Source organism: Lynx rufus, unplaced genomic scaffold (assembly GCF_022079265.1).
Source record: "Lynx rufus isolate CCGP_SWC_20201006 ecotype Redwood Valley unplaced genomic scaffold, mLynRuf1.p SCAF_5, whole genome shotgun sequence".
Lineage (NCBI taxonomy): Eukaryota > Metazoa > Chordata > Mammalia > Carnivora > Felidae > Lynx > Lynx rufus.
Genome location: NW_025814867.1, coordinates 4,058,835 through 4,347,192, shown reverse-complemented (window position 1 = coordinate 4,347,192; position 288,358 = coordinate 4,058,835). Strand labels below are relative to the sequence as shown.

General features: G+C 43.9%; 1 protein-coding gene across 6 annotated transcripts; it reads right to left on the bottom strand.

The window, feature by feature from the left end:
• Window positions 1-119,797: 119,797 nt before the first annotated feature.
• Window positions 119,798-275,445, bottom strand: ARPP21 (cAMP regulated phosphoprotein 21). 6 transcript variants are annotated; one of them, XM_047099151.1, is made up of 21 exons: window positions 274,663-275,445; window positions 235,655-235,828; window positions 233,715-233,881; window positions 232,617-232,658; window positions 231,757-231,846; window positions 227,615-227,759; window positions 226,128-226,206; window positions 225,371-225,430; window positions 224,504-224,644; window positions 209,327-209,435; window positions 207,289-207,390; window positions 200,967-201,004; window positions 199,088-199,147; window positions 194,233-194,462; window positions 187,386-187,616; window positions 179,509-179,690; window positions 178,429-178,533; window positions 177,242-177,502; window positions 172,933-173,059; window positions 121,726-121,871; window positions 119,798-120,623 (listed from the first exon to the last, which is right to left on the bottom strand). In XM_047099151.1, the coding sequence occupies exons 3-21, from the start codon at window positions 233,841-233,843 to the stop codon at window positions 120,366-120,368; spliced, it is 2,535 nt and encodes an 844-aa protein (XP_046955107.1). In that variant the 5' UTR covers window positions 233,844-233,881; window positions 235,655-235,828; window positions 274,663-275,445; the 3' UTR covers window positions 119,798-120,365. The 6 variants fall into 6 exon arrangements, with proteins under 6 accessions (XP_046955107.1, XP_046955110.1, XP_046955111.1 ...); XM_047099154.1 differs by lacking the exon at window positions 178,429-178,533 and having other exon boundaries at window positions 194,230-194,462; XM_047099155.1 differs by lacking the exon at window positions 178,429-178,533.
• Window positions 275,446-288,358: the final 12,913 nt, after the last annotated feature.

Genomic DNA, 288,358 nt, shown 5'->3' with positions numbered 1-288,358 from the left:
ATTATACTTCTTAAAATCAATGGGTTTTTAAAATACTTTAAACATTAATGTATCTATTAAAATCTTTTGAATGAGACCTATTTTATTAATGCCTTTTCTTCAGAGCCATTTGGTATCTAGATATGTAGATTCGTCCTTACTTTTGAGTCGTAGTTTTTAATGTGTCATGTGAATTCTTTATAGCCTTATTTAGATATACGTTATATATTGTAAAATGAACCATTTGTCAATGTTCAATTCCATTCGTTTCAGTAAATTCATAGAGTTGTGCAACCATCCTCAAAATCCAGTCTTAAAATACTTCAGAAAACTTCACAGAGCCTGCTTGCCATCACCCCTTCCAGTAGTTCAAGTCTCTGTTGTGACGTGCACAGCTGCTGCTTAACCCACAACGAGTGGACAGTCTTCGAGCCCTATGGCTGGCTTACCTCTCAGAACTCACTCTTAATTCCAGGCTGGTCTGCTGTTCCAGTCCCTGTCGCAAACAGAACCATAACTTACTGGAGCTGCTGGTTTTGTCTCCTTGCCAGTAACCATGTCCAAATTAAGGGAGCACCCTTTAATGGGGAAGAAAGCTGCTGGGGTTCACTGCCTGCCCTGCCCTGGTTGAAAGACCCCATTGAGCGGGGGGTGTAGAGCGGGAGCAGGGGGCAATGATGCTGTGTTCTTATCAGGAGTTCATAGTTTCGGGGCATCTGGGTGGCTCAGTCGTTTAAGCATCCGACTCTCGGTTTCGGCTCAGGTCATGATCTCATGGTCTGTGGGATCGAGCCCCATGTCGGGCTCTACACTAACAGGACCAAGCCTTCTTGGAATATTCTCTCTCTCTCTCTCTCTCACTCTCTCTCTCTCTGTCAATAAATAGACATTTTAAAAAACTAAAAGAAGTTCATAGTTTCATGAACGAATGCATCTTCGTTTGTTTCATGCCTTTGGCCAATTTCCAGACCACTGAAATGGTTGATGGTGACCATTTTCCCAGGTTTCTAGTTGCTTCTGAGGGACAGACTGTGTTGCCACCCTCACTTGATCATGTTGGAGTAACACAAATTTTGTCACCCTGGTTACCCTTCCGACACAGAGAGATCTTGCCTAGTTTTGCATGATGGTCGGTGTGGATCCCTATGGGTATTACAGATCCAGGTAAGTTGAGAAAGGAAATATTCAGTTAACCTGAATTTTATTTTGAAATTTGAGTTTATTTTTAGCACTTACTGCTGCAGCCCAATTGTAGCTCAGGCAGGTGCCTCATTTATATTCCTTGAATAAGATACCTTCCTATGGTTTCTTCTTTATCATGAAGGTTGGGAAAAAGCCAAATGGTGTGAGCATTATCTCAAGTGGAATTTGTAAAGTAGAGTCAACTCTTCCTTTGCTGGTAGCTTATTTACATTGCCATGTTGGGAAATATGTATTGAAGTAACCTATAATATATTCATGAAAAACCATATGGCAAGGTGAAAAATCGAGATGGTGCTATCATCCCAGAAACTGAAGGGAATTCTCTATGAAGCATTTGTTCATATCTTTATAAAGAAATGATGCATAGCCTAGGACTTGCTCCATTGGGAAGCCAGTAAGAGAGTCCAGAGAATGACCTGAGCAGGTGTACCTGACTTGAGCCAGCAGTGGTGGGAAAGGAGGACAGACTACAGCAAACTCAGTGGGTGTGGGAAGGTTGGATCCTAAGATTACTTCTGGGAATCCCAAGGTTACCATAGACCAACAGCTACAGATATTAGGAAATTCTGTGGTAATACTTTCTCCTTGCTTCCGTTAGTGTGGGTAACTTTCTTTATAAAAAAATAGAGGAGGGGGGCACCTTAGGTGGCTCACTCGGTTAAGCATCTGACTTCAGCTCAGGTGATGATCTCGTGGTTTGTGAGTTTGAGCCCCACATCGGGCTCTCTGCTGTCAGCATGGAGCCTACTTTGGATCCTCTGTTCGCCTCTCTGCCCTCACTCCTCTTGTGCGCTCTCAAAAATAAATAAAACATTAAAAAAAATAGACAAATTCTCCCCCACATAATGCCACCTAATTCTTCTCTGTAGCTCCCTCAGAAATTTGTACGCCCAGCAATTCATACTGTTCAAATAAAAATATACATATGTGCTCATGATTGCGATGTTGCAGATCTATCTCGTACATTCGCCCTGTCTCCAACAAGAGACTGTAAGCTCCTTGTAGCTAGGACTGTCAGATATAATACAGGGATTAAAAAGAGGGTTGGATTTGAATGTTGGATCAACAAGGAATACTTGTTAGTATGAATAGGCCCCAGATAGCACATGAGACATACCTTTACTGTAAACTATTGTTTATCTGAGATTGATTTTACTGTGATTTTTATATTTTTATTTGCTAAACTTGTGGCATTTGGTTCACCCATTCCCATGGCTTCCAGACAGTTCCTAACCTGATCATCTTCCTCTAGGAAGTTCCTATAGCTATCGATAATCTTTCTAAAATATGATGCTCATAAGTGATCACATGTATACTGGTATCCACATACCTTAACATCACGGGGGCATCCTCTGGGGATGGATCCCTTTATTAAAGACCACTCCAGGTGAAAAGCCAAGAGCTGAATCAACAATGCAGAGATGGGCCCAGTCGCTCAGTCATCTGGATACTATATATGTAGTATATACGTATGCTTCCCTAGGCATCATAGGTTGTATTCACTCCTTTGTTTACTCCTTTAAGAAATCGCTATGTATTTCCCTGAGAGAACAAAAGGGAACAAAATTTTTTCTGGTCTTACTGCGTATGAGACATTGATGTAAACGCTGTTCCTTCCTTCCTTCCTTCCTTCCTTCCTTCCTTCCTTCCTTCCTTCCTTCCTTCCTTCCTTCCTCTCTTTCTCTCTTTCTTGAGAGGGAGAGGGCAGAAGTGAGTGAGAGGCAGAGAGAGAGAGAGAGAGAGAAAGCAGGGCTCACTCAAAGCAGGGCTCAAGCTCACCTGATGAGGGACTCAGATGCGTGAACCATGAGATCATGACCTGAGCCAATGTCAGATGCTTAATGACTGAGGCACCAGCTGCCCCCTCAACACTGTTTTCTACATCTCATTTATGCATCACAACAGCCGTTGAACTGAATCTTTGAGGGAAGTTTTGGTATTGCCTCTTTTATAGGCTCAGCATTATTAAATAGCCAGTTAAGGTTAGAGTGTTAGGGACTCAAAGTGTCCCCAGAAAATTCTTACGTTGAAGCTCCAACCCCCAATGTCATGGTATGAATAGGTGCGGTCAGGAGGGTGGAGTCCCCATGATGGGATTAGTGCCTTTATCAGAAAAGGAAGAGACACCTGAGAAAGTAAAATTTAATACTAAAAAAAAAAAAAAAAAGAGTTGAGAAATCCCACATTGGACTTGAGGTTTCCTGCTCATTGCTTCTTCCTAGAATTTTCCTGATCTGCCCAGTTTCCACCTTAGAATTTATGACTCAGGTAGAGTCTTCCTGGATATGGTTTCCTCTCTCTTCTGCTGATGCTTCTGACATAACTTTATGAATTCTGCACAAGTTCAGGTTCACCCTAAGCATTCTGAAACCCCAAAGCCCCCCCTTGACTTTCTGCTATAGCGTTCTCTGCTCTTATTCAGAAATGGAGAACTACATGAGGGTAGAAAGAGATGTCAGGGTTCAGACTCTGTTTTGTTTTGACAGAGGGAGCAAGCAGGGGAGAGGGGCAGAGAGAGAGGGAGAATCCCAAGCAGGCTCCACACTCAGTGCAGAGCCTAATGAGGGGCTCGATCCCACGATCTGGGATCTCGACCTGAGCCAAAATCGAGAGTCAGACGCTCAACAGACGGAGCCACCCCAGCGCCCCTCAGACTATAGACTGAAGCTAGTTATGTGGAGAATGAGTTGAGATGGCTTGTTATTGACTACAAAAGAAGAAACTGGATGATTCTTGGGAGAAACAGAAGAGCTCATTTTGTTTTGTTTTGCTACTCTGGTGTGGTTTTCCTCCGGTGTGGGTGTAATGGCTGAAGGGGTCCACAGAGAGACGACACCTTACATTACTCTGAAAAGACCGTCTGATTAATCCACCAAATTGAAGGGGCTGCATATTCTCGCTATATTTCATATGACGAATTGGAGCCAGGGAAACAATGGTACCATAAAATTCGTATTTTTTTCTTACCTTTGAACAATAAGGATAATCACAACCTTTATTTCCACTTTAAGCGCTAGGAACAAGTTCAGTAGGTAACATCCATGGCTGCAGGGGGCACCTGGGTGGCTCAGTGGGTTAAGCGTCCGACTTCAGCTCAGGTCATGATCTCACAGCTCGCGAGTTCGAGCCCCACGTTGGGCTCTGTGCTGACAGCTCGGAGCCTGGAGCCCGCTTCGGATTCTGTGTCTCCCTCTCTCTCTCTGCTCCTCCCCTGCCCATGCTCTGTCTCTCTTTCTCTGTCAAAAATAAATACACATTAAAAAAAATTTTTAAAAATCCATGGCTGCAGGATGAGAAACACTGGTAGGACACCCCTTGTTGTTGCCTAAGAGACGAGCTGTGTTTGCTCCCTCACAGTCGCAGAAACACTATCGCAAAGGCTAATGTATCCAGTAATTGTGTTTTCTGCTTTCATTTCCACCATTTGCAGAATCTCCTTTTTCCCCTCTTTCAGAGAATCTTTACCAGCCTGCTGTGTGCCCAAAGAATCTCTGCCTCCCGGTGAGATTCCCCGACTAACGTCAGCACCTTGGTCACCTACCCCATTGAAAGCAAACAGCAGCAAGTTATTTTGAGTTCTTTTAAGTGCATTTGATGATAAATGCACTCTTAATAGATCATGGAGACAAACGGACTCCTACTGCAAATCCGTGTGATTTCCTAAGAGCTTCTGGTAAGGGTGAGGTTAGTTCAATTTCAAGATGATCTACAGAGAGCATAATTTTTATGACACGAGCATTTGTACCCTATACAATTGGGTTGCAGTGACAGGCATCCGGGGGGAATGAGGTGATTCCCCCCAATTTGTGAACTGAAACGTTGGATGATCAAGGGTGCGTTGTATTTGAGGAAGGGGTGGGGCTCTGGAGCCCTCACCTCTTACGAACCAGAGAAATCCCTCTTTGGCCATTTTTATATTTTGGACTGTGGATTTAGACCTTAGTTTAAAAATGGGTTCCACGAATTTTAACAAGTTGGAAAACCCCTGATGTGTGGTTCAATTAGAATTTGAGCAGGAAAGCCACTGCAGACAAGTGAACGGTCAGATGGGACAGGAGAGAAAAAAAGGAACCAGCACATTACCTTGGGCCTGCACAGGACGCTGAACCACTGACCCCAGCATTTTGTGTCCTTGTCAGAAAAACAAACTGGTGTGCATGACAACTCTGAAAGGAACCACAGAAAGTCAGCCCAGCAAATGGGGATTGAATGCAAACAAGATGGCCTTTCATTAGCAATGAGGCCTTGGGCCACTTATTTAAACGGATTCTCCTTTTCCTAATCTTAAAAGAGGGCCTGTAATACCTCCTTTATAGGGGTATTTCCCGAACAGACAGTGTAGCAGGTGTGAGCCAGTATTCCCCAAAAGATTCGTTGCTTTGTCCTCTTTCATTCTTGTTCTCGTCCAGAAAATTATCACTTAAAGACCGATTTCTCCTAATTGGTTGTTAACAAGTCTCCAGGCCACTACATATTCAGTGCCTTAAAGAGAAAAAGAGGTTGAGCTCAGTCTCAACTCAGTGCTCATGAAAAAAGAGTTTACGTACAAGTAATACGTGCCTGGAGACAGCGGCCAGAATTTGCAATGAGTTGTGTCAGGCCTCACCTGTGTCAGGCTGCCTCGTGATAGGAATATTCTGGGCTTTCCCGGGAGGGAAGATCAGCGCCCAGGCTCAATTCCCGTAGCATCACAGTCCCCAAGTTGTCCGCGTGGGACAACTGGCATTGGGAGCCTGGCATTTCTTGTACTGCCCAAAACCATCCGTGCCTGATTTCAGACCACTTGATATCCAAGTCCAAGTGTTCACGGTACCCATGCTTCTTGCATAAAAGAGTATTGGACTCTCGGCCGGAGCATGGCTCCACACCATATCCAGCTACCCCCAACCCAAGGACACCGCTCCACAAGACCTGAGAAAATGGTGCCCATGATGGTTGTCCGCCTTTTGCCCAATGTCCAGACTGGACCCAGTGACTTTCATTGGTGTTTGCCTTGAGCCCGGTGCTCATAAACTATAGCTGTAACAATAATGCTAAAAGCTTCCCTATCTTGCAGAGCTAGAATTCTTAAACATGTAGATGTAACAGGTATCTTCTCATAAGAAAATATGTAGGGCACACGGAAGTTATTCAGTCAACGGTGGGATGGCACTCGTTGACTAAAATGTAGCTGATCGTGTGTCCTAGGCTTACACAGAATTAAATGCCCCAACTGACATCCATTTAATTTGAATCAGTGAAATTTGAGGGAAAATATTTTATATTTTGCATTTAATTTTTATATGTCTATGTTATTTAGTTTAAAGCTACTCGATAGCCAGATGAAAACACCGATCATATTTTAGGGAGATATGTTGAATCTAATTAGATAATACTGCTATAAATGCCTTAGCAAAAATTTACACATAAACAAGAGAATCGATTTAAATTATTCTTATTGTATTCACTAAAGGGAGCAGTCCCAAAGGACACTAACATGGGAGAACTTAAAATCTGTGAATTTTAAATAGAACCTTCTAATCCTCCGTCATTCAGAGATTTAAAAAATGAAAACCTGCCTTGTCTCCGGTTTAAAATGTCCCTAAACTAGGATTCTTTATAAAGACACATTCTTTTGGCAAGTCATTTAGTGGAGAAAATGGCAGAGCTCAGCCGTTTGTCACTATGTTATATCAATGTACTTTCGTTTTATTATAATCAAACAATGTTTATAGCAATTGCATTTATTCAAATATTATAAATATTTATGTCATTATTAGATTTAGGCAGCCTGACGTCTTGCATCAAATAGTGAATAGTTACTAAGCTCCAGACAAGTCCAGACAATTTTCAGGCAAAGTAAAGAATAAGTCACTACGCTGATGTCACAGAGTTTTCAGCCCAGCAGGAGAGACAAAGATCACACAGTTGCTTATTTATAAAATGTGCTGTGCCTGTGAGGAGTAATTAACACGGGCTAAGTCAGCATGTAACAGCGGGTCCTAATCCCCTAGTGACTAGGGGAGAAACACTCACCTATAAAGGTGGTTGACAGCCTGAGGCTGAAGAGGTGGATAGAAGCGATGCACTGGGAGAAAAAGAAGGCTCATCTCATACAGAATCGAGATCTGGTAAGAGGAGGAGAGGAGGTTAATGGTGGCAGGGTTTGTCTTCCACAGGGAGGATTTGGAATGCTTTCCCCATGGCAATGGGGAGCCACAGATGATCCAACATACTTTAGAAAGTCTGCTCTCTTGGGAAACCTGGGTGGCTCAGTTGGTTAAGAGTCCGACTTCGGCTCAGATCACGATCTCACGGTTCGTGAGTCTGAGCCCCGCATAGAGGCTCCGGGCTGACAGTGCCTGCCTGGGATTCTCTTTCTGTCTCTCTGCCCCTTCCCCACTTGCTCGCGCTCTCGCTCAAAATAAATAAAATGGAATGGAATGGAATGGAATGGAATGGAATGGAATGGAATGGAATGGAATGGAAAGGAAAGGAAAGGAAAGGAAAGGAAAGGAAAGGAAAGGAAGAAAAGAAAGAAAAAAGACTGCTCTGTCCATTTGGGTTGGAGCCATCACGGTCCAGAGTGGAAATGATGAGAGTCTGTACTGGGGCACTGGAGGTGAGGATAAATGGGCAAAAAACAGATTTGAAAGCAGTTGTAATGTGCAGAGTTGCCAAACTTTATGACTGCTTGACCTTACAGGAAGGGCGAAACTGTTTTAGCTTTGTTTTGTATTGATCTGTTTTCCTGGAGATGGTGAGCCTGCAAGAAGGCTTCTTTCTTTCTAATTTCTTTTTCTTTCTTTGCTTCTTTCTTTCCTTTTTCCTTTCCTTTCTTTCCTTCCTTCCTTTCCTTTTCCTTCTTTCTTTCCTTTCCTTCCTTCTTTCTTTTCTTTTCTTTCAAGTAGCCTCTCTGTCCTCCTTAAAAGGCTAACAGCCTAACTTGGAGAGTTCGCCTCTCTGAACGGTTCTCATTCCCTACGACACACGTCAGCATTAGGGTGTTCACATTTTAGCATCAGTTGGAGAAAGTTCTGGAACTGTGGGGCGCCAAGTTGCTGATATGATGGAGAGTTGGCTTGGCTTGGGTCAACAGAGCATGGAAACTGTAACATGGAGAGTGGTCCACGGAAAACAGCATGAGTTAGTTGTAGGGAGCTTCTGGTATCACGGGCCCTTGTGATCACAGGAAGAAACAACTCCACAACCTGTATATTCCTCTCCGACTGGCAGTGGGCCCCCCAGGCAGCCATAGCTTCAGATTCTCATCCACGCCGTATCCTGGCAGTATTTATTGGGTTTTGCAACTCAAACTTAAATACCTGTGTTACTCTAACAGCAATATTAACGTGCCCCTGTTTGTTGCCAAACAGTGCCGATATTTTCCATTGTCTAACGCAATACTCTACTTGCCTAATTTTTATTTTCTGCTGAGATGAAAAGTGCCAAGTTTCCGTGTTCCCCGAAAAGCTGTCGCTGCACAAATATCATGAGACTATGCTGTGTTTGGCATTTTTAACTAAGATCGGTCAGTTAGCTCTCTGAACGTTCATACAAACTGAATGAGACAATTCAGCCGGAAAAGAGGCTTTTTAAAACAGTAGGGGAAATAGATTCTTGTTATCAGCCCATGATACCAAGCCTAATGTCACCTTCAAACTTGGTGGCCGTGCCAGTGAGCAGAGAAATAAAGAATGAAGAGTAACGAACGATTGGAGAGGAAAGAAATGCAAGAGGCAGGGGGAACATTTGGAAAAACCGTGATGAGAGGAGACTTACTTTACTATTTTGTATGGTTATGGGCATTACTTATTTCGATATAACCCACTAGAGTAGAAGTCGTCCGTGGGGCAGGGATGTCGCTCTCATCTTTCAATTCCATCAGTGCCATTCACAATTCAACAGATCTGAATACATAATAGATGAATGAGTAAAGAAATGAATCAAGAAGCAAACAAATGAAACAGACACAGAATGCAAGTTATGACGCTTGACTTGAAATTAAAAAATGTGGAAGCTGGGTAAGCTCTGGGGCAAATCCAGAATAATGTGAATTGAACTCAGGAAAAGTGGCACTGAGCTAGACTGGTCGGCAGAGGTCAGCACTGAGCATCCCTAGTAATTTATTTGTAAAGCTATCCATTCGTATAGTCATAAAAAAATTGGCGCTTTGTTGGACCAAGTTATCTGTGGTTGGTATCTATCGTAAGTTGGGAGTGGAAGTGACTTTTTAATCCTAGAAATGATCGTCACAAGGTTCTTCTTATCTGACCAGTTGAGAGGGACACAGAAACTAATGCCCAAGTACCAAACCTATTCCCGCTGCTTCCTGAAGCATCACCCCAGGACTAAGGGGTAGAAATACCATCAAATTATGATGCTCCATTAAATGTAAATCTCAGAGCCCTAATCAGCCTACTTCTTTCTTACCAGCCACACCCAGTCAGCTGTAAACTCCTATCTTCTCGTATTTCTGTCTGCTTAATTGTGTTTCCAATACCGCTCTTGATTTTTTATTTTTTTCTTCAAAATTGTATTTAAATTCTAGTTAACATACAGTGTAATGTTAGTTTCAGGTATACAATATAGTGGTTCAACACTTCCACGCAACACCCAGTGCTCATCAGGACAAGTGTAATCATTAATCTCCATCACCTATTTCACCCATCCCCCACCCCTCCCGGCTGGTTCTCTACAGTTAGTTAAGAGTCTGTCCCTTGGCTTGCCTCTCTCTCTCTTCTTTTGTTCCTGTGTTCCTTTGTTTCTTAAATTCCACATATGAGGGAAATCATGGTATTTGTCTTTCTCTTAGCATTATACTCTCTAGCTCCATCCATGTTGTTGCAAATGTCAAGATTTCATTCTTTTTTTAAGACTGAGTAGTATTTCATTGTGTGTGTGTGTGTGTGTGTGTGTGTGTGTGTGTGTGTGTGTTGCTGAACTGTAGAGTAGTTCCGACTTCTTGAGAAACCTCCATACTGTTTTCCACAGTGGCTGCACCCCTGCATTCCCACCAACAGTGCCGAATTCCCTTTTTCTACATCCTGACCAACACCTGTTGTTTTTTGTGTTGAGTTTGGCCATTCTGACTGATGGGAGGTTATACCTCACTGTAGTTTTGATTTGTATTTCCCTGATGATGAATGATGTGGAGTGTCTTTTCATGTATTGTCAGCCATCTGGATATCTTCTTTGGAAAGGTGGCTATTCATGTCTGCCCATTTCTTAACTGGGTTATTTGTTTTGGGGGGTTTGAGTTTTATTTTTTTTTATTTAAAAAAAAAATTTTTTTTTAACGTTTATTTATTTTTGAGACAGAGAGAGACAGAGCATGAACGGGGGGAGGGGCAGAGAGAGAGGGAGACACAGAATCAGAAACAGGCTCCAGGCTCTGAGCCATCAGCCCAGAGCCTGACGCGGGGCTCGAACTCACGGACCGCGAGATCGTGACCTGGCTGAAGTCGGCCGCTTAACCAACTGTGCCACCCAGGCGCCCCTGGGGGGTTTGAGTTTTAGAAGCGCTTTATATATTTTGGATTCTAACCCTTTAATCAGATATGTCATTTACAAATATTCTCCCATTCTGTATGTTGCCTTTTAGTTTTGTTGATTATTTTCTTTGCTGTGCAGAAGCCTTTTGATGAAATCCCAATAGTTTATTTTTGCTTTTGTTTCTCTTGCCTCAGGAGACTTATCCAGCAGGAAGCTACTATAGCCAATGTCAAAGAAGTTACTCGTTGTGTTCTCCTCGAGGATTTTTTTTTTTTTTTGTCTACATTTAGGTCTTTAATCCATTTTTAATTTATTTTTGTGTCTGGTGTAAGAAAGTGGCCCGGTTTCATTCTTTTGAATGTGGCTGTCCAGTTTTCCCAACACCATTTGTTGAAGAGGCTGTCTTTTTCCCATTGGATAATCCTTCCTGCTTTGTCAAAATTAATTGACCATATCATTGTGGGTTCCTTTCTGGTTTTCTATTCTGTTCCGTTGATCTGTAGACCTATTTTTGTGCCAGTACCTTACTGTTTCTTTTTTTTTTTTTTTTTTTTTTATTTTTATTTTTGGGACAGAGAGAGACAGAGCATGAACGGGGGAGGGGCAGAGAGAGAGGGAGACACAGAATCGGAAACAGGCTCCAGGCTCCGAGCCATCAGCCCAGAGCCTGATGCGGGGCTCGAACTCACGGACCGCGAGATCGTGACCTGGCTGAAGTCGGACGCTTAACCGACTGCGCCACCCAGGTGCCCCGAGTACCTTACTGTTTCAATCACTACCAGCTTTGTTATATAACTTGAAGTCTGGAACTGTGATGACTCCAGACTTCCCTTTGTTTTTCAAGATTTATTTGGTTGTTTGGAGTCTATTACAGTTCAATACAAATTTTAGGATTGCTTTTTCTCGCTCTGTGAAAACCGAGGTCAGAATTTAATAGGAATTGCATAAATGTGTCAGTTCCTTTGAGTCGTATAGACATTTTAACAATATTGGTCCTTGCAATCCATGAGCATGGAATATCTTTCTCTTTCTTTGTGTTTTCTTCAAATTCTTTCACCAATGTTTTACACTTTTCAGAGTTCAGGTCTTTCACCTCTTTGGTGAGGTTTATTCCTAGGTATCTTACTGGTTTGGGTGCAACTGTAAATGCAATTGATTCTTCAATTTCTCTTTCTGTGGCTTCATTAATGAATAGAAATGCAACAGATTTCTGTACATTGATTTTTATATCCTGTGACGTTACTGAATTTATCAGTTCTAGCAGTTTTTTGGAGGGGTCTTTCTGGTTTTCTGTATAGAGTATCATGTCATTTGCAAATAGTGAAAGTGTTGCTTCTTCTTTACTGATTTAGATGCCTTTTATTTGTTGTTGTTCTTGTTGTCATCTGATTTCTGTGGCTAGGACCTCCACTACTAGGTTAAATACTGCTTTTGATTTGAGAAATTTTTGCTTCCTACTTTTTCAATTTTATAGGTTTCATATCAGTTTTATGTATCACTCACAGTTGGATTTTCTCAAATCATCTCTGATTTGAAATTCCCCTTCTCAGCATACCCTGGTTATTCACCACATTGCCCCACATAACGTTCCTGTTATGTGGCATTTGTGACCTGTTGACTATGAAGGGACCTTTCAGTCTCTCTAGATAGATTTCCCTCCTCTTCTGCTCTTTCCATGACTCATCTTGTGACTTCAGGCATTATTTTGCTATTCATTTTATTTTTTTCTTTTCATTTTTATAATTCTGGTATAATATTCATAACAAAAACCTCCATTTTTTTTTTAATTTTTTTTTTCAACGTTTATTTATTTTTGGGACAGAGAGAGACAGAGCATGAATGGGGGAGGGGCAGAGAGAGAGGGAGACACAGGATCGGAAACAGGCTCCAGGCTCCGAGCCATCAGCCCAGAGCCCGACGCGGGGCTCGAACTCACGGACCGCGAGATCGTGACCTGGCTGAAGTCGGACGCTTAACCGACTGCGCCACCCAGGCGCCCCCAAAAACCTCCATTTTTAAGTATACAAATTCTACTGCATTTGGTCTATTCTCATCATTAGCCAGGCGTTACCCACATTCATCCCGAGGACTTTTTGATCTTCGCAAGTGAGACTGTTAATTGGTAAACAACTCCTCATATTTAAAATTTTTGTTATAATGTATGTATGTAGCATGCCGAAAAGCTCACAAATGTACTATCTAAAAGTGACTATACTCCTATAACCTCCACTAGGTAAAGATGGGATACTAGGATTCTGAAACCTTCCCAATTATGGTATTTCTCTTTTTTTCTAAAAAGATAAGCCCTATTTTGACTTACAGCATCATATATTAGTTTTGGCTAGATCAAAACCGATCTGTTCGTCTATTATTTCACCAATACCACACTGTATTGATTACTTGTAATTTTATAAACAAGTCTTGAAGTCGGGTAGTGTCAGTCTTTCAATTTTGTTTTTCTCTTTCTATATTGTGTTTGCTATTCTGGGTCTTTCCCCTCTTCATATACACTTTGGAATCAGTTTGTCGATATTCATAAATAACTTGCTGAGATTCTGATGGGGATTCTATGGAATCTATAGATCAAGTTGGGAAAAACGGACACTGCCACTTTGGCAGAGTTGAGTCTTGCTATCCATGAACATGGACTATGTCTTCATTTATTTAGTTCTATTTAATTTCACTCATCACAGTTTTGTAGTTTTCCTCAAGCAGAGGAAATTTTATAAGATTTCAGGCATATTTTATAAGAATTATACCTAATATTTAAATTTGGGGGGTTTTGATATAAATGATTACATTTTAAATTTCAAGTTCTACTTGTTCATTGTTGATATGTAGGAAAAAAGTTTACCTTTTTATATTAACCCTGTATCCTTCAACCTTGCTATAATTTCTTCTTCATTCCAAGAGGGTATTTTGTTGTTGTCATTGATTCTTTCACACTTCCTATGTAGAAAACCACGTCATCTGTTAACAAAGGCTATTTTATGCGTTATTTCTCAATCTGTATACATTTTATTTCATTTTCTTGTCTTGTTGCCTTAGCAAGGACTTCTAGTATGACATTGAAAAGGAGTGGTGAAAGGGGATATTCTTGCCTTGTGCCTGATCTTAGTGGGAAAGCTTTGAGTTTTTCATCATTAAATATTATGTTAGCTTTAGGGTTTTTGTAGATAATCTCTAGGAAGTTGAGAAAGTTCTCTCCTTTTCCTAGATTATTGAGAGTTTTTATCATGAATTATTTGGATCTTGTCAAATGTTTTTTCTGCATCTGTTGATATGATCATGATTTTTCTTTTTTTAGTCTGTTGATACAGGGGATTACATCAATTGATTTTCAAATGGTGAACACACTTTTTATGCAATTTTCCCTATGTCTCTTCATCTTGTGAATCCAAGAAGAGCTGTGTTTTTAGCTGACCTACAAATCTGAGCACCTTTTCATGTTTATTGGCATTTTGAGTATCTTCTTTCATTAAGTTAAGATTTGTCTTGTTGATTATTCTCATATTAGGCATCCTATTGTTAAATTATGACTTTTTTATATTATTTATAACCTGTCATCAGTTGCATATGTTACAGATAATGTCTATGTTTTAATGTTCTACATATCTGGGGCACAAAATTCTTACATTTTATGTAAACCTTTTTCATTGTAACTAATGCTGTTTTTTGGGGGGAGTATTCATGTTGACGATGTGAATATACTCTCCTTCTCTTCAAGAAGCTTTGTCTTATGTCACCTTTTCTTTTAGGCCTAAAATCTAATGTAATTGATTTTTATAATGATGCGAAGGAGTGAATATTTCCTCTTGTGTGTATATTCCTCTGACCAGCATTGTATGTTGAAAATAATGCTCTTTTCGTGCACCTGGGTGGCTCATTTGGTTAAGTGTCCAACTCGTGGTTTCAGCTCCGGTCATGATCTCAGGCTTGTGAGTTCGAGCCCCACATCAGGCCCTATGTGACAGTGTGAAGCCTGCTTGGGATTTTCTCTCTCTTCCTCTCTCTGCCCTTCACCCACTCATGCTGTCTCTGTCTCTCAAAATAAATCAATAAACTTTAAAAAAAAAGATTTTTTTCCCATTATTTGATGGTACCACATTTGTCATAAGTCAGATGTCCATATGTGTTTGGGTCTGTTTTTGAACGCTATTGTGGTGAAATCTATATCTTTGAACTAATTATCACACTACTTTAATTACAAAAGTTTTATAATAATTTTTATATTGGTGGGGAAATCATGAAAACAAAAACCTCCCAGTCCAGAAAACCTCTCCACAAAGGTAAGAGAGAGAAGGTGGTTTTGTTTTGAATACAAATTTAGTAAGAGTGTGATCTGCTCCGTGGTGAATCCAACCAAGGTTGCAAGGACAGAAAGTAATCTTTTCCTCCGTGTAGCCAAGCGGATAGAAACCATTGTATCCATGTTCTCAAGATAAACAGCAACTAGTTCTCAAGTAACTGGACTTGGGAACATCATTTGTCATACATAATTGGCCACTTGTGTGGTAGGTGAATTGGCCATCTGTGTTGGGTAATCGACTTATACGGAAGAAAGACAAATGTCTCATATCTTCATGACAAGAGGTAGGGGTGCAACTTGGAGCCAGGGCCTTCTACAGTTAGGTTCCTACAGGAGTGATAGCTGGGTCGCTGCCCTTTAAGAGACAGCCTTAACAGAGGCAAAAGAAACATGACAGTGTATACAACCCCCCGGGGAAAACGGGAGAGAGATCTGTCCATAGGGATTTCAGAATGTGTTGGGTGACGTCTCCAGAAATGAGGGAGACAGCAAGCACAGTTTTCCTCCCCAATCCTCCAGCATAAACACGGGGCCATCTGGGGGGATGTGGGGTTGCACAGACACTTACTATTTAACCTGATAACAGCTTGCGCTACACCCATGGGTTCTCCCGAGGACCCACCCACTCCAACTTCGCAAGCCTTGGCGCTGGGCTTGGGGCAAACTTCGCTAATGCTGCACATGCCACAGCACCCGGCCACTGTGCCACACCCAAAAGACTCACTGGGATGAGCCACCACCGAAGAACACCAGGCCCAGCCATCGCCATGCTGCAACCAGCCAGGTGCCGGTGGCTGCCCATGTGTATAGCTCCCGGCCGCCATAATACTTTGGGGGATCTTGTACAAGACTATGGGCTCAGCACAAATCTCTCTAACACTGTCGCCCCACTTCCAAGTTCACCAGTAGGCACTCCTCCTCAGGCTGGCCTGCCTGTATCCCCCTAACACCACAGAGAGCAAGCACAGCCCACAAAAGGCAGAGAGTCATTGCAGACAACTACACTACAGACAACGGACGCAGACACAACAGCAAGACATAAACAGCACACATGGGATAGTCTCCTGAAGTACCAGGTTCTAGGGAACAGGGGACACTGCACTGCAGGGCATTCTAGGACCTCCTTTTCATAAAGTCACTACTTTCAAGAGTAGAAGACACAGCTGACTTTCCTAACCCACACAAACTGGCACAGAGGAGCAGATAAAGTGAAGAGACAGAGAAATTTATCCCAAATGAAAGAACAGGGCAAGACCACAGCCGGAGAGGAAAGTGAAACTGGTATAATTAATATAATTAATTGATATAATTAAATTCTCTACATACATGGTAGAGAATTTAAGGCAATGATCATAAAGATACTACCTGGGCTTGGGAAAAGAGCAGCGGGATGGAAGAAGCAGAGGACCAAATTAGTGACCCAGAAGACAGAGAAGTGGAAAGAATTCAAGCTGAACAAAATATAAAGAGAATTATGCAAAAGGAGAATAGACTTGGGGAACTCAAGGACTCCATAAAATGTAATAACATTTGCATTATAGGAGTTCTAGGTGATGAACAGAGAGAAAAGAGGACAGAAAACTTCTTTGAAGAAATTATAGCTGAAAACTTCCCTTATCTGAGGGAAGGAAGCAAATATCAAGACCCAGGATGCACGGAGAACTCCCATCAAAATCAACAAAAGCAGACTTATACCAAGATATGTTGTAATTGAATTGGCAAAATATAAAGAAAAAATTTTTAAGCAGCAAGACTAAGGAAGGCAGTAACTTCCAAGGGAAAACCCATAAAGCAAGCAGGAGTTTTTAAAATAGAAACTTTCCAAATCACAAGGGAACGACATGTTATATAGTCAAAGTGCTGAATGGGAAAAATCTGCAGCCAAGAGCACTCTCACCAGCAAGGCTACCGTACAGAATAGAAGGAGAGATTAAGAGTTTCCCAAACAAAAACTAAACTAGCCCTGAAAGAAAGATGAAAGGGCACTCTTTGAGGGAAAAGGGAGACACCCGAAGTGACACAAAGTGCAACAAAGGTAGCAAACACAAAAGCAGTAAAAATGAATGTTTCTGTAAAAAAAAAACACAGTAGTCAAGGAACTCACAAAATAAAAGGATATATATATACATAATACATGTATATACAACAATATATACATAAATGTGGGGAGGAGAGAAGTAAAGAACAGGCTCAAACTTAAGTGACCATCAACTTAATATAGACTGCTATATGCACAGGGAGTTATATGGGAACCATATATCAAAAACCACTAATAAATATGTAAAAAATAAAGAGAAAGAGATCCAAATATACCACTAAAGGGAATCAGCAAAACATGAAAGACAAAGGATCAGAGAAAATCTTCAGAAACAACCACAAAATAGATAATACAGCGACAAAATACACATCTATCAATTATTAATTTGGATACAGATGGATTAAATGCTCAAAGCAAAAGACACAAGGTACATATACTGCCTATAAGAGACTCATTTTAGACCTCAAGACACCTACAGATTGAAAATGAGGGGATGGAGATCTCCGTATCACGCAAATTGAGGTCAAACGAAAGCTGAGTTGCAATACTTGTATCACACAAAATAGACTTTGAAACAAAGTCTGTAACAAGACACTATGTTATAATAAAGGGGACAATCCAACAAGAAGATATAACAATTGTAAATATTTATGCGCCCAACACAGGAATGCCCAAATATATAAAACAGTTAATAACAAATATAAAGGAACTAATTGATAATGATACAATAGTTAAAAATCATTAACTGGGATCAAGTGGGATTTATTCTTGCATTGCAAGGGTAGTTCAATATTTGCAAATAAATCGTGATACATCTCATCAGTAAGAGAAAGGATAAGAACCACAGGATCATCTCAAGAGACACAGAGAAAGCATTTAAGAAAGTACAACATTCATTCACGATAAAAAAAAAAAAAAAAAAACTCCAGCAAGTAGTTTTAGAGGGAACATACCCTAGCATAATAAAGGCCATCTATGAAAAACCCCCAGCTAACATCATCCTCAACAGGGAAATACTGAGAACTTACGCCCTAAGGTCAGGAAGAAGATAGGGATGTCCACTCTAACCACTTTTAATCAAATAGTACTCCAAATCCTAGCTCAGCAATCAAACAAAAAAGGAAATAAAATCATCCAAATCAGTAAGGAAGAAGCAAAACTTTCACTATTGACAGATGACGTGATACTCTATATAGAAAACCAAAACATCTCCACCAAAAACCTGCTAGAACCAGTAAACAAATTCAGTAAAGTTGCAGGATACAAAAGCAATATACAGAAATCTATTGCATTTTTATATACCAATAATGAAGCAGCATAAAAAAAATTTAAGAAAACAATTCCATTTACAATTGCACCAAAAATAAGATACCCAGGAATAAACTTAACCAAAGAGTTGAATTGTGCTCTAAAATCTATAGAACACTCATGAAAGAAACTGAAGACAACACAAAGAAATGGAAACAATATTCATGCTTATTATTGGAAAAACAAATATTCTTAAAATATCTGCCCTAAGCAGTCTACAAATTTAATGCAATCCCCATTAAAACACCAACAGCTTTTTTCACAGAGGTAGGAAAAATAATCCTAAAATTTGTTTGCAACCACAAAAGACCCCAAATAGCCAATACAATCTTTGTAAAGAAAAGTAAACCTGGAGGCATCAGAATTCCAGACTTCAAGTTATATTACAAAGTTGTAGTTGTCAAAACAGTATGGTTTTTTTTGTGTGTGTGCACCTGGCACAAAAAATAGACATATTGGCCAACAGAACAGAGTAGAAAACCCAGAAATAAATCCATAATTATATGGTCAATTAATCTTCAACACAGCACCGGAGAGTATCCGATAAGAAAAGGACAGTTTCATCAACAAATGGTCCCGGGAAAACTGGACATACAAAAGAAAAAAAACGGGACCACTTTATTACACTATACATGAAAATAAATTCAAAATGCATTAAAGACCTAAATGTGGGCTCTGAAACCATAAAAATCCTAGAGGAGAACATGGGCAGTAACCTCTTTGACATGGGCCATACCAACTTCTTTCTAGATAGGTCTCCTGAGGAAAGGGGAACAAAGAAAAATTAAACTATCAGAGACTACATCAAAATTAAAAGCTTCTCCACAGTGAAGGAAACAATCATCAGAACAAAAAAGCAAGCTATGGAATGGGAAAAGATATTTGCAAATGACATATCTGATAAGGGCTTAGTATCCAAAATATATAAAGAATTTCTAAAACTCAACACCTAATAAAACAAATAACCCAATTAAAAAATGGGCAAAAGACATGAACAGACAATTCACCAAAGATGACACACACATGGCCAAAAGACACAGGAAAAGATGTTCATCATCACTTGCCATCAGGGAAATGCAAATCCAAACTATAATGAAATATCACCTCACACCTATCAGAATGGCTAAAATCAACAATACAAGAAGCAACGATCGTTGGCGAGGATGTGAAGAGAAAGGAATCTTCATGGGGTGTCGGTGGGAATGCAAACCGGTACAGCCACTGTGGGAAAACAGTATGGAAATTCCTCAGAAATTTAAAAATAGTACTACCCTACAATTCAGCAATTGCACTATTAGGTGTTTACCCAAAGAATACAAAAACACTAGTTCAAAGGGATACATACACCCCAATGATTATAGCAGCATTATTTACAATAGCCAAGATATGGACACAGTCCAAGAGTCCATGGATTGTTGAATGGATAAAACAGAAGTGGTCTGTATATGCAATGGAATATTTTATTCATCCATAAAAAATGAAATCTTTCCATATGCAACAATATGGTTGGAGCTATAGAGTATAATGCTAAGCAAAATAAGTCAGAGAAAAAAATACCATGTGATCTCATTCATATGTGGAATTTAAGAAACAAAAAAAAAGAATAAGGGAAAAAGAGAGAGAGACAAATCAAGAAACAGACTGTTAATTATAGAGAATAAACTGATGGTTACCAGAAAGAACAGGGTAGGGGGAGGAGTGAAATAGGGGATGGGGATTAAGGAGTGAACTTCTCATGTTGAGCACTAGGTGCTGTATGGAATTGTTGAGCCATTCTATTGTACACCTGAAACTGACATGACATTGTATGTTAACTAACTGGAATTAAAATAAAAACTTAAAAAAAAACAACAAAGTGTGGAAATTAAAAACTGCCAACCAAGGATAATCTACCCAGAAATGTCACCCTTCAGAATTGAAGGAGAGGGGCACCTGGGTGTCTCAGTCAGTTACGTGCCCAACTCTTGATCTCGGCTCAGGTCATGAGCTCATGGTTTATGAGCATTATCCCCACATCAGGCTCTGCACTGACAGCATGGAGCCTGTTTGGGATTCTCTCCCCTCTCTGCACCTACTCTGCTTGCACTCTCTCTCTCTCAAAATAAATAAATAAACATTAAAAAATTTAAAGAATTGAAGGGGATATTGAATTTTCCAGACAAACAATACCCGAAGAAGTTAACCACCACTAAGCTGGCCTTAGAAGGAATGTTAAAAGGACTTTTTAAAGCTGAAAAAGAAAGGAGCCCTAATTAGTAACAGGAAAATGTATGAAAGTATACATCCTACGGTTAAACATAAATGGTTAAATTAGAAAAAAATATTGGGGGTGCCTGGGTGGCTCAGTCTGTTAAGTGTCTGACTCTTGATTTCAGTTCAGGTCGTGATGTCACAGTTCATGAATTCAAGCCCCATGTCGGGCACCATGCTGACATGCAGAGCCTGTTTGGGATTCTCTCTCCAACTCTCTCTGCCCCTTCCCTGTTCACTCATGCGCGCTCTCTCTCTCTCACTTAAAAATAAAGAAATAATATTGGGGGTATCTGGGTGGCTCAGCCAGTTAAACATTTGACTCCTGATTTTGGCTCAGGTCATCATCTCATGGTTGTGGGATCAAGCCCGGCATAAAGCTCCAGGCTGACAGTGCAGAGCCTTCTTGGTATTCTCTCTCTCTCTCTCTCTCTCTCTCTCTCTCTCTCTCTCTGCCCCTCCCCTGCTCACGTTCACATGCTCTCTTTTTCTCTCTCAAAATAAACTTAAAAAAAGAAATAATATCATGATGATGGTAGGCTAATTACTTATAATCTGCTGTGAAGGTTAGAAGACAAAAGTAGTAAAAATAACAAAATACAATGTGTTAAAGGATACACTGTAAAAAATGTAAACTGTAACATCAAAACCATAAAACCTGGGGAGTGATGTAAATAAAAATGTAGAACTTTAGAATGCATTCAAATGTAAGTTATTATTATTATCAGCTTAAAATAGACCCTTATAAGTTTAAGAAGTTTTATATAAGCCTCGTGGTAACTACAAAGCAAAAACTTCCAGTAGGTACACAAAGGATAATAAGAGGAATCTAAGCATGCCAGTAGAAATAATCATGAAATCACAAAGAAAGGAAGAGAAGGAACAAAGTTATTACAAAACAGCCAAAAAACAATGAACAAAATCGCCGTAAGCCCATAACCATTAATAATTATGCTAAATGTAAATAGCCTAAATTTTCCAATCAAAAGACACAGTGACTGAATAGATACATAAGCAAGACCTAAGGATATGCTGCCTATGAAAGTAGTTATTTGCATTTAATGCCTACTTTGCATTTAAATTACAGATTTATTGTTTTTAAGAGGGTATCAGAAAGCAAGTCATTGACCACAAATCAATTCATGAGACACAATAGCTTAATGCCTTTTGAGACAATATTAGGTAACAGTAACCTATTTTTGAAGCAATGATTAAAAAGTCACTCCTGTAGCTTTTGATGATTCCTTTACTAGGTTTCATTAGGATCCATATTTGCATGTATTATCTTATTATGATCAGAGTCCAGTTAATATTTAATTACTTATGTTCAAACACTGAAAATTTTCACCTTTTTGAAGGTGTTAGGAATCCTCTTAAAATATATCATGGAGCTAGCATTCCCTTCTCTGAGGACATGGCAGATTCATTCACTCACTCTGTGCTCCAAACCTCTAGAATGAATTCCTATACTGCAGAGAACAGAATAAAAGCTGAACTTATCCTTACAGTCAGGAGTCTTGATACGATTTAGTTCCCACCAGTTGGAAATGTTTGCTCTAACTTGAATCTGGACGTAAATAAGGAGACAGTATGTGAGGTGTCTATTTTGCAGGTATTGGTTACAATGGGAGTATCCTGGCTCAGAAGATACATTTTGCTGCAATTTCTGGTTACCCAGATCACACATAAGGTGATAGGTTTCTAAAATTAATGTTCTGGTAATAGTTTTCTGTTTGCCATATTTTAACTGAGTTTCTGTTCTTATAAATTGGCACAGTTTCCTGGTTGAGATAAGCGAAGCACTTTTCTTTACGAGTCAGTGAGCTATGTTGTTCTGAGAGTTACCCCAAGGGGCCCGGCCTAGACACCGCTCCCCTGGCTCTTCCAACAGTTTTGTAAATCTCATCCCGCGAATTACATTCAATGTCTGCTTAAACTATCAACAGGGACTGTTATCCACAACTCATCTCTGACTGATACGGTATCTGGTACCCAAATGAGTTCAGACAAGAATAGCATCCTTCAAGTGCTTATTGAAAACAACTATGTCATAGACTAGTTAGCAATAGGATCTTGGACGAGAAAGGTAGCTAGCTGTAAGCTTAATCATGAGTTGATTCCAAGGACTTGTGTTGTTCTAGAAGGTATCTTTACTGAAGCAAATCAACCTGGCCCTGGTACCAGATATGTAGCTACTGATGAGGAAAATGCTAACTTCTCCCTTCTCTGATGAGTAATAAGTAGAAGTAGGATCTCCTGGAGGGATAACAGTCCTACATTGATGGTCTTGCCTTGAGACCAGCAACTCTCTGATTCTCATGATTTACTAAGTGAAATAAGCCAGACACAAAAGGACAAATATTAAGTGACTCTCCTTATATAAAATACCTAGAAGAGGTACATTCTGAGACAGAAAGTAGATCAGAAGTTTCCAGGAGCAGGGAACAGGGTAAATGGAATTATTGCTTAGTGGGTACAGGCTTTGTTTGGAACGATAGAAAAGTTTTGGAAACAGATCATGTTGATGGTACACCACACTGTGAATGTAATTAATGTCACCAAATAGTATACTTAAAAATGGTTAATGTGACAAATTTGCTATTTATATTTTAGCACAGTAATTTTTAAAAAATTTTTTAACGTTTTATTTTTTGAGAGGGAGAGACAGAGTGTGAGTGGGGGAGGGACCGAGAGAGAGGGAGACAGAATTCGAAGCAGGCTCCAGGCGCTGAGCTGTCAGCACAGAGCCGGATGCGGGGCTCGAACCCACGAACCGTGAGATCATGACCTGAGCCGAAGTCTGACGCTTAACCGACGAGCCACCCAGGCACCCCATAGCACAGTAATTTTTTTAAAGAAGAAATTGAAGTTCTTCTTAAATTTGTTCTCTAACCAACATAGGTAGAGAGGCTCTTGGTTCCTGGGCAATTCCACCTTGAATTAAGAGTGAACTTCCTGTAGTAAGTGATAGCAGCGTGCCCTGCTGGAACGTGTATATGACCTGGAGTGTCACAGATAATGCATTAGGTACAATTATTTCAACAATCTCCCACTTGGAGAGTGTAAAGAGATAACAAAACACAAGGATGATCACAGCGCCAGGCCCCATCTTCCAAATACAGGATCACAAGGTAATTCTCAGTCTATAAAATAATTATCGTAAGCAAATTTATGTTTTTGAAATTTAGTACCAGGTCTTGTAAAAAAATCATAGCAAATAAGGAATGGTATCTAAGGGAAGGATACAGAAGAAACCTTCTGGTTTCATGCCTATCTATAAAGCTAATCTTCTGAAACTATGACTTCTGTGCTTGTGGTTCACTGACAGAAGTACCTTGGTTTGCGAGCGCAAGTCGTTCCAGAAACACGCTTATAATACAAGCACTTGTATACCAAAGCGGATCTCAAGAACCGTGGGCTTAGTCGCGATCATGCGACGTTCCGCCTCGCGTACTAGTCCCGTTATAAGACATCGCTCCTTTATCAAGTTAAAATCTGTTAGAAATGTTTGCCCATCTTGCGGAATACTCCCAGAACAAGTTATTCCCAATCCAACGCTTTACTGTATTCCTTTTACCCAATAAACACTTATCTTTCACCAATAGAATTCCATCTGCTATTCCCCTTAAGAGGTTAATTCTGCCTCTATAGAATTAAGATATCTGGGGGAGGGGGGGAGAACCCACGTGTACTTTCATTTCCTTTCTGCAAAAGTATCATTTGAGGCATTGCTGTCTTCCTGCCACGTCGAGAAATTGGAAGCAGTCGCCTCAGGCACCAAACTACTCTTGAAATTCTGTTCTTTCTCCTGCAGTTTATCTAATGGTCTCAATTCCCTTTGCATCTTGGGGCTGCGAGGCTGACACTTTTGAAGGCAGGTGTGCTTATCTCTGTGGGCGGGTCCTGAAGGAGTAAGAGCCCAGCCCCAGGAGCTCCGTGGACTTCAATCTTTAATAACAGAGACTGTTTTTACTCCCTGGCAATTTTAGCGTCCGCTGGCTGGCTGCATGTATTTCCCAACAGCTTTCTATATGAGGGAGAGCTGCTCACGGGCTCTTTCGACACCGCTCGTTAGAGCCCCTGGAAGGGACCTGCCCCCCCTTCTCAGGCAGAGGCCACTGTGGGGATTTTCAGCTGTTGACATTGTTCCTCGTTCATACTGCGGTTCACCGGATGATGGCTTATTGTCAGCGGGCGGAGGAAAAGTTACACTGGAAGCCAAGGGGTTTGTCTTTGCTCGGATTCCAATTCAACGTCGTATTTTCTTTCTATGTTCTGCAAATTTGATCGTTTGGTTTTGAGAAATAGAGGTAAATTAAACTCAGTAGACTGTCGGGCATGCCTATAGCTTTAAGACAGTGAAGAACAGGTGGTCTAAAATCCACAGCCCTTTCAATTAATTTAGTGGACTCACTTGGATCTAATTCTATGAAAAAACCCAGTTAGAGGCCATCCGGCTGTCAATCAGAGACTCTTGAGTGAGGAGACAAGCCAAGCAATAGGATTAAAGGAAAGTAATGATATTTGCCACGTAGAAGACTTTACTTCACGAAAAGGGAAAGCAAAGCCAACTGGTGTTACACTGGATCAACTTGAAGTTTGTTTCTATACTAGTGTGTTTTTCTCTATAGGTTTTCTGAAGAAGTCCATAAAAATGGTCTTTTTTACTTTTATGACCAAGTAGGTTTGGTCATAAGAGTAAAATTATATACTATAGTTGCCATAAAAATAAAAAAGACCCTACAGAATCTGACTGATGCCTGAAGGTCACAGTCCTTTTATTATGACTAGGTGGAAAAGGTTTCTGCTTTGAAGACCAGGCCCCCTGGCTCCGTATCGATTATACTATTTTTGAAACACAAATGCTTCCCGTTCCCCACTTATCGTAGCCCTAATACACTAGAAACACCTAAAGACCCAAGGCAGGTCAGCAGCGGACATTTGTAATATTTAAAACAAGTAACTTCTGGAATGTAAAATGCAGCACTGTAGAAAGATTAAAAAAAAAAAAGAAAAGAAAAAAAAGGAACATGACATTTCGTTTGTTTGGGAAACCCATGTGTCCATCAATAGATGAATGCATAAATGGTGTGTATACACCACATCTTTATCCAATCATCTATTGATATATATGTATATGTATCTGTATCCATTCATCTATTGATGTTATATGTGTGTGCATGTATATATATACACATATGTTGCCATTTGCAACATGGTTGGAGCTTATTTGCAAAATAAGTCAGTCATATGTGGCTTTCACTCACGTGGAATTTAAGAAACATAAACAAAGACAAAAAAATGATTCGTAACTATGGAGAACTGATGGACACCAGAGGGGAGGGGGTGGGGGATGGATGAAGTAGGAGATGGGGGTTAAGAATACTTATGATGAGCACCAAGTAGAGTTGTTGAATCACTATATTGTATACCTGAAAGTAATTTAACATGTTAACTGGAAGTAAAATAAAAACTTAAAAAGCCAAGGGAAAAAACCTCATACAGTGATCATTTGTTGTTGTCAATAAATAGAGATCTTGTCTTTTAAAAAAACGAACATGGGGCGCCTGGGTGGCGCAGTCGGTTAAGCGTCCGACTTCAGCCAGGTCACGATCTCGCGGTCCGTGAGTTCGAGCCCCGCGTCGGGCTCTGGGCTGATGGCTCGGAGCCTGGAGCCTGTTTCCGATTCTGTGTCTCCCTCTCTCTGCCCCTCCCCCGTTCATGCTCTGTCTCTCTCTCTGTCCCAAAAAATAAATAAATGCTGAAAAAAAATAAAAAATAAAAAAAAAAAACGAACATGAGGAGTGCCTCAGTGGCTCAGTCGGTTAAGTGTCAGACTTTGGCTCAGGTCATGATCTCTCGGTTTGTGAGTTCAACCCCCCCCCCCCATGGGGTTCTGTGTTGATCCTGCAGACTCTGCTCGGGATTCTGCCTCTCTCTGCCCCTCCCTCACTTGTGCTCCAGTGCTCTCTCTTTCAAAATAAATAAAGTTTAAAAATACTTAAAAAACATTGTTAAAAAAAGGAATAGGATATATACATTTTTGTATACTTATGATATTTCAATAAGAAGTTAAAGGGAATGAAAAGTAAACACAGACTATTTTATTTTATTTTATTTTAACGAGGCTCCACACCTGGTGCAGAGCCTAATGTGGGGCTCGAACTCACAACCCTGAGATCAAGATCTGAGCTGAGATCGAGGGCTGGACACTCAACCAAGACATGCAGGCACCCCCGTGGAGTATTATACAAGTGATAACAAGGATTCCTTTCCAGACTGACAAGAATTAGACAACTAAAGTAATATCCAGTACTCTCAGGGATATAAGAAAATGTGATAGCTCTTGCACTCTTAGTGGGATCGTCACCTGGCACCACATCCTTGGGAAGGAAAAATGTAAGACTAATTAGGACACAACTCCACTCCCGGAAATGTACCAAGAAACGCTCATTTAAGTCCCCAGGGACCATGGATAAGCTCAGCAGCACGAGTTCTTTGCACGGGATATAAAACATGTAATAGCTATTGCACATAAAGTGCCTGGGATGCCGGTACCTTTCACATACGAGGGGCCACACGCATGTTCGCTAAGGAACGAAGAGCAGAAGATACTGGGTCATACCTGGCTGAGTACAGGATGACACGTGGAAACCAAAGCTATCCACTTAAATATTACTCCACGAAATCCATTTGTAGCAGTAAGTAAGACATTTATTTTCCTCTTGATTTCTAGGCTCGCGGAGAAAAGCGGAGAGGGAGGAGAAAAAAAAAAAAAAAGGCAGAAAAAAATTACTGGCCGAAGAGTAAACGCATGAAAAGAGGTAATGAAGCCTGAAGCAACTCGGGTTTCTAAAATGTCTTTGGAGCCACAGGAAACCTCAGGAAGCCACTCTGGACGATATGGACGATGATGGCCCGAAAAGCCACAGGGGCAGACAAGGACTCACAAAGTGAGGGGACAAGCAAAGAAAGTATATTTAGCTGCCACGGTGAGTGGCAGCCAAGTAATGAGAAAATAAGGCCTTGGAGCCGAAGACAAACCAAAGAGCGAGAAGACAGGCAGAGGTGAACCACCTGGAGAGCTAATGAGGTTCAAGCTTCTGAGTCCCTCCCTTGCCCAGCCCCCCCCCCCGAGGGTCTGCACCTGATTTGGCATTCTTCCTTACCAAGATAACCTCCCCAAGTTTGATAAGCCCAACAGAAGCCAAGCGTGTCCCGTGTAACGTCTCCCCTCTAGAGATATGCCTTGTCACTTTGTCCTACTTCTGTTGGAAGTAAAGGCCTTACGGGTGCCATTTGCCCCGTTGTGTGATTCCTACAGCTTGGCCTGGAGGGTTAGGGAGAAAGGGTCCCAGAGATCGGCTAACCCTCCAATAGTTTCCCTCCCCCCCCCACCCCAGTCGGCGCAAAATAAATGCTGGTGGGGATTAATTACCCCAGGACGAACGCAGAGCAGCAGCAGCAGCTGAAACACCAAGAAGACGGTGTCTGCGTCCTGAGTCCCCCCCCACGGGGTGAAGGAAGCAATCAGGGGGGCTGTTGTCCCTCTGCCGTCCGTAGCTTATCAAATTAATTACACAGTTCAGCTCTCTCCTGGGTGCCCAGAAATAAAATCCAAAAGAACTGGGAATCCTTTGAAAGGACACCAATAGGTCGCTAGCCGGATTCACGTTTAACATCATGAGGATCGATTGCCTTTGTAACTGGGGGTTGCAGAAGGAGACCGCGGAACCCTGCATAATTGCTACATCCGGGCAGGGATTGTCAGCATCCCACAGACCTGGAAACGGTCCGGCCTCCTGCAGCGTCTCATTATTGCCCTCGGTGAGCTAAATAAACGTGTAATCTGGAACCGCTGGCATAAATTACCTCTTTCACAGCCTGCTCCGGGAGCATGAAGAAAAATCAGGGAGAGACAAAGGGAGTCTTTCTTGCGATGCCATGCACTGAGGGCAAATTAATGAGACAGTTTAGGCAGCTCATTAATTAAGCGAGCTGACCCCTGAAGGGTAGTACACAGCAGCTGGAGGGGTCCAGCCAATCCAAGCGAGGAGGTGTAGATGCGCCCCCCGCACCGCCGCTCGACTCGACAGAATTTACTGTCGTTTAGCGCCTCGCCCCCCTTTCAAAGCTTGGGCCTGGCAGCTTCCGGATCACCGGGGAAACGGTCGGGATGCAGTCTCTTGGGCCGCATCCGGACCCGCTGAACCTGCACGTCAAGACCCCTAAACGACGCATGGGCGCAATAAAGTTTGAGAAGCACTGGCTTAATGGAGTACTATTTAGATGTCCCCAAACTGCCCCCAGGGCTCTCTGAGGTCGGAGATCTGAGAACACACGCAGTGCGTGAAGTTACACAGGCTTTAGCATCACACCCCGAAAATACAAATGCTGGATCGCCTTTCACCAGTTGTGCGCCCTCGGGTAAGCTGTCAACCTGGGTGGTTTCCGTTTCCTTAACCACAAAGCGGGGTAACAGAACAGTGGACCTTGGAACGACACGGGTTTGAAATGGGAGGCCACTTATATGTAGATTTTTTTTCATAAAAAAAAATAGGACAGGGCTGTACTGTAAACGTGTTTATGATTTTCTTAACACTTTTTCTCTAGCTTACCCTGTGGCGAGAATTCAGTACATAATACATATAACGTACAAAATACGTGTTGACTGTTTATGTTATCAGTAAATCTTCTCATCGACAGAGGGCTATTAGTCACGTTTTGGGGGAGACCAGTGTTACACAAGGATTTTTGACCGCTAAGGAATCAGTGCCCCTAACCCCCATGTTGTTTGGGGGTCAACTGTATTTTTTTTTTTTACAAGATGGTGGGGTGCTTGCCAAGCTCAGAGCATGTGGCCTACAGCGAGCCCTCAATGTAAGTTTGCTTTTAATGTTCCCATGATTTGGGGTATAGAGACGGAAGGCATGATTTGGGAAAACATACCTGGATGCAATGACCTCTGCTGCTAGCCTTGATTATATGATTGCCGACCCTCTGTTGGCTTCCTGGGCTCAGTTCTCCGCAGCAAATACGAGGACTGCCTCCGTGGCATTGTTTGAATTCCAAACACTCCTCTTACCTCTCAGTGCAACTGTGGGATTAGCTCATTTTTCCAGCAAGCTTTTTTTTTCCTTTTTTCCCCAGGAGTTGCAGCTTTCAAAAAGTAGGCCAAAGTAGAAAATGTGCTGGTCTTTGCACAAATTATTTGCAATTCAGCAACATGCAGATACTCAACTGGACCATCTCCACATTTAGGCACCTCGAAGGAGCAGACACGGAGGGGAAAAGTCTAAGACTTTTTTTTTTTTTTTTAATTCTGCTAGAAATGGGGTTAACCCAAAAGCCCAGGTTTCTAGAGTCCAGAAAAATAATTACTTTAGAAATCAGGGGGGATGTGGGGAAGATCCTGGCAGGTGGTCTAGGGGGATATGGTCCATATGAAAAATACACAGGAGCGCCTGGGTGGCCCAGTTGGTTGAGCATGGGACTCTTGATTTCAGCTCAGGTTATAATCTCGGGGGTTGGGAGTTTGAGCCCCGCATTGGGCTCTGTGCTGATGGCATGGAGCCTGCTTGGGATTCTCTCTCTCTCTCAAAATAAGTTAAAAAAAACATTAAACATATGTGTATTTAATACACACACACACACACACACATACAGGGTTATCTCTCTTCTATCCCTAACTATGTGAGCCTATATTCCCATACAATTCCTTGATATGCTCTCTGTCCCTTCCAGAATATAAACAAACAAAAATCTTACAACAGTGAGAGGAAATTAGAGCATAAGAATCCCGCATAACTAGGTAGGTACAGACGAAGGAATGCCGAGTAGTAATCCATAAGAAGGACTCTTACCTTAAAAGGACTTCTCTGTGCCGTCATAAGACTGGAGGTAAAATTCTTAAGATGCACTTGAGAGTAGCTGCAAACTTCAAAGCAGTGCTTCTCAAACACTACACGGCATCGGAGGTACCCAGGGAGCTTGTGCAATAACCCATTTCCGGGTTCCATCCCTGCTATCTGAGTCAGCAGGTCTGGGGAGGAGTCTGAGAATTTGCATTTCTAACAAGCTTGCAGGTGATGTGGATGCCCGACTACACCTGCACGGGGGGCAGGGGTGGGGCGAGGAGCACAGATACAGAGCACATTTCATGTTTGCTTCACTCCTTCTTTGTCTCCTTTCACCCTGACACATACATCTGAAAAGGGAGTCTAAAATGCCCCGGCAAGCCTGGGCGGCTCAGGTAGTTGAGCGCCTGACTCTGCCCTCGGTCACGATCTCGCCATTCCCAAGTTCGAGCCCCGCCTAGGGCTCTGTGCTGACAGCTCGGAGCCTGGAGCCCGCTTCAGGTTCTGGGTCTCCCTTTCTTTCTCTGCCCTCCCCCATTCATGCTCTGTCTCTCTCTCAAAAACAAATAAACATTTAAGAGGGAAATTTTTAATGCCCTGGGTAAGGTCTCTGCCAATGACTGCGTATGGATATCTTAGTTTTTATTTCTATTTGTATCTGTTAATATTATACGCGAGTTCCTACTGCCAAGCCTGGCCCTTTCCCTAGATCCGGGGTGGGGAGTTGGGGAGGTGGCCTGGTGTCGGACTTAGGAATGGGGCTGGGCCAGGGCTCAATGCTGGAATTTCTGCTTGGCCACTCGTCTGCTTACACAGTTGTTGCTTTATATTTCTGTGCTTCTGTTTCCTGTTGTTTTGTTTGCTTGCTTTTGTTTTTTTTAATAGAGATCCTAGCACTACCTGCTTTTTAGTGTGTTTGTGAGGTTTAAATTAATAAATATAAGGAATATAAGGAAGCCATTCACCACAAGATTTGGCACAAAGTCTTTGAATTCAAGTTAGGCACGCTTATGGGCAGGAGAACAAATATCTCAAATGTCAGGATGCCACTGAGCGTGCGATAGGTTATTTTCTTCCATGATTTAGATAAATTGCCCTCGGTCTGAAGAGGTTCAGTATCCTCATTTTTTAACAGAGATGAAAAAAATCGAACCTCTTGAGGTTACTTGGGTTATTTGCCCAAATAAACGGCAGAGTCGAGATTTGCTCCTCAGTCTTATCCTGTCCAAAGCCTGTGGTTTTACACCCCCCTTCTCGTTAATATATATATTTTTGGAGTATGGAGCTTGATGGATTCCTTGAAGCCACTCTACCACACCTCCCAGAGCACTCTCCTGAAGGCATATATATTTGACAATATGGTGAAACGGTTATCAGGAGGCTCAATCACATCCACTTTGGTGGAAATCAAATTAGATTGATATGTTAAGGGCTGTTGTTCTCATTGTAAACTGTTAAGGTGGGAATGAAGTCCCTAAATGAGAACTTTACTTTTTATGTTTTTTTTTTTTATTATTTATTTTTGAGAGAGAGAGAGAGAGAGGCAGAGAGAGAGAGGGAGACAGAGAATCCCAAGCAGGCTCCACACTGTCAGCACAGAGCCCAATGTGGAGCTCGAGCTCAGGAACTGTGACATCATGACCTGAGCTGAAATCAAGAGTCAAACGTTCAACCGACTGAGCCCCCCGGGGACCCCTAAATGAGAACTTCAAAATAAGGATTGTGCATAAAAACAAAGAGCTTCCCTTCATGCAACACTATTAGGGATTAATTTTACAATTCTCTTAATAAAAATATTTCACAAAGACTCTAGGTTGAAGTAGGAAGCCTGAGCATGCATCATTTCCCCTTCCTTCTTAAGGGGAAATGAAAATACGGAAATAAGCTAAAGACTAAACCAACAGAGGGGCGGCCGGGTGGCTCGGTCAGTTGGGCATCCAACTTCGGCTCAGGTCATGGTCTCACAGTTCACGAGTTCGAGCCCCGCGTCGGGCTCTGTGCTGACGGCTCAGAGCCTGGAGCCTGCCTCGGATTCTGTGTCTCCTTCTCTCCCTCTGCCCCTTCCCTGCTCATGCTTTGTCTCTCTCTCTCTCACACACAGTCAAAAAAAAAATTAAAAAATAAAAGACTACACCAACAATGGCTAAGGGAGTGAAGGATGCCGCAGAGGCCATCAATGTGTCAGCGATTACAACAACGTTTTTAGATACAATAGGGAGAATAACCACAACCTATAGTGTTAGGAGGCACTAGCAGAAGAGATAGGAATATGTCTGCTGTAGGAATCCTAGACGGGCTCTGCCCGGAAAGACGGCAGGGACAGCAGTGCTTCGACCGAGATTCGTGTGCAGATCTTTTACAGAGCGCCCTGGGGCAGTCAGCAACCCCATGATCTCTAACCTCCTCTCCAAGGGCACATTCCTTGGCATTTTGCCAAAAACAAACAACAGACAGGTCTCTCTTCTAGAAGGAAATCGAATAGAATGACTACAAAAAGCTAGGGACGTTGATGCCTTGGGGGGGGGAACCTCATTTTGACCTTTGGTGCATCTGCCTCTTGATATTCAGCTGTGTACCTGCTCACACTAAAGTTTTTTTATGTTTATTTACTTTTGAGAAAGAGAGAGAGAGAGGCAGAGAAGGAGGGAGACACAGAATCAGAGGCAGGCTCCAGGCTCTGAGCTGTCGGCACAGAGCCCCACACGGGACTCAAACTCACGCACTGCGAGACCGTGACCTGAGCCAAAGTCAGACGTTCAACCACCCGAGCCACCCAGGCGCCCCTGTGCCTGCTCACTTTAAAACTAAGCTTGCGGGGCGCCTGGGTGGCTCAGTCGGTTAAGCGTCCGACTTCAGCTCAGGTCACGATCTCGCGGTCCATGGGTTCCAGCCCGGCGTCGGGCTCTGGGCTGATGGCTCAGAGCCTGGAGCCTGTTTCCGATTCTGTGTCTCCCTCTCTCTCTGCCCCTCCCCCGTTCATGCTCTGTCTCTCTCTGTCTCAAAAATAAGTAAACGTTAAAAAAAAATTAAAAAAAAACAAAAAACTAAGCTTGCCAGCGCAACCCTGGGCCTGCTCCATACAGCCTCCAAAGATGCTACCCTTGACCTCCTGCCAGGAGCAAATGTAAATGCGAAAGGCCCTGCTGGATATTAAACACATATCTCATAATCAAGAATCTCAACTCACTGAAAGAGTAGAGCAAATCTAAGTGTGTAAAGTCTCAAGTCACATGAAGAAAAAATTATAAAAAATACGGGAGAAATTGATATATCCACAATCAGAGCGGAAGATTTTAAAGCATTTCTAAGGTCCACCGAGATTGAGAAAGGGATCACTTTTTGCAGCATTGTGAGGTCTTAGCTGGTGAAAAAGTCAAGATAAAGAAGTAAAATGATTAAGGTCAGAAAAGAAGGCGTCAAATGAATCAGATTCACATGGGTTGTGATTGGGTACTAGAAAAACGAGTAATTAAGTAGAATTCAAAGAGGAGTTAAATAAAACACACAAAACAGTCTTTTGATAAACCAGCATAATTAGGAAAAAAAAATTAAAGACCACTTAAAAGAGAACGAACATATCAAAAATTGCGATGTAATTCTAACAAAAAGATTTGCAAGAAAATTACACAAAAGTGCATGAAGTACTCAATAAAGGTGTTAAAGATTAAAAAATATATAGAACTTTGCTGAGGTATATTGAAGAAGGCCAAAATAATTGGAGAAACATACCGTCTACGTGGTTTAGATAATTTTAGAAAGCTGTGAATTCGACTGTATTTTCTTTTTTTTTTTTTTTTAATTTTTTTTTTCAACGTTTATTTATTTTTGGGACAGAGAGAGACAGAGCATGAACGGGGGAGGGGCAGAGAGAGAGGGAGACACAGAATCAGAAACAGGCTCCAGGCTCCGAGCCATCAGCCCAGAGCCCGATGCGGGGCTCGAACTCACGGACCGCGAGATCGTGACCTGGCTGAAGTCGGACGCCCAACCGACTGTGCCACCCAGGCGCCCCTCGACGTGTTATTTTCAATTACATCCCGAGGTCATAACCTCAGGCACCATTTTGATGAAAACTGACAAAGTGGCTCTAAACTTTATATGGAATTGCAAACGATCAGGAAACCCAAGGTACTCTTTTTTAAAAAAAGAATGTTTATTCATTTTTGAGAGAGAGAGAGAGAGAGACCGTGAGCAGGGGAGGGGCAGAGAGAGGGAGACAGAGGATCCAAAGCAGGCTCTGTGCGACAGCAGTGAGCCCGATGCGGAGCTCAAATTCAGGAACCCTGAGTTTCATGACCTGAGCTACGCAGGGGCACCTAGGCGAAAAGATTTACGCCGCTGCATGTTGCAAGGGCAAATACAAAGAAGCTTAATTCTCCTTGTTGAAAATCAGGGAAATAAGACTTCTCTCTCTTTTTAAAGCATCTTCTTTTCATAAACCTCTACTAGTAAATGTTTGTTTTTTGCTTTTTTTTTTTTTTTTTTTAGCCTCTTGCCAGCTTTAAAAAACAGGAATGTCTTTCTCAAGGACTTTGGAGGCATCCTTGTGCAATGTAAGCATCAAGGGAGATAGAACCTCTATCTTCCGGTCCGGCTGGGAGGATAGGAGCCTAACATTTGTTGAGTTCAAGTTTTTCTTTTGATCCCAGGTAGTTAGCACAGTGTTATATTAGTTTCAGGTGTGCAATATAGTGATTCATCACTTCCGTGCAACACCTGGTGCCTCGTCACGACTCGTGAGCTCCTTAATCCTCATTCCCTATTTAACCCCTCCCCCCTTCCCTTCCCTCCCCTCCCTTGCCCTCCCCTCCCCTCCCCTCTGGTAACTACCAGTGCATTCTCTATAGTTAAGAGTCTATTTCTTGGTTTCCCCGCCCCTCTCTCTCGTTTTCCCTCTTTCTCTGCCTTATTTCACTTAGGATTATACTGTCCAGCTCTATCCATGTCGTTGCAAGTGACGAGATTATATAAGGGCCATTCTTTTTAAGGGCCGAATAATATTCATACATATTACATATATATTGATGAATATGGATTATATAAAAATACATATATAGTCACATTTTTCTTTCTCCATTCCTCAGTCAATGGACACTTAGGCTGCTTCCATTATTTGGCTATTGTAGATAACGCTGCTCTAAACGTTGGGGTACATGTATGCCTTTGAATTAGTGGTGGGTTTTGTTTTTTTGTTTTTTTGTTTTTTTTTTTATTCTTTGGGTAAATACCCCGTTGCGTGATTGCTGGACTGCAGGGTAATTCTATTTTAAACTTTCTGAGGCACCTCCATACTGCTCTCCACAGTGCCTGTGCCAGTTTGCATTCCCACTAACAGTGCACCGATGTCCCTTTTCCCCCACGTCCTCATCAACACCGATTGTTTCTGACGTCGTTGATTTTAGCCATTCTGACAGGTGTGAGGTGATATCTCATTGTAGTTTCGATTCGCATTTCCCTGATAGTGATGATGAACATCTTTTCATGTGTCTGTTGATTATCTGTGTGTCTTCCTTGGAGAAACATCTATTCATGTCTTCTGCCCATTTTAAATTTGAGTATTTGTTTTTGGGGTGGAGATTTAGAAGTTCTTTATATACTTTGGACACTAAACCTTTATCAGGTATGTCATTTGCGAGTATCTTTTCCCATTTGACAGGTTGCCTTTTAGGTATGTTAATTGTTACTTTCACTGTGCAGAGGCTTTTTATCTTGATGTAGTCTCCAATGATTTATTTTCGCTTTTTTTCCCTTGCCTCAGGAGACATATCTGGAAAACGGTTACTCTGGCCTATGTCAAAGAGGTTACTGCTTGTGTTCTCTTCTAGCATTTTGTGGTTTCAGGGCTCACATTCAGGAATTTAATCCATTTTGAATTCATTTTTGTGTATGCTATCATAAGTATTCCAATTTCTTTCTTTTGCATGCTACTGTTCAGTTTTCCCAACAACTTTGTAGGAGAGACTGTCCTTTTCCCATAGGATATTCTTTGCTGCTTTGGAGATGATTGACTGACCCATATAGTTGCGGGTTTGTGTCTGGATTTTCTATTCTGTTTTATTGATGTGTATGTCTATTTTTGTGCCAGAACCATACCGTTTTGAGTACAACAGCTTTGTAATATAACTTGAAGTCCAGAATTGTGATGCCTCTAGCTTTGCTTTTCTTTTTCAAGATTCCTTTGGCTATTTGTGGTCTTTTGCATTTCAATACAAATTTTGGGATTGTTATAGCTCTGTGAAAAATGCTGTTGGTATGTTGATAGGAATTGCATGAAATATGCAGACTTCTTTGGGTAATATAGACATTTTAACAATATTTGTTTTTCTAATCCATGAGCATGGAATCTCTTTCCATTTCTTCCTATTGTCTTCAATGTCTTTCATTAGTGTTTCATAGTTTTTGGAGTATGGGTGTTTTACCTCTTTGGTTAGGTTTATTTCTAGGTATCTTATAATTTTGGGTGTGGTTGTAAATGGGATTATTTTCTTAATTTCTCTTTCTGCTGCTTTGTTATTGTTATATAGAAATGCAACAGACTTCTGTACATTGAATTTGTATCCTGCAACTTTACTGAATTTATTTATTGGTTCCAGCAGGGTTTTGGTGGAGCCTTTTTGGTTTTCTATATAGAGTATCATGTCCTCTGTTAATCGTGAAATTTTACTTCTTCCTTACTGATTTGGATGCATTTATTTCTTTTTGTTATCTGATTGCTTAGGCTAGGATTTGCAGTGCTGTGTGGAATAGAAATGGTGAGAGTGGATTTCCTTGTCTTGTTCCTAACCTTAGGGCAAAAGTTCTCAGTTTTTCCCCACTGAGGATAATGTTAGCTGAGGTTTTTCATAAATGGGAATTCTCCGTGCCTCCCAGATTTGCATATGTTTCCTTCTCCCAGTTAGGGAAGTTTTCAGCTATATTTCTTCAAATTAATTTTCTATATGTGCTGTTTACAAGAGACCCATTTTAGACTTAAAGACACCTTCAGATTGAAAGCAAGGGGATGGAGAAACATCTGTCATGCTAATGGTCACCAAAAGAAAGCTGGAGAAGCCATACTTATAGCAGACTAACTAGATTTTAAAATAAAGACTGTGACAAGAGATGAAGAAAGGCAATATATTATAATTAAGAGGCCTATACACCAAGATCTAACAATTGTAAATATTTATGCCCCCAATGTGTAATAACCCAAATATATAAATCAATTAATCACAAACATAGAAACTCATTATTAATAATGCCATAATAGTGATAGTATAGGACATAATAGTAGGAAGAACAAATATTGTTAAATTTTTAATACTACCCAAAGCAATCTACACATTCAATGAAATCCCTATCAAAATGACACCAGCATTCTTCACAGAGCTAGAAAAAACAATCCTAAAATTTGTAGGGAACCAGAAAAGACCCCGAATAGCCAAAGCAACATGAAAAAGAAAACCAAAGCTGGAGACATCACAATCCCAGACTTCAAGATATATTACAAAGCTATAATCATCAAGACAGTATGGTACTGGCACAAGAACAGACACTCAGATCAATGGAACAGAATAGAGAACCCAAAAATGGACCCACAAACGTATGGCCAACTAATCTTTGACAAAGCAGGAAAGAATATCCCATAGAATAAAGACAGTCCTTTGGTAAGTGGTGCTGGGAACACTGGACAGCGACATTCAGAAAAATGAACCTGGACCACTTTCTTACAGCATACACAAAAATAAACTCAAAATGGATGAAAGATCTAAACACAAGACAGGAAGCCATTAAAATCCTCAAGAAGAAAGTGGGCAAAAACCTCTATGACCTCAGGTGCAGCAACTTCTTACTCAACATGTTTCTGGAGGCAAGGGAAACAAAAACAAAAAATGAACTACTGGGACCTCATTAACATAAAAACTTCTGCGGGATGCCTGGGTGGCTCAGTTGGTTAAGAGTCCAACTTCGGCTCAGGTCATGATCTTGCAGTTTGTGAGTTTGAGCCCCACATCGGGCTCTGCTGACAGCTCAGAGCCTGGAGCCTGCTTTACATTCTGTGTCTCCTCCTCTCTCTGCCCCTCTCCTGCTCACACTCTGTCTCTCTCAAAAATAAATAAACATTAAAAATTTTTTTTAAAAAGTCTTCTGCGCAGTGAAGGAAACAATCAGCAAAACTAAAAGGCAACTGATGGAATGAGAGAAGATATTTACAAGTGACATATCAGATAAAGGATTGGTATCCAAAATCTATAAAGAACTTATCAAACTCAACACCCAAAAAACAAGTAATCCAGTGAAGAAATGGGCAAAAGACATGAATAGACACTTCTCCAAAGAAGACATCCAGATGGCCAACCGACACGTGAAAAAAATGCTCAACATCACTCATCATCAGGGGAATACAAATCAAAACCACAATGAGATACCACCTCACAGCTGTCAGAATGGCTAACATCAACAACTCAGGCGACAACAGATGTTGGTGAGGATGTGGAGGATGAGGAACCCTTTTGCACTGCTGGTGGGAATGCAAACGGGTGCAGCCACTCTGGAAAACAGTATGAAGGTTTCTCAAAAAATTAAAAATACAACCACCCTATGACCTAGCAATTGCACTATTAGATATTTATCCAGAAGATACAGGCGTGCATTTTGAAGGGGCACACACACCCACTGTTTATAATAGCACTATTGACAATAACCAAAATATGGAAAGAGCCCAAATGTCCATTGACTGATGAATGGATAAAGAAGATGTGGTATATATATACAATGGAGTATTACTAGGCAATCAAAAAGAATGAAATCTTGCCATTTGCAACAACATGGATAGAAATACAGGGTATTATGCAAAGTGAAATTAGTCAGAGAAAGACAAATATCATATGACTTCACTCATACGTGAAATTTAAGATACAAAACAGATGAACATAGGGAAGGGAAGCAAAAATAATATAAAAAAGCTAGTTCACCTGGTGCTGTCCCAAAGGTCCCTTAATCTATTTTCACTTTGTTTTCACTCTGCACTCTGTTTTGAATGAATTCTGTTGCTCTGTCTTTGAGTTCATTAACCCTTTCTTCCACTTTATCTAATGTTGAAACTTCCTATTGAATTTTTCAGTTCAGTTATTTTCTTCATCTCTGTCTTCTGTTTGGTATTTTCTTATATTTTCTACCTGTTGAAACTCTTGCTTTGTTAATGTATGTTTCTTCTGACCTTGTTGAATATCTTTATGACCATTATTTTGAACTCTTTATCATTATATCCTTAAGGTATTTTTCTGGGTTTTTATCTTGTCATTTTGTTTTGAACCTATTCCTCCGTTTCTTCATTTTCCTTGAGTCTGTGCTAGTGTTTGATAAACAGCACCTCTTCCAATCTTGAAGGAGTGGTCTTGCATGGGAGACGAAGCTTATCCTTCAACCCTGCCCTCCTCCTTGGTTTTTTTTCTCAAACCTCTCCGATCGTCCAAGCAGACTTCTTTGTTCTTAGTGGCTCCCCGTAGTTGAGGGTATGACAAGAGGTGTCATTGTCCCAAAGGGGAGGATCTCAGTCAGCATCTAGATGCAGGCTGATTGGAAGCTGGAACCTTGGGCAGCAGCTTTTGAAGTTGTCAAATATACCTCTTTTGGGGGAAGACTTAGACATGGACATTTCTTTTTCCTCTGTTCTGAGCCCTGTGGGGATGCCCAATTAAGAATTTTGTTTGTTTGTTTGCTGCGATTCCATTGAATCTGTGAACACATGCCCTGCCGGTCACCGGAGTCAGGCTGTCAAGGGATGTGTCTTCTGGGTGGCAGCCTGAAAGTTGGGGCACCAGACATGTCCACAAACTCCTTTCACAGGACACTGGTGATCTGGAGCAGGGCAGAAGAAGAAGAGTATGAGGATGGCTTCTGCTGGACTCCCTGGTCTCTGGAGAGAATTCCACTTGGCCGCCAGACACGAGTTAATTTAGAAGCCTGCCCCTCAGGCAACAGCTTTTAACATCTACAGGTAAGCCTCTTTTATGGGAAGACTGGGCATCTCAGTGCATACACTGAGCCCTAGGAAACAGCCATGGTGAGTCCTTGTGAGACCATTAGAAACTATTTTGTTTTTTGTTTTGTTTTTGTTTTGTTTTTTTGCTATAGGCTTGTAAGTCTTGCGGACACAAGCCCTCTTGGCTTTCAGAGCTAGATGTTTTGGAGTCCCATCTCTCAGGTGGAAGTCTTTTTTTTTTTTTTTTTAAGTTTACTTATTTATCTTGAGAGAGACAAAGACAGCACGGGTAGGGGAGGGGTAGAGAGAGAAGGAGACAGATAATCCCAAGCAGGCTCTTTTCTGTCAGCACAGAGTCCAACTCAGCCCTGAACTTATGAAACGGTAAGATCATGACCTGAGCCGAAACCAAGCGTCAGACATTTAACCAACTGAGCCGCCCAGTTGCCCCTCTCAGGTGGAGGTCTTAAAGATCGAGACGTTAGATGTTAGGTCCAAACTCTTAGCTGCTCGCTCAAGTAGTAGCTGGGAGTGGTGAGTTCCTTCTCAATTGTGTCACGGTGCGGGGGTTGGGTTTCTGGCAAGATGGTGTCTTAGCCTCGTTTGCCCACTTCGATGTGGGTTTTTCTCATTCACCTGGTGTTGGAGTCACTCAACGAGTTTCCAGGTTTCTTGGCTCTGAGAATTATGGTGTTCCAACTCGCACTGGAAACTAAAGAAAATGAAAGAAAAAAAAAAAAGACTGATACACAGTGAGTTGGGGAATGAAGAAAGAATCTTCACCCCTTGTCCTGCTCATCCCCCTTCCTTCAGGTCGCCTTAGGGCTCTGTGCTGTCAGGGTAGAAGGAGCTGTCATATCTGTTCCCAACCCAAGACAGGAGTTCCTCTGAGGTTGCTTCTTCGAAAAGGCGGTTGCAGGTTCCCACCCGTAAGCTAAAGCTAAAAAATAATGGGTCTATTTATGCCATCCACAGACTTGTCAGTGGAAGATATAAGGGTGGATCCCAGCTCTGAACCTGAAGGAGAGTAACATCCGTCTCATTTCCAACCCATATCTGTTCCATATCTGTGCATCAACCTTTCTCAACAAAAATAAATTAAGTACTCTCCCCTGCTCTACTCTAATATCTCCATTAGCCAGTGCACATATTTTCCCTAACTGATTTGATATTGTTTACGGGTGTTCTTTATCATTACAATGTCAACTTGAGGAAGAATGATCAGAATCACCTGTGCAATTCCATTTCGCTTTGAACCCCAGACTGTTTCTGATAGAACATCCGCTGTGTTCACACCACTGCTGTGCTTTGCAAAAATGCCAATACGTTATAGGCTTTCCTAGACACTTCCTTCATTCTACGGAGATTTCCCTTTAAAAAAAGTTTCCTTTTAGCTCTTTCTTGCCTTTAGAATAATTTAGCATTTTTTAAAATATAATTTATTGTCAGATTGCCTTCCATACAACACCCAGTGCTCATGCCAACGGGTCCCCTCCTCAATGCCCATCACCCACTTCCCCTCCTCACCCCCCATCCACCCTCAGTTTGTTCTCTGTATTTAAGAGTCTCTTATGGTTTGCCTCCATCCCTCTCTGTTGGTAACTATTTCCCCCCATCCCTTCCCCCATGGTCTTCTATTAAGTTTCTCAAGATCCACATATGAGTGAAAACATATGGTGTCTGTCTTTCTCTGACTGACTTATTTCACTTAGCATAATACCCTCCAGTTCCATCCACGTTGCTACAAAAGGCCAGATTTCATTCTTTCTCGCTGCCAAGTAGTATTCCATTGTATATATAAACCACATCTTCTGTATCCATTCATTGGTTGATGGACACTTAGACTCTTTCCATAATTTGGCTATTGTTGAAAGCGCTGCTATAAACATTGGAGTACATGTGCCCCTATGCATCAGCATGCCTGTATCCCTTGGGTAAATTCCTAGCAGTGCTATTGCTGGGTCATAGGATAGATCTGGTTTTAATTTTTTGAGGAACCTCCACACGGTTTTCCAGAGCGGCTGCACCAATTTGCATTCCCATCACCAGTGCAAGAGGGTTCCCGTTTCTCCACATCCTCGCCAGCATCTAGAGTCTCCTGATTTGTTCATTTTAGCCACTCTGACCAGTGTGAGGTGATATCTCAGTATGGTTTTGATTTGTATTTCCCTGGTGAGGAGTGACGTTGAGTATCTTTTCATGTGCCTGTTGGCCATCTGGATGTCTTCTTTAGAAAAGTACCTATTCGTGTCTTCTGCCCATTTCTTCACTGGATTATTTGTTTTTCGGGTGTGGAGTTTGGTGAGTTCTTTATAGATTTTGGATACTAGCCCTTTGTCTGATATGTCATTTGCAAATATCTTTTCCCATTCTGTCAGTTACCTTTTAGTTTTGTTGATTATTTCCTTGGCAGTGCAGAAGCTTTTAATCTTCATGAGGTCCCAATATTTTTTGATTTTTAATCTTCCCAAGATTTTTAATCTTCATGAGGTCCCAATCATTTTTGCTTTTATTTCCCTTGCCTTTGGAGATGTGTCAAGCAAGAAATTGCTGTGGCTGAGAACAAAGAGGTTTTTGCCTGCTTTCTCCTCTAGGGTTTTGATGGTTTCCTGTCTCACATTTAGGTCTTTCATCCATTTTGAATTTATTTTTGTATATGGTATAAGAAAGTGGTCCAGTTTCATTCTTCTGCATGTTGCTGTCCAGTTCTCCCAGCACCATTTGCTAAAGAGACTGTCTTTTTATCCATTGGATACTCTTGCCTGCTTTGTCAAAGATTAGTTGGCTCACCCATTGGAGGTCCAATTCTGGGTTCTCTGTTCCATTCCATTGGTCTATGTGTCTGTTTCTGTGTCAGTACCATACTGTCTTGATGATTACAGCTTTGTAGTAGAGGCTAAAGTCTGGAATTGTGATGCCTCCCACTTTGGTTTTCTTCTTCTGTACTACTTTGGCTATTTGGGGTCTTTTGTGGCTCCATACAAATTTTAGGATTGTTTGTTCTAGCTTTGAGAATAATGCCGGTGCAATTTTGATTGGGATTGCATTGAATGTGTAGATTGCTTTGGGTAGTATTGACATTTTAACAATATTTATTCTTCCAGTCCATGAGCATGGAATGTTTTTCCATCTCTTTGTGTCTTCTTCAATTTCCTTCATAAGATTTCTGTAGTTTTGAGCATATGGACCTTTTACATCTTTGGTTAGGTTTATTCCTAGGTATTTTATGGTTCTTGGTGTAACTGTAAATGAGATCAGTTTCTTTATTTCTCTTTCTGTTGCTTCATTATTGGTATATAAAAATGCAGTTGATTTCTGTACATTGATTTTGTACCCTGTGACTTTGCTGAACTCATGTATCAGTTCTAGCAGTCTTTTGGTGGAGTCTTTTCAGCTTTTCCATGTAGAGTATCGTGTCATCTGCAAAAAGTGAAAGTTTGACTTCTTCTTTGCCAATTTTGGTGCCAAATGAAACAAAATAACTTTGCATTTTTAGTTGTGCTTTCCCTTTAATATTTTGTAAATTATATACTCTTTCTCCTTTAGTGGGTGAGGCTCTCACATCTTAACATACATACTTACATTCTAAAGTACATCCATCTTTCTGCTCTTGTGAACAATACTTTGTAATTATTGTTTTGATCCTTCAGTATTTGTTTATAAATGTCCATATGTGCCACTTTCTTTGTTTTTTCTTCCCCCTTATATCTTAGCTTTTCATCTCAGATTGCATTCTTTCTGCACTATCTGTTTGATTTCAACTATTTCATTAATTCTAGAAGTATTTAAGAATTTATAATCTGGCTGGGCTTCTCATTCACATTTTCAAGCCTCAGTGAGCTTCTTGAAGAAGACTAAACATCTTATTTTTGAATTGTGTAATTGCAGTATCTGTAATTTTTAGGCTCTGATCACGATGTGGTCTATTCCTGATGACTTTGTTTTTCTATGTATTCTGTGACCCACTCCCACCCCGTCCCAATGAGCTGCTACTTCATACATGAGAATTCTTTGAGGTCTGGGATAACGTGGGTTTTTCAACGAGAATTTTCATCTGCTTCTGCAAAACTGTCTCTAAGGATTCTGAATCAAACCAACTATAAATTAAACTCTTGGTTTCATTACTTTTGGACAACTTTGGCAGTTCATTTGAGTTTCCTGTTCTGTAAAGTGGCTGTGTAAGTCATTTAAATCCATTTTTCTACTGGATTTCTTGTCTCTTTCAGGCAGAGATTCTAACTATTTTAGATAAGTGTGCTATTTTAGTTGAATGTGGCACAAATATTTTTTTTTTCCCAGTATGTGACATGTCTTCTCATTTTCTTTATGGTATCTTCTCAGAAATGGAGGTCATTGAGGTGCCTGGGTGGCTCAGTGGGTTAAGCGTCCGACTTCAGCTCAGGTCATGATCTCACTCCCTGAGTTCGAGCCCCGCGTCGGGCTCTGTGCTGACAGCTCAGAGCCTGGAGCCCGCTTCAGATTCTGTGTCTCCCCCTCTCTCTGCCCCTCCCCTGCTCGTGCTCTGTCTCTCTCTGTCTCAAAAATAAATAAAAAACATTTTAAAAAATTAAAAAAAAAAAAGAAATGGAGGCCATTCATTTTAATAGACTCACAAATATTGAGTATTTCTCTATTTTTGTTTAAGGACTGCTTCTCTACTCTTATAAATATAATTCATACTTTTTCTAAATGTTTTATAGTTGCCCTACATATCTAAGCAGCTTATCTCCCTCAAAATTGTCTAAACGGTAGGAGCTGCAATCTTTCCTCACATATCTAACTGGTGTAGATAACACTATTCATTGAGAAATCCATCACCTCCCCGCTTAACCTGCAATGCCCGAGTTGACAAGCACTAAGCTTCTGTATTGTCATTAGTCTCTTCTTGGACTTTCTCTCTGTCCATTGGTCTGTTTGTCACAAGGTCAAAATCACACTGTTCTCGTCAATATCCTTTAAAAGTAGTCTTTCTTGTTCATCTTTACCGTGTTCTTTTCCTTTGTATTTTGCTTTTTTGAGGGTTGAGGGACATTGGATTTCATATGCAAATTTTATTTTCTTTTATTTTTTTAGTGTTTATTCATTTTTGAGAAACAGAGGCAGAGCGTGAGCGTGGGAGGGGCAGAGAGAGAGAGGGAGACACAGAATCTGAAGCAGGCTCCAGGTTCTGAGCTGGCAGCACAGAGCCTGACATGGGGCTCAAAACCATGAACCATTAGATAGTGACCTGAGCCAAAGTCGGACGTTTAACCAACTGAGGCACCCAGGGGCCCCGTTCATATATAAGTTTTAAACTCAAATTGTCAAGTTCTGTTAGTCATCTATTGACTTTTCTATTGGAATTAACATTTTAGGTTAATTTTGGGAGAGCCTTTATCTCTACTTGAGCCTTCTCATCCATGAGCATAGTATGTTTCTCCTTTTTAGGTTTACACTACTGTTTTCCAAAACATGTAATTTTATTTTGTAAAGCACTATACATTTTGTGCTAGTTTTATCCGTAGACATCCCACATTGCCTGGTCTTATTTGTAACGTCTTTTTTTCCTATTATTTAAAACATAACCACATTCCTTTGCTTCTCACTTGTCAAATTGTTGGTAGCTTTGATTTCATTTTATCTTACTCAAGATTTATGGCATTTTAATCTCTAATGATTGATGTACTTTTTCCCCAAAGAGCTAGGCCTTTTTCTACAAAATGTTTCTGCAATCAGGCGGAATAGTATGATAACTTAAATAACCAAGCAATGAAAATGTGGTTGTTTGAACAGCAGGGCCAGAAGGTCCTATAGTACAACTAATCTGAATACCCCTCCTTCCATGATGTTTAAAATGCCAGAAGTTCTATGACAATACCCCTGGCGGGGGGGGGGAATAGGAGAGCCCTAGATCCGAAATTTAACTAAAGAAAAATTCTAAACCCAGAATGAAAACAAATACTTAAAAGGCTAATCATCTTTTCTTCTTAGGCTGGTGATTCATATCACCCATGGATTATCTATGCTATAAAATAAAACATAAAATGGGGGCGCCTGGTTGGCTCAGTCAGTTGAGTGTCCGACTTCAGCTCAGGTCATGATTTCAAGGTCTGTGAGTTCGAGCCCCATGTCGGGCTCTGTGCTGACAGCTCAGAGCCTGGAGCCTGTTTTGGATTCTGTGTCTCCTTGTCTCTCTGCCCCTCCCCCATTCATGCTCTGTCTCTCTCTGTCTCAAAAATAAATAAACATTAAAAAAAATAAAAAAAAAACATAAAATGAAGCCCAACGATAGATATCCATATTGTAGAGTTGCTTACTTTTTATTCAGTTGTGTGAAGTTGGTACCTTTGGAATCCAGGATACAGAATCAGTATGACATTGTGCTATTTTCTCCAGCACTTTCCAAAATTCTATGTTTAGAAATTTAAAGGAGGGGGTACATGTTTTTCATTCTTATTTTGTTTTTAATTTATGTAAAGCCAAGTTAGTTAATATATAGTGTAGTATTGGTTTCAAGAGTAGAATTCAGTGATTCATCACTTAATATATAATACCCAGTATTCATCCCACCAAGTGCCCTCCTTAATGCCCATTCTTATTTTAAAATACAAAATAAATTTAAACCACATACCAGGAATTTCATGTAGTGTCTTCACCTACTTTTCCATCATGTTTTCCTTTTTCCTGTCTCTGGTTCTTGATCCTTCCGTGTACCAAGGCATTCATGAGCACAGTTCTGCCGGATCAGCAGTTTCTCTTTGTCTACAAGCACATGCTCTCAGGTGATGATTCTGCCTTTTCCTTCCTCCCTATCGTAGCTACACTTGATCTTAAGTTATTCACATCTCTAGCTAAAACATCTAAGTCCATTTGATGTTGCCGACCCTTATCAGCAAGGCCTTAAAGCTAAAACTTTATATGAGGAATGGAAATTGGATTATGTGTGATTGGCTTAAATGAAAGGAGTCTTCCTTAGGAATCTTGAGAGAATTCACTGCCTCTGGAAGACTGAATCTTGCTCAAAAAAAAAAAAAAAAAGAACCTCAATTTATTATTTCCAGTCCTGATTTCCCCGCGTACCAAGTTGGCTACTAGATGGCTAAGAATAGCAACACATTGAAAACCTAAAACCAATCTAACAGTTTCTGCTGCAGGAATTTAGAGTAAAGGGAAAATAGTACAAGAATATTCAGCGAATATTCAATCTCTTAGGGAATTAAGGGAAACATTATTCCCAAGAACAGCTCAACTTTAGGTTGACATTTTGGAACTTAGTTCAGCAGCTTCAGTTCATCTCAGCACACGGATTCCCCACCCCCATCCCTTCCATTTGTAGCATTAACCTGGCTCAGCAAGTTTTTGTCTGGGGAAAATCTAAAGCAGAAGTAATTCTATCTTTCTGCTATACAAATACAGTTTGAACTTCCACTGTAACTTTTGGAAGTCAAAGGTACTGACTCAATTTTATACTAAACAGCCTTCCTTTAATATTCTAGTAATAAATGAATCTTTTCCACACTTCTGAGGTTCTGAAGGCATAGTAGAAATTCAGCTGTGGTCCCAAAGTCTACTGGGAGAGATGAATATCTAAACAGATTGTAATTGCATATGATTAAGGGACACACTTAACAGCTTAGGATGGGCCAAGTAAGATTCACAGAGTGGGTATCGTCTGAACTGACAGGATAAAAGTATACAGTGAGTTCAGTAAATGCAAGATTTTCCATGTGAATATTTGGGCAGGGGGAAGGCAGGATTTAAATTGGTAAGATCACATGGGCCAGACCCGAGTTTTCTAATGAATTACACTAGATTGTACTGAACGATGAAGAGTGAATGTCCACCGTATTTTTTTTTTAAATAAAAATCTGTTCCTCTCCATACATGAATACTTCAAACAACACGTGACTCACAGAAACATACGGGAACATTCTGTCTCCGATGAAGGAGAAACTGACTTTTAAACCACTTAAAATGTCCAATAACATTGTGTAGCTGTCTTCTAGTGTGTATGAACTGTCAACTCTCATTCATGTCTCCTCGTACCTTGGAGTCTCTCTTTTTTCGATACTATGAGCCAACATCCAGTAGACTCCTCCTGAGAAATATGAAGATCGTGTGCCAGCTGGAGACTGTATGAGTCCCTTTGCTGTCCAGATACAGAGTTTAGAAGATACTTCTCCAAATTACAGCTGGGGGGAGAACTGCCTGATTTAGTATGGGTCAATGGACAAGCCTAAATAGAACCAATTTGTAGCAAGACTTTTACAACCTAAATTTACTCTTTTTTTCTCACTTAAATTACTGGCATGGTCTTGCACAGCATCAAGAATAGCAATTATTAATATGTTGATCAAGCAAAAACTCAGCATGTTAAAATGATTAACTCATTAAATACAGAGCATCTTCTATATCCCAGGCATTATAGATAAATAAAGCAAGTCCCATTCTTCATTAGGCTTGTAGCTTAATAGGAAGTAAAAGACATTTACTCATTCATTTATTTAACAAACGTTTTTTATACCTAAAGGCTCTGTTTTCAGTAGGGAGAATATAGCAAAGAATAAAAACAATAGGTTTTCTGCCTATAAGGAATTGTCACTTAAGGGATCTCTATACTCTTTTACATAGTGGCCGTGCTAATTTACATTCCCACTAACGGTGCATTTTGTTATGTCTTGTCTATAATAACTATTCTAACAGGTGTGTGGCAATCCCAGTTTTCCCTGCTATCCAGAAGTTGGCCTTATGCCACTTTGCTTTTATAAAAGACCTACATTAATACCTGTTTTCTCTAACTGAAAGAAGTTCAAGGAGGATCTTTGCTGTTACGAAATAATTGCTTATTTGTCTAATGCCTTTTTGGCTTATGAAACCTTTCATAGGAATGCTCAATTTTGGAAAGTGCAGGAACCCTGTATCTCATTTTGGTTTTGATCTGCAGTTCCTCAATGACCACCGATGTGAATCACCTTTTCATGTCACTTTTTGTCCATTTTGTTTTCTTTGAAGAAATGGCTGTTCAAGTCCTCTACTTTTTAAAAATTAGATTGTTTTGTTCTTTGCTTTTGCATTGTAGGAGTTCTTTATATATTGTGGATATTAATCCCTTACCAGGTATATGATTTGTAAGTACCTTCTCCCATTCTGTAGGTTGCCTCTTTATTTTGCTGATTCTTTTTGTTATGCAGAAGCTTTTTGGTTTGATATAGTCCCATTTGTTGACTTTTGTTTTTATTACTCCTGCTCTAGGTGTTATATCCAAAACAATATTGTAGAAACCTATGTCAAGAAGTGATGTGTTTTTTTTTTTTCCCTAGGAGTTTAATTTTAGTTCTTTAAGTCTGTTCCATTTCAAGTTGATTTTTGTGAGTGGTATAAGATAGGGGTCCAATTTCATTTTTATACATGCAGTTATCGAATTTTCCCAATATCATTTATTGAAGAAACTATTCTCTCTCCATTGAGTATTCTTGGCTCCCTTGTGAAATATTAGAAATAAAGGGATTAGAAATAAAGGGGTTTATTTCTAGACCCTCAATTCTGTGTCATTGGTCTATGTGTCCATTTTTAATGCTAGTATTATAATGTCTGATTATTCTAGCTTTTTATTATAGCTTAAAAATCAGGAAGCATGATTCCCCAGCTTTATTTTCAAGACTGTTTTGGCTTTTTGGGTCTTTTATAATTCCATATGAATTTTAGGAGTATATTTTTATTTTTGTGAAAAATGCCATTGGAATTTTGATAGATCTTGTGTTGAATCTATAGATGCCTTTGGTTGTTGTGTACATTTTAACAAGGTTAACTCTTCTGAATCATACACATGGGATAAATTCCCACTGATTTGTATCTTCAGTTTCTTTCATCTTATAGTTTTTGGTGCATAGATATTTCATTTCCTTGGTTACATTTATTTCTAAGTATTGTTTTTGATGCTATTGTAAATGGGATTTTTTTCTCTTTTTTCAGATAGTTCATTATTAGTGTACTGAAACACAATTTTCTTTCCTTCCCTTTCTTTCTTTCTTTCTTATTTTTTAAAAGTAGGCTCTACACCCAACATGGGTCTTGAACTCATGACTGCAAGATCAAGAGTCACATGCCCTACTGACTAAGCCAGCCAGGGGCCCACAAAACACAACTAAATTTGTATGTTGACTTTGTGTCCTGAAACTTTACTAAATTTATTTACTCTAACAGTTTTTTGGTGGAATCTTTAGGCCTCGTATAATTGTGTCTTCTTTTTTAAATAAAAATAATATCCATTTAGCCATTCTGTGCCTTTTTTGAGGAGAATTTAATCTATTTACAATTAAAGTAATTATTGATAGGTAAGTACTTCTTATTACCATCTTGTTTTCTGGCTGTTTTGTAGTTCTTTTGTTTACATCCTTCTTTCTTGCTATCTTCCATTCGGAATTGATGAATTCTCAAACTAGTATACTTTGATTCCCATCTTTGCCTTTTATGTGTATCTACTATCAGTTTTTGTTTTCCAGTTACCCTGAGGCTAATTTGAAACATTTTATTGATATTTTATTTTAAGCTAATAACAACTTACCTTGTATTGTATACAGAAACGTTACCATTTTACTTCCCCTACTGTGGCCTTTTATGCTTTGATATCACAATTTACAACTTTTTGTAAATCTATCTATTAACAAAGTAATGTAGTTATAGCTATTTTAAATATTTTGTCTTTTTACCTGTATATTAAAGTTCAGTGGTTAACAAACCACAATATTATAGTATTAGAGTACTCTAAATCTGACTTCTTTTTACTCTTATATTTTCATACGTTGGCATCTTTTCCTTTCAGCTTGAAGTCTTTAAGCTTTTTTTTTTTTTTTTGGTAAGTCAGGTCTTTATGGTGATGAATTCCCTCAGCTTGTTGTTTGATGGAAATCTTTATCATTGCTTCATTGCTGAAGAAAGCTTTCCTAGGTAAAGTATTATTGGTTGGCAGGTTTTTTTCTTTCATCATTTTGAATATCTCATGCCATTCTCTATTGGCTTGCAGGATTTCTGTTGATAGCCTTATGAGCATTCTCTTATATGAGAGAATTTTTTTTTGTCACTGATTTTAAAATTCTTTGTTTCTTAATTTTAGATAGCTTTATTATAATGTGTTTTAGAGAAGGCAATTTTGAATTCCAATTATTTGGTGATGTATTAACTTCATGAATTTGGGTGTCCAAATCTCTCCTCGGGAATGATAAATTCTCAGTCATTATTTCCTTAAGCTTTATGCTTCTTTCCCCCTCTCTTCTTCTAGGACTCCAACAATGTATAGATTATTTCCCTTAATGGTGTTATATAGGCATTCTTCATTCTTTGGTCTTTTTGCTTTTCTTGATGATTTCTTATGATCTGTCTTCAAATTTACTGATTCTTTCTACTGCTTAGTTTAGTCTGTTGTTAAAGTTCACTATTGAATTATTCAGTCGTTGTCTTATTTGGGTGGGTGCAGACTTAAAATAAGGAAATGATTATGCCACTTACAGAAAACAGGAGAACCATATTTTGAGAAGGATAAAAAGAAGGAAACCCATGAAGGAAACAAGAAGCACCTCATCCCCCCCAGAACAGTGTTATAAAGGGTCTGAAATCTAACTTTATTGGAATTACAACCCATAAAAGAAAGCCAGAGCCTTCATATTAAACCTAAACAGGGCAACTGTCTGCTAAAATAGAATATTTAAATAACATAAAGAGTATCCTAATTTAATTAGCAACTTTCTGGGATACACTTGACCTTCTAAGAAGCAAGAACCACAGAAGTCAATCAATCGATATTTATATCAAGATGAATCAATGTTGGAATTATCTGACAAGGATTTTTAATGCAGCCATCATAAAAATGCTTTCCATGTATATTTGTATAAGGTGTTATCTGTAGAAATCACTGAGAAAAGTTTATAAAGCAATATACTCAAATATCATAAATACATCAAGTGGAATTCTAAAATATATTCATGTAGACCACATTGATACAAGAAAAAAAAGAGACAGAGAAAAAGATGAACAAACAGAAACATAATAAAATGGTAGACTTAATCCATAACATGGCAGGAATTACTTTATTTTTTGTCTTTTATTTAATATTATTTTATTATTAGTATTTTTTATTTAAATCCAAGTTAGTTAACATAGAGTATAATAATGATTCCAGGAATAGAATTTAGTAATTCATTACTTACATTTAACATCCAGTGCTCATCCCAACAAGTGCCGTCCTTAATGCCCCTTGCCCATTCAGCCCATCCTCCCACTAAACACACTGCCAGCAACCCTCAGTTTGTTCTCTGTATTCCGTCTCTTATGTCTCTTATGTCTTCCTCTCTGTTTTTAACTTATTTTTGCTTCCTTTCCCCTATGTTCCTCTGTTTTGTTTCTTAAATTCCACATATGAGTGAAATCATATGGCATTTGTCTTTCTCTGACTAATTTTGCTTAGCATAGACTCTAGTTCCACCCATGTTGTTGCAAATGGCAAGATTTCATTCTCTTTGATTGCCAAGTAGTATCCCATTGTGTGTATCTTCTTTATCCATTCATCAGCTAAAGGAAATTCGGGCTGTTTCCAAACTTTGGCTATTATGGATAGTGCCGCCATAAACATGGGGGTGCATGTGCCCCTTCAAAACAGCACACCTGTATGCCTTGGATAAATACCTACTAGTGCAATGCTGGGTTGCAGAGTAGTTCTATTTTTATTTTTTTGAGGAACCTCCATACTGTTTTCCAGAGTGGCTGTACCAGTTTGCATTCCCCCCAACAACGCAAAAGGGTTCTCTCTCTCCGCATCCTCACCAACATCTGTTGTTGCCTGAGTTGTTAATTTTAGCCATTGTGACAGGTGTAAGGTGGTATCTCATTGTTGGTTTTATTTGTATTTCCCTGATGATGAGTGATGTTGAGCATCTTCTTGTGTGTCTGTTAGACATCTGGATGTCTTCTTTGGAAAAGTATCAATTCATGTCTTTTGCCCATTTCTTCACTGGACTATTTATTTTGGGGGTGTTGAGTGTGACAAGTTCTGTATAGATTTTGGATACTAATCCTTTATCTGATATGTCACTTGCAAATATCTTCTCCCATTCCATCGGTTGCCTTTTAGTTTCCCTGGTTGTTTCCTTCACTGTGCAGAAGCTTTTTATCTTGATGAGGTCCTAATAGTTCATTTTTGCTTCTGTTTCCCTTGCCTCCAGAGACACGTTGAGTAAGAAGTTGCTGCAGCTGAGGTCAAAGAGGTTTTTGCCTGCTTTCTCCTCTAGGATTTTGATGGCTTCCTATCTTACATTTGGGTCTTTCATCCGTTTTCTTTAATGTTTATATATATTAGAGAGAGAGAGAGAGAAAGTGAGAGAGAGAGAGAGCACAAGCAGTGGAGGGGCAGAGAGAGAGAGAGAGAGGGAGAGAGAGAGAAAGAGAGAGAGAGAGAGATACAGAGATACAGAATCCAAAGCAGGCTCCAGGCTCTGAGCTGTCAGCACAGAGCCTGATGTGGGGCTCAAACCCGTGAACTGTGAGATCATGACCTGAGCCAAAGTTGGACGTTTAACTGACTGAGCCACCCAGTCATCCCAGATTTTTCATCCATTTCGAGTTTCTTTTGTGTATGGTGTCCAGGTTCATTCTTCTGTATGTCACTGTCCAGTCTTTCCAACACCATTTTCTGAAGAGACTGTATTTTTCCATTGGATATTCTTTCATACTTTGTCAAAGATTAGTTGGCCATACATTTGTGGGTCCATTTTTGGTTCTCTATTCTGTTCTATTGATCTACGTGTCTGTTTTTGTACCAGTACCATACTGTCTTGATGATTACAGCTTTATAATACAGCTTGAAGTCTGGAATTGGATGCCTCCAGCTTTGGTTTTCCTTTTCAACATTTGGTGATTTGGGGTCTCTTATGGTTCCATACAAATTTTAGAATTGTTTGTTCTAGCTCTGTGAAGGATGCTGGTGTTATTTTGATAGGTGTTGCTTTGGGTAGTAACGGCATTTTAACAATATTTGTTCTTCTTATCCAGGAGCGTGGAATCTTTTTCCATTTCTTTGTCTTCTTCAATTTCTTTCATAAGCTTTCTATAGTTTTCAGTGTATAGATTTTTTGCCTCTTTGGTTAAGTTTATTCCTAGGTAATTTATGGGTTTTGGTGCAATTGTAAATGGGATTGATTACTTGATTCTTCTTTCTGCTGCTTCATAATTGGTGTATAGGAATGAAAGTGATTTCTGTACCTAGATTTTATATCCTGCGACTGCTGAATTCACAGATCAGTTCTAGTAGTTTTTTTGGTGGAATCTTTTGGGTATTCCACATAGAGTATCATGCAAAGAGTGAGAGTTTGATTTCCTCCTTGCCAATTTGGATGCCTTTTATTTCTTTGTGTTGTCTGATTGCTGAGGCTAGGACGTCCAACACTATGTTGAATACCAGTGGAGAGAGTGGATCCCTGTCATGTTCTTGACCTTAGGGGGAAAGCTCTCAGTGTTTCCCCATTGAGGATGATATTAGAGGTGGGCCTTTCATATATGGCTTTTATGATCTCGAGGTATGATCCTTCTGTCCCTACTTTTTGAGGGTTTTTATCAAGAAAGGATGCTGTATTTTGTCAGATGCTTTCTCTGCATCTATTGAGAGGATCATGTGGTTCTTATTCTTTCTTTTATTAATGTGATGTATCATATTTATTGATTTGTGGATATTAAACCAGCCCTCCATCCCAGGAATGATTCCCACTTGATCATGGTGAATAATTCTGTTAATGTAATGTCAGATCCGGTTGGCTAGTATCTTGTTGAGAATTTCTGCATCCATGTTCATCAGGGAAATTGGCCCGTAGTTCTCCTTTTAGTGGGGTCTTTGTCTGACTTTGGAATCAGGGTATTGCTGGCCTCGTGGAATGAGTTTGGAAGCTTTCCTTTCATTTTTGTTTTTTGGAACAGCGTCAAAAGTAAAGGTGCTAACTCTTTAAATGTCTGGTAGAATTCCCCTGGAATCCATCCAGCTCTGGACTCTTGTTTTTTGGGAGATTTTTGATTACTGACTCAATGTATTTACTGGTTAAATACAAATTTATATTGTATTCAAATTTTATATTCAAATTTTATATTTCTTCCTGTTTCAGTTTTGCTAGTTTATATGTTTCTAGGAATTTGTCCATTTCTTCCAGATTGCCCCATTTTTGGCATATAGTTGCTCAAGATAGTCTCTTATTATTGTTTTTATTTCTGCAGTGTTGGTTGTCATCTCTTCTCTTTCATTCTTGATTTTATTTATTGGGGTCTTTTCCTTTTTCTTTTGATCAGGCTGGCTAGGGATTTATCAATTTTGTTAATTTTTTCAAAGAACCAGCTCCTGGTTTTATTGATCTAATTTATTGTTTTGTTTTGTTTTTCTGATATCATTGATTTCTGCTCTAATATTTATTATTTCCCTTATGCTGGTTTTGGGTTTTATTTGCTGCTCTTTTTCTAGCTCTTTAAGGTGTAAGGCTAAGTTGTGTATCTGAGGCCTTTCTTCCTTCTTTAGGAAGATCTGGATTGCTATATACTTCCCTCTTATAACTGCCTTTGCTGTAGCCCAGAGGTTTTGTGCTGTCATGTTTTCATTTTCATTAGCTTTCTTGTGCTTCTTTTTTTTTCAATTTTTTAATGTTTGTTTATTTTTGAGGGAGACAGAGAGACACAGGGCGTGAGTGGGGGAGGGGCAGAGAGAGAGTGAGACACAGAATCTGAAGCAGGCTCCAGTCTCTGAGCTGTCAGCACAGAGCCTGACACAGGGCTCAGACTCACGAGCCACAAGATCATGACCTGAGCCAAACTCAGAAGCTTAACCAACTGAGCCACCCAGGCTCCCTTTCCAGATGCTTTTTAATTTTCTCTTTAATGCTTGGTTAACCCATTCATTCTTTAGTAGGATGTTCTTTGATCTCCATGTATTTGTGGTCTTTCCAAATTTTTTCTTGTGGTTGGTTTCGAGTTTCATAGTGTTGTGGTCTGAAAATATGCACAGTATGATCTCAGTCTTTCTGTACCTGTTGAGGACTGATTGTGACCTAGTATGTGATCTATTCTGGAGAATGTTCTATGTGCACTTGAGAAGAATGTGTATACTGCTGCTTTAGGATGAAATGTTCTGAATATATCTGTTAAGTCCATCGGGTTCAGTGTGTTGAATCAGTTCCTGAACGAGTTCAGTTCCTTGTTGACTTTCTACTTAGATTATCTGTGCATTGCTCTAAGTGGGGTGTTCAAGTCCCTACTATTATGGTATTATTAACAATGAGTTTCTTTGTTTGGTATTAATTGATTATATTTGTGTGCTTTCATGTTGGGGGCATGAATATTTACAATTGTTAGATCTTCTTGTTGGATAGACACCTTAATTATGATATAATGCCCGTCTTCATCTCATTTGACAGTCTTTATTTTAAAACCTGGTTTGTCTGCTATAAATATAGCTATTACAGCTTTCTTTTGGTGATCATGAACATGATAGGTGGTTATCCATCCCCTTACTTTCATCTTCGGGTGTCTTTAGCTCTAAAATGAGTCTGTTGTAAGCAGCATGTAGGTGGGTCTTGTTTTCTTGTCCATTCTGATACCCTGTGTCTTTTGATTGGAGCATTTAGTCCATTTACATTTAGAGTACTGGAAGATATGAATGTAGTGCCACTTTGTTGCCTGTAGAGTTGGTGTTTCTGGTGATGTCTCTGGTCCTTTCTAGTCTTTGTTGCTTTGGTCTTTTTGTTTTGTTTTTGTCTTTTCTCCTTTCCAAAAGTCCCACTTAAAATTTCTTACAGGGCTGGTTTAGTGGTCATGAACTCCTTTAGTTTTTGTTTGGGAAACTCTTTCTCTCCTTGTATTTTGAATGACAGCCTTGCTGGATAAAGAATTCTTGGCTGCATATTTTTCCAATTTAGCATGTTAAATATATCCTGCCACTCCCTTCTGGCCTGCCATGTTTCTGTGGATAAGTCTGCTGTGAACCTGATCTGTCTTCCCTTATAGGTTAAGGACCTTTTTTTCCTCTTGTTGCTTTCATGATTCTTTCCTTGTCTGTGTATTTTGTGAATTTGACTATGATATGCCTTAGTGATGATTTATTTTTGTTGAATCTAATGGGAATTCTCTGTGCTTCTTGGATCTTGATGTCTGTGTCCTTCCCCAGATTAGGAAAGTTTTCCATTCTAATTTGCTCACATAAACCTTCTGCCCCTTTTTCTCTTTCTTCATCTGCTGGGACTCCTATGATTTGGATGTTATTCCTTTTTAATATGTCACCAAATTCTCTAAGTCTTGTATCGTGATCTTTTGCCTTTGTTTCCCTCTTTTTTGTGTTTCATTATTCTCCATAATTCTATCGTCTACATTGCTGATCCACTGTTCTGCTTTGTCCATCCCTGCTATTGTGGTATCTTTTTGAAATTGTGTTTCAGTTATAGCATTTTTAATTTTGGCCTGACTAGATTTTATTATTTTTTCTCCATACAAAGGGTTTCTCTGGTGTCTTCTATGCTTTTTTCAACCCCAGCTAGTATTCGTATTACTGTGGTTCTAAATTTTATTCAGACATCTTTCTTTCTATTCAGACATTTTATTCAGACATTTCTTTCTGTAATTTCTTCCTGTTCTTTCTTTTGGGGTGAATTCTTTCATATTGTCATTTTGCAGGTAGAAAAAATTAATAAGATGAAAAATTAAAATTAAAAATACAACAAAAAATCAAAAAGCAAAGCTAGATCCTAATTGTATTCTGGTCTGCGGTTGAAAGAAACTTGATATAATAGAGAAAAAAGAGAAAGAAAAGGGAAAAGAAGGTAAAAAGTTTTTAAATTACAACATTATATAATAAAGTAGAATAAAATAAAATAAAATGAAATAGCATAAAATTTTTTTAAAAATAAAGTAAAAATAAATAAGAATACATTTTCCTCTTTCTGTATCCAAGAAAGTGAAAGATAAGAAAGAAAAAAGAAATCAATTTAAGCAAAAACAGAAACAAAGAAAATGAACGAATAAATGAACCAGCAAACAAAATGAAACCCAAATGAAGTTACATCCAGTTTCTCCTAGAACCGAAGCTATGAAGCGTTCTATAGTCTGTACACTAAGCAGGTGGAGTGACTTGTGCTGCTCTTCTAGGGGATGTGCTTGGAGGGTGCATTTGGGCGGGGCTTGATGTAAGGGCTCTGTTCTCTACCAGGTTGCTTAGCTTACTGGGTGGATCAGTGTGTGTGTGTGTGTGTGTGCACGTGAGCATGTGCAGGAGAGGTGGAAATGGCTTCACCCAGCTCCCTAGTCTCTGGCCAGAAACTTCACACTCTCACCGACCTGCAATCAAACACCCATCCTTTGTCTCAGGCCTCTGTCCTCTCCTTGCCTCTACAGTTTCCACGTCCAAGCTGTCCACCTTCCAGGTGGCACCTCCTTCCAGAGTTTTATGTCAGATGGGGTTGTGTTTCAAAGCCCCATCCAAGCGTCTTGGACCCGCACTGACTCTCTGGGGTAGAAGGGTCCAAGGGTCTTGCTGAGCAATGGCTGGGTGCCATCTTGCCCCAGAAAACGTTCAGGCAATCACTCTGTGGCAGAGGTTCAGAGATTATGGCAAATCACAACACACAGCCGGCACTAGGTTTCTTCAGATTCTGGTGTCTGTCCCAATACCAGCAAACCTGGCTGCTTTCCAGGTCCACTGGGACCTTTGCCAATGGGGAGGCCGTATGGCCTCTACCAAATTCTCTCCAAATAGGGAAACTGCTTTTCTCTGTGTGGCACATGGACCCCTCAGGCCCCACTGCCTGTTCTTGAGGATTTGCCCTACTTCTTCCCCAGAGCACCACCAGGCACTGGAGCTCCAAAACTGCAGACTCTGCACTCTATAAACTGTTTATAGAATCCTGGTGGTATTGAAACACTGTCCTTTCTCCCCATCAATGGTTTCGGGGCACAGATTTCTTGTTCAGCTCCCTGCGAATGTTTTCACTCTTCCTCTCTTTCTCTCAGCTACTTTTGGTGGAGTCCTTTTCTTGCACAATCCCAGTGCACCGCACTCTCCCCTTTTCTCTTTCTCTGTCCTGTCTCCGTGAAAACAGGTCCCTACCCCCCATGGCTTTCTTCTCCCCCAGTTTACCTCTGTGCACCGCATACCTGCTGAGTTCTGTGTTTCAAGGTATGCAGATTGTTGCATCAATCCTCAAATCAGTTTCCTAGGTTGTGCAAATGGTTTGGTGCTGATCTAGCTGTGTTTCAGGGATGAGACAAGTTCAGGGTCTCTGTGCTGCTCGGCCATCTTAACTCTGGCAGTAATTACTTTAAATTGTCTAAATATACGAACTAAAAAGCAAGATTTCCACAAAGGATTAAAACAAAAAACCAAGCTGGACCCAAATTAATGTGGTGCACAAAAAAATTTACTTTCCATATGACATATGAGGGTTAACAATAAAAGAATTGAAAAATTTGTATAACATCAACCAAATTAAAAAGCAGTTATGATTATTACTATTAAAATTAGATTTCATAGCAAATAAAATTATTAGTGACAAAGGACATTACACAATGATAAAAGGATCAATCTACCAAGAAGATATGACAATTCTATATGTGTATGCAAAAAGAGAGCTTCAGAATACATGATGCAAAACTTAATACAGCTGAAAGGAGAAGTATTTCCATAATTATAATCAGAGATCTCAATGACCCACTATCAGTAATTTATAGACCTACGAGGACATTAGCAGGGATATGGAAGGACTAAAACATCAACCAAAGGATCTAATGAACATATACAGAACATTTCACCCACCACCAACCAAATATATGTTCTGTTCAAGTGCGTACAGAATATTTACCAATACATATCATATCCTGGGTAATAAAACAAATCTTATTTTTTTTAATGTTTATTTATTTTTGAGACAGAGAGAGACAGAGCATGAACGGGGGAGGGGCAGAGAGAGAGGGAGACACAGAATCGGAAGCAGGCTCCAGGCTCCGAGCCATCAGCCCAGAGCCCAATGCGGGGCTCGAACTCACAGACCGCAAGATCGTGACCTGGGCTGAAGTCGGACGCCTAACCAACTGAGCCACCCAGGCGCCCCGAACAAATCTTAAATTTCAAAAAGTTGAAATCATTTACAGTATGTTTTTTCACTATAATGGAATCAAACTAGAAATCAATTAACAGAGATACAACAGGAAAATCTCTAAATAGTTGCAAATTAAACAAGATACTTCTAAATAATCCATGGGTGGAAGAGAAATTATCAAAGGGTATAAATATAATTTTAAAAAATGGAAACAGAGCAGGGGCACCTGGGTGGCTCAGTCGGTTGAGTATCCGACTTTGGCTCAGATCATGATCTTGCTGTTCATGAGTTCAAGCCCCACGTTGGGCTCTGTGCTTACAGCTCAGAGCCTGGAGCCTGTTTGGATTCTGTGTCTGCCTCTCTCTTTACCTTTCCCCTGCTTGGTCTCTCTCTCTGTCTCTCTCTCTCAAAAATAAACATTAAAAAATTTTAAAAAATTGAAACAGATCAAAATTTGTGGTTGCAAGGGAAACATACAGCATTGAATAATTATATTAGAAAGAACTTAACTCAATAATCTAAGTTCTTATTTCAAGAAAGTAGGAAAAAAAGAACAAAATAAACCAAAATTAAGTAGAAGGAAGGAGATAACATACAGCAGAATTCAATGACATTGAGAACAAGAAAACAATAGAGAAAATTAATAAAACAAAAAGTGGCTCCTCAAAAACAATAAAATCAAAACATTTAGTAAGACTGTCAAAGATAAAAAAAAAATCAAAGATGGAAACTTCAGGAATGAAACAGATGATGTCACAACAGGTCCTGAAATCATTGAAGAGTAAGTGAATATTACAAGTATTTTATGTTCCTACATTTAACAACTTAGAAGAAATGGATTAAGTCTTTAAAAACCGCTGATTACCAAAAGTCAGCCAAATTAAATCATTAACCCAAATTAATTCTGCAACTATTACAGAAATTGAATTTGTAATTAAAAACTTCCCAGAAAAGATGCATCCAGGCCCAGTTTCATTGGAGAATAATTTTACCAAAACCTGTAAAGAAGCATTAATGTCATTCTACATATTTTCTTCCAGAAAGTTGAAGCGAATGGAGCACTTCCTTACTGATTTTACAAGGGGGGATTTTTCTTACATCAAAACCAAAATAATGTTAAAAAAAAAAAAAAGAAAAAGAAAAAACTAATGACTTTAGATGTGCAAATCCTCAAAAAATATTAGCAAATCAAGTACAACAATGTATAAAAACATACACCAAGGCCAAGTGTATTTGTGCCAGACATGCAAGGCTGGTTCAACATTCACAAATCATTTAGGGGTTATGCAGAAGGGCGGAGGGGACACGCGAGGCTATGAAAGAGTCATAAAGAAGTCTTGCGATGGTACATGTAAGGATCTTCCTTGCGGCGATGCTTACAGGAAGCCACACGTGATTAAATTGCATACACACACACAGACAAATGCATGTAAAACTGACGAAGGTGGGAAAAGCTGTATTTGATCCGCCAATTACGGTGAGATTGAGACAGGCAATAAACAGAGTAGCGAAGATTGTTCAGAAATTGAAGCCACAAAATTTCATATTAAGAAAGCACAAGGAACTCGACCATGATGAAGAAGAAACCCACACATGGTAGTGAAACTGTGTGCAACGAAAGAAAGCGAGAAGAAAATCTCAGCCGCCAGTGAAAAGACTGTCTGGAGAGAAGTAAGACAGCTGCTTTTTCCGTAGCAAAAACAGAACTCAAAAGAGAAGTCAGTAATGCCATAGAAGGGCGGAGAGAAGCTAAAGGTGTTTCAAGAGGACAACATAAAGGAGTGTCAGAGAAAAGAAATGGGTATTTCATCCCGAAAACTTCATTGGCAGGATTTCAGAATAAAGGAAAATAATTCTACACGTACTGTGTGATGAAACAGAAACGGTGAGGGGCGCCTGGGTGGCGCAGTCGGTTAAGCGTCCGACTTCAGCCAGGTCACGATCTCGCGGTCCGGGAGTTCGAGCCCCGCGTCGGGCTCTGGGCTGACGGCTCGGAGCCTGGAGCCTGTTTCCGATTCTGTGTCTCCCTCTCTCTCTGCCCCTCCCCCGTTCATGCTCTGTCTCTCTCTGTCCCAAAAATAAATAAACGTTGAAAAAAAAAATTAAAAAAAAAAAAACAGAAACGGTGAGCAAAGAAAACCATGGGTAAATATTAGTCATCGCAGATGGTCCAGAAGAGTATTTTTCATGTCTGATTTACAGGGTTACAAAAATACGTATTTTTAAAGTCTAATTCACAGGTCACCAAAAATAACACACGAGAAAGAAATGGGAGGCAATGTTTGAAGTGAAAAGTAAGGTTCTTGCATGGTTTAAGGGGAATATAAGCATATTGATTTGATTCTTTTGTTGTTGTTATGTGTGTTAAAAAATTTAAAAGTAACTACTGAAGAAACGTGACACGAATTTAAAATGTTCAAACCAGTGAAGAAGAAAAAGTGGAAAAAGAAATAAAACCTCGACAAATTAAAGGGGGGTATTGAAAAATACTCAAAGTTGAAGGGGAAGGGTTAATTACAGAAAGAGGTAAATGTCACCTTAATAAAAAAATCATTAAACCGTCCCATTAAAAGACGTAGGGGTCTCAGACGAGGCAACAAAAAGCACATAGCGATATGCAGTGTCGAGAGACGGGTGTAAACATAAGGACGGAGGAAAAAAACCATGCGAGAGGGGAAAAAGTGTCAAGAGGTGGGAATGGGCTAATTTGGACACACCGTCAGAGGAAGGGCGATTGAAAGGGTTTGGAGGAACCCTGGCTTCGGGCATGATGGAGTAAAAAGGTTGAAAAGTCACCTGCCTCCGTTCTCCCCCAAGCTCAGCCAGAAGGGTGTTTCAGCCAGGGTGGGGCAGGCTATGCGATGGTAAGTTTCACCGCCACCACCAGACGGGGTGCATTGGAATCGAAGCACCGTCCACTGAAGTGACAATCCAAGCAGCGGGTGGCCAGACAGCAGGGCCAGATGCTTGTCCTTTCGCGAGCAAACCACAGACAAGGGGACTAGCCAGGGATTTTACAGGGAGTTCCCGAAGGTGAGAAAGCCAGAGGGGACTTGAGAATCTTCCCGCATTTCCTGGGATGAGCGGAGGCTGAGTCAGAGCCCATCACCTGCCTTTTCTTGACTGATAGCGCCCGGGCTTGTGCAAACTCCATGTGAGAGGGCGGCACACGGTAAAATCCAGGGAAGGCTTGGTGATGACCTGCATTTTGGACTACCCCCCTGGCTCTAGCTGCCAAACAAATCCATTAGCGGAGAGGGTAGAGCCTCAGTGCCTTGAAATATTTGAGTGCAACTTCTAACCAAATTTTGAGCACTGAGCTATGCAGCCCCAGGGGCAGGCAGTAGAAAGCCAGGCTTAAACACAAAGGCAAGACATTTTTTACAAACAAGCAAATAACATTAGCAGCCACACATTGCGAGGGAGACAGGCATCACGAATTCTATCCAAGCAAGTTATTACATAGTCAAAACAACAAACACCCTCAGGCAGAGGAGGAACCCAGAAGTGTTATAATATGTTATCTAAAATGCGTGATATTTAAGCAAACATTGTAAGCCATTTCAAGAAATAGGTGTCATTCATACTCTGGAAAAAAAAAAAAAAGAAAACACGAGCATCAGTGGGACCTATATCCGAGTGTTCTCAGATGTTTGATTTTACAAAGAATTCAAAGAAGAAGAAAGTGTATTAACGGGGCAAAATAAACCATTTTAAAATAAAGTGTAATCACGGTGAATCAGCAAATAGAAAATCCCAAAAAGAGATAAGTTCTAGAAATGCAAATTAGAAGGTTGAAATGTGATAACTGAAATGAGATATTTACTACAGGGGCTCACCAGCTGATTGGAAATGCAGGAAAACCAGTGGATTCCAGATGGACTTAACAGAAATCATCTAATCTGACAAATTGATAGAAAAAAGATTGAAGTATGGAAACGGCCCTAAAGACTGGTGGGGTGGAGCGTCTGGGGGGCTCAGTTGGGTAAGCATCGGACTTTTGGTTTAGGTCCGCGTCATGATCTCAGGTTTGTGAGATCTAGACCCGCATTGGGCTATGTGCTGGCGGTGCTGAGCCTGCTTGGGATCTCTCTCTCCCTCTCTCTCAAATAGATAAATAAACTTATTAAGAAAAGACTGGTGGGGCATGATTTAAATTAGGTCAACCATACCCACATGCAGGTAATGGGAGTCCTAGAAAGACAAGAGGGAGAAAAAGGAATAGAAACAAATCTTTAAATATAACTAAAAACTTCTCAAATTTATGATACACATTTGTCCATCATGCTAAGAATCTCAATGAACCCCAAACAGACTAAAGTAAAAAATGTCTACACCTAGACAGATCAAATTGTTAAAAACCAAAGATGAGCCCATTTTGAAGGCAACAAGAGAGAAATGACTCATCAGATAGAAAAACAGAAGGCTGGTGGCTGATTTTTCATCAGAGACCATGCAGTTCATGACCGTGTAGTAAGATATTCAAAGTTTTTGAAAGGAAAAAACTGTATCTCAATACAAAGACAAGATAAAGACAGATTAAAAAAAAGATGGAAATAATTGTTGCTAAAGGACCTCCCCCAACCAAAGTAGGAAAAGTCCTTCGGCTGAAAGGAAGTGACCCCAGAAGATGATTTGTATCCATAGGAAGTAATGAAGGGAGCTGAAAATTTGAATATACGTGAATAATTATATGACTGCATAAATATGTCTTTTTACAATTTTCCCTACTTCCCTTAAAAGATATAAGATGCTATAAAGCAATAATTACAATATTGCATTGCTATCACATGATACAGATTTTTCAAAAAAAAAGATTTATTTGTTTGAGAGAGAGAGAGTGTGTGTGTGCAAGAACAGGGGACGGGAAGAGAGAGAGGAGAGAAAGAATCCCAAGCAGGTCACACTCAGCACAGAGCCCAACATGGTGATCAAGCCGACAAACCTTGAAATCTTGACCTTAGCCAGAATCAGGAGTTGGACGCTGAACTGACTGAGCCACCCGGGCACTCCAGTAGAACTTCTAGATTTAAAATACATGACAACGAAAGGACAAAACATGGAGAAGATGTATTGGGGCAACATTTCTACTATTGGATCGTCACTAATAATTCTTAAGTCAATTATAATAAATTAAAATGTATCTTTCCCCCCTAGAGCAACCATTAAGAAAATAGAACAAAATAATGTAGTAAAAATCAGCATAGGCATAAAAAGGACACGGGCTAAAAAAATCCATGAAAGAAAGCTGAGCAGGGAAGAGCAGAGGAACACGCAAGACGTGAGACAAATAGAAAAACAAATAGCAAGACGGCAAGATGGCAAATCCAGCCTCAGTAACAAGTACGTTCAATGTCAATGTTGTAAACATCCCCTCTGTGATGTAAACATCACAAAATTAAGTTACCGTTAAGTTTTGATAATGTTAATCTTTGGGCAGGAGCCCAAAGCATGATGAAAATACGGAAGACCAGAAATAATTCTATTCCTTGCTCTGGATGACGCGTGTTGTGCGTGTGTATGTGTGATTCATGATTACCCACTAAGTTATACAATCTATCATGTACACTTTTCTGCATATAAAATAGACTTGAAAAATATGTAGTAACAACATTTAATGATTTTTAAAAACCTAGAAGGCTTTGTGGTTTGCTTTTTTTCCCCCATCCGTAAGCATTCTAAGTACACCTGTTCCGACATGTAGGCAATTATGCGTCGTAGATATAATGATATATCACATAATTCTAAATCTTTACAAAGCGGACTCCACAGGGGCCGCAGGGATAGAGTCCTACTGTGGGGACACCGCGTCTTATTCTTGGCAGAGGTGTTAACCTGTCTCCTCATTTCCGGTGTTCCTACCTACAATTGTCTTCCCATGTGAAGGAGTTCACCAGAAAATGCTTGGGTACCACATTGATAATGAACATGGAGCTGGCCTCTCTGTTCCCCCGCCCAATCCCAGTACCAACTAGTGTGGAGCACTATCTACTCCTCCAAAAGCTTATTAGCCACTTGTAGGTCTTCGGTCAAGGCTCTCTGTGGTTCAAAATACGGAAAACCAATTTTAATTGAACTCAAGTAAACCGGGGGATTGGCTGTGTGAGTGTGATGTGTAACACAAGGGAATGGCGAAATCTTTTTGCCGTGTGAAGGGCAGGGGTGCAGACTGGTTACAGGAAGAGCTGCTAGTGCGTTACTATATGAGGTCCGTCTGGGTCAGGTGGATTCCTAGGCTTTGTCTAAGTGGAGTGTCGTGTCCCGCCTGGAGTCATGAAGGAACGCGGTAAGAGTGAGGAGCTCCCTGGAGAATGTGGAAGGTGGAGGGGTCTGATAATTGTGGATGTCCACAAGAGGGAGAGGAAATACACGTAGGAATCGACCTAAAATTCATTCTTCCCCGCTCCCAGCTTTATTGAGGTATAACTGACCAAATTGTGATATATTTAATGTGTAAAATGTGATAATAATTCAATATTCGTATACGCTGCGAAATGATTACCATCCATCCCCTTAGATAGTTACTTTTTTTTCCCTTGGTGTGAACACGTAAGATCTCTCTTAGCAAATCTCAAGTCTACGATAAACTTAACTCTAATCGTTTAATATGCTTACGCAATTAACTCTAGTCGCCATCCTGTGCATTCCATCCTCAGAACTTAACCCATAACTGCATGTTTGTGCCGTGTTGTACCCAGCACGTCTCTATTTTTCCCACCCTCCTCTAGCCCCTGGCAACAAGTATCCTCAATCTGTTACTGTCAGATTGACTTTTTTTTTTTATTCCACAGATAAGTGGGATCATACAGTATTTGTTGTTCTCCTTTCGGCTCATTCCACTTAACATAATATTCATCCATGTTGTCACAAACAGCCGCGTTTCCTTTTTGAGGGCTGAATAATATTTTGAAACATATACCACGTTTTCCTTATCCATTCATGTGTCATTAGGCACATAGCTTGTTTCCAAATCTTGGTTATTCTGAATAATGCTACAATGACCATGGGAATGCAGACATTTCTTTGAAATACTGATTTCATTTCCTTTGAATATATACCGAGAGTGCTGGATCATAGGGCACTTTTAATTTTTAATTATGTGAAGATACCCCATACCATTCTCCATAATGGCTGACCCAATTTGCATTCTCAGTAACAGTGTACAAGAATTCCATTCGTCCACATCTATGCTAACCATGTTATCTTTTTTTTTTATTTTTTAATGTCTATTTATTTTTGAGAGAGACAGACAGACAGGGCATGATCAGGGGAGGCGCAAAGAGAGGGAGACACAGAATCTGAAGCAGGCTCCGGGCTCTGAGCTGTCAGCACAGAGCCTGATGCGGGGCTCAAACTCACAAACTGTGAGATCATGACCTGAGCTGAAGTCCGTGGCTTAACCAACTGAGTCACCCAGGAGCCCCCGTGCAGAAACATGTTAGTCTGATGTAGTTCCGCTTGTTTATTTTTGCTTTTTGTTGCCTATGCTTTCTTTTTTCTTCTCAAATTTTTATTTAAATTCTATTTAGTTAACATATAGTGTAATATTGGTTTCAAGTGCCCTTCTTAATACCCATCACCCATTTAGACTATCCTCTGCCCACCTCCCCTCCATTAACCCTCAATGTGTTCTCTATAGTTAAGAGTCTCTTACGATTTTTTTCTCTCTCTTTTTTCCCCCTTCCTCTATGTTCATCTGTTTGGTTTCCTAAATTCCACCTATGAGTGAAATCATACGGTATTTGTCTTTCTCCGACTGATTTTGCTTAGCATGACATACTCTAGCTTCATCCATGTCATTGCAAATGGTGAGATTTCATTCTTTTGATGGTTGAGTAATATTCCAGTGTGTGTGTGTGTGTGTGTGTGTGTGTGTGTGTGTGTGTGTGTGTGTGTTGGCTATTGTTGATAATGTTGCCTATGCTTTTGGTGTCAGATACAAAAAAATCACCACCAAGGCTGATGTCAAGAAGCTTTCTTCCCTATGTTTTCTTCTAGGAGGTTTATGATTTCTGGTATTGCATTTAAGTTTTGATCTATTCTGAGTTGATTTTTGTCTGTGGTGTGACATAAGGATCCAATTTCATTTCTTTTGTATGTGGACGTCCAATTTTCCCAGCACCATTTATTGGAAAGACTAGTATCTCCCCAACGTGTATTCTTGGCACCTCTGTTGAAAATTAGATGACCATATATGTATGGGCTCTTTGTTCTGTTCTCTTGGTCTACGTGTCTGTTTTTATGCCAGTACCACACTGTTTTGATTATGATAGCTTTGCAATATAGTTTAAAATCCGAAAGTGTAATCCCTCCAGATTTGTTCTTCTTGCTCAATATTACTTCAGCCATTTAGGGTCCTTTGTGATTTCATATCTATTTTAAGCTTGTTTTTCTATTTCTGTGAAAAATGCCATTGAAATTTTGATGGGGGTTACATTCGAATACATAGATCACTTTAAGTAGTATGGACATTTTAACAATATTCTTCCAGTTCATGAATAAGGCCATCTTCCATTTACTTGTGTCTTCTTCAATTTCTTTTATAAATCTTTTATAGTTTATAGTGATTAAATGTGCTCCTAAGTATTAGTGTTGATGATCTTATGAATGGGATTACTTTCCTAAATTATTTCTTGGTTAGAAATGTAGAGGGGAACCTGGGTGGCTCAGTTGGTTAAGCATCTGACTTTGGCTCAGGTCATGATCTCACAGTCCATGAGTTCAAACTCCACACTGGGCTCTGTGCTGACACCTCAGAGTCTGGAGCCTGCTTCGGATTCTGTGTCTCCCTCTTGCTCTATGTTCCTCCCCCACCCTCTCAAAAATGAATAAACATTAAAAAATTAAAAAAAAAGAAAAGTATACAAGGGCCATTAGAACCATGGAAAGGTATAAGGAAAATACGACCCATATTTTCCAAGCATGCCTCGTGGACAAGTGGAAGCTAAAACCAAGCTTAAAATGAGCACCAGAATAAGACCACTGAGTGGGGAGATAGCTGTGTTTGGCAAGGAAGGGGACGCATTTATTTTGGAGAGAGCCCCTTACATAAAGAGAATAGGAAAAAACAAACAAACAAACAAACAAACAACCTTGCATGACCGGGGCAAGACCTCCATTTTGAGGAGGAGTAAAGGCATGTAAAGCGAGGTCAACTTTCAAAATTAAAATATTATATACCAATTCAAAGCATTCATTTCTCTCACACTGATTCTTAAAGGGGAGGATAAAGTACGTGTCAGAAGGAACTTCCCACCGACTGGAGACTATTGGAAACTTGTTCATGTGTTATACCCTCTGGAAGCATCAGCAGATCTGAGATTCTTCTACATCTAAAGTAGCTGGAGGGAGATAACAACGAAGTTTCAACGAACCATTTGTCTTCTAGTGAAAAACATACTGCTGTATCAGATTGCTACAGAGAAGATGGCTGTACCCAGGGCAATGAGCCTCCTGGACCTAGCCTGTTGGGTTAGAAGAGTTTCTTATAGGCGCTTTTGCACTAAACCAAGAAACTAATGCAAAACTTGAAAAATACTTCCCTGTGGGAAAGACTTTCCAGTCGAACATCAGTTGTTGTTTTTTTCTTGTCAAGTTAACATTACAAGAGAAGAGCCTCAGCTTGGAGTCCAAGGAGACGAGTTTTGGGTTTGTTTTATGTTTACATTTTTTGAAGTTTAAGAAAAGTTTAAGTTTAAAGAATTGAGTTAGACATATTCCTTGGTTCAGGAAAAAAAATACTATAATCAGTGATCCATGCAGAGATCCTCTCCATTAAAATTTTTTCCCCCTATATTCTGCTTATCACTCCCAGGGGACCTCATTCTAATATGTCCTTACATAAACGTGCATCTTTGCTTACTATGTTGCATTTTCCCATAGGTTTTAATTTATAAAAATCCTATTTTTCTGTAGACTTTATTCTGTTTTTGCTTCTTTACTCAATGCACATCCAGCTTCGGTTTGTAGTTAGAATATAAATGTATCCACTGTATTTTAATCCACTTTCTATCTTAATGGTAGACTTCTAATATGCCCCCATTTCCGTACTATTATAAATAACAATGGGAAGAAAAAATGCCTTCTTGTTTACATATTACCTTTGTTCTTGTACCATACACTAAGGTCATGGGACAAACAAATATGCTGAACTGATTTTTGATGAAGTTCAAAAGCAATCCAATGGAGAAAAAAATAATCTTTTCAACAAATGGTGCTAGCACAATTCAATATCCATAAGCTAAGAAAAAAAGAGCCTTAGGGGCGCCTGGGTGGCGCAGTCGGTTAAGCGTCCGACTTCAGCCAGGTCATGATCTTGCGGTCCGTGAGTTCGAGCCCCGCGTCAGGCTCTGGGCTGATGGCTCAGAGCCTGGAGCCTGTTTCCGATTCTGTGTCTCTCTCTCTGCCCCTCCCCCATTCATGCTCTGTCTCTCTCTGTCCCAAAAAATAAATAAACGTTGAAAAAAAAAAATTTAAAAAAAAAAAAAAAAAGAAAAAAAGAGCCTTGACCTCAACCTCATACCTTATATACACATTTACTCAAAATGGGTCACAGAGTGAATGTAAAATGCAATTTTACATTAATGTTACATCTTTTAGAAAAACACACAGGAGAGAACCTTCAGGGCTCAGAGAAGAGTTCTTAGACTTGAAATGCAAAGCAGGCTGCATAGGAGGAGAAATTGATAAACCGTACACATCAACATTTAAAATGTTGCTCTGAGAAAGAGAGAAAACAAGCTGCAGATTTCAAGAAAATACTTGCAGACCTTATCTCGCCTGGGTGGCTCAGTCGGTTGAGCGTCGGACTTCGGCTCAGGTCACCATCTCACGGTCTGTGAGTTCGAGCCCCACGAAACATGTTTCTTCAAGCCAAATACGCACTTACCACAAACTCAGCAATTGCACTATTGAGTATTTCTCCCAGAGAAATAGAATTTTATGTTTACAAGTGTTCACGGCTGCTTTATTTGTAATAGTCTCAAGCTATAATCAGCCTAGTGCCCTTCAACAGGTGAATAGTTTGAAAAACTACAGTATGTCCATAATAACAAATACTATTCATCAAAACAAACAAGAAAGGAACAGACTATTGAGATATACGGCGACGTGGATAGATCTCAATGTCACTATGTTGAATGAAAATGTCAAAATATTACCATTATGGACTGAATTGTTTCCTCAAAATTCATATGTTAAAGTCTCAATGCTCCAGGGGCGCCTGGGTGGCTCAGTCGGTTAAGTGTCCAACTTTGGCTCAGGTCATGATTTCACCGTTTGAGTTTGAGCCCTGCATTAGCTTTGTGCTGACAGCTTCAAGCTTGGAGCCTGCTTCGGATTCTGCGTCTCCTTCTCCGTGCCCCTCCCTCACTGGTGCTCCGTTTCTCTCTGTCTCTCAGAAATAAATAAATGTAAAAAAACTTTTTTTTAAGTCTCGACTCTCAGTGCTTCAGAAAGTAGCTGTATTTGGAAATAAGGTCTTTAGAGATATGATCCAGTTAAATGAGGCCATTAAAATGGGGTTCCAATCCAACGTGACGGGCGTCCTTCTAAGAGTTGGAAGAGAGAACAGGGGTGTGCGGGCACAGAGGGATGACCAGATGTGGACACCGTGAGAAGGCGGCATCTACAAGCCAAGGAGGGAGGCCTCAGGAAGAACTAAACCTGCCCACGCTTTGGCCTTGGATTTCTAGCCTCCAGAAGTGTGAGCAAATACATCTCTGTTGTTTCAGCCAGTCTACCGTGTTGTGTTATTGCAGCTTTAGCAGACTCATACAGTTATGTGCTATATGATTCCACTCATATGATATTTCTGAATGACAAAAATGTAGAGATTGAGGCCATATTAGTGGTTGCCAGAGATTAAGGAGGGGGGAGGGAGTGAGATGGTTTTGCCCAGAGAAGTCTACCTGAAGGAGCCTTGTAATGGAACTTTTCTGTGTCTTAGCTGGGGTGGCGGTCACAAGTGTCTACCCATGTGATAAAGTTGCAGCGAGCTAACCACACACACACACACACACACACACACACACACGAGTGCGTGTAAAATTGACAAAATCTCAATAAGATGAATGGATTCTTTTTTTTTTTTAATTTTTTTTTCAACGTTTATTTATTTTTGGGACAGAGAGAGACAGAGCATGAACGGGGGAGGGGCAGCGAGAGAAGGAGACACAGAATCGGAAACAGGCTCCAGGCTCTAAGCCATCAGCCCAGAGCCTGACGCGGGGCTCGAACTCATGGACCGTGAGATCGTGACCTGGCTGAAGTCGGACGCTCAACCAACTGCACCACCCAGGCGCCCCTAAGATGAATGGATTCTATCAATGTCACTTTCCTGGGCATGATATTTATTGTTCTATAATGTGCAAGATGTTACCATGGAGAGAACCGCAAACAGAATCTATTATTTCCTACCCTATATGTGAATAGCCAGCTGTTTCAATACAGAAGGTCAAAAACTATAGCAAAATGCGAAAGCCTTGCCCAATGTTCTCTTTCTCTAGAGACGAGAATTCGTTTCTGGCAAGGGCCTGGGATCCCTGCAATGCATGATTGCCTTAATCCAATGTCAGGAATTGACTTCAGTTGAGGTAGATGCGTAGCCCATATGAAAGCTCTTCTGTTTTCGGAGTTTTGTGTCCTGGTAATTCTTCACAGCCTTGTTATCAATCCAGGGTCTTCAACCAGGCTTTATTTGCAGTGACTCTGTTTCCGGCAGGGTGGTGGGTCGACTTTGCCTCGTCGGCCATCACCAGAAGTGAAAGTCACAGGGTGATGGGTATTGAAGAGGGCATCTTTTGGGATGAGCACTGGGTGTTGTATGGAAACCAATTTGACAATAAATTTCATATATTGAAAAAAAAGAAAAAAAAAGCGAAAGTCACAAATGCCCCAGCTTCAGCTTTCGGAACACCCGATCAACGTGAGGCTTCTCTGTTAACCACACGAGCGTGACTTCTCAAGATCAGAACATTTGGGTCATAGCCAGCTGAAGCATCCAAATTGTGAGTTTCACCATTTACTCGGGGTTTCGGTCATCTTCGTGATGAGTCCCTAGTGCATTCATAAGGCTGCCTGGCCATGTGAATAGTTTGAGAATCATTAAACCAGAAATAGTCATTGGAATATCCATTATCCACAGGCGCCGCTTTAGAGTAACTAGAAAGAGCAAGGTTAGGGACCTTCAGCTTTGGAGGCTATTTAAGGGGGTAAAATGAAAAAGACTGTGAGAGAAGTGGCTTTGATAAGCTTCAAAGAGGCACTTGAAAGAATTGGAAGAACGCTCAATAGTGGGTGAGGAGAGGTGTCATGGTCATGAACAGCAGCAGTGAGAAATTCAGGAATTTGGAAGTCCAGCAGAGAGACCTGTGTGAAAGGAGGGGAGGTATCCAATTGGAGGCATAGAATTTGTTTGCTATATCTATATTTTTCCTTCCATTGACTGGTGGTCAAACGCCGACCCCTTTGTAATAGCCCCTTCGGTGGTTTGCACTATTTTTGTGCGGGTTTTCATCTCGGGATGTGTGGCCATGAGTTCAGACAGACATTTTCTTTTGTTTTGTTTTTACAATGAGATGAAAGTATGCTCTATTCAGAACATGCGATAAAACGCTCAAAATCCCCCACTGTGAAGTTCCAACCCCGATTCTTTTAGTTTGGAGACAGTGGCGAAGATGTTGTAGATACAGGGAGACCAGACATAACAGTGTGGCATTGTCGTTAATAATAAGGAACATGATGGCATCTACAACATGCGTCACTCTGTCCACTGATGTTTGTTCAGTCCTATCCATGCCATCGTACCTCGCAAACCTTACCAGCCTCCAAAAGGCAAATTATTTAGAAATAATGAAGAGAACTCTAATCACGTTCTTAAATTCTTACCCTTGAAAATGTATTTATCTTCAAAATGTTTCCTTCCGAAAGCTAATCTCAGGTCAACTGTAGTGCTGACCGTGCTTCATTCAGGAACTATAGATGCACGGCCAGGTGGGCACCCAAAGGCACCTCTGTGAGGGTTTGAAATAATGCTCTTTCCCCTTAGGGAGACACAGCTACGTTGATGTACGGCTTGGATGAGCGGACAGGGGATGTGTGTAGACTAGAAAAAGGAACTACGGTTGGTAAGGGGAGATTGGACTAGAATTTCATCCGTTTCTCACCCTGTTGGCCAGATGTCCTTGTGAGTTAAGTTTCTGATGGCCCTTGCCTTTGACCAAATGACAAAAATCAAAATTACTTTGAAGTCAGGCAAACCTGGGTTTGAATTCTGGTATTCACAATTTATTAACTAGATGGCTTCAGAACAATTGACCAGTCTTAGTTTTTTGGGTTTTTTTTTCTCTGTAAAATTAGGAAATAAACCAGCCCCCACAAGGTTGTTCAAGCACTAAATAAAAGTAGGTCTGTAGAAGGCTTTATAGATTGCCTGGTACCCAATAATCTTTGATATATGGTAGCTTTTGTTTTTAGCTTTAAAAAAAAATCAGATCTTCCCTGTTTATTGGTGGCACAATCATCCGTCCGCTGCTGAGGGCCAGAAATTTAGAATTCATTACCATGCTTCTCTCCTTACAAACCCGAATCACCCTTTCAAAAATGCTACAGAGACCAACATAGTCATCTTCCCGAATTCTGTCCCAACCATGCCACTCCTTTGTTTGCATCATCAAGCTGCTTCCTCCCCCAATCCATTTCCTATAAAACAAGTTGCAGACTTTTAAAACTAGCACTCAAGTATATCTACAACCTGGTCTTGCCTATTCCTTGAGACTAGTTTTTCGCCTTTCTCCCACCCCTGTACCACCCTTAAGCCAAGAACCTTTATCCAGCTTAAAATTCTGCGGACATCATTACGAAAACGATGGCTGTATTAAATGAGCTGTTTGAGACTACGTGTGCCGGCGTCCGTCACCTCCAAGAGGCTTTGAGATGACCCCTCGGGATAGCCAGCACCGCTCCAGTTGATGTCGAGTTACTTCCTCTAGGTTTTGGTTCCCCGTTGTGCTTTCCCCACATGTACAACTGCCCCCACCTGCTTCATCCAAGGTAAGAGTCTGACCCAACCTGCCCCTAAAATGATGGGTTTCAAATGTATTTTATTTCTTCCATTAGGGAGGGTTTGGATTGAGAGATCTCTCGCCATCTCCCCCCCCCTTTCTCAAGCACGTTGTCTCTTTTAGTGCTTTTGCTTGATATTAGCTCACTGTTGATATTGAGATTATCAATGCATTTTGAAAGCAGTGGAGGAACAACATTAAAATAGACATGTCTCCTTGTTCACTTATCATTGACCCGGGAAGAATCCATCAAGCCAAGAAGAAAAAAAAAAAAAGCCCGACAGGAGTTGACAAAGTCATTACCAACATTCTGGAATTCTCATGTGCTGTCACTTGCTACCCGGAGCACAGTTCTCCTGAAGTGCGGCTAATGCTTAGAGAGCAGTGAAATAGAGCCACAGAAACCCCACGCATGACTAAGGAGCCAGGAGATATGGGAGCTGACAACCCAGGTTGGTTGGCCACCTTTAGTTGCAACACAGTGATTGGGACAGCAAGGTTACCGTCCCTTCCACATACGGGCTAAATCTGAGTATTGCTAAAGGGTGCACGTATCTTGCAGCACTCACATCGAGTGACATGGCTATGCAAGACTGCAATGGGTCTTTCTGGTCTTCTCCTGACACTTTGCAGCTGTATTTATGTCTTTGCATCTCTAGAAAAGTTTTCCGACAGAGGACCTGGTGACACCTTTCAGATGACGTGAAGTTAGACATGTTTAAAAAACCAAGTCTGGGCTCTCTCAGGCTCCCGTTTTGGCATCCTCGAGTTATTGGCAACACCAAGAAGACATTGGGGCTCTGGGGCACTTTATTTATATCCATGCACACCTTCCAAAGTGTGTTAATTCTGCGTATTTCTCTGCTTCCTAGGGAAGAGGGATTCTGTTGGGTACAATGCCAAGCTGAGGATACAAGCTAGGTGATGCGTGACTTCTAGAACCTCAGCAAGAACATATTTCAGGGTAATGTTCTGATGAAACAGAATCTCTGGAGGAATAATAGTTGCACACACTATAGCTGACCATCCTGATCAACGAATATGTTACTTTCTCACATCCTTATTGGAACGCTCACCTCATCCACATGGCCCACAGATTGAGAAACCTGCTTATTCCCAGAGATCGAAATGTAACTATCCATTTACAGCTACTCTCAACCACCTGGAATTTCTGTAGAGGATTATGTCCTGTCAGGTGGTGAACGAATATGCTTGCATGATTTTTTCCAATCACAACCCAGAGATCCAGAATCAGTAGAATCAAGATGGCCTCCATTGAAAATGGTGGATTGGCATTTGTATTTAGCTGCTCTCCATGCCAAGATCCAACTACAATGGCAGTGAAATATTATATCCTCTCCGCAGGGAAAAGATGGACACCCACCCCAAATTTGGTTCAGATGTGGACACTGATGATTTTACACACACACGTGCGCGCACACACACACACACGCCAAGAAGGTATGAAAAGAATTTTTGCTCACATGATGAGACATTCTGAGGAGGCAAAGGTGGCTTCCAAGTGATTTGAAAATGGCTTGAGAGGTCAGGAAAAGGAGACAGACTGAGAGTTTTTATTATGCTCCAGGGGTGGGGCTGGGTCAAGGTTTCCGCACCTGAGTCGAACTTCACCCCAGTGGCAAAGAAGGGAGCACTCAGGCTTTCTCACCTGCTTGCGCAGATGGGGGCCGAAAGGGAAGAGGGAAGAGTGTGGCTTCCAAGCTGTCAGGGAACATTTCAAAAAATTGAGTCTGCACTACATGACTGAAATAAAAACCTATAGCATTTAAGTCTAAAATAACCTGAATGGGAACATCGGTGGGTGAGAAATTTCAACAGGATGTTGACAATGGAGGATATGGCGGGGAGGATAGAGGCACAGGCTAAAGTATGTACAGAAGCGGGCAAAGATGTGGAGAGAGTCAGTTTACGTTGTGCTACTTTTCTAAGGCTCGCGACACCAGGGATGATGGATGAGGCTTAAGGATGGAAATGGACAGTGGCTGAAACCCTTAAGTGCTGATGTTCTTTCGGAAAGTTGCTCCCCTCAGGAGACCTTTTTCGCCTGAACCACCTGAGGGCATTTTTGTGACTTCAAGTATCAAGTACGTGTTGACCATGTTGTCTTATAGCTTCAGTTCTGATTGTCTCCTGATCTCCAGACCCAAACATCCACCTGCCTGTTGAAGACCTTTACCAGGGTGACCCACAGGCCACGTCAAAGACACTGCCCAGAATTGAATTCACAGTCTTTTCCTTTATTGTTCAAGCTTTTTTTTTTAATATGAAATTTATTGAGAAATTGGTTTCCATACAACACCCAGTGCTCATCCCAACAGGTGCCCTCCTCAATGCCCATCACCCCCCCCACCCCCCCCCACGCCCCACCCACCCTCAGTTTATTCTCAGTTCTTAAGAGTCTCTTATGGTTTGTTCAAGCGTCGTACCGTAGTCCCATGAGTGACTTTGTACCTTATTCACCTAGTGTGCTATTCACTTAGTCGCTTTGGTCGAACAACACCGCCCCTCCCTCCATCTCTCATACACATTCTGACAATGACAAAGTCCTGCAGCTTCCGTGTATCTCTCCCTTCTTTCATACGACCACTGCCTTGTGTCAGGCTCTCATCATGTATTACCTGAACTATTGCTGCAGCCAGGATTTCCATTTCTGAACTTGATCTTCCTAAATTTAAATTCTGATCACTTCTAGGCTTAAAATCTTAAATAGCTCCCAGGACATTCTAGATATCTTAGTATAGCACTCAAGCTTACTAATATTTGCTATTTCTTTCTCCTTTTCAATCCTCTCTACCCACTCAGGGCAATGGAACACAGACAATGCAAAGGTAGTGTTTTATTTATATATCTGAATCTTCAGTGCCTACTATTGAACAGCTCAACATGAAAGTTAATTAAGAAGTATGTGGAATGAATAAAATGCATTCCACAAATATTAGGGCTATCTTGAAAATCTGACCTGATTCTCTCTCAATCAAGAGAGAGGAGGAACGATCAATTCATGGTTCCTCCCAAATGATGCAACTCTTTCAACCCCGATTTTGCAGAAGGACCATGGACGTGGGACAATTCAACAGGGCTCGGAGGAGAGACCCAACAGGTGCTGAGCTAAAGCTCAGGTCATAATCTCACAGTTTGCGAGTTCAAGCCCTGCCATCGGGCTCTGCACTGACAGTGTGAATTCTGCTTGGGATTCTGTCTCTCCCTCTCTCTCTGCCCCTCCCCTGATTGCGTTCTCTCTCCACCCCCCCCCCCAATAAATACATAAACTTAAAAAAAATAAATGTTAACAACCCATAATTTATAGTTTTAGTATATTTAGTAGATCTGTTTCTAAAGTTGGTGGGAAGTGGCATTCTCTCATTCCAAACTTCTACGTGCGTAAATTTTACTGAAAATCCTGGAAGATTTTTTTCTCATGAACAGGATTGCTTTACTGAAGTATAGCTCAAAGGTGAACTTGGGCCTCACAATGAGTAAGCTGTAGCAAGACCCAATTCAACCATCTGAGAGTGTCCAAAGCCTCTTGAAGATTGCTGGGCACCCCATCTGTTTTCTTAATCCCTCTCTTTCTGAGCTCCCAAGTCCTACACACATACCTACATATGGAAACACATCCACACATGCCTGGCTGTGTAGGTCAAGATACCAAAACCTTCATGTAAGACTACACAAAACGTTAACACTAGGACCTTTCCTCAAGAAATCCAATTATATCCTTCTTTCTCAATGATTCATACTCTAACTTCTCACATCCCCTCATTCTTGCTTTCATAAAATTCTTCTCTTCTTAATTTAACTGAGGAATTAATCTTCCCCGCTGACCACAAACCACTTGCATAAGTGTCCCTTTTGATGTGGCCAGCGGAAAAAACTGTTCTGACCATGTGACTGGAACCCTCCCCCCACTTCCTTTGGAAAGCAGTCAGCTTTATACGTAACATTTTATTTCTTTATTTTTTTAATTTTCTTTAATGTTTATTTATTTTGAGAGAGACACAGAGCACGAGCAGGGGAGCGGCAGAGAGAGACGGAGACATAGAATCTGAAGCAGGCTCCAGGCTCTGAGCTGTCAGCACAGAGCCTGACGAGGGGCTCGAACTCACAAGCCGTGAGATCGTGACCGGAGCTGAAGTCAGGTGCTCAACTGACTGAGCCACCCAGGTACCCCTATTTCTTTTTTTTTTAAGTTTGTTTGTTTGTTTTAAGAAAGAGAGGAAGCAGGTGAGGAGCAGAGAGAGAGAATCTGAGGCAGGCTTCCCACCGTCAGCACAGAGTGCAACGCGGGGCTTGATCCCAGGAACCCTGAGATCGTGACCTGAGCCAAAATCAAGACTCAGATGCTTAACTGATGAGCCAACCAGGCACCCCAGAACATTTTATTTCTAAAGTATTAAGAAGTATATTAAAAGATATACGCTTTTTAAAAAGTATATCGTTTTTTTTAAAAGAAACTTTATTTCTCTTACAAAACTCTTTGGGATAAAAGCCCTTAATTAAAAATTGCCTTATCATACTCAGTCGGTTAAGCGTCCGACTTCAGCTCAGGTCACGATCTCAAGGTGTGTGAGTTTGAGCCCCGCGTCGGGCTCTGTGCTGATGGCTCAGAGCCTGGAGCCTGCTTCCCAGTCTGTGTCTCCCCCTCTCTCTCTGCTCCTCCCCTGCTCATGCTATGTTTCTTTCTGTCTCAAAAATAAATAAAAACATTAAAAAAATTGCCTTATCATAAAGTGTATATAATCTAGTGTTTAAAAAACTATATATATATATATATATATATATATATATATATATATCTTTCTGAAAGCCAGTGTTTGATATATATCTCTTAATTATGCCCTCTTTTCAGCATGATGTGAAATAGCCCATGTGGCCTGGGACTATACTGGCTGCTATTTGCTTTCTGAGAGCTATTGATTCTGAGCATGTGGTCTTCTAGGCGAGTAAGTTCTTTTGTGGTATTCTCCTGTCGCAACCTCCATCTGACTTCCTGTCTCATACATCTTCCTGTAGGCTGGATCTCTCCACCTGGATGACCCATAGCCTCCTCAAATTCAACAGGTCAGTAGCCAAACCCACTACTTTGCCCACCACCCCACTCCTGTGTTTCATTGTTCAATCAGGATGGGAAAGCATGGGCCTCTCCCACTCTTTTTACGCGGTATTTTTCAAACTTATACTTCGTGCCAAGAAGGATGCCAGGTTCCAGCAATAGAACCGTGAGCATGACTGAGTTGTACGATTTCTCTGCCATAGTGAGTTTACCACCCAGATTTCCCACACCCATTTCTACACTCCTCACCAGTTTAGGTCTTTTCCAATCCTTATCTGGACTTCTGAAATGCTCTCTAATCTTGCCTCTCCTCCTTTCCCCACCATTATTCACCACGTTTTTCCACTTGCAGACCTGACCATGTTGCTTTCCTGTCTGAAAATATATAGGCAATGCTATTTATTGCCTGCTACACGATTATATACAATAACTTGGTATGGTGACAATTGATAATGAGACCTATTATGATCATTTTCTAATTTATAAGAATATTGAGCCACGATGTTGCACACCCAAAACTAGGATAATATTGTGTCAGTTATGTTCAGTAAAAAAAAAAGAGGGGCGCCTGGGTGGCTCAGTCGGTTGAGCCTCCGACTTCGGCTCAGGTCATGATCTCACGGTTTGTGAGTTCGAGCCCCGCATCGGGCTCTGGGTCGACAGCTCGGAGCCTGGAGCCTGCTTTGGATTCTGTGTCTCCCTCTCTCTCTGACCCTCCCCCGTTCATGCTGTCTCTGTCTCAAAAATAAATAAACATTAAAAAGAAAAAAAAAGAAAAAAAAGAAAAAAAAAAGAAAAGGAAACTTTCCACAGGCACCCTGTGGTCATCAAAAATGGCAGACTCCTCTTGATGCGCAAGGCCTTTCAGGATCTGGCTCCGTCTCACCCCACTAGTTTGATATTTCTTCCTAGCTATTAACCTTTGAAATTCCAAAAATCTACAGACTAATTCATGATGTACGTTGACAGTGTCTGTGTCCTATATAGAATAGTATTGTGCCCAATTTCCATTGACCAAGGTCTTACTCATCATTCAAGACGCCATGTTGCTTCATCTGAGAAGTCTTCCCTTCCCCACCTGTCTTCAGCTCATTCCATTGCTCTTTGGACAGACCGCTGGTTAATTAGTGACCAAAGGGACGCAATACCCGACTGATGATTCATCTCCCAATACAGTGTAAACTCCTCTACTGAAAGGCAGCACCCAGTTTATAGTCTTACTCCCACAGACCTGCCTGATCACAAAATAAATGCTGCAACAGCTATAGATGTTGCCCACAAGTGTCGAGGGTGAAGAAACGTCGCATGCCGTCATCTTATGCAACCACATAAAGCCGTTCGAAGATCCCTACGTGCCTCAGCTGGTGGCAAATTTCATCTCAGTTATGAGTTGTGGCAGCTCTTCCTCTACTCGTAAATATTCAAAGCAAAGAGTCCATAAACTCACCTTTCTGGGCTCTTGGCATTCCAGAATGCCTGACAGAGGGCCTTCTGATTTCATTCCAGGATTGACACGAGTGATGAGCTTAAAATCCTAGCCTTTCTAGATTTACTCGGCAAAGAAGTCCCTTCGCTTCTTCGAGCCAGTGTCAGGCATAGAGAATTTTGACTCCAGGTTATATAGGACCTTAGCCATTTCTTTCATTCGACTTCCTTTCTCCACCCTTTGGCTTCTCTCATTGCCCTCTACACGGTCCCGTCCCTTGAAGGAACTCTGAAGTGGAACCGACTGGATGTCTCCCATTCACAGAAAAAGCATTACATATTTTTTTCCTTTCCCAATCTAAGAGAAGCCCCCAAGAATATTTGGCCCTTCTTTTGCTCCCTACCTGAAGGTTTCCTTTCTTTCCCTCGCCAAAAGCCTTCCTATGTTGTTTTATTTTGGGGCTCTGACAACGGCTGCTTTTGTTCCTATAATACTGTTGTAAGGAGTAAAAATCCAGAGTTTGGAGGAATGTGAGTGAGGGGTGTTGGTTCTTCCTGTTATGCCCAACCTGCTATAAATAATGAAAACAAAGCACAAATAAATACCTCACAAGATTGCCCGTTTGTTTATGGAATACGTAGTGAGCTCTAGTTATGATCCATGAAGTGAAGACTCCTCACATTTGTAAAGAGACTGGTTTGCATTATCTGAGATAAGTCTTTGGTTCCAGTGCCCTGCCAAGGCTGACCTGCTTCGCTCAATGTCCATTAGGGGGCAGCCAAGAACCTGATCCTTTTGTTGCATTGCAATCATGGAACGCTTTCAAACAGATCTCGTTCTAGGGCCTTACACTAGTCAGCTAGCCCAAAACAAAACAAAAAACAAAACAAAACAAAATAATGCATTATCATTATGTAAAGTACCCTTTAATATCATCCGTCTTGTACCTTATGCCCCCACCCCTCTCGAACTCACACAGCCACACACAGCCCTCACAAAGGCACCCCACAGCTATCACCAAGGGCTGTTTTCATTTCCAAAATGACACCCTTGCCACAGCGTTTGCCCCCTTCACTGATTTTTTTTTTTAAAGAGAGAGAGAGTAATTTGACAGCATCTGTAAAAATAAAAAAAAGGAGGTGACATTAATTCATGGAACATTTATACTGAACAAAAATCAGAACCAGCAAATGTTCATGTAATGTATTCTGATCAGCCTAATTCTACCTTTTATGCAATGCTCACATACGAACAAACAAAATGGCGGTGTGGTTGAATTAATTTTCCTGCGTTTTGCCTTGTGCCCTGTACAGGCAAAGAAAATTTTTCTTTCAAGGATATTTTCCTCTCATGTTGATGTAATCATGACTGGCTTTGCTGCACAGTCAAACTCTGTGTGTGTGTGTGTGTGTGTGTTTTCTGCATGTGTATGTATTCATCCCAATCCTCTCCTTTCTATTTCATTTCCTTTTCTATCCTTGAACCTGTCCCTCTCTATATATACACACACATGCACGCATGCACACAGATGTAAATGAATATACATACCTATGTGACAAGCTGACGAGAGTGAGGTTGACATCGAATTCTCTGCTTTCCAAATGCAGCTAAACTAACTCGCAGCTAGAATGCTGTCACCCTGACTTTCAGAAGAGAGCATCGAAGCTCAAAAAGAGTTACCCACGATGACTTAAGAGCTGTTGAAATCATAGCACCCACTGCATCCCATTATGTGCGACGGAGGGGGGAGAGTTGCCAATAGCTGGGATTCTTGACGGTCAAAATGGAGGGCAAGATATTAGACCACGACAAATCTCAGAGAAATTAGGGCAAATGGAAGCACTGTAGCTTCTCTTTATCGAGAGGATGGTGAAAGTCATCATTGCTTGGCCTTACAAAAGGCAATGGATCTGGAACACCCTTTCTTTTTTTTTTTCTTTCATTGTTTTTTTTTTTCTAGCCCGTAACCCATGGTCTGTCTTTTGTTCACCCTCAGAAGCAGTAATCCCAATGGGAAAACTCTTCCCTCTCTGATCTGTCTTGACCAATCAATTTGGGATTCCTAAAACGGGAAAGCTGATGTGGATGAGAGAAGAATCCAGTCTTAAAGCTATCTCTGATTTTTATCGCCAAGGCTGCGGCAGTTGAAACTATTCTTCTCGGTTTTTTCAAGCTCTTAAATAGACTTAAATATCTTCTTTGGACAATCTGATTTCAGTTACAATCACGCACCGGTGTTAGCAGAAGGAGGAAGAGAAAAGGAGGAAGAAAGGAGAAGAAGGGGGAGGGGAAGAGGGGTAGAAGTTGGGGGAGGGTGAGTGGGGGACGGGGTATGGGGGGAACCAAAAGGAAGCCATTTACTGTTGAAGAAGTTGTTTTTAATAAAATGCCCAGGTTGATTTTTCTGCTAGAATACACCATGCTGGGATTTGTTATTCTTTTTAGCAAAAGGGAATAGAGTAGGAAGGTATAGTAATACTACAAGGATGTGAACAGAATAGAAATCCCACTGCTTTTGTCTGTGGGATCTCACATGAAAAATGTGTGAGAAGTGGATAAAGAGCCCGCACTGTTTGTAACATGGGAAATTGCTACTGTTTGGGTTCTAAAAACATCCATCTTCGAGATGGCCAAATTTGCTACAGTTAAGGAGAAATGAAATGCAAAGACGAGCGATAAAGGACTTGTCTATCTGATTCTCAGTAATTAAGTTTGCAAAGTTGTTCTATTCAGGTACACTCAGAATATTGAATGTTAGTTAATTTACCAAAAGAGAAAAACAAAAAAAAGCCTGATTTAATTTCATCATCCATTCAGAAGGGAACAGTCCACAAATTTGAAAGAAAAAATGTGTGTGTGCGTATATATATGTGTGTGTGTGTGTGTGCGCGCATATATATATTTACATAAATATGAAATATGTATATTTTTTCATTTTTAAGGAGCATTTTCAAACTAAACTAGTTGATTTTAAGAGTCTCAAGTTCCACTATTCTTCAGTAGAACCTCTACTTCCAAAAACTTGTTTTAGACTGCAGAGAGGAAACACAATGTTGGAAGGCGGTTCTAGAAAACCCCACGGATCAGAAGACCCAGCCAGGGAGACCGTACTCCTTGATTGCTTCTCAAAATGAAAAAAAGTCTAATGCTGGGACCACACCTTCACTCAGCCAGCTTGGCTGGGGACGTGAAAACAAATTCCAAAGTAGCCAGTTGTGATATACAAGTGACATTTCCAGTCAGGTTAACGTTTTAGGAATTTAAAGCTAACAGTCCTGAGGAGAAAGGAAGCCACAAGCAAGGAGGGACTGACAAGGGTCAGTGAGCAGTGAGTCAGAGGCCTCACTGTTGTCCTTTGTCAGTTATAAAGATCTTTATGAAGATTCTGTTTGCACTTTGACTTTCCGGAAAACCACTGAAGTTGGGTTTGTTTGTTTGTTTTTTTCCTTCCAGCTGGGAAATGAGGTTTTCCTGATTTTTCTGTATCGCCAAGGCAGAAAGATGGGCCTCTGGCTCCAAGTCCTATAAGGGATAAATAACCTTCGTGCCAAAAGAGCTTTTGTTATCCTGTTTTTCGGATTCAGCCTGATTCTGTTGTGAAATTCTTAAGGAGTCAGTCCCTGGCTGATTCGACAGGCGGCGTCCCCCAAATTTCACCACATTCGGACGAGCTTGGAAGGTCCCCTCAAATGAGCCGGCCTCAGGGTGCAGAGTGCAGGGAACTGTTCTCCCCAGATGTCAACTTCTCTTTGGTCTATTCTTGGCTTCTGATCCTGGTCTCGGAGAATGTTTGGGAATTACAGATTGAAGAGCTAGGAAGAGTCTCAGTTAAACAGGTTAACGTACCCAAATGATTCGCCTTACTTTCTCTTAAATCCCACCACAGTGGAAGTAAAGGGATAAAAAACGTAGCCCATGGAAAGGAGGGGGAGCGTGCGACTTGAGATTCAGTGAGGAGACAACAGCCCATTTAAAAGGCTGACTCCAGGGTTAATTCCAGGGTGGCTCAGTGGGTTGAGCGTCTGACTTCAGCTCAGGTCACGATCTCGCGGTTCATGAGTTCGAGCCCCGTGTCGGGCTCCGGGCTGACGGCTCAGAGCCTGGAGCCTGCTTCGGATTCTGTCTCCCTCTCTCTCTGCCCCTCCCCCGCTCACTCTCTGTCTCTCAAAAATGAATAAATGTTAAAAAAAAATTTTTTAATGTTAATTCCATTAATTTTAGAAGCTGGAAAGAATATTGGACAAGTGATAACTGGCTCTTTATACCCAACAGAGCTGCAAGTGTGGAATGGGAGAGTCATGAGGAAGCAAACGGACTCATGCTACAGGACCTCCGGAAATGGAGGTGGGGTCCAGGGTTGGTGTGCTGGGTGGATGGACGGAAAGAAGGATGGACGGTTTATTTAAGGAGCAGTCAGACCCATCATTCTGCAAATCCTCATGCCCAGATAGCAGTTCTCTACAACCCCAGGATATATCAGGCTTACTTTCCGGGGTGCTGCGATTACGGATCGTGTGGTCATTAGGCATAGTTAGTACACGATTGAAGTTCCTGTCTGAAAATAGGTGAATGACGAGAACCTCTGGTCTCTTTCCCTATTTTCGCCACCAGGCTCACCTACCTCAGGCAGGAGATTAGATGGTCCCAGTCCAAGGACCATAGCTGAAGAGAATGAAATTGGGGGGGGGGAGGTCTCGTAATAAAAAAATCCACTTCACTCCTTATCACTCTACATTCAAAACCACCTGTCAATTTGCCTTCCTCATGGACTGTCAGCTCCAGGCAGGTTTTCAGTGACTCCCTTGCAAACTTGAACGGATAGCCAAGAGTCAGAGGAAAGCTTAAGGCAGAGAGCATGTTCACGGATTCACGATAGGGGCATAGAAAATGAAGCAAAACAAATAAACAAAAAAAGACTGTAAAGCTTTACATCTTCGAAAAGAAACAGCTGCAGGATGTAATCAGATATAAAAATATTTAAATGGTTATAGTAACACAAACACTAAATATTGATTAAACTAAAATTTGTGATATTACAATAGCAGGGAGGCAGAGGAAAGAATGCCTCTATAATATAATATAATATAATATAATATAATATAATATAATATAAATATAATATATAAATAAATACATAAAAATATATTCTCCTGTATATATGTGAAATTGATGATGCATATTTTATATGTAGAATTCACCTGTGCTTGACATAATTATGTTTTCAAGGTCAAGCTAATTTTATTTTATTTATTTATTTTTTTCAATTTTTTTTTTCAACGTTTATTTATTTTTGGGACAGAGAGAGACAGAGCATGAACGGGGGAGGGGCAGAGAGAGAGGGAGACACAGAATCGGAAACAGGCTCCAGGCTCCGAGCCATCAGCCCAGAGCCTGACGCGGGGCTGGAACTCCCGGACCGCGAGATCGTGACCTGGCTGAAGTCGGACGCTTAACCGACTGCGCCACCCAGGCGCCCCTGAAGGTCAAGCTAATTTTAAACCTAAATAGACCTTGACGGTGTATATCTCTGATAGAGGTTTCCACTCTCCTGATTATTCCACATTTACATGAAAAATACGTTATAATTTTTATTTAGTCGTTACTAATTACCATTCCCTATAGCATGTGTCTTAGAAGGACCAGCGACAAAGCTATTCCCGCCACCTCGTTTAACAGACAGTAAGCCTGGGTCTCCGACAGCGTGTATAACTTCCTTTAATGAGTGTTGAGATAACGCTAACGAGAAATATGGAAGCAATTTCCAGAAGAAATAGCAAAGCAAGTGTTAAATAGCTGTTTCTAAGGGGAGGAATTAGGACTGGAGAGGGTTGGCCTGTATCAGCGATCATTTTGCTGTACAACAAACCACCCTATAACTTAGACTCAAAAGAACACTTTTCTTTTCTCTTGAGTCTATTTTGGGCAGGGGTTGACGGGGGACTGCTCGGCTTCTGGTAGCAGCAGCTGGGTGGCTTAAATGAGGTTGGAAACTCCATTGTCGTGGCAAATTGTAGAAAATATTGGAAGGTAGGAATATTGGAAAGCACGGAAAATTTTAGACGGTGCGTTTACGTGCGTGCTGTTTATTCGCATGTTCATTCGCATTTCAGCGGCAATATTGGCTTTTCATCCAACATCTGATTACTCCAAGTGGGCCTGCACGGCCACAACGGACCACCGCATTCCAGGGCCAATATCAGCCTGCCCTAGACAGTCCCAGCCTTGCATTCCTGTGACGGTAGCATTCACAACTCTCAAACGTTTGCAACTGTTGTAGATAAATAAAGAACACGTGTGAAATTGAATATCGGAGCCAAGGGCAGCGGTGTCACATGTTCACGTTTAATGATACATCCAAACAGGTGCAGGCAGAGCCGAGACCGTGAACATCAATCAGCAGGACTCAGAGCTGAGCCCCCAGGATCCTTGACACGAGCGTGACATACAGACAAGACTCTGCAGCTGTCAGAAGATCGGTGCTTGGGGCTGCATTCCGTGGCTTTTCCCTGATTGACAGTCCCTTCGAGATGCCTTGGGATTTTGTTGCCATCTGGCAGTGTTCCCTACCCCTTATCTTCCCAGCGTGTTTTATGATGCTCAAGCGGTTCGGCTTCAGAGGAGCAGGATAGAGAAGATGGGAGCAAGTAGCAACCTCTCCCTTTCAGCTAGAGATCAAGAAGTATTGCAGCCCTGGGAAGTGACGTGACTCACACCAGTTCGTAACGTCACGGACTCCGATGCCAGATCGTATGCTCATGCCTCTCACATCATCGTGCGGTCGTATGTGCCGGGAACCAAGTGAAATACTGAACTCACGCGAGCCAACAAGACCACACGGTGTCGTGGTGGAGCTCCCCAGCTTGTACATTCAAAATGGAGGAGAGAGGCATGGAGGCAGGGCAGCGAGGCCACGTGGCGGTTTACGAGATAGGGTTCAGGAAGCCATGTCTGCCTTCAGTTCTAAAGCATGAGTGTGAACTTGCCCTAATGGTGACCATAGATGTTTGTGTAGGCTGGGAAGGGGAGGAAGAAAAGCAGCATCTAGGGTCTTAGAATGTTCCGGAAGCTCCGTGTAAAAGCACAGGGTCGTGACGTAGCGCTTGCTCATATCTGTACTTTCTTTTTTTTTTTTTAATTTTTTAATGTTTTTATTTATTTTTTAGAGAGAGAGACAGAGCACGAGCGGGGGAGGGGCAGAGAGAAAGGGAGACCCAGGATCCTAAGCGGGCTCCGGGCCGTCAGCACAGAGCCCGACGCGGGGCTCGAACTCACCAACCGTGAGATCATGACCTTGAACTGAAGTCGGAGGCTTAACTGACTGAGCCACCCAGGCGCCCCTCACGTCTGTACACTCTTTGCACCAAAAAGTAGGCTGTGTAGCCGGGCAATATGCCAGTTATAATTTGCATTACCCGAGCTATGTGGGCTAGACCTGAGTCTTCTGAGAGCATTTAGGCAATGAGGGCACCAAAGAAACATGACAATTGATTACACTTGGTTATGTCACCTTCAAAACACGTGTTACACTTGTTGCTAAAACAACCAACCCAAACACACGAACAAACAAACAAAACACTTATCCTGAACCGGAAGTGAAAAACGAATTGAGAAAATCCGATGCCAAGAGGTACAGACCCAGAGGATTTAGCGACGGACCTTTAGACACCGGGCTTCTGCTCTTTAGGCAAAACTGTGTGAGAGCACTCTTGAAAGAGCTTCAAGTTAAAATTGGTAATGACCAAGTATTGCGTCATTGGATCCTTAATATAGGCAAACACCACTTTGGTCTGGAAACAAACCTGCAAATCCAGTCTATTCCTTGTTACTAGCAGATTACCTTCTGGGCTTTCACTGCTGAACTCCTAATCTCGGCCGTCTTTGCCTTCTTCCTCCACTCATTTCTGTCTTAATCCGTCACAATCTAGCCCGCTGCCCCCCTCTCTATGTCTGTCTCCAGCCCCCAGCCCTCATACCATCCTCCACTGTCATGTGACAAGAAGTCCCAAACTCAGTAAAATAAAATGAAAACTATTATCTACCACAATTCTGTAGGCCAGGAATTGGGTCAGGGCTCAGCTAGGTGGTCCTTTGGTTCTCTGTGATGCTGCCTGGGGTCACTTAAGTGACTGCAATCGGCTAGGGGTTCAGATGGCCCTGGAACACCCAAGCTGAAGTCTCCTCCTTCTAGAGTCTGGCCCCAGGGGTCTGGTAATCATTCAGTAGTTTATCTTGGGCTTCCTTGCAGTATGAAGGCTGGGCTCGAAAAAACAAGCAGCAGAAGCTGCCAGCCCTCTGAAGGCCCGGGTGTGGAAGTCCCAGAATGCCACTTCTGCTGTATTCTGTCGATCAAAGAAAGGCCACACCGTAGTCTCTACCCCTTGCTACGAGGATGGAAGGAACCGATGGAAGGAAGCATTCGGTTACAAGGATGGAAGGAACCGAGCCAACTCTCTGGAAACAACCTACTGAACGCATACTCTCAAATACAACTGCTCTCGAGGACCACAAACGCCATGCTTCCAAATAAGTTAGACACCTCTTTTCGGGGCGCCTGGGCGGCCCAGTCAGTTAAGCGTCCTACTTGGGCTCAGGTCAGGATTTCATGGTTCGTGAGTTCGAGCCCTGCGTCGGGCTCTGTGTTGACCGCTCAGAGTCTGGAGCCTGCTTTGGATTCTGTGTCTCACTCTCTCTCTGCCCCTCTCCTCTCTCTCTCTCTCTCTCTCTCTCAAAAACAAATAAACATTTTAAAAAGTTAAAAAAAATATATCTTTTTGCACTGTGTATCTGAGGTTAATTTTTTGCAATGCGTTAGTTTCCTAGGGATACCAGAACAAAGCACCACAAAGTGGGTGACTTAAAACAACATACTTTCATTCTCTCACAGGCCTGGAAGCTAAAAGGCCAAAATCAAGGTCTTGGCAGCCCTGGCTCCTTCCGAGGCTTGGAGGGAGAAGGTGTCCGTGCCTCTTTCCTAGCTTCTGGTGTTTGCTAAAACCCTTGACATCGTTTGGCGGGCAGATGCGTCACCCAAACTCTGCTTCTGTTTTCACGTGACATTTTCCCTCTATCTCTATCTCTGTCCAAATTTCTCTCTTCTTAGAAAGAGACCAGTCATATTGGATTAGGGCCCCGCCCCCCGGCCCCGCCACCCATGACCTTATCTTGATTACGTTTGCAAAGACCCTATTTGCAAATAAGGCCACATGTTGAGGCACTGGGAGTTAGGAATTCGACATCTCTTTTGGGGGGACGTGATGCAATCATCACACACGTCGCCCAGGGAAGCGGCCCCAGCGTGCTGGCTGACATCATGGGCACCTGAAACCGCATAACGGCACCCTCTGCTACACGTCCAACATTCCAAAGTGTTCCTTTCTTAACTTTCTTGAGACTTACTTTCCCAAGACTCTTGATAATGGTGTCTCAGTTTGTATTTCACGGCCCCTAGCGTGGTGCCCAGCAAGTGACAAATGCTTATCGCATGTAGTTGGTTTTATGAGACCTCCTGAGTTCATGTGTGACAAGAAGAATGCAACTGTGCCCACCACAGCTCATAAATACACGCGTAAAAGCCTACACGGTTGAATCTGTCCGACAAAGAGCGTCAAAGAGCTCTAAGTTCGAAAGAGCACTGTGGATTCTACAAGTACGGCCGTAGCCTCGAAGTCCCGTGTTATCCAAATAGTCTTGTTGGTAGTATAGTATTGGACAGTAATATTTTCATCTCAGGTTACGGTCCTCTTACTGTTTGAAGGGCTCGGCTAATGCCTCGATGTTTTCCAATGTTCTTTTTTACCCCTTCATTTTGGAGATGGTACATACTCATTTGAGACATTTTGTTAAATACAAAAATGTATGCTAAATAAAATGATTACATACACTTCAGTTACCTAAATGCCACCTAATTTAACTTTGGGGACATTTCCTTCTGGTCTTTGTATACACACGGTTTTATTTTTATTTTCTATGTAACCGCCCCCCAAATCTGGCCCACCGCCTGCTTTTGCAAATAAAGTTTTATCGAAACGCAGCAGCACCCATTTGTTTGGGTACCACCTACGTCTGTTTTCATGCTAAAGTGGCAGAGGTGGGTAGTTGTGACAGAAAGAGAGCTTAAAATATCCCACAGAGCTTAAAATCTTTACTAACTGATCCTGGGGCACAGTCAGCTAAGCGTCCGACTCTCGGTTTCAGCTAAGGTCACGATCTCACAGCTTCGTGGGTTCAAGCCCCGCATCAGGCTCTGCGCTGGCGGTGTGGAGCCTGCTCGGGATTCTCTCTCTTCCTCTTTCTCTGCCCCACGCCCACTCATGCTGTCTCTGCCTCTCTCAAAGCAAATAAATGAACTTAAAAAAAAATTTACCAACTGGTCCTTTCAGGGAAAGTTTGCTGTTCCTTGAGCCAAAATGTGTCAAGTTCCGTTAAAAGAGTACAAGTCTGTTTCATTAATCACTGTTTCCTGAAGTCTTTACATAGCGTCTGATGCCTAGGAGGCGACGGAACCTTTGTCATCGGCTTTATACTGTACTTAATAATATTGACTCTGCTTTTTACTTAACGTTGCATTGCAAACATCTCTGAATTTTACTCAATAGTTTGTATGCGTGATCCTATTGTCTGTATAATATCTCGACGGGTGTAGGGGAAGAGGAGGCATGGATATTTACATTTCAAAGGCACTGAGTAAGCAGTTAGCAGACGTTCCTTCTATAATCTGAACAACCTTCTTAGGTAAGAAGTATTATCTATTGTTACATCCGGGGAAACTGAGTTTCATGAAGGTTAAGTACTTTGCATAAATTCACATTCTCCTGTATTTAGACATTTTGGTTTTTTTAGGCTACCACCATTTCGAGAAGACAAAGAGAATCATGACTATGCTTCACACAGACTTCTCCCATCTGTAAATTCATTTCTATAAGCTAAATCTCCAGAAATGAAGTCATAATGTCAAATTTCTTCATTCGTACTGCCAAATTATTTTTCAAGAGGACATTTAAAGTCATTTTATTATTTATCTAATAATGTTTTAGAGTTACTTTCCGAAGAATAACCTAGTTAGTTTGGGAAACACACACACACACACACACACACACACACACACACAGCATGCCTGAGTTATTAATATGAATCTCTAGAACAAAATCTCAGAATCAGCAGTTTAACACATTTTTCCAGGTGACGGTGATGACCAGTGACCATTAGTATTTGAGGAATCCTGTTTTTGTCTGAGCAAATTTGACATTTGAATAGCCTGGTATTTAGAAATTCAAACCATTCATCTGCCAGTAAGACAGATAAGGAAGAGTTTGCACTTTAAAACGTGTGCAGCTTAAAATAATGTGGCTATTTCCTGATGGTCTCCATAAAAACGTTTTCCTCTAATACAATATATTGAAATAAGCCAAGCGTTAGCCTCCTACTTTGGAGAAACAGCTACATTCAGAGCAGACATTTATACCTCAAAAAGGCTCAATATAATAAGCAATCAAACACCGTTCAGTCCCAATGACCTCGGCAAACATTTCCTTTTATTTCTCATTTTGGAAAAAAAAAAGTATTTTCTACTACTATTTAATCTTGACTTGCATCTGAAATTGGGTATGTTTGTTAAGAGCGGAAAGGGGGGGCATGACAGGTTTGTATTTTGAGGCTTTTAGGTCCCAGACCGAATGTAGTGGTGGTGGCAGGTCAGGGGAAACCGTGGTCCAGAGGAGAGGTATCGCATGAGGATAACATTCTTGGCTCACTGCTGGGGTTGGCTCTCTAAAATGAACTGAGGTCATTTGCTCAATGGTCTCTAGCCCAACCAATGGCCGCCTTAGGCTGCCCTCCACAAAAGGGAGGAAAGTGAGGTGGCTGGAAAGAACGTGGTCTGATTCTCTCCCTAACTTGGCGCTTTACGTATCCTCTCTGGATTGGGGCCACGTCAATCTGTTTTTCGTGGAGGCTGTAGGGGACAGTGGACCTGGGACATTTTCCCCAGCCCGGCTGACCTGACTCTTCCGTCCCACATCTCATCCAAATGTCTTTCTATATCCCCCACTGCTGCCCCAAAATCATATTTCAGTATTTGTAATTAGAACTGTAACCAACCCCCGGGATTCCAAAAGTCATCAAGGAAAACCAATATTGGAACACTAGTCTTTGAGGCAGTAAAACGTAAGCATTGCCTTTATTGTGGCTCTTTTTGGACCCTGTCATGCCCCTAGCCCCTCACCCATCCCTTCCGTATTCACTTCTTCATCCCTCTCAGGCTGTGAGAGTCCCTACCTGAGCACTATTTCCTGGCTAGCAGAACACACGCTATCTGTGGGGTGTTAATACTGACCAAAGCAGCCAACAATGGATAGGGGCTATGTGGGAAAATAGTCTGGAACCCTTGACTGGAGGTGGGATCATGCTGAGACCTGTTCTGCACTGTCTCTCAGACCGCCCCCAGCGGGGCTGAGATCTCGTTCCCCAGAGGAGCCCTTGCTGAACATCCACTATTGGGTTTCTTCTTTTCTCTGCTTCACTCCCCCACCCTCTTAACCACACCTCCAGGGATCAGAATCAGCCTTAAATATCTGCCCTTGAATCATTGTCTCGGGGTCTGATTTTGGAGAGAACTTGTCAGGACAGACGTTCCCAGCAAGGCTGGACAGCTGACCTGCCCCTCTCAAAGGGCTCCCCGCTTTCTCTTCGAACCAGTCTCAGTCTTACTGGTTCTTACTTCCATTACCTCTCCTGAGGCCATGGCTCCCTGGCATGGAACTGGCACCTGACTGATATTTATTGAATTAATATTAATATCATCACTGGAAATAATCATAGTAATACATGTCATTGAGAAGTTTCCCTGTGCCAGATAATGTGCTCATATGAATTCGCTAATCATTCCATAAGCTTTGAATAAAATACTATTATTGTTATTATTATCCTCGTTTTGGAGAATGAGAATACTGGTTTGGTTGAGGTAACTGATGGGACAAGATGGGTCTGGCTTCAGCCACGCTCTTAACCACTGTAACTTCCCAGCATTTCAGCCTGCCTAGCACAACACGGTAATGGGCATTATTGATTGAGAGGATGAGACATAGCAGTCACAAGCCCCTCGGTGGAATTTTCCGGTCCCATTGGTTGGGAGTATTTGGGATTTTTTATAGCCCACAGAATATAGAATAGTCTGGGTGCTCTTTCTCATGTATTGGCCTCTGATTATCCTGTCCTCTGAGAGTTGCCCAAGAGTTTATGAAGAAGACCTCTGAAGCTCTTATGAAGCAACTCTGAAGAGTTGCCCAAGAGTTTATGAAGAGTTGCCCAAGAGTTTATGAAGAAGAGTTTATGAAGAAGAGTTTATGAAGAAGGTCCCGTGTTTGTTAGGCCACCAGCCTTGTGGTAACCCTGTGCGGGAAGAGACTCAAGCAAGCACCTCTCCCTAAGGAAGGCGGGACAAGTAGCCTGGACACTTGGGGTCTAGTTCTGACATCACCACCAAGCAGCTGTTTGATATGGAATAAATTATCAGATCCTCTTGGGGGTTTCCATTGTTGCCAATGGAGGGGGTTGGGGGAGCTGGTCTTCACAATTTGGTAAATCTACGAATCTACAACCATTCCTTATCGGTCCTTATGAGTCGAGAGGAGAATCGTTGCTTCCACGCATGTTTCTCAAGCTATCGAAGACACATGTGTGATTTTTCTTCTCTCCAGATTTTGCTATACCCCTTGACGTGGTTTCATATCATTGTCAATCTGTAACTTTCTAGAATATGACTGTTCAAAATACAACCAACTATTGAAAATGGTCGGTGGTTCCTTGACCACTGCATTCGCTTTTACCTGTCTTTGAACGTGAGTTACAGCACTTTTTAACACTATGACCTTAACTGCTATTTTTATGAACATTTTTTTTCCTAACTGCACTTGAACCTGAGAATTGGGTCTAATTCGTCACCCGCATTTAGTGCTTACACATACCTTGCGTTTAGTAGAAATCGATACGTGTTTGTTGAACTCCATTTAGCAGTCAATGTGTCCTTTCCTCGCCACATTTACAAGTCTTCATGCTCTGTGATTCAGTGTAGAAAATGCTGTTGCTGTGGACAACTCCTAAAACAAGCCCCACCCTCACCATCATATTGCCTGGGCGGGAAAAAAAGATTAATATATTCTAGTCTCAGATGTAAGGGCTTCTCCTTCTAAAGGTCCTGAGAGGCAATACAGTTAGGGGGCTGAAGATGACAATTTCAGTAGAGCTGGGGTTGAATCCAGCCTCTCATAAGCTGTGTGCCCTCCAGACTATATCTGAGCCTAAACTCGCTCATTGCCAACGTGGGAATTGATAATGCAAAATCACGACTGGATGGGTTAGATTAGGTACAGTAAGTCGAGTGCTCGGCACCAAGGCTGGTACCTAGTAAGTGCCAGACGTGATGGGGCGCCTGGGTGGCTCAGTCAGCTGAGCGTCCGACTTCGGCTCAGGTCGTGATCTCGCGGTTCGTGGGTTCAAGCCCCGCGTCGGGCTCTGTGCTGACCAGCTCAGAGCCTGCAGCCTGCTTTGGATTCTGTGTCTCCCTCTCTCTCTGCCCCTCCCCTGCTCACGCTCTCTCTCTCTGTCTCAAAAATAAACATATGCCCACAGAAACAAGAATGACAACGCACATTTCCGATTAGCTCTGACTGAGGGACAGAGGAAGAGGAAATCCTACTTTTACGAACATCAAGTTAACTCATGCTCCCAAAGACCCCTAGTGCTATCTCCTCTGCTGGGAGAAATACAACTAGCTGGCCGAGGCAGATTTTATGATCCTTGTTCATTTTGATTCGGATGCAGAGAGTGGGGAGGGAGGCGAAGGGAAGCGAGAGAGAGAGAAGGAGAGAGAGAGAGCGCGCGAGAGCGAGAGGGAGAGAAGTAGGTAACTGTGTTACACCTGCTCCGTGCATGGTACAGATTCACAAAGGCAACGACAGCTACATTCCCGTGTATCTTGCTCCGCACCAAATATAGCAGGATCGTTGTAGACATTTGGCAATCTCTCTCTCTCTCTCTCTCTCTCACACACACACACACACACACCACATCTTATTTGACACAAGGGAAGAAAAAGAACTCTTCAGAGCTTCTGAGACATGGACAGCTTCATCTGAGAGCTCGGAGGTAGAATGGAAATTTCAGTTTTGGGTGAGCCACTTGTTTGTGCAGCCTCACAAAGTCCATTTTTCTCCCTGACTGATCCCATTTTCAGATAGAATCATCACATGTCCAACCGCAATTGCCTAAATTGAATACATGTGACTCAGAAACTCGGCCAAGTTTGTGGAGTATTCTTTCCAGTTAGAGACCAAGCTAGTGATTTTGTCATCGTCACGAGGACACGGCCACTCTTGGTCAAACATCCAGGACTCATTTGTTCTCATTAAGAAATAAAATTACTGGAACATATGACTGGGGAGAAGGTGCAAACGCTGCAGAGCGTTGGGGAAGGTGGCTCACAGACCTTCAAAAACAGTGGCTTCTGGGGCACCCAGGTGGCTCAGTCAGTGAAGCGTCTGACTCGCGTTCGGCTCGGGTTATGATCTCGCAGTTCGTGGGTTCGAGCCCCACCTGCTTCAGGCTCTGCGCTGACAGTGCGGAGCCTGCTTGGGATTCTTTCTCTACTCACCCCCCTCTCTGCCTGTACTCCACATGCTCTCCCTTCTCTCTCTCAAAATAAAAACAATAATAAGTAAAAGAATGGTGTCTGAGTCTTGCCAACCTGAACCCTTCCTTTCACGTCTTTCTCTTGTGGTTATTCTGCACACTGATGGCAGAGTGATTTCCTTAAAGTACAATTTGGATCCAGCACCGCCCAGGCCAAACGTCACCTCTCGCATTTTGACTTTCAGGAAGCGATTTGTAGAGAAGAGGGCAAGCGAACTGGTTCCTAGAGGATTGGCGGGATTTCTATCGGGTGGGGCCTGGTGGAGGTAATCCAGGGGAAGGGAGACAGTATGAGCAGACAGAGAAGGCAGAAGGAGTTTGGGGAATAGCAAGTAATCCTACCTTGTTGAAGCGCAAAGTCTCTCTAGTCTCTCTAGCATCGCTAATGCTGCAATGCTAACATTTACCTTTGGAGGTCCTTGAATTAGGTAAGATTAGATCCTCTGATAGATAGAAGGAACTCAACGTAAAGAGGGAGGGATGAAGACTAGAGAGAGAACAGAAGGGAGGAGCAAGTGAGAGAGAGACGGAGGGTGAAGGAGAGATGTAATAAAAGAGTAGTAAGAAATTTAAGAGGAGGATCGTACACGAGTCCACAGTCACGAAGAACGTCCCAGGTTGCATCGACACTCATTGCGTACATTTCAACCTATCTTCTACGGGTGAGACAGGCGTATAGGGTTACTGGAAACTGGTTCATCTTGGAAAGTATGGATCTCTGAATGATTTCTTTTCACACTTCCTAGCCCGCCTTTATACCTGCTACCGAGGTACAAAAGACGGGGAAACTTTTGAACGTCGTGCAAGGAGTTGTGTGTTGAATGAATTTCAATGAAGTTTCAGGGTGCTTGCCCAGGTTCTGTAAAACAGTTATGCAGAGTCGCTCTGACCCCACTCCTCTCTAAGACTCTGTCTGTAATTGTCCGTCAACGCCCACGGGTTCTAACCCCTGCCTGGTGTTCCAATTTTATTCCCTTTCTGCTCCTTCAACTTTCTTCTAGCCCGTTTGGCAGCAACCGCACCGGCCGCCTTAGAGTTGCCGAAACAAAGCAATCTGAACCTGGGGCGCCTGGGTGGCGCAGTCGGTTAAGCGGCCGACTTCAGCCAGGTCACGATCTCGCGGTCCGTGAGTTCGAGCCCCGCGTCGGGCTCTGGGCTGATGGCTCAGAGCCTGGAGCCTGCTTCCGATTCTGTGTCTCCCTCTCTCTCTGCCCCTCCCCCGTTCATGCTCTGTCTCTCTCTGTCTCAAAAATAAATAAACATTAAAAAAAAAATTTAAAAAAAAAAAAAAAGCAATCTGAACCTTACTCAGAATCCTTCGCTTCTTAGCCTCGTCACTAGAAGGTCTATGTTCTTGAACTTGACAAGACTTGCTTTTTCTCTTCATTCAGTTATCTCAAATGACACCCCCTAAGGAAGTCTTCCCTAATCCTGCTGGCAAAATCAGCCCCCCCACCCCCATCACTCCCCTACACACACCACTGTGACTTACCTCCACTAGGTTAAATCATCTTATTTATTCTCTCGTCTACAGGTTGGTCATCTATCTGGTAGGTAAATGATAACTAGTTGTAAAGGTAATGGGGCAGCAAAAGACCTTGAATAAGCATCAAAACACTGAAAAGGAGCAAAGATGGAAGGCAGCACTGACATTAAGACTACAGTGAGCCACACAGTATGGTGTTGCTGATAGAATTCGACTGTAGCTACATAGATCCATGGAGCAATGCGGTGCTTGGCCGTGTACTCGCACAATATGGTCAACTGTAGCCACTCTGCTCTCAACCAGGTAGAATACAGCTCCTCAGTCCTGAAGGGTTGGCCGAATATTAGTCACTTCCTCCCAAGAGTATGGAAACGGTTGGGGGTGGGGGGCGGAGGATAAAGTAACTTTACTGTGGAGAAACCTGACAGACGTGACCTCAGCCAGGAGGTCAGGGTCCACATCACCAGTGATAAGCCATTTTGGTACTACGGTCTACTCAACACGGGGTGATGGAAATGCCACTTCACCTTGTGATCTCCTCCCCAAACCCGTAACTCCAGTCTAGTTATGGGGAAAATATCAGACAAACGTCATCTGAGGGACATTCTATAAACCACCTGAGCGTCAGTCGTCAAGACTGTGACGGTCATCAGAAGCAAGACAGGTCAGAGCGACCGGCACGACCAAGAGGAGCCTCGGGCGGCAAGACTACTAAATATAGCGTGGTGTCTTTAATGGGATCCTGGAACAGAAAATGGTAGGTAAGACCTGGGAAACCTGAAAAAAAAGTATGGGCTTTAGTTAATAATAATAATACATATATTAATAAAATACACATTATTATAATAATATAAGAACAATACAGAAATGCTACTTTAGAAATTGTGATAAATGTACTTTATTAATGCAAGGTATTAATAATTAACAAAGGGGAAACTGGGTGTAGTGTATCCAAGGACTCTCTGTGTTATTCCCACAACAATTCTCTAAATCGAAAACTGTTCCCAAATGAAATTTTGCTTAAAAAATAACAAACTCTTAGGTGTCTTCCCTTTGAGACTCAACATGAAATAAGAATATTACGATATTTTTAAATCCTCCAAAAATAAACACACAAACCAACAATGGAAAACATTAGCACACCCAAGGAATGAAAACCGTCTCTCTCTCTCTCTCTCTCTCTCTCTGCAGGCCCTCACTCCATGATGGGTTTTAGGACCACGCATTCTAGCACATTCAGATGCTAATTTTTTCCCTAAAAGTTTTCGTGTATGCCTACTCTCCACTGCCTCTGCGTCTATATGCAGATTGCTTCTTGTACCTGAGATGGCCTTCCACATTGAGGGTAAGCAGTCAAACGCTACGCCATCGTAACACCCTACAAGAAGACTGCATCGTCTTCTATCATCTTGTCCCTAATCTATCCAGTCTCCCCAAGTAGGAATAAGGCTCCCGATTCCTGACGCCTTCAAGCACTTTTCACAGCACTTTTCGCATAGCGTGGCCTTTTATCTTATTTTTTCCATGTCTCCTCGGTCTCTGCAACGTTATCATCTCGATTGCAAGACCCGAGGTTCATTTATCGTCGCGGTCATGCAGACCCTTGCACAAAGCAGACGGCTGCTCACACGGCGGGCATTTGATAGCATACCTGCTCAATTTCTACAGGAAAAAAGCACAGTTCAAGTCTATTAGATTATACAGACATTCTCGACTGTGTCTTAATTTCTAACCATACAGGATAGATGGGCCTTGTGAGATTAATTTTACATGAGCAAGGCAGTTGATGTCAAAGGAGGAAAAAAATCAACACGGGCTTCACTTCTGATTTTGACACATGTATTTTCTTGGGCCCCCGGGCATCAAAGTCTCTCCCTGCAAGCTTTGATGCATCACTTCATCACTAATGAAGGTCTTTCTCAAACTCCTCCTGTTCACAACATCCAGCTTCCCTTGAAAGATCTGAACAAATGTCAATTGCTTCCTGTTCCAGTTCATCACTCAAGATGCCTGACAGCATCGGATTTTAATGAATGCCACCAGAGCGCCCAGTCCCCCTACCACCACCCTGTCCCCTTCTAGGCTCACAGCCACAGGAGCACCGCTTTGACGATGTGGATACAAGGGAGTCTGTCGGACAGATGTAATCACAAGCTACCCTCCATTTAACAACCCATTTAGCTGACGTGATGTCCTTTCGGCTAGGTGTTCGTGTACTTACCACTGTTCTTGACTGCCTGTAAAATTCTAAACCGGACTGAGCCATTTTTCTAAGCGTGTGCGGTGGTCATGTTCCTTGCGCAACCATCCAAGGTTTTTAAAAACGCTTCATTATCTATCTAAACCGAATTACATTTAATTCCGAGTCTGTGCTCTTCTGGGTGGCAAGAAATTCAAGCTTGGTCATGTTTGAGGACTCCCCTGTTTCTGGGGCTCCAAACACTTGCTGAGGTTTTCTGTAACATCCAGATGAGAAGGAGGAGGGGATAGACGGGTTTAGAGAGAAGCTCATGGCGGGGCGCCTCGGTGGCTCAATCCGTTGAGCATCCGATTGTTGATTTCAGCTCAGGCCGTGATCTCGCGGTTTGTGGGTTCAGGCCCACAAACGTCGGTCTCTGTGCTGACAGCTCAGAGCCTGCTCGGGATTCTCTCCCTCTCTCTCTCTCAAAATAAATAAATAAACTTTAAAAAGAGAGAGAGAGAAGTACATTGTGATTGTCTCTTAAATGTCCTCTATCTGAACTCAGGAGTTACCTTAATGATTCAAGGATGGGTGACCTCCTCCTGCTCATTGCCAAACGGGCATCTTTTGAGGTAATTCTTAGTGCTATTCAGAAACAGCTACATGGTGCGGGGACTCAGTGCAAAAAAGCAAACTCAGAGCCTCTTGTTCGAATTTATTCAGAATTTCAAGACGGTGAGAGCAGGGCTTTAAACCAAGTCCCTTCTGAGCACGGGCCTGTGCACGCACATCCACGGAGCCTAACCTGCTACCATATTCTTGATGTCAGAATCCTGGGTCACCCCAAGTCACCTTATAAGAGTTCCGGTGAGGCTGGCTCTCTAAGGAAATAGTTTCTTGTCAATTACAGGAGCCACAAAGCCCAAGTACTCTTGCCTCTGGACCGGCCCCCCACCCCACTCTTTAAACAGTGATCTGTTCTCCTCCTGGGACAGTCCAGCCCTTTGTCTTCTGGGACTTCAGGCCATAAAAACAAAGCCCCTCAAACCCCACCCTGGAGTTTAAGGTGGCTACACTTCCCCAGGATATTGCCGTACAAAGTGAGTTCTAACAGCAAAGGCATCACCAGGGAGCTTGGTTAGCAATGCAGAATCTTAGACCACGACCAGACCTCCTGCATCCAAATCAGCGTTTTGACAGGATCCGAAACCCTAGGACTCAAAGCATCGCTAATTCTCCTTGGGATAGAGGGCAAGGAGGGGAAAGATTAGTACTTCTTGTGTTTCCTTCTTCCACACCGAGAAAAACGTACAAACGCGTTGCCGTACCCGATGCATGGTAGCCAAGGAACTAGTTAACAACAGAATTGAGTCCCCGGTGTAGAGCCGGGAATTGCAAACTCAAATGCATCTAAGGGCCAGGAAGGTAACTGAAATGGGGGAGCCGGTTGTGGGTGAGGTGGTGGGGGGGGATGCTGGAATTGGGGCAGATTGGGGAGAATGTTCTCTGACATAGTCGTTGTGGTGGAGAAGCATGGATCCCCTGCCATGGATCTTCTCCCTCTTTTTTTTTTTTTTCTAAAGTTTATTTATTTATTTATTGAGAGAGAGAGAGAGAGAGAGAGAGAGAGAGAGAAAATCTCAAGCAGGCTCCACGCTGTCAGAGCCGAGCCCGATGTGGGGCTCGAACTCACGAACTGTGAGATCATGACCTGAGCTGAAGCCGGACGCTTAAAGGACTGAGCCACCCAGGCACCCCTATGCGTGACACTTTTTTTTTTCCAGAATTTCCATTGGATTGTTTTTTGTACATCCCAAATCTCAAATGAAATTCATTAAAAAAAAAAAAAACTACATTCTCCGTCTTATTTATGATCGCCATTTTAAACTTCCCCAGGTACTCCTATATCTTATCTATCTTTGGGCTTGCTTCTATGATCTGATTCTTTTCTTGTTCTTCTCCCGGCATGTCTTTTGACGGTTTTTTTTATTTAAGTTAGGTATTGTGAATAACGAATTTTGAGACCGACGATGATACGATGTTACTGTTTTCCCACAGAGGGAAAATAATGACGTGAATTCATTTTGGAAAGAATAAATATAAGATGGAAAGGAGAACATCTGGGTGGTAGTCCTGACACTCACTAGGAGCTATAAAAATTCACCCCCAGGGGCCTCTGTTAGCATTAAATGCTCTCTACTGTCTTGTTATGCGCGAGAGTTTACAATTCAATGATTTCCTACTGCTATAGTGATGTACGAAATCTTGTGGAAAGGAGAAGAATAAACAGTGTTTAAGTTTAATGATACCTTTCTGAGATGAGGAAACTCAAGCCCAAAACATCAGTTAACCTGCCTATGGTTGAAGAAATTACTTAGGACTTTCAAATCAGTTTCACTGTGGTACCTTTCGGTGTATCAATAAGCATATTTGTTTTAAGAAGCATATTTATTTTAAGAAGGTTTTAAAGACGGTTAATTCAATTTTTCAGTGAGCCTTTCGTGTTGGTATTCAATGAGTGCCTAGTAAATGCTATTTATTAATTTTGCAATAAAAATAGAGGCGTGGTATTTGACTTCAAGCAAACCCAAAAGCACCAACCATACTCAAATACCCCCAAAGTTCTGGTAACTCGAATTTTACTCATTGTAGCAAATTATCCACAACCTGTGGTCACATGAGCCTGTCCAGGTGCACACACTCACACACACACACACACACACACATTCTTTTCTTCCATTCACACTGTTTTACTTCTGCTTTCTTTGCTGAGACTGTCACAAACATCCAAATAGGTAGCCAGTATCCAGATGACCGTGTGAAGCAGCCCTTCTCCTGACACAGGCAAAAAATAAAATGCCGGTGCTACTCATAAGTGGTACCAAAATGTACTTTTTTATACGCCGTATTGTGTACAAGAAATGTAGGCTATTTCTCAGTTATGAACATTGGCCAAATGCAGAGGTAAAGCAATAAAATAAGGGACGCCTGGGTGGCTCAGTTGTTGGGGTTGGGCGTCCGACTTCGGCTCAGGTCATGATCTCCCAGTGTGTGGGTTTGAGCCCCGCGTCAGGCTCTGTGCTGACAGCTCGGAGCCTGAAGCCTGCTTCAGATTCTGTGTCTCCCTCTCTCTGCCCCTCCCCTGCTCACGCTCACTCTCTCTCTCTCTCTCCCTCCAAAAAATAAAGATTAAAACAAAATTTTTTTGAATAAAAAAATAAAACGCATGACCATAACGAAACGCCTTTACCTGGGTGTCTTGAAATTTTTACTTTGAAATGTCAAGCTTTTAGTCAACTATAGAGAATATATTTTGCAAACAATCATCTATTTGTTGTGAATTCACCGTTTTTAAATTTATTTCGTTTTTTATATTTCAGATCTAGTTGAAGCTTCTTAGGTAAATAGACCCTTTCCATTCTTCACCCTCTTTTCCCCAGAATTAACCAGTAGCCCACGTGCATATTTACATGCATATTTTAAATTATACTTTATCCATGTTCATAAACCATACATAGATTTATTTTGAATGTTTTCAAATTTATATAAGTATTACAGGGGCGCCTGGGTGGCTCAGTTGGTTAAGCGTCCGACTTCAGCTCAGGTCACGATCTCACGTCTGTGAGTTCGAGCCCCGCGTCGGGCTCTGGGCTGATGGCTCAGAGCCTGGAGCCTGCTTCTGATTCTGTGTCTCCCTCTCTCTCTGCCCCTCCTGCGTCCATGCTCTGTCTCTCCGTGTCTCAAAAATAAATAAACGTTAAAAAAATGTGTTTAAAAAGTATTACATTTTAAGTATTTCTCTACAATTTAGATGTTTATCCGAAATTTATATCTGGGGGATTTTTCCATGCCGTTAGAGGCAGCTTTAGTTCATCGTTATTACTGCTGTATTATATTTCATTGTACGCGTGTATGAATTTGTCCATTCTCCTACTGGTAGGCAATTAGGTTGATTTTAATTTTTCTCTTTTGGAAACACTGTCATCGGTCATTCTCATAAGCCTGTTCTTGGCTCCCCGGGTAAGGGGTCCTCTAGTGTATTTCCCTACAAGTAGAATTGTTGGATGCTGGATATTCTTATGTTCAATGTTATTAGATAACGTGACTTTTTTTTTAACGTTTATTTATTTTTCAGACAGAGAGAGGCACAGCATGAACAGGGGAGGGGCAGAGAGAGAGGGAGACACAGAATCGGAAACAGGCTCCAGGCTCTGAGCTGTCAGCACAGAGCCCGACGCGGGGCTCGAACTCACAGACCGCGAGATCGTGACCTGAGCTGAAGTCGGACGCTTAATCGACTGAGCCACCCAGGCGCCCCTGCGACTTTCTTTTCTCAGGTGATCTTACCAATTTATAACCCCGCACCCCCTGTTGTGGCAAAGAGGTCCCATTGCTTCCCATTCTAGCCTAATGTTTTTTTGTTGTCAAATTTGTTAAGTTTTGCTGATGTGATTGAGAGTAGAATGGTATCTGGAATTTTAAACTTGTCATTTCCCCGATCACTAGTGATATTGAACCTTTATTTAAATATGTTTCCAAACCATTCAAGTTTACTCTTCTGTGCACTGATGGCTCGTTGGGTCTTTTTTTTATCAGTTTATAAGTAAGTGTTCTTTAAATAGTTTCAAATATATTTACTATCTTCTGGTCAATGGCTTTTCTCTTCACCTCACCATGGTGACATTTCCTTAGAGAAGCTTTCATTTTTATAGTAACCAAAATTTAGTAATATTTTTTCTTTGTGTGATTTTGGGGTCTTCTGTAAAAACTCAATACGTAACTTGAGGAAAAGAAGATATTCTTTCATAGTTTCTCATAACATATTATGTATGTATTTGCCTTTCATGTTTAGGAATTTTTCTTTTTTCAGCGTTCTTGAGATATAATCGACAAATAAAATCATAAGATATGTAACGTAGACACCATGATGATTTGACGTATGTGCACACGGTGAAAGGATTTCCCTCAATGGGTTGATTAACCCATACATCTCCTCACTTATTGAGGAGTTTCATCCTTTTCAATGTTATCCCTGTGGATTTTGTGTGATACAGCGTCTCATTTCATTTTCCCACCCAGATTATATATATCTCATTCCATTACAGGCTAAAGTATCATTGTCCTACACTTTGCATTGCATTATTTTCATTTGGGGATGTGTCTGTTTCCGGGCTCTTTAGCGGATATCTTTATTTATTAGTGTGTTAACACGAGACAACTTTAACTGTATACCTTTATAAAATATCTGGATATTTGATAGAACAATGGCCTCTCCCGTGCCAATATTCATAGGATGTTCTTAGCTGTTTGCTATGCTATAGGAAGGTTGGGGTATACTTTTGAAGTTCCTTGAAAATATGAAGAAACCTTGCTTAGAATTGATTTCAATTCATAATTTAACATACGCAAAACCGGTATTATCTTACTAGAGTTTCCATACCACAGGATGGGCGGCTCAAAGAACAATTCTCGCGGTACTTTAGGCGTAATGTCTAAGATCGACGTGTTGGTAGGGTTTTGTGTCTTTTTTCTTTTTTTAAAATTTATTTATTACTTTTTGAGAGAGACAGAGTGGGAGAAGGGCGGAGAGGGAGGGAGAGAGAGAATCCCAGGCCGGCTTTGCACCTTCAGCACAGTCGGATGCAGGGCTCAAACTCATGAAACCCTGAGATCATGACCTGAAGTGAAACCAAGAGGTGGACGCTTAACCAACTGAGCTACCCAGGCACCCCAAGTTTTGCATCTTCTGATGTGATCACGCATACATACATTGTTGTGTTGAATTTGTTAATACTTCATTCCAAATATTTGCATCTATTTTCCTGAATGAGTTTGGCCTATAATTTGAGTGTCTCATTCTTCTTGTTTTGTTTTGATCTCAAGGTTTTAGCACACTTAAAAACAAATCCTAAAAAACAGCAAGTCTCTAGAGGATGTATATAAGATTGTTTAGTGTGACCCACTATAAACATATCTGGGACTGGTGCTTTGGGGGTTGGGATCTGTTATCTGTTATCAGACTATTCAGCTTTTGTATGTATGATTCATTTTTGTTAATGAATATGCTGCAAATATTTCATCCATTTTTCAAATTTATTGGCACACAGTTGTTCAGGGTGTTGACACTATTTTTGATTCATGCTGTATGGGTGGTTAGGTCCCACTTTCCCTTCCTAGTAGTATCTTTTTTTCCTTTTTCATTATCAGTTCCATCAGACTCGTGGCATTTTTATTAATCTTTCCATTCACTTTTGTTTATTCTGAATGGCAGGAAGGACCCCATCCTTCCAAAGGTTTGCATTTCCTTTTCATATTGAGACTTCTTGCTGCTAAGTGGCCTCCTAACTAGGGACACATTTGCCAGTCTCTCCTTTCCATGAAGCACATCTATGTGCTGGATCCTCACCAGTTGAACAGAGGGCTGTTCTCCCCGTCCTTTGCACTGGGTGACTGCAGAAGACTGTAAGACCATAAAGAAGGATGAGTTCTCAGGATGGAAGGACTCTGGGTCCCTGTCTGTGGCAGCCAGGGGAATGCACCTCTCAAACCCCTGATCGTGGGGAGATTGAGTGAGGACCCCAGCCACTGTGCTCTGAAAACCATCTCTGTCTTCAGGGCAATATCAACGATCACACATGCCATTCAAAGATAGCAACTGAGCTCCGCAGAGATGCTAAGATGGGCTCACTCCTGAGACAGCTGGGTCTCCTCCGACAGTTGCTTCGACTGGAAGACTCCCCATTGATCCTGGTGACACCTTCTTGATTTGCACTGCGTTCTAAGATTTGTCCTCCCCGGACCTTTTCTCCTTCCTTCTCTCCCATCTACAGGGGGCAGGCTTGCATCAGGGTCAGATGACTCTGCTGGCCTTTTCCAGCGCCTGCCACGTCTTTCCTTTCTCCTAAATCTCTAAAAAGTCTAATCCCACCTTGGCATCTGCTTTGCAGAGGACCCAAACTGACACAAGTGGCGACAGGCGTGGCGTGGGTAGTGAGCAGTAAGGTGGGGTTCAGGACTGGCAAAGAAGACAGCATCCACGACTCCTTGACACGTAGTTCAGTGGCAAAATATGATTCAAGCAGAGAAGCCATAGGAGGGGGGAAAATGCCCACAAAGGTAGCAGAGTGGCGGTTAAAGTTCTTGCTAAGTTGTGTTGACACTCTGCGGAAGCTAATGAAGGCTGTTACCACACCGTTGCGGTCTTAAGGGTGAGCACCAGAGAGGCTCCTTGGGGGCTTACAAAGAGCTTCTGAACTTCTGTCGCGGAGGAGGGGACATGGCTGAGCAGCAAACAGCACACTTAAGATCTGATAGGATTTCAGAGCTCCAGAGACTTCAAATGCTCAGTCGGGAAGGTCTGCATTGCTAAGTTAGGGCCACGGTTGAGGCAACTAGAGACCCTGACGTATGGAATGGGGGGCATCTTGATCGATGTCCCAGGGGATGTTGGTTCTGCACTGACACTTCAGAGTTCCCAGAGGTGGTCCCTCCCCAGCGTTGTTTAAAAGACACCGTGGAAGCCCTATTCCCCCTTGGCAGATGCCTTTTCTTCCTCCTGGCTGGTAAGCTGGTAACTAGTAAATCCCTACATAGACCGACAGGACTATTGGTGGGCCTGGTGAATAAGGGAGGTTAAAAGAGGAGGGAACAGCAGTAATTAGAGAACGTGTACCAGCAAAACCCAGAGGAATGTTTTAGAGGTTAGATTTTTGAGGGTGCTGACCACGGGAGCTAGAAAGTAAGACTTTCTCAGGACATGGAGTTGAACATTTTGGCAGGGACCCGGGGGGATGGCTTTCAAGGTCCTGAATAAAGCGATGCTCAGCCCTGAGAGGAGTAGGAAATCCTAAGAGGATGGTGAGGGACACGACCAGGGTGGGGGAAGTGGGCTTGCTGGGTGGATATGTTCTGAAAAGTCAGAAGATGTGCTAGAAGTTGATCTTTCATAGGAGGGTGGGAGGACCCGTGAGTCCGCAGGATTGTCAGGGACTTGCTGATAAGGACACCAGCATCACCAAGATCTGTGGTGGCCTGCTCGGAATGCCAGGCTGATGGCAGGAGAGGTGTTCACAGGTCTGGGCACGCTAATGTCCACAGGAATGGTGGCACCCCAAAAGTGACAGTATTAGGAGGTTGTACTCAGCCACCATAAGCTAAGGGCCACAGTTACTACAATGACAAGTAAATGTGGGGAAGCATTTTGAAATGAAATAGACAAGCAGGCAACATCCACCACCAAAAGGACAAGAGTTGGAGGAGTAGAAGAGTGAAAGTGGTTGTTCTAATAAAAAGTTATTTTGGGGGGTGGGGGGTTGGTGCCTGGGTGGCTCAGTTCATTCTGCACTTACGGCCTAGAGCCTGATTGAGATTCTCTCTTCCCTCTCTCTCTGCCCCTCCCCTGCTTGTGCTCTCTCTCTCTCTCTCTCTCAAAAATAAACTAAAACAAGTTATTTTTGTAATGTTATTTTAAAAAAATAAATTATAAAGGAGGACTAGGTTTTTGCAACGCCCACCCCCCCCCCCCCAAATTCTATCTGTCCTTGAAAGCTCAGTGCTTTCGACCCATGGCCTTGGGTAGGCCCTTTTTTAACACTCAGAGAACTACCCTAAACACTCTCATAGTCCTGAATAACCTATATGGAATTTTATCTTAAGATCACGACCTAGGCCTTCTACATAGATCTTAAGTGTCTCTTAGATATATCAGGGATTTCAAAGTCATCTACTCCAAATCTCACTGGTCAACAGAGCCACTGGGAGATCCTGCCAAACAGATGAGATCCTGAAATCTTATTCTCCACTATCCACCCCACTTACTGGACATGAGTTCCCCAAACTTCACAAGTGATCAAACCACGGAGGAATATGGCACCACAATGGATGCTGCAGTCATAGACACACGGACAGCGCTCCCAGCAGTGACAGAGGCTCGGACAGACTTCCTGTCTGAAGCCTGTCCTTGTCCTTAAGTTTATCAAGTGAAGGAGAAGTCATATGTCTCTATTTTGGAGACTAGTAAATAAAGTTTCACAGATGAATAATTTGTCTAAGGAGAGAAGACGGACCCCACCGTCAGGAAGAGGGTGTTTCAATGCAGTTATGTGGAACTTCATGAAAACAACATAGAGAGAGGGAACTCTATTTTGTCTTCGTAGGGAATCAGAGAGCTAAAGGAAAAGTGTCCACAAGAAGAAATGTTTGAGGAAACGAAGGCTCGTCCAATGTCATCCACGTATTATACGTTAGGACCCGAGATCTGGTCTTCTTTACCCAAAGCCTGATTGTGTTTTATGAAACAGGACAACTGCAGGACAGATGGTGGACCACAACAGATGACATCGCCTGAAGTTTGGCTGTAGTTTGAGACCTGCAGGCTTTGGGTGTGTTATGGGTTAAACTGGGTCCCCCAGAAAGATACGCTCAAGTCCTAATTCCCAGGACCTGTGAGTGTGACCTTATTTGGAAATAGGGTCTTTGGGGATGTAATCAAGTTACGAGGAGATAGTTGATGGGCCTTAACTTCCTCTTTGAGCGTCCTTAGGAGGGGAGAAAAGACACAGACACCGAGACGGGGACACAGATAACAGACACACGGCCACGTGAAGAAGACAGAGGCAGAGATCGGAGCTAAGCTACCACATCCCAAGGGTCCCCTGGGGATACTGGAACCTGAAGGGACTAAGGAAGCATTTTCCCTGAGAGCCTCTGGAGGAAACGTGATCCTACCAATACCTTGGTTTTGGACTTCTGGCCTCCAAAACTGTGCAGGAAAATATTTCCGTTGTTTGAAGCTACCCCGCCGTGGCATCTTGTTGTAAGGGAGATAAGAAAAATAAGACAGAACTTGAGGACAAAGGAGAAAAAAAAAAAGAAGTGTGCGAGTTTCCAATGCCTGGAGGCATTTCTGGGTCCTCCTTCCGTATAAAGGTGAGCCCATCCTTGGGCAGTCACCGTGCCTGTCCATCACGACAGGTCGTGTGTTGCTCACACACAGGCATGTTGAATGAGGCTGGATGGAGGCACTGTGTTTTGGGATTGTCCCAAGGGGGGGCCCAATGTAAATGAGGGTGAGGCACAGTCTAGGTGTAGCGGGCCCTGATGGAGGCTGAGTGGCAGGTGTATAAGACCCCTTGCCTGAATCAGTGTGGGACAGCAAGGTCAGAAAATCAGATTCCAGTGATAGATTCTTCGGAGGACACTCTCAGGGAGTGTGAGAGAGATTTTTAAACATCCACAAAAATGCGTCTGTTTCCGGAAAGTACCTTAGTAGTGAGAACTTCAGGGAATTTTCCAGGCCAGTGCGGCCTGTTCGCTCAGAATTACACACAAAGGTGCACTGAAAACTCTGGCTTAACGTCTGTACGCGCGCAGCGTTCAGCCAGGATGGCGTTTTGCACTTCTGTTCACAAATGAAGGGTGTGAAAACGTGAGAGAGACGAAGAGGCTTTGCACAAATCCTGGTGAGTGTGTGTGTTGGGGCGGCGGGGCCTGGGGGCGGGGTTGCTGGGATTCAAATGCAAGGCTTCTGACGTCGTGTAAAAGATGCTTTGTATACCTTACACCTGCTGGTATGGCAACAGGTCGGTGGGAAAGAAGAATTACGTCCTGCATCCTCGGGCCAAGTAATACCGACTCATTAACAGCCAATCAATCAATTTGAACAAATCAATCAGTCAGTGGCTTGAAGGCTTGAATAGGATGGGATCCATATATAGACAGACGGATAGATGATAGACAATAGATGGGGATACGTGTGTGGTGGGGGGTGTGGGTGTCGAGCAATACCCTCGGACGCTGTCTGACACAGCGTAGACTGTGAACAACGGAAGCCCCTGTGTTTCCCTTACAGCTTTACCTTTTTCCATAGAGTTTTACGTCTTTCCACGAAGGAAGACAGAATATAGACATCACGGTCCTCCGGTACAATGCGGATCCTTCCATGATGGGAAGGAAGCTAACCGAGCCTAGAAATCTGCAGTGAACATGACACGCAGGCAGAGTAAAGCAATAAATCATCAATCAGCCGGTGGATTCAGCCGCAAGTGTGTTTATCTACTCCCTTTTAAACAACTCTTTTAATGGCATCTCGCCGTTTCCCCCTTAGGAAATTATTCCATTGTATAATTGCCCTCGCTTCGAGTGAGATTTTCTTAATGTCCAATTTGAATGGCTGCTTTTTTTCCCGTCTCAAGTCATTGCTCTCTATTACGTTACTATTAGGCACCTTAAGTAGCTCCTCTCTCTTTTGAAAAGGATGAAATTGGCTTGTACGTTTCGTTTAGAAACGTGACCTCATTCTCGTAGATCAAAAAATGCAAAGCACCCGAAGAAGACAGGCGAGCTTCCTGTTTCTTGGAAAAATGGGTGACGCTCCTGCTGGTGAGTTTGTCTCCAGCTTAGAAACAATTCGTGGGGCTGATCCAATGAGTCAGGTGGCACCAGACGCGTGGTGTTTCTTCCGGGGTCCCTGTTACGGAAAGGTAAACACAACTCATTTCTTCACGGAAATGTGAACCCCACATGAGCGGAGATATTTTGCAGAAGAGGAGAACACAATTGCACAGAGGTGCTTACTGACTTCCTTGCTCAAGAACACGGGGGAATCAGCCGCAGACTCCGTGTGCAAAAGAGACAGAACCTCAAGAATTGGGGGGGGGGAGTTGCTCTCACAATCATGTTTTCTCGGGCCATTCATTTAAAAAATTTTTTTTACTGTTTATTTTTTGAAAGAGAGAGAGAGAGAGTGAGCGAGCATGAGTGGGGAGAGGCAAAGTCAGAGGGGGACACAGAATCCGAAGCGGGCTCCAGGCTCCGAGCTGTCAGCACAGAGCCCGACGCGGGGCTCGAACCCAAGAACCTCGAGATCGTGACCCGAGCCACCCAGGCATCCCTCGGGCCATGTTTGTTGGGGTGCCAGATGTTTAGCAAAACACAGGATTCAAATTTTGCACACACAAAATAGCTGCCTTATTTTGATTCTGAATTCCAGGACCTTTATATTTCTATGCCTCACCTTCTCCTCCCAGCCCCGCACGCCCCCACCCTCCAGACCCTGACGGAGTGAGGCCTTGAGCATTCTTAAACGCGACTCTCCTCCAACAGGATGCCACCCCGCCACGTGGGTCGGTCTGGGCCTGCGCGTCATCTGCACGTGCCCCCCCTCGGTTTGCTTCTTGATGGCCCATCGAATCCGGTTTCGGGGTTCACCCCTATTCAGAGTTACGTCTCCTCCTGTTTGCTCAATATCTGACCTCTCCTGACGCCCTCTATGCCAACGCTGACAGCAAAATGGAATAAGGCAGTAAAACAAAACCAATCGAATCGCGAACACAAACAGCAAAGCCTTCCCCGAGCTCCTGCAGCCAGGGAGTTGGTTAATATTGTCTGAGAGAATGCAGCCTCGTGTTCACCAGGGGCATCGGTTCCCTGTCAGGACAGCAATCAGGAAATGATTGTCTTCTACCGGAGAATGTCAGATGCCTGCCACTCCCACTGTGCCCGCAGCGCCGAAGAATCCAGAGAATCCAGCTTTGGCCGCTGGTGACACAGAACAGCCGCGAGCCCTTTTTTAGAGGAGACTGGAGGTTACGACGCCCCACCGAGAGCAGATGATAAAGGTTTGAACTTGAAACAAACACTGATGCTGAGAACCATGGGAAAATAATCTCCAGGCCCTAATGAGAACAACTTCCTTAGAAAAGAGGGTTTCGGGTAAAAGGTCACGGCAAGAAACACAGAGTGTTGGTTTTGTGTAGAAGTGTCATCCGTAAGGGTACAGGATTTTTGTTTTCCCCTGAGCTATAAAGGAAAAGTGTTCTCACCGTTTATTTATTTATTTATTTAAGTTTATTTATTTTGAGAGAGGTGTGTGTGTGTGTGTGTGTGCAAGCAGGGGAGAGGCAGAGAGAGAGAGAGAGAGAGGGAGAGACAGAATCTGAAACTGGCTCTGGGCAGTCAGTGTAGAGCCCAACACGGGGCTCTGTCTCACAAACCGTGAGATCATGACCTGAGCCAAAATCAGGAGTTGGATGTTTAACTGACGGAGCCACCAGGTGCCCCCTCACCATTTATTTAAAAAAAAAAAAATTTTTATATATATATATATAGTTTATTTATTTTTGCAGAGAGACAGTGTGAGCGGGGAGGGGCAGAGGGAGAGGGAGACACAGAGTCCGAAGCAGGCTCCAGGCTCCGAGCCGTCAGCACAGAGCCCGACGTGGGGCTCGGACGCGTGAACCGAGAGATCGTGACCTGAGCCGCAGTCGGACGCTCAACCGACTGAGCCGCCCGGGGCCTCCCTCACCATTTATTTACACAAGGGGAACAGGACGTTGATCTGCGATTTCACTGTGTGTTGGGTACGGGTACTGAATACTTGGTAGCCTTCCCACGTCGTCCCCTGTGTTCACTTGCCTTCCTTCACCCTGACGGGGGACGCTGACTGTGCCGTGTGATCGTAAGACACGGCGCTTAAATTCGCAAGTTCGCGTCCGAGAGGGAGGCATCAGACCTACACAGCTGGGAAGCCTGGCCGTCCGTGCGACAGAGCTGCTCGGGGCTAAGAGCCAGGACTCATGTCCGACTTAATCCCAACGAGGCGGATGGTAGCTGTAGTTCGACGACAAACCTCGACTCTCCTCGTGTTCATCTCCACTTTTGAAAGAAGAGCCTTTTCAGGTCTAGCCCGTCCTTTTTGAGGCCCGTGCTTCCTTAGGAACCATGGCTGGATCTTAGCATCTTTGATAAGATCTTCTCTATCTTTGACTCTGAAAGCCTCACGGGCCCCTGGGGACCTGTTAACTCTGCCTGGCTGTCAAGGTCCTGCCAATCAGGCCCACGGCACACCTGTAAGTCCTCCTCCCGTCCTCTTTTTCCATCTAGCTGCCTCCCACCCCAACCAGCCTGAATGAGAAAGGCCACACGTTTCTGTTCCTTTCTTTTTGGCATTTCTCTCCGCTGGGGTTGTGATGCACCCACATCATGTGTGTGTGCCCACATTCTGTCTAACCGGCGCAGCCCAGGTCAAAAGCCTCTTCAAACGTCAGCCAGAAGTCATCTGCTCCTTCTCAAAACTCCTGTATTTTATGTCTATTTATTTATTTTGAGAGAGAGAGGGAGGGAGGGAGAGAACACATGTGAGCAGGGGAGGGGCAGAGAGAGAGAGAGAGAGAGAGAGAGGGAGAGAGAGAATCCCAAGCAGGCTCCACGCTCAGCACGAGCCCGACCCAAGGTTGGAGCTCACGAACCTTGACCTGAGCCAGAATCAAGACTCTGGATGCTTTACCAACAAAGCCATCCAGGCAGCCCTAAAATCCCATTTTTTACGTGAGGGCTATATTTCTAGTCATTGATATGCTGGTATATAATTTAGTCTGAAAACCCTTAAACTTCCTCAAGGCAGGGCCTCCGTGGCCTGGCACAACATCTTGAAATCAGTAAGTACCTAATAAAAGCTGGTTGGATAAAAAAAAAAATGCATAAATCACTCTTGTTTTCTTCTACACTCAGAGGTGTGCAAGATCATTGGAGATAACTACATCTATACATCTATATGATCACTATAATTTTAGATATAAACGTAAATATAAATTCATTCAACATGAAGAATTCAAAAAAAAAAAAAAAACTAGCCCAGAAATATCGGCAACACGGCATTACCTTCCAGGCTCACACTTGTGGAGGAAAAAAATACACACTAGAGCAGTTACCAAAAGAAGTCATACTTGGAACTAGGGTTGGATATTACGTGTTGGTATATAATGTAGTTTCTATAGAGATAAAAGAACTGTGTTTGTATTCCTTTTTAGGGGTCTGTAATAAAATGTTTAATATATATGTTCCTGGGGCGCCTGGGTGGCTCCGTCGGTTAAGCGTCCGACTTCGGCTCAGGTCACGATCTTGCGGTTCGTGAGTTCGAGCCCTGCATCGGGCTCTGTGCTGATGGCTCGGAGCCTGGAGCCTGCTTGGGATTCTGTGTCTCCCCTTCTTTATGCCTTTCCCCCACTGGTGTTCTGTCTGTCTCTCTCTCTCAAAAATAAATAAACATTAAAAAAGTTTTTTTTAACATATGTTCCTCATAATACTATTCGTTTGACACAGTGTGTGAAAAGAAAGGCATTGTGTTCAACCAGGTGTGAGAAACCATGCAAAGTACCCGTCCTGCTTGGAAACTCATAATCTAAAGTGATATGGTAAGGATTCCAGAAACCAGACTCTTCCAAAGGATCGCTAGACCTTCATTAACCTTGCTTCCCAACTATTATTTTCCTTGGAACAGCCTTTTGCAGATAACAACTATTCGTAGCCCAAGGAAAGGGTCTCCCATGGAAAATATTTTAAGAAAACTACTGTTCTAGGGTATTACTTGGGAACAAAACCCAAACGATTTGCGTTGACTCTGCCCTTAGGGCAAGGTATTTGCAATGCTTTCTTTTTGGTCTGTAAGTGATCAAGTCACCTGTAAGGACGGTGACAGGGTACGGGAGAGGGGTGGGCCTCACCTCTGTGACCGGTGCGTACCTGTCAGCCCAGAATACAGGCGACAGGAGGGTGGGGGCTGAAAACATCCCACCACACTCTTGCTGCTGGCAAACGTCGACGCGGAGTCCGAAAGCGCCTTTGTTAGGTCTCAGAGCCATTTCTTCTGCGATGTTCTTCCTTCCGCGATTGTATCTGCTTCCTACTTCAAATCTCTCTTCTAAAACTGCTCCGGCTCATGTGGACCCCACTTATTTTCATGATGATGATTTATAACTTTATTTGAAATCCTCCAACCGTACTCCTAAGTAATTGTATAATTCTACTTCCATAATGTTCTAGAACACACTCTCCTTTCCCACCCCACATCCTGTGAAACTATATTAAAACAATAAAATAATTATGGCTGAAATTCATTGGCATCCTAGTGAACATTTAGTGCCAACTATCGCAGAATAACTAAGTGTATGATAAAACTTACAAGAATAAGTCTAAGTGCTTTAAATTTATTTGTCCTCATTTGGAATGGTGCCATGTAATTAGGATATAATCAAGTATGCAGTAAAAGTTTGCTGAATAAATGAATGCATAAGTCACTCTTCTTATGAACACCCACGTAGAGGATCATTAGGGACAAATGTATCTATTTATCTATCTCGTTACATATATATACAAATATATATATATATATACACACAAATATATATATATATATATACAGAAATATATCTATATATAAATATATAACCATGTCTCTCTACATAAGCTTATGAGCTGCATAATGTATCATTACGAAATGCAATTGTGATAAAATTATTAACCAACATGAAAAACAATGTTCTGGTGATAAATTCTAGAAACGCTTCCCTGATGAAAACCAGGTCCAGTAACGTAGTATAAAAGACAGTTAAGCATAACATAAGATTCGGAATAATGTAATGCTGGGCGTCTATATTTAGGATTCATCAATTCTTTAGCGAAGAAGGCTCGGCCTGAAACAGTATACAAAGGGCTTTATGCAGGAAAAGTCAAATGTCTAAGTAGGAAGGAGTGTGGCATGTTTGGGGGGAGGGCAGCCCAAGAGAGAGAAGGCCTGTCTTTACCACAAGCATGATGGTGGTTTCAAATCCACGGGAAAGAAGGCTCGGTCATGCTAGGAATCATTAAAGAAAAGATGAAAATGTCTCAGATTTCCATGAAAAGAAGATAAACCTTGAGACTCGTATTTGGATACTTGATCTGGTATCACCTCCAAGATGAGAAAGCTAAATGGAGACTGTATTTCTAAAGGGAATCTCTGTTGGTCAGGCCCCTCCTTCCATTAGGGGAAGGTATTAATTGGGCAAACGCATCGCTCCCTCTCAGACCAGCGGTTGGTTTAATAGCGACTCAGCCTATTGGTTTAATGACTCAATAAAAAAAATGCAACATCCTCTTTTTATAATGTTTTTCACGTGTAATGCTTCTTTACAACGAAGAGATCCAGGAGACTGAGATTTGGGTAAATGGGACACACGTCGCAGGGAATGAAGCTAGTGACAGTGTGTGTAGAAGCCCCCTTTTGAAGGGAAAAAGAAAATGATACTATAACATTAAGAAATGGTAATCCTTGTGGCACCTGTGTGGCTCTCGTGGTTGGGCATCTGACTCTTGATTTCAGCTCAGGCCATGATCTCACGGTTTACGGGCTCCAAGCTGTCAGCGTGGGATTCTCTCTCTCCCTCTCTCTCTGCCCCTCCCTCTCGCTCTCGCGCGCTCTCTCTCAACTAAATAACTAAAAAAAAACTTAAAAAAAAAATTCTAGGTAGGCTTTTTTGGTAATTTTTTTATATTTTAGTTAACGAGTGCACTATGGGTTTCAGGAGTAGAATTCAATGATTCATCACCCACATACAACACCCAGTGCTCATCACAAGTGCCCTCCTTAGTACCCATCATCCGTCTAGCCCATCTCCCTCCCACCTCCCTCCATCACCCCCCCAGTTTGTTCTCTATCATTCAGAATCTCTTGTGGTTTGTTTCCCTCCACTTTCCCAGGTAGAGTTTTTAACTAGTAGCTTAACTCTACCTCCAACTCATCAACATGAAAATGGAAAGATCTAATGTAGAGCAGGTGATAATAGGAAAAACAGGGGGGATTATCCAGGTATGCTTTCCATACCCCTCTCATTGGCAATACTGTTTTTTAGGCAGAGAGTATAAAAGAGATAACTATTAATCATTGTACTGTGATAGCAAAGTGAAAGCTGTGAGGTGATATGCCTCCAATAAAGACGTCCCAGAAGGGCCAACGCTGATATCCGATGTTATTATTTTTCAAAGGTTGTCATAAATCAATCTTACCCGCAGAATCTACAGGGGATTAAATACACATTTTAGGATTAGATAGAAACAGGCTTCTTCTAAATGTTTTTCCCCCCGAATATTCTAAGTCTTTGTGACTAAAGTCTTGTTCTGTTTTACCTTCTTTTCAATTACTAGGATAAGCATTAGCACCTTTTGCATTTTTGACTTGCCCTCAAAACTAATGGCACTTTTCACTGTATGACCCAATGTAACTGATAGAATCAGACCATGCCTCTTCTGATTTCCCTCTAAAGAAAGAAATCTTGCTTTCCAGGTAGCATGTGGAACTCAAAGAAAATGGAACGGGGTTTGGTGTGGCGTATCCCTAAAATTAAAATCAAGGTATATGTTTCAAAAATGTGAAATGTCACTGAATGGACGAGGTGGAAGCCATCTTATTCCCAGGACCCCTGTCGTATCAGGACAAGAAACTGCAATTGGTTAGGTGTTTGCCTACCACGTCTCCCAACGTGATGCCGATTCATTCACAAATACCCGGAACACCTTTACCCTGCATGGTGCATGCAACAGTGTTCCAAGGGGACAACGGTGACACATAAGCGAACACATATTGGAACAGAGAGTGAACCAAACTGGTGGTAAAAACATGACCTTCCTCCATAAGGTCAAATAGTTTTATTTTGATTAAACACTACAATACAGTATATATCCATTAAAAAAAAAAGAAAAGAAAACTCTATAGCGTATATAAATTATTCCTTCCATTCATCAATTCTTCTCTTTCCCGTTACAGCTTTGGTACGATGTGATTTCGGTATATGATCTTTCAATACTTTTAGCATCACAAACTCAACACAAAGTACAAAACTAATAATCCAAATGAGGGATATTATCATCTACACAGTGGTGTTCAGTGGTAGGAGAAAATCTTACCTTGATGAAATCATGTCACTAGCTAAGCTACAAAGGCGTACCTAGCAGACATGACAGAAATATGCACCATTGACCAGCTAATGTGTGTATCAGTCTTTGTGTGTGTGTGTGTGTGTGTGTGTGTGTGTGTGTGTGTGTTTACAGAATACCAGCAGCGATCGTTTGGGTGTTGAGTGAATACGTTAAGTCCTCAGCCAGTGTCCCACCTTTGCTCATCTTGCCTCAGCGGCCACGAGCGATCTGGAGACACGTACCGCAGCCACAGTGCTCAGAATTTGACCTGCCACCCGGTGTGGCTCACACTTGCACAGTTTGTCCTGCAGCTAGCCGACATCACGGGGACAGTGCTGGAGGGGCAGTGTGGACCGATCAGCCTCAGGTTGTTCTGAGGGGTCGGCGGTGTGACGTTACAGTAGACAGGCATTCCGGTGGCCTGGAGAGACCCTTGACCTGCCTGGTCAGGTAGCAAGATTGGCTGTTGGTATGACTGCTGGGGAAGTCCTTGAGAGCCCTGGGTCATTGGCACCTGGAGGAAGACACAAGAGAGAGCCCTTCGTGAAGAGGTTGTGCCTGCGGGTCCGGTAAGCCACTGTGGTGTCACAAAACATACTCAAGCATTTGGGTGAGACCTAACTGGTCACCTATCCCGGATGGACCTCTAGTCAGCTGTTTTACATGGGGCAAGTCACTTAGCGTCTCCAGTTCCCTGGACCATGGGCATCATGACACCTGCTCACAGGGCCCCTGAAAACCTTGCGGGGATGATGTACCGTGCGGGGACCCTCCCGGGACTACGGTTTGGATCTCCTGCTCTGGATTTCGCTCAGTGGGGAAAGCCGCATTCCCATTCTGGTTTTATGCAGACAAAGTGGCCTGGAATCATCTACAGCAACAGAGACCTACCTCACTCTCAGCCTGCAGCTTTAGAGAGCCATGGAGCTGGAGGGAGAAACTGATGCAATGTGAATAAGGATTGTCAGCTAGGAGGGCCGAGGACAGACTTTTTATTTTGCTTTGGCTTGCTTGTTTGTTCGTTTTAGGGCCAGACGTGGCTGGCGCGGCTAAATTTAATGATCGGAGCCTTTCAATAACCCTTCAGAGTATTTTGGGACGTCAGTCCCAAAAGGGTGTGTGACATTTTTTAAATACCCGGGATGGGTTTAGTCAAGAAAATGCAGTTGGTAGGCCCTCTACATGCCCTTTGAATAAATCTGAGCTGCCGTGTCTCCTTTAAATTAAAACTGTCGTGACATGAAATTTTGGAGGCTGTGTACTAAAAATGCATGGAAGCTTGTCATGAAGGCTTTTTCCCAATAGGCAAAATCTCAATGGACTATCCAAAGGTCTTCGTGAATATCGCTTTAGACTACAGCATCTTCTTCCGCGAACAGAAGTTTATAGAGTTTAAATACCTTTTTAGCAGGACATTCAGAAGCCACAGTAGTAAGAGAAGCATGCGTGTCCCGTTTTCTGCTCTTCTGCTAATCTTAATTCAAAGTCAACCATCGACAGGAGCTGGGCACGGCACCCCCCACCCTGCCGACCATCCATTACGGGGCGGACTCACGGCCTCTACTTTGGCAAGAGCTACTTTATAAACCACGAGTTTCCAAGCTGCTGATGTGCACCTGATAAGAAGACATTGTTGGGTAGGAGACCATCACGCCTTGCACCGGATTCCCCGGTTGGCTGCTCATCACGTTCTGACTCTGGGAAGGCTGCTGCACGCCTATGAGGCCTTGGAACTGTTGACCAGACAGGACTGGCTGGTAACCTGCCAAGAAAAACCACCTTTTGAACAGGCTGTGCCAGCAAGAACACAAATGAGATTTCATGGGGGTAAAAGCACTTGTTCACAAAACCTTCAGACATCCCAGTCTCCCCATCAGCGGGGTGTTGTCTAAATACTTCTTTCCTAGGAATGCGTCTTGTTGCTCCAAGAGGAGACAAGAGTACGATGCCAAAAAAATTCACTGATATTTACATCTTCGGGCAGAATGGTCCGGCGAACACGACGTGACAATGGTCAATTTTTTTTACGGCACAAAGACAGGAACCTCTACTGGTATCACTGGACCTCTGATATCTGTGGTTTGCTTTGTTTCAATGATATTCGGAGTATTCGTAAATTATCAAGTGGTCTTTTTTTCTAATTAAATTGACTCATTCTCTTACTATCTCACCTTTCAGCACAAACTCATTTCACCCAGTGATCATCAAACTGCCTGTTAAATTTTCATTTTCCATGCCCTAGTGAACAAAATGATTCACTACTCTGACTAATTCAACGTCCACTGCCATAGACAAAAGGCAGCAACTGGAGAAAGATACGGCATGCTTTTTATTCTGTTTCAACGCCGGCTCCCCAGAGAATATTCTGGTAAAGCACTCCAGTAAGTGACCATGTACGTTAATAATACGGAATACAGCACTTAAAAAAAAATGTCTCTGTTGTGTCCTTGTGAGTGGGTCAGTTGCTTGGGTTTCTTTTCTTTTTGAAGTGTATCACAATTTAAATCTTGTCATCATTTTAATCCCCACCACAAGTGGTTTCAAATGCATTCTCTTTCTTTTTTGAAGCTTTTATTTATTTATTTTGAGAGAGCGAGAGCAGGGGAGAGGCAGAGAGAGAGAGAGAGGGAGAGAGAGGATCCCAAGCAGGCTCCATACTCTCAGCGCAGAGCCCGACGTGGGGCTCGAAGTCACGAACCGTGAGATCGTGACCTGAGCCGAGAGCAAGGGTGGGCTGCTTAACCGACTGAGCCACCCAGGCGCCCCTAAATTGCATTCTCAAAGGAAGGGAACGGTTCTTATATAATTCCTGGGAAGAAGGTTATGATTTAGGGCAAAATGATGTGGTGATAGAAAAATAAAACAGATTCACTTCATGACGTAAAGTAAGGTCTTTCCGGAGCTTCTACTACAAACCATACTGACTACTCTAGAGAAAGTCCATCTGCTGCCTTAACACAATTCTCTGAGAGAAAAATCTTTAAGATCTTAGATTGTTTTAAAACACAAACACTAAGCCATGTTTTACAACCAGATTTTAAGAATCGAAACAATCGGGGCGCCTGGGTGGCGCAGTCGGTTAAGCGTCCGACTTCAGCCAGGTCACGATCTCGCACTCCATGAGTTCGAGCCCCACATCAGGCTCTGGGCTGATGGCTCGGAGCCTGTTTCTGATTCTGTGTCTCCCTCTCTCTCTGCCCCTCCCCCGTTCATGCTCTGTCTCTCTCTGTCCCAAAAATAAATAAACGTTGAAAAAAAAAAATTAAAAAAAAAAAAAAAGAATCGAAACAATCAATATGCGTTGTTAATAAACAACCTGCATTTCGAGCGCATGTGAGAGTTTTAACTTTATATGGAGGACAGGTAAAATTACATTATAGTCTTTGCAGGGGGCAACATCTTGCTCTCCTTTGGCCTACATATAATTGCCTTCACTCATCACAGAAATATTGTGGACACAATGGCTTGTGAGTAGTCCCTGAGTTGGGAGATCAGCTCCATTGGTCACACAAGCTGTCTTCAGTCTGGAACACCTGAGAACATGTCTGGGGAAAAGCCAAGCTGGGAGGCCTGCCCTGTGCTGGCCGCTGAGGGGGCCAAGTGTGGACTTTCGAAAACCACCCTTCGATCTTCCTGTGTCCCATTGTTTTACCTTCACATTTGTCACCCTACTTCAGCTTCAAAGTGGTTTGAACCGGCTATTTTAAGTTTTTGTAAGGACATCACATATTAAGAATGTAATTAAGAGTCACGACCATCTTCCCTCCGACTACTTTGTGCCCACAGTCAAAGCCTTCCCTGGACGTGCTCTGCAGGCCTACATAAGACTAAGAACATCGGCTCGCGGGCTGCGTTCCTAGAAGGTTTACAGGTTATACAAAAAAGGAAACCCCAGCAGACTCGGGAACAAGAAATCGGGACACAGGCCATGTGACGGCCCTCACTATCTCCCAGAATGCCTCATCTGCAGAGGCACTTGGGAGAAATTTATTTTAAAACTGCAGACATACCTTGTTTCTCGGGGCTTTGCTTTAACACCCTTCACAGATACCGTATTTTCTACAGATCGAAGGTTTGCGGCAACCTTCAGATGAGTCTGTTGGTGCCATTTCCACAACAGCGTTCGCTCCCTTTCGTCTGTGTGCTACAGTTTGGGGTTTCTCACAGCATTTCAAAGTTTTTCATTATTATGTTTGTCATGGTGGTCTGTGATCAGCGACCAGTGACTGCAACTTGCGGAAACCTCAGATGATGGCCGGCCCATTTCAGCAGGAAGTATGTTTTAATTAAGGTACGCACGTTGCGTTTTTAGACTTAAGGCTATGCTACACTTACTAGACTACAGTACAATGTAAACATGAGTCTTACATGCACTGGGAAGGCAAAAAAACTTCGTTTGACTCGCTTTATTACAATAGTCACTTGGTTGCGGTGGTCTGGACCCGAACCCGTCACACCTCTGGGGAATGCCTCTCCTTGCCAACAGTCGTGGTCTATTATTTCCCTTGCCTAGACAGTCCACTCTAATGCGTATATCCATTGGCCCTGCAAAATTCTCTTACTCTTTTACCATCTTATTATGACACTCTTCCTGCCCGTATCCAACTCGTGCTAGCAAGAATTGTCTTACATGTAGGAAAACAACCTGATACGAATGTAGACAAATGATTACCCGCCGTATTCCTCCCCATTGAATTCCACAGCAAAGATAAGACACTGTGAATACATTTTATAGTCCATGTGATGGTAAATATAATAGAGCCTTATTTCTGGCTGAAGATTCAAAGCACAGGTTGAAAAGGTGAGGGATGTCTTTGAACATTCTGACTTCTATCTGGGCACATGGTGAAAGCCCCGTTGGGTCTTTTTGGTTCTTTTTGCGGAACATACCTAGCTAGGATGGGAACAAAAGAGGGGAGGAATGGAATGGGGGGTGGGGAGGAGGGGTGCGGTGGCCTTGCTTCAAAAGATTATTTATGTAGTCGTTTACTGAATCCTTCCGTTCTCTCAGAGTCCTCTACACAACGTTCAAAAATAAACTGACGTAACCTATGAGAGATTCATTTATTGCACCAGCTCTAAACCAAAATTGGGATGAAGGGAAATAAGTCTTTTTTTTTTTTTTTTAAGTTTATTTACTTTTTTTGAGAGAGACCAAGAGAGCCGGGAAGGGGCAGAGACAGAAGGGGAGAGAGAGAATCCCAAGCAGGCTCTGCACTGTCAGCTTGGAGCCCGACATGGGGCTCAAACTCACAAACCGTGAGCTCGTGACCTGAGCCGAAACCAAGAGTCAGATGCTTAACCGACTGAGCCACCCAGGTGCCCCAGTTTTATAACAGAGCCGTTTAGACATACAGAAGCAGACTGTCTTGATAGGAAAAGGAAGTGCATTTCAAATAACATTCAAGGAGAGAAAAACCTGCCGGGGGGCTGTGTGGCCCCATCCCCGTACGGGCCCAGACCTGGGGGTGCGATGCATCTCTGCCCAGAGCACTGATGCGGTGCACGACGGTGACGCCCTCCCCCGGCGAGACTTGCGGATGTAAATACTCAGTCGTGCAGAGAGCAAGGAGCCACCAGCTCTGCACTGGGGTCCCGCGGTAAACACACTTAAGGCACATAAAGATTTATGGGGGAAGCGGATAATGCTCTGCAGTTTCAAGATGAAAACTTAAGTGAGGTAAAGCCCAATTTATATTCATGAATCCCATCCATTTCTCAATAGGCTCCCCAGGCAACAGATCTGCATCTAGAATGGTTTAATTGCAGCTGCCCATTTCTTTAAACGACGTTACAGACGGTAGGTAGCAGGATGGTCCCTAAGACAGGAGGCTTTTTGGAATGTGAATCCGAGCCCTGGTCCAGAAATAGACGGACAGAAATGTGAGACCGCTGACCTAAGAACGAACTAAGCGTCTGCCCAGGACACAACCCACCCAAAGGCCGAGACGGCAGAGCTGGAGGCAACCTGCTGATCTCGTCTATTCAAATGAGAAATGTGTTCCAGTTTGTCAATTCTTGGCTGTGAAATGATCACTTTTTCATATTTATTGAGGATTAGCGAGATATAATACATCTTACAAAACAGAAACAGCAACAGTGGCTGCCCTGTAGGCTTGCTATGGAAATCATAAAGACATTAGCTATTTTTATTTCTTTTTCAGCCAAGATTCATTCAATTTCCAAGTCCCGTGTATCATTTGTTTTCTGAAGGTAAAAAGGTTAGGAATGGACAAGTGCCTCCTAGCAAATAAAAAAAAAAAAAAAAAAGCACTCTGCTGGGATTGAGGGGTTGTAAGATTTAAAATGTCTGGATCTGATCAGTCTGAAAATGTACTAGTGTTCTTAGTGAAATACAACAGTTATTGAATACTCTTGGTAGTTGCAGGAGACTTCATTAATATTCTGCCAAGGCAATGCGTTTCTCCCGATGCACCACAATTAGGAAAAATCAGAATGTAAATTGATGAGGGGCTATGAATTGGCAAGATTGTGATGGACCTATTTTAACTAGTATTTGAATACTCTGTTACAGATCCAACATTTTGAAACTGAAGGCCACGTCAAAGTAGCAACCTGTATTTTCAGGGTACCGTCGCCTCAGCTGTTGTTGGGTTCCAGATGTGAAGACGGGGAAAGGAGTAGTTAAGAGGGCAAGTGTGTATAGAACAAAGAGAAGCTACCACCTCCCCTAACCCACTCAAGCACTGTCATTTACACGTTGTGTTTATTAAGTAAAATATTCTTAATGTGGCGGACTGTCTTCAAATATGAAAATTAGTAATTTTTCATATAATAATTACTTATCTTGGAATGATAAGATGTCAATATTTTTCTAAGTTCCTAGGGAACACATGAGCTCTCTCTGAATTCAAATCCTGCTCTTTGTAAATGGCTATGAAATAGAATTACAGTAGGTCAGCTGTGGCAGGGCTGGTGAAGGAAAAATGCTGATTCAGAACTGGCTTCTCCCTCTGCTGAATTTTTATAGTTTGTGCCTTGGGCCATTTTCCAGTATCTTCCCAGTTCTGGTTCTTGGTTTCAATTCCTTTACACTTTCATCTTTTTCGAAGATTTTCCATTACAAATGAGCTAACTAGCTATGTATGTTGATCACTCAGTCTCATCCAAACAGTGAATTAAATGCTTTTACCTTGTGTCATGACAATCCTGGGAGGCGGTCACTGTTATTAAATTGCTTTTACAAAAGAGAAAACTGACTTACAGGGGTGTAGGGATTGTTCAAGGACACAAAGCTACGAGGAGGGAAGCCTCAAATTTTAGTCGTGGTTTTCTGACACCAGCACCCTTGCTGATATTCCCTAAATTGTAGTACTATTTATTATACATTATTCTAGTTCTCATACCCTAACAATTCCTTTAGTGTGTCAGGTATGTAATGACCATTTATTGCATTAATTGTTTCTCAGTAATTAAAACAATTAAGAGGACAAGACTTATGATTCACAGTTTGGTGAAGATGATCTTGTTAGTATCAAAGAAAGGAAATCAAAGGCAAAGCATAACTTCCCAGTCCAGACAAACTCATACCACTCAGTAACAGTTTTAAAGTCTTGTTACTCAGATTAGGGGACACCAGACAGGCAGTTGGGTTGGAGTAGGATCGGGCTAAGTCAAACAGACTCCAATCCCTTCACGTCACTAGTTTCTAATAAGCTGATACTGTAGTTTTCAATTACTAGGACCATTTTGAATAATGGCACTCTTCACACTCTTTGAAGACTCTGGACTTCAAAGACTCTATATTTACTCTGGACTGTTTTGTCAAAATGATCTTAAAATATCAGACATAAAAGTAACTTATGTCTGTATTAAATGTAAGAATGATCGCTTGACTGTTCTAGGCAACTGGCTGCCTCTAGGAAAGTCGCTTGGCCTTTGGAAACAAAACTAGGATTAATAGTTTTAAAAGACAAAAACAGGCAAGAGAAAAGAGGTACACAGAGACCCTGCATCTGATCTAGAATGGCAGATGAAGGCCCGGAGGACTCAAGATTCCCCAGGCCGCTTAGAGACGGCTGTACTTTCAGAGTTTATAGATTGCTATCATTATCCTTTCTAATTCTGCCAATACTGTGGCTTTCGCCCAAGTTTTACTTGTTACTAGGGTACTGTCTCTATGACGGGTGTCCTTTTCGGCCTCATCTATCTCTATAGCATCTCGGTGCTCAAGGTAGCCTTGGATAGAGAGACTGGATATACAACATGATATCATGATATCTCTATGGTTTTCTGAAAGAGGAACCACTGTCTTAGGCTTTAGGGAGGTAGATTTGGGGTAATGGATACCCCTTGTCTGTCACCCCACCCTCATGTAAGGTGAATAAAGGCCTCAATATCTTACTTCAGGCCTCCCAGAACCAGGGGGCCCTCAGAAACCAGGGAAGACACCTGACTCTGGCCTTTGCAGATGATGGCCTGTTCCAACACAAATCCCAGGTGTGACAAGGTAGGCCAACTGGGCTCAACCCTGACAAGGTGTTAATCTTTTGACGCACTGGCCTCTAGGCCAAACTCCCAATAATCTATGTTACCGAAACCCTAAGTAGGACTTTTAAAACAGAGGAGCAGTATACTGGGGTGCCTGGGTGGTTGAGTCAGTTGAGCATCTGCCTCTCGATCTCACAGTTCATGAGATCGAGCCCTACATCGGGCTCCACGCAGACAGCAATAGTCAGATACTGCTCTGTTCTTACAGATGAGGTACGATACCACAAACCGGTCCTAACTTCAAAAGGAGGAGTGCACCAAATTGCTTTTTTGGTTTTTTTCCGGTTAAAGCCCGTCGCGTTTACTTTCATCTCTGTGTAAACATCTGCCTCCACCTCATTTATGCGCCGTTTCCGCACCCTTCCTCGTCTTCTCCTCTCCATTCGTCAGCCTGTGCCTGTAGTTTCACAGGGACACGACCCAGAATGACCGACAGGGACTCTGCGCGGGCACGGAGGTGATGCGGCCCACGTCCCCGCAAGGACCGGTCCGTCCTGATGACTTTGAGGAAGGTTGCACCAGGTTCTAAGCGGGACCGGGCTTCCTGAAGCTGTAGCTTTCCTTCACACGTGTGCGTTTGCTCATTAGCTTTCATACTGCACAGAGCGTCCTTCTTAAAAGCCTCTTCCCTGTCCCCTGAGAACATCCACGCATGGGTCACTTTCTGATGGCAGTACACATCAGACGAACCAGCCTATTACTGCCAGCTCGGGGGTCTCTTTGCTACAATTATACCATACTGATCCACGTTATCGCAACTACAAAGCTGGTTTTCTCTCTCTCTCTCTCTCTCTCTCTCTCTCTCTCTCTCTCTTTAAATCAGGGCAAACATGAGAGACCTTGTTGAATGACTACAGGAATGCATCATGCATAGACTTTCAATGAACGCCTCCGAGAGAAGCTGCACCGAGTTCCGTTTTAAATGGAAGAGGCTGTCATATTATTGAAGCAATTCTCTGAATTTTCCCGGCCCCGAGTGCCGTGCTGACAGCCGGAGAGCTTCGACGACCCAGAGGGAGACAACCCAAGCTGCATAAAAGACCCGCAAACGTTTTGCTTTCTTCACGAGGCTGCTGTAAGGCTTAGAAGATAACGGTGGCATCCCCGCATCCCTACACCCTGCCAGAGTTAACCGCGGGCATCATACAGCCAGGCTGGGTGACGGCCAACTGCTGCTGAGGCCCCGTGAGGACCCCTCTTCTCAGGCGAGGCTTGGGGCAAAGTCAAGGTCGGAAATGGCTCTAATCACGGTCCCCATAATATCACCCCCCCCCCCCCCCCGTGGACATCTTCACTGATGATTTGCTGCCGATCGGCCGGTTCACACAGGATAATCGCGAGGTCAGATGTCACGGGGTTAACATCACTGTGATCAAGTGACCGTCCCTGTCACAGGGCTCCAGGGTCCAAGTTGGCCCCGGCGGACCATTTTGAAAATAAGTGCTGTGGACACAGACTCAATCTGTAGAAATCTATCCATCACTACAAGTAGAAAAACCAGTTCACAGGCAACTAATGGTGAATCAAAAGCGCCCCCTTTATAGAATGAGGCATTCCAGGGGCGCCTGGGTGGCTCAGTCGGTTGGGCATCCGACTTCGGCTCAGGTCACGATCTCCCGGTTTGTGAGTTCGAGCCCCGCGTCGGGATCTGCGCTGACAGCTCGGAGCCCGGAGCCCGCTTCGGATTCTGTGTCTCCCCCTCTCTCTGCCCCTCCCCCGCTCACGCTCTGTCTCTGTCTCAAAAATAAATAAACATTAAAAAAAATTAACAAAAAAAGAGAAAGCATCCTACGTTATTTTTCCCAAGCAGCCAAAAAACAATGATCTTCTTTTCTTCCGCTCCAGACTGGCAAGGGTTCTTACGCAAACCTTACTTCCGTGGTAGATTTAACAGTATTACTGTTCTAGTAGTAGAGTCTTCTCGGAGGCAACAGCACTGATCTAGGGCAGGGTCAACGAGGACCTGAACTAAAGCAGGGGAGGCAGGAATCGAGAGAAGGGACATCTACTGAGAGAAATGTACGATGTGGCTTGTGAGAAACTGGCATCTCGTGGTTTCTGTGGTATCACACGCTCGACAGAAGGGGGCTGTACCACCATCGGGAAGACCAGTCACCCGCGGGAAAACGGACTCTCTGAAAAACGAAAGCCCTGGTTTGTAGTGCTTGCCCATCTCCCTGGTGTCAACATTCCCACCAGGGCCCGTCTCACGAGACACACGTCTTAACAACGCGTTGGCAAGATTCTGATTGGTTTTTTTTATCCTTCCTTTTCAAATCTTATTTACTACTGTCTTCGACATTGGCATAAGAATGATTATGAGAGCCGTTCACAGGGCTCTCAGGCAGGTGGTGGAGCCCCGCCGTGAACAGAAACTTGCAGGATACCAGGATGGCCCTAGGGTGGAAGCAGGTCTGACTCCAGGATCAATGAGCGGGAGATGAACTCGTGGTGTGAGTGGGGGGGAAATGGGGAGCATGTGGGAGGCTCCCAGGAGATCATTTTGAACCGAGTATTAGAAGATGAGTAGGTATTTGCTAATGGAGTGGGATGAAGGGGGGAATAATCATGATAAAGGAAGTAAAACACATGGGACACCTGGGTGGCTTAGTCGGTTGAGCGTAGGACTTCGGTTCGGGTCATGATCTCACGGTTCCCGAGTCTGAGGTCCGCCTTGGGCTCTGGGCTGACAGCTGGGAGCCTGGAACCTGCTTCAGATTCCGTGTCTGCCTCTCTCTCTGCCCCTCCCCCGTTTGCACTGTCTTTCTCTCTCAAAAATAAATAAAACGTACAGAGCAACATGGGAAAAGCCAAGAGATGCGGGACGTACGTTTAAGGACAGTACGTATTTCGAGGCAGTAGCAGGTTAGAAATGAGAAGAGGCAGCACAGGGGAGAGAAAGGGAGCTGGGTGCAAATCCTAGGGCCTTGAACACCATTTATGAAAACCGGAACTGAAAGTTAAAAGACTGAGGGTGCCGCGTAAGGTTTATAAGCTGAACAGCGAAGTGACGGATGGCCATTTCATCGAGATTCTTCAGGAGTCGCTTGGGGGTTGCATACCTGGAGGTAGGGACTCGCCTCCTGGGAGGCCGTGGGCATCACCTAGGGCAGAGACAACGAAGACACGCACTAAGAAGGAATGGTAGGGATGGAGACAACGGACACATCAGAGAGATGCTTAGCACGCGAACCGTCAGTCGCTGGCATCTAGGAGCTGCAGGGAGGAGCGGTAGAAAGGAAAAGCCCAAGAAGCAACGTCAAGTTCTGTTTTGGTTAGGGGAGTTGACTGCAGTGCCCTCGCTGTGAATACAAGCGGGACAAGTAAGTGGAGATGGGCAGGAAACACGTGAGCAAAAGAGTTCTAGAGCTCAGGCCATCAGCCTTCCACAAGTACAGATTCAGAAGTCGTCGGGATGTTGTTGCACGTAGAGACGGTATATTCCCGAATGGGTGCAGACTGGGGAGACGAGCCACGTGGGACCTGAAGGCATGACGGTATTCAAATACTGACCTAAACAGGAGAATGAGGAGTGATGGGAAAATTAGAAGAACCAGAAGAGAATGGCGTGAAGGCGAAAAAGGGAGAGATGTGTTTCAAGAAAGGGAAACGTGCCAATGACTCGCGTTGCCCAAGTGCGGAGGGAAGAAATGACCCCCGTGGTTCAAAAACATACCGGTGATCTTGACAAAAGCAAAGGCAGCGAGGAACGAAGCAGCCGAGGAGGAAGGAAAAGGAGGAAAGGGGATTCCTTTGAAAAGTCTGACAGGGCGGCCGAGGTGTGGGCAGGGGCCAGAGCAGAGAGCCCGAGGGGCGCCTAGGGTTGACAGGCCTTTGTGGGTTTGTTTTGCCACGGTGTTAACATGGGATGGATGGAAGGGTTTTTATATTTTAGCAGATGAAGTGAAGAGAAAAAGATTTAAAAATCTGGAAAGAGAAAGAAAACGAATGCACTTGTCGTGAGACACAGTACATTGAACATCAAGGGATACGCACCATCAAGAAGTTTGGGACCTGAGCGACAGAGTCTGCATTTTTCTCTCCCGCCCAGCTGACAGCTTTCAGCGTCCCCTCCTCACTATTCGAGACCTCCTCTGACCCAGCAGTAAAATAGCTGGGGTCGCTTCCCTCTGCCAAATTGGTCGAACGCACAAGACATCTCAGAGAGGTCACGAGGGAGCAGGGCAGAATGCCGGAACACAGTTTGAGAAGGCAACAGAAGATACGCAAGATGACTTCTGACGAGAAGCTGAAGGAAAGAGGCCCTTATTCATCTTGTGAACCCGATTAGTGTCTCATTCGCAAGGAACTGCAATAACGAAGGAAGTCTCGATTAGAAGTGAACGAGAAGCCCGTGGTCCCGCCAACTGTCCATTCAATCGATCAACAGGATCTACCGATACGATGGGCCACGCTGTATTATCTACCGAAGCAGACAATGAAGTGAAGTTCCCATAAAAACAAAAACAAAACGAGCCTCAGTAAGAGGTCTTCTGTTACGCGTCCTACGGTGAAATTGTAGGACACATGGTATGTTCTGGCAAGTCTTCTGTCACACGTCGGACACCTACTCTTTGAACAGACGTGCGAAGATGCCAAGTACTGACGTCTTCAAGATTTAATCGTTCTCATTTTTCCTTAAGGTCTGCGTAGCTATTATCAGTTAGCTGTGGACTTCAGGATGCCAAAATTTAAACCTTCAATCATCTCCATTCACTTGCAACCCAAGAATGAATGATTGATTCTAGATCATTGTAATGTGTAGAGCCTACCCACAGCTGATGTTTTCCAAGAACGCCATGGAGAAGGACCTTTGTACCGGTCTCTTTATAGAGTTTGGGGGACATGACTTTCGACTCCCTAATAGTCTGTTCTCCTCATCGATATTCAACAGATGACCCCAAAACAAAACCTCTGGTACCAGATGATGTCACAGCTCTAAGCGGCAATAAAGAGACACTTTCTGTTCATCGCCATAATTAACTGTGATAACCCTTGGCGACAGCAACAAGAAATACCTTTAATCTCACCACGTAGGGAACTGTTACATAAAAGTGTTGTTTCATCTGGATGGAGACAGTGATCAGAAATCTTCAGCCTTGTCTACACAAACACAAATGTGCTTATCTTTTCAGCCGGCTGGAATAGAAGGCTCTGGTCAACACGTAAATCTGATTTCACAATAATTAAGGTGAAAATGAAATTGTAGGACAAATGCTGGGTTCCGCAGACTCTTTCAATCACCCCTTTGGGGCAGGCTGTCTCCCCAGGACAGAGCCCTTTCATTTTTTAATGGCCTGCTCCAGGGTAGGAAGAGAAAGGATGCAGATCATTCACTTGTTAATTTTTCCCTTCAACCCAAGGCATCCAAGGGCGATACTCACATTTCAAATGCTTCATTGCTTTATAAGCACCCAAGTGGAGCACAGGCATTTTAAAATGGTCACAACCTTTCTTGCCGGAGGTTCCCTTCCAGGCCTCAGAGGAACCCCCTACATGGCGTAGCCAGCTGTCCAAACCTTAGGCGGAGGGAGCCCTCTGGGCCAAAGGTACCACTGCTCTTCATAAACCCACTGGGTCTAAGAGAGACGGCAAAGGCCTCAGGTTTTACCCTTGGCAGGACATCAGGCTACTCCTAGAAGTACCTCTGAGAAAGTGCCATGCAAGGCCCATCCTTACCCAGCAAGGTTTGCACGCTGGCATCTCAGAGCTTTGTGTTCTCACGGTTTCACCCGGTCCTGCCTCAACATCCTAAATCTGTTTCTGATTGACTGCTCCCCCACCCCACTGGCGCGCTTTTCCCTGGGTCCACGGTTCTCAGTGTCACCCTGTCTCTGAATAATGCGAGGGGCCACTTAAAACACAAATCACTGCTCTTCAGAGGTATTGGTTCAGTAGGTTTGGGTTGGGGCCTGAGAATGTGCAATTCAGTAGGTTTGGGTTGGGGCTTGAGAATTTGCATTTCAGTAGGTTTGGGTTGGGGCCTGAGAATTTGCATTTCTGAGAAATCCTCAGGCAGGTGATGCGGATACTGCTGGTCTGGGGACCACACGTTGAGAACCACTGCTGGACCTTCGTTCTCAATAAATACTTTTGCCTTGAATTCCTATCGTTGAAGCCACTCGTGATTTGTCCCCCCTAGAAAGCGGGTGATGGGATTTGGCAAATCACACTTCTGTGGGAGGCTCTCTCTCCTCTTTGATCTCATTTCCCTTGGCTGTGAAAGGGAGACAATCTTCTCGGTGGGTGTTAGGATGGACTGACAGACCTCCTGTGGGACACCTCCCGGTATCTGGGCACCTGGCAATGACCAACGTGTGTGAGTCCCTTCTTCTGTTCTTTGCACTTTCCATCTCGTACGATATTTTATTACTTACTCAGGTCTCCCTGCTTCCCAGGGAGATTACGACCCTCGGGGAGAGAAGGTCTACCCCAGACAACTCTGCCTAGCCCAGGATTCTACGTGCCGCACTTCTAGAACACTTATCGACAGCGTGGACAAAGCGACTGCCCTTATTATACTCACCCTACGAGAATCCTTGTGTTAACTATTATGTGACGTCACGTAACAGAAAAGAAGCCAACAAACAAAACTTTGAAAGAAAAGAATGCAGAGGTGATGTGCTCAGAACAGAGAGCCCGAAGGCCTGCCCGCCCGCGACGGGTAGCAGGAGGCAAAGGACTTGTCCCCTCCACAGCACAAGTTTTTAACAAGCTGACTAGATGTCAACAACTCTCTCTTAACCCCTTTGCCTTTGGGAAAAAAAAAAAAAAGAAGTTCCTTCTAACAGCAAATCAAGAGGGCACAGCACTGTTTTCTAAATTGGCCTCGTGCTGCTGAGCTGGGAGCAGAGAAAGGCCCAGAAAAGGAAAGGGGGAGGAAATACGGGAAGGAGCTGATAAGGGGAGTGGGGGGGGCGGGGAGAGAAGGAAAAATGCATTTGAAGGGGATGATGCTGTCATTCTCAAATCTGGTAGCATTTGGTGAGGCCTCTGGGAAACCAGACCAAATGTCTATAGCCTCCCATTTCTTGAGATGTAGCTGTGAGTTTGCTAACCAATGGTAATAATCTCATGGCAGTGCCTCAACTTTCCTTTGTCCTGATAGAAAAGCAACCTACTTGGACCTCACCTGCTTTCCCTGATACAGTTCGGGCTGATTTCCCTTGTTTTTCTAATTCTCTCGTTGGCTCCCACTCAGCCTGCGGGCGTTCCACTCGACTGCGGACCACGGCTCTGGAATCACCCGGGCCACCTAGCTCCGGGTGGTGAGGCTGAGCTTTACAGGGTGAAGAAGGCACTCACACAGCATCACACACAGAATTTCTCAGCAACTGGGGGCTACCCCTCATTTTCCTGTTGGTCACTCCGCCAACAGGACGGACTGGATTGCTCGGAATGTTTTTGTTTCCTACACGTTCCCAACTGAGGAACTGAGCTGTGTCGTGCTGGTAATAACCCATACGTGTTTCACAATGGAACAGGGATGGCACTGCCTTTCCACGCAGGTGAAAACTCTGTTGCTGTTATCATATTATCACTAAGAGTCTGGAGAAAACCTCTCGCGTACCTGACCTGGAGCTCACCTAGCTTGTCCGCCATAGCTACCAACAGATTTCTCTAAGATAACCCATAGGAGGGCCTTACGGAAAGAAAAGGAGAGGATTGGAGATTCAGGGAACTCATGAGTTGCAAAAAAAACCGGAATCAAACCATCTCTTTTGAAACTTATCAGCCCAACCATATTCCAATGTTTAGATACAGATATCAGCAGTTACTAACCAAGAGTTCATATCATGGATGCCTCTAGACCACCCTCGCGCTAATCCAAACCAGGGAAAGCAAGCCTTTTGCTCACCACCTTAAAGCTAGGAGTGGCCCTTGTTAGCATACTGCTTACTGTACTCACTGAGCTAAGCACTCATCAGTGGGCACAATTATTATTCTCATTTGACAAGAGGATGCGACGAAGCACAAGGAATTGAATAGACAGGCCAGGGCCACATAGCCCTCAAGTACCAGACCGGAGTCTACTCCTTTCTCCTCTGCCCCCTACCTCGGGGGCCTGGCAGGCAACAGAATTCCACCCAAAGGATTCATCCGAAGGGATATTAATAAAGAGAGAAGTGCCAGATGAGTAGGCAATTTAAGGGACCAACTAGGGAAGGAGGCATCCAGAGCCTAATGACAGAGGGGGCACCGTTTTCACTCTTTGGCCTGAAGGTCTTAGGAGAGGAGCCAGGGTTAACAGAAGCCAGGAAGAGCCTGGCGGGGCCATCGGGAGGAAAACAGGTTGCATCCCGGGGCAGGCAGGGAGACGCCCATCTCTCAGCTCTCTGATCTCTTGCTGCCGATGCCTTCTACGACAAGAACCCACCGGGAAGCCCCAGGCCAGAGGCACCTGAGAGGCGCAGTCTTCAGAGCGAGAAGAGAAGGAAAGAGAACAGTATGCGATGGGGGGAGAGGTGAACAGAAAATAACCCCACACCCCTTCCCTCCGAACACGGCCAACCTGGTCAAATAAAGATTTTCAAGAGAGTGGATCATGATTTTAGCAGAGGTTTTATAGATCTCTCTTTGTTTTCCCCCCTTTCAAAAATGATCCTTTCTAACACCTGATAATATGTCAGACGAGGCACTTAGCATGACTGCTTGGGCAATTAAGTAAATGTTCACTCTCAAATTTGTGTGTCATTAGATATTAGGGCAGAATATTTGACTCTCTGCCCTACTGCCTGCCTTTCCATTTTGAGGAAATGGCAATGTTTGTAGGAAATTGATAATAACTTAGGAAGTAGTATCCAGTCACATTAGTGTTTAAATATCCTGTAGCGCAAAGGAAAAAAAAGTTAAATTATGATTCAGCTCAAGCAGTACCACTCATTTTGTAGAAACCCACATTTTTCTTCACTGGCGGCAGAAACGGATGGCTGAGATCAAATGGGTAACAACGGGCAGAGAATATCTCAGGGGAAATGACAAAGGGGAAAAAAAAAGGATCCAGTTTATTTCTACAATGACCCTAACTGACCCTTGCATTTCCCACGTATGTTTGGTTTAGAAGGTGCCCTGTTATAAATTGAAATTTAGTACATGTAGCCGTGTTTGTTTTCCAAATATTTTAAAGCAGCTATCATCAAGATGAAATAGTAGGAAAGGATACTTAAACGCGACTTTGAAGAAGGCTTCCGTCCAATCTAAGGAGTTTCTGCTTCCTAATGGACAAATCACAGACAGGGGGCCAAAGGTTACCTCTTTCCACCCACCGGTCCTGTGACCGGTGGGGAAGTTATCTCACATCGTTGAGGTTTGTTTTGCTTCCCTCTTAACTGGGAGCTGGTCACTCCCAACTTCCTAGGGCTTTTGTGAAAGTCAAGTAGATATCAGGTAAGGTGACTAACACGTTTTTCGGCACCTGGCATTTATTACATGGCAGCTGACACCCGTTTCTACCAAACGATGCTACATAAATGAGAGTATTCTCACTTCCTCCAGAAGGTGTTTTAAACGAAGAACAAACTGGGTGTTGACAACACCAGGATGGACCCCCCCCTACCAAAACCAAAACAAACCAAAACAAACCAAAACCCTAAAAACTGCTGGAACTGGAACTGCTCCTTCGACCCGACAATGTGGAGGCAGGTTTCGGCACACCAAATTTCCTTAGGAGCCGAGGCGCAGTCATTAAGCGCAATTTACATACATGGATTACCATGGGTTACGTGGTTTGGATTCGTGCTCCTTTGCCCTTGGATTATGGGAAGTACAATCTCTAGGAGCAAAAACAAAAACAAAAACAAAAACAAAAAACAAAACAAGACAGCAGAAGCAGTTCTGAATGGGAAAGCAGGCCAAGTACCCAGTAGAGTGGGGATGGAAAAGGCAAGCTGGCCGTAACCGGGGAGCAGATGTCCAGGCAGGAGTCATTTGGAAAGGCATTTGGCCCCAGACTCCAAGCACTGGGGGAACACCGATTTCTGGATGTAACTTTCGGACAGCCGGGGGACTGACTATCTCCTTTCTTTCCAGGCTCTACTCCACGTTGGTTACCAAAGACTCAGCAGAACGGGAGGCCTCCTTTTGTTCCTGCCTCTGGTCTCCTAATCAAAGCTGAGCTTGCACCTCCCATAGGCTTTGTGTGCTCCCCCTGATCAGAGTACTCAGGAAAAGGAGCGATGCCCTTCATCTAAAGCTGTCTCAGAGCAAAAGGGTGCCGAGTGCACCCTGGGCTCAGGCAGGCGCCTTTCAATCTTTTTCTGGTGACATTAATAAGCCCATTTAATAACAGGGCCCCCTGTCATCGCATCAAAGATACGACACAAAGCAGCGGCCCCCTCCTCCGTTTCCCCAGGCCTGCTGCTCTTGTGAAAGGCCGTCTCCTAACTTAAGACTACGGCGTTGCTTCCCCACATCTAGAACCCCTGGGATGTTTGCAGAGACACAGAGAAGCTTCCACTTTACAAATATTTCTAACCTACCCATTTGTACTATTTTCTGTGCTGGACGATTAAGCAAGCGATTCTGAAGAATTATCATATTTTTAATTAACATATTATTGATTCAGTTATTGATTCTATTATTCTTTCAAATGCAATATTTAACGCTATTCATTCACAATTTGATTTTTTCCCATCGAACAAGTGACATGACGTTATGTTTTCCACGTAACTGTGTAAGGACAAAAATCGTGATTTGCGAGCAAATACCTTTTGAAATGTTGGGCCTGGGCAACCCAATGAATAATAAAGTGAGCATTTTAGTTAAACATGTATTACATGCTTTGAAACATGCTCTTTAACATGATTTTTTTTTTCAACGTTTATTTATTTTTTGGGACAGAGAGAGACAGAGCATGAACGGGGGAGGGGCAGAGAGAGAGAGAGACACAGAATCGGAAACAGGCTCCAGGCTCTGAGCCATCAGCCCAGAGCCTGACGCGGGGCTCGAACTCACGGACCGCGAGATCGCGACCTGGCTGAAGTCGGACGCTTAACCGACTGCGCCACCCAGGCGCCCCAACATGATTTTGATAAGTTTTGTGTTTCGCTTCTAATTGATAAGACAAAAAGATTCATGCCATTCACTGCAAGCACTTACACACACACACACACACACACACACACACCACGGTAGATTATAGATGGCCTCTATTCCTTCTAAATGAAAAGCCAAATTGGATACAAATGTCATCATTTTCCTCTTTTAACCTTTCGAATGCATTCATTTATTTACTCTTAATCGCTAGGTTTTATTTAATACGTATCTAGAGCACGAAATGAAGATTAAAATCCACCTGTCACTTCTAATGTTTCTGCACGTGTATGTATATCTATATACACACATGTACACATTAATATACCTTTTATGAAGATGGTGATGATCTGACTGGAATGAAGTTAGAGAAGTTTTACTTTGTGTGCCGTTCATAAGCTCCCATCACGGCATGTGTTGTCCTTTCTCTTCCTGTCCTCGATCGGTGGGTCGTTATGCGCATAAATTAAACGATGTATGGCTCAAAATTAAAACTCTTTGAAACAGGGGCACCTGGGTGGCTCAGTCAACTGAGCGCCTGCCTGTTGATTTCGGCTCAAGTCATGATCCCAGGGCTGTGGGATTGAGCCCCACGTCAGGCTCTGAACTTGGTATGGAACCTGCTGAACATGACCTTCCTTGCCCTCTGCTCCTCCCTCCCCCTTGGGCTCTCTTTCTCTCTTACTCTCTCTCTCTCTCTGTAAAATAATGAAAAAGATGCTTCTGAAACCGTTGGGCAGATAATTGGGTTCAAAACAAGGCATCGGTGACTGAGTGAGGGCATGCTCTCTCATCTAATCTACGCACAGCCTCCCACTCAGAGCACGTCTTCAGAATTATTTTTCTCAGGGACGGGAAGGGGCCTGGAGTGGTTACATTACTTGATGTAATAATCATCTTTATTAATTTTTTTAAGGTTTATTTATTTTTGAGAGAAACAGAGACAGGATGCGAGTGGGGAAAGGGCAGAAAGGGAGGGAGACACAGAATCCGAAGCAGGCTCCGGGCTCTGAGCTGTCAGCACAGAGCCTGATGCACACCTCGAACTCAGGAACTGAGATCATGACCTGAGCTGAAGTCGGATGCTTAACCGACTGAGTCACCCAGGCACCCCTTAATCATCTTTAAATTGGCATATTTACTGTTTTTAACAGCAAGGACTCCCAGAAACCCTTAAGTCCAGAGTCTGGGGACTGCTGTTTAATTTCCTCACTAATCTTTGAAAGAAGAACAACAACGACAGACGTCACTGACCGTTCATCGGTCAAGGACATTGACATTTAACAACCACAGAGGAGTGTGGATCACATCAGGACCGTAATGAGAGTCTTGAAACCTTTTTCCAGTCACTTGTACCCAGGCACATGCAAAAGACATTTTGCATAAGACTGGCTTTAGGAACTCTAGAAACCCAATCACAAAGTCCGGAATTTAAAACTCTTGATCTAGCCAGATAGGTGAACAATTCTCATTCTTGATCATTCAGGTACAGCACAGTTGGAATGGAGTCCACTTCTCAATACACTCCTCCGGCAAGATTCTAAGTATTAAAAAGCAGGGGGCGAGGGGCGGGCACTGGGTGGCTCAGTCGGTTAAGCTTCCGACTTCAGCACTGGTCATGATCTCACAGCTCTCGTGACTTCAAGCCCCGCGTCGGGCTCCGTGCTGCCAGCTCAGAGCCTGGAGCCTGCTTCGGATTCTGTGTCTCCCTCTCTCTCTGCCCCTCCCCCACTCTCTCTCTCTCTCAAAAATAAATAAGCATTAAAAAAAAAAAGCAGGGGGAGAGAGGGAGGCAGGGCTGAGGGATACACAGAAATACCTTTGCATTGATGAAGAGCCATTTAATGTCACTTAGACAAGCTCAGGTGTCTATGACCGACCCAACAGAGACTACCAATGAAAATAACGTGCTCCTTTGAGAGGTCTTTGTGAATTGAATATGGAAGGGGATCTGTCCTGATATGGATATCCTGAAGTACAAAGTCTATCATTTAAAAGGCTCTCATTTGGTTATATTTCCAGCCATGGGTTTTTTTTTTTCAGTTGCTTGTCTTATGGGAAATCCTTCCTCATCTGGTACTAATCGGTAAGCACCTATTAGGGGGAACGTTCTCCATCTTACCACCGCCACATTCACAAAGAACACTCGACCGTCGGGCTCTTGTACCCGGCCATCGACACGACACCTGTGTAACTGCAAAGCCAGGGCACAGACACCGTCTCACCAAAGTGATGAAAACGGGGTCGGCACAACCTCGCGATAAGAGCGGCCGCCTAGCTCACACTGTGCCTCCAGAGTGCTGCCGGGGAACACAAAGCTACAAATGCCCGTATTTAAATAGATGTGGCCAAAGATGTGGCACAGCGCGATAATTAGTCCCGTTATTAACTCACTGAAAGACACATAGAGCGGCTTCTTTGGAGAATACAATTTTAATTAAGCGAAGTTGGTACTTCGGCAGGTGAGGGCCCTTGGAAAGCTTCTCTGATGAAATCTCACGACCGTTAGGTCCTCGGCGGCCTGGCATTATTAACAAGATCACGATGAAGGACGGAGATGAGCAGTTTAAAAATAGATGATCACACTGGTTTTACCTAGGTGTGAGAGGGCTGCCATGTGATATCTAATACCCACGACCACGAATCTAATGACGTCTCAGTGGACGCGCACTTTTTATCCTGGAAAACATTTCTCTGGGAGGAAGCAAGGATGGTCACTGGTTTATTTTGTAGGTACAAACTGTCAAGTCAGGAGAGGCAGGGTATTATAGGAAAGCCCAGCCTTGGGAAACGGGCCCCTTTGTGTCTCCTAGAGCAGTCCCTTCCCCTTGGCAAACCTCGATTTCCATCCTCGGTAAATGAGTAAGGAGACACAATGGAAGGTCTCCATCTCACAGGATGGGGGTCAGGATTAAATAGCAGAACACCTGTATGCACGGTATCTGGCGTATCGACAGCTGCTTTTATTTAGAACTTAAAAAAAATAAAACTGATTCACTGGCCGCTAAGAGCAATGCCACCCCCCCTCCCCAGGATTTGCCTCAAAGGCATCATGCTCTAAAAATGTGCCGTATCCTCAAGACGATACATTTCCATTGGTTTTTCAAGACACAGCTTTAAGTCTCAGGAATAATAAGGAACTCAATGCTGAGGCTGAAGATATGGCTAAGAAACCCGCTTCTTGAAGTACAAAATCCTTTTGATCTCACTTCAATAAAAAGTAAAAAAAAAAAAAAAAATCTATGAGGAACGGCCTGCTGGAGGCAGAAATAATTGCAATCTAATAATGCCAGGCTCGGTTACAGAAGTGCCGTTCTAGAAGAACAGCTGATCCGGGTTCCGGCTCACGCCGTATACCGGGAGGCTGACATCAATACATCAACCGGGGCGAAGCCAGGCAGCTGTTCTCAGGCATCCTAAGCCCTTTAATTTATCTGCGGCTACGGAATCTGTGATCACCACGCAGATGATTGCCCAAAATAAAGTGGGATAAAAAGAGAGGAGGATTATATCTCGTAGAAGTAAATTCACTGGCCCAGAAAGAAAACAGGCTGGCTTTGAAAAGGCGTAATGGACTCGTGATGGAGAGCGCAGGACTATGGGGACCACCCAGCAGGACGTGAGCTCACCTCTAAATACAGAAAACACGCCGAGTCTCCGACACGCGTCTGCAACCGACCGCCGACCAAGCGCTTGGCCATCTGAACGTGAACTTTACAACTTTACTCAGTGCATTGGCTCCGAGCAAGTGGCTTTCTCTCCTTCGGCCTTAGTTTCCTCGCTGGGCAGTAGGACGGGAAAGCTGGGGTCCTGAGCTAACCCGGGTCTTTAAGCTCTCTTCTAAGAGTCTAAAAATTAAACGGGATTGTTTCATCGAAGACAATTCAGCAAGTGATTTTCTGACGCAAGCTGTTTGAGCTCTGGGAGAGGTCTCCCACTTAAAATCCTTTCTTTTGATCCCGCTGCCAAGAGGAGCTGATACCAATACCACTTCGACAGATGCCCCCCAAATGCCTCAAATCTTAAATCTGTCCAATTCATCAAAGGTTACGTTTCCGACTGGGCACAGAAACCAGCTGCAGCCAAAATTAGAACTAAAATGGCTTCAAAGAACAGCTACACTTGCTACTTTAAAAAGATGATAGTGAGCCTGAGCCAAATCTGGTATTAAGTTTGTTTAAAGAAAGAGAGAGAGAGAGAAAAAAAAAAAAAAGGATCCTGCCCGATGTGAATTGGATTTTTATTGTGTCTGTTAAGGTCCGTCTAATCAGTATGTTTGGGAGAAAACAAAACAAAGCAACCAAAAAAAAAAAAAAAATCCTCTTGACCTGAAGAAAGGATGGCCCCAAAGGCCTTTTACAATATTTTGTTAATGTGTATCACTCTCCAATGATTTTAAGTCACTTTTGTTCTCCTTCTTGCGTGTAATCCCCTAAGAGACGGCTTTGAGTTATTTCTCTTTGTCTGATATTTCCCACCTCGCTTTCCCCACACCCTCCAGAGTTGCAAAGCCTGCACACACAGCAGTTGCCCAATACACGCGCTGAATCGATGTTGATAGACGACCAAAAGCATCACCAGCCGACGGTAGGTAACAGTTCGCCTAAACATCTTGTTTGTCAACAGTAGAACCCAGAGGCCAACAAGCAAAACAGGCAAAGGACAGCATCGTGCCCCTGGGTCCCGGTAGCCAATTTAAAGTCCAGCTGGGAGGAACCTGGACCTTCAACCGTTCCGACTTCCGGTCCCACCAGGCACGAGCCTAACTCGCAGGGAGGGCCAGTTTCCAGCACGAGTAAGAGAAAGGGAATTCTGTCCCGGGGGAGCCTCAGGTCACACACAGATGAACGCTGAGGCTTTAGGCAAAGCGTGTAACTCACTGCACCTGTTTCTCAGGTGAAAAATGAGGACACTGGATGATTCCTCCGGCTCCGACAATTCCCGTCCTTAATGTTCCGCCCATATTGATGGGCATCCTTCTGTCCTACTTTGAAAACCCTGGGTCTTTCCTCACCATTCATTCATTCTAGCTGTCACGCCAAATAGCCATCTGACCAAAACAATATATCACAGCAGCGATCTCCCACATCTCTCCCCACGGTGGCCTAAGTCACCTAAACGACACACAATGTCTATCGGGGCCCGCGGGATCACGGCCTAGGAATCCAGTCAGCAAGCTGCGGTTTCCGATTGTAACAACTTGTGTTTCGTTCTCCTGCAGGGCTCCTACCGTGCTCGGAAATGATGCTCGGCGATCGTGGAGTCCATACGAGCTGACAAAGTCACGGCCCACCGGGGCAGACTCATAATCAATTAGGTTGGCGCTTTTGGAGACTGGGTGTAGTCCAAGCCGTTCTTCGAGAGCCTTCAAAGCCGTGGCATCGACCGTTTCACCACCAACAGTAAATGCCGTTTGTGGTAGGAAGAACCACACGCTCTTTCAGAACGTTCCGGCCCCAGATCATCGAGATACAAAGCTGCAAGTCCAGAAGTAGACGTAGCTTGAGCTGGTTCACGGTTCCCAAGGCCAAGAACGCTGAGCCACATGACTACCCTTACTACCAAAGAGCCCCTTCAAGAAACTCATTGGAAAATCCAAGCTATTCTTTCCCAGGCCAAGCTGGTGACAAGACAGGGGGAGAGTGAATCATTTTAGACATCCAAAACACTCAAGTGCCTTCTTTAAGAGAATTTAGAAGCCCGGACGGGGCTCTGCTGGAAAGGGCAGTGTATAAAACAGGTTTGGTTTTAATCCCAGAGACGATGAAAAAGCGGCCTATTTCAGGTGGGTATTTTGCCCATAAAGGCTGTGGTCGAGAAGCTTCCTGGCTGCCTTTGGATTTCCACTGATGCAACGGGCTCTTTTAACGGTGACAACACGGCAAGTTGTAGTGGGTCACCTGGATTGTGAAACCTCTTCTCAGTGAGCTACACACCCCGCCCTCCCACAGACATGCACGCTTTTTATTTTCGTAGGCAGCGGTGAGCTCCTGTGAAGTTTCAAGCCAAACCACCACATGCCCTTCTAGGCAAGGTCTTTACTCCCACACTAAGTTTCCCGAGCAGATTGCCTTCTCTGTTTCTTGGTGAGGGAGCAGTGCTTCGGCTACCGGAATGTATATTCGTCTAGGCAGGTGGTAAAGAAGGTTCGCCCCAAATTGGCCATCAAAGGGGTTGCATACATAGATAAAGATTGCCCTAGGCCAGTCTGCCGGACTACTGAGAATACAACTGTCATCTGGCAAATTATTACCCATTATAGCGAGGAAGGCCATCGAGCAGAGGAATGATGGGGGGTCCCACCAACAAAGGATACAGGAAAATAGAGAGCTATCACAGGGAGTTTAACAGAAGCAAAGCAGGACCGTGTCCAGGAGCCAATATCCCGTCTGGACCGCGTGGTGGACCCAGGGTCCTATCACCGTGGGAACCACAAAGTGGGGATAGGCACGGAACCTCGTACCCAGAAACTCCTGTCTGAAACCCTGCAAGGAGGATGCGAATCAAGGCTCTTCTTTATGTTTCAGTGACTGAAGTCTTCTAAGCAAGAGTGGGAAGTGTTATTGTCAGCTGGGATAACTTCAAACAACGAAGTTTAATAACCTATAATTTTAAGACTTTTTTTTTTATTTTGGGAGAGAGAGCGAGAAAACGAGCAGGGGAGGGGCAGGGAGAGAGAGGGAGGGAGGGAACCCCACGCAGGTTCTGCACTTTCGGTGCAGAACCTGATGCAGGGCTCGATCCCGTGAACCGTGAGATCGTGACCTGAGCCAAAACCAAGAGTCAGACACTCCCGTACCTGAGCCACCCAGGATCCCCCTCTGTGTCTGACATTCCAGCCTTACGAACAGCTGTACGGACTTTTACTTTCTCAGTCTGAGCTCATTTTTGCTTTTTTCAAGATATAAATACACAGTCCTAGAGAAAGAGATCGAGACATAGAAGGAGAGAAAGAGAGAAAGACAGAGCATAATTTCTTCAAGGATTATCTATCTTCACTTCCCTTTACCTCCCACCCAGGCTTAACACAGGTGGACACCCCAGAGACACAATTCCTTTATCGGAAGCCTGTCTCGTTTCCACAACATTTCTAATTCTATAGCAAACCGTGCCTTCAGGATGAACTCAGGATCCTGAAACATCGCACGCCGGTATTTAAAGAACGCAGTGACAACATGACAGTAAATTGCAACCACTTAATGATAAAACAATTGTAAGTAATAATACTGTCATATTGTAATCATTTGGAAAAGGACGCAGGTGGCCTTTCAGGGAAAAGACAAACGAGAGTGAATCATGCTCAATTAAGCACTGGAAAAACATGTAAAACCCAACATGTTACAACGGGCTTGTTAGTAGAAAGCAAATTTGCGAATGGATTCCACATAGAAGAGTTGCCAACTAAGCCGGCAAACAACCGTCCGTGAAGGATTGCTGTCGTATTATTGGAGTGAGATGTGCTTCCATCGTGCAATGAGGTCCCTAGTGTCGTAATATCGTATAGCTCTTTTCTTTAAAATCACACTGCTGTTAAAATTAATGATATCACCATAAACTATCACTTGTTTTTCTTCTTCGAATGGGTATCTACACAACAGCGGCAGTCCCATAAATAACTGGTTTTCTAGAAGAGGAATTGCTCATGTGCGTTAGGCGATGTCCCAGATTTGGGGGGAAATGAGGAAATCTTCCAAAAAGAAAAAAAAAACCGGTGGTTCTCTTTTTACTCAAACTGTTTGTTGTGGAATTTGTAAACTGAGTCCATTTTGGGGAACAGGAACCCAGCTCCCTTCCACGGTGGCAGAGAGAGAAGGCAATGGGGTGAGGGCCTGGGAAAAAGAAATCAGAAGGAAGGAGGCAGAATTCTACCTGCTGAAAAGAGTCACGAATCCGAGTCCCAGCCTTTCTATCCTTTACCCCCATCCTACACCCACACACACGGACACACCCAAGGCACACACACATATACACGCGTACACACACATGCCACATACACGCATGCCCAGCATATACACAAACACTCATACACAACACAGACACACGCATGCACATACACGATATACGCCCGAACACACACAGAGGAACGCACGGGGGTCAAGCAGGGCATAAACCTGAGCCGGGCTGGGTCTACCTGGATTGGACATGCGGGAGGCACAGGGGTGGCTGGTGGGGTCAGAAACCAGAAAAGCAGGGGTGACGAGGAGATGAAAATCCGGGGGTGCATGCTGATTAACCCAGGATGATGGCAGCTGTGGTGCTGGCTTGGACACCGACGTCCAAGGACCGTTTAAGGGGCAGGATGGGACCACCCCCCAGGGGCTGCGAAACCCTTGTTCGGACACCTGCGTCATCGGCACGAAGGAGGGGTTTATGAAGTTCTCAAGAGCAGCTAGCAGGTAGTTTGATAGAAAGACGAAGAGCGTTACAAATCGTGAGAGAAGGGTGCAAAAATCTAAAATTCCATGGCAGGACACATAAGTGCCTCCCGATAACGAAGACAGAAAGAATGAAGGCTTATTCAAATGCTGCGGTGCACATGGGAAAGGCATTCGGCTTGGAAACAAATACATTCGTTTCTAATTATAAAACCTGGCTTCTTTATTGACACTGTTTTCTCTGCTTGGAATGAACCAGCGAGGCGATTACAAACAAAAGTATTTTCCGATCACATAAGACGTGATGGCCAATTAGTTTATAAATATTTAACAGTTTTTCAGTCCAGCCCATAAAAGAAGAACACACTTTATTGTCCACCAGGCTAAACGGAGTCCTGAAATACTATTAAAATTAGATTGTTTTCCTCAGTGGGAACTGAAGACCTACTATCATTATATAATATATCTTCCCTCTCAGGAGTCTTGCACCGAAAGGGTGCAAATCAGCTTTGAATTCAGGTTTGGTCATTGTGAAATGAGGGCAAGACTGGAAGTCAGTCCCAGAGATCACAATGGGCACAAATGTAGTTCTTGATTACGTCTTTAGAGCTGTCAGTAGAGGTAGATATTTGCTAAACACCGGGTTTCCTGACCTCATGCACAGCAGACCCAACAGGAACCATTTGGGCTTAGTCCCATTTCTTTGCGGACGGGTTTCACTGAGACACTGAAGCAGTAAAGCGCTAAATGAAGTTTAACCCCAATCACAAGCATTTAATGCCCACATTATTATAGTAATAATAGAGGAATAAATTGCTACTATATAACAAGCAGGGTAAAAATGGCCGCGTTTCTCGGCGAGCTTACGCGAATTCCTCGGAAGAGTCCCTTGCATCTTAAAAAATATATTATGAGCTTCCTAATTTCATTTCAGGAAATGGGTTATGATGCATTACAAGTTACACAAATAAAAGTCTTAGAGAGCATTGCATCTATAAAGCATGGAGATAACTTCTTGTTCTGGCAAATGATGAAACTGCTTACAGTGGCAGCTGTGATTTATCGAAGCAATTCAAATACACTTGGAAAGTATATTAGCTTTGCCTCTGCCCACAAAGGGCGCATTTGAGCAGGGTAGGACACACCAGTGATAAATTATAGACCAGATCCAAGTGAAGGCAATTGGCACATCAGCTACCTAAAGGCTCCAACTTCCAGTAAGAACATGTTTTCCACCATAACCCCCCACACAGGGGCATCTAGGGTAAGCAAGGAAACAAATGAGCACCTGAGTGTTTTATTTTGTGACTGTGTTTGTATTGTTTTTTTAAGAAGAAAGCCTCTCTTGTTTTCATGGGGGAAGAGATCTGGCACCCCCATGCTGCATTCAACATTGCCTCAGCAGGGCGCCATTACAATGGTAACTGCTGGAGATTTACAAATTGGTTCCAGAACAAAACTTGGAAGAGCCGTGTGCCTATATTTTACCAAAGAATCCAGAATGCCCAGTTTCCTCTTGCGAGAATAAAAACATGACTCTATGTGACAAGCATTTAAAACCCAGAAAGTTCCATTTCCAACACGGAGGCAGTGTCCAAAGTCAAACAGTCCTACGTGGCAGAGATTTGAAGCCAGGTAATCTATCGTCTTAGTTCTTATTTCTAACCTTTCTATTCCATAGGAAAGCTCATTTATGTATAATTATTGAGGGCGATCTGCTTAAAAGGAACCATTTTTATCTTTTCCATCTTTCTCAGTTTTGATCTCAGTAGGAGGAAACTACTTACATTCAATTAATTTAATAAGTGTTGAAAGCACTCCACTCATTTACCTCTTTGTTTCCTGGGATGACTGAGCTTTGTTCCTCAGCAAGAAGGCATGCAAAACCGTACCCCAGCTATGCCCAACTGACAGGAAGGATTGTTGATTGATTTTCTGTACACTCACGCTTCACTCATGCAATGAACTAAAGAACTCAGGGCAAAAGAGACTACATGGTTAACTACATATTACAGTATTCCTGTGCTAAACCCATGCTTTCATTCTTAGCTAAGAAGCTTAGCTATCACTCAGAATCAATTTCAGGCATGTTTCTAACAAGCTTTGTTATCACGCTCTCAATCCAAATCAGAGTAGAAGAAAAAAAGTTGGGGCCAACGCAGTTCTGCTTAGAATTTGACATTTTGACAGATGTAAACCAGGAAAAACAAGTGTAGGCCTGGGATATTTGGGGCAAGAACAAACAATGTTATGTTCAGTGTATATACTCCGTTCAGTAAGGTAACAAAATGCACTTGTGCATTTCAGTTCAATTACTTGAAAGGACAATTTTTTTTTTTTTTTAATTCACCTAAGCCGAATTTTCCCTGTCTTGAGCAATAGTACCTACGTGAGACCACAATGTATTTATTTCACAAGATTTTAATTCTGATGTTGTGACTTTGTATTTAATCGACAGCACAGAGAATTACTTCACATCTTGAGCAGTGAAGAGGTTTTGAAAATAATGAGTGCTGAACTCCTTCCCATAATTCGTAAGTAGTTAAAAACCCTCTATAGACTCTGCATATCTAAACGGGTATGTGTGTGTATATAGATAGAGAGATACATAGTGAATTTCTACCTTTTGTATACAAGCAATGTGTATATATATCAGTAAAAGTAGCAGGCTTAAATTTACGTCTCCACAACTGTGGGGAATAGGCTTAGGAATTGCCTAAGCCTGCATTGATGGGCTAACAAGGCATAAAGAATTAGAAAGCCATAGGTTGTACACACCCAAGTTTGGGTAAACAAGATTAGGTAAATGGGGCAAAGCCCCCAGTATAGGACCAAGGCATAGGAGTAGAACTTTCAGAATGACAACATCCAAGATGAGGTGAACAAGACTAGGTATTCAGGGCGGAAGTGGCCCCCAACTTAGTACTATAGCAGAAAGCTGTTTTCACAGGAAGGAAGGACCAAATTAGGTAAACAGGTAAGGAGGGCTATAGAGTCTGGAGAAAAGGTGCCCAGAGGGGAGTTAATCAGCAAACGAAAGGTGCCTTGTTGACCCTGAGGTAGCTCGCTCTGATGGTCTTGACCCCTAGGCCAGTTTAGGTAAACAGAGGTGGCGCCTCATGTCTGCTGTAAACAACCATCCGCCAGGCGCCAGGATTTCGTTTTATATTGACCCAAACCCCTAACACTGTATATCTTCAAAACCCCCTTCCCCTCACACCCATGAGTTAATGTTCATGATCGCACTGTCTCTTTGTGGACGACCATCACACTTGTAAGCCTTCTGATCCTAATAAAAACAGGGCAAGGACCCTTATTCAGGGCCCTCGTCTCCTCCCGGACATTAGCCTCTCTTGCATTTTCAATCCTGCATCCAGCTCTCTTGCTGGACAAGAGAGACCTTCAGACCCAGAGGCTATGACACACGACCATTTGGAAAAACAAAATGCATATACATGCAAACAGAAAACCAAAACTCGCACAAAACATGACCCAGGGTTCCCTCTTTGGCCTAGTAGTTCTGTATTCTTACTGTCCTCTTTTGTGACCAAACAAAACTGTAGTTGAGAAGGTCACCTGGGGTTAGGGACGCAGGTGTGATGTTTAATGTGGCCAATTCCTAACTTCCACCCATCGTGTCCTAAACTGCTATGTCCCCACAGGGCTAATGGAGGAAAGCACGTAACAATCCAAATTTAATCTTGAAGACCAGGGGCACACATCAGCCCATGGAGAGTAAAAATAAAAAAGAATACACAGAGGGGGGAAAAACACTGAAATCTGATGTCACCCCACTTTATGTCGGTCAAATTTTAAATTTCTAGTGCATGCTGTCAGGTTTTAAAATCAGAACCACAGTATTAAAAGTAATCATTTCTAAAAACGCTAGTATTTATCATACCAAACGAGGCATATAATACAGCTGTAATTTTTTTCTTGACAAATACGTCTCTAAGAGATTTCACAAGAACTAAAACGATTATTTCCATCAGCCTTCTATCTTTTTGCCTCGTGTCAACAAAGGTTAAAACTTTCACCAGACTCTTCTAGGAGACAAGAACAAGCACTGACACTTAATTTCCTAACACAAATGAAAACCTTTTTAGGCCACTTTAAACATTTTAGCCTGCCTCAGCATTTGAAGGCCACCTAAAAATCGTATTTGGACCACAAAATGCTCATTAGCAAAATCTTACTGTCGATAACAATTTTTGAATGTTTCTACAAATATTAGGTGATGGCAAATTTGGAAGGGCTATCACTGAATACTTGATTGCTATAGGAGAACTGTGGGATGCCCCTATCCCGGGCCTCTAAATCGTCATTACCATCAGTTGTGACTTCAAACTCAAGACTACTGTACTATATTTACTTCTGTAAAATTTATTAGATTTTACAGTGATCCCTAAAAGGCTGCCAAAAAGAGAACCACTGGGTTACCATTTTGGTGACTGTCCGAGATCCATGTGGTTCCACAGACTTAGGTTAATAGCTCTTTTCCTTACTCGGTGTAACTGCACAGAGACAAGCAAGGCGGGTCAGGAAGACACCACCAAACTCCTTGCCCTTCAAAAGGTATGTCAATGACAGGTGGATGTTCCACACACATCAAGACCTCAAAAACGTTATCAAATGCATAAACCAAAGTTCTAGGTGGTCCTTCGCGATGTGAACCCACAAGGTAGAGTTGGCTCTCTTAAGAGTTGTCCTAAGGCTCCACAAGAACCCTGCCCTCTTCCACCAAGAGCCAGGTTAGAAGAGAAATAACCAAGAGGGGCAGAAATGAGAAAAGTGGGGGAACTATGAATCAGAAGCATTGGGAACTTAATGCACCCAAAGTAGGTCATTGGATTATATTAGAGAACTTTCGATAGGTTTCCTCAACCCCAGTTGTGAAATCATCTTCTTAAAAAGACACGCAGAATCACTAATCTAAGACCTATGTACGAGGTGCTTTCCTTTATCCGGTCTAATTGTTTCACGCTGTGTTTGTGTCCCCTACTGAGGTCCCCTGATTCAGCTCTCCAGTGGTTATTTCAGAAGTCTCAAGTATTTCAGAGAACCCAGTCGGCCTAAGCATTAGGATCAGGAACATTTAGTAAAAGAAATCACTGAGGTGCAGTGCAGACGTGACCCCTCCCCACTAGGACTAAGTGATCTTGGGAATGATGGGGCTTTATAGCTGACTTGGCTTCAAAGGTCGCATCTGGTTTTAAACTCCTGGCCATCAATCCAATGTCAAATGAAGACTTAACGAAACCTCAACATATGCAAGTCTTTGAATCAGGATTCAGTCACACGCCTAGAAGCATCTTGTCCAGAATTTGTTCTTATGATTTTAGGAAGTTGTGACATCTGCTATTTGTTCATTCGGGAGATCTTGCCTGTGCGGCTGCTACAGGAGGTTTATATTGACCCCGTTGGGGTCAACTGGTAAGAAGTGGTCAAGGATGTTTTCCTTTCCCAGCCTTTTAGCCCCCACGAATCCAATATTCACCAGAAATAAGTAGACATTATAATGAGAAAAAATGCATGAGGACCTACAAGTCTCAGGCTGAGGGTCCAATATACTAATACCCTGAAGAGTATCGCATCTGTTGCCAACATTTTTGATGGTGCATAAAAAGCAAATACACAAGAATTGGGACATAATGTCAGCATTTCCCTAATAGCATCACAAATATCATTTGTACAGTAGTCAAAGTATGGTCTAGCTTGTCTACCACCACAAAGAAGAATATTCTCCATGACAGAATATCTCTGTAATTTTGGTGTAAAAATATATGAGGAAATATCAGCTAACTTTTAGAAAAACATTGTATGTGTAAGAAAAATAATATATATTCCGTATGTGTGTGTGAGTGTGTGTGTGTGTGAGTGTGTGTGTGTGTGTGTGTGTGTGTGTGTAGTTATTATAAAGTTTTTGACTTTGGTGTTGAGGGCTCTTTGTTTAGAAAAAGGTCTTTGCTATTTAAACGTGTTGTAAATTCACAACAGATTTGAGTGGATTTGTGATGAATGCAAATGGTTTCAATGTGGGATGACACCAGGTCTGTGTCTCCAAATGTCACTGGACCCCTAGCTGGTCCTAAGAGAGGCTCCATAAACACTTGCTGAATTAATGCCTGGTTACAAAATTGATGTTTGACTCTGACTTGGAAATTCAACTTGTAGAAACTCATGATATACCCTTAAGAAGACTTTTTTTTGCTCACGCCATTCAACTCGCTGGTGGCTGGAGTGCTCATCTTTCCAGTATCTACCTCAGAAATCCATCTACCATGGAAATCCATGGTATCTTAGCTTCCACTTGCCACTATATCTAACAAGAAAGAATCACATTGGTTCCACTCGGATGATATTTCCCTTGGGGAAGATGAAAGTGTTCCTCTTAAAAACAGAGTGGAAAACCAACTTTGCCGATAACCTCAATGGGACACCCTCCCTGGGCATCGAGGCACAGAGGACGAGAAGGCAGTGCAGAAAGGCTATGGTCTAACGGCAAGTCCCTGTCTTCATGGAGAAGTTGCTGTATAACTTCACGTAACTATACGAAGAGGAAGCACTCATGAAAGCACAGAGATGATATAAGTAGCTTTGCCTTATAAGCAGTCAAACTTGCTGGCCGGATGTCACTTTCTTCATGTATCTTGCCTGTATCTAACTGCTCTGCCACTGTCGTAATGGTCTCTGAACACATCCCTAGATCTAGAGAAGACAAACATTTGCCTCATCGCTTAGTATTCCCGGCGACGTAGACTCGCTGGAAAACGTGGAAGGAAATTTGCACCCGGTTCGAACCTGCTGGTAGCCTGCCCTTGGATTCTTTAGAAAAGAGGGAAGGAAATAAAAATCAGAAGAAGGCTCCAAGGAGAGCTGTTTGGGCTGAGAAATGAAGTCATCCTTGACCACTTAAATACTAATGGCATATGAATTCCTTAAGAATGTATTTTGGAAAAGCTGATCTTGCCTGAGCATTAGAATCAGTTATACTTGTTTTTTTTTTGTTTTTTTTTTTAAAGGGCTTTTAGAGAGACTAGAGAAAAGCAGCCTCCCCGTAAAAACGGAGGAAGCCCTAGGGAGAGATGGTGTGCAATCTTCAGTGATTCAGAAAAATCCAGTTATCTGCATTTTTGTATAAGCTCCCCCTCCTCATCCTGATATGGGGGGAAGGTCTCTTGGAAAGCAATGACTTGGGGACTCTGCAAGTACATTTTTCCCGTGGCCGATTTCTATCGCATCATCGCCTTTCCTGAAGAAAAGCCTAACGTCTACCGTTCGGTGATGGGGTCTTTAACTCGGAAGTCTTTAAAGTTGCAATTGGCTTTTACGACGCCTCCAAATTCTCCCAGGTGCATACTCGAGTCCTAATAAATCAACGACATGAGTCATCTCCAGTCCCTTGAAGGCCGACAGACATTAAACTCCCGATTGATTGATTTTTCTACTTCCTACCTCTCCTTCCACGCCTGTTGGCTCCCAAAATAAAGCCATCTGTGGTGATTTCACAGAGGTTCTGGCTTCCCTGGAGACTCTCACATTCCCCAAAGCCAACAGAAACTCCTGCTACAAATCTAGCAGAAAGAGCCAGATGGCAGTCGTCCTACAAGTGCTGGCTGTTACCACCAGGCAAATGTACAGATTCGCGGAGCGGTCTTTGCGACAATACTGCAGACCCCGAGGGCCACCCGTGTGAACTGGAACAGGAAAAGGGCTCCCGGGGTGCCGAGAGCTGGCATCACGGAGCCACATAATTTATAGTCAGTTACTGTCACCACAAACCGGCAACAAAGACAACAACAACAAAGGGAGGGGAAAAAAAAAAAGTAAAACAAAGAAAGCTTTCGGTGTCTTTTAACTCTGGTTTTCACAGCCTCTTGCATACACCCCAGCATGCCCTTTTTAGATTTTTAATCTCCACTTACAAACACACACGGATACAATGCGATGTTTAATATATGCCATCCAGTTCCTGAAGGTATAATGTCACTCCTGCCACGTTAGAGTGGCTTAAAATGAGAAGGAACACAGAGATGCCGTCTCTGTTCTGGTTAATTCTAGCTGGCGGTAAAAGAATCTGATGGGTTCGTGTTTGTTGACAACATTATAAGGATGCTTCGGCAAAGCACATGGGGTTTGCATCTTAACATCTCTCTTCAACTCCTCGGTTTAAAAAGAATGGGTAGGGGCACCTGGGTGGCTCAGTTGGTCTGCGGTAGGGTCCCCTCCCTAAGGGAGGGGGGGGGAACCACCTCAAGGCAACCTGGCTATGCGTGCACGTGACAACATCCCTCATGACCTTGTAACATGAGACCACTTAATCAGACTGCACGTTTGTGTGTTACCACAGATGAGAGGCAAAGAGGTAGAAAATACAGAAAAAAATTATGCTACATGGTGCTCGGGGCTCAGTTCTTCGGGTACGAACCCAACTGAGCGGTGCCGGCACGAATAAAGTGGCTTCCTGGACAGAAAAGCCTGGTGTCGCGACTCTCTGTGCGAGAATCCTGCTACGGGCTCGGCGTCCGACTTCGGCTCAGGTCATGATCTCAACGACTCGTGAGATGGAGCCCGGCATCGTGCCCTGCACTGACCACGGGGGAGCCTGCTTGGGATTTTCTCTCTCTGCCCCTCCCCTGCCTGCACTTTTGCACTTTCTCTCTTTCAAATAAGTAAATTAAAACAAAACAAAACAAAACAAAACAAAACAAAACAAAACAAAACAAAACGGGGCAGATTTCTGCAAGCCAAGGAAAGAGGGCTCAGAAGGGCTCAATATTGGCCTTGTAGCTCCCAGAAGTGTGAGAAAGTAAAGTGGTTTACGCCTACCCCTACACTCAAAGCAGATCCTAGTTCTCTGAGCTTTGTTACTTGTGCTAAAGACTTGTTCCTGGACAGGAGGCTAAATCTATTGCCAAACTCTTAAAGTTCCTCCGTAAAAGAAGCAAAAGCCTGCAGTACAGTAAATACCCTTCAATAACTGACAAGCCCAGGAGCCGAATCTCAGAAACCAACAACTGTACAGTATGCATATTCTCTTTCATTGCTCTGAGAAGAAAAAAAACTACAGAGAAGAGGGATAAAGTGCATTGGTAAGAGGTAAAGCTTCGGCTCCCGACGTGGTTTTACTGATATCCTGGGGCACAGTGAGAGCTCAGGGCTGAAAAACCCCATCAGTTCATCCCCAGACTTGCCCAATGACATCTCTGAAATTAGACTTCAGAGATCACCTATCTGTACGTTCACGGGTCTCTATTTGCCTTACTGTTTTTAATGGGGGGGGGGAAGGCATTTGGGAGCTTATTTAGAAGTATGCTCAATAAGTATGTCGTAAGTTTTGCCAAACTAATGCATTAATTTTCACAGCGGTCGCCAAACATGCCATTAAGTCCTGCCAGAGATTTAAAAATACCTTTGATGCAAATTTCAGGGGCTGAAAATAAATGTAAAAGTGCTACCAGTCATTAAAATTCAGCTCATTAGGACAACCACACACGCGCGCGCGCACACACACACACACACACACACACACACACGCACATGCACAGATTTCTTAAAACCCAGTTTCCCCTTTGTCCAAGTTTACCTGTCTAAAAAAGATCAGCTAAAGTCATAATGAGAAAATGCCCATTTCACAGCTGAACTGTCTTTATTAACGGGAAAACAGAGCAGGTGGTTTGTAGTATTACCTTCCGGTCACTGACTGATCGAGAGCAGGGACTCTTGTCTGGATTTTGTAGTGTGCCTGGCAAACCGCAGTGCTGAGGGGCACTAGGGAAGGAGGTGGGGAGCAAATGTTCCATGTTTCTTTCTTTCTTTCTTCTTCTTTTTTTTTTTTTTTTGCCACATTCCTGTTGCCAAGGCAACCATCTCCTTTGTGGGGCCCGTTCACAGAGGCACTTGAGGTAGACTCCAATGCAAAGAGCCTGAGCCCCTTGAATTGTATCAGTTTTAACAATGGGAAATTAAAAAGACAAAGGCCTTGACAGCCGGTGGAAAAATACCCTGAAACTTCTGCGGAGTCATCCCAGCTTGGGGAGAGCAGCGGCAAGCCAGTAACTAAACAGTTTATTATGAACTATCTGTTGGACTTGGAAGTTGAAGAAGCTAGAAAATGAGAGTTGTGAAAGCCTTAGTCTTTCCCCCTCACCCGTTATATGCTTCTGCCTTTGCTCTGAAGGAGAAGCCAGGAACACAAGGACTAGAACTGCTGTGATTCTAGAAGATGTCGTGCGGGGGGGAGGGGCTCACAGGGAGTGATCCCCAATGACTGAGGCAATGCCCTGAGGCGCCCTGGACCTACCGGGTTGGGAGCTATTATTGCTCTGAAAACTGTGTCACACACTATTCCAAATTGAATTTGCCAACGTTCCATTTGTTTCCTGCAAATATATATATATATAAATATTGTACCCTGTATATTGATTCCTGTATATCGTCCTTATAGTCTGCAACGTTGTTAAATTCCCTAACGAGTTCTAGGAGTTGTTTTGTATACTGTTTAGAATGTTCTGGGTCAACATGCGTGTCCTCTGCCAACACGATTCTACATCTGAAAAAGGCAGTGTCTCAGACACACTGGAAGAATCAGTTTCCGTGCAAATGTAAAAGGAGTTTCGGGTAAGTAAAAATGCCATATTAATAAGGAAGTGGCATAATCTGGGATTGCAATGCACGTATACGTCTACAACGTGTACATACATAAGCTCCAAGGCAGAGAAAGAAGAGGCAAAAGTAATTAGAATTCATTATTGCGTGGGCATGGGGTTTTCGTGTCTTTTTAAAAAGAAATCCTTTACTGCAAGTACTGTGTCGTTTTGACAATTTACAGAAGTTACGTATGCAAAAGAAAACAGCAAAAATTCCTCATCAGAACGATTTTCTCTTAACTCTTGCCGCAATTCTCAGCAAGACAGGAGCTCTTCTCTCTGATTTATGTTCTGGATCCTTCTCTTTGACTCTCCTCCGCAGTAGGAGCGGAGCCTTTCCTCCCAGATGGATCTAGTTAGTCTCAAGTGGAGAAATCCAGGTGTCCATCAAGATTCACCCGGGAGCGCCCCAAGCCTTCTGATCTCCGCCGTGTAATACCACCCGCACTCTGGCTAACCCCCTCTGGGCCTAGGTGAGCAATTAGAGGACCGTTTGTTTGCAAGTTGCTATTGGGGGGGGGAAATGCACCTAACGGCTGCTTGGGGCTGGCTCGGCAAATTGTATCCTCGCACGTTCTCACGTTGCCTCCCACGTGAGCTGCGCTGCACCACCCCGCGTGCTGCGAAGTGTGTTTGGGGCGCTGTTCTGGCCCCTCTTTCTGCCATTACTTTCTGATTCCCAAAACAGTTACGACCCACATGGCTCATGAGAAGCGCAATGGTGCTGGACCCCCTACAAAAATAAAAACCAAACACAAGACCAAGGGCATCCTTATAATGAGTCTCTCTCCGTGCCTTCAGGGAAATGGTGAGGGGAATCCCGGAGAAGACGTCAGCAGGCAGTGAGGGCTTGGTGGCAGTCCTTGAAGGGCATGGAAACCACCGCGGCGGCCAGGGGAGGGTCAGCAGGCGGCTGGGAGTAGTAGCACCTGGGAGAGGCCACGGAGGGAGGCCCGTGGCAGCTTTGGGGATTTGGACAAGAGCTTATGTGTGAAAGCCACTGCACGTTGTGGACACGCTCTTCCAACTGAACAGATGTGCAGAAATGCCTGTGCCATGGAATCGTGCTGTAACAACTGAATCAATTAGTGACCCTACTTGTAAGCATCTGACCCCCACTGGCTCTAAAATGGGTGCGTGAGTCATCGTGGGTTTTTTTTTGAGAATTATACTACTGCTCCCAGGCTCAACAATCCCGCAGTCTCTCTGGGTTATAGAGATCGCTGCTCGGCTCTGAACTATAACGTTCAGGAGCCACTCATGTAGACAGGAAGACCCCTGGCATTTCAGGGATGGGGGGGTGAGAATTTGTTCAGACGCTGATGGTCTGGGGAAGGGGCCAACCAGCAAGTGTGGGTGCAAGCAGATTGGTTGAGCTGAATATACACTTGTGTCCCTGAAAAAAGCAGCCACATCCGAAGACAGCAGAAAAGAAGAAAGCGTATTTCAGGACTGCTGACTTCTGAGATTGTATCCTTCAAATTTCATGATTTGTGCACTCCTCCCCATTCAAAGAAGGAACACCCAAAGGTCGAAGCAAGAGTAAACCCCTTGGAAGTGACAAATGTAAACACAACTTTCCTGTGGGTACCACGGCGTCACCGAATTTGGGAAACAAAATAAAAGTAACATTCTTGAAGATACTCTTTCCTTTTTTATCACTAGAAATTCCGAGTGAATTCACTAACTCGGAGGGTAACTTTATATTGGCTCTCAGGACAGCAAGGTGGAGAGGACAGTTTACAACTCTTCATGTTCTGGGGCGCCTGGGTGGCTCAGTTGGTCGAGTGTCTGACTTCGGCTCAGGTCATGATCTCACAGTTTGTGGGTTCGAACCCCGCGTCAGGCTCTGCGCTGACAGCTCGGAGCCCGGAGCCTGCTTCGGATTCTGTGTCTCCCTCTCTCTCTGCTCCTCCCCTGCTCACTCTCTCTCTCTCTCTCTCTAAAATAAAGATTAAAAAAAAAAAAAGAACCCTTCATGTTCTGTGTTCAGAAGGTGGGGAGGGGGCCCCTGGGTGGCTCAGTCCATTAGGCGTCAGACTTCAGGTCATGATCTCATGGTTCACAAGTTTGAGCCCTGCGTCGGGCTCAGAGCCTGGAGCCTGCTTGGGATTTTGTGTCTCCCTCTCTCTCTCTGCCCCTTCCTGCTCACACTCTGTCTCTCTCTCTCACTCAAAAATAAACATTAAAAAGATTTTTTTAAAAAAAGAAGGCGGGGAAAACCCAGTACATTCTTCTTCATCATTGGAATGTTGGATCATGAATGTCTCTGGAAGAATGAGGTGTCCTATCTCATAACGGAAAGGAGTGTGCGGGATGGAAAGAAATAAATTGGCTACATTAAAATGAGAAGAAATGCAGACAACCAGAGCATGATATGAAATCACCTCGAGTTTGGAGTGAAAAGCGTATTTATGATAAGGAGAAAGAAAAAGGAAAAAGAGAGGTCCAGAGAATTAGATAGAAAGTAAATAAAATGAGAAGGCAGACCTGGAGACGGGGAAGCAATGAAGAGGGACCTTGAAGAGTGGAAACAACCAAGCGCTTCCAAAGAAAAGAGGGGCTGAAAACCAGGGCGACTTTTAGCTCTGGGCATAGCTCAGGGCAGAAATTAACAAGAAACTGACGACAAATGAACCAGAAAGAAAAGGGAGAGGAAATTAGAAGGCAGGGCCAAGACTACATACCTCACAAAACATCCTAACTTCTCTTCATTTAGTTCAGCGGAATCATCAGTAAACCTGACCACTTGGAATTGCCCTTTCGGTCCTTTAAGGAGTTCAGGTTCTCTCTTAGGAACTCCGCAGGGGAATGTTAGAGTTTTGCTTTTCTTGCCACTTGTCTTTCCTTGCCATCTCTAATCCAGATCTTTTCGCTAACAAACTACTGTTTCCACTTTTTGTTGCATAAATAAAAAATAAAATAAAATAAAAGGTACTGTTATGATCTGTTTTACTCCTTCTCTTTATAGAAAAGCAGAAATCCCAATCAAACCAGGAGTGCTTAACCACCTAATTAATAAATATGTAGACACCAGAAGCTACATAAAATGCAAAGTGCCAAAGTAACTATTAGAAACATGTTGTGAGGGAGCCTGGGTAGCTCCGTCTGTTAAGTATGAGACTTTGGTTCAGGTCATGATCTCAGGGTTCATGAGTTGGAGCCCTGCATCTGGCTCCGGGTTGACAATGCAGAGCCTGCTTGGGGTTCTCTCTCTCTCTGCCCCTCCCCCACCATCACATAAACTTAAAAAAAAAAGAAAGAAAGAAACACGTTGAATAAATCTCTTTTACTATACCCTCCTAGGGGACAGAGGGAACCTGGCCACCTGTATTGTCTTGGTAACCTGTTAAGATTTCAGACCGAAAAATAGCATAATTCCTATTATTGTTCCTAATAATGTTATCCTTTCCCATAACCCCAGCTTCTCATTCCCATTTCAGTAAATGGAATAATGAGACCAATTAATGAACGAAACACATGAATATTTCCATAGAAACCTTTTCCAGACTCATATTTTCAGAACAGCATGTTCCACGAGGATTTATCCATGTGACTTCCACTGATGTTAACAGAAATCAGACGATTAAATCCTCGTGTAACTCTTTGATAACTGACCCCCTCTGCTTTTAGGAACATAATAATGCACACCCCCAAGGGTACAAATGGCTACCTCAGAGGGGTCAAGTGTGACAATTTCTGCATTGCTTCTCTGAGTGATTATTGGTTATACATTTTAAAAAATGTATCTAAAAAATAGATAATCTGACTTACCAGGTTTTAAACATTAACATGTATGTGCATTTTACGTGGGATAGTTGAATAAATATTTTTAAAAAGCATCAAGCTTGGGGAAGGCGATTGAAGACTAAAAAAGAGAACGCAGAGGTGCCTGGGTGGCTCAGTCAGTTAAATGCAGCTGACTGGATTTCGATCAGGTCCTGATCTCACAGTTCATGAGCTTGAGCCCCGGGTCCGGCTCTGTGCTGATCGGAGTTGATCTGCACTGACAGCCAGGAGCCTGCTTGGGATTCTCTCTCTGCTCCTCCCCCATTCTCTCCCTCTCTCTCTCAAAATAAATAAACTTAAAAAAAGAAAAAGAAAATCCCACTACCTAGAGATTAATGTATTTTACTCGTCCCACTGGTATTCTAAATTCTTTCAAGGTGAGGAGCACCCTAAGAACAAAGAAAGAGAAAGACTTTTTCACAGATAAAATTCCTATTGCATTGATGCTGACGAAGAAGTCAAGCTAAAAATACAGGGTTCACTGTCAACTTTACACAAGTGCTCCGGTTAAAAAAAATTTACAGACTCCATCAAGGTACATTTCTCGCCATCCCAAACGTGTTTCGGAACAACATTAAAGAGACAATAATCTTTTTTTCTTACTAGGAGATGTTCATATGCACAATATTCTATCACAACACAAACAGGACTCCTACAAGGAAAAAGGAGGCTCGTATGTTACTGCTCATTGAACTTCTGCGCAGACCTATCAGGAAAGGAGCCGCGGCTGCGGCTGTTTTCAAATACGCATGCGTCACGGACAATTACGTCTTTCCACCACAGATACCGCCGTGCCCACTCCTTTGGTAAACACTCAAAAGGGAAGGAGGGAGAGTCCTGAACTAAGGATGCTACGAGTAGATTTTCAGGGCCTGGTTATTCCCTACCACCTGAACGCTTTCAGAGTTAGTCGGTGGAAATGGGTTTTGATGAGAACGTGGTTACTTTACATTTATAGAAATTCCCAAGTCACTAAGCACACGAAAATACGAACATATTTTACCCCTGAAAGTGGCCCAAAGAGTCTGTGACCTACTCCTTGGGCAAATGTCCAAACTTTGAAAAATGTATATGTATTTGTTTGTTGATGTGGGTCGGCGTGTTAGGCTTTCTATTGTTTTTAACGTTTATTTATTTGTGTGACAGAGAGAGAGAGAGATACAGAGCACGAGCGGGGGGAGGGGCAGAGAGAGAGACAGAGAGAAAGAGAGAGAATCTGAAGCAGGCTCCAGGCTCTGAGCTGTCAGCACAGAGCCCGACGCAGGGCTCGAACTCACAGACCACGAGATCACGACCTGAGCCGAAGTTGGACGCTTAACCGACAGCCACCCAGGTGCCCCTAGGCTGTCTTTCTATTTGATTTCATAACATTTAACTATAGCTTTGCTCTTACTCCTATTTGAAATGGATGATGGAGAAGGTCCCATTTAGCCTTTTAAATCTTCGCACATTCTCTGCCCTCTCTCTCTCTCACACATGTACACACACATACACACACACACCTAATCCTCTGTGTGCACGTTAACTTGAAAACAGGTACACAGGGAGCCTGGGTGGCTCAGTTGGTTGAGCATCCGACTCTTGATTTTGGGTCAGGTCATGATCTCACAGTCATGAGATCGAGCCCCGTGTCCGACTCTGCACTGGGTCCGGAGCCCGTTTGAGATTCTCTCTCCCTCTCGCTCTCTCTACCCCCCTCTTTCACTCATGAGCATGCTCTGTCTCTCAAAAACATATAAAATAGGTACACATATTATTCATTCTTTCAGCACTTAAGAGTTCCCACTGGGTAGTGGAATCATGCTGTATTTACTTTCTATCTCAAAATTTGGATCTGTACACATTAGCACATTGATTCTAAACACTCACTGGCTATAATTCCTAAGAGTCATAGGATAGCTATGAAGTATTAGAGTTTTGCCTAAAATAGAAATAACATCCAGCTGTAGAGTGAATTTGTGCAGGTTCCGTCCCTTTACAACAGCTTAAGCACGGACCAGCCACGATTAAAAATTTGCTAGCTACGACACCGCTCCCCAGATGACAGACCGTTAGCCTCAGCATCCCCTGTGCGTGAGCATGAAAGGCAGAATCTCGAGACTCACCCCAGAACTACTGTGTCAGTATGCGCATTTGATCAAGATCCCGGGTGGAATGCATGCTCATTAAATTTTAGGGAGCACCGGGTACAGTAACACCCACACCATGTGAGGGAGTGAGAACAGCGTTTCCAAGCTCTTCCCAGGAATCCAGAGAGGCACAGAAAAATCCAATGGACCGTTACAGAGTTAGTATTTCTGACGGGCTAACCCCCACCCAATTCTACACACAAAAGGTTTCCTGCCTATGTAGAATGGAGGTTCGAATCAATGCAATCTATATCCTAAAAGTCAGGGTGTCCCCAAAGGTTCCGGGACTATGCTGTTCTCCGATCATCAGTTAGCAAAATGAAACAAACAGGATTTACATGCCCTGACCTGGTTTTCTCCCCCCTCGATGTTCTTCTGTGTGCCTTTTATTTACATATATTTTGAATTCATTGCAGACACTCGTTATCTGCATCCATCATTCTTCTTTCTGATTCACTGGACAGCGGGAAGCCTGTTTGCAAGGCTTGTGTCCGTTTTCTCTACTCCGAGAGGTGGGGAAGCTCCAACTTCTGTCTCACGAAGGGGGAGGGGAGGGGTGATAACACATCTCCAAGTTTTCTGGAAGGTATCATACTCTTGTCTGCATGTTCTCCTTGGAGCCTGCCGTGTATGTGGTACTAAGATCAGACCCAAGGGCAGAATCTCTCAAAGTCAGACTCCGCCAGACTGAGGAAGCTTGCTGGGTTTTTGCAACCGACACGTGTCACCGAATCTGGAAACACTGAGGGGGTAGAAGCCCCCTTTCTGGCTCTGACGAGAGAGCCTCCCCATGGGGCGGGAGGCTGACCCTCAGTCTCACGTAACCAAACGGAGCATTTAAATTCTATTCCTACTCTGCATTCCTCGTGACGGCTGTTGAGCACAGTGCAAGAAAAAGTCCAAGGGAGGCTTAGGTTAAACACAAGTGGCACAGTGAGTGAAGAAGCTCGAACAATTCTAAAGACCCCCCCCCCCCCCCCCCGCCACCGTCTCCTGCAAGGATTCCAGTTCTGCTTTGCAAGGTGGGTTGGCTCGTCATTTACCCAACACAGATCCCTGGACAGGACCAGAGCAGAAGGAAATTAAACAGGCTTAAGGAAAAGCCCCACAAAAGCTGCCTGGGCCTTTGCCCCGCAGGATGCGTTATTGAAGATTTCCCTTCCCCGGCTTCCTCCTGAGCTATCATTTCAAAAGTGAAACATTTTCATGGAAAGCACTCCACGAAACCGGTGTTTAGCACAAAGGAAGCATTCAGCCTGAGCGGGGGAGGGGCGCAGGAAAGGCACCGAGAAAGCAGAGGCGACCCGACCCGTATCCCCTCAGTTTGCAGAATCGACACCAAAGGATCGGTTGCCCTTAGAACCTAAACGGATTCAGGGCTCGCTCAAGCATTGCGTTTCCCCCCTTCCTGCTCTGCTCCACGGCCTCTCTATCTTCCTATGGTTCTACTTTCCCGACATTCAAGAATCCCGACTTTCCTGATCTCCCGGAAGGGCAGAACTGTGGGGCTGTCTGTTGTAGATAGGCATCTACATTACTGTTGTAGCTAACCCGAAGGTAGTATCATCACGGGCATTAGGCAAAGTGCTGGAAGTCGGAGAAGAGAGGGATGCGGGCACCATGTCTAGGAACAGCCGACCCGGACCCACGGGTCCCAGGGCCTTCCTTTCCAGACTATTTCTAACTTTTCTTAAGGAAATGAAACATTTCTTTCTTATTTGGGGGGGGCGGGGAACCCAAATGTTAACATGCTTTGTTTTATTTTATTTTATTTTATTTTATTTTATTTTATTTTATTTTATTTTATTTTATTTTATCTTTTAATGTTTGTTTATTTTTGAGAGAGAGAGAGAGAGAGAGAGTGAGGGAGAGGCAGAGAGAGAGGGAGACACAGAATCCGAAGCAGGCTCCAGGCTCCGAGCTGTCAGCACAGAGCCCGACGCGGGGCTCGAACTCATGACCCATGAGATCATGACCTGAGCCGAAGTCGGACGCCCAACTGAGCCGCCCAGGTGCCCCATAAACATGCTTCAAATAACTTTCAAAGTCTCCCCTGCATGCTCGGACCTCAGGGAAACCTTTGCCCTGAGATTCATGTCAGGACTGTAGGAACTTCTTAAGAGTTGGAGTCATGACTGTGGCCTCTCAGCAACCGAGAGAACTAGTAAGCCGAAAACCAGCAGAAATATAGAAGATCGGAACAATGAAATAAACTAACAGGATGTAACTGCCACGTCTGAACACTGCACCAAACATCAGCAGAATGCCCAGCTTTTTCAAGAGTGTGTGGAGCATTTAGCAAGTTAGACCATATCCTGGTCCGTAAACCCGACGTGAACAATCTAATAAGAATTGAAATCTACAGAGTATGTTTTTTGACCGTAATGGAATCAGTCTAGAGCCAGTAACAGAAATACAACAGGACAACCTCCATAAAACCCTTCTAAATAATCCACAGACCAAGGAGGAAATCTCAAAGAGAAGAAAAAACACATACAATGAATGAAAATGCAAATAAAGCACATAAAAGTACGTGGTACTCTGCTAAATCAGGGCTACAGAGGACACCCGTAGCACTAAATGCTTACATGAGAAAGGGGAAAAGTCTGAAATCAATAATCTCACTTCCTACCTCAAGAAACTACATAAAGTAGAGCAAAATAGAGCTAAAATGCACAGAAGGAAGAAAATAAAAAAAAACAAAAACACAACAACCCAGCAATCAATGAAATCGAAACAATAAAACAATAGAGAAAATCAATACCACAAAGTGGTAGTTCTTTGAAAAGGTCAACAGAATTGATACATCCAGCCAGACTTATAAAAATAAGAAGAGAGAATTTGAAGATCACCAATATCAAGAAGAAAACAGGATATCCCAACATGTTCTGCGGCCAGTCGGAGGATAATAAAGAAATGCCACTGAGCACTTTTCACTCATAAATCCAACAAGTTATTAGAAATCAGCCAGTTCCTCGATGACCACAAAAGACCAAAAGTCAGCAAAGATGAGACAGATTGCCTGAATACTCTGATAATCATAAAAATTTCATAATTAAAAGGCTCTAGGAATCACATTCACATAAAAAGTAAAATATATATATATATATATATATATAATGCTTCTGAAAATCCCCAGTCCCAGCCACTGTCACTGGAGGGTTCTATCGGACATTTAGGGAAGATTCAGCCCCATTTTTACAGAAATCCTTCCAAAAAAAAAACAAACCAGAAGAGGAGGGTTGCTCCCCAATTCATTTTATGCGGCCACTATTCTTCTGATACCCAAATCAGGATGCATTCATCCCCACACGTCCACTTATGAAAGGACAGAGGAATTTACAAGCCCATTGTTGTGGCTTGTAGAACACAAGATTCAAGATTATGAATCTTGTGTTCAAGATTATGGAGGGCGGAGAAAGAAATCAAATGTATTTCTTCTTAGTCAAACTCAGCGAAAAGGGAATTTGGAGTTGGATACAAGATCCAAGATGAATTCTTTTTTTTTTTCCCCTCTCTCTCTTTCCACTGTGTGATCCACACATAAATCTCAGCCGTGCTCTGTCACTTGGTGTTAGTGACCAGCTCTGCAAAGGAAGAGGAAAGGCCATGGTGGGTCAGGAGGCCAACACCCAGAGGTCCCCACGTGTGCTGATACCAGCCAGCCCGTGCACTTGGACAGTTAAACGTCTGCCTCTGACACAGCCCTGCTGGTTCAGTTCCAGGATGCTTGTTTCTTGTATCATCATCCATGACAGTAAATAAAGGCAGAACTAGTAAGCTATGTTTATGTGCTTTCGGGAGAGTGGTCAATGTGCAGCCTTAGAACCGGCCAAGCCTGGGCGCTCTCCTCGATCTGATCAGCCTTGGGACCCAAGTAGTGTATTTCTATACAGTGTATTTCTAACAGCTCGTACTCCCCTCGTAAATTTGTGGTGGGTATGAAAGAATGCCATGTTTGTAAATAACTGAGCACAGCAACGAGCCCATTAGAGGCCTAACTGATGGTAACTGTGATTACTACTAACGTTTTTTGTGGCCTTAAAAATGTGTTTGAATCAGAATAAAACCATGGCGACACAGGGATTAACTCAAAGCGATATGGTAACTGACGACTACGTAAACCTAAAGCATGAAGAAATGTAAGGCTTATGCCTCAGCATTTCATCTCAGTATTCCCCCCCTTACCCCCCCCCGGGGGGGGGGATCTGTTCTCAGGTAGGACGGATGCCCTCACTTTCAAGTCTTTCAAAGCCGGAAGGATTTGAAAACCACAGTCTTTTAGCTCTAACCTGATAACAGCCTTTCTACATGGCTTCGGGTCATCAACAAGAGCCTCATAAAGAAAATTATCTGCCTTCACTGTTGGGGGTACCTGATAATGTTAAGTTGACAGTAGATTTTTTATTTTTCCACTAGGGACACTTCTTTTTTTAAAAAAAAATTTTTTTAACGTTTATTTTTTTTTTGAGAGATACAGAGACGGAGTGCGAGCAGAAGGGTAGAGAGAGAGGGAGACACAGAATCCGAAGCGGGCTCCAGGCTCTGAGCTGTCAGCACAGAGCCCGACGCGGGGTTCGAACTCACAAACCGTGAGATCACGACCTGCGCCGAAGTCGGACCCCTAACCCACTGAGCCACCCAGGCACCCCAGGGACACTTCTATATTAAGGTTTTGGTTTCCCTTGTATATGTAGCTACCAAATTCAGATGTCACTGTTTCAATCTACCATGCAATTTCTCCAAAATTTCTGACTTTGATGCCCTTTGTTTATAACACTTAACCAGCGTAGGCTCCTTCTTCTAGATGCTTAGCATCTCTATCAGACACTGGTAGGGAAAAGAGAACAAAATCACCAGGAGGAATTTATGTCCCCCTATTGGGCCTCAGGCTAACTCAAATGTCCTACTTAATTGCAGAATATCCAATTTACTTTATAAAAATTCACTGTGTGTAGTTTTAAGGCCTAGGAAAGATGTGGTGACTTGACTGACTTACAGAGACTTCAATTTGGCCAAGAATGTAGGACAAGGAAGAGACACTTCTCACTAGGATTAAATAAAGATGAAGAACACTGCCCCGAAGCAAATCGGGATTAAAATCTCATTTGGTTAGGGGCACCTGAGTGGCTCAGTCGGTTAAGCATGGGACTTCAGCTCAGGTCATGATCTCACACTCCGTGAGTTCGAGCCCCACGTCGGGGTCTGAGCTGACAGCTCGAAGCCTGGGAGCCCGCTTCGGATTCTGTGTCTCCCCCTCTCTCTGCCCCTCCCCTGCTCATGCTCTGTCTCTCTCTGTCTCAAAAATAAATAAAAACATTAAAATTTTTTTTTAAATCTCATTTGGTTATAACTGACATAAATTGGCTCTACGCTAATGCCCCACCATGGGATGCTGCCTTTAGAGGTGGGAGGTGGGAGAGGGTCAGACCCAGGAGGCAAGACTGCAGGAGGCGGGAGGGAGAGCTAGTCAGGGCATCCCTTCGGGATGGTGCCAGCCCAAACCTGGTCCCGAGGTCGATTTACAGAGAGAGGGGCCCTCTCTCCAAGCTCCTCCAGGAAATACAGCTTTGGCAGTTATCCAGAGAGGCTCTTTCCTCCATGAGATATTCCATCCACACGGAGTTGCTTCCCCCAAGTAACCTCCAGGGCCCTTTGGGAAGTCTCTGTTGGTGTCACTCAGCTCAGCAAAAGGCCACGTGGCTGTAATCACGTGCCGTCACGTGACTGGCCTAATGGCTTAGGCCATTGCATGAGCTGGAATTTTGTTAGAAGAGGCGAAATCTCAGTGAGGTCAGGGGACACCGTCCGACCTCCCAGACCCTCAGTAAATACAACACCGCGGTGGAAACTGCATTGAGATTTTAGGCTGATATCGGGTGTGGTGGTCTCAAAAGCTAGGAGCGTAAACATCTCAGTCCACGTGTGTATGTCGATGATGTCGCTTCGGGGAGGATTTTGTTCCCGCAGCACCACTTCCCTTTTCTCTTCTCCCCAGTCCCCACAGGCCACCTTAGCTCCACTCACTTCTTTGCCGCCCAAAGCACTCACTTCTATCGGGAACGGGATACCCCTTTGAAACGCACCTCTCTAATTACGGTGCCATGACCTCACCTTGGGGGGGTGGCATCCCCACGGTGATGTGGGGGCACGGGACAAGTCAATGTCACCAGGCTGCCACGGGATGTAGTTGGGGCCAGTCAGGTCTCTCTGAGATGGTGAGCGGGGGAGGGGGGAGGTTTCGCACCCCTAAATCCTCCCGCAGTGTTTTTAAAAAGACAAAAAATGTCACAGCGTTCTCGTTGGTGTTGACGCTCACCAATAAAGTTCATGGGGGAGAGTCAGGGGAAGCCCAAGGCTTGTCTTAAATCTACTTGGGTTGGTTCAATCTGCTTTCGGATGAACACATTCATTCATCCAACTCTCTCAGCCCCTCACCCAAACCTGGGGTTTTCCGGCTTGGTAGGTTCTAGCATGTCTGTAACCGCATTCCTGTGTAGGAGCTACATACTCTAATGCAAGACTCACACACCTTCTCAGAAAACTGCCAAACGATAGCAGTAAACTAAAATTTAGCCAATCATTATCAATGGACGTCAATGTCTCTCCTACAGGGATTGGCAGCCAAAAGGAAAACTTCACTGGGACCCACGGACCAGCAGCTAGGAGGTCACAGCTTAACTTTCTGACAAACATTAGCAGAAGGAAGGCAAGCAACACGTTACTATAGTATATATCTAAATTGATGGCATAGTTACCACCAAGTGACAGAGCTAGAACATTTTCCCACTTCAGAGGAAACATTACCAAATGCTTGAAAACAACAAAAAACAAAAAAACTAATCATTGTAACGTTTTTGTGTTATTATTAGAAAAACATAGGGGCGCCTGGGTGGCTCATTTGGTTAAGCGTCCGACTTGGGCTCGGGTCATGATCTCACGGTTCATGAGCTCGAGCCCCACATCAGGCTCTCTGCTGTCGGCACAGAACCTGCTTCGGATCCTCTGTTCCCCTCACTCCCTGCCCCTCCCCTGCTCGTGCTCTCTCTTTCTCTCTCTCTCTCTCCTCCCCTCTCTTTCAAAAATAAATAAACATTAAAAAAAAAAGGAAAAACGTAAAGCCAGTTCAGAGGTCAATGTAGATTTTTTCCCCTAAACGAATACAGTGTTGAAACGAGAAGAAGTCTGGCTGGCTGCCATACGTCTCCCTAACTCTTCTCCCACAGACGTTAAATAGGCCGCGAGACAAATCAGAGAACGCATCGCTCGCTCCAATACAGAGGGACTGAATTCTTTCTCCAATCTGACAAGACGCTCGTCATGTCCGCGTTCATAGTCTCAGCGTGCCCGTTCTTGGCGTTAATCCTTGGCAAGGGCGTTGCTTTCCACCAGCTTATAAAAACCGTCCACGTCCCGCACATACCACACGCACGTATATGTACATATCACATGTGCACAGCCTTCTACCGAGCACAGACGTCGCACGGCGGGACAGCCGATCAGGAGCGGCAGCGGGAGCCCGCGCCCTGGCACGACCTACTTACGGCAGGCAGAGTCCCCCGGGCAGGTGGTCTTCGGCGTGGCAATGAGCAGTGTCCCCTGCAGAGCGGCCAGCAGGAAGGACCCCAGCCCGTCCCCAGTACGAGCCACTCAGCCCTGCTGGGTTCCTGCTGCTGTCTGGGCACCGGCACGCCATCAGGAGTGTGACACAGTAGGGAAAGAGACCGGTTCACTGTGAGACCTGCTACTCACTCTCGTACAGTGTATCGGCCCCCCTTCCCACTGCACAGCGGCTGCCGAGCTCTGGGCGGGAGGCAGGTGGCCCTCGAGAAAGCGAGCCACGCACGGTGTCACTTCCATCGGGTGACACGGGCTGCGAGGTCCGGGGCCGCCTTCTACAGACGGTACTTTGGAGGAAGGTAGAGAAACAAGCTAATGTCATCCCCCTGGCCCTAGGAACAGCGGAAGGATTGTCTTCGAGTCGAAAAGGACCAAAAAAAAAAAAAAAAAAAAAGAAAGCAAGCAAGGAAAGGCACGAACTAGGAAGCTAAGGACGTGGTTGGCACTCTTGCTTTGAAAGAAACCAAGAAGGTCCACAAAGAACTTGTGGAGACGGCGCTCAGCATGCACGTCTGGGGCAACGGCGTGACTTGGGCTTCACCTTCTCGTGCCTGTGACTTTCCCAGAGTTCCTCCGACGCCCCGTTATCTTCTCTGGGTGAGGGAAACGAGGGGATTGAAACTGCCGAGCGTGGACACTCGTCCCAAGAGGACGGCGAGAGATTTACGGGCAGGCATCGCTAGGGTAGGGGAGGAGGTGGGAAACGAGAGGCCACGTACCTGCTTGCTGTGCGGCCTGCGGTATCTGCTGACCCCTCTGAGCACCGTACTGAACGGAGGCCAGGGGCCGGTACTGCTGTGTGGCTGAGGTAGGGTACTGACCGGACGGGTAATAATAGACGGGCATCTGTGGAAGAAAGAGAAAAACCACCGGGGATGAGAACCGTACGTAGAGAAAGCCCACAGCGGACGAGAACTGTACGGAAAGTAACCCTTCTTGACGTAAAATCTACGGTCACCCTAGGACACGGCCTGATCGCAGTCGATTGTACAGATGGCCACCAAACACTTCCCCCTGGGCTGCATGCCGGGTGCCCGCTACTCTTCTCGCGAAGATGGGACATCTAGTCCCCAAGCCCGAGTCTGGGCTGGCTGTGTGAGGCGCTTTGACCAACGCCGTGAGGCACAAATGGCGACTCCTGATGCCTGAGAAGACTGGAAGCTTCTGCTCACACGGGAGGGGCATCCGGCCACCAGGAAAGGAAGTCCAGGCTATTCTGCTGGAGAAAGAGGCCATGAGGAGAAGAGAGGTGCCCCGGCGGCCAGGCGGCACCAATGTTCTGAGCAAGTGAGCGAGGCCATCTTGGATGTTCCAGCCTCGGCCAAGCCGCCCCCATAGGCCGCAGAGCTGAGCCGTCCCTGCTGAGTCCTGCTGTAATTGCTGACCTAGTCCTGGGCAACACGGTGGATGTTGTCTCAAAACACTGCATTTTGTGTTTTCAAACTGAAAAGAAGAGTGAACGAAACAGTCATCCACGACAACAGCAAGTTCATGGTAGTTTTAAATATTAAATAATCTAACTTGAGGGGTGCCTGGGTGGCTCAGTCAGTTAAGCTCCCGACTCCTGATTGCGGCTCAGGTCGTGATCTGCACGGACGGTGCACAGCCTGGCTTGGGATTCTCTCTCTCTCTCCCCCTCCCCTGCTCATGCTCACTCTCTCTCCCAAAATGAATGAATGAATGAACAAATAAATAAATAAAACTTCAAAAAATATTATATCTAACTTGAGTCATTTTTTCCAATGGAAACACAGGCGAGACATGAAAACTGCTCGTCTCCAGCCCCAAAGAAGCAGTGGATGGTGTGGCAAAATACGGTCAAGTCTATCAAAGCAGAGTGATCGGCACAAAGCCAGCATCCACACGAATTTCTGTTCTATCTGAAAACAGGAACCATGTTTAAAATACTGTTATGTCACCTACCATCCCTTCCTAATGACTAGGAATGGCTGAAAATGTTCTAATTATTTCCAATAAGCTTCCAATCAAATGTCTCTTGATTTGGAAAGGCTTCCTTGCTTGCCTCAGGTCATTTATATTAAGGCTGTTTTCTCACGAACCCGAAATATTTTTTTTTCATCTCCAGGCTTCTGAACATTCTTGTATCAGCTTCTTTACAGTGTAAAGAGAGGCACGCCAGGACACGGCCTTCAAGTGTCACGTGCACAGAGTAACCTTCCAAGCCACCTGTTTGAGAGCTGTGATTTTTAAAAACAATTTTTTTTAGTGTTTATTTATTTTTGAGACAGAGAGAGACAGAGCATGAACGGGGGAGGGTCAGAGAGAGAGGGAGACACAGAATCTGAAACAGGCTCCAGGCTCTGAGCTGTCAGCACGGAGCCCGACGCGGGGCTCGAACTCACGGACCGTGAGATCACGACCTGAGATGAAGTCGGACGCTTAACTGACTGAGCCACCCAGGCGCCCCGAGGGCTGTGATTTTTAAGGGATATGTCATTTTCTGATGTGTTCAAGTCAAAGAGGAAACGCTTTTTTACTTCAATCTTGCTCCTGAAACACATATATCATGTTTCCTTGCCTTAGCATAAAGTAGGAACAAAAGATAACTCCGTTCACGTTGTGCCGTGGTTCTACAATCTGGTGGCATTGTTAGGAATTCTCATTCGGACTGGCTCTATGGATATCCAAGGGTAAGAGACCGAACGAGTTTCCAGTGAACACGGGTCACTATGCGGCAACTAACTGATTGTACATTTTGTGAATAGTGATTGTTTTCTCCCTACTTCTCCCTTTCTTTGTGAGGCAATTTATAACAATAACATTCCAAATAATCCTAGAGTAATAACAGGTTTTAGTTATGCTCTGGTACATCATGGTGCTCTTAAAGATTACCACCATTGTATATCAGATGCCTCCTAATATTAAGAATAAGAACAGCCATTATGGAATTTATTCCATATTACGAGTCTTATATTTATTTATAGGTCCTTTAGGAAGAATAACAGTTTGTTCCTTTAGGAAACTCTGATTTGATTCAATTTGAGCTCATAAATATATTACCCAGTCCTTGGTCTCTTCTCTCACATTCAATATGAAACATGAAAATACCTTCAGGGAGGAGGGACAGAGTTCAAACACTTGACAATTTCCTGCTGCACCCTAATGGTTTGGATGAAAGTGTAACCTCTTGAAGGAGAGCCTCAAGTTTTAGTGCTAAGTTGTTCTGTTTTCTTCTCCTCCTTCTTTCTCCTTTCTCCTTCTTTCCCCTTCTTTCCCCTTCTCCTTCTCCTTCTTCTTCTTCTCTCATCCTATCTTCTCTGATACCCTGAAGGGCTGTGCTAGAGATCTGGTCACCTCCATCCAGTACCTCTCCCAGGCAGGGCACTGGCCAGCTCTTAGGAGTTTTAGCTCCCTATCATGTCACACCCACGGGACATGGGCACTTGGCTCACCCTAAGCCTCTCTCATGGAAGAAGGAAGCAGAGTGGGGCTGAGAGGAATCACCAGAGGATCCAGATGGAAGGTTGGAAGGGAGAAAAAGGTAAGGACAGCCCCCCAAAGGAGAAAATATATTTTCAGACAACTGTGTGAAATCACGGAGAACCAAAAATATCAGTGGATTAGAGAGGAAAGAAAGAAATGAGAAAAAAAAAAAAGCAGCCATATTTAAAAATGTCTTCCCCCTCTCTCTGCCCATTTCTATTCCCAAATCTTCTAAAGAAAGGATGAAAGTGTTTCTGTTGCAGACACACCAGAGGTTCTGGGTTGTCTTTGCTCCTGCAGAGCACGAATGCTGAAATTCATTCATCAAGGAAGATGTTTTTGTTTTTTTTTTTTCCCCATCTTAAAAAAAAGTCTTCAATTAAACATTCTGCCAGCTCTTCTCCTTGATAGCAGAAATGGGTAAGGACACTTAGATGCTACTTAGGATAAAAGAGCTACACTATTTTTCCCATTAATTAAACGTAAAGTATTTAATTTATTGCTAAAATAATTAATATATGAATGAGGCCCTTCCTCCCGTAGCTTAAAATTATTTTTTCACAGCCCCTCAAGTCCTACTGGTGAAGAGATATTTCAGAGAAGGCAACTGAAGACGAACTATTAATTAATCATTCCAAATAAAATGAACAACTGAATGAAGACCGTTTCATGGTGAAGGGTTTCGCACGGCTCGAAAAGAAAATAATTTACTCAAGATGTTAAGGCAGCGCAACAAATAATACGAAGGTGACAGCGTACTTTAAACAGCTCATCCAATGCAATATTTCTTAATTAGGATGGAATTTGCTTGGGATACGTGTGCCTTGAAAATGGACCAGAAAACGCCTCCGTGCATTTTACATCTTGACAGTAATCACTTGCAATATTCTGCAAAGGGATCCCCGGGAGAGCACCAGAGATGTTTGCTGGTGAACAGTAACAGATAATCAGTCTTGGGGAAGACAGTAAAAATCAGTGATCTGTGGTGTCTTACATGCTCGAGTCAATTAAATATGATTAATGACTACCCGTGAGAGCACACAGGAGCCTGGCTCCCCCCCTGCCCCCAGGGAAAGGAAAGGACAGTGGACCTCCGCTTCATCTTCCTCCTTTATATTCATAGAGGGGCTCCTGCCTGGAGCACAGATTAGCTCCAGAGAACGCTTGAGGAAAGAACGCATTTCCAGAGCAGCAGAAGGGGAGAGTCGAAAGTCCCCCGGGAGGAGGCTCTCTTTTGCCTGCCTTTTTTTCCCTTTCTGGGCAATCCGGTGACCAGGAAGGACGTTGCAGGGCAGGGAATGCTTTCCTGTGGCTCCTGTACCAGAAGCCTGGAAAATGGGACACGCCCCCAGTGCATCACGGGGGCAGCTGGGTCAGTTTCGTCAAACTCACTTTCTGGGCCCCAAGGCTTTGCCCAGCTGCCGAACAGGACAGACCGGCCTCTGCAGGTGGGGCATCTCAGTAGGGACCAGAAAGAGCAAGACAGGTTGACCTGCGGAAATTCTACACGGAAAGACAGAGATCAACATACCCAGCGAATCGACTGTAGGTTGCAGGTGTGAGAGAAGACGCACACACACTGACCTGTGCAGGTGGAGGCTGTTGCACAAATCCCTGTGGTGAGGGAGGGGCCTGGAGGACCTGCTGGGAGATGGAAGGTCCAGAGCCCGAGAACCCCCCAGCAGGGAGCTGCTGGCCTGTGGAGGCGATGACGTAGCTTGGCTGTTGGGCTGGCTGTGGCATGAGGGACGCTGGGTAGACAGGACCAGATGGGGGCTCAGGAGTCTCTCCCGAGGATTGCCGGCTCAGGTTCATCTGGGTGAACTGCGTCGCCACATCGTCTCTCTGCGCGGAAGCAAAACAGGAAATTAGCAAGATCAGCTTAGTAAGGGCAGAGGCACACAGAGGCACACACGGGCCACATGCTTGTCGCCGCGGGACAGGCAGGGCGTACAAACTGGAAACGCTACCAGAAAGGAATTCTCTGTCCAGAACAACAAGAGGACATCGCAAGGGGGAACAGATTTTAATCATCTGGTGGATGGGAGACGGTAAACAATTTGACCGAATCTCCCCCTTTCAATGCAAACAAACCATTATCTTTTCACTGAGGACAAGAAGGGCTTGTCCTGAGGGGTCGGCTGGTCTCCCTGGGAGTCATCACAGCCTCTGCCTTCTGGAGAGAGGCAGAAGGACCTTGTAGTCACCATCACACACGGCTACTGCAGACATGCACAGCCAGCCAGCACGGGTGGGATTTCCTTTGCATGCTGGGGAGTATTGTTCACCTGCCTCGCTTGAAATTTAGGGGACGTGCTCATTTCCTCTTGTCCAAAAGGACCTAGTCCACTGATGGGAAAAGAAGGGAGAATGGGGGATTGGGGAGCTAGGGGAACCCCCACATCAGGAGCACAGGGTGACGCTGGTGACCACGTCAACTGGCTTTAAGTTGTTTCCCAAACCCTCGCGCCAAGTTCATGGGTCTCTCTGTTGCTGACTTCCAACTCTAAGGGCGTTTCATTCCTGCTCAGCTGGTAGGTAAAGTCTCGGCAGGGTTACCCGATCGCGGAAGCAGCAACCACGGGACCAATGACAGAAGGGAAACCGTTATTTTGGAGACGGGCTGCAGTGTTCTGGAATGACACTCACGTATGCCCCCTCACGGTCGGCCCGGGGCACCCACCCAGCGTCAGCCAGCCCCGCACAGGACAGGAGTCAAACCAGCCAACATGCACTCCCGGGGACAAGGTCACAAGCATGTCATACAGTACCATGGGGAACTGCTGCGTTGGAGACACAGGCAGGAGATGCTGGGGAGGAAAAGAGACCGCTGGGTATTGCACTGACTGAGAGGAAGCCTGTAGCCCCTGCACCGACTGGAGGAAAGAGAAAGCTGATCAGGTAACAGGGAAGCACGGGGGGGCAGCAATCCCACAGGAAGGCTGCCTCACCGGAAGCCCACCACATCCCTGTGGGTCCTCTTGGCTCGGCGCACCCCCGAGAGGGGAGCCAGCCCCCAACGGAAGGTCAAAGCCATGCAGACCCCAGCCAGCCAGCCTCGCAGGAGGCATGTTTACGCAGAGTGATCACTCCTTTAAGAAGTTACTGCAATATGGCGGCGCCTGGGTGGCTCGTTCTCGGTTAATTAAGTGTCTGACTTTGGCTCAGGTCATGATCTGACGTTTCAGGAGTTCGAGCCCGGCGTCGGGCTCTGTGCTGACAGCTCAGAGCCTGGAGCCCGCTTCGGATCCTGTGTCTCCCTCTCTCTCTGCTCCTCCCCGACTCGCTCGCTCTCTCTCTCTCTCCCCCAAATATAAACGTTAAGAATATGAAAATAAAAGAAGTTACTGAAATATATTTCATGTCACTGTGGTTAGCTGACTCTAACGGGTCTCTCAACGACCAGCCGGGCCACCCCCGAACGAACGGATTTCTGTTCTTGCCATTGATAAAGTGTTCAGTACTACGATCCCTTTGCGGCCATGAGCCCGCGGCCTGTGTTGGGAATGAATGAGCCAGGCGACCCAAAGGCCTGGTTGAAGTTATGAGTTCAGCCTCCGAGACGGGCTCCTTGATGCCGAAAAAACAGCATCCAGACCTAAGAAAGAACTTGGCAGTGTGCTCGCTAAGCAGATCACTGGCTGGGGCGTTCGCGTCTATGGAAACTAAAGGATCCAGATGAAATCTTGTCAACGGGCCGTCAAGGGCTCTAGGCCGGTTTCGTTTACGAGCGGGTGGAGGTGAGCCCGGTGGCAAATGCCCCCTCTTCCCGAGGCACCGCTCGCTGCTCTGAGGACTGTGCACCTTTGTCCCGGAACACTCGCCCTCCCCGCCTTCCCGCCAGCTCCTACCTGAGTGACCAGCGGGCCCGCCAAGTGTGGCTGGGGTGGCTGCACCTGCTGCTGTGGCTGAGGAGAGGGCTGCCGCTGTGGTGGCTGCTGGGACTGCCCCATCATGGCGCCTCGCAGGGGCTGCTGGCTGCTGGGGGGGTTGTATATGGCAGGGGTCCCGTCGGGGTTCACAAAGGGCTGGCCTGCAACGGAATCACCGCTTGGTTCAGATGAGCTCCTCAGACAGTCCTTTAGCAGGAAGAGCCGTGTGAGAAGAGACCCCAGATGGCACGTAGGGTAAAGGGGCAGGGCAGCGGACATCCAGGACGCCAGAACCTTCACGGGCGTGAAGACTTCCCTGTTGACGACCTATCCGGTTAAGCTAGCTAACTGAGTTAAGCCCGGAGCAATTTGAGAAGCAACAAATAAATCCACTGCCTTCGGGGAGATTTGCTAGCGCTAAGCGCATCTGGGTGCAGACGCACACACTGAGAGGCACACGCTGAGAGACAAGGCTGCTTTCCGTTGACCCAGCTCCAGCTACGCTGGGTCACACGTTATTTAGCCACACACGTGTTTCGCTTCCCCTCACCCTGCCGCCAACTCTGAACCGTGATCAGTTCTACCGATACGTACACAGGAGGGCACACGCCAGCCACAGACTCACTTCTCTGAACAGAAGCAACACGGACAATGCAGGGGCTTAGGCTCGAAAGGTGACGCGTAACAAGAGCATCACAGCATCATCGCGTAACCGCGGAGCGAATGCACATGATTTTGCCCTTGGAAATAACGGCGTGGCACACTATGATTATTACCACTGTTTGAGGAGGGTTTTACGGTTGACAAAATAGGGGCGCGGGACCCTCAGCCGGACTCTGGCAGGAAGGAAAGTGTCATCTCCCCAGGTAGCAGAAGAGGCAACGGGGGCCCACCGGAAAGGTTATGGGGAAGGAGGACGGAAGAGGGGAGGCGGGGAAAAAGCAGCAGACAGAAGAGGAGGAAAAGGAAGGTGGAGGAGAGAACAAATCAGGTGCCAGTGTGGCAGGCACAGGGACAGGCTCACACACATGAGCTCAGCAACTCCAGTGAGCTCACAGACACGTGATCTCACTCCACTTTAGACACAAAAAAACTAGGGCTCAGATGGACCGTGCAACTCAATCAGGAAGTGAGGGCCAGGAAACGGCCCCGGTCAGAATGACTCCAAAGTCTTCCCATTGCACCAAATAACTTGAGTGGATTATCCCCGTTTACGTCACGTGTCCAGGCTACAGTGAGATACGATGAAAAACGTCCAAGAGTGCCTGAAAAATCCTTAATGTGTGAGAAGGCAGGAGGGGTGGGGGCTGTGTTTCAAGGTGGGATCACGCTCAGGACTGGCAGATAAAGACCGAGAAGAATCAGAATATCCGGCTTCGCATTTGAGATGTCAGAAGCAGTTTCACAAGCACGGCGTCTCAAGCCTCCCCCTACATGGTTCTGGTAAGTGGGGTCCCCAAGAGCACTCTTGTCCAGTGCAGGCAGCTTGTGACAGCTGAGAAAGGCAGCCTTTTTCATTAACAATATATATGAAAAACAACCAAAGGTCATCAGTGGTGTGAGGAAAGTTAGCAACAAAGTAGAACAGGTCAGAGAGTGAACATACAGAAGCTGAATTCTAGTGAAAAAAAAAAAAAACAAAAAAACAAAACAAACAAACAAACAAAAAAACAAACCCAGTGCACGGTATTCAACAAGAACAGACTGTTATAAAATGGGAGCTAATTAGCTGCTGTAAGGTAAGTGAAAGAAACCAGGCCCCGAAGGGTAGCAACTGTGGAAATACACAACTGCATTTCGAATACATTCAAGGTCAGACAACACTTAACGGTAACGGAAGCGTGAATGGTGGGACCTCTAATGGGGGCAGGAGGGAGCCCGCCAGGAGGCTAGCCGTGTTCTGCGTCTCCTTCCTGGCGGTGTTCACACAGGTGTTCCTATACTCAAACACCTACCAAGGCCACACGCCTGGTGTGTGCATTTTATGAATTATGGCGAGAAAATATTCTGGAGCAGGGCTGGAAGGCAGAAGCTGGGGGCGTAGGTGGAGCCAAAGGCTTGATTTCAGCCCCGCGGGGAACTGGAAGGGGAGATTAGTGTTCCCCATCACCAGCCCACAATTTCAGCCCAGATATACTGGTGTGTGTGTGTGTGAGAGAGAGAGAGACAGAGAGAGAGAGGCATGGCCTTTCCACGCTGCATATTCATGAACGTACCCGCCAGAAAAGTTCTGACAACAGTTCCATAACCATTCACCGTGTGCTGTGACGGAAAAGCAAATGCGCCAGAATTAGAGTCACAGAACAATGACTCAATTTAGAGGTATTTAAAATATTAACGTTCTTCCTGGGTACCTGTTTTCCTATCACTGCCATTTAATTTTAGCTCCATTTCATTGTTTTAAGTCCTACTTTCTTTTCTTCGGAAATAACTTCCTTCTGGTCTTAAAATCCGCAACCCATTTTTCCTCCCCCAAAGCAGCAATTGGGGGAAGAATGGGAAAAAAAAAAAAAGTTCAATTTCCAAAAATCTATCAGCCTATTTAGTGTTCGAATTCTTAGCCCCCCTCCCCTTTTTGGAATTGGAAAAAGATGAGAGGAAAATTTTAGAGACCTAGCGTTGAAAAAAATGTTCACAATAACTTCATCAGAAGTCATTTCAAACTCAGCCTCATTCTGGGGCGCCTGGGTGGCTCGGTCGGTTGAGCGTCTGACTTTTTAATTTCAGCTCAGGTCGTGATCCCAGGATCACGGGATCAAGCCCTGAGTCGGTCTCCATGCTTCCACGCTGAGCCCGATTCTCTCTCTCTTCCCCTCTCTCTATCCCTATCCTCCCTCTCTAAAAAAGAGAAAAAACAAATAAGTCTCATTCTATGCACACACACACACACGCACACACACACGCACAGATGGAAAGTAAAAAGAAAACAATCTTTACTATATTTTCTACAACTTCCAATTTACCCCAGTGAGAAGTAAGGTAGCATAAAAAACGGACCATAATGAGGGTGAAAAACATAACTGCAAATTATTCACATGTCCTTTTTGATACATTTTAGATCCTCTGTGTGAAATAGTATTAATGTGCTATGAACCGGACAAAAGAAATGCCTCCAAATAATCGCATATGAAGAGTACTAAGAGCTCCCTGGGGTAGAGAGGGGTAGCAGGTCCTTCTAGAAGAGAAGACAGCGTAAAAGGCAGCTATTAGGCTCACTAAGGAGGGGTGGAAAGAAGTGAGGAAAGGAAACGGGCAAGATGTATGCCAGGAAGAGAACAAAAACGATTTCCCGAGAGAGCTAGGACAGGTGACTGTTGGTTTTCAAGTCAGGCAACGGTCGCCTCCCTAGATGCTGCTGTTCCTGCCAATCCAGATGCAATTACAGCTGAATACAGGCAATTAGTTTGAATGACAGCTGCTGAGGACCAAAGGGGCCAGAAAGACTAGTTGGCCCCAGGACTAGCCAGCTTAGAAGAGATTTTCATGTCAGAAACTGCTGAAGCATACCCGGCGGGCCGTGGCAGGTGCACTGGCACAGGTAAAGGGGGCAGGGGGCAGAGGTAAGCCGGGGTGCCGGGAGCTGGGCCAGGGCCGAGCGCTCATTGCCCTCAACTACAAGGGTTCTTGGTTCTCGGTTCTTGGTTTCGAGCCCCCCCCCCGCCCAGCTGTGTGCCCCTTAGGTGGAAAAGTTCTCCACTCCCCAGGTCATCATGAATAATGTGCAGGAGATGCTATCTTATTCGTATAAAATTATTGAGCACCTGCACGAGAACGCGGACCAGGTTGTCCGTTCCAGGGATGCCAGACAAAAACAAACACAAAAACTTGAGTCTCGTCCCTCCCCACAAAGAGCTTATAAATACGCTCGTAATGAGGAAAGGAACCCAAGGGCAATTCACACTCGAAGCCAAGTAATCAAACGCTCTTAGTTTCTAACACCAGCACATTTCTGCCACGTACTTGGCAGGAGGGTTTTTATTCAAAGAGATGGAGAGGGCATAAAAAAAAAAAAAAAAAAGAGTTTCCTTTCCTAGTCCTTAGAAGGTGGCAGATCCAATTATAGAGATGCCACTGGTTATGGACGAGCGAGGGTTAACTCAGATGTTGCAAAGATACGTTTACAGACAGCACACGAGAACGTCTCGGTGCGTTTCAGAAGGAGGTGGAAGCGATTCGGATAAACGGGTGCCAGAAGTCCTGTGAGAAACACCAAGTATGGTGTTATGGGAGCCCATCAGGGGCGCTGGAAAGCCATGAGCCCTAAAAGGCTGCCCCCAGCAAAGTCCCAGCCGATGGCAGGCCCGCACCTCACACGCGCGTGCATTTGCACGAGATGAAAGCAAAGCAAAATGGTGAAACACCATCCGAGGGCATTAACGCGTGCTTGGGGGATGTTCATGCCCGTTGGCATCTCCGGGTAGCTCTGAATTGAAAGAAAGCGGCCGGACAAAGATGAGCTTTCCGCTCAACCTCTCCGAAACGAGATGGGACCCAAGGCAGCAGGAGGATCAAACTCAGGGGTCCAACTCAGGCTTGCCTCGTGAGCGTGAGTATGTCCTACGGGGATAACTCTGAAAAAAGCGCATCATTCAGTTGCCTGCAAAGCAACGAAAGGAGAGGCCAGAGGTCCTGACTTAACAGACCAGCGGAGAGCTGAGTCTGAGGCCGGACAAAATAAAAAGCTGGGACTGCACTCGAGGAACTGCAAGAATAATGCGGGTGGCTTTGCTATTGGGCTGCCAAATACGCGGTACTTGGGACGAGCCCGGTCAGCGGTGCTGACACGGGAAGATTCGTGCTGTTTCGTTTGTTAGGAGTGACTGGAGGCACCTTAGTGTCTTGCCCCTATTGCTCGTCTTACGCCTGCCGAAGACAGAGGACTTTAAACAGGTCAACAAAAAGCGGAGTCAGACCTATCAGCACAGACAGCGAAACCGGTGGCGGCCAGAGGGAGGGGGGAAGAGGAGATGGGCAAAACGGGTGAGGGGACGTGGGAGGTACAGGCTCCCGGCCTTGGAATGAAAGAATCGTGGGGAAGAAAGGCACCGCCTAGAGAATGCGGTCAACGATGCTGTAACGGTGCCGGATGGGGACGCACGGTGGCCAAGGCTTGTGGCAGCTGAGTCACATCACCGCGTCAACTAATGTAGCGTTACGTGGCAACTAGCCTCAAACTTCCAAAAAAATTAAAGACGTACTTGGGGGCGCCAGGGTGGCTCAGTCGGTTAAGCGTCCAACTCTTGATGTCAGCTCAGGTCGGGATCTCATGGTTCTTGGTTTCGAGCCCCGCCCCCCGTCCAGCGGTGTGCTGACGGCATGGGGTTCTCTCTCCCTCGCTCACTGCCCCAATAAATACAAACATTTAAAAAAAATCCGCAAAATCCAGCTGTTTTATCTTCGTTTTATCCAAGAGCCACATTCTCAAACAGATTAAAAAAAAAAAAAAAAAGACCTGTCCTACTATCCACATCAGTGCATCATGGGTATATCCTGGGACGTTATTTCGACACTACGCAATTATCGAGCATCTGTGCGTAAGCACACTGCCTAACGCTACTTTGTCATCTACTCTAGTGATGTAAAAAAAAAACAAATGGCCAAGGATGGCCCCTTCCCGTAAGGAACTTACAAATGTACTGGTGACGAGGCAATGAATCCAAGGACTATCCACACAAGAAGCAAAGTAGTCACGTGCTGTTGGTCGCTAGTACCAAAGAATTTCTACCATGTATTCGGCAGAAGGGTATTTAGGGAAGGGCGAGAGGTGTGGACTTCAGGGGTCCACAGCAATGACACGGAAAGAGGAGTTCCAGCCCCCAGGAGGCAAATTTCCGGTTTCAGTTGTAGGTCACATGAGACTGAATAGACAGGTGGGGAGACAGACAGACAGACGTGCACCCATATACACACCGCACATAAAGATACACCTTACATCCCATCACTCAACCATGGGATACGAGATATTAACACATTTTCTTCCTGGTCTTGGGATATTTTAATGTCTAGTATCTGTCGGGTCAGGGACGTGTTTATGGAGAAACTGTTCAACGGTGTTATTAGATCCTTTTCCTCACTTAAGATCCTTTTTCCAAGGAGATATTTTGGCAACAGCTCGAAATGACTGGATCCAAGGAATCAGAATTGGAAGCTGGCCCCAGAAAGCACTTTTCTTTCTTTTTCTAGAAGCAAGATTATACAGGATAATATACACAAAACACAGCTCGACCACTATATCATCACAAGTAATATTTCTTCATTATGCCCTAAAAAATCATTCTGTTGAGCTTTTTTGCTTAAAACAAACAAGGCACAGCAATTCTGCTTAAAACAAATGACTCAAAACTAATGCTTCTGTGTGTTCTTGTCTGCAAGTCCTCCGTCTCAATTAAAAGTGAAGGGATTTAAGCCAAGAGAGTCAGACCATACTTCGATCAGTGCCCAGAGAAATGAATATAATCCTGGTTTTCTTTTAATTTGCTTTTAGTGCTTACAATGATCCAAATAAAATAAAAGCAATCTAGTATCCTCCTTAGAAGTATCTATTCCGAAAGCTTTCAAATGGTTTTCAATAAAATGATGATGCCTTCTTTTCCCTCAAGCTTATGGCATTTTCAAAACGTCTCAAACACCGTGCCTTGAGAATGTGCCATATGTTTCCATGAAAACGTGGCAATTATTCAAGTAACTATTTTACTATCATTCTCATGTTCCTCTGCATTTCCTAATTACTAGGAGTGCTATCTATGTGAGAAGATTGAGTCAGATCCCTTTTACGAGGTTCTCGTTCACTTGTGCATTGTCAAGTGTCGTGAATCAAGGACACGCACCGGAATCATCTAAACCAAACCTCAGACATACTTTGAGACGATTCAGTGTTTTTCCAGTTACCTATAAAGGCTTCTAAAGAAGTGACCAGCCAATGTGAAGCCTTCTAACCCAGGGTTTCCAACCCCAGCACTACTGACATTTTGGGCTGGACCATTCTCTGCTAGATGGGGCCGCTCTATGCCCTGTAGGATGCTTAGCGGCCCCTCTGGCCTCCATCTTCTTAGATGCCAGCAGCAGCCCCCTCCTCCGTTGGCCAAGATCATCAGAATGTCTGTGGATATTGCCAAATGGCCTTGGAGGCATGGCCATAATTGCCCCTGTTTGAGAAGCTTCCCACATGAGGGCAGATGCTTATTAGCCTATTTCCTCAATGATCTGGGTCCTTTGGAATCAGTGTGGAAATTAAGTGGTCAGTTAAGACCACTTCGAAAAGAAAGAACCACTCATCATTGGAAGAAGGGTACTCACGAAGTTAACAATTTTCCGAACCTCACCAAAACCGGTCTAGTCCTAAAAATCCCTAAAACATGCAAGAATTTTCTCCCTCTGTCCTATGTGCTATTCCTTATTCCTCAGCAGGAAATGGGTGAAGTTCTAAGGCCAGAAAGCAACGTCTATAGGTAAGAATCTGCTACGTGTCCCAACCGATGTCTCAAGTTCGTGAAATATCTTGGATGCAAGAACACTTATGACAAAAAAAACAGACTGGCCCGGGATTTAGTCCACAAAACACTGCATTTTAATTAGTATTTCCCAGCTCATCAACTTCACGGTTTCTGATCTTAGCTCCCAGGAATACATGAAACACACCACAGTCAAGGCAAGAGGACAGAGAGACAAGTGGATATTTCTGGGAAGAATCTAGATTGATAACTACACAAAAATATTGGTATCGGTACAGAGACAGAGGTGACAGCTATAGATCCGTTCTTCCTAAATCAAGAAACTTGCTGACGAATTTATAAGCTCAAACACATGCACAGAACTCTGACCTTGAGCCCCTGCCGTCGCAGAGGGAAGGAACTAACCTGTATGCGGGTTGAGCAGGATGCTTCCGGGCGGGATGCCTGTCGCAGCCTCGAGTGGAAGGAGGATGTAGCTGGTGCTAGGGGCGGCCTGGCCCCCTCCTCCGTTCTCGGGATAGGGCACACAGCCAGGAGAGCCGGTGGACACGCTTGGGGCCAGGGGCGCGCTCTGCAGAGGTGCGTGGGTGCGGGGCAGCGACCCGGAGGAGCCTGTGCTGCTGTTAGACTCAGAGCCTGCCACAGAGAAATGGATCAGGAAATCATCCAACACGGAGGGCTCAGGCTCCAAAGGCTTAGTTTACATAATCCATCCTTAAAGAATGTGAGGTGCCTGCCGCGGGACCAGAGCGCCGACAAATATGTCCCTCCAACATTTGGGGCTCACGTTTTATTGAGATGTTTGCTACGTATTTTTCAGATGTGTCCACTTCTTGGCAACGGGCACTCTCTTTCAGCCGCCCACATGCCCCTAGGGTGGTACATTGGTAAATGGCACCCTAAAGCTGGGGACTCAGCGCCTGGAGACACCCATCACCCTGCGTAATTAAAGCCAGAAGCCCGTCCTACTGGAGTTAGGAGAAGAAAACGCCAGGTGGATATGAAAGAGATCCCGGGCCTGTGTCTAAGGTACTGGTTCTCCAACATGCCCCAAAAGCTGCATTTTGAAAGGGCGTGGCTAGGAATAATCTCTTCCCCTCAGATGTGAGTAGAGGAAACTAGATCATGCCAATGGAGGGCGCTTAAGAGGCACGTTTCACATGTTCACAGAAATCCTATTAATAGGAGGTCTGTGGACTCTGTAATTTGCAAACATGTAGGTAACTGGATGCCAAGGTGGCATCGAACCCAACGACCTCCCTCTCCCTGCACCGTGGACAAAGAGACACCTGCTATACCCCACATCCGTTAGGCACTACCTGCCCTTCACCATGACCAGAGCCAAGCAGTTCCGGCCACCCTTGACCATGGCTGTTCTGGGCACGGAATATTAACCGGAGCATCGGAGAGAAAAGGCACCAAGCAACATTTCTGGATCAGTGAATTCTAACAGATGATTTGGATGGTACCATAGGTGGCAAGAACGGAGTACGAGAAGATTTTGAAATTATGAGCCCACGGCTCTCAGTTTATGTCATTCATATGCACTCTTCTGTGTCATTGAAGGGGACATATTAAGGAAGCGCTAACATTGTTTTCAAGATGCTAAAATGTGCCCGTGAGTTCAACTGGAGACCTTTAAAAACAAGTGGTAGGGATACGGCATGTCATTGCAGAGAAGAGGGGCCATCCGAGAGAGCTTGGGGAAGGAGGACATCGTTGTGGAGAAGGACAGTGATGTTTACGGAGCACTTAGTATGCGCAAACACCTGGAAACACCAGTGTGCAATACCGTGCCCCTCCATCAGCTGGAGAAGAGCAACACCTTCATCAGGAACAATGAGAAGGCGATGCAAAGATGATGTGAAGAATCGGATTCCACAGCGTAGAAGGATAGGAAGGAAAGCATCTTAGCTTAAACTCTCAACACTTGCAAAGATGGAGACCGCGATCCCTCCTTAGGGGGGTGGTTCAGCAGCCACGACGCAGCCAGGGTTCGTAACTGGCCTTGCTGCCTCCTTGCATCCAGCTTTTAAGAGCCCGTAACCATCTACGTACGATCTACGTTCTACGCGTAGAACAATCTAGAACAATCTACGTTCTACACGTAGCCAGCATTCCCGAAGTTCTTGATCCGGAATGCATGCCAGCCATGGTGACAAAGGGCACAGGATGAGAAGTGTTCAAAGGCTGGTTAAAAAAATGAAATTGATATTTGAGAACTTTACGACTTTGCGTGCTGAGAGTTGAAGTGTGTCCAGTCTCCTTCGTTCACGGACTGACATGATAACCGTGCAAATATTTAACCAGTATATCTGCATGACAAGCACTGTGCTAATCGCTCTGTGTGAATTATCCAATCTCGTTTCACAGCGACCTCATTTGGAAAATGAGAATCAATCCTCAGAGATGTTAAGTCAATTTCCCAAGCATACTTCTTGTGTGGCAGACTCTGGGTTCAAACCCCGGCAATTCGGTCCCGTGGACCACGCCCCACGCCCGGGGTCACTTGAGCGACATACAGGTGGGGCCAGGGCCCCGACCAGGCCTGTGCCAAGTACTAGGAGACACTGCACAGAAAGCTAATGGCTGCCCCCAGTGAGATGCTCAGAAGTTGTAGCTGGACCCCAAAGGGCAGCTGGCAGAAGGTATGGTGACAAAGCATCAGGGAGACGAATGGAGGACTCTGGTGAAGGCTCAAGAGACAGACAGGAGGGGCACCTGGGTGACTCAGTTGGTGACACATCCAACTCCTGGTTTCAGCTCTGGTCATGATCTCACAGCTCATGGGTTTGAGCCCCAAGTCAGCTCATTGGGCTTCTCTCTCTCTCTCTCTCTCTCTCTGTGCCCCTCCCCCACTTGTGTTCTCTCTCCCTCTCTCTCAAAATAAATAAATCAACTTTAAAAAGATAGAGAGAAAGGAAAAGAGCAAAGTGGCGGTGGGGTGGGGGGTGGGGATCGTATGACAGATGAGGAGGCAAAGCAAAATGGAAAACTGACCGGGCAGAAGGGAAGAATGAACAGACTCCCTTCGCTTAAGGGAGCACTTGCTCCCCAGGAAGCATCCTGAGTTTTAGTTCTAGTCATGCCACAGACTAGCTGTGTTTTCTTCGTGAACTGACCACTTCTTTAGACCTCAGTATCCTCTTCCGTCAAATATAAGCCACCGGACGAAATGGTGAGTGGCTGTGACGACGATGGCCTTGAAGTTCCCCTTAGCTTGACCAAGCTTTAGACTGGTTTCTTCCGAAGGACAGTCCCCCTACACCTCTCATTTATTCGAGGGGGTCTGCCCCTTTCAGGTGTAACTCTTCCGCAAGCCTCTTACCAGTTTTACAAGCGAGGCACGTCTTTGAGGAGGATTTGGGGGGCCATCCCTTTGAAATGTAATAATCAAGACAAGTGGTGCCCTTGTCTGGCAGTTTCTGTGGGTGGGTACAAAAGAAGACTGACTTGGATAAGCACCAATTAGCAAAGATGGCTTAGTCAAATTCACCAACCACCTGGTTTGGTCTACTGTTCCCTGGTGCTTATCTAGTGCCTTCCTCCAGCACCTAACCCCCCCTGCAGGGGTGCCTGGGTGGCTCAGTCGGTTAGGCATCCAACTCTTGATCTTAGCTCAGGTCTTGAACTCAAGAGTCGTGAGTTCAAGCCCCATGTTGGGCTCAGTGCTGGGCATGAAGCCTACTTAAAAAAAAAAAAAACAACTGGGGTGCCTGGGTGGCTCAGTCGGTTAAGCATCCTCCTCGATTTTGGCTCAGGTCATGATCTCATGGTCCGTGGGATCGAGCCCCGCGTCGGGCTCTGCAATAACAGCTCGAAGCCTGCTGGAGATTCTCTCCCTCTCTCTCTGCCCCTCCACCACGCATGCTGTCTCACAAAATAAATAAATAAACTTAAAAAAAAAAACTTCCCCTGCAATTCATTGGTGCATGGTCAATTTCAGTCTTTCTCCCCTGGCACAATAGTCTTGACCCCAATAGCAACAGTTATGAATAGAACATTCCTTGCCTGTTTATCTCGTCTGATGCAATTCCTCCTTTATATGGACCCTGAGCCATAAGTCTTTTTCTCTGAATCAACAGCTCAAGAAAATCTTTCCAGATTCAGGGGTCAGAATTCAATAGAGTGACCCAAAGCTTCGGAGATGACAAGGAGAAAGAGAACATCCTGGATGCATTGGGGTCGTAATGAAAATAAACATACGGAAGAGGAAGTGATACAAAGAGGAGGTGTCTTACATCGGCTCTAAAAACGCTCCAGAACCTTTGCCTCCAGAAAACCAAATGGCACGCCACGTAAAATCACTAACACAAAATACGGGGGTCTCTTATGTCTCCAGAGCAGGTGTTCCCAAAGCCTGGTTTGAAAACAGGCCATCTGCGCTTTCACGAATCCTCCAGGAGATTCTGGGGCAGCTGAAGCCGAGAACCCCTGCTCCGGAAATGGAGAGAAGAAGACGGTAAGACGGCGTCGATCGCGTGGCCAGGGTGGAAAGAAAGAGACATCATCACTTCCCAGCCACATCGCCACGACCAAGAAGCAGCTGAGGTTAGGACAGGAGCATCTTTCCAGTCCCCTCCACCAGGAGGAGGTGATGACAGGATGACATCCTCTACCTCCCGAGCTGGGCGCCGGGCCTCCGGCAGGCGACCACCTCTGAGCTCAGTGGCGGGGATGCCTTAGGGGAAAGACAGCCCAGGCCTTGGCAGAGCAGGTGGCTTTCTGTGCGTTCAGACTTCAGCAATAAGCTCCTTCCAAAATGTAGGAAAACAGGTTCCCACCTGGAGAAGGTCTCATTATTATCTATTTAAAGCTCGAACCTATGTAATTAGAGCCGGAGAAGAGTAACTTAAATGTCATAACTCCAGGCTTGGTTTCTGAAAGGTCAAAAAAAAGTTTGCAATTCCACTGTGAGTAATGAGGCAAAAAAATGGAAAACTTGTGCTGTTCTGAGGATCCGTGACAGCAAAACTGACAGCTTTGCTTCATAAAACCATCTTGGGAAATTGTAAGTTTGTTTTGACATTCTATCTTGATCGCCTTTAATTTTTTTTTCTTTTTTGCCTTCCGTTGCTGCACCTTGACAAGCTTTCAAAAGGAGACACTTAGATTAAAAGGAAAAAAAAAATGTCTGAAGCACTTACAATTTCTAATCATTCTTCAAAGAACATGGCATTTTAGCATTCTCGAAGTGTTTTAAATGTTTCCAAAGAGCTTTTCTCTGGAAGTGATTGGGGGGTTGGTGCATGGAGAATGACGATTAATTTAAAAATCTTAAGAGCCCTTTCGGTGTGCTGGAATTTTTAAGTGCACCATTTAAGGTCCTTGGTTTCTGCATTTTAAGGAGATTTAAAACGATTTAACCTTTCTTAGTGTGCAAGGGCTCAAGTGCACCACAGTGGGTTTTCTTGACTTCAGTTGCTGCAATAGTGGGAGATGAGAGCAATTAATTAGAGTAAGAAAGCAAGAATTCACCAATTGGTGAGATGACAGAAGACAGAAGGCGGTGTGAGCCACCTGTATCTTTCCGAGGAGCAAGAGATATGTACACAGATACGGTAGCGGCCGTCACCAAATGCTATTAATTTTCTGCCCGTATCGGAGAACACGAGATAATTTCTTAGGACATTTTCAACATCATCATTAGGGGAAACCATTAGCAGGAGCCTGGATTTCGCAGAGAGCGCCCCCTAGCGTGAGCGTGAAACGCCGTTAGGAAAGCGTTCACAATCGGGACAACGCACGTCTAACCTCTGGTTGGTGTTGGCCGTTCCCCGCCCCGCTCCCTGCCCTGCAACCCCAGGTCTGTGATGGCACCCCCAGTATGTCCTGACGCCCGGGACGTGTCGCTGAACCGCAGCTCTCCACCCCCACCCTAGCTCCGAACCCTCGGAGGTAAAATCGAAGCCAAACGGAAACGCTACATACTGAAACCACACGTCAGTTCGTGGAGAGCTGCTAAAAATGGTTGCCTGTCCGCTTCCTGGGATTCTAAGAGGTATTTTGATGGAGAACATTTGGAAATCAGGTGAAAACAATGGCGAGGGATCCTTGGGAGCCAGAGGAGCTGGGAATGACAAAAATGATGGGTAGTTTTTGGACCCCTCTGAACCCCCGGGGATTAATGCTTACATCACTTTAAAGTTGTTTCCAGGTAATGGTTCTCATCATTGCCCGCCTCCCAAAGTCTGTCCATGCAACTTGAACCACCTACCTCCAAAGATCACTGTGCACTTAGAAGAAAAAAAAAAAAACAAAAAAACAGGAAAAGAAAAAAAAAGAAAGTACTCCAAGCCTCTCTGAGTCTCAGTCTCCTTATTTGCAAAGCAGGAATGGAGGCATTAAGTGGCAATAATAAAAATGAACATAGGCTAGTGTTTGTGGAGGGCATATAACTTGCCAGGTATTATTCTAATTGCTATGCGTATGTGAACTCTTTTAGCCTTTGCCGTGAGCTTGCAATATAGGTACCACAATTACTCCCATGTCTTGGGTGGAGAAACGGAGACACAAATAGGTCAAATAACTTGCCCAACGATGACACTGACAGTGTGCCAAAGCAGGGACCACAACTATCCATGTTATAATCACCTTGCAATGTGAGGTTTTAAGAAACTAATCGTAGCATTAAATTAAAAAAAAAATGGCTTCCTCGTGTTCATGTACAGGTGCCTTGGGAAACATCTGTATGGAAATAATTGAATTTAAACGTACGGTGGTTTGCTGGGGCGGGGGTTACGGTAAAATTCTGTAACAGCTTACATATCACGGTGTGAACGGTGAAATGACGTGGGGTCACTTACGTCAAGAGATTTTAAAATGGACCCGGGGGGCCATTAAGGAGATGGGCGTCATACACCTTCTCACCTGTAGAACCATGAACTTTGGAGCTGGGCCCAACTGCAAACACGCCGGGGACGCAGCCCAAACACCTGCAAACTGCTACAGTAAGAGAGAAACCGATTCTATTCAAGAGATCAGGGTTCTGCCTCCAACACCGATCAGAGATTCTTTGCAAACCACGTATACAACCTCCGAGAGAGGTTCAGCGAGCGATCTGGCCTTGGCACACAGCGGGCAAGAGACAGTACTGGCATTTCAACGGCACCTTCTGACTTCCCGGCCATGCCAGCAATCACTACCCATTCATTCCAATTAATTAACTGGAAGCCAGAGGGAATGATGGCCGTATGGGTTGGGGAGAATCTGGGCAACAGCACAGGACACAAACCCATTCAGTACTAACTACCTGCTTTGGACAACTTCCCGGGGCTCCTGGTACTGGATGTGCTGTCGCCCCTGGTCAGCACCGTGATGCCCCCAAAACTTGCCGTCTTGGCCATGGCGGGCTTGAGATTGCGGTTGGAGCCATCAGAGTCCGTGCTGCTCCAGGGCCGGTGGTGGTCCGACCACTTGAGCTCATTCTCGGAGCTGCTCTGTCGACTCCCGGCTGCTCTCCCCGAGCCGTCTCTGTTGCCCCTGGAGCACAGCCATCAGAGAGATGCACAGGGACAGCGTTACCTTCCACGAGCCGCACGGGCACAGGGCGGGAACTTTCTTGGAAGAGCGGTCTACGCGAGACCCTTCTTGCAACCCTTTCCGTCCACCCCGTCGCCCCACAAACAGTGCCACAAATACCTCGTTGATGTGTAGACAGATCACATGTCACACACAATGTGGGTGTTTACAAACAGAAAAGCCAAACCTAGAACTGTCACACCATCCCTCTGCCGGTGAAGGAGAAACAATTAGGGAAAACACATGGTATAAAACACAGTTGTTAACTTCTCTTGGGGAGAGGAGAGGAGGATAAACCCTCCTGACTCAAGTCAACAATGAATCAATGTTTGGGACCGAGTATGATCTTGAATGATTCTAAAAGCAACTCTCACTGAAGAGAAGTTTTGGGTGTCCCTTTAGCATGAAATACTTGGACCATGGGAAAACGCACCCAGAGCCGGTGAGGCCGTTCATTGTTTCCTACCTTTATGAAATGTCTATCTGAATTCATTAAGGCTTTGACAGCACAGAAATCACAGCAGTTTGACTCCATTAACTGAGGGTGTGAATTTTGCCCAGTGAGTTTAACCTTCGTGGGCAGAGGAAAGAGTCTTTCGATCCTTTTCACGCGGAAAAACTTGCGACAATAACACCACCAGGGTAAACGCTATGCTGACACGAAACTTTCCAGGGGATCAGTGAAAATAACAAAAGCTCCATCGGTGAAAGAACCCATTGGTTCAAAATTCAAATTGAAGAAGAGTGAACGTATGGGAAGAGATCCAATACCCAGGAGTGAATTTTGACGACTCCACAAGATCTCTAAGACATAAAATCACCAGCGTTTCATAGAGAAAGTTGATGAAATTTGCATTTTCATTGGTTTCCAATCTGTTTAAAGGGTACCTTAGTATTCTCAAAGCTTTTCCTGCAGTTGGAAATAACACATGATTACAATACTCTAAGGTTCTCATGGACTATAAGTAAGTAAAGGGAACATAAATCACGGGCAATGGGTACAACCCCTAATTTCATTATCCCTGAGCAACGTGACATGCCCAAGTCTTGGTCCCAGTCTCACAGATGTCATCCCTAGCTCTGTCGTCTCCTCTTCTTTTTTTTTTTTTTTTTTTTTTTTTTTTTTAAATTTTTTTTTCAACGTTTATTTATTTCTGGGACAGAGAGAGACAGAGCATGAACGGGGGAGGGGCAGAGAGAGAGGGAGACACAGAATCGGAAACAGGCTCCAGGTTCCGAGCCATCAGCCCAGAGCCCGACGCGGGGCTCGAACCCACGGACCGCGAGATCGTGACCTGGCTGAAGTCGGACGCTTAACCGACTGCGCCTGACCTGGCTGAAGTCGGACGCTTAACCGACTGCGCCACCCAGGCGCCCCTGTCGTCTCCTCTTCTAAAGACAACAATAGACCGTGGAGAGGTTAGGAGTGAGCGCGTCTCATTGAAACACTCACCAGCCAAGCTGTACAGAAGGTACACAGGAAACTTTAGGGGTTGTTTCAACTTTACTCACTAAACTTTTCCTTTGTTTTAGAAGAACTGAAGAAGGTAAATGGATCCAAGAGATAATAAAAATGAAAAGGCTTGTCCGTGATTGCAACTTCGCATAAATGAGGGGAGGGCAGAAACCTCACACACAGAAAAGCACTCAGTGCCCTCCTGTCTTCTATCAATTTTACTTATATTCTCTCTGTTAGGACCTCAGGGATTGCTGGTTTCAGAAAGATGATCTCAAGAAAGACCAGACTGGGAGTAGAAGGTATCACACACACCCAAGGGCCAGGTGGCTCGAGTTCTTCAAACTCCTTTGAAATTCAAGAAAGCCAGAGGAGGGAGGGTGGGGGTGGAGGGGAAATAGCCTTTTCAAGGGTGTGGTGCTCCATTCCTGACTGTTTTCAAGTTCCCAAATCAACTTTATTCTTTTTGCGTTTAATTCTGATTAATTTGACCCGACTTTGACAATGCTGGGCAAAATGATTATTTCATAACGGTCAACGCACCAGGGCTGTGACAATAATCTCACACGGAGCTAATTTAGAATATTTTGGGTAGGAAAAGATTTGGGGTGGTCCTTAGCCGCAGCATACAGGATGCATCCGAAGGAAGCTCTCCGTACGCAGGTGACGATCACTAACTCTGCTTCGGTGTCCCTCTCCCCACGCATGGTGCACCTCCATTAGTGGAAATGCCGGGGTGGCTTAGCCTGTCCCTGCAGTGGAATGTCCACCGCTATTCCTGGGTGGAAACGAGCGTGCGGGAGTTTGGAGGCTTCACTCTGGCGATGGGTAACTCCTCGAGACTTGGGCCACACCCTTTGGCCAATAAGGCCACCCAAGATCGCCTTAACGTCATCTACCTCTACTCTCCACCAGCTCAAAGCGGCATCCCAAGTCAGCATCTGTCAAAATTCCCAAAGAGGGAATTTAAGTTGCTGCTTTAGAATTAGCGTGAATGAGATTCACAGTAATACAACTAACTCTAACTTAGGATCTCTACTGATACACTGAAACAGTATTTTTACAGGTCTATCCATTGATTATTCACCTTAGCACTGGCAAGGCGAGGGCCAGAATTGAATTCCACATCTATTCGGTATAGAATCATAGGCGTCATAGAAAAAAACATTATCCACAAGTGTTTTCCTGTCCCTCCTAAGCCCAGTCTTGGTCCCTTCCTACTGGAAACCAGGAAGACAATGGTAATGAGACGTCTGGTCATCAAGGGCGGTCGTCCCTCATGTACGTTAACAAGAATCTGATCCCATGGGGGTCGTAAAGCACGTACTCTAAGTACTGTTTTTGTGCTGATTAATACAACTAAGGGCATTTATTTTCCTTCATATCTGAACGTGATATTTTTCCGACCAAGCTAAGTATGATGTATACTTGGAGTTGCTTTATTATCGTGTGGATGCCTCTGTGCTCAGTCATCATCCTGGGTCTCTGTGCTTGGTGACTTGGTGGCTGATGGCACTCCTATTTGCGATGGCTATGAGTACGTGGTAGTCCAGGCTGGGGACCAGATTTGGGGCTATGTAAAACGAATTTGCCTATCGGGGGCAAGAACTCACATTTCATTTATATGGACCTGAAGAAACCAGATCATGGTGTAAGTACAGGAGGACTGGTAAATTCTCATTCTTCTCTGGGTTTTTATTTTTTTTTTCAACGTTTTATTTATTCTTGAGACAGAGAGAGACAGAGCATGAACGGGGGAGGGGCAGAGAGAGAGGGGGACACAGAATCGGAAACAGGCTCCAGGCTCTGAGCCACCAGCCCAGAGCCCGTCGCGGGGCTCGAACTCACGGACCGCGAGATCGTGACCCGGCTGAAGTCGGACGCTTGACCGACTGCGCCACCCAGGCGCCCCTCTTCTCTGGGTTTTTAAAAAGAACAATGCAACGTTTTGTTGTTGTTGTTATTTTTAATCTACAAGTGTGAAAGTAAAGGGTCTAGCAATACCAGAGTAAGGCATTTGCCTATGTAGTTCAACCTGGAAAAGTGAAGGAAATTTTGAAAAAATCTTTTTTATTTCTGCCATAAAGGGAACAAATCAGTCTAACTTTTCTAACGCTGAGGTTCGAAATTCACATTGACTGCAAAAAGATATTTTCTGAGCACACAACCCATTTACTGTTCTTGGTCTTTTTTTTTTTTTTCCCTTCTAAGTGGGCAAGAGGTTTCATTTGTTTGTGAACAAATAAGTTTTCTCTTTCCTACAATAGAGATTAATCCTAATACTCATAAAAGCAGTAACATATTAAATGTATATATATATATGTGTATATATATATGTATATATATATGTGTATATATATATGTGTGTGTGTATATATGTGTGTGTATATATATATATATATATATATATATCATCTTGAGTACATTGATAGAACTGTGTATGCTTTGCCCTAAAATGAATGCTAGAGATATATTTAATAGGGTAGTGACAATATGGGTATGGTCCCTCTGCTTTCATGTAACCGCTAGCCTATACAGAACTTAAAATATATAATATTAGTATGTAATGAACACATATATACCAGTCCCCTTATCTCACACAGACCTTGATTTAAGTAACTCATTCTAATTGGAAGCAATCCTGTGCCTTCCTGTGCTGGAAAAAAGTATCGTTAGAAATGTTTATGACTATAAAAAATTCCGCTACTCAAATGGAGTTATCATTGGTTTGTTTTCCCATATCAGGTACGTATATATCATTGCAAGCTATCGGAGAAATTTTAACTTGGTGTAATTCACCACAGTTGACTCGGGAATGTTAAATCAGTGTGCTGCCAGAGTGAACTCTTGAGAGGGAAAAAGGAAAACAAACAAACAAAAAAACTTCCACCAAAAACAGCAAATCAGAAGGAGAACCCTGAAGGATTATATACAAAGCAATATTTTCCTGGTCCCATATCCCACATTATCGAATACGGCTTCAGCACTAGCTTTGTAACAAGCTTTTACAAAGATATAACCGAACATGTTTATTTCATGAACAGATATTTTACACTAATACATTTATATTTAACATTGATTCTGCCACAGAAGCTGAAAACACAGTTTAAAAAAAGTAAACCATACCAACCGAAAGAGCTGTCTTTTCTTATAGGTCTCATTGCATATGTTACTGTCTTCCAAGAGCCTACTGGAAATGAAAAACATGGTTTTTATGATATAAAACCTACTGACACTAAATTTCCCATGCTAAATGGGTGTGTCCTACGTTGTAACATACCTGCTTTCAGATCAACCCCATAGACTATGCTTTATGTGCATGTTGTTGAATTTTTGCAATAATAAATTAATGACTGCATGACTTTTCCCTATCCTGGGATTAAGGCGCTGATACCAGATAAGAAGGAAAGAAAGAAGAAAGAGAAGGAATGGAAGAGGGGAGGAAGGTAATAGAAATCGGTAGGGATATATCAGACATGTAATTAAACACATTAAAAGTTGCGATTCTTTTTTCCCTTGGGTAATATTAAAGTTATCTTTTCTTCTTGGGCATAGTGAAATACTGACATTCCAAAGACAGGTATCCAAGAAATGTATTTACTTTTGTAGGGAATCCACTCAATCAGATTTTTGCTTTTTGGAAATATCAAGAATTGTTCATATGCAATGCATGCATGGGACCGATTGCTATACTGACTAATATGATTCAATTTGAATTTAAGGGACACGGGAGTGCATTAGCACTCTTTTTATGCAAAATCCGAGGAGATATAAAATTAGGGCACAAGGCATGGAGAATGACTGGCTGGATGATTGGGGAATAAGGTTTCCCACTAAACGGAGTTATAAACACTCCATCCTTTGGGTTAGAATATAGAATTGTAGAATGCTTCAGAATCACCCCTAAGATGTTAGCGCCCATAGTTTCTTCATTTAACTATAAGTAGAGAATATTTACTTAAATATGTATGAATCTTGATGTTGTTTTTGAATGCCTTCTATCGACGTGTTTTCTCCTTTCATCCATTCTTCTAGAAGAGGCTGTTCAATTGAGGGGGTTAGTTACTTGAAGCTTTCTAACTGCTAATATTAAAGATAGCTTTTTTCCCCCCAATCATCGCTAATGCCCGGTTTAAATTTTCTCTAAGTACTAGACTTTAATCAAACAGCCTCTATTTTAATCAGTTTTACGGGGGCGCCCATTAAGCCGACACCTGAAATAAAATTAAGCACCACTCTTTGAAGGGATACCATATTTCCATTCCAACTTGCCCATTCTGATGTCCCTCAAACGTGATTAATACAGCTAAGGTGGAATTCTTTAATTCCCCTTGAAAAGCTGCAGTGGAATGAATGGAGCATTTAAATATCCATGCCAGTTGAGAACAATTTCTTAAAAAGTGTATGTGAAATATGCAAAATTCAACTCATCCTCTCAAGACCTCGGAGAAGTTGTATAACCCACCCATCTCACAACGACTAGCCCCGCCCTGACTCCCAAGTTAGCAACTCTAGATCGGGTTAGCTAGATTTCCAAGTTAGAGTGAGAAACTTAAAACAATATATTATCCCAATTATTGTCTGCATAGCTATATAGAATTACGGGGCGCAGGGAGTGGCTAACAATACCCAACATACAAATACTGTTAACAGCCTAGTGCATAAGCCAATGAAACTGCAAGTTCATTCATGCTTTGTAATGCCTGGTGAAGGTAGCAGGATTCCACCTCGGGAAGAACCAGAAGTTGAGGCTTTAAATAAAGAAAATGTGCAAACTTACGTTTGGAAAGAACAGAGAAGTAGTTCCCCAAAGTAAATGGTTTTTAGGCATGCTAAATAACACATATGCGTGTGCATATAAGTGCGTACACAGAGATATATGCATTTACTTATACATATATTCAAGCTCACACTTATATATGGGATATATACCTATGAATACACAGGACACACACGACAGACTTTTTTTCCTCTAACGACACGAAAAAGCAAATTTCAATTTCATTTACCTGGTTTCCACAAAAAGGCTTTCCTGGGAGCAAACTGACTGGAAAAAAAAAGAAAAGAAAAGAAAAGAAGGCATTGTATCAGACGTTCTGGATGTGCCGAAGGATCTCAATTCCTTGCCTGATTTTAAAGCTACTTTTCCCCTCCAAGAGGAAAAGAATGAAGAAACATAGGTACTATGTTTTGAAAAAGTGGAAGCAGAAAAGGGAAAAAGTGGTTAGAGTTCGAAGCATAAACCATTCTCATTCAGCACACAAGTACTTTCCCATCGGGGCGTCTCCAGGTTACAAATACATTTAGCCCGCTGGACATCAAGGTCAGAAGTAGAGGGATGTGAATGAGCTACTGGTGTATTCCGGGGCTGCGGAGATGCGGCCCCCGACCAGAGCCAAAAGACTGGTTCAAATCAAGGCAGAAAGCGTGCGCTGAGCACGACCAACCTGAGATCGGACAGTCAGAGGACCACAAACCTGCAATTGTTACCTGGGAATGACAGACTCTGGTGAAATAAACAGATTGGCTGCAAGACACTGAAGATTGGAGACATGCCCTCAATCCATTTTAGGAGGGGGGGAGGGGACGCAGAGACAATTGAGAACAAAATGAAGTTAATTCGGAAAAACGATGCCAAGCTCCGTCTAATGTTCTGTTTTGTTTTTCACCCAGAAAAAAAAAAAAAAAAACCAACAACGTGACTTTCTTCTTAGCTTCTGTCCCCCTAGCTACCACTGCTCTTCTCTCTCGTGTTTAATACACTCGCAGGGAAGAGAAAATTCTATTATCATTATGTGCTGGGGAAAGACAGATCTGATTCAATTTGAACAAGCAGAAAAAGAGAAGTCGAAGCAATATAGTGCAATGGTCCTCTAACATAGTGACTGTGTTTAGGAATTCACCTAAAACCGTTTTCAAAGTACTGAGTTGCTAAACATAAAAGTACACCCCGCATTCTATGTGCAGATTTTCTAAATGATGAATAAATGGCCTGCTCAAGGGACCACTCGACACCTAACAGGTCCGATTCAAGAGAAAATGAAACTAAAGTAAATAAGGACCTCTCAATATTGAATTCTTAAATTCAATGATCAGCTAATGTAACCACTACTCAGAGAGGCAAGCAGGATATTGGTTTTTCTGTACATTTTGGTGGAGAAGTCATTTCCTTCCACTAAATCAAAGGGCTAGCTTTGGACCTAACGTGCTTTCCCTCAGTGGTCTGAGCGTCTCAGCGAGGGCATCTCTAGAACCATTTCTCTTTTAACCTTTGTGCGTTTTACAGACATCCTGAAAATCAAGCGCAAAGCATCTTATTTAACAAAAAGAAAAAAAAATCCGATTAAAAAAAAAAGCTTTACAGAAAATCTTTCTTTTTAATTCGATGTTTATGTGCATAAACAAAAATGAGGACAATCTCTGTACCACTGGCATCATTCCTGCCAAGATCTTTTTATAGTAAGCAAAATATTCCATTGTCTTTGCCTCCTTTAGCTTGGTTTTACTCCTGGTGTGAGTCAAGTCATGGAACTCATTGTCTCGGGTACACATTCCGAGTCTCCGACTACTCAGCTCACGTGGTTGGAAAGAGGTCAATTACGTTTATGCGGTTCATGCCGGGTATTGGCATGACACTCTCCTTCTTTGAAGGAGTTGATCAAAGACATACTGACCTCTTCAGACTCATTAATCTAGTCGTATTCGGGGGAAAGTTAAGCTGCCCTAACCCTTTGAATTAAAAAAATAATAATAATAATAATAAGGCACCTGCAAGTCAAAGATAACTTTCCCAAAAAACGTATCTCAAGAGTATTTTCCAATGTTTGTGCAAAGGTCCTAAAAATCTACCACATGATCCTTCTGCCACATTTGCAGAAATAGGACAGATACGGTTACGGGCCGTGATTCAGTAGCTGATGAAAATAAACTTTTTGAAAAAGTTATGCGAATAACTTGCAAATTTAAATAGCAGAGAAAGATAAAATTGTCATAGTAATTAAGTGCAGCTTTTAAAGCTGTCACTTATATGCATTCTCAGATATAAAGGGCTCTTTTTTAATTTTTAAGGAGAAAACGATTTTGCCTAATGGGTTACAGGATTCTCTCCCACACCCCACCCCAATCTGGGTGCACCACACGCCTTCTCGTCGGTTGTCACAGAAGAGGGATCCCAGTACGTGCTAGGAAGACCGTGGATGCGCTCCTCCAAGAATCTCTACTTATATATAAATATCCTTCAGAAAGCATCCTCCAGGCAAAACACGTCTTTCCCAAATACATTGCTTTATCAGCATAACCTTGCCAAAGCCAGCAACATTGCATTGAAGTGATCATAAAATAAGCTGAAATTCTTGCCAAAGGAAACAACAGTTATATTTCAAATATCTGACTACAAAAACTCACTTATTTTTTTATTTGAGAACTAAATTGCAGTGTGCCTTGACTTACAACAACTTCATTGTCAAATAACAAACGTGTCCTATCTCAAGCCACCCGAATTCTCAAACTATATTTGAAATTAGTTTTCTAGAAAATCCCCAAATAATCTGTATATTTTGATTGTGGACCTACATAAAAAAAGCGCACGCTCACGCACGCGCACACACACACACACACCCCCCTTAGACACCAAGATACACTTGTAAACTATTCAAGAACACTACTCGTTTTCCCAAATAAATTTTAATTTTGCTGAAGTGTAAGTACCGGGGAGTATTTCTCTGTAACTCTATTATAACTTCCAGCAGGAAAAAAATACCTCTACATAAATATGTCCATATTTGAACCTGTCTGAATAACTCCACCGCTTAAACAATAATAGGTTGGCAAGGGGAGTTGCTTTCATGACCTCAGTTCTTAAATTACGAAGACACTAAATTAAAGGCCAGCTAAGAAAAAGACTGTATGTTTGTAACTTAGATTCCTTATGCTGGATTCTTTGCATTGGTTTTACAACTGACTTACTATATTTGATTTATTACCTTGTGTACCTCAACAATCTAGAGAGCAGAAACGGTCACTTGGGAATCCGGAGTTACATAAATTAAGTCTCTCTAAAATGTTTTTATGTATGTGGTAAGGAAGATTTATTACTGCATGTATTCAAGAAAAGTTCGTATCGCTGGTTACGTCTTTGCGTTTGCGTTAATAAAAGATACAGTGACATCTTGTTAACTCAGGGTGGCCCCCGACGATCCCTGCCTCTGGGCATTCACGTTTTGTAGTACCTCCCACACGGCACCGCGTTTGGTCTGTGTGTCCAACCGAATACAGCAGAAGGCAAGGCGTCAGTTCCAAGATTGGGTTATAAGAGACTCTCGCTGCCGCCTTGGGCTCTTTTTCTCTTGGATCACTTGCTCTGGGGAAGTTAGTTACCATGTCTTCAAGACGCTCCGTAGCCTATGGAGAAGCCCACGTGGTGGGAACTGAGATCTCGGTAGATCCAGCCAGGAACTGAGGCCTGCCAACAACCACGGGGGTCCGTCAGAAGACCACAGCCCCAGCTGACAGCTTGACTGTAACCTCACAAAAGACCGTGAGCCGGAAGTGGCCGGCCAAGCTACTCTCAGTTTCCTGACCCACAGAACTTGTGAGGCAAAAAGCGTTTTGTTTGTGCTAAGCCGTCAAATTCGGGGATAGTTTGCTGAGTAGCGATTAAGAGCGAAAACACAGGGAACACCAGCCTTCGGACTGCATTGTTTCTCCAGAGCTGCAGGCCTAGGAAGACAGGCATCAGGCATCGTTCCTCCCTCTAGGAGAGCGGCTTTGAGCCTTTTAAGGGTCATGAAAACTTAAGAACGATCCAGATCTTTTCCTTACAAAAATGTACCCACACTCACAGACATAATGTTTTGCAGATGATGTCAGGAACTGGCTTTAATCTCTGAAGCCTGCCGGTGAGTATCCTCCGGGTACAGGATACCAACGAAAAATAAACCGACCCCAGAGATCAGGTGGAAAAGTAGTGCCAGAACCAGGCAGGGGCCCCACCTGAATTGGGAAAGCCGGAGTGCTGGTCACCGGAGAGCCTATCAGAGGAGCTCACACCTCTACTCCTGCAGAGGGAAGGAGCCACCGCATTTCAAAGAAGGCTGCCGGATGGCTGGCGTCATGAAGTCATGAATTGGAAAGGCTATGGCAATAGCTTGGCATTTAGGCCTTCCCACACTTCAATCTGCTTTTGCTTTTAAAAAATATGCGAATTCAGCAGTTAGTCATAGAGGCTCGGAACAGCAGCTTTGCCTCCAGTCTGTAACTCGAGACCCGGGTTCCTTGCTGGGGCTGTAGGGAAATGCGATGTGTACAAGGAGTTACGGGCCCCCCCCCTCCCGCCTGTGATGACCTCTCCGGGGACGCGGCCACGTGCACACGAAAGGGCAGCAGCGTCACAGGCAGGCGTCAGGGCTGGTTCTCTGGCCACCCAGCCCCAGAGTGTTTGGCAATGTGGCACGGCAGTACTTTGAAAGAATACCACGATGTTTGTAGATTATCTGGGTGATTAGGATTTGCTTTGCAACACAACTCATTCATAAATTTTATGACTTGCTAGAATGAGAGTCAGAGGGAAGTGTGCGTGTGTGTATGTGTGTGTGTGTGTGTGTGTGTGTGCACGTGGCAGGCACGGGGAGAGAAGGACGGGCAGAGAGGAAGAAAGAAAGAGAAGAAAGGACAAACTAGCCTTCAGACAGCTCTCTCTCTGTGAAGCTCATCGGCCAGGCTCGCCACCTTCCAGTCCACCGGGGGCACCCCCCCACCTAGCCTGGCTACACCACCTCCAAGCCCCTCATTACTCTACCCTTGGATCCAGGAAACACGATGAAAAGCCTACCATGGGTCGGGCTGCGCTTTGCGCCATCAATAACTCTGACTGTCCGAAAAGCCCAAGGGGCCCACACATACGCAGAATATTCTAGACTTGCACGTGGACAGCGTCCTTCTACAGCCACCTCCACCCGCCTGCCTCCCACTCTGCCAACTCCAGAGCTCTGAGCCAAATCATCCGATCACTAAAGTTCTATTTCCCTGCACCCGTGACAGGCAGCGGCGATCTAGAAGAGAGAGAGGCAGCCCGCGTAGACAGGGAAGAAAGGCACCGTCGGTGGGGTCGGAATTGCCTCTGCGGTTTTCTGTTGAAGGCGCCAGCGTGCTCTGGAGGACCAGGGAAACTGGCTGGGGCCCGAAAACTCCAAGGTCAGAAGGCCTCTCCATGCTATGCAGTGGAGCCTAGGTCTCTACGCTGGCTTGGCAATGGCCTCCAGAGCAAAGCCCGACGGGAGGCGGGAGGCCCAGCTAAGGCAGCAGGAGCCACGAGGAACCACACAAAGCAGCTCACACCTTTACTTCTGCTGAGGGAAGAGCCGCGACATCTCCGGAGGCCGCCAAGTGACAGCATCGAACGCAAAGGCTAATGGCACCTGCTTGCCCTTTTCGCCTTCTTGCATTTAAATCCGGCTTTGTAAAAATCACTTTTTCACTTTCGTTTCATGTCACTGCATTTTATTTTGGCCACGGCAGGGGGGGGGGCGGGGGTCAAAGGAAGATAAATCCCCACCACGTTTGCTTTGCTGGGATTTGAACAGAGGAAATCACTCTGGTTATTCCCTTGACGAACCGCTCACAGACCTGATCTGATCTGAAACTGAGGGGGAAGAGGAGTATTCTCACTTAACTCGGATACAAGACAATGCCTGTACCTGCGAAGAAGGCAGAAAATTCTGTGTTTACGTATGCGATTCACAGAATCTTCTTTCTTTTTTATATATGTCTTCCCTCTGCACGACCTTCGTATTAAAAAAGACAACACTGGGCCGTCTGCGGGCTAACACAGACGTGAAGGCATTTCTTCAAGTCTGGCAACTTCCGGGGGGGGGCCTGGGTGGCTCTGTCAGTTGAGCATCCGACTTCAGCTCAGGTCATGATCTCACACTTCGTGGGTTCCAGCCCTCCAGGGCTGGAGCCTGCCTCAGATTCTGTGTCTCCCTCTCTGTCTGCCCCTACCCTGCTCACGCTTTGTCTTGTCTGTCTCTCTCTCTCTCAAAAAGAAAAAAATGAACATTTAAAAACACGAACAAGAAAACAATCTGGCAACTTTGCTCTGTACTCAGGATCCATTCTACCGACCCGAATCACATCGGTGCCCCCCCCTTCCGTCATAGCCTTCCGGAACACAGTCAACCCTGGGCCACTGTTCCATCACTTCCCTGCACTAAGGTCTTCCTCCAGAAACACCTCTGATCTGCTGCAGTTCGATCTGTCCCTGGCTCCAGCTTCCTGAGTCCTGCCAGCTCGCTGTCCCCAGACGCTAAAGAGGCAATTAAAACAGCTACTCACATCGTGTGCAAATATTCTCTCCCTCACTCTCTGATACTCCTCTTCTCTCTCTTCAATTGATTTACTTCGTCTGTCATCTCTAAATGGATGCACTCTGTTTTGCTGAACGGAAAGAAAGAAATCAGTACGGTTATCCAAGTTGAGCCGGTGCAAATCTGCAGTTAAGCAACCGTCAGCTGAGAATAAGAAATGTTCGCTTCAACAAACGGAGCATGACGAGTGTCCTCCCCTCGGGTCCCGGAGGAGGCTGGGCCGGTGAGCGGGGTGCGTGCCTAACATGTGGAGGCAGTTGTCTGAGGCTCCGGCTTGCCTCCCCGCCTGACGCACCGAGGCCAGCGGTTTCCAGCATGAAAGCACCTGGACGCGTGTCCGGCGTGCGGCCAGTTCAGCTGGGACGCGGGCCACAGGGGTGGACTCCGTCTCTCCTCTGCTAACTAACCTGCGCGTTTGGGACTCTTCAGGCGAAAGCGGGATGTTGAGCACGCGGCTAGTTCAAGGCGGCTAAGGGAGGACGTGGCTGCGAACCGTTGGGTACCGGGAACAGTACCGGGAACAGTTGGGAACGGAACAAGGGAAGAAAGAAGGTAACGGGCAGAAAGGAAACCGTGGGCATAGTATCTCCGTGTTCTAACCGGTGTTTTTCCTTCCCTCGGTGACTGATCCTGCACCCTGCGTTTGGCACAGAAAAGCAGACCCTGAATTTGAAGGGTCTGAATTCGTTGAGGAGGGTCAACACCAAGGAATCTAAAGGCACCATCCAAAGAACCCAGCATGAGGACCGTTCTTTTTCAGCCCTGGACCTGTGTCCCTGCCTGCGTCTCAACTCCCCTCCCCTCCTATTGTCCCATTCCTCACAAAAGGCTCTGCGCGAACCACCTTCATCCGTTCATTCAACAAACACCCACTCAGTACACGACACAGGCACATGTCTCGGAGTCGATGGGAGCTGCTTACAGCTCCGTGGTGGTGGCGGTGGGGGTGCGAAGAACCGAGATACGGGTGAAGAACAGGGATTTTTTTTTAAGTGCGTCAGAGATGCGCGCACTGGCTTAGTGACTCACAGAGTCATTAAAATGATAACTTGGGGGAGATGCGAGATTGTCTTACCTTCAAGAATTCTAAAGCAAAGTCTATTTTCAAAAAAATCTATTTGGATTGTCAGAGACACAATGGGCGACTGAGGTGGCAGCAGATAACTCTCTTCCGTCCGTATTATTGTTTTAACTTTATTGTCTTTCGTCATTCACTTAGTTAGCTATCTTCCTCATCACCCCGGATCCCAACTCCCCCACCCCCAATGACCCCCGTCTGGAGAAGAGATTGAGCAAATCTCTCTGCCCTTGCCGAAGTACCGTGAATCCTTACTCTGGGACAAGGTAATGTCTTGTCACAAGCAAAATACACAAAAGGAGAATGTTCTGCTACGGTTCATGCAAAACAAGCAGACGGTTTACATGGGCAGTAAAACGTGGGAAGGAGAAGGGGTGGAGGGGAGACTGAAACACGAACTCGAGTCCCTTGCGTGAAGACTTATTTTAGGAGAGTTGCAAAATCCACCTGTCCTCACCATAACAAGGTTTGTTCTTTACGGCTACACCAGGTGGTCATCGGTCCGTATTGGAAATCCAGCTGAGTGTGCACAACTGAAGGACAAAGCTGTGGGAGCGGAATTACTGCCGTAGTTACACAGGCATCTGGAAATGCGATGACAGAGCTTTTCCCGACACCTCGGGCCAGTGGCGTCCCAACCCCGCACCCCCCTCACCAACACATGCTGCAAAAGCTGTGCCAAGCACCCCCCATGCAGCCCGACACACAGAGCCATTGCTGAAGCAATCGGGACAGATTTTCTCGGCTACCCACTGAATGCCAAAGGGGGAGCGAGGGAGGCAAGGAGGTTAGAGAGAGGACAGTCGCCTCGGAGGCGGGGGGAGGGGGGGGCTGGGGAAAGGGGCCGGGGACAACAGAAGGACAAGAACATAAGTCAGCCCACCTTCAAAAACAACAACGTCAGCCACTCTCAAACTTGAGAACCAACCTGATTGTCTTCTTTATCAATACTAGAGTTATCTCGCTTCAAGATAAACCGCTTCTGGGATTCTTCACCTTTTTCATCTTTTAAATGTTCACAAAACCTTTGCTCTGGTCTGCCAGCAAAGTAAAACATATCAATAAAAAAGTTCTCGCCCCTGGTTCAAGTCATTTTCTCAGTGTCGCTTTTTCCCCCACAGTGGCATTCAACTTAAAAAAGAAGCTACAGGTGGTCTGGGTACCAGGACTGCCGGCATTATACAGGTGGGTAATAACGGGGTCACCTCACGGGGGTATCGTCAGGATACCGTTTGTGGCTTCGAATTCGAAGTCTTGTTGGCTGCGTGTTCCTCACCACGGCTGAAGTGAAGAAAACACTTTCAGGCCTGAACATGTATAGCGTATAGGTGTGTGTTCTTTCGTTATTTTGACCTCCGTCATTCCTGAATGCAGTCAAGTTCCCAGCCGTATTGTCAAACAAATACGTATGTTGAGAACTTGGGCAGACCACGTTAATTCACCAATGTCTGCGACAGGAGGACAGGTCTTGTCACATCGTCCCTCTCAAGAGCCATCAGAATCCATAGTGAGAGTGGATCACCTATAAATTACTTCCATCTTTCCCCATGACAAACGCTCTGGAATCTGACTCCAGTAGAGTCTGACATCCTTGACCCTGTCTTGTAAATCAGTGCAGTAATTGGGGAAACTGGACATATTTAGTTTAAACAGCTTAATGGCTGATTAGCAGGGGGAAAATGCTCCAAGCAGTTACACGCTATTGATTAGTCAATTGATTTCTTTTTTGTAGGTCCTCTTAATCATTTTGTATTATTACGGGAAAGGGCCCCATGTCCTTGTTAATTTCCCACACTCGTCACCGCATGCCACAGAACTCAATGAATGGCCTGGGCATGGGTTCATCCCCAGAGGACGTGCTAAAGTGTTTGTCCCACGTTTAGAAGGAGTTGTAATTGATGACTCTCATTAAAGCCCCTCTGCCACGGCTGATGGATTACTCCTGAAGCCCAGTGGGTCTCCTCTATCTCTACGGGGTTCATTACGCATTCAGTTATTGGAAAGCGCCTTCACAGTGGCTCTTGTTTAATATGGCTGCCCAGTAATTAAGGGAATCTCATAGTGTCCCTTCTCGCTCCAAAAGAAGCAAACGGCACGCTGAAAACAAAGGGATCTTTTTCAGCGTATGGCTCAAGTCCGGATGGGGTGCGTCTTTTTCTTAAATACGCGTACGTGAATCATACTGGTATCGGTGAGCAGACGCTACCAGAAAGTCGGAACGATACCAGTTACAGCTTCCGGAACTGTGTGTAATTTTTGCAAAGGGTCAGCATCGCCTTTCTCAATCCTTACAGGACAACTCCGAGGCAGGAAGAACAAATATTTTACGCTTCTTTCATAGATACAGAAACCATCCCCCAGTGATCCTTTTGACTGCAGGTTTATAGATTTTCCCAGCAAGCCACAGGCCTCAAACAGCCTCTTCACATCCTTGCAGAGATGGGATGGGATTCGGTCGCTCTGCTTATCCGGCACACAGTGGGCCAGAGGCCCTCGAGCCCCACAAAGAAGAACTAAAAAGCCTGCATCACCTCACCCAAAAGATCAATGTAAATGTTTTCCACCGCAATTAAAATGTAAAATATGGTAGAACAAGCCATCTGGAAGTGCAAATATGACATTTTAAAATCGGAACGCCAAGGGAACAAAGTAAACTTGCACTTTACAGTGCAAAGGCCATTTGCAGTGGAGAAATTCAACACGGTTCGTTCGGTGTTGGTCACCGCACGCTTCTTATTCCGCTGGACAGTCTTACAAGGTTAGCGTGAGTACTCACAGGCCACTGGCCACGATTACGGTTCTCCGGGAATTTTTTTTTTTTTAACATTTAAAAAAAATTTTTTTTTAACGTTTATTTATTTTTGAGACAGAGAGAGACAGAGCATGAACGGGGGAAGGTCAGAGAGAGAGGGAGACACAGAATCTGAAACAGGCTCCAGGCTCCGAGCAGTCAGCACAGAGCCCGACGCGGGGCTCGAACTCACGGGGCGCGAGATGGTGACCTGAGCCGAAGTCGGACGCTTAACCGACTGAGCCACCCAGGCGCCCCTCTCCGGGAATTTTTTTAAAGCATCCTAAAATTGTCAGCCGACACTTGGATGTTACGGTGTTTTTTTCTGTGGCAAGCAAAACTGGGTATCAACTTAAATACAGACGCTGACTATATCCATGCTAAGAAAAATCTCTCCTGATATTCCTGAACTCTGCTGCCTGGTGAATTCCAGTAGATGAAATGCTTTGCTTGCTGCTAAGTTTACAGATCCATTTCTTGTATTGGGTGCTAATAGCCTATAACTGTTCATTTAGATAAAAAGTGGTCTGGGAAGGTGAACTTTTCGAGTCACGAGCATAAGGTGAATTTGCTTTAGATGAAGTTCTTCTTTAAGAGGAAAACCATTTTGAGATTTCAGCATACTAACCAGGGTGAGAATGTGCGTTCCAGGTGGGTTGAGACCTTGTTTTTTCAATACTTAATTCTTAGTGTCTCACACGGTGCCTGGAATATGGGAAGCATTTGGTTGAATAAATAAACTAATCAATGTGTGAATGAATGAAAATTTAATAGCGCTATATAGGAATCACTGTAGTTCAGGGACAGATCAAAGAGTCGCTGAATCAGATATGCAGTCATAAATTTTTAAATTATAAAACAGAACAAGAGAGAGTTTGGTTAGTAGGAGCATAAATTCAAATTTAGAACATGAAGAAGATCTTTAAAAATCAAATTTATGCTTTGGTTCAAGTTGACAAAAAAGAATCGTGTTACTTAAAAAAAATGGGTTTTAAATTTTGAGGTTCTTTTGGGAAGAGAGGTGGAAATGAGAATCTTAGCGTCTCTAGTTTTGAAGCTTCTGGTTTACAGTGTCATTATAGTTACAAGAGCTATTCAAGCATTAGTTTTTGAAATTTCATTTGCATTTTTTCATGGTGCTGGTTGATTTGTTTCTCATAGCAGCACATGTTTAGGAAAAAATATATCCATCCCATAAGAAAAGAACAGTCAAAGGACCTGGCTTTAATCAATAATGCAAATGTGATTGAGAGCAAGAATATTTCTCATTCTAACATATATGTTATGCAAAGTGCAGTCTCCATAATAATAGCTTTTGTTTCAAACTTGAGAACCTACTAGTTAGTCCCAATTATTCGTTCTTTCATGATTCTCTAAAAATATGTTGAGTGATTATAAAGTAACCATTTGAAGTTTGTGCAAAAAGAAAAAAAAAAAAACACTTAGTAAGATTGTCCCAGGTTGATTTTATCGAGAATTATCTATTACTCTAGCGCAAAAGGGCAATTTGCAGTTTAAACTCATGCAGACTAAAGCATACACCTGAAGCACCGCATGTGATTAAACTACAAATTACCGGTAATGCACCATTATATTAGAGCTTTTAAAAACCCTTTTTACCACTAATTTAACATCATAGCAATGTTATTTCTTAACCATAAAATGAGTGGAACTGAAAAGATATGATGGCCCTTTGTGTAAAATGGGAACGGATAACTTTCACTGTATCAATAAGAGAATGGAACTCTAAGACAAACTCCTCAAAGCTGCAAAAGGTCACGGTATTGATCAAATTCATGATAACTAGAGTTTACTGCGTATCTCACAGCCACGATAATAACACACGCCTCGTTGTTCTTTCCTGACGGACTTTAGTCCTTGAGGTGTTATTTCTGGTGTTCTCCGTATCATCATCAAAAAGCAAAGAAAAGGAAGTTAGCGTTTCTTCTTGATGAAAAGATCATTTCTTCTGAAGGTACAGTTTGTAGTAGATACCAACCACAAATCTCATTACGCCACAGTACTGGCGTTTCCAGCCAGGGTCCTGGCATCCCCGATAGAAACCCTGAAAACTTAGAATTACGTCCTCATTGTTTCTTATTAGACACAGCTCATCAACTGAGAGGCAGTGCGGCTGAGTGAAACACCCAGTGAGACATTCAAACTCTGTCTTCTGGTCAATCGATGACGATTTTAGGCTCCCCCCACCTCTTGAAACTTAAAATAGATGAGCACTCATTATTATTTTCAAAAATCTTTTTGATCTGGAAATATTTTACCGCCTGATACTTGAGATGAAATTTATCACTTTTCTTGCAAAGAGTTAAGCTTAATCCCTCTCCCCCCCACTCTATACACACACAGATGAAGAATTCAATTCTACTAAACATGGACGGGGCTCAAACGGAAGCCTTTGAATTTCATATCGAATAACTGAAAGACAGTCATCAATATGCATAAGTATCTTAACAAAGAAAGGTTTCTGTGCACAACAGGATAAAATATTTTGATGGTGTAAGACACCTATCAAAAATATTTTAATAGTCGAACAGATTAGAGGAGCTTAAGAAGCACTTTCCCTCAATACTTTCAAATCTCCAATGAAAACATTTATAGCTGATGTCTTTTATTTCAAAAATAAAGTGCTACGTCCTTCAACTAGTTCGCAATTTGCTACATCCCTCTTCAACTCTTTCACAACTTCCACCGCCATCTGGTCATTTTACACCATTCCATTCTCTCTTAAATGAGAGCACACCTTGCAAACCCCACAAACGCGGTGCTAAGCATCCGCCTTCCAACATCTTTCAAGCATCTTGCCAACTCACGTTCTCAATTTTCTATGTGTCTGACAAATTCATTTTATTCTTCTCTGTCTCGGCTGTACTGTATCCATAAACAGAGGCGTGGAAGCTAACGTGGGAAACGCCTTGACTCTCCTTTAACCTAAGGCTATTCGTGAGCAACAACAAAATTAAGCAGACTACTCAAAGTCAGCAAAGGTCTCTGAGGCCCCTCCTCTTATTGGTGCCAACACCCTGGAAAACAAGTTATGTGCATTAAGACCCCTGACGGTATCCATCCACCTTGACAGAGCGACTGCATTTCTAAGAATGAGTCCGAAGAAATAGTAACAAATGAATGCACAATTGCACTGTTCAAGACAGCAGAACAGTGGAAATCCATGGTGGTCTGATTAAGTAGCTTAACGTATCTCCACATGTGACACGTAGCTTTATAAGATGATATCCGAGGCTACTGACTAACGTAGAAAAGCGACGTATAGAAGGATATACTACGCTCACATATACGTTGAAACCATACTATTTAATAAGAATAACGACAGCAGCAGTTTTCTCCGGATGGTAGGGTAATGGGCAACTTTTACCGCTAATCTTTCATACATTTGTGATTATTGTAATAAATTGCATCTCATCAACAAAATAATAAAAGCTATTGGTTTAGAAAGATAGGAAACCAAATCAGCAACCTACAAGTGGTTTGTATATAACCACCGGATTGTGAACAATTAAAATATTCTTATCTTTTGAATACTTTCTTTCACGCCCTGTATTATTTTATAATCTAAAACGGATACTTCGTTGTGGCATTTTGTCAAAAATCCCCCCCTTTTTAATGCTATGTCCTTGTCGATCTATATACACAGAGACTTGCATTTAATAATCATACTCTAATTGTAATAAGTAAGTGATAGTGTTCAATCTGAAGACCTTTTTCCCCCCCTCTCTAAATGGAGAACCCAAATAATAACGGTAGAGGAAAAAAAAGATAAGAAGGATGAGTAAAAACAGGAGAAATTATGAAATTGGAAAAAGAGAAAGAAATCATATGCCTTAAGATGTAGAATGCTGTCTTCTCTGCCTGTGAATTCAGCCATTTCTGAACAGTACTGTCCATGGTATTGGCAACAGTACCCCAGAGGCATACACATCAGACGGATATATTCAGCTAAAAAAACATGCATATTTCTGCAAGTTTACCTGTAAATTGAGAATTTCCACAAATGAAAATTTTCTTTAAAAAGGGGCTAGGTTATCAGTGAACCTTTCACAGATAGAGTGCTCCCTCCAAACACCCAATGGCCAAAGCTCCACTCCCCCCAAAACACAATGCATGTGAATAATCCAATAACTTTAATATAAACGGACGTGAACTAGCATACGAAATTTAACGGAGCAATAGTTTCAATAATGACACTAAATTTTAAACAATTCCCACGTAAATGCTGATAAGTGGGGCTAACAAGGGTCTGGCGTTTTCAAAACACACATTGTTGTGTCTTTTCATCCCTACAGCTTACTAAGAGTGGGCTTTTTGCAAATTACAGTAAAACCTTGGTTTGCGAGCGTAGTTCTTTTTTTTAATTTTTTTTTATTTTTATTTTTTCAACGTTTATTTATTTTTGGGACAGAGAGAGACAGAGCATGAACGGGGGAGGGCAGAGAGAGAGGGAGACACAGAATCGGAAACAGGCTCCGGGCTCCGGGCTCTGAGCCATCAGCCCAGAGCCTGACGCGGGGCTCGAACTCCCGGACCGCGAGATCGTGACCTGGCTGAAGTCGGACGCCTAACCGACTGCGCCACCCAGGCGCCCCTATTTGCGAGCGTAGTTCTGAAAACAGGCTTGTAATCCAAAGCACTTGTATACCAAAGCGAATTTCAAGAACCGTCGGCCCAGTTGTGATCATGTGACATTGAGCAATCACGTGCCACTCTTACTGCACGACATCGCTCGTTTCTCAAGTTAAAATTTATTAGAAATGTGTGCTCGTCTTGCGGAACATTCAGAGAACAAGTTACTCGCAATCCGAGGTTTTACTGTACTTAACACGCCTAAGACAGAAGCCTGGTTTGTTTCGTTGTAAGAATGGAAAGTAACAATTCTTATCTTAAAGTGTTTGGGAGGGTCAAGCCCAATGCCAGGCACGGGTAAATCACTCTATAGATATCATAATCTATTATTACCATCGTTCGTACCTTTCTGGGGAGTCAAAACCTAAAGGCCTGCCAATGAATATTGAGCCAACATTTACATTAGTGTTCATTTTAATGAGGGTAAATCCAATCTGCACTATAATATTCAAATAATGGTTTGATTCATGAGTTCCAAATGAAGCAGTAACAATGGTCTGAAAGTAATGTTTTCTTTGCAAACTGCTGAATGTGATTATTGCTTCTTGGCATGAAAGGCTTTTTGCTTACAATGCTGTGTATAAAAACATTCCATTTAAGCTTATATGCAAATATAGTATTTTACTTGCTGAGAAGGTCCAGAGTGATCAGTGTGCTTTAACTGGTATGGAATGACTAAATACGCATTGTATGTGTAAAGAAATGCCGTTTTTTTGGTTTTTTGGTTTTTGGGTTTTTCACTTTCCTGGTTTAAAGGGCAGGAGGGTGGGAAGTGAGTGCTGTGCTCTCCCGGAAATGCTGTGGGATCTAGACAGGCTGGGAGGTTGAAAGGAGTCCAGCTGCGGGGTAAAATGTATTAGGTATGCAAACACTTCTCAGGGCGGATTCCGATCTATTGCTTGAAGATTGGTACCGATAATCACAATCTAGCCTGTTAAGTATGCGCTTCAACGGAAACCAAACACCTTTGGCCAGTAAACTACAACCTGTCTTTCTACCATATGACCCATTCTATTTCTCCTAAAGCCAGGACGACATGCTAATGACCTCTCCGTTATCAGAAAGGTTAAGATCCACAAGTCACAAGAACTACACCAAGAAGACCAGCTGGTCATTATACATTTCATCTTCAGGTACGACCCCAAACTTTTCCCAAGGCACCGGTGCTCAAGTGCTGACAACCCTAATGACGGATCTTGATGCAAGGAAGGGAGAGAGCTCTGGAAGCAGGTCTAATTCTGCCGCTTACAGCAAAACCGTAGGTGGGAGCAACCAGGCCCCGGTAATACTGCTCCCTCCAAACAGATCGCACATTTGAGATCACACTGTAGGTACTACGTGTGTGTATAGTGAACCCTTCTCCAACAGCCCCAACCTGCATGACACAGATCACACACACACACACACACACACACACACACAGTCCTGATCAAAATTACCTTGTTTCTTCAAATAAACAATAAACAGAAGATGGACATATTCTACAGCCTACACTTCTTTTGTTCAAAGCAGGCCACCGAATACCTGAGAACTACTTTTCGCTCGGCACAGTCTAAGAACACGGAGCTGGGTTTTGTCTTACTTCTGCACGTGCCAGGACAATTTTTAATCCGGGGTGTTCTGCGGTCCTGGAGTTTTGTTGGCATCACGGTTTTAACATCCACCTTAGTGTTACCATGGTTTCCTCGAGTTCTCTGTTCAACTTTAAAAATAATTAAATGCAAATTAGGATTTTGTAAAGGAAACCAAGCGATAAGGTTTGGTTTTCTTCTTGCTCTTTGTCATTTCAGAGTATTGATTCTGTGCACGTTAGTTGTTTCCCTGACCTTAGGTGGAGGGTCATGGCTGTAGAGGCGGGCATCTTGGGTCTTCTGTGTATTGACTAAGTACGATCAAGACCCAAATCTCAGTTTTTGCTCCTGTAAAATGGTCTAGCTTTATCTACCTCGAATGTGGTAAGCTAAATAAACAAGCACTTAATTATCTAAAAAAAAAAAAATCACTCCATGGAAAAGCTCTTTAAAAAAAGTTATATTAAAGATTCTAATATTATAGAAGGAGCATGCATGTTTCATTTCTAAAATTAAGTGGTAAATTATCCATGCGACACTCAAAGGGCCATCCATCATTTCTGGTGGGGAAAAGAACACAACAAACTTCTTTTCTCGCCTCAAGATCTATTTCTGAGACTCACCTATCTCATCTACAGGATACATTCTCTGAGGTATTTGAGAATAATAACATGAGAAAATACAAATATTTGAGAGCGGTGATAGGGAGTTTGACCGATGTTAACAAATAAGTCTTACTTTGAGCCTGAGTATTGATTAAAGGACTAGGGTGTCAGTTCAGTAAATAAAGCATCGTGGCTTTCCTAAGAGCAATGTGATTCTGAGTTAGGCTTCTGATCTTTGGCTTTTAGTCAGACGATTTCTATTCCTATGGAAAGTGCAGAGTAAATTTACCATGTTTGGAAGTAACAGGATACCAAGCAACCACTCAGAGATTTCCAAGAGGCACTTAAAGAAATTGATGCCTGATCTTCCACAGAGGATTATTCGGCAAGCAGTGGCATCGGGATGTAGCTCCGTTTACTGACGGGTGCCATTCACGTGCCAGCCAAAAGGAAAACGAATAGAACACACGTGGGAGGAAAGCTTGGGGTTTTAGTGAGTCTGTTTGTTTTGGTATAAACATCCTGGATCACCCGCAGGGAGTGAAATGCCCGAGGGCCAAAACCCAGTAATTCCCACCTTAAACCATAGCCTCTTTTTTTTTTTTTTTTTTTTTAACATTTATTTATTTTTGGGACAGAGAGAGACAGAGCATGAACGGGGGAGGGGCAGAGAGAGAGGGAGACACAGAATCGGAACCAGGCTCCAGGCTCTGAGCCATCAGCCCAGAGCCCGACGCGGGGCTCGAACTCACGGACCGCGAGATCGTGACCTGGTTGAAGTCGGACGCTTAACCGACTGCGCCACCCAGGCGCCCCAATAGCCTCTTAAGAAAACTGAACAGAACAGGTGTCCCTTACGGCTCTGGCACTCCCTCTCTGTGTCTGCCACTGGGCATGTGGAAGGTCCCACGGTCCCGCCTCTCAGGGCAGGACTTACCCTTCAGGGCTTAGCCTTCAGGGCTTCTTGACAAAGTCAACTGGGCTCAACCGTTGTCACCAAAGAGAAGCCTTATTTAGACAGAGAGCAAGTTTGTGAGTCTTCTGATTTACCAAATAGCTAACTCAGGTCATTATCCTCTCTGGAACAAACGAACAGGCCAACTATGGTCATCACTACCCGGGTCCACACTTCTCAGGAGTCCAGGCATTGTATTATCTTAAGACGTCACCCCAAAGCTCTGCCTCTGGGTCTCTATTCTTGTTTCATGGTTTCTGGGGCTGAGAACCACTCTCCTCCAATGGAGATGCCATTTCTGTCTTTGATCTGCACTCTGGAAATAGGGGATTTCAGGCAATGACAGTGGGTGGGTGCCAAAGTCAAAGGAAAAAAAAAATATTCGAGAGATGACAACCTTTTAACGTGCCAATTATCTGGGACTGGTTCAGCAGTTACTCTGACATATGCAAAGACGTTCAGGTACACTTGAGACTCTGCCTATGCCTGATCTTGGCCCCTTGGAAAACACTAAGGCAAGAGGATGGTCTCAAGCCTCCAAATGATACAAGCTGAGCACACACCCTTTCTCTAAGAGGGAGAAAGACAGATGGCGGTGAAAAAAAAAAAAATCATCTAACAAAAGAACCACGGGCTGCTTTGGGCTAACCACCTGGAAAAGTAAGCAAAAGGCAAAGTGGAGACAAGAAAGGCAGATACAGAGAAGGTCGAAGCTTCTCATACAAAAATAGACTCAGGTACGCATAGTATTCAAATAGTTTCCACAAAATCGTTGCTCATAGTTTCAGTCTCCATCCCAAGTGCGTATCTTTAGAACGCAACACCCTAGAGAGTAAATATGCGTTGTAAACATCACTTTTCATACCAGAATAACACCGACCCTGCCCGGATTTCCAACGGGCTCATTTGGTGCCACCACCAAATCTGGGAGTTGACCAAGAATCCCAACGCAAGAAAATATGAAAGGGCCACAGAGTATAACGTATTTCGGGCAACCCACAGGGGAAAGAGGAATAAACCAAAGGTGGCAGAACATAACAGGGTGAATCTCAGCTCAAAAATGTCATTATTCCAACAAAAAGGCAGTAATTCTCGTGAGAAGCATCCCCAGCTCTTCAGACCCCATTTGCGGATGGATAGGTGTGCTGGGAGGCTCCAGGTTACATATACTCACCTGCTCTTACCCCGGCCAAGTCAGAGAACCAACAAGGTTGCTGTGCTGTGAGAGTCAGGTGACTTCCCTTTGTTAATTCTCTAAAGCACCCAAGTTTGCTCAGAGGAAGGCACCTTCCCGGAATGTCTCCCACGTGAGCATGGCTGTCATTTCCTACTCTCTCTGGACTACTCTAATTCCCAACCCTAACCCCATGCTCTTGTGGCTACGGCAGGAAACCATGGATTTGAACAATCGGGTTGCCTACAGCAGTTTTGTAATGCAATAGACAGCTTTATCTCCTACAATGACGTCGTTGATGAATGTAGCTTTTTCCATTCTTGGCGGGGGGGGGGGGGGGGGGGGGGAGAAGAAAGACAGAAATGGAATAAAACAAGGTTGAAATTGAATCACTATCACCCCCTACCAAACATTGCGTCTTGTTAGTAGTGATAACCACAGAAAACGTAGCAAGAAGTATCAAACTGTGGGGAGTGTGTTTTACTTGCTGATTACCACTAAGTTCATTTTCGAAGATCCCTCCCCATCCCCCCACCCCTGGGCCCATTCCTTGTATCTTATCAGACAACAAGAGACTTAGATGGCATTTCCAACCAATCCAAGGAATCTTCTTGGGGATTCTGCTCAAGACGTCCTGGGTGGTTTTGCTCTAAGAGAGTTAGGTTATTTAAGAACATTGTTCTTGGCATGTAACAAACCGACTTGGATCCCAGCCATGCTAATCATTGCTTCTCTGTTGGTCCAAAATTGAACCTGAGTTTGTGCCTCATTTTCTGCTTCTGTAAAATAAGGCTCTAATTACCTAGGTTGTAAATACGATTTCAAGATTAAATGAAACAATATACAGGAAATGAGAGGTAAAGTATCCCATGCAATGAATAAGAAGCAGATAATCCTACTCTATCACTTCAGTAACTGAAAAGTTAGTCCTCAGAGAAATGTTTTCCATCATGAAGGACAGGTATATTTCCTCTCAGGACATTAGAGAAAATACCAGAGGCGAGGAAGTACATACGCACACGTACATACAATCCTCACAGGGTCTTATCACGACTTAAATGCTTTGAGCCTCACGTGAAAGTATTCTCTGTCTGTGCAAACCTTAATATTCTCAAGTCACACCGTACAATGACCCGAACTGCTTATACTCTAGAAACGCGAGCATTCTGGGAAATGAATCCCAGCCATGATGTGGCTGAGCGACATCCACGTCAGAAGATCGGTGTCGGTGAGATAGAAACATCAAAACTTGCATGGAAACGTGCTTTCTCACTGTCAGCCCTACAGTCCATTTTTGTCCCCTCCGTCCACATTTCTCTGCATTTCTCCCAAGCTACGGTGCCATTTAAGATATGCACCTTCACGGACTTGCACTGAACTGGCACGGAACCGCGTACTCCGAAAAGGCATCCCTCAAACACAAAACCCACGAGGAGCCACCTGAGGAATTTCCACCTCGGCCTCCTTCCCTCCGGTACATGGAAACCTCTCCATCCAACAATACGCCTATTAAAACACGTTTCTATGACCGTGGTCCCCATGACCATCGCATACCGATTGCCCTGACAGCACAACTCTTGAAATTTTCAGAGAACCCAAGAAAACCAAGACGCCTACGACTTACACGGCAAGTTCTGGTTAGAACGTCCCATTTCAGACTTCAACTCCAAGAGAACATGGGAACAAACAGTTCTGATTAGAACGTCCCATTTCAGACTTCAACTCCAAGAGAACATGGGAACAAACTTTCAAAATCAAACATACAACTTTCTACGGAACATTTCTCCTTGGTTAAAGATGCCAACGGCGCTTCAGGTCCTGAGGACGGGACTTGTTCCTCTTTGAAAGATGACATTTAATTCACCCACTTCTCTTGTCTGAAAAGGCCCCGCCCATATCCCCAGACAAGAGCCCCTCAAATAGAGGATGGTCAGAAGGGTGGCTGGACTAGAACAGCAGGACTTGACAGCTCCACACCGGACTCTGGTAAGGTCAATTCTTCTGGAAATACCTTAAGAGTCCATGATCTACGGTCATTTGTCTTTTTGTTTAGGCATGGTGTGAGTCACAGAGAGGGGCTAGGGGGTGTGCATAAGAATAGGCATTCCACTGTGGCAACCACACTTGAAACGTGCTCCTTTCACTCTTCCTGAAGGCATAAACACGTGGGGTCTATTTAAAATTGGCCAGTTTTGAAAACATACACACGCACATGCACACACACGCACACACACGTATAAACCAGTGTTCTCCAGGAAGTGAAGAAGTCTAAGAGCGTGATAATATGATACTTATTAGCCAGAAAATAGAAGTCTGAAAGGACAAATGACATACTCTAGTGATACTTGGAAACTTGTAAGAATCCCAAGGGTTCAGACCGGAGCTGCCCAATGGGCCTTCCCGAAATCACGGAAATATTCTCTATAGGTTCTGTCTCATACGTGCACTTGAAATGGGGCTAGCTTGGCCGGGGACCTGAACTTTGAAGCTTAAATCTTATCGAAATTTGATTCATTTCAACCAACACGTAAATAGCTCTATGTCGCTCCTGGCTACCACACTGGACATACAGCAAGTTCAGAGCCATCACTCAACATTCACCAAGAGTCTTTACACAGTGCCAATTTTCTCAAAAACCACCCGACCTAAAAACAGGTCTCAAACACGTGCGCTAATGTTCATGACCATGCGACTGCAAAGATCAATGCAAATTATAAATAAATGCACTCGCTCTACTGGCTGAACCTGTGTCGGACGCTATACTTGACCTACGGGCATTTCCATGTCTGCTATGGTCTACGGAGAGAGAGGAGGAAAGAGAAAAAGAAAACCATCCACCGCTGGCCTATTTTGCGATCAATGTGTCTCTGCACTTGCAGCACCCGAGAGTCGTAAGAAACGCCAGAATGGGGACTGAAAACAGCAACAGCGAGGAATTCTCCATGGGGAGGGGACCCATGAAGAATGAAAGGGCAGTGACCTTTCATTCCTATGACGGTTGAAGATCGGAGGTCCACGCGCCAGCAATCAGATAAAGCGGAAAGCGGGTAGGCCCGCACTCTCGTTCTGCTGAACACGGACCGACCGAGCGCCGCGAACAGAAAGGGCCTCGTCTGCAGCCATACTTGCCCAGCCTCTCTGGTGAGCAGAAAACACAGTGTTTGAACCACACTGCTCTACCCAACACAGAGGCTCCCTCCACTAACACGGCACTCCTAAAAACCACGCCATTGGCACAACTCACCAAGCTCACTGTGGAAAAATAAGCGATAATACACAGATGCCTTCGGAGAATGTGTCGCAGAGGGACGGTTTTTCAGTTTAACGTGGATTTTGCTAGAGAAGTGGCTTTGACACAGACATCACTTTAAGACAGCCAGATCCACATTTCCAAAGCCAATGGCTACTCATGCTGTGCTTTGGGTGACTCAACGGGCCCATGGAAAGATAGGAAGACACAGGCAAACCATCACGTTAAGGAGCAAAAACAAAGAAACATCTTCCTTTCAGATCTGGAGCTTAGCTATGGAGCTCAACATTCTCCTTCCTCAGGTGAAAAACAAACAAACAAAAAAAGGAGGCGGCAGATTGTAACGGATTTGTTTCAAGCCCCACAGCCGGTAAGTAAAAGAATTGAGTCCTGGGGGTGGGATTTCTGTCTCTGGGTTCAGGGCTTTTGGTCTCGCTAAAAACTACAGCAAGACAGAGGCCGACAAACCAGAAAGAGGAAGAAAAGAACAGTTATCCTGGATACGTCACTGTGGTTTTAAAAGGTCCGTTATTTTCAATTTGAGTTATATTCTGACATAAAATGTTCCATGCTCTTTTGATGTAATCACATGGAGTATGTTTTTTAAATGGTTTTATTTGTTTATTTATGTATGTATGCGTGTATGTACGTATGTATTTATTTTGCGGGAAAGAGGCAGAGAGAGAGGGAGGGAGAGAGAATCGCAAGCAGGCTCTGCACTGTCAGCACAGAGGCTGACGTGGGACTCGATCTCACGCTTCGTGAGACCATAACCTGAGCCGAAATCGAGAGTCAGGTGCTTGCTTAACCGCCTGAGCCACCCATGCACCCCCTCACGTGGAGTACCGAGAGAAGAGAGAAAATTATGTTTCAGGAGCTATACAAAAGTTCTGGGGATAAATCCACTTTATTGCCCCAATTGTACAAACTTTCCTGGTCCTCAAATAATCTTCTGCAGATAAATGCCACACGCTGCTGATAAGTGCAAGAGATAAATAACGCTGCACAGTTTAAATGTCACGTACGTTGAATTGTATAACATGCTCTTATAAACGAAGCCGTGCGAGAAAAAAGGAAACGCTAAATAAATACGGTGATGGGCTTACATTCTTGTGTTGCTGGTCTTGTTGATGATAACAGATTTCCCTGTTTGATCCACATTGTGATCCAACCCAAAGTAAGCTGCCACTCGATGGACAAGCATCCTCTGGTAGGATGACATCTGAGGGAACTTTTTATAATGATTACTGGAAAGGAATACAGGACAGAGTGGGATCAGCATTGGCGTTTCCGGCCTGTAGTACATTTTACAGGTACACACACAAAACCAGTCCTTCCCCGTCCAAACCGCTAGGCTTAGTTCATCCTCGGCAACATTTCAGGTGCTCGTTTCTGGACACTTTTCCGCTGATGATGTATCTATCGATTAAGCTACAAGAAGTGTCTTTGTTTCATAGCTGCACGTTTCTCTCAGCAAAGAGAACCTAACGTCCGTTGGAAAGTATTCTCTTCTAGTCCGTGATACCTTACCGGCACAGCCAGGCCCAGGACAAATGATATGACATACTATGTGACAGCAGATGCCTATCTGGAGATGTGTCGTTACACGGTTTACACAGAAAACAGCGCAATTATGCCCAGGCATCACTGACTGCAGCCAGCTGGAGCCCATTAAAAAACTATAATAAAAATGAAGAGGGTTGCCTCTTGTCACAGCTACTCTATGCTAATCAGCGGCCCCCTGTTTATAGCCATTTTGTCAGGAACTTAACAAGCAGAAACACACATGGTCCAAGCAACAATCCCCATCGATACATAGCTTCTAACCCTAACAGCATCCCCACTCACCAAGTCGGCAAACATATTAAGTAACGTTTTATCTATCCCTCAGGCTTTCCAGAACGCATCATTAAACCCAAAGCCCAAACCAAGACCCCATCGTAGAAATTAACCCGCCTTGCAATGGAACATACTTGTTGTCACCAATGAAATCAATAATCTCCTGCTCCATTTTCAAGAGTATCATCCTGTCCCTGCAAAATAAATGTTAAAAATGAGAAGGTCGGACGGACTGGCCATTCCCAAAGACCAAACAAGTTCATTTGCACGTATGACAGAGATGGTTTGAAGGTACGTGACTCCAGAGCTTTAACGCTTCTCTGGAACGTGCTGCCCGTATACGTATGATCTCATTCCACTGGAGATGATTTCTCCCTGTAACATTGAAACTTCTGTGGTTTTTATGTTACTGCAGACATATGAGGAATTAAGCCCATAAAACATATCAGACACATTGTAGATTTTAAATTAATAGGAAACTGGACCAGAGCAAAGCCCAAGTAGAGAGTTATAGAACTGCAGTGGAACATAATTTGGCTTAGTTGACATTGACTCTTGTTCTCTGTCCTTTCCCCCTTAATCCGTATCTCTTTGTGACCAGGAAAGCAGAACCCGTAAACTATAACGTATTCACTGGAGAGCTACCCAGGACTCAAGAGTTATCTATAAGCATCGTATGGAAAGCAATTTGACAATAAATTTCATATATTTAAAAAAAAGAGTATCTAGAAGCAGTACACATGCAAACTATTCGCAGAAAAAATATAAAAGAACGCTTAAGACTTTAGAAAAGGTGCCTGCACCTTACAACTCTGTAAAGTGTTCGCCCTAACCACTCTGCGATAGTCCACTCGACTCTTCTAAAAATAAGAGGCTTATTTAATAATTTACCTGGAATTATTCTTTAATGTGTTAATCAGAAACTCATGCAAGTCTATGCCAGTAGAATCCGTGTATTCTTGGCTGCAATCTGAAACAAACAGCAGGATGGAGTTGTCAGGAATGCGGATGGGGAAAAGGGGGGTAGCAATGTTTCCCTCTTGCTTGGGTACATTTTAGGTGAAGCTACTGGCGTGAACGGGACGTGTTTCGAAACTAGCAAACTGGCAGGGTAACACCAGAATGAAAGTCAGATTCGCGACAGAGGAACCCAGCAGATCCCGAGTATGGAAAGATCCAGCTGTCACAGGATGGGGCGTGGGCACGGTCAGGTAGGAGGTGGGTGGGGTGAAATGTCACGTGTTCCTTCCCTGCTGTACATCAGCGGGGCCCCTCCACGTGACAGACCCACAGAGAGAACTCTGGAGAGTTTGGGATTCCAGGAAATCCCTTTTCTCTTAGCCCCGAGAAGGCAAAAAAAATACAAGTTCTGTGGCAAGGCTGTCTAAATATCAATCAGTGCAAAACACAGGAGGGCACTAAATAATCTCCAAGTCTTTCAACTCTTCTGATGCTGGCTAATGCTTAATTTCTAAAGCCATTTAACCTGTACTTCTTTACTCTTGTTACACCTCGGGTTTTAGATCTTCAGTAACAGAGGCCATCGGTAGAAGCAGATACATGGTTACAGAGCATACGAGTAGCAGATGCCCTATTCTGCCTCAGTTGCTTAAAAAAGAAAAAAAGAAAAGGAAAGAAAAAGTCTACCGCAAAGCTATTTACTCATGGTATTCTTCATTTCAACCTAACTTAGTTTTGTTTTACTTGGCGTTTCCTTTTTTTGTTGTGGTGGTACTTTTGTAACAATTAGGCAAGTCTGGAAGACCGGTTCGGGGATTTAGAAGGCAAAGCGCTGTTTGTTCTTGGAAAAACTTTATTGAAGGAGAAGCGTGTATTTTTTAGGTGAGACATTATGTGGCAGTATATGGGTGGCCAGAGGCCAAATCCATTTGTGCCAAATACAATGTTACTCACGTATGCCATCGACACTGATGTATATACATCTGTGCTTTGGGGACACTATCACTCATTGGCTGTGAATTGCTAATCCACTGTCTGTCTTTTAAGATAAATAGGGAACTGCAGCTCTAAAACTAGGTATCATTACTGCTCCTCAGCCCAACTTAACTGGACCAATAAACCTGAATTAAGAGATTGATGCTCATTCCTGTGCACCAAGTTACCACTGAAAATAGAAGACCCAAATGAAAATCCAAAGAAATAAAGGATCCTAAAAATAACCTTTCTGGCTCCACAAATAATGACACCGCGAACAGAAAGAAAATAGAGTTCACGCCTTTTACACACACACACACGTACACACAGAAAAGTACGGGCAGAGTTTGGTGGCAGGTAGATGTGTGTGTAAGTCTAGGATGTGCTCTGTGACTACTGATCTGTCCAAATTCAGTAAGTTAAGGAAACATGTTCACATTCACCTTTTGATAACATTCTGATCTTGGGCTTTTCAGAGGTTTTATCTTTGTTTTTATCCTTTTCTTTTTCTCTTTCTGAGTCATCTTTCCTAGATTTATCATCCTCTCGCAGGCTGGGAAAACTGGAAAGCTGTAAATGAATTGATTCCTGTTGAGGAAAAAATATAATAATTTAGGGCCAGATTTAAGAATCTCTGTCTGGTTTCCATTTTGCAAAGAGGTTATTAAATACAGGAAAATGAAAGCCAGGAGCAGGTTTTTTTTTTTTTTTTCTTTTTCTTAAATGGTAAAAAATTCAACCTGTCAGAAAAATAATTGCCCTTTAAGGTGAATTAAACTTCAGAAGTCAATGGGAGTTCATGAGAAACATCTCGTACTAGAACTTGGCCTCATGAATATTCACATGAAGCAAGTCACTTTCTCCTAGATCATACCTCTTATTTTCCCTACAGATTTATTTTTAAACACTTAGGAACCATTTCCTTATCAGTAAGTTTGCATCACAGCCACTGTCACGTCTCAAAAAAAAAGAAGAAGAAGAAGAAGCCTTCCGAGTTCTTTTCTATAATCCCTTATCAGGAGAAATCTGCACAAAGACAGACAGACAGATATTACGAATCATATTTACAGATGGAACAGACATAAAGGCCTTAATAGCCGATTTGCACTGAAAAGTCTGTCTTAGAACCACAAAACAAGGATATCTACTGCTGAGAAAAACCAAGCTGTCTAAATGCAGGAATCCTGGGCACGGATTCTTATCACACACCGTGTACAAACTCCATTGATAAGTCACCGTAATACATGGCTACAATCAGCATTGCCTTTTAGAAAAGGTGGGAGGTACAACTATCTGGTCCATCAATTTAGTATTTTAATTTTCGCATCAGTCAACCCTTTCCAAAATGGAAAATTCTCTTGAACCAATGCTTTGGTATACAACTGACTGTTGACAGGACTGGAGCTGGATTCACTTTTATATTTATTTCGTTTGCGCTGGAAACAGCTCATTTTGTTTTAACTCATGCAGCAGCCATTTGGTTGATAGTATGTTCACCGTTTTGAAGAAGAATGAGCCAAATTAGATCGCTTAGTTTTATGACAAGCCCAAGCTATGACTAAAACTATGACAAATTAACCAACATTAAGCCCACTTTTGCTTATGTAAGAGATCATTTGATGGGAAAGCTTTTTTTCCTACCGTGACATTCAAATTTATGACGTTAAAAAAATATATCCCCGATGACTAACAGTGTTCCTCACTAAAAACTGAACTAATGCTCCTATACACGTGACCAGATCGAGGCCTGCACACCCTCCAATTATGGCCGACCTAGGATTCTTAGGGTTCTTGGTAAACCTGCCTGATCTAAGAAGCGTAACACAAGGCCTCCCACACCAAGTTCGTTTTTTAGGAGGGGTTACCTTGTGAACTCCTGGCTGGAAGAAAAAGACACCGTGGTTGGAAAGACATAGGATAGGGAGGATGAAATCAAGCACGTTCTCATGACAGATATTTATCTTAGCCAGATTTCCTGACATCCACGTGTTTCCCTCGGGGTGCACTTACACAACATACGTAACACCGAGTGTAACTTGATTATAGGTTCTTTGGCATGTGATTTGGGACAGAAATGTCTTAGTCTGCAAAGGTTCAGGCAGATTTTAAGGTCTTGATTTGCTTCTACTGGCTAAGGGAGCAGCTGGAACGTTTCTGCTTCAAGGGAATACAGTCGGGGGCGGGGAAGGCTCAGTTCAATAGTTGATCAGGAGGGGGAACTGAGGGCACCAGGCCATGGGAGTGGTCTCCTTGCTTCTCCAAAACCGACTGCATCCCCTGCCTCTGTCAGTTTGCAGCTACGATCAGAGAGGGTTGGAAGCATACACACAAGAGCAGAGGCTAAAAAGCATCCTCCACCAAAAAAAAAAGAAAAAATGTACAAACTCACGTCACGTGTGGACAAACACTATTCTCGGGAAAATACCTCGCTTTTCTAGGCATCAGCATACATTATGGTGTTGAAAGAACACACAAAAGTGCTATAGAGTTGGTAAAAAACAATCTGTTATTTTTTAATATTTTTATTGATATGCTCAATAATAAAATACAGGTATTAATTGATACATCGGTACAGGATAAGTTTATATCCAACAACAGTAAAAGAATGATTCAAGTCACAGTAATACACTGGTAGGTAAATCGTAGAACATTTGGAAAGCAAAGCTCCTTTAACTGAAGGACAGACTGAACCGTCAGCTATGGGTCTGAGATCAAGTAATACAGGTAGCAAGAGTCTTTCCCCACACAGGAAAATGAAGGCAGTTTTCCAAGTACTGTGAATATACAAATATTAGGGAAGCAATACAATCCGTATAAATGTATACCTCTGCCGGGGTTCTCTGGGATTCAGTTCCCACGTTTTGTAAGTGCCGGTGGTACCTAATGCAGGCATCGCATGTAAGCTCAAAGGTCTGCTTCTTTACTCTCTAAAAAGGAACGTGCCCACTCACTAACACGCGTGGTCTGGGTATTTCCTATTGGCCGTCTGCTCCCGCCTCCCCTCAGCCAGCCCCAAGAGGGGTGCGCAAGCTCTAAACCTCTCCTACAAAGCTAGTCTTGGCCACTGAGCTTGAAACCAGCGGGAACAGAGCACCCTTGGCCTCTTAATTCTCTGCACCAATCGTATGGAGAAACCGGACTCAGGTCCAGGACGGGCTCTACAGTACAGATGATCTCTTTAAAAATTTCCTCCTGGTACCTCGTCAAATGGGACGAAGAGCAGATTAAGTCTACAAAGGCTGTCCTCCTCTGTCGGGTGTTAGGAGTGGGGGACAACCGGGGGCATGACTTCTCCCAGAGTCTGTCATTTTGCAGAGTTAACATATATCGCGTGTGGTACGTTACAAGCCGTCGATCAACATTTAAGAACACAAGCCGGGATATTCGCGTTATTTCCCCTTTTCAATCTCCATGAAAAATAGAAGCACGTGTAAAATGCTGAAGGAAAGCCACACACTTCTCAGAGCCCAGGTAAAATAAAGCTTGTGTATGAAACATAGTGATGGCTAGAGAAAGACAGCCTGTCTACGCCTTACGACATGAGTGGCATATTGAGAAAACGAAGCTGGGGGAAAAAAAATACTCTTAGGACAAAATCTATAAGGTATTTATTTTTGGTCCTTTTAAAGAAAGTGCTCTCAATGCTCTCTGCATCCACGAGGAGAATTTAGAGTATTTCAATTAAAGTAAAAAGAGGAAAGCCAACAAAAGCAAACAAAAACAATGATATCTTAATCAATTTTCTCTCCCCTGGGCTCAGATAAATCCTTTTACTTTTGTCTGGGCTTCTCTCAGCCTCTGAAAAAGCAAGGAACATTTCGGCAGCTAGACTATTTTTTTATAAAAGCGGATACGATGCCTAAAAGGCAAACAAAAATAAATACGATATGAAGTTCCCGTTTTGTCACGGGAGGGTTTCGTCAGAATGTGAATTTTCTGACCCCGATAGTCTCGCTGTAAGGAGCAAACCTAAGTGGAAGGACCCACAGCGATAGAGGAGAATATTAAATTCCTATAAATTTAATAATATGAAATTCACCACCAGCTCGGATTCACTTCTGGCCAATTGTTCCAGGATTCAGAAATCTCTACCAAAGTCCTTTAAAATAGGTCTCCAAAGCTCAATGCACCTTATTCACTATTTCTAAAGTTTTGTAAGAGCCAAGAGTTGTGTTTCTTATAGGCAAGTGCATTTGGGAAGTGAGAGGTAAGAACGTCCCAGAAGGAAGGAGAGTGGACACTAAGGACTGTATTTGGTTCAGTCTTATCAAGAGAGAGCCTTTGAGGAAACTCAGCACTACCGTGCTTACTTTTTAAGTGTTTTATCTAAATTCTTTTGACATTCCTTCCCATTTGCAGTTTTCAGAGAGTCTGGAAAAAAACAAACGTAACACTCTGTGACACACTGTTCAGCTAGTTTAGCATAGCTCATCAACGGGGGACGAAGCCAGCAAACTCTTTCTTCCTTTGATTATCTTTCTTTTCTCCCCCAAACCAGTGCGGAGTGCCAGCTTTCCACTCATGCACACGCACACCAAGAGAGATCCCATTCGTGCAGCTAATGGAAATGACAGGGGGTATGTACCTGGTCCTGAAGACTTTCTCCCCCTGGCCGGGCCGAGGATTCTTCACAGACAGCAAGGCTGCGAGTCAGTTTACCTTTTCCCGCTCCTGACTGGGGAGGGGAGAGAAGAGGCAAGGACAGGAAAATAAAGACAACAAGCAGAAGACGTCCTCCGGCTGTCAAATCGTCTCCCCCCCCTTCACAGGACACCCCCAAGTCAGACTTCGGACACCGAGCTTCGAACTGGGGGCTCAGTGCTGTCTGTGTGCCTTGGCTCCCAGACTGAGCCCCCTGGGTTGGTGGGGACGCAGGAGGAGGAGGACGTGACTGCGTGGACGTAAGGAAGGAACGCTTTTAGCAAACTGTGCCCATCACGTCGGAAACATACAAAGAATGCCTTGCTGCCATCTCCTGATCGTCTAAGGAGGAAGAGATGACGGAACTAACACTGAGTTTGGGAGGGATCTGAATGGAAACGATGCTTCAGAAGACGAGGAACGGGATCGAAACACCGGCACCTGTTTACTTCGAGGGAGAAATCCACCGGGGCGACTAAAACGTCTGCCCCAGGTGTCGCGCAAAAGGACAGCCAAACAAGCCGGGGCTCACTGTGTAAGGCACTCTCAAATCTGCAATTGTGAAAAACAGGATCAGATACACACATTTGCGGCCACGTGAACACTAAGCGCTCTAATTGCAAAGCCTACGGAGCCAGGGAGAAAAGACAAGTGTCAACAGGACCCCCTTCCAAGCGGGCAGGACCAGGAGAGCCACGATCCACACGCGACTGTTTGAACTGTCGGCAAATCTTTTCACCCCAGTGTAGACTATGCAACTGACATCCGTGATATCACGTCAATGTGGAATCTCCAGAATCCTACCTTGGATTTTCTTCTTTCTTGGTTCTGAGCTGCCAGCCGCCTCTGTGTGTTGGAAACAAAGTAAAACAAACAAACAGACAGTAAACCAACAACCAGAGAGAGAGAGAGAGAGAGAGAAAGACAGAGAGAGAGAGAGGTGTCACTAGAGTCCAGAAATCAATAGGAACAATAAGGTCTTATAACCACTGAGAAGGACTCCCCTCCCCCTCTCCCCCCAACTTTTGACCTTTTTAACTTTTAGCTCCTTCTCCTTAGAGCAGCTATGCATGGGGGGGAAAGCTGACCTTGAAGGCTTTTGGCCATTATGTGGTTATCTGCCTTTGTTCACTGGTACATAAAAAGAATGAACACTATTGTAGTTTGGTTCAAAGAAAATCAATACAGGCTATTTGCAAATACAGTTGGTTTTCCCTCCACCAAATCTCCTTCTCTCATAAATCATGGTGTATTTAATCATATCACCTTTTCGGTACTGTCAGTCACTCCCAACAGCCCCAATACCCCCCTCCGTCCCTGGCCTGCCCTTTTCTAGGGCTTTCTCTCTGTCTCTGTTCCTCTCGCCCTCTCTCTCTCTCTCCCTGGCTGTGAATTCTAGGGCTTAGGTTGGTTGGCTCATATGAACTGAATCTTAGCCTGCCCTCAAAGGTCCACAGAGCTCACGCCTTAGATTTTTCTTAGTCTCATGATAATGAGCTGAGTCTTCAGCTTTCCGTGGAAGAGCAAATCCATTTTTAAGTCTCAACCAGCCTCAAGCTGCCTCAGGGAGAAACCCTTCTCAAGTGCCATGAGGTGGTCTGGAAATCACTCTGGAGATGCCGTGTGCAAATTCAGTCCTCAAAGAGGATCTCTGGCCCTTGCTTTCATTTCAAAGGGCATTCCGGAGCACGTTTTGCTCGGGAAGAAAAAGTAATTAATAATTAGGAAAGGAGAGGATTAGCTTTATGGATTTCCTATTCATTTCGTAGTCAAACTCTCCAGTGGAGACAAAGAAAAGAAAGAAGAAAAAAAAAAAAAAAAAGGAAAAACCTCCCAAGCGCTCCGAAAATAAAGGAAAGGAACTGCACCCAGTTGTGCGAGAGACTAGGTTTCCAGGCTCACCTGCAATTCGAGTTTCTCCTCTTCATCCAGACTCTCGGATTTCACAATGCCATTCTCTGGGGTGGCCGAGTCCTGCTCAGTCCCGCCTTCCTCCACGATGGCCGGATTCAGGTCTCCTGGCTCGGACATCCTCCCGGACGCAAATTAAAATCACAAGGTTCGATGCCCTACGAGGTGAAGAAGTCAGAACGTAAAGTCAGCGCACTGTAGAGCCTTGACTGTTATTCCCGTGGCATTTCATGTCTCCTTTTGTATTCGAATTCAAATGAGCGACTCGGGCGGCTCTGTCACTGTGACACAAGGGGAGAACGACGAAGCCAGATCAAATCCAGTACCCAAGGCAAACGCGAGAGGCAGATTCGGGCGCCCTCTCCACACCCCCTCCGCACCCATACACACACACGCTTGCGAATACACACCTTGCCATCAAAAGGGATCGACAAATCTTAGGTGGAGACGCGGAACTCCCACACATCTACCAGTCCCTATGCCCCACGACCAAGCAGGGGAGAAAGAGAAACAGAGTCTCCGTCCAACTCTTGGAAGAAACGACCCTCCGCCGCTGAGTCACGGGGTGCTCTGGGTGTTGGGCGGCAGGCCCCAGACGATTTGAAAAGTATTTGCGAGTTTTCAACCGGAGGCACGCTTTCCCAGGCACGGGGAATACAGGACGCCGTGCGAGGGGCAAAAAGCAACCGAAGAGGTAAGGATTCCGTTCGTACACGGCATCTAAATTTGGCAATAACACTTTCAGGGCCAACGCTGTCCGGCTTCAAACTGACAGCTCCATTATTGAAGGCAAAAGTGCTCTCCCAGGCTCCCGCCAGCCGCTGGGGCTGCCCCGACCCTGTAGAAGGAAGTCTCTGGAAGGCAGTTCTAATGAAGCTATGGCCACTGAGCCCTGCTCCTCGGGGCTCACACTAGACCACTACATGGACACTGGAAATGGCTTTCCAAAGGGAGAGCCTGTTACTATCTTTTGTCCCCCGACCTCATACCACCCCTGACCCTTCCCCTTCCTGATGGGCACGAATGACTGAGCATTTACTTCCCCCTCGGTTTTTCTCGTTTTTTGTTAAGATGTGAGAAAAAACGCAGAGGAGAGGGAGGAAAGAAATACGGAAGGAGTGAAGGAAGGAAAAAGAAAACGAGAAGGAAAGACACCGTGACCCAGCAAGTCCATCCGTCCACAAAAGTTCTTCCCCAAAATTCCCCCAAAGGGAGGGCTGTCCTCCTACCGCTCATTACCACGGTGATTATTATCGGACACAACGGTGGTAACGTGGTAACGTTTCCCTGGGAGTGTTTAATGACCATTTACTAAATTCAGGCACTTGACTTCCCACTGCATAGAGGGAGCGTGAGAAAAATCTCGACCACAGCAACTTCTGTGGCAAATCTGCTAAGATCCGCCGTGACAGAACAGATGGCACCTAATGATATCTTTAAAAACAACGCAGGCTTCCTCAGCAAAGGATTATGGGAATGCCAAAGGAAGACTTGCCCAAAGGCTGGGACTCGAGTCTGTGAGTTACTGGTGAGCAATGCTTTCGAGTCGGAGGAGGCTTTAGGATCTTCCATCCGGCGTATTCGGACGGACGCCTCACACTTTAGTGACACTGGCTGGGCTACGTGTGTGGCTAACGAAGGTTGTTTCTCGAGGGCAAACACCGTGTTTCTCAACCTACTGGGTAGGGGGAGGCGATGGGACTTCCGTGGCCCCGACTCTTTCTTCAAAGCCTTTCAACGAGAAAGGAGATTGTGACCAACTTTAAAATGGAAGGAACAGATCGAGAGCTCTACTAACTTTATAGACTCTAAGCCAGTTGAGTCCCTGTCATAGATGTCTGTAGTGGTTACACTCACGGACCTCTTCTTGGCACACGTTTAGACAGTAACAAAATACAGATGAGCTGACAGCCAGACAACGAGGCCTTTACCTTTCGTGCAGAGCTCCTGACGTAGGTCTTGGCGACTTACTGGCGGCTTCTGTCGCTCTACCCCGGGAAAATCCACACCAGTGATCAGAGACAACTGGAGTCCCATGTCCCCATTAACAGTTCAGAATGCCCATCTCCCTGCGATTCCCTTACACGGCGTGACCCATCGTCAACCTGAAAGAAAGACGAGAAGTCAATAGTCATAATGGCAACGGTCACGGCGGGGCGAACGACCAAAACAATCGGACCCGATTTCTAACGCTAATGACCAGCTTCCAGCAAATCACGTTCACGGCTCGATCAGCCCCACCTGTCTCGGGCTGCCTGCTTCTTCTCTAACGAAGGCTACAGCCCGACTGTTCAAGTCAGAGCGGCACCCACGCAGGGAGCTAAAATTAACGATTGCATTATGCGCCGAAGATTACTCACTTCAATTTTAACCTTTTTTAGTGAAATCTCGCACTTTATATTAAAGGAAAAAAACAAAAAACCAACAACCAGTTCGTGTGTCTGCCTCAATGAACATCCAGGGCACCCCGTGAGCTGAAAGTCTTGCCTCCTTTTTTAAAAGACCAAAGGCTCTTTGCTTCAATCGTAGATGAGTATCATATAGTCTAATGCCGTTTCCGTGCCTCCTTTTTAATGAAGCGTACTTGAAGATTTTGATTTAGCGAGCATTGGCTGTAACAGTTAAGAAAGAAAGAAAGGAAGAAAGAAAGAAAGAAAGAGAAAAGAAAAAAGAAAACTTTCACCGTGGCAGGGCTGAGAGCACTCGTGCCCTCCCGACTTCCAGTCTGGCACGAAGAATTCCTAATACTCTCCTTGGGCAGTTGAGCACAGTCTCTGCCCGTTCCCCTCCCTCCCCGCCAGGATTGCCACCACCAGCTGGGCTCTCAGGATTGCCACCACCAGCCGGGCTCTCGGTTTGACAGCAAAAGAAACGCTGTCAGATTTGCAAACTTGGAGCCCGTTGGAAACAACCCCTCGCTCTCGTGTGCATTTTCTCTTTCTCACAACTGCTACGGGGGGGGGGGGGGCAGCAAAGGCAGCTCGAACGCAAACCCAGAGACGGATCCCTGCGGACGTTTGCCAAAAAAACCAAGCATGGGTAGCTCTCCCTTCCGCGGCAACCCTGGGGCACGCCTGCGAACTCCCAACTGCACGGACACTTCTCCCCATCGTACGCCCATCTTTGCAAACACCCGACTGCAGCTCAGTTGTTGCGTCCCGAGTTGAGAAACGCTCGCTGCCTTTCCCGGGCCGCACCCGCCCCCCCCCCCCCCCGCCCGCCCCAAGTTTCAATGAGCACAGTTGGCTCCTCACCAGATTTTACCGTGGCTCTAAGGACAACATATTGGATTACAACACCATTTGTTGTGCAAGGGGGGGAACAACTGTTGAAAGCGGGATCACTGACGGAGTCAGTGATTTCTAGTCTCATTCCTGTCTTATTACAACGGCCAAGTCGGCTTTCCGATGCTTCTTTTGTTGCTAAACACCATGCAGCTATGAGAGAGAAGCAAACGTGCATTTAGGGCAAAAACGGATCGCTCATCAACAGTCATTTCAAGTTTTCAATTTCGACCGGTTTCACCACGGCCACTTGGCTAACGCCCGATATTAAATAGAAGTCAACACGTCTTACAATTAGGATCTATTTAAGTAACCAGCCCATTATCTAATATGTCTCAGAATAGGCACCAGTGATGGATGGCATTACCACATGTTCTGTGGCTTCTGTTTTCCTTTTCCCAGAGAAAATGAAGTTTTCAACGATCACCGCGATCTTTTGGTCTTCCTTCTCTGATCCTCATATTTGCAAAGTGGCATTTAATCCAGCAGGTGAATGGCAACGTAGTTTTCAAATCTAAGCCTCGGATGCATTATTCCAGCCCCAGCAGGTGGCTACAAGATATTATTCTTTCCACGAAGAAAGAGGAAGAACAAACTGGTATTCACGTAACCAACCCAAAGCGGGAACAGCCTGGATGCGTGTGTGTGTGTGTGTGTGTGTGTGTGTGTGTGTGTGTGGCGTAATTACCAGGACACGTTTTGAAATAGCACCGAGCTCCAAAGTCAGCGAGGTATTATTCTTGCACGCCTGAATCATAAAGTTATCATCTACCCGAGATAAAAGAGAATATGGGCAGATGGGGATGAGCAGAGGAACATACGGATCACAAATATTTTTGTAACTGATTAAAATTGTTCTCTTTGCTAAGAAAGCAGTGCCAGGAAATCAACCCTACTCCGGCTTTCTGTTCGCCAAGCTACCCGACTCTTCCATGGCTATTTAATCATAATCTGTTCAAATTTCCCCCATTCTCACAAGAGAGCAAAACTATTTTTACCAAGTTATCTTTCATCCAACATTTGAGTAATGGATATTCTGGCCAAGTTTCAATTGTGATAGTGGGCTTGGGGGGTGGGGAGAAAAAGGAGACTCTGTACAAATGCACAAAATAAACGTTACTATAGTTCTTTCAGTGGAAATAACATTTTAAGCATAATTTAGGGGATAGTATGTCGCAAAGGCAGTCAATCGCTTGTAAGACAAGCTATAGGAAATTGATCAACAAGGCTGTCAGATGTTTACGATGTGGAAAATGAGTAAAATCATTACCGTTTCACATTATATTTAGGTTTTCTTCTCGAGCTTACTTCCGAGTTGAAAATAATAGCAACTGTGGGATCATGGGGATGAGAAAGACAGGGAGAGGGGAGCAAGACATAACCACTGGGCTGTCATGTGGTGAGAGATCCGGATTAGATTCAACTTCCAGGAGTGATTTAGTTCTCAGGGGATATCTAAAATAGGAAATTAACGTGGAATTCTCCTAGCAAGTCAGGAAGGTCCCTTTATTAGTTACTTTCCTCATCATCCTTTTACTAATAATTAACACAGGATGGCTCATCTTATTTCAAATCAATAGAGGCACCAGATGATGAAATAACACAATCAACACTGATTTACTGGAACAATTGAAATATTTCTGCCCTAATGCATCATCCCTTATTTTTTATTTTAAGCTGGTCCAACCTCTGCAAACAGATGCCCCTTGCAAACTGTGGTGACATTAGTGATGTGTCAATCGGCTGTGTAAGGTGTTCAAAAGCTGTGACACCTTATGAACGAACGACCTATCCTATTCTCAAAACGGTTATTCTGTCAATGCTTAAAAATATTTTGAGCATGTAAAATTAAGTTTAAAGAGTAAAAAAAATGTAATTGGAATGTGATCCTTCCAGAGATCAACCATGGCATGAACAGAGTGTACAGACTAACATCTTCAGCAAGTTTGAACTTTTTCCCCAGCTGACAAAAAAACATCGATAACAAATTTTCACATCAGTTTAATTCCCCAAAGCAAATTTTCTTGGTCAATACACGAAACAGTCAACCAGGAGCTCTACCCTTTAGCTAAGCTCTTTGGTCGACCTAATGCAGAGGCATTCCGTAATATTCTTGAGCCACCCGTGCAAATGCCAAAATGGCCAGACAACTGTCTGGGAGAGGAAGAGCTGAGGGGGATGTTTAAGAAAAGGAATTTTCATACTTGGGTTTTAGGTGTAGAAAAATTCTACACGAATGCTCTCCTTTGGGTTTTAAGAGTTAGGCAGCTTACGAACACGTAGAGCTCTTATGTAGGATATCACTTTTTCTCCTTTACCCAGACACAAACACAACCTAGATCAACATCGAGTAGAACCCCAGTAATGGAAATAATTGGTGTCACAGCTTTGGACATAAGAAGAGCCCCACGATAATCACAAGAGAGATGTGATCTCAGTAAAACAAGAGAGATGTGATCTCAGTAAAAACATCCAATGGAGAAAAACCAATGTTTCAATTCTCCATTCTTCTAACAAGTCTTTATGGAACGTCTACTATGGGTAAGGATATTCTACACTATGACATGATATTCAAGTCAACGAATACAGTCTCAAAAAAAGCCACTTTTTTTCTAAAAATGCAAAATAAAGGTTAAATACTTCTAATGGGTCCACATGAGAAATTTCAAAGACGGGTGGAGGACTTTTATCGTCAGCATCCACTTTGTGATTATTCATGAACTGGCAAATAAAGATGACTTCTGCTTTTGTAACTCTAAAATGTTTCCTCCGTGTATCGCAAGGTCAGGAAACATAAACTTGGGGAAGCAGCCTGATGCACTTGACCCCAGAGTAAGTATTTGGATCTTCCCCTAGAGTGAACTACTTGATAAAAGTAATTAACATGAAATGTAGGTGGGATTGGTAGAAGATCTTACATTTGGCTTCTAAAAAAACAGGTTACATCACTTGGAATATTTAGCTGAGACAAGGGAAGACTTAGAAAGGACATCATAGCTATTTTCAAACGCTCACAGAATATTCAGAGAGAGAGAAATTAGCCTTGCTTGGTGTTGCTCCAAACTTCAGAACCAAGGAAAAAAGAATAAAAAAGAAGCTCCCATTTTAAACATAGAACTACCATATGACCTAGCACTTCAGATATATACTCCCAGTATGTGTGTGTATATATATATATACATACATATATTACATATATATATTATGTTATATATATTATGTATATTACATATACATATATATTATATATACACACACATCCAAAAGGATTGAAAGCAGGGACTCGAACAGATACTTGCACACCTGTGTTCATGACAGCATTATTCATAACGGCTGAAAGGTGAAAACAACCCAAGTGTCCATCCACAGATGAATGGATAAACAGAAAGGGGTACACACACGCAATTGTGTGCCTTAGAGAGGAACGGAATCCAGATACCTGCTACAACATGGACGGACTATGAAGACATTAGAAGCCAGACACAGATCAAATATTGGATAAAACCTATAGAGATAGAGAAGAGATGTTTCCAGGGGCTGGAGATAAGGAGGAACGGAGTTGTTATTTAATGGGTACAGAGGTGTTGCTGGGGACAAGGAGAAAGTGGTGGGTATAGATGTGGTGATGGTTACACAACACTGTGAATGTATTTAATGCCACTGAATTGTACACCTAGGAAAGGCTAACATGACGAATATTATGTTATGTATATTTTATCACAGTAAAAAAGAACCTAAAAAACCTTTTTCTCCCTGAATACGATATAAATCACAAGTAAACAAATCAATATGCAAAGAGATCAAAGGCAGAACATGATAGTACCAAGAAGAGGAACTGTCATCCTACTTTACAAATTTCCTCTGATGTATCAGAAACACATACACGTGAGGGCAAGCTCTGTGGATATACCTGGCCTAGGTTGGTACTTGACTCACGTACATACCCCATAAACGGACCATCATCGCCCTCAGCATCATCTTCTCAGTCTTACGGACCATCATCGCCCTCAGCATCATCTTCTCAGTCTTGACTCTGGCAAGATAAGCTTTGCCATTGTATTTATTTTCTCCAGTGTGGACACCGTAAGAATAAAGAGGTTAGGACGCGTTGTTCAGAGAACCTTCCACCGCACCTCTATCAGAATCAAGATGTCTGTGGCCAAGGTGTTCTCTCCGCACAAAGTAACAGACACCATTTCTAACTGAAAAAGACAACTCTGGGCACATTCTCACAGCAATGCAAACACGGGGCTGTCAACACTCTGGATGTGAGAAAGCAGCTGGTCAGGACTAGCCTGTCGCGTCACAGACTCGGAACTTTGCGTATTTTCTATTGCCGATAAGGAGAATCTTCTGACCGAAATCAATGCCACAGAGAGCAGGACTGATGGCCCCTGCTGCCATCGTTGAAGATGACCCAAGACTCCGAGAGGGTATGGAGGACGCTATGGCCGTAACTGCGTGCTCACGGAGACTGGGTCTAGTCTTGGAAATTTTAAATAGTCTCCACCTTGATCATCCACACCGGCTAATGACCACCTTTATTTCCTATCTCATGCTAAGAGTCCAAGCATGATTTAGCCACACACCAGGTAGTATATCATCTGTCTCCAGCCAGGTGCAAACTTAAGTACCCAGAGAACCCCAGCACCGCCAAGAACCTTGACGTCAGCCAGGCCAGGCGACGTCGTGTCAAGTGACCTGGGCTAGAGACACAACCATCGAGTGGCACAGTGGGGTCAGGACTTCATCATTTTAATCGTGGACCAGAGCTCTTTTTAATACCCTGTGTTCCCCCAGTGACAGCTGTACTAGAAACCTCCACCAGCCTCACCTACTCCATACAATTCGTTTCCTGGACACCGCAAGAGAGGCCAACGCATGGATTTTCACTAGACCGCCATATTCCTTCCTCTCACGTGAGCCAGAAAACACCACACGAGAACTACACAGACAAGAGCCTCTGACGCCGCTAGGGGTGTCTCCCCTGATTCTATCCCTAACGTCACGCGGACATATGTGCGTTTCTAGACATTATTCTCAGCCTTTCTCTTTTAAAATCCTAAAAGCTCATAAACCATAATAACAGAATGACCAAAGGTTGGCTGCTGGCTACCCGCCCGATTTCTTCCTTCTGCGTAGAGAATTCACAGTACCCATCTTTCCAGAAGCCACGCAGGAAATCACATGCCTGCAGGACTCCCAGACAAAGTGTGCCCAGGGTTTGTAGGAAGGCGCTATAAATTTTTAATGTGGCCCAATTAATTAGAATCTATACTGGTGCCAGAGCACATGTAACCTTTGCAAATGACCGCCTTCCCTGATCTTCAGGCAAAAAAATCAATCAATCAATCGGGCTCTCAGACTTGGGGAGCTACTTTGTCATTCCACGAGTAACGACAACAAATTTTCCGCACACTTAAATAACCCTGCTGGGATCTTATGGATAATGTTACCATATAACTTTGCCAAAACAAAACACAAGAAAATGTTCCTGCATAATTAGATCTTCCAGGAATCCCACTGAGTTAGACACTCACCCTAAATATTTCTCTCCCTATCACTGTAGTGTGATCTCCTACAAAAGGCAACGTAGTTGCAGGGATCGGGTGGCGTAGGGGGGTCACCAACTGAAATGGTAACTTTTGCCTGGGTGTTATTAATCTCACAGGTGTTCCAACCTCCATGCCCTAAATTCAGTTCAGTTCAACGGAGTATTCCAAAATGCCCCCTCTCTTGGAGCTCTGGATGCCAAGAAAATAATCCATACTATCTATTTTCAGGTATTTGTATTGCAGACACCTTGTAACAGAGCGAGAATTTATCACAAAATGCATCCTTTCAACTCTGGCTTAAACGATTCAAAATGATAAAAAATCATCATAAAGAGAAAAGGCATGTCAAAAAAAGGGCGGGGAGAAATATGAATTTTATTCTGCATATCTGACATGAACTCATCACCTTCCTTTCTACATGAAGTGAAAGATGTGTCTGTCACTTCAAACACAATGCAACTTAACAAATATGACGCAATGACAGGTGGCGGGGTAGGAGCTAAATGTTTGAGTTATTAAAACCTTTCTTGCAGAGGAGAAGAAAGGGAGAGGCACGTAGATAAAATGAATAAAAGCAAAGATAAGTGGAGACGTTGTTATTCCATCCGGTGTTCGAAATGACTGTAAAACTCATCGTTGTTGCCCACCCCCCATGGAAAGGAGGAAAAATTAACTTTTCATCCCGCTGGTATCTTTGTTTTCCACTATGCCAACGCGACGTTTTGGGGGCCGCAGATCATGAATATTTCACGCCCGGCCGTTGCCTTTGCAGAGTTACCATTGCCTGCGATCGTTACCAAACCTAATCGAAAGAATCAACACAGGGGTTTAAACTTCCCGCCCAGGACCTCAGCTCTGTCTCCCCACGCTCCCCAGCTGACAGCAGAAGACTGGAAAGGTTGTCCGAGGTTAGAAGAGGAATTAAAGGGTGTTTCCCACAACAAAACTGCCAAAATGTCTTAAGGGTCTCAAGGGTCTCTGACTGCAGGGGGAATGTCCTCCCCCCAAAAGGGAAGGAGGGAGAAGACGCAGAGACGGATGTATGCTGCCATCCCAAGTACAGAGCGGGGAATTTCAGGAGACACGGGCACAAAGGGGATTCATTTCTGGTCACGTAGGCTAGTTCTGGGCTACAACTGTGCCTTGGCACTCTGACAGCAAACTCTCTCTACAGGATTCACCAGCCACGCCAACAAAGCCTTTGCCTGAGTATTGACTCTGACATGGGTAATTCTGGACTGTTTTCCATAGATGCTGACATTGTATCCTCACGTCAACCCTGCACCATTCATGGCCAGCCTGTGGCGGAAAAGACAGCAAGCTGCCTACTTGTCCTCTCTCTCAAGTGCTAAGTCCACTGGCTGCTGACTCCATCGATGCAACCCCCAGGTCTCAGAGATGCAAACGAGCCATTCTGGAACAAGCCTCAGTATCTGAATCAAGCAGTAAAGATCACTTCCCCTTACTGAAGTCGCACAGTGGTGGAGATTTCTGCCTGTGCGAGTCTACACCTCTGTATTATCTCCAGTGCTGAGGACAAGGCCTGGCACACAGTGGGGCTTGCCGACTCAGTGACTCAGTGACTCAGTGACTCAGCGACTCAGGGCAGTGTAATCAATCGGTGAGGGCCAGATGACTTTTCTGGGGTTCTGCTTCCTTCGCCTAAAAGCCAAGGCATCTAATCACTCAGAGCCCTACGAATCGGTGCGGGAAGGGGTTAAAGGAGACCCCCCCCCCCATGCCCTCCAAGGCCACTAAAAGGTAAAGAAGAAAACGTGACACATTTCTGAATGTATGGATTTCAAGAAGGTTCTGGTCTGGCTGCACTCGGACAGAGACAGAGTGGGCCCTTATTTATTGGCCTTCTGGATAGGCTGTTAGGGAAAGGAAAGAGATGATGCTGGTCCTCAAGGAGCTACCCGTGTAACCAGAGAATTCAACGGTGAAAGAGATTTAAGAGCACAGCTCCCCAGAGAGCTAAAGCACGTGACACAAAGGATACCCAGCCCCGCGAGCCTCGCACTGAGCGTTTTCTCAAAGCCTTCTGTTCCCAGAGGCAACGTTGACAGCAATCTTAAGGGAACGAGTAGACACAACGAACAGAACGTGCCAGACCGGTCAGGCTGTGGGTAGTTTCCGAGTTTTCTTGAGAAAAGTGATGGCATCCATCAAACACACGATTTCCCGTCATTCAGCCGGCCTTGCTCCCATTTCCAGGCTAAAGGACATAGAGAGGTAGGACCTCTCCTTTGTCCTGAAGCCACGCGCCTCTCTGATTCCACGCAGTGTCCTGAGGGCTCTCACTCCGTGGAGCGCTCACCGAAGTGTCACCGCGACTCTGGGGATGACGTGATGCACGCTTCGGGCGCCAAGAAGAAGACGACCTATCCCCGTCGCATGTGCCAACTGTGGCCCTTCTTGAATGCCAGAGCCTCTTACCTTCCCCGCTGGGTGTTTTCTTTCCGTGCCCCGCCCAACGCGGCGTTACCCAAAGTGACGTGGCGGCAGCCCTGCAGACCCGGTCGGGAGCCCTAAGAGGCCACCGTGCTGAGATCAACATCTCTGCTCGGGAGGAACGTAAGCGTTCGATGAATAATTCCTGCCATCCTCGGACTTCCCGTTGGAAGAGGCACCTGAAAGTCACGATACATGAGGGTCTTTGACGTCCGCGTGTCTTTGGTTCCGGTGGGGAGCGACGTTGCGTTGGGAGTTTTTCCTCTGAGGGGAGATTCGATCTCTAGGAAGCCTGTTTTCAAGGTAGAGGTAGGAGGGTGATAGCAAAACCACCCCAGGATGCGTGTGCTTTGGGGGATCTCAAGGGCTAAAGAAGGTGCCTCCTTTCCCAGAAGACAGGAAAGCAGCCAGTGGGTGAAAAAAGCTATCCGTCTAGAGAGAGAGGACTCCCAGAGGCTCAGGGAGAACAAATGTATACTCAGTGAGAGCCAACAGGCAAAATAACGTCTCCGGGCATTTACTTCTAAGACGCCGAGAGCGTGGCTCCGTTCGGATCCTGCTCTAAATAGAAGCATCCTGAAGAAATGTTGCAGATGACCAACGGGGGCCACTGGCGTATAATTCCCTGGGCCAGTGTATCTCTCGAGGCAGAAACACCACGCCCACCACCGGGCTTGAAGGAGAAATGGGCATTTTCCCGGGAGGAAACCCTTATCGGTGTGTGTGGTTTTGCCGCGCCCGGGGCTCAGCCAGAAGACATGCCGACTGGCGTGCATGTCGGGGGGGACAGCACCCCAGCTCTGGGGTCACCTGCGGCGATGCTGATCGGACCCCAGATGCTGTTCTTGGAAAGTAACCTAAAGGGAGCTCGCGGTTGGTCATCTAAAAGAGGGGGCTGCAGTTTAAAGTCGGCTCATCGGCCACGGGCCCTTGACTGCAATCTTCCTCCAAAGGCTGGCCCTGGCCGAACGTGATGACGCCTCCCGATTCTCCCTGCCCCAACCTCCTGTAAAGTTTCTATTACCTCTTTACTTTTGAGAGAGAGAGAGACAGAGGGTGAGCTGGGGAGGGGCAGAGAGAATCCCAAGCAGGCTCCATCCACACGGTTAGTGCAGAGCCCAAAACGAGGCTCGAACTCACGGCTGGCGAGATCATGAGCTAGGAGTCGGGCGCTTAACCAACTGAGCCACCCAGATGCCCGGCGCAAGTTTCCGTTACTCTTTTAACAGAGTGTTTTCGCTTGAAGGGGCAGTTAAAGGTTAAGGAGTTAGTTGCACTCAAGACTGCAAGCGTTTGTAGGTGAATGCCTTCTGGTGTGATGGGCTCTGACCCCTCGATCCTGAGAAACCCACGTCAAGGAAAATGGGTGTGGTTGCTGTTGTAAATTATCTGTGTTGTTAATCCAGTACATGTCGATCATCTTATAAGAAATGCGGGCTGGCATGGGCTCTGTGAGGTATTGCAGCCTACTAGGGTTGGCCGTTGATGAAGAAAGAGAAAAAGCAGGTTCTCCAACCACGCTACGCGAAAAAACTGGAAGAAATGGCTGAATTTAAGAGCTACCTGGATGGTCTCGATGGAAGTGAGGATAGATGTCGGCGTGCGGTCCTGGGCTAAATGTTCTTTTTTTTTTTTTAACGTTTATTTATTTTTGAGCGAGAAAGAGACAGACTGCAAGTGGGGGAGGGGCAGAGAGAGAGGGAGACACAGAATCTGAAGCAGGCTCCAGGCTCTGAGGGGTCAGCACAGAGCCCGATGCGGGGCTCGAACCCACAAACCGCGAGATCCAGACCTGAGCCGAGGTCGGACGCTTAACCGACCGAACCGCCTAGGCGCCCTGTTCCTGTGACTCTTGAAGGAAAAGGGTCAAGTTCTGTGCAGGAATATCCAAGGATTCTTGACAGCGAGGGTGAAGATTTGGGGTCATTTTATTCATGGATTCTATGGTGCCTAAGCCATGGGCCTGGAGGAGGTTATCTGCTTGGTACATGTATGATGTCATTAAAACTACATAGTCCTTAAAGCGTACTTGCTTTCTGGGCACTTTGGTAGAAGAGAACTGCTGGGGACCCGGGGCCAACGGACATTTCTAGAAAGACGTGAGGCTGTCCACCCACTCTGAGGTCTCTGATAGGCAACCTTGCGCTTAAAAATCAAACGGGATGCAGCATCTCTACAACAAAGTAGGACAGCCTGATCCCTGGAATGAGGCTGGAAATTGGTACTGCGCTGAAGAATGAAAACACACCGTTAAAAGTTGGCAAGAATGTACATCCAGGCTTCAGGTTGGAAAATGCCAGGCTGAGATTGCCTGGGAAAGAATCAAATCTGTGATTTGACATGTCACAGAAATAAAATATCTGCCCATCTTCTATAAGAGGCAACACTCTGCTTTTGAGCTGTCTGCTTATTTGTGCTACCTTCAAGATTTTAAACATAAATAAAAAAAGAGCCAGTCATGGTGTTCAAAATACACAGCAAGAATCTGTTTTGCTGGATACGGTCTCCTTAATAAAAACTCCAAGGCCTCCACATGGAGAAAAACTATAGAGTGGGGAAAAAATACCATGACCTTTGTTTACTCATAATGGTAAATCGGGAAGGAAGAGGGGGGAGGAGGCCTGGGCAGAAGGGAGGAAGGCAGGCTGGTCCAACTGTCAGAAGCATGCAAACTTAATATGTGAAAATGGAACATGGACCATTTGGGGCAATTCGTGATGAAGCCTGCAAAACTTTTTAGTTTTAATGAATAGACTTAAAACTAGAAAGACAAAAAGAGTCAATCGCCCATTATGACTCGTATTTAGGCGGAGGCAACACTGTTCATTAGATAAATAATGTGCTAGGCATAGCATTTCCCTAGATTTGTTGAAGTATGGTACATATATAGGAAAATGTGCCCTACACTTCAAACGATTACACATTTCCACTGGGGGAAAAAAAAAGATACAAGGAAAGAACGCAATGGGTTCCTGTTACCTTTCAAAAATAATCTACATGATGACAAGAAAAGTAATTTGAATACAGAAGTACCCGTGAATTCTCAGCACATTAACATGAACCACTGGCCTCGCAAGGTTTAAATACTAAGTAAGGATAAAGGGCCATCTATCTATATATCCAGAAAGAAGAGGAAGGAGGAGAGGAGGAGGAGGGGGAGAAACCAGAAGAGGGAGAAGAGGGGGAGGAGGGGAGAGGGGAAGGCAGAGGGAGGGAGGGAGAGAGACAGAGACAGAGAGCGCGTGTGTTTGCGCATATACAATTTGCACAATCCCAGGTCTTTGAAGTAATTCTCTGTGGTTCGAAACAATTCTTATCACCTGGCAGGTTCCATTTCAATTCTGGAAATACTGGCTCTCTGTTGGAAACTCTGTGGCCTGACTGTTCCTGTGAGGCTTGTGCATGCCCACAGATGCCGATTTCAGGTCGGGCCACACGTATCCTAGATCTCAGAGACCCCAGCACGAGCAAGGGGGTAGTAACTCCGCAAACCTCGAACAAGTGCTGCCTCTCCAGATACTCCCTGTGTGCTGGGTAGCATTCATCCGTGAGTTCAGAAAGCCAAATTTTAGAAGATCTGTGTTCTTAAAAAAAAATGCTCTGGGGGCACCCGGGTGGCTCTGTCGGTTAAGCATCCGATTCCTGATTTTGGCTCAGGTCATGATCCCAGAGTTGTGAGACGGAGCCGCACGTTGGGCTCTATGCTAAGTATGGAGCGTGCTTAAAATTCCCTCTCTTTCTCCCTCTGCCCCTCTCCCACTGTGTTCTTTCTCTCTCTCTCTCTCTCTCTCAAAAAAAAAGTGCTCTGGTTATAAGCAAAACCGACCTCATCACCTGGCTTTCTCCGGGCACACCCTGGCTGAGTGCCCTGGCCTTGTTATTAAAAACCAGTTGGAAAATTCAGGCAGCCTTCTCGTAAAAGGGATTAGGATGTAGCATTTCCACATACTTTATTTTTTCCAAAGTTCTATAAAAAAATCAGGAGGAAATTTATTCTGTTTTTTTTCTTTCTTTTTTCTTTTCTCCTTAAAGCATGACGACTACATTGTTTGGGCAGGTCTCTTGGTGGAGTTTGAAAGATAACTGCAGCCTTTTCTTGAGATAAACGCTGGACTAAAAGTTTCTCTTCTGAATGACAATAGTAAGTTACTCGTATTCACCACGGTCTGTTTAAAGTGTAGCCTCTAACCTTTTAATACAACCTCCCTCCACACACACACACACACACACACACACACACACACACGGAATATATACATATATATATATGGTGTCAAGATATCGGCTCCATTGTCAGCTTCCAGAGTGCATAATTTCGGAACGCGGCTGTATCAGTACCAAAGTTTCACTGCAAGTTAAGATATTGTGTCCTATAATTTCCCATTTCCGATTAGACCGTATTTCCCTTTAATTAACTATAAAGGATCTTACATTGCTTCTTCCCTTTCTTTTCTTTTAATGCAGCGTCTCCCCAAACTGCAGTTAAAAGTAAGCCAAGCTACGGATGGAGACCAGCTTTCAACGAACGTTGCAAAAAAAGGCTTGCTTCTTCAGGAAGAATCTGTCGCTTACTTACGTGTCTCTCACGTAAGTTCTTTAAAAACAGGGACTCTCCCGCTTTTTCTCGTACTGGAACACCTGGCATTCAGCAACGGTTTGACGAAGTGCTCATTTGATAAATTAATACATACACATAACAAGTCATGAGATTACGGTACCTTGTCACAATGCAAATGGTGATGTCTCACTTCCAAATTAGCCATTATTTCCCCATTATCCTTATCGCTGCCATAAATCACATTAAAAAAAAAAACTACTTTCACTGTGATACAATTTAGGATTTTACATAAAAATAAAGTTACATGCTAATATAAACAGAGCCAATTCCAATACATCTACCGGATACTCACTCTGTGCCTGACATTATTTTGATTAAAAAAGCACAGTATATATGGATCAAATTTTTTTAAGGTCATTTATTTATTTTTGAGAGAGAGACAGAGAGGGAGAGAGAGAGCGAGCTTGTGCACAGAAACAGGGAAGGGCACAGAGAGGGGGAGACACAGAATCCGAAGCAGGCTCCAGGCTCCGAGCCATCAGCACAGAGCCCGACGCGGGGCTCAAACTCACGGACAGCGAGATCGTGACCTGACCTGAGCCGATGGCGGACGCTGAAGGACTGAGCCACCCAGGCGCCCCTATGGGTTAAGTCTGAAACGTCTCACTGTGGAGGAGAGGAAATGGAGCCACAGAGACGTTAACTACCACAGCCAAGATTTTACTCTAGGAAGGAAAGAGTGGGGCCAGAGGTCAAATTCGGACAGACAGGTCCCCAGAATCACCTGGACCTACTACACTTCGAAGTGAGCGAGGATCACAGACACCACATAGCAGACAACAATAAATAATAGAAGGCACCGGAAAGTGATGCCAGGGGTGATTCATGGGATGCATGCTTCCTCCAGTCTTTCTAAATGTTCTCACGTGACCCTCTCGTACTCTTAGAATTCAAAAAAGTAACCAGAGAGATTGAGAAGAAACCAGGAGACAAGGAGTGAGTCCGAACTGGCTACGGGCAGTGTTAACTGTACCGTGAAGCAGGTTTGTGGTTGCCTCGTCATCACCCGTTCCGTCAGAAAACAGGAAAGTAAAGACAATGCAAAGGATTGCTAATAAAAACCAAAGAGTATGGAATGACTGTATCTACACCGATGTGCAGTCAAAGGAACTAAGTCTATACAAAATGTGTCAGAGAAATGTCAAAAATAAAACTGAAGGGAAACACACTACAGACAAACCAAATACTGTAGAGCATTGTTAAAATCTATTTTTAAAATACCCAAAGAATCTCAAGATTGGTTACATAAACATTTAAAAAATTTTTTTAATGTTTATTTATTTTTGAGACAGAAACGGAGCGTAAGCAGGGGAGGGGGAGAGAGAGAGGGAGACACAGAATCCAAAGCAGGCTCCAGGCTCCGAGCTGTCAGCACAGAGCCCGACGCGGGGCTCGAACTCACGGACCGCGAGATCACGCCCTGAGCCGAAGTTGGATGCCAAACCGACTGAGCCACCCAGGCACCCCACTAATTTTCTTTTTTTTTAAGTTTGTTTATTTATTTTGAGAAAGAGCACACGAGCCAGGGAGGGACAGAGGGAGAGGGAGACACGGAATCTGAAACAGGCTCCAGGCTCTGAGCTGTCGGCACAGAGCCCGACGCGAGATCGTGACCTGAGTCGAAGTTGGAGGTTTAACCGACCGAGCCACCCAGGCGCCCCAGGTATATAAACATTTAAATGATCACAAAACATGTTTGGTGCTTAGAATAAATATCAAAATCAATACAACTCAATTGCATTAAAAAAATCAAGTCAATAACAATTACAAGCCAGACTGGCCTCAAATTTCTTAAAAATTCAAGGACATTTTTACATGGAGCCACTCAATTGAATATTGTGTTCTAAACTGACTTTCCTCTACAAAGGAATCAACCAAGAAGCATCAGGGACAATTAACAGTTTGTGGAGAGACCCTGTAACTTAAAAAAAAAAAAGATTCCCTTCTACTTTGTCAATTTGGATTCAGAGAAAGGTACATGGGTGACATCTGTAATCATATGGATTCACCTTTTTTTAATGTTTACTTTTGAGAGAGAGAGAGAGAGAGAGAGAGAGAGAGAGAGAGTGAGCAGGGGAGGGGCACAGAGAGGGAGACACAGAATCTGAAGCAGGCTTCAGGCTCTGAGCCATCAGCACAGAGCCCGACGCGGGGCTCGAACTCCTAGACCGCAAGATCATGACCTGAGCCGAAGTCGGACGCTCAACCCACTGAGCCAGGTGCCCCCGGTTTATCACTTCCAAACAGCTCCTGCCTGCAGCCACTGCTCTTTGAGGGACAAGGCTGGAGCTAAGGGCTGGCAATCTGGAGAAAGACCCGAGGAACCCTCACACCTTGAGCAACGATCTGGGTACTTTTGACATCACAACAATACACGCCGTCATCTTTTTCCTTTCAAAACCACAAAGACCAGAATCAGTTGAATACCTTTTCATTTAATCTACAGCCAAGGCATACAGAAATGACTAGAATCCAGCCCCACTCTCTAGGGGAACCCAGGCTTGCTCACAAAACGGGGGAGTGTTCGTTAAGTGGCTTCTTCGTCAACACGATTGCCTTAAATGGGACGGTTTCACGAACTCCTGTGATGTTTCCCCAGAGAATCTGTTTTCTTGTTTCTCAAATATAGGAAATAGCTAGTCTTGAATGTTTGATATGACCTCCTAACGTCCACGTGGATATGTTCACATTACATAAAACAACTCTTGTCAGCCATTTTAAAAAGACCTAACAACTACTGCTCTGGAGAAATCGATACATAGATGTGTGTGAATCTCCAAGTCAACACTTTGATTCTGTAGCTTTTTCAGAGTGTTCCGTGTAGATAGCATTGTGCCTAGAACTTTCAGTTGCTTTAACTTCTTTGCTTCTCCAAAACACCAGCTCTCGTCATCTGATCTGAGAGATGACTTTCAATTAACATAATAAACAACCAACCAACCAAAAAGCTTAGCCCAAGGGCAACAATGAGGTCCAAAAGCACAGGTCTATGTTCGTAAAGTCCACACAAGAGCTACAGCTCGGTCTGCCTCTTAGCGCAGTATCTTTCCAGGCTGCCTCTGTGCATATGTTCAGAGTCACAAACATACACCCAAACATTCTTATATTAAGCCCGCGCATTCTGACTTAGGATGGTATCCTCAGCTTTCTCCTTTGAAAGAAAGGCAATTCCTTCAAGATTGGCAAATCCACTGGTCTCAAAAGAGGGGAAGTCTTGCTTGTTTCATGCACCTAAACTTTTTCGTTATCACTTGAATGTCAGAGAATTGTCCCCTAACTAGGCCACTCGCACGCACACACGCGCGCACACACACACACACACACACACACACAGCAGGTGGGTTAAGCCACTCAGAATGTGCAAGTGACAGTTCTCGCAGGCCCCTCCCCGAATGCCAGATCAGGCCACACTGCAGCCTGGGGCTGGTTCCAGCTCAGAGAACAGAGTAGCAGCTGCTGGGAGCTGGCAGCGACTCAAGTCTCAGCTGTATTCTTGGCCCCCTGCCTCCTCCAGGCACTTACTAGGGGCGCGTGACCAAGGAAACAGCTGAGCCCCCCCCCTCCAAGAGGAAATGCAACCGCCATAGCCCCCACCGCCACCTGCTCTGGGGCCAAACAACCACCACGGTCCTGTTGGCTCTTGCGGGGGGGAACATGGACTGCTGAATCACTCCTGAGCACGCCTGAGCTGCTCTGCCCGGGACAGGCGAGCAAAGGCATAGTCCGACAGGCCTGGGCGGCATCACCCGGGGACCCAACCTGGCAAGGGAATCCGCTACGGTTTGGATGTTCAAATCCCAGGGACCCAGTCAGATGCCAAATGCTGCTTTGGATGTACTCTCTGTAGAATTTTCCTAAGACACCTCCTCTGCTGAACAGAAATTTTGATTTGGGGTTTGCAGTGGCTTGCAACACGGCTGAGGGCACAGGGGGCGGGCAAGTCCCTTCCGAGGTCACCAATCTCCAGGAGTCCTCTCAGCACAACAGAAGTATGAATACGAAGCAAATGCATGAAATGTCTTGCCCCTTCCCTGGCCTGCGACTCACGGCGTGGCCTTCCTGGGGGGCCCTGAAACACAAGACACGGAACCGGGACTCGGACAGCTTCAACTGCACTCACGTCAGTACTATTAAGAGACATCTGTGACCTCAAACGTTGTGAAATCTCACCCTCCTCTGAGGACACGCCTGTCCGGATCTCGGATTAACACGAGAGGCACTGCTGTACCTACGCTATTGAAAATTCTTCTGGAGAAGGGCAGAATGTTGACACCGTGCCAGGCCCACATGGGGGTCTCTTCTTCAACGGTCTCTGTTTCCTGCGTGCTTTGACATCTTCCTTGATAAAAAGCTGGGAGTGTAGCAGTTCCTTTGGGCTTATGTAATCTTTGGATACGAATCCCCTGCACCCAAAGTGGGCTTCAGTCCAGATAAGAGAGACCCCGATTGCTGGGAGACCGATTCTTGTTTCCAGGGAGAAAGGGAAGAGGTTTGAAGACTTATTACGGGCTACGGGTTCTTTGAAAACCTGACCCACATCTAGTTAAGGTTTTTCTCCCCAGGAGTGACGCTAGACAATTTTTATGCGATCCTGGTGGATTCTTTGAGACCGACTAGGTCCAGGGCATCCCGGTGTTCAGTTTCTACCTTTCTGGTCAACCTCGGGGGTCGACCCGGATCCCTCTCCAAGGAAGGACGGGTTGCTTTTGGAGGATTATTTCAGCTGCAGAGAGCTGAATGGCCCAACGCCACACTGATGGAGGTGGCTACGGAAAGCCTGGCTCCCTCAACCCCAGCAAGACAACCCCAAGGCCATTCTAGCCGCAGAACACCCCAAGGAGCTGGTCAGATCTGTTCTCATCCTTCGCCCACGCTTGTCCTCTCCCTCTTCCTCCATGGCACTGGGGCCAAGATTTCCCCTTAGTAAACATCCTGCACCCCAAACTCCGTCTCAGGGTCAGCTTCCCGGAAGCCTACCTGGGACACCTCAGGACATCCCTTTGGAAGGTGGAAATCACACCGTGGCAGGAATGAAACCCAGGTTCCGAACCACTCGCTGGCTCCAAACCCTTGTTCGTTTCCCTAACCCCGGACACGTCATCGCTCAAGTTACCACCCTATACGTAGTTCCAAAAACACCGGCAGGCAACAGGATGCTGACACCCAGTACACATTAAAGATATCATGATGACATAGGAGGTGGTGCCTTTGTTAAGCAGTTTCTACAAATTATTGCAGTGACGTCCTCACAAGCACTAATAACTAGCTGTCGCTGTTTCCACTCTACAGATGGGATAACTGAGACGCACAGCAGGGCCAAGGAACTTGGCCCAGGATTATACAAATTAAGAGACACTGACCAAGCCTCACTTGATCCCCAGGAGATATTTATTATGGTTGTCTGTCTACGGCACCCTTGCCGCAAAGAGGCAGGACAGATGCAGGTCAAAGAGAATTGAATGTGCTGATGTCTGAAATGTTATAGCCAGCTGTTCGAGAAATCTGTAAGTATTCTGATTTCTCTGTGCCATTCCATGCTCTTCCCGTATTCTAATACAGAAGCAGCCTAAACAGTTACAACAGCGGCTAACATTTGCACTGTGTTCCTATGTATTGAGCAGCGTTCTACGCCCTTCGCCAGGCAGGACTCACAGAGTCCCTTTGTCTTAGGTCTTTCCTTTCGTCCCATCATAGAGAAGCTTTCTGGATAGGCCTCGGGAGGTGAATTTTCAGTAGCGTGAACCCTTACTCTCATGAGCACAGCTCGACAGCTGATTTTCGTACCATGACAATGAGTCAATAAGAGAATATGAAATTGCATTAGGTATTTGGTGTTTTACAAGGCTGAGAAGAATTGTGTTTTAACTGGCCAAAGTAACACATTCAGTGACTTGGAGGGCTTGGCCTTGGATGGCGCGGACGATCCACGCGTGTGTGATTGTGTGTGTAGCCAGGCCTGTCCAGGGAGCGCAGTCAATAAACAATTATTTATTCAGCTCCTACTAGGTGCATGGCATCCTGCCAAGGACTTGTGAGAGATATGGTGATGTTTTCGGTCCGGCACCTGCCTTGGGGAAATGTACACGGTGCTAGAAATGAGGACTTCCTCAGCTCAGCTTTTCAAAGACTCATCTTCTCTTTTTCTCGTAAGTATGCCGAACGATCAACTCCAAACGGATCCTTGTGGAGTCTCTCACGAATTTTCAAGGGGAAAAAGTTAGATTAGAGTCAGTCATGCTTCGGAGAAAACTCCTTTTCTCCCAACAAGGTGAAGAGAGCCGTGTTCTTACCAGTAAGAAAGGACCCATTTCCCCAAACGTCCTCGGTCAAGAATAATTGCCCTCTTGGGTCTGACAACCAGCCATCAAGAAGTGAACTTCAGGAATGTTGTTCCTCATGATCTTAATCTGTTGTTCCCCACACTGAACTGGTGGGAGCGGCCTCCCTCTCTCCCTCCCAGGCATGGCTCTCTTTCTCCAGACCTTTCTGCAGGGATGGGACGGCAGAAATCAGGAAGGAGAGCGCAAGCTACAGCCCTCGGCAAGGATGGCTTCAGGGGCCTGGGGGGAGCAGGGATGAAGCCGGGTTGCGCCCCGAGGGCAAGAATGCAGGGGGAGGGGGCTGCAGAGTTTTCACTGCTCGTATCTCTAAGGATCGAACCAGAATAAGAAGCTGAAGTCGAAAACCAGCAGAGACGTGGGACAGCAGTGGTCCTCTAGAGGCCGGACCTACCCTTTACACTTTGCACACTGCTCGGCCTGTGAACAGACCCGCCTCTCGCCCCGCTGGAGAAACTGAAAAGAACCATGTAAATGTAAACACTCAGAAGCGTGTTCCGTAACTGGGAAACCAGACCTTAGGATTATTTACTAAACCACCTTTTTGCACTGAACCAGGTCACAAAGAAAGGAGTCAGGGTCCCTAACCCGAGAGCCCCTGGGGAGGAGGCCGGGGAGGTTCGTCGGGGCTCGAGCCCCGACGTGGCCCTTGGCAGGGTGGCTCATGCTCTCCCAGTGCCAGCAGGTGGTGCAATGCACACCTGCGACTCTTGTTCACAAAACGGCTCTCGGAAGTGCCAGGATGACGTGAATGATGCGTCCAGGAGCCAGTGTCCCCGTGTGTCCCCTGGCTGAGCCGCTGGGACCCGTGTGGGGGTTCTGGCATAAACAGGAAGCCCCTCCACCTCCGCTCCGCGAAGGTTTCCTCGTTTAACAACAGGTGAGGGATCACTGCTTCATGCGACAAGATGAGATTTACAAGTCCCCTCTTCCCTTAGCCAGTGCCCGGCTGTCACCTCACTGCCGCGGTTGAGCCTTCCTGTGTGTGCACACGGAGCTCCGGCAGCGCCAAGAGGATCAGTTCAGCGCCCACCCCACGGGGTCCCAAAGTCGTCAGAGAGTCAGGCTGTATGCTCCCCCAGGACGGGGACTATGCCTTGCTTCTTTCAGGGTCTCTAGGAACCACCAAGGTATAGGGAACGCGGCAGGAAATTAGCAAACGTCTGTCAAAAGATACATGGCTTCTGGGAACGCTGGATGGTGTATTAATAGCATCATCTTATAAAACATTTAAGGCACGCACCTTGAAAAAAAAAAAAACAACTGACCTGGTGTGCGCTGGCTGTATGAAGAACGCGAGTGAGACCAGTAGATGTTTTCTAGAAATACACTGGCCACCTTATTCAAGAAGTCCCTCTTCTGGGCAAACTGTCCAGAGTTTAACAATGACTCACGCTCCTGATTTCCAAAATACTTCATCTGACTCATCAATAAGTCCTTACTGAGTGACTAGAGCGTCTTCAAGGGTACTAACGGGTATTTTCTCGGTAGATGGGTACATTAACATCCCACATAGCCGAGATTCAAAAAGACACAGCAATGCCATATGCATTCCCTTCTACGGATTCCGGGACAGAAGACAGAATCGTAAGTGAATCTAAAGGGAGATCAATGTGTTTCGAACTTGAGCTTATGACCTGTGAGTAAATCAGCAAGTCAAGTCATTGGCTTAACTTTAGTTTTTACAGTGAAATCTAGAGAACACGAATGGAGCGGAATGAAATGAGCCAGACTGGAGTACGTAAGAATTGGAGTACATCATTACCCTCAGTAAGGCCAGGACTCATTCTGTAAACTTTTATAATTTTGTTTCACATGTGTGTGTGGGGTGGGGGGTGGGGAGACAAGTCTGTGCACATCGACCTATGTCTGAGCGCTGGGGAGTTCATGAAAAAGTGTTTTTTAAGTTTATTTATTTTTGAAAGAGAGAAAAGGCAAGAGTGGAAGGAGAAGCAGAGAGAGAGAGAGAGAATGAGATTGAGAATCTCAAGCAGGCTCCACCCTGTCAGCGCAGAGCCCCACGCGGGGCTCGAACCCACAAACCCTGAGATCGTGACCCGAGCAGAAGTCGGATGCTTAACCCACTGAGCCACCCAGGCGCCCCTGACAGTATTTTAAAAGTCAGTCTGCGTCACAAAAAAAGTTGCTGGGATAGATCCCATAATGTTTCCACAACGGAAGGCTAATTGGAAATAGACATGTCACCCATGGCGTCTTGATTACCAAAGGCAGCGGAGAGAAAATAAGGGCTGTGATGGGGGTTCCTGCTGTGAAATCCAAACATTATTTGTGAGATGCAAAGACCTTATCATTTAAATATGAGGATTGATGCCTCTGATGAAGATAGAGCATCTTCGTTAAAACAAACAAATGATTATCTTGGACAACAGTGTAAACAAGTCCCTAATTCATGAAGCTGCTAATTGCTCTCCCCAGCTGCAGAAGATTGGCCTGTACTCCATGCTTCACCACGCACGGTGCACATAACACTTGCACACTCGCTCTCGAAATGCAGCCTCGCACAAGCCCAGACACACATACACCCCAGAGCCTGGGGGCCGAAGAGGGTCAGTTCAGAACGGACCGGTCTGGAAGAACAGCTCCTTAAGGATGTCGCGGGTTTCACCTTCCAGACCTAGATTTTCCATAGGAAATGAAACTCGTATGTAACTTACTTCATTTCCTCACCAGACTTCGGGATACGCCAGGAGGAGAAGAGCTTTGGCAGAAGCATGTCTTGTAGCCAAAGGAAGCTGGTACTTTTCTATCACTTTTTCAAAGCAACTCGCAAGATTGGTATCCAGATCCTGGTAATCCCACGTTCCCATAGTTACTCATATTTAATTCACTGAAACGCAGATGCATTAATTCGTGCTATAAAAAACAACAGCTACCCTGTTTTCCTATATCGTATTGTGCGCCAAATGCTACAAGGGACATGTGACACATAGCATTTTTAATCCTCGCTGCCGCTAATCTCATTTGCACATATTTAAAGACGGAAAGAAGGGAGGGAAGGAGGTGAAGGGGTGGACGGAAGAAGGGAGGTAGAGAGAGGGCAGGTGGGAGGAGACAAACATAAGTTTCAGAAGAGATGAGTCCCTGCCCAGGGTCAAACGACACCAATATTATTCAAATGCCTGTGCCCTGTCCATTGCCTACCACCACGTTGTTCAACCCATGCATTTGGTGAATGCAACACCCACAAATATAATCACAACTATTTACTTAAGAAAGATGCCAGATGACGGAGTAACCTTGCTGGATACCTAGCAACAAAGTATCATTTCTACTATTCCTAGCCAGAAACATGCAGTTAGTTTCTTATCAGCCAAGTTGACTTGGCTATCCCACTGACATACCCACCCCCCCAAAAAAAAAAGAAAAGAAAAGGAAAAAAATACTTGGTACTTGATTCTCTCACTGCTCTTAAAAGTGGGAAGTAAAGAGCTGCAGAAGACTCCGGCCTGTGCCCGAATGTTACCCTGTCTGGGGAAGGGCTGGTTCCAGGGTTCATGAGATGGTATCTTGACTGCCATGCTAGGATTCAGGTTTGGAGATTTCTTTGGGGAATGGGCCAGACCCTAAGGTGGTGCAGCCTCAACGCACAGCTATCTTTTGGGTCTGGAGCTGGGTCCAGCCACACGGGATCCCGCGGCATCCCGTGTGACTGGCTTCAAACTGGAGTCCGCACCTCCTTCCCAGTTAGGGCAGGAAGGCCAGTTCTGTACAAGAGTTGATGGCTAACTGGGGGTGGGGGTGGGGGTGATGCATCAACTGGAATGCACCATTAACAAAAATATTAGCCGACCCTCAAAGGAGAAAATACAGCAAAAAGAAAACACCACACAAACTATAGCGTTGTATAGTCGTGAACTTCTGGGACTCTGAATCCGGATCTCCAGGGCGGAAGCCTGCTTTCTCTACGTGTCCGAGCAAGTCTCTAAGCATCTCCATGCCTCAGTTTCCTCACTGAAAGTGGAGATAGGCAGAGCCCCTACCTCACAGACGACTGTGAGGAATAAACAAGTGAAAATATGTAAAGCACTCAGAAAAGCACCTCGCACATAGTTAGCGTGATGTATGTATCAGCAATTAGCTATCTCTTACCAAGACATGCACATGGGTCCATTCAACAGAGATTTGTGGATGTTACCTGATGAGAGCTCTGGCTAGAATTCAACTGCCAACACTTCCGGAGCCCCAGACCTTTTAGACACTTCTAACGACCTCAGTGTCTCTAAAAATTACAGCTACTTCCAAGTGATATTGGCTTCCTTCCAAAACTCCGAGGGAGCCATCACCGGGCTGTTCAAGCTGTGGATGGCTGGCAATTCGTGAGGCTTCATGCATGTACGTAGAGGTATGTGCATGACTGTTCTAGCCCTGTGTGTCTTTTCTAGCTCGTATAAGTGGTAAGAACAAACATGCCCCTGAAATTCACATTGAAAGAGAAGGATTCCGCCCCCCCCCAAAAAAAGAACAAAGGCGCAAATGGGATGACAGTGCTACAGGTGACCAGACCAAGATGATGTCGGGCAGAGTTTTCCACCTTCCAAATCTGTCCTCAGATCCCTGCCTGCAGCAAATGGCCTTAGGAGCATTTACAAAGAATCCTGCTTACAGAGATCACTTTTTTTCCTTTTGCTGGAGATAAAGTGTTTTGATTTATTTAAATCAATTGATACTTTCACCTCATGCAATGATGCAAAGCCAGTTACTTGGTGTAACTAAAAGACAGTATTCTTCTGATTTTTTTTTTCATTGTTACATCATCCGTTTTACACGATCATAAAATTATCGTATAGTAAACTTAGCTTGTTGGGGCTGGGAGCTGTAGAGTTCCATGGATTTTAACACAGGTATAAGCTTGTGTAACCACCACCATAATCTGGCTAAAGAAGAGTTCCATCACCCCCAAAGTTTCCTCATGCCATCCCTTCCGAGCACACCTCCTCTGTGACATATCTCCTGGCATTCACTAATCCATATTTCTCTGTCCCTGTGTTTTTGTCATTTTGAGATGTTATATAAATGAGATCACACACTCTGTGATGTTTTGAGATTGACTTCTTTCACCCAGCACAATGCCCCTGAGACCCATTCAAATTGCCACGTGAATTCATAATTTGTTCCTTTTTATCGCTATGTAATATTCCACTGTATGGATGTACCACAGTTTCCCCAGGCATCTTTGGAAGGACATCTGGGTTGTCTCCAGTTTGAGGCAATTATGAATAAAGCTGTTATAAACCGCTGTCTGCACGGTTTTTTTTGTTTGTTTTTTTTTTTTTTTTTGCATTCATAGTTTTCTTCTCTAGTGCTCACTAATTTTTATGTAAGTTTTTCCTTGACCCTGAGAATATCCAGTCTTGCGGACTCGGGATTATCTTCTCTCCGCGGACTTTAGAGTCCTACGCTGGAGACCCTCAGACTACAACTCGGGGAAACCTGCATCTATCTCCCTGTAATCACCCAGAACAGAGGCTCCAACCTCTTTTTCTAATGGAATTTGCAATCTTCTTCTCTTCTCTTAAGGTGCTATGTTTTAAAAATCGTTTTTAAATCAAAGCAACTTTAAATTCACTTACTAAAATTTGTCTCGAAGCCTTATGGCTTCTCGAAGCCTAAAGTCGAGAGAAATCTCTAACTTCTTGATTGAAAGGATAAATTCATCGCCCCACCCTCTGTTTCCATCTTGCCATTATATCACTGAAGACGGGCAATAAGGGAGTACTCGTTTTATAACATAACCAGATCCCAAATGTATGTATATACCAAAATATTATACCACATCTAATATGTACTATATTAGATACATGTGTGTAATTTTTATAATATAACCAGATTCCCAATGTGTATATATATATATATATAAATATATTCAATAAATATAAATCATATCATATATATAATATGGTATATGACATGTGTGTGTATGTATTTTAAAATACACACACACGTGTATATGTATAAAAGAGTATGCATACGTATTCATTTTCTGTTATTCTGTTCTCCCTTCAGAAAAAATTCCCAACAATAAAATTAGAGGTAATTCCCTAGTCGAAGACCAATATTTATCCAAGCAAACGTAGTAATGCATAAGATAAATTATACAGAAATTTAGGGCGATAGCCTCTCTGTATATAATGTAAAATACACTGCTACCAAATAAATCCTTAATATTTACCTATAGATAGTATTTCTAAGATTTTCCATTTCTTCAGGTTACCTAGATGAAAAAATCAATAAGATTATTTTGGTTGTTAATTTCCTTCGGGCCACAAACTACGGCGTAAACATTTACTTAGTAAAAAGGAAGCCCAGTCCCTAAATTTCTCCGTCCAATAACTTCACAAAGCCACTGCCTTTGACAAATCATTAATAAATAGGGTTATCACACCTAATCCACTTGACTTTTATTTCGGGGTGAGCTGAAATTTCTGTTAGCCTCACCACTTCCTCTATCTGAGAAACTGACTCCCCGAGGGTAGAAAGATAAAAAGGCTACTTTGATCCTGTACATCTGCCAAAAGCAACCGCCACCCTCTGCGACAAACAAGCAGGACGCAAGGGCAAAGAATGAGTGTACATGATGCTGCAGGTGTCTCGGGTTCACTTGGGACCAAACAAACTGAGGACAAACCGTCGACGAAGAGAGCTCACACTGGCGAATTGGAACTTCGAGTTTTCCTGAAGATAATTTCAGGGGGGAACATACTAGTTAAAATGGGTCATTTCATCCTCAATATCAGTAAATGGCATGAACACGTGTTGGCAGGTGGCCTGACAAGAGGTTTATGCGACCTGGCGTCAGCTCTTTCCCCTGGGACAGAGACAGAGTATAAATATACAAGGTAGCACTTTTCCCCAACTTGACACGGGGGGATAGCTCAGAACGCAGATTCAAAGAGCAAGACATAATGCCTTAACTACAAAGAATCACAAAAAAGTCTTGTCACACATGCACCGAAAAGCCCAAGCCTTGTGAATCCATTTGGAAAAAAAAAAAAAAAGAAAAAGAAAAAAAAAAAGAAGAAAAAAAAAAAGAAAGACAATTCTTTAAACTCCACTTAACAGTTGATGGGGCGTCTGGGTGGCTCAGTCGGTTGAGCCTCCGACGTAGGCTCAGGTCATAACCTCATAGTCTGTGAGTTCGAGCCCCACGTCGGGCTCTGTGCTGACAGCTCAGAGCCCGGAGCCTGCTGCAGATTCTGTGTGTCTCCCTCTGTCTCAAAAATCAATAAACGTTAAAAAAATAATAAAAGTTTTAAACTCCACGTACCACTTGATAAAGATCTTCAAAATCATTTTTCATTTGTGTTTTAAAAAAACTTTTAATTAATATTTTCCTTAATCACTTATCCCTGGGTATCTATTTTTATGCAAATGTGAACTACTGGGTCCCTTAAATCAATAGCATTGTTTCAGACTGTTGGACACAAGTAAGTAAAGATAAGTGTTTAGATATGTTGTAGTTTTTGTTCCCCCCCCTTAACCACGTGACACGTATTGTTAACATCTTATAAAAACTAATGCAAAAGAATCCCAACACCCCTTAAAATCATTGTTTATGTTTTTTTTTTCCCTCAGTAATCCACAGACAAAATACTTAGGACTCAAACTACAACTTTATATTATTTTCAAAACAAGTATTGACATATAATTTCATTGCACATTCTTATAGTTTTCAATGTTTTAATGGATAAACAGTCCCTGTAGGAGAAAGCAGGAAGGAGATAACATTTCTATTTTGTGGCAAATATTTTACAGAGGATAGCTCATGAAGGGAGTGCTGCTATCTACATACTGCAAGAAGGACACTGAAGGTCACTTGGCGAGGCCAGTGAGAAGCAGAGATGAGATTCAAGCTTAAACTTAGGTCACCTTGACCTCAGACCTATTGCCCTTCTTTGGCACCAGGAGAGGATGTGTCCCAAGCATGGGTGAAATCAGGAGCTGAGAATCTATTCTTGTCTCAAATGGCAGCCACAAGTACAGATTTGAGATGCAGGCAGACAGATTTACAGGCACTCTACCAGTTTCACAAGTTAATTTCCACATCCTTCTATGCCATGGCCTCACCACATACCCTTTCGCTACCCCCTTGGTTCTCAACTCCTAATCTGTAGGTAAGATCTGAATCCCTGTGTTTCCCATGCCTGTTGTATGTTACCGTGTAAGTTACACTGCAAAGAAAAAAACAGAAGGATGAAATATACACCATTCTTTTCCCTTAGACAAGAATCCCCCAGTATGCTACAACAGAAATTTTGCCACAGCTGTGATCACAACCGAGGGTATATTCATGTGGGCATTACATGAGCACACAGTCCCTTTCACACAACCACAGCTGTGACCACAACCGAGGGTAGATTCATCTGGACATCACATGCGCACACAACTCCCTTTCACACAAGGGGCAGCTCGTAAGTATCCGTTGACAGTCGCACTGCAAAACAATGGAACAAATTATTTTTTCCAAAACAACCACCCCACAACCAGCTTTCGATCAAAAATGATCCAGAGGCAAAGTCAGAATCCATAGAGGAAATCCTGATTTTTCTTATCACTGTCCCTGTGGCTTTAGCGAAGGATACAGGAAGAACTATAGAAAAATCTTGGATCTCCATCTTGATAAAGAGTTTTTGCCTGGACAAATGAGGTCGTTCAGAGAGCAGAAGGAACAAACCAAGGGAAGTAATCCCCGCAGAGCAGAACAAATGGCACTAATGACCTAATCAATACAGAAATAAGTACAGATTTCCTCCACCAATGGCCACTCAGTAGCTTCCCTGAAAAATACAGAAACATACCACCTTGCTTTCATTTAGATTTTCCTTAATGCTTATGGTGTATTTCATCAGGAATACCCCAAGTTTTGCTTTCGATCAATTCAGTAACATTAGATAAGTTCACCAAGACCTGGAGTAAAATATAGGGGTTCTTTCAAGTTTGCAGGTCTGGGTCCTTCTCAGTTCTATCAATTCCTTGACTACTGGTGCAAATCATATGATCCCCACCTAAGCCCCAGGATCTAATCTACAAGTGATGAAACAAGTTGGTATCTCCTCATCTTTTCTTAAAACATCAGAAGCAATCTATGCTCACAGGCAGGCCAAAACAATGATGTAATGTTGTCAGGTGATTTTAGAAAAATGGATTTTAGAGGTCTCTTCTCTTGCTAGATCTGTTGGGCCCATCTCGGATTATACAAATGGCCTTCTGTTGGATAGATCTATTGGTTTTACCTGCGAAGTGTACAAATCACGAGTCTACCTACCACAGTTGTATTTGAAGTCATTTCTAGTTCTTAGATAAAGTCTCAAATTGCTCCTGGAAGGGTATTCAGAGTAAACTCTCTGTGGTATTTCCAGACAAATCCAGAAGGAGGCCTGGTTAACTTTCTTTTTCTTTTTTTAATGTTTATTTGTTTATTTATTTATTTATTCATTTATTTTTTTTTAATTTTTTTCAACGTTTTTTATTTATTTTGGGACAGAGAGAGACAGAGCATGAACGGGGAGGGGCAGAGAGAGAGGGAGACACAGAATCGGAAACAGGCTCCAGGCTCCGAGCCATCAGCGCAGAGCCCGACGCGGGGCTCGAACTCACGGACCGCGAGATCGTGACCTGAGCTGAAGTCGGACGCTTGACCGACTGCGCCACCCAGGCGCCCCATGTTTATTTATTTTTAAGAGACAGAGACACAACGTGAGGGGGGAAGGGGCAGAGAGAGAGAGGGAGACACAGATTCCGAAGCAGGCTCCAGGCTCCGAGCTGTCAGCACAGAGCCCGACGCAGGGCTCGAACACGTGAACCACGGGATCATGACCTGAGCCGACAGAGAAGGCAGGCCCTGCTTCTGCTTGGTTAGAGCTGCATAGCTTCCGGGCAGGAAGAGGGGCCTGGAGACCCCCCCAGTTTGCCAAATTCTCTTCTCCCTCTCTTCCTTACCCTTGCCTTCTGCTCCAGCACTGCAAGCTCACTCAGCCCTCGGAGGAGTGAATTCTCTCCCCACATCCTGGATCACCTTCACCGTGGTTAATCTCTCCCCAGGCACCTGTCCAGTAAACATGAGTTGTCGCTAACTCTGTGTACCAGTGATTTGGAAATTGCTTGTGAACTTGCCTTGGCCCCATCCGCTCTCGCAATTTATTTATTAACTGAGGGTTGACCTTAATTCCCTTCCATGCAGCTGAAAAAGTCATCTACGTATTCCGTCAAAGCAGACCGAAGTTTTAGGGACTTTGTTACTCTTGTAGAAGCCCTAGTCACGGTCTGACATCTGTAGCAAGCACTTCCTTGTGAGAGCCCAAACAAATCTTGAGAGCAGTTACAATTTCCCCTATGCGGGAGGGCGTATCTTTGTTCTCCTTTTTAGAAAGATGAATGAATGTCAGGCCCACGTACGCTGACACTTTAGGGGAAAAACACAATTAAACCTTTACTTAGGGCTGCTTTTAAGTCCGGAGTGTTAGATGCCATCGACAATATAAAGATCAATTTTTAGTTCAACAAACTTGGATTAAAGATCGGCCACGTGCAAGCAAGAACTGCTAAGGGCAGTAGAAGAGGTAGTAGGAAATATGCTTTGGGGCCAAACTACTTTTTTGCTTCATGTGAGTTAGGTAGATGACTCATATCTAAGCATGTGGAGAATGTAGATTCTAGATACAGGTATAGATACAGATATATGCTGATTATAGATGAATATCATATATATGATAGACAAGATATATAACATACCTCTTATGTATGGGATCTATACTGTGGACAAGATATGTAATATATATGTTACATATATATATGTATGTATGTATATGTGTATATATGTGTATGTATATATGTGTATATATACATGACACACACACACGTACAAAATCTGTCTACCCTTTCCTTGTTTTCCAGCAAATATCACAATACCAAAGGATTCTAAGTTCATTCTCAGACACCTTCTGAGAAGCTTCATTGGATAACTTTTGGACTGTGTTATCCCTCAGAAGAACGGCTGATATGCAAATTATAATCGAAACCAAAACTCCATTATTCGGCAAACGGATCGCTTCGCACAGCTCACCTTCTTCGGTGTTGAACGTGACTGGTGGCTTCCGATTTCCTGACGGGGCCACCAACTGATGAAACCCCCCTTTTGAGGGGAGTGTCCCCCCTCCTCTGGCCACTTTCACCCAAGGGCAGAAGTGATTCACTTCGGCAAAAGAGCAAATGCCTCGGGATCAGAGGCCAGATCGGCTGCTCAGCCCAAACAACTCACTCAGTGCTTAGGAACCAAAGCCGTCGGTGGGGTGTCTGGGAGCCTACCAGTGAGACCCAAGTGTCACTTGCTGTAACGTCTCCGAGGCAGCTGAAGATATTTCCATCTCCCGTGCCAGTTCAAGTCTGCCGCTTAAGAGCTTTCACCCATTAACACAGGATTTAAAATCATTCCCTCACGGATCCCTTCCACCCCCTTCTTGTTCAGTTCTTTAGCCACCACTGGATGACCCAGTTAAACTCTTTTGGAGAAATAATATCCGTCCGTTCACTCTGTAGACAACTCTGAATTGGGCTGCCCCTTCCCTTAGAGCCGGGTTACACATCGGGGTTCTTGCAAAGTGCATGCTCCTAAAGCGACGAGTACCTTGGCCTGGCCTTCCGGATTTCATAGACACAGAAAAAGAGTAAAGCTTGTCTCCAACCGTGACCGTCACAAAGGTTCCTCTCCAATTGTAACCGTCAAACACGTTACGGGGCCGAAGAAAAGAGAGCTGTACTCTTACTTCCGAACAACAACAACAGCAAACCTTCAAGGGTGGTGTGGCTCATTTATGTAACCAGCTTAAATCTCTACGGTTTTTTATATGAAAGGTGATGGCTTCTTTTTAGTGAATGAAACCTACGTGCCTGTGCCGGGTACTCTGTATCGGCTTCAATCCTTCGGGGTGGGCCCGATCCCACTTCCTAAACGAGAAAATGGAAGCAACGCGACACGAACTAAACTGTTAAAGCCAAATAAGGAGTAACCTGTTCCTATCGGATTGTTGTCACTACGTAATTTCACCTGCAGAGACTGTGACGCACGGAGGGGTTCAGAGTTTTGGCCATCAGCACCCGAAGACTCAGAAGCCCGACATCAGGACGGGTTGTTCAGGTGCTAAATTGAGTGTTTGTTTATACAGATACAGGCCCGCTATGGAGCCGTGAGATTCGGATACACCACCAGGAGCCTTGTTTCGCGAGGCTTTTGTTTTAAACTTTTGTTTTTGATTCAAGTTTTGCGCATACCTGTACCCTGCAGAACCCTACGGAGTTCTTCCTTGGTCACAGCAAGCCCCGGGCTCCTTCTCAGATAAGCCTGGAGCACACCTTCCGTATACACCCCTCCCTTAGTTTTAACCTGACTTTGAATCGGAAGCTGCAGTGAATTCCAAACATCTGTCGACAGCTTCTCATATCCTATGTGACCAAAAATGCACCCATTGCGATCATCTGTGGAATAAAATAGTATCTCTCTTGGAGGGATATTGACATCCTGGTCCTAGAATGTATTCGTTTTCGTATGTAAACTCTCACATTAACTGTGTGTACTCTCTTACCTCTTGACACTGAAGGAAAAAAAACAAAACATTAAAAACGAAGTCATCCATTGTTGTGGATGAAGACAATTGCTATGATAATAAATAATAAAGATTGAGGCATCCAGTTAGAGTGTTTAACAGTGCTTAAGCAAATAGCAACAGGATGTGCATACAACACGATCTCATGCTATGTTATTTTATCTTTCCAGAATTCTGTTAGTGATTATGTGGAAATTTCAGGGTTGGAGAAAGGTTTCAATCCTCACAAAGGCATTAGGCGCCGTGACCAAAGTTAAATCATCGCCACAGTGGGGGGAAAAAAAAATGAAGACTCATTAATGCCAGAGAATTGTTTGCGGTGGGATTTTTGAATTTATCTTTAGCGCTCTGACAGTTCCCTGAAATTCCTACCGTACCAACATATCTAAGTGAATTTAAAATAAACAAATATAAAACCGTGTAATTTAAAAGTGTTACCTTTTAAAGTATTACTGTGATCATTTTCACAAACCAGAGAAAATCGGATCACAGATATGGCTGCAAAGTCCTGACAATTAATGAATTCAGTTAATGAATCTGTCCAAAAGCTCTTTAATGACTGAATCGTCAAATGCCAGCAATGATGGGACTTCCACCAAACTTACATACGTGTCAACAAGCAAAAGGCTAAGTTAAACAGGCCAGTGTGGAGTATAGACATTTTCTTATCAATAAACGTGAGAACTTTGTGTGAGGATTTTAGCTTGTGGTTCTGGAAACATTTTAAAATAGCTTTTTGTAAAAGCTGCAAAAGCAATGTAAAGCTCTTTATTTTCCTATCGAGTTTATGAGCAAATAACAGTTAAACGATTACGAGTAGTCCCTGAATTCCAGTGAGTCCTCATGACCTTCCTTCATCCTCTTTTGACCCATGTTTGATTCTTCCAGATCGCTGCATCAGTGATGGGATCACCTGAAAGCAATTCAAATTACCTGACCCATCAGGTGACAGGTAGGCCCCGATTCACACACCAAGGGATAGTATACTTGGATCTCGAGGACCTTAAAACTTGAGAAACCGATGTTCTATTTTGTTTCCTAAAGGTGTCGAAACGTTTTACTTCAATTATTGGTGTTGCTTCATAATTTCAACTAGATCAAAATAAATCAAAATGCAGATCTTTCCCTTTAAGTATGATGCTAGGGACTAGAACGTTCTAAAGTAAGTATTATATCTCAAGCAATTAGAAGAAAAGCTGCTAAAGATATGAGCGCCATCCACCTCGTTTCCATCCCTTAGAGACGGTCTTCGTCCTTATCTCAAGTATTTAGTGTGTGATAAAGAATCCACGGACAATTATACAAATGCAAGAAATGTACCTCCATTATTAAGAACCCCTGCACTAAATGTAGTGAAGAATGAGTACGTGCCTTGAGTGAGACAATTTTGGACTAATTCCTCAACATTTTAATTGCGTCGGAATTGCAGTGCTACCCTAATACTCATCACTTGATTACAACAGGAAAAATCTTATATAACCTGTGGCGGTGACATGTACATTAAGCAGGGGTCCAAAAAAAAAAAAAATGCCAGAAGAAATCTCCTTGGGAAGAGTGTGTAGAGGAATTCAAAATATTGATCTACTCTGGCCCTACGTAGTGATTAACACCCATTCCATCTGGCAACACTAAGCTCCTTGGGGGCAGCAAGGAGGGAGGAACGTTACATGATGCTGAGAATTCAGCTGGAAAGTGGAGAGTCAATTTGGCGTATTCAAGCCAATTCTTTTCTTTTTTGGTTTTTTCCAATATGCTCTCCATTTTCCTGGTATAATTATTTCAATTCACTCTTTGGTTTCCTTGCCCAGCTATCTCCCAGGGCGCAGAAACGTCCCAGTGATCTTAGAGAAAGGTGTCTTCAAATGTTGTGCGGGCATTTTATGCCACACGGGGGCGGGGGAGGAAATCACCAGACTGCAGACGATTTGGAGACCATACGATAACAATGCTACCAAACATTCAAAACTGCTGAATGCACTCGATACTCCGTCTCAAGCACTTGATTCTTTATCAAGAATACTGTATTTATGTATATAATTGAAACACTTTGTATCTCGGCTGAGATCTGATCCCCATGGAAATGAAACTGTCGTGAAGTAAAAACAAGGAATAAACCCTGTGAACATCCAGGGCTAAATTTAATCCAAAATGAGCAAAATTCATTTAGATAAGGCACTAAAAAAACCAATTTATTAGAACTTGGCATTAAGGTCCCTTAAAGTAACACCCACAAGCAAAGACAGCCTGAGGAAAACAAACCCAGTCACAAACACATCCTGCTAACATGCTTTTTTTGCCTCCAACAGTCCTTCAACATTTACTTACATCGCAGCTTGAAATTATTTATCGTATTTAATTCTAAATATTAGAATGAAAAACAAAAGGAAGAAAAGTCAGCGGACACAAAGAGCCTCTGGAATCACAGATTTCCTAAAAAAATAAAGGTCCTTTGTCTAAAGAGAGGAAATACGTATTTTGTAAGTTCATCGCTGACTTCAAATACGTCCAGAACTTTCCAGGTGACATAATGCATTGCTAAGGAAGCCAATTCTTTTTCTGATTAGAAATTCACAAATTTCTAAACACACTACCACTGTGTGGTACCAGTTAGAACGATGCCAATACTCACCACCTGAAGAAATGACTTTCACGGCCGCATCATTTTTAAACCCCATCTTCCTTCTTAACCTTGTCGCAAAGCAGATCTGAATTAACACTAACTCCTACGGAACCGGTTCATTTGCAATTTCCAGCCTTACGGACTTCAAACTGTCTCCTAATCCTGACGAGGACCCCCAGTTATAGTCCCTTCTGGCTGCGTTGTACCTTGTGTCTTCAGTGGCTGACTCATTCCACGCTCTGCTCATGTAGCTTATCATTATCTTGTCCACAGGCAAAATCTACATTGAATTCAGATGAGAATGGCCCCTGATTTGAGACTCTTGAGAAAGGTATCAGCACTGGGGTCCAAGGAGCATGACCACTAAGGGAAATGTTGCAGCCCGTGTGGATTATAATTTTCCCCTCTAAAAGTACAAAGTAGAAAACACGAACACCGGCAACCAATTACAGTAACTCCTTCCAATGCATTTCCCTTAGTGGTTTATTGTGGGTCGGGGGCGGGGGGGGGGGGAGTTAATTCTTCACAGAATGGACAAGATCTAGAACAACTCTGTACACTGCCCTAACAGCTTTATTTAACACTACTTACGTAACTCACTTCCCCACTGAATAAAAACTTCTCACTTTTCCTTACGTTTATCAATTTTGAAACTACGTAGGCATTTGTCTAATCAGCTTCGCTTCGAACAGGGATATAACTCGATCACAGCATGTTGTTAATATGAAAACGAACAACACAGACCTTTAGGACTGGACATTTTCACTGTCTACCTCGAGACAGGTGTTCTGCATTATACCAGTGTCGCAGACAGATGGCTTCTTAGGTTTTACGCACTATGACATTAAGATATCTCCCCCCTCGTTATAACGTTCCAAAAATTACTAGTGCTCCCCCTGCTATCTACAGTTTAAAAATGTTTAAACTGAGATGATCTATTGTGCTTATCTCAAAGGAAGGAAGGAAAACAACTCGAATATTCTACCAAGTTCAACCCAAACTTCCTGCTTCGGTTGCCACAATTCTGGACCCAAGTTTATGAAAGAAACACAAAAAGTCACAAGGCAGAGCTTCAAGTTACAATATCTTAGAAGGATGCTGGTTATTTGATGCCCCCCAAACATTTTACAAGCTCCAAACCCTTCACGAGGACAGTATTTTAGGGACCTAAAATGATTCCTGCACTTCTCACCATCCAAGAATACGACAGCTCGTAGGAAAAATCGTACGTGTGCAGCAACTCCTTGGTTAGTGTCTCTTTTTTAAGTTTTCAGGCATTCTAGTGACTGAGTCTTGCTTCTAAGAATTACTGAAGAGGTTTATGAAAACACACAGCAGACTATTCATGTGTACTTCTCCCATTAAAATCAACTGATTTCTGTTAGCACTGTATATCAGGACTAATTAAAATGACCGTTTCCCACAGCCAGTCTGTACCTTTTCAAACATCCTTCTCCCGTATCCAAAACCATGCACTGTTCTGTCTTCCATCATGCTTCTTTTATTGCTGAGTGAGGCGCTCGCTCCTTCATTAAATAGCATTAAAAATAGACAGCACCGAACTCCCCAGGGGAGCATGCTCTAACAGGGCTAATGCCACAGTTCTTAAGGTAACCATACTCAGCTGGGATCTAAGAGGGAAAGTCACTGGAAGGTCAGCAATTTGCAAATCTAACAGCGCACACAAACCTGTCTCTGAGCTGAACACCGGAAAAGAGAAACCAGCGTGTTGTGAAATTAAGTCACTGAGAAGCTGAAAGTCAATTTCTAAAACTGTGTAAGTTGCTTTAAATATGCCTTACCTAAACCAAAGTATTCTGTTCAACAGGCATTCACCTACCGCAACTGGGTTATATTCTCACTCATCAACTAACACAAAGCACGTCCGGAGAAACGGAGCCATGGAGGCATAGCGTCTGAATGTCTTAAAAACTGCATCTAAACCAAACTGTTTAAAACAAGCAAACAGTATAGATAAGCAAGGACAGGGAGAGGTCAGCCTTCTGCATCGTTTGTGATGAAGCACAGCCCTTAAAGAATATACGAAACCCATGCTCCAGAAAATTTTAAAATATTCTGCTAGTTGAAGTGACAAGAAGGAGTGAAGGAATGTGACAAGAGAGGAAATACCGGATCAAACACAAATACATACCTTACAAATCCCATACAGACCCGAAATGAGCGCACGTAATTTCTCACATGCGATCCACATTAGGTGTGCAGCAGAAGCAATTACTGCCAAGATAGTAGATTACTTGGCTATTCGAACAGAACACGCTAGAACTCTTCAAGCCACCGTCTTTGGTGAAAACGACATTAACCAAAATCCTATTAAGACAGGCATGTCCCATGGTGACACAAACACAGAGGATCAAAGGAGTGGGAGCATTTATTTTTAAGTGCATGTCAAAGGTTCCCTAACTTTCAGCAAATGAAAGATGATTCCCCGTCATCTCCATTTCTCTGTTTCCTTAAAACAATCATAGCAATTTTGATCTCCAAAGTAAGCGAGGAGCAGGTGGGAACCGTTTGGAATTATTCAGCATTTGAGCCAAATCTTGTACAGATTCCTTTCAACTTTGGGGGATGTCATCCTTTTGGGAGAGGCTACAGTGTCACACCCATAGACTCTAAAAATCAGCAATCAAAAGGGATATCTGCCCTCTAGACACATTCTCCAGAAAACGATTTCCACCAGCCTTGCAATGTCCACACTAGCCTCCCAACCCTTTGTAACTTTCAACGCCTCCTTGCTTTTCCTTTTAGACTCGGACTCGGTCCTTATCTTGTATCTTGGGGAGGTGATCAAGTACTGAGCCACATCCACTCCCGCTCCATTTCCATGCAGAAACATGGACTGAGTCAATTTCTCTTCCTTAAGAAACTTTCTCAATACCTGTACTATTCCAGGCAATTCCACCAACCGTATCTACAACCTGAGACAGAAGACATTGCATTCGGAGTTTGCAATGAAACACACATTTCAAACACGTAAAAATAAAAGGTCACCACCATCGTCTCTACCCGCCCCCTTCCCCCACAAATCCCCTGGGAGCCGGGACCCCAATTCCTGCAAGAGCGACAAACCCATGGCAACTTCTCCGCCCCTTGCACGGTTCTTTCAAATGGAATGAGAGGGTCCCAAACTTTCTACCACGAAACCCGCAGACATCGCTGTAGACTTCGCCCATGAGGAAAACTGCCCTCCTCTGTTCTCTTCCAGCTTTCCCTGTCTGCCTCATCTGGGGGAGGGGAGTCTGCCCCTCCCGTGATGAAACACAGAAACACAATCAATACATGTACAACATCAACGGTTTTCTACAAACACGAAGGAGGGGGAAAAAAAAAACAGACGATAAACAATTCCAAAGAAAAGCACAGATAAACGGCAAAAAGGAGGGGGAAAATCACAAAAGACGTGCCAGGTTCACGTCGGAAGAGCTTGATTATTACCTTGACATAACAGTGGGTATCCCCCCAGCGTCTTGGTGCCTCGATTGATTTGATTTAGTTTCTGGTTTTTACTAATACCGTTTCTCAGTGATTGAATTGGCTGGATTTGTTTGGCTTGGCGCTTTTTTTTTTTTTTTGGTCGATTTATTTAACTGCTGGTAAACCGAGCTCTCTGCAGCGTCGGCGGCTGGGATCCTCGCGCAGCTGCGGCGACCGTGGTGGCTTTGGCTGGCGACCCCGCTGCCCCCGCCGCTGGTCGCCGCTCCGGACGAACTCAGGGGGCGCCGCCGCCGCCGCCTTCTCTGTCCCGCTGGCTCCGCGGGGCGAACGATGCCCCCCGCCTCCGGTCCGGCAGTCCGTCCCTCCGCGCGTCTGTCCGTCCGCCTGCCTGTCGCGCAGCCCCGCGGCCCCGCGCGGGATTCTGGCTTTCCTGCGCTCCGCTCCGGCCGGCTGGCGGTCCGCGCGCGGCCGGTCTGTCCGTCCCTCGGCGCGTCGCGGTCCCGCTAGCAGGGCCGGGTCCCTGTTCCGGGTTCTGTGCCCAGCTCGCTCTCCAGCTCCCGCTCAGGGCCCCGGCCGCTTCCCTCGGACAGCGGAGGGCGTCTGGAGCGGAGGGTGCACGCGAGTGCTGCGCGCTCGCTCGCTGTCTCCCTCGCTCTCCCTCTCCCCCTCTCCCTCTCCTCCTGCCTCTCCTCTGCGTTCTGCTCTCCCAGACTCGAGCTGTCTAACTGCTCCCACCTGTCCGCGGCTCTGTCACTCCGTCGTCCCACCCCGAGCCAGCCAGCCAGCCTCGGCCCGTCCCTCCGTCCCGCGCCCCTGCCTCCCCGCCTCCGCCGCCGGCCCCTCCGCCCGTCCCTGCCCTCCCACGCACCCGGCTCCTCCCCGCAGCCCCGGCCGCATCCGTCCCCGCCCCGGCTGCAGCCTCCAGCGCCCCCGCCCCCCGCCCCCGGCCCGCCACACCCCGGAGCCGGCCGCGGCCAGGCGCGCCGGCAGGGCGGAGGGGAGGGGAGAGGGGGGACGGGGGAGGGGAGGGGAGGGGAGGGGGGCGCCGGGGCCTCTGCCCCCGGGCGCGGCCGGAGTTGGCCGGGTCGGAGCGCGGGCACCTGCCGGGTGCGCCCGGCGCGCGCGGGGCCATCCGTCCCCCTCCCGCCCCCCCCCCCCGGCGGTCTCCGCCAGTCCCGACGCTGGAGACAAAGCGCCCGGGCCACGCGCGGCCGCACCGGCGTCATTAATCAGAGGGGAGCCTGGCACGCCGCCCCCTGCCCCTCCGCGCCGCCTCCCCGCTCCCCCCGCCGCGTACCTGTCCCCGGGGCGCCGCCGACTCCCGCGGACGCTCGCCCGGGCCCGGCTCCCCGCCTTCCTCCGCTGCCCACTCCGGCGGCCAACTCTGCGGAGAACACCCCGCAGCGGCGGCCCCTCACTCCGCGCGACCGCGTCCCCGCAGTCGCGGCCCCTCACTCCGCGCGAACCAGCCGGAGCCCGCGAGCTCTCGGAGGCTCTCGGCTTCGAGCGGGACCCAAAGTCCAGGCGAGCGGCGCCCCGTGCGCCCCTGGCCCGAGCTGCGCGCCCGAGCGCGGGCCTGGGGTCGCCGCCGCGCCGCAGCGGCCAGGGCGCGGGGCGCCGAACAGAGTTGACATCCGAAGAAATTAAAGCGCTGCATTTCCCGTTTGTTCTGCAGAAGTGCTATTTTTATTATCTGTAATTCTTTTTTTTTTTTTTTCATTGTCTCGGGGCACACACTACCAAAAGGGAAAAAAAAAAAAAAAAAAAAAGGAATCGTGGAGGAATGGGGATACGTTTCCGGAACACCGCCCACCCTTCCCGAGTGAACGTGGAGCCTACTTTTCCAACATTATAGGTCACCAGCCAAGATAGATCACTCTGGCTTTCTGCCCCCCAGCTGAGAGCAAGGCGTTTGATTCTGGGCTTCTTTGCTAGGTTGTTATTAATGTGAAGCAAAATTATACTTGTGCGCGTCTGCATGGAATTGCCAAAGCTCATTTTGACGGGATCCAGCGTTTCAGACGCTGAATAACCGTGTATCTGCTGCGACGAACGCCCCATCCCACAATAAAGGGAAGAGGAGAGAAAATCAACTCTCACCAGCTGCAATTAGTAACCCCATGAATAGACAACAAATAAATAACCAGCATAAACCATGCCACGAAAATTTCCACGTCCTTTTAGTTTCATGTATTGGCATCCAGTCCTAATGGCAGACATCATAAACAGATTTATTGAGGGATATGCCTTCCACTTTTTGTAGGGATGTAATTTCAACGGCTATTTCCCTGTTCACATAGTCTAAGATATTGATTATAAATATCAAACAGATGACGCGCGTAGTTCTAGAAAATTCTGTAAAGATAGGATGATGTTGTACTGGTCCTTCATGAACCGATTATTATTTTCCAAATATTCGAAGTTGTCTCCCTTGGGGGTCAGCTCTTGAGTTGCGCTGCATCGTCAATTCCCACAGTTGGGGCTGCTTGGGAAGAGGGTCAGTGCACTTGCCTTTCCTTCTGGACAGGACTACCTACCCCCGAAGCATCTCTTGAATGGGTGGATGCGTAATCTACTGACAAGAAATCTCAACAGCTTACTCTTAACACACAGTTTTCCTTAGAACGAATCAGATTTCACCCTGAGAGTTGAAAAAAAAAACAACAAAAAAACACAAAGAACAGAAGGAACTCCATATAGACTGGATATAGAAATTATAGAAATCGAGTACCGGGAGGGGGAATCCAATCAGTTCTCTTAGCACTGGTTGTATAAAAGAATGAGACAGAATACGTCAAGAACTTCAGTGCGTAGACAAACATGATGACAAAATCTGCATTTTCTCATGGATTTCAGCCTTTATTTGAAAAAGGAAGCACCCCGAGAAGAATAATGTTAACTTGCTTCAACCAAAATTTTCTACCTTTTCTCATAATATTTTGTCAACGAATTAGGCACTGGAGAAAGTTCAAGTGTATGCGAGGGCATGTAGACAATTAGCATTCAGCTGTCCAATTTTAAATTTAGTGCCCCAGTGTGGGACTGAAATATACTTCTGGGAATGTGAGGCAGGCCGTGACAATAAGTGATTCTTCTAGACATTCAGAAAGTATTTGTATTTCCTGAAACAGTTTGCAACACTTACCGTTCCTTAGAGTCCTCGACCTGTTACGCATTAACTACCACTAACCTCCGTGAAACTCTGGGGCCCCTCATTGGAGCTCTGTGTGAGAGATCCACAATGCCAGTTGCAGAAAAATGTTCATGCATTTGGAAGTATCCCCACCGTGGGGGTGAGAGGTGGTGGTTGTGGGGAAAGAGAAGGTTGTGGCTTCTTTCAGTCCGGATGCTCTTGAATGTATTTGGTATCAGACGGAAAAAAAGCACACATGTAACCAGGTAACCCCAGCTTGGGGAGTTGAGCTCACCTACACACTGGCAAACATCTAAGATTGTCGACAAGCTCCTTTAAACACATATTCCCCTAAGACTCTAAATTAGTGCCCTTTAATGAAGCTTCCAAATTGGATTTTCAAAAGAAGGCAAATTGCTAAAATAGCCCCGCTACCTTTATAAGCACCTTTTCAGCTGAAGCGAGAAGTAGACTTTTCCATGCTGTTGAACTTCCATCATTCCTCAACAATGAGGCCGGAGAAACTCCCGTGCAGGGCATTCTCCCCACCACAGTAAAGAGAGACTTCTCGTTTGCCCTGTTTTCAACAAAACCGTCCAGGGTCTATTAAATGCCAGTCTCGGGTTTAAAGCCATACAAACATGCGTGGTGCGGAAAGGCAGGGGGATAACAAGGGGTGGGGGGAAGATTTGCATGTCAACCAGAAAAGTTTAGTTCCCCATTCTTATTTTGTGCTAAGCCAAAATAACTCTAAAACACATTTCAGAACATCAACAAAGAATGTTACATCACGTATGCATCTGAGCATGAAGAAATGTCACGATCAAAAACAAAGAGGACTGGGGAGACTAGAAACCAAATGTTCCAATGGCACAGATCCCTTGACGGCCAGCCATGTTTCCTCTGGAGTCTGCTGCGCGCATGTAAGAAAATGATCTCCGCGAACCCTCGGTGTTCTCACAGGCAGACCAGAAACGAACAGTGTCCTGCACCCGCACACGGTGATGCTTTGCCGAGAGTGCAAACCAAGGCATTTCCTCGGAAACAAACGTGGGGAGTGTTTTCATGGCACCGCATCTAAATCAGAGGAGGGACAATAAGGAGGAAAGGAGGGACCCAGGAGGGATGTTCAGAAAACCTGTCACTAAAACCATCTGAGCACCAAAAGACTAGGGAGGCTGTCGCCTAAATGGAGTTACTTCTCTTCTGCATCTCCTGGGATAGAAACGCCAGCATTCAGACACGCCCTTGGGACTTGGGGGGTTGGCCCCCTGCCCCCCCCCCCCCAGAGTACTGTGTGCCTTCCTTCTCTGCAGTCTCTGCCCTGGGGGACGTGGCTTTGGCGTTGCTGAGGCCTGTGCAGCGGGGAGCACCAGGCTCAGATGCAAAAGCTCTCCGTGACTGCAGGGCAGGTATCTGCAGGCAGGGAGTCTAGCAGGCCCTGTCTACCTGGCCGGTGTTCGCGCCCTCCTCCAGGACCTGCTTCGGCAGGAAGTGTTCTCAGCCTCCTCTGAAACCTACCGAAAATGATTCCGATTTTTAGAAACCTGTGCCATCAGAACAAGCCCGGCAATGAAGCAGAAGCAACAGGAGCACAGAGGAGAAGCACAGAGGTAAATGTCATCCCGCCGAAACGCAAGGAGGGATACAGAGCATAACCTAAGGCTTGCCAAAGCCCCGCACCTGCCTCCATTCTTACATTCCGGTCCCAGAGATACAGCGTTTACCTCCATCATGGACTCCATTCCCCTTTTCACGCAAAGGAAGACAAAGGTTACCAGGTTATTCACAACTTGGAATAATGAAGTTGGCTGCTCGACGATGAGATGATGTTGAAAGGTCTATGAATTAACCACCAGAAGAAAGCAGCTCCCACGCATCCCTGATGAAATACAGGACATTTGCATTTTGAAACTGTGCTTCGTAACTGAAATGGTGTGTGTGTGTGTGTGTGTGCGCGTGTGAGTGTGTGTGTGTGGCTAAAAGGTAAAACATATCCACCAGGTTCATATTTCACGAGAGTACTAAGATCTTACTGGAAACCGGTTGCAGGCCAACCACCTGGCATCTGAAGAACATTATGGAGATTTGTAATTCTGCATGAATGTACAGCGTGTTCTCCAAAGCTACCCGTTGAAGAAATTTTCTCTCTTCATTTTTTTTTTTTGAAAAGGAATGTACATTTGCAAGATCTACAGAGTCTTATTGTTAAAAAAAAAAAAAAAAGAGGTAGAAGGTCAACATTTAAAAGGAACAAAATAAAAATATCTCAAAATACTACCACCCAAACAGCTATCACTTTGGTTCTCAGCCAATCTCTGTGCATATATATCCACAAATATAAAGCAATGTGTTACATAAATGGATTGCAAAATGCATGTTACTTTATCATCTGCTCCCTGCTCTCCACTTTAGAATAAGTCATGGGAGTTCTTTCCACGACATGGACTATTTCAATATATTCATGAGAGCAGAGTGGCCTAATGCAAAATATGTGTGTGCTATACACAAGTGAAAGATATTTGCGGGCACGGCTTCCAAATTGGAGGATTATCCCTTTTGGGCAAATCTTAAAAATTTGAATTGCTCATCAAAAGTACTTATACTTTACATTTGGGCATAATACTAGATTTCAAGATGATGTATCAGTTTCAAAATATCTTTTGTTTTGATAACTGATCTTTATTAAGGCGATCTCCTTCCTGGTACAAATTATACAGATTTAAAAATAAATATAACATTCAAAGCATACAAGACATTTTCCTGTGCATATTTTTAATTGAAGTATATTAAATTAAGGCAAAAACTGTTGTTTTGGGGAAGAGAATGACACGAATTAAATACAAATTCTGTAGGTTCACTGATTACCTTTCGGCTTCAGGCTTTTCTTTTAACACAGATACCATTTTTTTTTTCCTATAAAAAGGGTAAATATTTGAGGAAGCTGAGTGAACCTTTATAGGCCAAGAAGCTATAATTTGGTGGATTGCTGATTGCCTTCTTTCTCCTCAGAAATAAAGCAAATCCCTAGGAACCATGGGCAAGCCTCCAAACCATTGTTTTGATCTTCTTCCTTGGCTTACCATCGTAATCATTTTGGCTACACAGAGCCAAACATCACTAATTTGACTGACATTATCACATATTTATCCTTCAGCTCTGAGGATGGGGATTCAGACACAGATATACAGGAATACTTTTAAAAACTGGAAGCCTTAGCGGGAGAGAAAAAATAAGGGAGGAATCATCAGCCTATCAATTCAAAGTTGCTTTCGTATGACTACATGTTATTCTAATCCACGTCTATGGGACACGTCACTGTCCAGCCGGCCCTCTTGCGATCAGGAGGGGCCATGTGACGTGTCCTCACCACTATAAGTTGAATGGAACTGATATGTGCCACTTGTGGGCTCAGGCAACGAAAAGCCTCTGAGACTCTCCGGATCCTTCCTGACCCCCCCTCCCTCCACAGCTACAGATAAAGTCAAACGTCCAGATGTCCAGACGTTCTAGATGATGTAGCCTCCATCAGCCTGGGTCCCTGAGTGACTGCGTGGGGGCATTATATGAGTTAGTGTTGACTAACTCGTAGAAGACATATAAACCAAGCAAGAAAAAAATATTGTATTTCAGGCATTGAGTTTGGGGGATTGTTTGTCATCAGAGCACAACCTAGGTACCCTGATTTATAAACCCTGGGCTACTTGAACAGCATGCGAGAGAATAACATTCACTGGAGTAAATGGAGGCCAGGACTGGGATTCAGGAGACCAGAATTATGGTCCTACATCCGCCGCGGAATCACCACGAGGCTCGAATAAGTCATTTCCCTCTTAAAGCCCCAGTTATTTTCGTTTCTGAATTTCTAAAATGGGGTGAAAGCACTAAGTGTTCATCTAAGCAATATCACACTGTTGTAATTACTGTATTACATTAAGGCTTTCTATTTTCCAGGAAAGACCTTATTTTCTTCTTCATTTTCTTTTTTTTGGCTTTACTAAAGTATAGTTAACAAAATTGTCAGATATTCAGATATTTAAAGTGTGCATCGTAGTAATTTGATATATGATACAATTTGATAATTTGATACGTTGAAAAAGGATTCCCATCATTTAGTTAATCAACACATCCATCACCCTATGTATTTATCTCTTTTTTTTTTTTTGGAGAATTCTAGAAATAGCTTAGAAAATTTTATGAAACATTTTCTTGGTAGTTTTATTGCATTGAATTTACAGATCAGCACCTTTGTTTTGTCTTCCCAAGTGTGAGCCTGATGAGTTTCTTTTATTTTTCAGTTGTGTTTTAGAGTCCCTTGGTATTTATCCATATTATTTTTAGTTGTGGCCTCATTAATTTCTAAAGTATGTTTAATTGTACCATCTCTTACGTATTTGTTGTTAATATTTCCAGAATTTTTTTATTACTTCTTCCGAAAAACCAGTTTTCAAAAAAAAAATCTACAAATTCTATTTCATTAAGTCCTTCATTTGTATTTTTCTTTCCATTATTTGGGGTTTGTTCAATTATTATTATTTTATAGCCTCTTAAGGAGTAAGCATAGCTCATTAAAGTGTGATATTTCTTATTTCCTATTATGCACACTTAATATACATTTTTTATCTCAGTACATTTTAACTGCATAACAAAAGGTTTACCGTTAGTACTTTCTTGGCATTCAATTGTATGTTGTAACCCCCGTTAGAAGTCATTTTCATCCCATGAACTATCTAAAGGATGTTTTTCTTCTTAATTTTAGTTTATAAAGGTACTATTTTTTTAGGGAATGCTCATTTTTTACTACTGAGTTTTAATTTTATTTCATTTTAGTCAATGATTTTGAATTTGTTGAGCTCTTACTTAGGATCTGGAATATGAACAATTTTTGTTAATAGCCTATGTTTTTAGAAACAATGCATGCTCTCTATTTAGTACAGGGTTCTAGACAATCTATTAGCTCAGATTTCTAAAATTAACCTGTTTTGTACGTTTTTAAATCTTTTATTGTCCTTTAAATTCTGGTGGTTTGATCTATTTCTCAGAGAACTGTGCTAACATATTCAATTATTCTTACGGATTTGTTATTTTTTTTCAATCATTTCAATTCAGCTTAGTGCATTTTTTTATTGTGTTTTGATAGGTGGATACAAATTTACAAATAATATATATTGTGGATAGGTTGGTTTTTTTCAATATTACCTATGGTTTTTATATCTATTAATGATTTTACATTTTGTCTATTTTGTCTGCCATTAATATAGTCATTAGAACTTTTAGCTAGAATTGTGCTAATATATATTACATTCATTTCAAATTTTCTATATTATACATGTGTATTTTCTATATTGTAGTCATGCATCATTTAAAACCATAAAATGATGTCTTTTACAAAATATAATCTTGAGGTTTGTTTTATAGTTTGCTATCATTTCTATATAGGGATATATATATATAGTATATATATATACTACATATATAGTACATATAATATATATATATTATATATATAGTATATATAATATATATATATAGTATATATAATATATATATAATTATATATAGTATATATATACTATATATATATGCTATATATGGTATATATAGTATATAGTATATAGTACATATATATAGTAATATATATATAATATATATAGTATATATAGTAATATATATATAATATATAGTATATATAGTAATATATATATATATATATATATTTGTTTTATAGTTTGCTATCATTTCTATATAGGGATATATATATATATATATATATATATATATATATATAGTAAGAAGACTTCTGTTTTTAGTTCTAGAAAATTTCCCAGATTTGTTATTGTCTCTCCTATATTCTCTCTTTTTCTTGGACTCATATACAGTAGAGCAGTAGCTTTTCTCCTTACAAAATATCCTTATCTCTCTGCACAGATTTCTGTATGATTTCCTCATATCTAACTTTGTCATTTTTCTTTAGTGTTCTTCTTAAACCATCTGTTGATTTTTAATATTATTATTTCAATGACTATATATTTTATTCTAAAATTCCTATTTTGTTCATTTTCCAACACTCTATTACATGTTCCTAAATTAGATAGATCGATAGTTTTTCCTTCTTAAGTTTCCTTTATCTATTACGTGTATCAGAGGAATAATTAAAACCATACAGTTAATGTACTAACTGACTTTCCATGGTTTTCTATCTTCCAGAAAAGTATTCATTAAAAGAAAAATGATCTGTATTCTTAAAGTCTGAGTTTGATGGCTTGGTAAAAGGCAAAATTTAAGGATACATTTCAATTTCAGGTATGATTTCTGGCATATTCTAGTTTTCTAATTTTTCTTGTGCTAACATGTTAACTTTATATCTCTCAAGAAAAATTTCACTTTTCTTCCACATTTTCAGATCATTGGTGTATAGCTGTACATTTTATTGTCCCATACATTAAATAAATTTCCCACTGCTATAGTCAGGTACTTCTTATTTCTTTCCTCGTCCATCCTGACCAGAACAAGGGTATATGAATGATTGGATGGATGTGTCAGTCCAAACCAGGGGCTCCGACTGTGGCTCAGAGAACCTGCTGTCTCTTTGGCTGCCACTGAGCTCCTTTTACTTCTAAAAAGCCACCACCTTTGGGACTGAAGCCCCTTTGAAGCTTCTTACTTTTGCATAAACGGTTTGGAATACATCCTCAATTTAATTCCCTCTTCCATCTATGTTTCCTTTTCCATGATAACTAATGCACTAATGACACCCCTTTGTAATTTCCCTGTGCAATTTTGTCATTTTTGTGGACTTAGGCCAGAAAGGAGACGCTTCAGCATACACCTAGCACGCCATGGTAAAATTAACTCCATATCTTTTTTCTTGAAAAAGGTTTTATCAGCAAGGAGAGAAGCTCAGAAATCACTCTTCCCTGAAAAGATCTATAACACTATCACCCGGATTTATATTATAAAACACATCATGTTTTTGATAATTTACCCTTGGCAAGCAATACTAGTTTGGTGGGTCTATGCCAACAGGTCAAAGACAAACTTTTAAAATGTATATTATATATTTACACATATACACACATATAAAACAGCATATAAGTTATTTATACTAATATATTATGGCACATATAAAAGCTTTTCAGCATGTGTTTTGATAGCTGTATGTATAGCTTTATATCTAGCTTCAAGTTTTCTCTTCTTAGCTGTGCTAGTCTACTTCTTAAAACAGGCATTGGTATGTGTGTGTGTATACATTCATATATCACATAATATATGTATGATATAGCATATTACTATGTTTTACATTATATATATTCTGTAAGTTATATATTACATATGTGCATATATAAGCATTTCACATAATATATATTACATACACCCATATGTATTCACACAATGAATGTTTTAAATATATAACGCATTATGATGTGTAATATATATTATATAAATATGAAATATAAGTTATATACTATGTATAATTAACACACACATCTACATACACAAAAATATACGTTAACACTTCTGGCAAGTTTCTGTGATGTCTGTGTAGTTTATCTTATCTAAGTGTTAAGATAGTGTTCAAACTTACTTCTTACATAGCCTTAAACCCACTCGGAAATAAAATATATTCTCTGGCCTAATTAAGAGCAATTTTTATCCAGTAATTAAAAAAAAAAATTTCAGATACTCTAATTTTCACCTCTAGAGTTTCCATTTTATTCTTTTACAGTTTCTAATTCTTTGCTGAGGTTTCCCGTCTATTTATTTATTACAGGTATATTTTCCGTTAGCTCATTAAGCATGGTTATGATCACTGCTTTAATGTTATTTACTAATTCCAAAATCAGAACTATTTGGAGGTCAGCTTTCATTGATTTTTTTTTGTCTCTTGAGAATGAATAACATTATTCTGTACCTTTGTATATCAGACAATTTTGGATTGTATCATGTATCATGTGAATATTACATTGTGGAGATACTGTGTTGTGTTATGGTCCAATGCGAAGTGTAGATATTTTCCTTTTAGCAGGTAGTTACCTTGATTGGGCTCCAACTGCACACTCAGTAGTTAAGTCAGCAGCTTAAATCACAGATTTAAAAAAAAAATGTATTACTTTTCTTTATTTTTGAGAGGCAGAGAGAGACAGAGCGCATGTGGGGGAGGGGCACAGAGAGAGGGAGACACAGAATCAGAAGCAGGCTCCAGGCTCTGAGCTGTCAGCACAGAGCCTGATGCGGGGCCCGAACTCACAAACCGTGAGATCAAGACTTGAGCCGAAGTCGGTCGCTCAACCAACTGAGCCACCCAGGTGCCCCACAGATTTTCTTTTTTTTTTTTATTTTTTTTTTTATTTTTTTTTTATTTTTATTAAATTTTTTTTTTTCAACGTTTATTTATTTTTGGGACAGAGAGAGACAGAGCATGAACGGGGGAGGGGCAGAGAGAGAGGGAGACACAGAATCGGAAACAGGCTCCAGGCTCTGAGCCATCAGCCCAGAGCCCGACGCGGGGCTCGAACTCACGGACCGCGAGATCGTGACCTGGCTGAAGTCGGACGCTTAACCGACTGCGCCACCCAGGCGCCCCCAGATTTTCTTTTTTTAATTGGCCTTCTTATAGCTTGGTTAGCACAAGTGGGGCTCAGGGATCAGCTAGAGATTTTAGAAAAGTTTATAGACAGGATTCTTTCTGAATCTGTTCTTTCTAGAATTCTATCCTTAATGTTCCAGTAGTCCTTTAGATTGTCGTGCCTGTGGGGTTTTTTTGGTTTTGTGTTTGTTGTTTTTTTGGTTTTTTATCAGAGTTTTAGTCACCACACAGGGCTGACTTCTGATCGGCCTGCAATCTACAAGCCATAAGAAATGTTAAACTCAACCATACTAGTCCTTCAATTTAAGGATCAGTTCCCCTCCAAAATTTGTTTTCTTAATTCCCCAGCATTTGTTATTGTCATCTCAGGGAGATCTGCTCTGTGAGGAATTTATTCAGCCATACAGGAAGCCGACCTGAATATTCCCCTGAGGTTCATGAAGTGTGTGTGTGTGTGTGTGTGTGTGTGTGTGTGAAGACAGCAAGAAGTATTAGAATTTATAAAGGTCATTCTAGTAAAATAAACTAAAACAAACTGAGTAAGAAGACTAATTAAGTGGTGAGACTCTTCATGTTACAGGAAAGAAAAGGGGAAATTGGACGACAGAGTTTTGTCATTCACACCACTTTGCTTCTGCAAACGGAGAAAAGCTATCGCACCCAGGTTCTCTTGCGTAGGTCCTGTTGTCAGAAGCTGTATCTCATTAACGTGTCTAGACGAAAGGGACCCTCCACATTCCCACGGCTCCCTTGTCATCCTCTAAAGTTGAGGAAGGTTAGGAAAAGGGAGTCGAGATCAGCGTTACGTGGACTGAAGTACATTACCTGCCATTGTCTCTACTTTGGCTTTCAAACTTATTACACGCCTCGTCTTCCTTATAAAGTTTGAAGGCTGGATCTTCCTCTCTGAAACAAACATACCTGTTTCAACCCATCTAGTTCGGATAGATTTTCCGGAACGTAGTTCATCAAGAATAGAAGAACAGCATCTTATGTCATCAGCTCTCAGGCTTGAATGACAGTCGACACTTAAATCCTGTCACTGCGAACAGGGGGACTATTTCTAAGAGCTTTTGGAAGTGTTTTGCACATCCTCCTGCTGGATATACTCACCAGTATCGGGTGGATAAAATCGAAGCTGGTCTATGATAAACGTGTTTAAGAATGTTTCTTTTGGCTCTTTTCTTGTGGTTGTTAACTGTAGTGCAGCACAGTAGAATCTTGCAAAAAGTTGTGAAGGGTGTCTCAGTCTGTGACTAATAATATTGAAATATCAAGTCTTGCCAGTTACTTTAAAAATACGTTAAATTCAGTGTTACTTCTCTAGCAGTGTCCTTCTTACATTCTAACGTGCTTACTTGAGTAGAAAGTAAAGAGAGAAATTTAAATATTTTAAGGGATGCTTCACCCATAGGAAACATTTCCGGCATGGCACAGAAAAGAAAAGAAACAAAAAAATGTTTCATGACGACCTGTCCTGCTTATTGGAGAACACAGGAAGTTCCTATCTTAAACAGAGGGGTTGTGACATGAAATGTAGCTCAGGACAAGAGGTTCTGAGTGGATGGAAGATGATATCAATGTCAAGGAGGACGTGAATGGATGAACATTGAGAATAAACAAGAACGGGGGCGCCTGGGTGGCTCAGTCAGTTAGGCGAGCAACTTTGGCTCAGGTCATGATCTCCTGGTTCTTGGGTTCGAGCCCCACGTCGGGCTCTGTGCTGACAGCTCGGAACCTGGAACCTGCTTCGGATTCCGCGTCTCCCTCTCTCCTTCTGCCCCTCCCGTGCTCATGCCCTGTCTCTCTCAAAAATGAGTAAACATTAAAAAATTTTAAAAAAAGAATACACAAGAACACCGCATAAGTAAATATGATCTCCCATGTGACAGTTATTCCAGAAAAAAAGCTCAAGAGAGGAAACAAAACAAAACAACACAAAAGCAATGGAAGAGTGTAACCTGTCCAGCATCCAC

Bases quoted from the DNA above. Each gene is read 5' to 3' on its own strand.
- ARPP21 (XM_047099151.1), bottom strand. From the start codon at position 233,843: ATGTCCGAGCCAGGAGACCTGAATCCGGCCATCGTGGAGGAAGGCGGG. The intron at 201,005-207,288 runs GTGAGTAGCTGT...TTTTTTTTCCAG, and splicing joins AGAGAATATTTGCACACGAT to TCAGTTTGCTCCCAGGAAAG. The intron at 121,872-172,932 runs GTACGTGGCCTC...TTTTCTTGGCAG, and splicing joins GCAGGCCGCACAGCAAGCAG to GTTACCAGCCAGTCCTGTCT.